The sequence below is a fragment of the Mercenaria mercenaria genome, chromosome 7 (assembly GCF_021730395.1).
Source record: "Mercenaria mercenaria strain notata chromosome 7, MADL_Memer_1, whole genome shotgun sequence".
Lineage (NCBI taxonomy): Eukaryota > Metazoa > Mollusca > Bivalvia > Venerida > Veneridae > Mercenaria > Mercenaria mercenaria.
Genome location: NC_069367.1, coordinates 73,916,962 through 74,137,887, shown reverse-complemented (window position 1 = coordinate 74,137,887; position 220,926 = coordinate 73,916,962). Strand labels below are relative to the sequence as shown.

Genomic DNA, 220,926 nt, shown 5'->3' with positions numbered 1-220,926 from the left:
ATTTTCCTAGAAAAAATAATAGGCCTTCAAGGATACTTTATCTTTAAACAAAAATTTTATGTATAGAAAAAGTTATGATTATTGAAATATGAACTAGTTTTCTGTGATATTCTGCACAGGGTACAGAAACATCTAAAGGTGGTTTGGAAAATTACATTTCAATACCTTTCTTCATTTTACTGCAAGTCATGGTGATATTACTGAAAGTATTTATGAAATATGTAAAATATGTAGAAATGTTCAGTGCAGTGTGGTGAAGATATATGTTTGTTATGTTGTTCATAATGGTGTTATGTTGTTCATAATGGTTGTGCTTTTTGTACAGCAGTTCACCTTTTTGCAAGAAAAAAATCTATATCTTTTTGTAAATAAGATATGAAAAATATCAAATAAAACATTAAGGAAGAGTTTTAGACTTAGTTTTGAGTGTCCCTCAAATATGATTATGAATTGATAAAATAAGAGGACCATGATGGTCCTGAATCGCTCACCTCTTCCCACATGACCCAGTTTTGAGTATGACATCGTTTTTGACCAACTTTCATGAAGATCCCATGAAAAATGTGATCTCTAGAGTGGTCACAATGTTCTTCTATTTTTAGACCTACTGACCTAGTTTTTGAAGGCACGTGACCCAGTTTCGAACTTGACCTAGATATCATCAAGATGAACATTCTGACCAACTTTCATAAAGATCCCATGAAAAATGTGACCTCTAGAGTGGTCACAAGGTTTTTCTATTTTTAGACCTACTGACCTAGTTTTTGATGGCACGTGACCAAGTTTCGAACTTGACCTAGATATCATCAAGATGAACATTCTGACCAACATTCATGAAGATCCCATGAAAAATGTGACCTCTAGAGTGGTCACAAGGTTTTTCTAATGTTAGACCTACTGACCTAGTTTTTGAAGGCACGTGACCAAGTTTCGAACTTGACCTAGATACCATCAAGATGAACATTCTGACCAACTTTCATAAAGATCCCATGAAAAATGTGACTTCTAGAGTGGTCACAAGGTTTTTCTATTTTTAGACCTACTGACCTAGTTTTTGACCGCACGTGACCCAGTTTCGAACTTGACCTAGATATCATCAAGATGAACATTCTGACCAACTTTCATGAAGATCCCATGAAAAATGTGACCTCTAGAGTGGTCACAAGGTTCTTCTATTTTTAGACCTACTGACCTAGTTTTTGACCGCACGTGACCCAGTTTCGAACTTGACCTAGATATCATCAAGATGAACATTCTGACCAACTTTCATGAAGATCCCATGAAAAATGTGACCTCAAGAGTGGTCACAAGGTTTTTCTATTTTTAGACCTACTGACCTAGTTTTTGAAGGCACTTGACCCAGTTTCGAACTTGACCTAGATATCATCAAGATGAACAATCTGACCAACTTTCATGAAGATCCCATGAAAAATGTGACCTCTAGAGTGGTCACAAGGTTTTTCTATTTTTAGACCTACTGACCTAGTTTTTGATGGCACATGACCCAGTTTCGAACTTGACCTAGATATGATCAAGATGAACATTCTGACCAACTTTCATGAAGATCCCTTGAAAAATGTGACCTCTAGAGTGGTCACAAGGTTTTTCTATTTTTAGACCTACTGACCTAGTTTTTGACTGCATGTGACCCAGTTTCGAACTTGACCTAGATATCATCAAGATAAACATTCTGACCAACTTTCATGAAGATCACATGAAAAATGTGACCTCTAGAGTGGTCACAAGGTTTTTCTATTTTTAGACCTACTGACCTAGTTTTTGACCGCACGTGACCCAGTTTCGAACTTGACCTAGATATCATCAAGATGAACATTCTGACCAATTTTCATAAAGATCCCATAAAAATGTGACCTCTAGAGTGGTCACAAGCAAAAAGTTTACGGACGCACGCACGGACGGACGACGGACACTGCGCGATCACAAAAGCTCACCTTGTCACTTTGTGACAGGTGAGCTAATTATGAAAATTAAAATATAATTATACATTTGAAAAAATGCTTGTTTCAAAGATATTTCTATCTACCGGTATAAACAATACAATACAGATCATTCAAGGTTTCAAAAGGCTGAACAACATGCTCGAATTATGCAAGGTTCCGAGTGATTTAAACATAGAAATAATAAGGAAAATGGCTGAAGACCACACAAAGTCTTCAGGGAGTTTGGGTTTTGGGTGTTCATCAGTGCTGTAGCAAGCGGTGTATTGATTTATTTGACAAAGAAATTTCTCAACTTCTTGCTTGACTTTCTCAACTTCCATCATCCATTAAATATTTGACATTATATAAATATCACATCTTTTGAGTGTTCCAACAGATGCATGTACTGTCAACCCAAGAAATATGCCAACCAAGGTGATATCTGCTAATACACTTCTGCGCATATTTGATTTATGGTACTGAAAATATATAGATAACAAAATGAAGAAAAGACAAGCATTTTATAATATCAAAAAATAAGAATGCAAACTGATTACTGGAAAAGCCAGTATCTGTTTTTAGCTCACCTGTCACAAAGTGACAAGGTGAGCTTTTGTGATCGCGCGGTGTCCGTCCGTAAACTTTTGCTTGTGACCACTCTAGAGGTCACATTTTTCATGGGATCTTTATGAAAGTTGGTCAGAATGTTCACCTTGATGATATATAGGTCAGGTTCGAAACTGGGTCACGTGCCATCAAAAACTAGGTCTAAAAATAGAAAAACCTTCTGACCTCTCTAGAGGCCATATATTTCAGGAGATCTTCATGAAAATTGGTCAGAATGTTCATTTTGATGATATCTAAGTCAAATTTGAAACTGGGTCATGTGCCATCAAAAACTAGGTCAGTAGGTCTAAAAATAGAAAAACCTTGTGACCTCTCTAGAGGCCATATATTTCATAAGATCTTCATGAAAATTGGTCAGAACGTTCACCTTGATGATATCTAGGTCAAGTTCGAAACTGGGTCACGTGCCTTCAAAAACTAGGTCAGTAGGTCAAATAATAGAAAAACCTTGTGACTTCTCTAGAGGCCATATTTTTCATGGGATCTGTATGAAAATTGGTCTGAATGTTCATCTTGATGATATATAGGTCAAATTCGAAACTGGGTCACGTGCGGTCAAAAAAAACTAGGTCAGTAGGTCTAAAAATAGAAAAACCTTGTGACCTCTCTAGAGGCCATATATTTCATGAGATCTTCATGAAAATTGGTCAGAATGTTCATCTTGATGATATCTAGGTCAAGTTTGAAAGTGGGTCATGTGCTGTCAAAAACTAGGTCAGTAGGTCAAATAATAGAAAAACCTTGTGACCTCTCTAGAGGCCATATTTTTCATGGGATCTGTATGAAAGTTGGTCTGAATGTTCATCTTGATGATATCTAGGTCAAATTTGAAAATGGGTCACTTGCTGTCAAAAACTAGGTCAGTAGGTCTAAACATAGAAAAACCTTGTGACCTCTCTAGAGGCCATACTTGTGAATGTATCTCAATAAAAATTGGTCAGAATGTTCACCTTGATGATATCTAGGTCAAATTTGAAACTGGGTCACGTGCCTTAAAAAACTAGGTCAGTAGGTCAAATAATAAAAAAACCTTGTGACCTCTCTAGAGGCCATACTTTTCATGGGATCTGTATGAAAGTTGGTCTGAATGTTCATCTTGATGATATCTAGGTCAAGTTTGAAACTGGGTCAACTGAGGTCAAAAACTAGGTCAGTAGGTCTAAAATTAGAAAAATCTTTTGACCTCTCTAGAGGCCATATTTTTCAATGGATCTTCGTGAAAATTGATCTGAATGTTCACCTTGATGATATCTAGGTCAGTTTCCAAACTGGGTCACATGCGGTCAAAAACTAGGCCAGTAGGTATAAAAATAGAAAAACCTTGTGACCTCTCTAGAGGCCATATTTTTCATGAGATCTTCATGAAAATTAGTGAGAATGTTCACCTTGATGATATCTAGGTAAAGTTCAAAATAGGGTCACGTACCTTCGAAAACTAGGTCAATAGGTCAAATAATAGAAAAACCTTGTAACCTCTCTAGAGACCATATTTTTCAATGGATCTTCATGAAAATTGGTCAGAATTTTTATCTTGATAATATCTAGGTCAAGTTCAAAACTGGGTCACATGAGCTCAAAACCTAGGTCACTATGTCAAATAATAGAAAAAACGACATCATACTCAAAACTGGGTCATGTGGGAAGAGGTGAGCGATTCAGGACCATCATGGTCCTCTTGTTGTGATTTTATGTATAATCATGATGTTACATGGGTAACATAAACTTTTTCTAATAATTTTGTAGACTTATATGTCTTATGTACTAGTTTTAGGGATGTAACAATTTTTAACTGCTGCAGAATAGGAATTGCAAGTGAGGTATACTAATTAATATTACAGTTTAAAATAGTTCCAGTCGGCAATGATGTTTGCTTCAATCTAGTCAATGTAAAAGTTTGTTCAGGAAAATCAGATGGATGGTACCCTGAAGGTGCCCATCTTTTCAGGGGACAAAAAAGCCATCTTCTTCCCATAAAGCAGTAATTTTTGCCCAATATCCATGCCAGTCAACATTAAATTTAGGTACCAATCTTTGAAATAAATACAGGAGAACCGCCTGGATTTTCTTCCATCATTAAAGTTGGAATGTTGTATGACTTCAGTTGTAAACATGGTTGCCTACTTCAAGCTGCTGTTGACCAGACAACTGTAGGTTTCCAACTTGTCCTGGCCAGTCAACATGCGTACTAGACTGTGAAGATTTTATCAATTTTTGAATTACTGCATATATATATAGAAGAACTTTTATTTAGAAGCAAGTCAGTCCTGCCTGCTGCGCATGTGTACAATAGTTTTATCAAATTGCGAATATACGCTGTATGGAGGGAGGCAATCACTTAAAATGATGATGATGATGATGATGTTCTCTTGTTAGACCATTCCTATTGAGGAAGCATCTTACCATGATTTTGTAATAAGACAACCAGTGAAATCCATTGATATAAATTACTGGTTCTAGATTATGCTTTTCACACAATTCAAGACTGGGAATAAGCAGTCACTTGCTTGCTCTCACTTTTGGGCAACCTCTACGCATGAATATTGTCAAAACTGTACTTATGAGGGGAAGTATTTGACAACTGGGCAGTGCCATACAAACATCAATCCACAATTTAAAACAATTCTATTGCTACAGCTGCCAACTAGCTTATAATGGGCAAGATCAGTTAAAACCCATGATTTAGCTGAACCTGTGTTACACAGTACCTTACATGTATATATATGTAACTAATCTGTGCAATATTTAGGTAAGTATGACTTTTTTTCCCTTTTCTATCTGTTTTTAAAATTCAATATAATTTGATGTATACTTGGAATCAGGCTTCATAAGATTATTACTAAAAAACTTTAAATAAGTTTGCAAAGATCAGAATGTCCAAATTTCATCAAAATACTTTTGAAAATCCTACTTAGACTAAGCCAAGTACTGGTATTCTCCAAATGGAACTACTGCTTTAAAATAAATAAAAAACAACCTAGAATTTATCTCGGTATGCAGTACATTAAGAAAATTTCATCATTTTCAACTTAAGTTTGGTTAAACATGATGGACCTAAAACTCATGAAATTTTGCATGAAACGTCACAGTTTCCTGAATAAAAAAAATTAGATGTGTGACAGCGAAATACTCAATGATTTTGTGAAAAAGTGTAATCTAAATGCTTGAGTTAGGTCCGGGTTTTTGGGGGAAAAAAATTGAACATCAGATCATAAAAAGAAAGAGTTTTTTTACATGAAAATTAAACAGGATATAATACAATATATAAGTCTACAAAAGCATCATCAATTTGCTCACATGTATATTGAATTCTGGAAAGGGACTGCATGAAGGGGCCATACTTCTGGGCACTTCAAGGCCTTTAAACACTCACCATTTTTAGCTTGACTATTCATAGAATAGTAGAGCTATCGGACTCGCCTGTGCGTAGGTGTCCGCGTCCGCATCCCAATTTGGTTAAGGTTTTGTATGTAGGCTAGTATCTCAGTAACCACTTGTGGGAATGAATTGAAATTTCACACACATATTCACTGTGAAAAACTGACTTACACTGCACAGGTTCCATAACTCTATTTTGCTTTTTTTATCAAATAATGCTCCTTTTTCGACTTAGAATTTTTTGGTTTAGGTTTTGTATGCAGGTTTGGTATCTCAGTACTTACTACACAATGGGAATGGATTGAAACTTCACACACTTGTTCACTGTCATGATATGACATGCTTTAAACAGGTCCCAAAGCTCAGTTTGGGACCGCTATCAAGGAAATAATATTGATAAAATTGAAATGGTTCAGTGACATGCAGTGGGATACGTAATGAACAGAGTACATGGCAATAGATCCATTACAAGTGAGATGTTAACAATTCTTGAATGGAAATCACTTGTAATGCCACAAAAAAAGTCTAGCTTTGTAAGTTCTACAAGACTGAAAATGAAATGGTGGCGATAAGCAAAACTGAAGTACTTGTAAAATCATTAAGTATGCACAATGTTAGATCTTGGCACCAAAGCTGCTATCTAGTTACATCATGCCGTTGCCAGTAACGCAAGGAGTCATACTTTCCAAGAACCCTCAGAGGCTGGAACATCCTGCAACCTGAATTTGTGTCTTTAGGGACACTTGACGCCTTCAACATTCAAGTGGCATTTAGCACTTTCTCTAGTAAGTAAGTCTGTGTTTAACCCTACACTGTATTAGACTTATCTTTTATTTATTTCTTTTTCTGGTTAAGACGATATTGGCCAGTACCTGGTAGAAGTTGAAGTAGAAAAAAAGTGTAAGGGTAGCATGTCAAAGTTATGAGTGTCAGTGATGTGTAACAGGCATGGTATTTTTTCTTGCTAAATCAAATGATTACACTGAACAAAGAGCTATAAAAATAATACATATAGATCTACTTCTTTGCACTGAAAAAAAAAAAGATATTAAAATGGTACTCGTCACCTTAAAGATTAGAGCTACAAAAATGACAAACACCTAAACAAGATACAAGATACAAATTTTTATTTATTAGTCGGGTTGCAAACATAATAACATTAGCTATGAATAGCTATTAGCCGACTTAACAAATAACAGTCACATTACAATACAAACAAATACACACATAGAAAAGCACATGAATTATCAAGCATAAAAGCACATTATACATAATACAACTGCAGGACTTCAAATGATACAAAGTAAAAGCTGAGAGGTTTGTGCTAATCTTGACCAAAGTCTAAAAATAAATCAAGATTTAATCAGTAAAATTCTGAAAAAATTAATATACAGTATCGAGTAAACACAAAAGTGCACCAGCTAAAAAATGTCTTCAAAAATCAAATATCACCTTGAATCAGATTCAAGAGACCTGATTAACCGCTACAGATCTTTATAAAACATTTTCTGAATTTACATAACCTAAGGCGATAGTAGATGAATTTAGTGCGTTTTGCCCTATAAGAATATAGCTGCTTCTTAAAATAGATCCGGGGAAATCCTTCGTGGATGTCCGTGACGTCAGGAAATGAAAATTATTGATCACGTGACTTGTGCGAAATGTCATTCAATAGCGTGAAAATTAATATTGTTCGTATTTAATAGCTTTTGCGTACTATTACCAGTATTTTATTGGATTTAAATGCTGTAGGTGTATTAAAGACATGCTATTCTTACAATGCATCGCACTTGTGTATTAAAATATGCTGATAAGCAATGAAGATTTGATGAGAAATTGTGTGTTTTGACAGCAAATTGATCAGAACTAAGAAAGGTGATGTCACGTAAACTGTATGCTACAGACCCACTCGCTACTTTATTTTGACGTATTATTCGGATATTTATCTTACATATCAAGTGCTTTAAATACGAGCTACACATTACATCCTTCATACGTGTTTCCTGGTGTAAAATTAAAGTGTTTTAAAGTGAATGCAAGCAGGTGATCGGCAGGGGACCTAGCTGAATTCTTAACAAAATTGTTCAGTGCAGCTTCATATTGTTTTGGATTTACAATAGTGTTGACATAATTACAGAGTTTATAAAGCTGTGTGTGAATTCGGATATCTGAGAAGTTTAAAGTTTGTGCATAGTTACATACTAATTTCATGCAGATCCATATTTGAAATAACATTCTGTTTACAGCCCAGGAAAGAACCGGTTTCCAGTGAAAAGTTTTTTGAATCAATGGCAAGTGGGGAGGGACAGAACGGACCAATGGATGACAGTGACTCACAGAAGAAGCAAGGAACAAGGTAATTTAGGATAAAAAATGTCTAGTTCCCACAGTGTCGATTCAGATTAGACAGCAAAGTGATATTCACTGTGGGATGTTTTAATTGTGCAGTCATGTTCTTGCCCCTCATGACACCCACGGTGGACAAATTACATTCCGCATTGCGTTACTGTTCGGTAGAAGAAGAGAGTCTGAGTACTTACCTTGCCCTTAAAACTGTAAAATACCTGTACTGGATTTGCTTTAAATTTGTTATTTTTCAGTGAAATTTCAGTTTGTTACTAGAGCTAAAATGGTTAAAATTTGTATGTTTGCATAAATTAAGTTCAGTTATTGAGTGTTCAGTCGGTAGTACCTGTAGAATTACGTACACTAAGATATATCATATACTGAATTTCATACAATGTTTATATAAATTTATTGTCCTCTTGATCTGGTGTGTACCCAAGGCACTGTTCTTGATATATTAGGTTAATATCATGATATGAAAAGCTTGTTTAAGTGTGTAAAACCTAATGTATGTAAATAGGAAACACCAAATATGTTTGGCAAGCTTGCAAAACTTGAAAAGTCACATCTAAGGACACCCTTTGAAAAATTATGTTCAATATTAGGCCCGAATCCAGGGTTGGGCCCCAGGCCTATGCCCCCCCCCCCCCCCACACACCCCTCAAGTCACCTGAGAAGTGACCTATACTCTTCAGAGTTGCACTGAAAATTTAGACCAAAAAATGCACCAAATGCCACTATTTCATACATATAAGGGGGAGATCCCCTCTCTAGCAGGACCCCTCCCATACCTACCCCAACTTGGCGCTATGAACCTCTGCAATTGGTGACACATTCGTTCTTAACTGGTGCCCCTCCAACCAAATATTTCTGGATCAAGGCCTGATTATTTAGTCATACATGTATTTTCCTTTTTTGGGCCTGATTGATAATATAGTTCAGTAATATACATACATATTTATTTCTGTCCTTACTTAAGCTGTAGAAAAAGGCAGTGCTCTCAAGTTCACTGAATATCTTAACATTTAACAGAATATCACTAAACCAAAGAAAGACAGAGTTCTGTTTTATATGACAACTTAACATCAAATGAAGTATGTTTATTAAAAAAAAAGAATTTTATTGACATATGCCTTAGAATCCAGGAAAGGACTGCATGAAGTAATCACAGTACTCAAACTTCTGAACACAATACAGAGCTGTGAAACATGTTTTTATGTATAATTGTCATGTCAGCACTGAGCACAAAAAGTGGATACGTGCTGCTTTATTTCAGTGATGTTATCCACTTTATGGGCATAGGTGATGTAATATCCAAGCCCTAAAATTGAGAGATAAGTAATTTCTTTGATTTAATAATATTTTCTATGTGTCTGCCAGATGCAGTTTTTGAACAACTGCCATTAAATTTTGCAATTAAATCTAAGGGAAACATTTTATGTAGTCAACATGATTCTTAAAAATGAGACTATAAGCCTTATAAACAAACTTTTCACAATAATTGTTGCTAAACAACTTCTTTACCAATACTCTGCTAGTGCAATACATGTTTTGCTGTACTGACCCACATTAAACATAAACTTAAATCCATTTTCTGATGAATGGATCTTTATAGTACAAGACTTAAAGATGTTAAAGTTGGCTCCCAAAATGATTTCATAGCCAAAGTGAATAATGCTGTACACTTGATTTGGAGTGGACACGATAAGCTGACAGATTCTACTGTTTTTGTTTTTTTTATTCTAATATGTCTATAATGTGTAAAATAATTATCAGATTTATATTAAATATATTTTTAATTTTGGTCTGTATAGATAGGTTTTATCCTTGGCAATATGAGTTAGAAGAAATATAGTTATAACTAGGGGTGTAACGATACGTTACTTTCACGATACAATACATATCAGGATACAGATGCAATGATACGGTACGTATCGCGATACACATTGATTACCAAAGTAAGCATTCATGTGACAGAATGAAAAAAAATCAATGTTCCAACACTTGGAAAGTACTTGAAATTTTGCTTTAAAGTTAAAGAAACTGTTATAAATGGTACATTTATTTAGTTACTATCTTTAATACTGATTTTATGAAAGTTTTAATTCAATGATTCTACTTTTCACTGTATCGTTTTTGTATCGTGAAACAGGCCTGTGATACAATACACGTATTGCCAGACTAATGTATTGTGATACAGTGAATTTTGATATATAGTGTTACACCCTTACCGGGTAGTTATAACTCAGTATCATAACTGGGTGAGTACTAATATTATTATTATTTCCTTGCTTATATATACATTACCTGCACGTGAATTAACTACACCTGTGATTATTTGAAATGATGTTTATTGATCAAACTTGCACTTGGGTGTCTCTAATAGAGCACTGCTAATCAAGGCATTATTCCCTAAGGTTGACAATTGTCATGATTGACATTGCCATGGTAACAGACTAACAGTACCTGTGACATGAGAATTGATTTTTATAAAATCTAATCTTCAGGATTGACTTGTTGCACCTATAGGCTATACTGATCTGTTGCACAAAGCTTTGGCACGTGGCAGCATATATGCCTCTCCCAAAATGACCTCGGCTACTGCAGAAAATTTTCAAGTTAGAAATAGTGTAAACATGTTTTACATAATCACATTGCTTTCTGAGATAAAATCAAGTTTCACTAAGATTGTATATATGATAATAATTAAAGTGAACTTTCAATATTTCTTGGTATATGCAGCATGCTGTTCAAATCACTGTGATCATTTGTACAGTTCTACACTGGTATATCACAGATACTGTTTTCATCCAAATACTTCACAAGTTTTCTTTTGGCTCTGCAAAAGAAGGTATAAATTATTCATAGTCATTCTTAAAGTTTTAGCGATATGCCTAGTGTCAGTTAGAATGTAGGCCTTAAACCCTCCACTCTGGGGCCTCTGTGGCTGAGTGGTTAATGTCGCTGACTTCAAATCACTTGCCCCTCACTGATGTGGGTTCAAGCCTCACTTGTGGCGTCAAATTCTTCATGCTAGGAAGCCATCAAGCTGGCTTACAGAAGGTCGGTGGTTCTACCCGGGTGCCCATTCATGATGAAATAGTGCACAGAGGGGCAACTGGGGTCTTCCTCCACCATTAAAGCTTGAAAGTCGCCATATGACATACATGTATTATGATGTATAATTGTGTCGGTGTGAAACCCAGCAAAACGAAACAAACTAACCCTCCACTCTAACAGCAGAGGCTTAAATAGCAACTAAAATATATCCATTTCCAGTTTTCAGTTTAGCATAATTTTTTTTTATAGATTGCCATATATACATATATGTTACTTAGTAATGAAATGTCACTTAGGTTAGAGGTAAGGAAATATTTTGATTCATTGTAATGATATAACAGGAAGCTGTGATGGACAGGAAAATTAATTGAAAAGAAGTCAAGTTCTGGCTACCATAATTTTACTGGCTCTATTTTTATATTCATATAAACATCTCAGAAAATGAAACTTTTTAGCGGAGGAGTCTTGATTAGATATGAGGTAATTGTTCATCAGTTGTAGTAATCAGATGTAATCAATTACATTAAATTCTTCTGTAATAAAAAGTAATCCAATGTTTTTGGAAATTTGGATTACATAATCATAATCAGGCAGCATGTAATGTAATTGTAATCAAACAATTACTTTTAGATTACTCTTACAAAACTGGCTTCTGTGAAATATCAGTTAAATATTTATATGTTATTTAAATGTCATGCCTAAACAAGCATTAATTTTGTAGGGTTTAAGTAATTGGTGCTTTAATTGTTCTATAATCATATTCCCTATGGCTGCTTAATATCAGCTGTGTAAAAAGAGTGGTTATGGTTTCTATGCATAAAGGCAGCTCCACATCACATGAGTAAAGAGTGGTATAAAGTATCATTTTCATAAAGGTGTCTCCACAAAAGAGCATGTGGGTATAAGACTTTTCTTATATCTTAATTATGTGAACATACATCTATTGTTGCACCCAAAGTAAGTATTAAACAGAACAATACAAATTATTTAATGAACCACAAAAAAATATGACAGTCCAGTTGGGGCAGAACAGGAACCTTTAATGCTGCCAAACTACAGGTCATGAGTTTGATCCTAAGGGTTAGGTACATGTTCATTTAGTCATTGTGATATGACAGAAAAAAGTATTTTTGAAGTCACTTGTTCACCTTATATTCAATTGTATTGTTCACCTTATCAAATGTACATGAGGCATTTTTCAGTTAATTGCAGAAAACTTGTAGTAACTCATAATTGCAGATATTTCTAATCCAAGAACAGACTTTTTATGAACATATCAGACTAAACCAAACAAAAACGCTGATCACCTTGTATCTGATGGAATTGGGGGGTGGGGGGCATTCAGTTTTATCATGGTACTTTTCTGTTATTCAGATGACTGTATAGGGTCATCCATCTGTCTTGAGGAAGATCAGTGGTTCTACCCTGCACCAGGGTGTCTGAATCTGTCTGAAAACATGCCAAGGCAACTGAGGTCTTCTTCTTACATTAAAGGAAAGGGAATGTATGACACTCATTTATGTAATATGAGAATCATCATCAAGCTTTTCGTAACACTGACAGATGATATGGTAGTTTGCAAATTTAAGAAAATGGCTGATCATGGAGGCAGCCATTTTAGTGTGTTTATGATGTTGTTTTCAATATTACTGCTTGGTATTTAGCCAATTACCTTTTAAATAGATTAATTTCTAAAGTTTCTTGAGTTTAAGATGTGTAGCATGATAATTTCTTTCATTCAAGTTAAAAAAGGTAGAGAACTAAGGGAACTATAATCTGAAAAAGTATTAAATCTGCCATTTTGTTTTATGTTGCCATTGGAACAAAATGACCAAATATTGAAATGTTCATAACTGTTTCATTTTTACACCGAATAAAATCACAGCACAGTCATGTAAGATAGAAATAACAAGAAAACAACATCTCCTTTCTGTTTAAACTTTGAAAATCTTCAGATGACCTCAACTGTGCGATGACTTAAAACCAAAACAAACATGTTTTATCTCAGCTTCTTAGATTTGAAGAGATATGTCATAATTTCACTTCCTGACATTATTAATTAACAACATCATCATTATTTGCCTTCAAGTATCTCTAGTTTATATCTAACTTACTTCCTTTTCTCTTATGTTGATGTAGTTACAAAAGATGGAGGAAAAAGTACTAGATATCATTTGAGTTTATTCAAGATTATACCATGCATAAAACAGAATGCCAGTGAAGAGATTTCCATCATTATGAGTGTAGCATTTCATGCTTATGCAAAATGTGTGCCTGATAGATTATAGAATGGATTGGCAACCCCAGGTTGATCTGTTAGTGTACATGTACAATCAGGGGGAAACTCTGTAGTGCAGGTCATTTACATGCATATTTCCCCAAGAAAATTTCTTTCAAAACATGTACTTTTTTCCTAAAACTGACATTTCTTGAGGATTTTTATTCCCCATTTCCTGATGAACTTGAAACTTCATGGACGTTTCCAGTGTAAATTGAGCTCCCATGGAACTATAGTGGAGCGTAATCTGGGGAGAAATCATTGGTGAGGAGCAGAGGGCGACAGACAGTTGGGGACAGTTAGGCATTGCAAAGCATTATAGATGATATATAGCAGAAAAGCAATAGATGTAGGTTTTAAACTATCGCACACCCTTAAATTCCTGACCTAGATTATCTGAAGGGTTTATCCTGTCTCAATCCGCTCTCATTGATGAAGTAGCTCTAAAGCAATTGTTACAAAGTCCACCATTTGAGTAGAAACTATTGATTTGAGGAAGCTTTATAGCTGTCTCAAATTAACAGGATCAACTCCAGGTTTGAGATCTTAAGTTATATTATACTGTTGAAAGGTTTGAGAACTTTACAACGTCATTTTATATTGTCAGTTTTTAGCTCACCTGAGCACAAAGTGCTCAAGATGAGGTATTGTGACCGGTCATTGTCCAGCGTCTGTCAGCGTGCGCCGTCCATCAATATTTGCCTTGTGAACACTCTAGAGGCCACAGTTGTGACCCAGTCTTTATGAAACTTGGTCAGAATGTTTGTCTTGATGATTTCTTGGTCCAGTTTGAAACTGGGTCATGTGGGATCAAAAACTAGGTCAGTAGGCCAGATCATAGGAAAAGCTTGTGAACATGCTAGAGGCCACAGTTGTGACTCAATCTTTATGACACTTGGTCAGAATGTTTGTCTTGATGATCTCTAGGCAAGGACTGAATCTGGGTTATGTGGGGTCAAAAACTAGGTCACTAGGCCAGATCAAAGGAAAATCTTGTTAACACGCTAGAGACCACAATTTAAGTTTGAAACTCATGAGAATTGGTCAAAATGTTTGTCTTGATGACTTCTAGGTCAGGTTCAAATCTGGGTCATATAGGGACTAAAAATAGGTCACCCCGTCAAATGAAAGGAAAAGCTTGTGAACACTCTAGAGGCCACAGTTGTGACTCAATCTTTATGAAACCTGGTCAGAATGTTTGTTTTGATGCTCTCTAGGTCAAATTTGAAACTGGGTCATGTGGGATCAAAAACTAGGTCACTAGGCCAGATCAAAGGAAAAGCTTGTGAACACTCTAGAGGCCACAGTTGTGACTCAATCTTTATGAAGCTTGTTCAGAATGTTTGTCTTGATGATCTCTAGGTCAAGTTCAGATCTTGATCATGTGGGGTCAAAAACTAGGTCACCCAGTCAAATCAAAGAAAAAGTTTGTGAACACTCTAGAGGCCACAGTTGTGACTCAATCTTTATGAAGCTTGGTCAGAAGCTTTGTCTTGATGATCTCTAGGTCAGTTTTGAAACTGGGTCATGTGGGATAAAAAAACTAGGTCACCCGGTTAAATCAAAGGAAAATCTTGTGAACACTCTAGAGGCCACAGTTGTGACTCAATCTTTATGACACTTGATGGGAATGTTTGTCTTGATGATCTCTCGGTCGTGTTAGAAACTGGGTCATGTGGGGTTAAAAACTAGGTCAGTAGGCCAGATAATATAAAATTCTTGTTAACATTATAGAGTCCACAATTTAAGTTTCAAACTCATAAGAATTGGTCAGAATGTTTGTCTTGATGAGCTCTAGGTCATGTATAAGTCTGGGTCATATGGGGTAAAAAACTAGGTCATCCGGTCAAATCAAAACAAAAGCTTGATAACACTCCAGAGGCCACGTTTATGATCCTACCTTCTTGAAACTTGGTTCAAAATGATGATCTTGATGATCTTTAGCCCAAGTTCAAATCTTGATCATCTGGGGTCAAAAACTAGGTCACCTGTTAAAATCAAAGAAAAACCTTGTGCATGCAATAGGGGCTGCATTTTTCATTTGATGTGCATGAAACTTGGTCAGAATGTTTGTCTGCATAAAATCTCGGATGAATTTTTATCTGGGTCATGTTGGGTCAAAAACTAGGTCACCAGGTCAAATAAAAGAATAACCTTGTTTACACCCTAGGGGGCACATTTTTGATTCTATCTTCATAAAACCTGGTCAGAATGTTGTTATCATGAAGTCTTGGATGAGTTCAAATTTGGGTCATGTGGGGTCAAAAGCTAGGTCAAATCAAAGGAAAAGTTTGTATACACTTTAGAGCCACTTTTTTGTTCCAATCTTCCCGAAACTTTGTCAGAATGTTTGTTTTCTTGAAATTTTGGACAAGTTCGAATCTAGGTCCTGTGGGAAACTAGGTCACTAGTTCAAATAAAAGAAAATGCTTGTTTACACTCAAGAGGCCACGTTTTTTGGTCCAATCTTAATGAAAATTGGTCGGAATATTTGTCTCCATGAAATCACTAGGTAAAACATGTTTACACTGTTATGGTGTGTTACTCAGGTGAGGGACCTAGGGCCATCTTGGCCCTCTTGTTATAAAAAGTAAAAGGTTAGGGTAGATTACCTGGAAGCACAGAGCACCCCAAACACCGCTGGAGAGCCATATATATAGGTTTTGCTCAAAGATGACAAATGAGGTCCTTGGGACTTGACACTCAGGTTTGCAGTAAGGTTTGCAAACTTTAGTCAAGCCCAAATATGAATTATCAGAATATTATTACCTTAAAATTCCATCTATATAATATATATTATTGAGCATTTTAGATTTTTATTCCATAGAGATACAAGAAAATTTCATTGAGAACAGCATAATAATAAAATGTATGAGCTGTTCTACAAGTAGAGAATAGACCCATCATTGTAAAGGAATCAGATAGACAAAACTGACTTCCCCTTCCTTTTTTGTCAGGTTAAAGTTAAAAACATAATATGTCAACATGAATTGACAAAATAATAGTTTTTGAAGGTGGTTATTTTTCATTTTTAGATAGCTGTACAAGAAAACAGTAGAGGAGGCATAAATGTTGAGCTTGGGAGGAATTTGTCTTTATTCCACATAGAAACACTATAAAATGATGTGCCATGCATGCAGACACTGTAATAAGATGTTTCATGCCTGACAAAGTAGCAAAATTTACTTGTTGCACATTGCATGCAAACCGCCCATTCAGGTTTTGTCTGTACTCCATGTAGAGACATTGTAATACAGAGTGCAGTGTTAAACAAATTAGCAAAATTTACTTGTTGCACATTGCATGCAAAGAGGCCATTTATATTCCATCTTTGTGGGAGTAAATAATTTTCACACTAAAATTTAGTATCAGTCTTATATAGTTATCTAACATAATAAAAGCCTTATAGAATAGACAGCTGTGATGTTGCAGTAATCAATGGCCAACATTGGTCAATAAGTAGCCATCACTTGTTGGTGATGCTATAACAATATTATCTTCATTGTCACCATGGTGATCAATAGTTTCTCACAATATCTGATTATCTCTCACATATTGGTGTATTGTATGTGGCAAGAGGTGTTACTTGTTCATAGGTGTGGCTTCAATGGGTATCTATTCTTTGAAGGCTCATATTGCCTTTATTTATAATGTGTCTCATCCACCTGTTTCGTTATGAATATAAAATAGTCTTTTTCTTGTTAAATACTACTTTTAGCTCGACTTTTCAAAGAAAAAGTAGAGCTATTGCACTTGCCCCGGCGTCGGTGTCACTGTTGATTAAAGTTTTTGATAAAGTCAGATATCTGTGTTACTATCAAAGCTATTGACTTGAAACTTAAAATATTATTTACTATCAAAGTCTACACCAAGAGAAACATTCCCCATAACTCTGATTTGAATTTTGATAGATTTATGTCCCTTTTTAACTTAGAATTTTTGGGTTAAAGTTTTTGATAAAGTCAGATATCTCTGTTACTATCAAAGCTTTTAACTTGAAACATTAATAGTTATTTACTATCAAAGTCTACACTAGGAGAAACAACCCCCATCACTCTGGTTTGAATTTTGACAAAGTTATGCCCCTTTTTAACTTAGAGTTTTTTTTTAAGTTTTATATAACATCCAGTATCTCTGTTACTTTCAAAGCTGTCGACTTGAAACTTAAAATAGTTTTTTGCTATTGAAGGCTACAGCAAAAGAAGCAATCCCCATAACTCTGTTTGAATTTTGACAGAGTTATGCCCTTTTACTGGCAAAGCTTTAATTCAGAGTCAAGCGCTGAGAAAAGTTGAGCATGCTGTCTTACGGACAGCATTTGTTGATAACTGTTTTCATATATATTTGCCAAAAGTGTAAATGTTAAATAACATATTAGAAATATAGAAAATATTATTGAACCCATTGTTTATGATAAGCTCCCTTTGTTGCTCTAATTGCATAAGTTCACGAATAGTGATCTTCTATCGGTGTGAGTTTGAACTCCCACAACTAAGACTATATAATTATTAACTTTCTTTTAAATTAGAATCCCATATTTTGGTGCATTGAACTACTAGGCACATTGGAAAACCAGGGGAGCTTACTGACTGCCCACTAAAGTTACTATCATTTTCCTGGAGGAGAATAAAATGTTTACTATATTATAAATTGATTTAATATAATATATTGCCCACATAATGACATAAGGCATTTACAATTATGCCTTTTTAAAGGACCATTTATTATTGTTCATGTGTGATTGAATCAAATTTAACCACCGGAAGTATCATTTATTAATTGCCCATTTATTATTTCCCATAAATAAAATTTTTTTTACCATTATGGAGTTTCAAAGAAACATGGGTTTAAATGTCCTGTATTCTTGATAAGAAGAAATTTTAGTTTAAAACTATTGAGACAACTCAAAAAACCCAGGGACCTACTGTAACTGTAACCTGCATTTTTGATTTATGGACAAGTGAAGGGGCCACTGTAGCCATTATCATGCAGTCTTCACCTCTTCAGTATTGCAACCAGGCTTCTGGTGTAGAATTATTTCATATGTGAGGAATTAAGCCACCTGCCTGGCTGATTGAAGGTCAGTAGTTTGTTAAAAACAGAGACAAAGATTTATTATCCAGAGAAAGTGTTATCTTGTCTACCTTGAATTACTAAAGCTGTAAAAACATCTTTTTTATCTGTTATCTGTGTTTTAAGTACAGTAGATCTTGTCTGCATTCAACAGCTGCAAAAGTAAATTTGAAATACCCTTGACATATTGATATAAATTCCTATAATAATTATTTATATTTTAAGATTAACATGATGTACTTCTGTTAATTACAAATGTACAACATTTAAAGATTACTACCCTGAGGTATCAATATGGGATATTTTAGGCATTTTAATTGCTGTTGATATGGTGTTTTTCCCAAAGATGTACTAAATAGATATTGAGAGTTTGGTGCAAAATGGTTGTATCTCCTGTACTTTATGTTTTGCAGTATACTCTTGAGTTAAATCAGTTCCATCACATAACTAGGGGTTTGTTGAAGTGTCTGTATTACCACACATAAAACAATAGCTAAATAAAACCATGCAGTCTCCCAAGACACATACACTGGAGTCCTGAAATCTTATTGATCAGAAATTTTGAGCCTTTGTACAGAATTTCTCTCATTGCATGGTCTAATTTGATAGAATCAGTTTGAAGAATCTGTATTGTTTCTGCTGCATGTTTATTGAATTAATAGGTTACAAATCTGCAACATGTGTTTGTTTGTGTAGCATTTCTGGGATGTCTTAAAATCATAATAAACCATATAATTCTGGTTTTAATTTGCTCATTTATGTTAGTACATAATTATATGCTTGCAGCCATTTATCCACACAGTTTGATTATAGACACCATTTGCTGCATGTTGCAAACACCATTTTACTGCTGAAAAATTTGGCTGTCTCTGATAATCATTTCAGTCTGCATGGTGTTATAACTGGACAATTCATTTCTTGCAACAGACAACATTTACATTTGGACAGTTCAGTTCTTGTAACAGACACTATTAACCACTAGACTATATTTTCATGCAACATACATAATTTATTGCTGGACAATTCATTTCTTGCAACAGACAACATTTATATACATTTGGACAGTTCAGTTCTAGCAACATACAACATTTATTGCTGGACAATTCAGTATTTTGCAACATACACTGTTGACCACTTGACTAAATTTCTTGCAACATACACCATTTACTGCAGGACAATTCAGGCAAATGCCATCATTTTACTATCTAAGGCAATGAAAATGTTCCTACAAACTCCATTTGCTGCTACTAAGGTAGATTTGGTTGTTGCAGCAGACACTTTCTTTTTTGACATCTCTGTTGTTGCGGCAGACAACATATTTACTGCTGGCATTTTAGTTCTTTGTAGGTTCACATATATTCTAAAGTTACACATTCAAAAATTGCAACAAAAAAACATTTATAGCTTGATCAGTTAGTTGTTGCAAGTCAAGTATATTCCAGTTGTTGCACAAAAACCTATTACTGCTAAGTTGTTATAATCACCATTAATGTAATGTAACTAATTATGCTGCTAGATGATTTGGGTTTTGATGTAAACATGATATACAGTATGAAAATTCAAATGTTGCAGCGACCACCATTTAATATATAGTTGGACAATTTGACTGCTACACAAACTGTCAACTGCTTACACTATAAACTGAATATTTACTTCAATCCAGATGATTACATGTTAACTGTGTCTGGAAAATATTTTTCAAGTAAGCAAAGAAGTATATATTTTAGACAGAGAAAGTAGTGACTGTCACCGGAATGATAGGCAGTGCCCTGTGGACAAACTGTCTATTGATTGCTGAAGAGCTCGCAATATTCTATTACCCTGGGAGACATTGCAGACAGAGATTTTGATAGGAATAATTGGTCATCTTATAAAACCAGACTCAATGTGGAGTCTTGCCATTGGTCAGTTTCAAGACTGAGTTTAGTATGAACCAATCAGATACTGGATATGTTAGACTAGTGTCCAAACTTAGTCAGATAATCAGATCAGAGTGGAGCCTTGCCATTGGTCAGTTTCAAGACTGAGTTTTGTATCTGGATATTTTAGACTCATGGGTAACCAAACTTAGTAATGTAATTCTCAGTTAATCAGATCAGAGTGGAGCCTTGCTATTGGTCAGTTTCAAGACTGAGCTCAAAATGAGTCAGTCTGATGTTTGAGTTTTCTGTCTGGTCTCCAAATTTTTGCTTGATTCTTGTCCTAAAACTATAAGATTGTTTCCTAGATATGACTGATTTGCAGATATTAGCTAGAAGACCTCATTTTCTCCTGCTTTTAGACATGGTCAATCTGTTACTGAACTTAAGTTAATAGGGCATGAATGTATTTGATCCAGTGTGAACATTCCCATGCACGAATTGTGAAAATTGGCAAGGATAGACTTAATTATGATAAAGCAAAAATGAGTTTTAAACTTTTCCTTTTCCATTAGAACTAACGATTGTTGCCATTGGTCACTTAGTTAAAACACTAGGTCAAATCATTGAAAAAGTAAGTAAATGATCAAACTGGTTTATATAAAACATGGTCAAAATGTTTGTCTCTATGAAATCTAGTTGTAATATTATTTCATAGAAATATTCCAGTTTTTAGCTCGACTATTCGAAGAATAAGTAGAGCTAGCCTACTCACCATGGCGTCTGCGTCGGCTTTGGCGTCACTGTGACCTTTGTTAAGTTTTTCGTACCAATCCATATTTTGACAAAATCTTTTGAGATAAAGCTTTGAAACTTTCAGCACTTGTGTACCATCACCTTGTCAAGTTTTAGGCAAGAGAACATAACTCCATCAAGCATTTTGGCAGAGTTATAGCCCCTTTCAACTTACAAATCTTGGTTAAGTTTTTTCGTACCAGGTCATATTTTGTGTAAACTGTTAGACATATGGCTTTGAAACTTTTATCACTTGTTTATTATAACAATCTCTATCTGTAGGCTCAAGTACATAACTCTGTCAACTATTTTGACTGAATTATGGCCCTTTTTGGACTTGGAAATTGGTACAATTTTTGTACAAGTCCACGTTTTGTCAAAACCTTTGACATGTGGCTTTGAAACTTTAAACATTTGTTTATCATCATGATTTCCATCGTTCTGTAGGCAAGAGTACATAACTCTGTCAACTATTTTGGCAGAATTATGAACCTTTTTGGACTTAGAAATTGGTTCAGTTTTTCGTACAAGTCCGCGTTTTGTCAAAATTATTTGACATACTTGTGGCTTTGAAACTTTGAACACTTGCTTATCATCATGATTTCCATGTGGAGGCAAGAGTACATAACTCTGTCAACTATTTTGGCTGAATGATGGCCCTTTTTGGACTTTGAAATTGGCTCAGTTTTTGCGCAAATCAGCGTTTTGTCAAAACTATTTGACATGTGTCTTTGAAACCTTGAACACTTGTTTATCATCATGATCTCCATCTGTAGGCATGAGTACATAACTCTTTAACTATTTTGGCAAAATTATGGCCCTTTTTGGACTTGAAAATCAGTTGAATTTTTCATACCAGTCCATATTTTGCCTAACCTGTTTGTTATATGGCTTTGGAACTTTTACCACTTGTTTACCATCATAGTCTACATGATTATATAGGCAGGACTTAGTAACATAACTAGGACAAGGACTGTAGTTCAGTTATGGCCCTTTTTGACATAGAAATTAGTTAAGTTTGGCATTGTCTAAACTGTTTGATATATGGCTTTGAAACTTTGAACACTTGCTTACCAACATGGTCACCCATTGCCATATAGTGCAAGACTTGTCAAATCCCCAAATACAGGTACATTGTTTGTCTTTATTTTTCATCTTTTGTCTGAAAATCTCTGGTAGTATTTTAACCCCATACTTCCATCAATTCTTCAAATAGTTGAGCGCATTGTCAACAGACAGCTCTTGTTTGAAAACATTACCACCAGAGGGGGTAGATGTATATAATACTTCCTATATGTGTATAGTGTAATCTTTAAAAAATGCTAGCCCCATTTATACAGGTGTTACTGTATTATTCTACTGGTGTTAGTCAGACTGTACAGGTGTCTGTTGTAATCTATCTTGTTGGCAGGGCAACATGTGTCAAGAGTTAACAGGTATCTAAAATACCGGTAGCTATCATAATTTCTTTCTGCATTTAATTCATAATCCCAACAATGCTTTGTGGCAATATGTTAGAATGAAGATTCATTCTTCACTCTTTTTTTTTAACTGATATGATGTCAGGGTTGCATGTTCTGGTAATTAGGCAGCTCTCAACTCAGTTCTTTGATTTCTCCAGTTACTGCTGAGATTGTGCCATTTTGTAGGGTGATTAGCTGCTGAAAGCCCATTAATTTTGAGCATCTTTTAATGGACCCTTTTCCAGGAGGTTTGTTGTAGTTTAAACTAAGTGCAAAATGTATTTAATTAGACTGCAGAAACTTACTAATTAATTTTAAATTTCTGGTTTGTTGGCTTCCAGCCATCCCTTAAGGTATATTGTTATTAGGTGTAAGTGTTTTTTCAGGACTTAAAAAGGGGAATGGCACTGGTGGACAGTACTTGACAGTGTTCTGGAGTAAAAAAGGTGCTTCAGCTCAAAATGGCCGTTTATTATTATAAGTTTGTCAGTGCCCTAGTCATCAGTTCCATTCACACATGTTTTTGATATAAGTAATCAGTGTTTAAGTGATCTTAAGTCACCCACTAATGGTAGACAGAGGTAAAAACCTTCTTACTTAAAGGCTCACAGGTTTGATTTTTAGATTGATGTTAATCCTTCAGTTTTCTAGGGACAGGGTAGGTCAATAATACCAAGTGTACAACTGAAGTAACAGACATCATTCATGAATTATTATACCTTCTCTTCCATTTGAACCAATTATACAATGGTAACAGTGCTTTTTTCCAGAGCATTAGTGATATTGTTGCCCAGTGAACAAGACATGTAAGGATGAAATTGTATTGTAATAAAACCAAAATCAGGACAAATTGTCCCATAAGGGTGAGGGTGAAAATTTCTATGGTAACATTTTTAGCATTTTTAAGATTGATGAAATCCTTATAGACTAAGCAGCAGAGTGGCATATTTTTCAGCTCCATTTGATTTTATTGTCAAACTGATAAATTTTATTTGGTTATAATCAAGTCTGAGAAAAAGTCAGCACTGATGTCTTATGAGAAGGCATGGCTGTAACAGGCGTGGTTTTGAACCTTTGAACACACACTCTACAGGTCAGGGATCTTTGGTAAAAAGGATATAATTTGAACCAGGCAATGCCTCTCTGGTATAAACATTTCAACTGTTCGATATATCTTGCACTATGAAAAGCTCTAGGAAGCTTTGATTAATAAGTAGTTGTGAAAGCTATTAGTTAAAATTTGCATTTCGGAATCATTTAGACTTAAGGTTTCGATGGAGGCCTTGAGAAACAAAAATCAAACAACACCAAATCATAGAAAGAAAGAGTTGTTTGACATGAAAATTGAACAGCATGTAAAACATGTATATTACTTTACGAAACAAGTGTCAGTATACTGATATAAACATTGAATTCCGGAAAAGGGCTGCCTAAAGGGGCTCCACTTCCGGACAGTTAAACGCCTTTAAAAACTCACCATTTTCAAAGAACAGTTACACATGTTCGTTTTGATGCATTTGCAATAGCGTGCGAGTGGTGAAATTTCGCATAACAAGGTGGAACACAGTTTTCAGCAATTGTTTATCTTTATTTCTTTACAAATGGCAATCATTTTCAAAGGGAGACAACTGTTCCCGATTATTTTAAGTACAAATGGCATTCATTTTCAAAGGGAAACAACTTTTTCCGATTATTTTAAGCAATCTTTGAGAAAAAGTTGTCTCCCTTTGAAAATGAATGCCATTTGTAAAGAAAAAAAGATAAACAATTGCTGAAAACTATGTTCCACCTTGTTACGTGAAATTTCACCATTCGCACGCTATTGCAAATGCATCAAAACAAACATGTGTAACAGTTCTTTGAAAATGGTGAGTTTTTAAAGGCGTTTAACTGTCCGGAAGTGGAGCCCCTTTAGGCAGCCCTTTTCCGGAATTCAATGTTTATATCAGTATACTGACACTTGTTTCGTAAAGTAATATACATGTTTTACATGCTGTTCAATTTTCATGTCAAACAACTCTTTCTTTCTATGATTTGGTGTTGTTTGATTTTTGTTTCTCAAGGCCTCCATCGAAACCTTAATAATGCTGTCATATTTGGATGCATTTCAAAGTCTCAAAGTCAAATGGAATGTGAACTTTTGAATATTTCAGGAAATCTTGAAAAGCAGAAGAAATTCCCCTATTATGTTTAGGGGTATTTCAAGAATTGATCTAGAACATAAGGAACATTCTTGCATTGTGTTTGATGGCTGCATGAACATTAAATTTTGTACTTGACTGATTAAGTAAAACAGTTCATGGATTAGACTTTCAAATTTAATCTGTTGTTATCAAGTAATCTGTATCTAATAAAGTTTATTTCCTTCTTCATAATGATGGACACTCACAGTTACCAAGAAAACCCTTTTCTGTCTAGGCTCATCTCAGCAGTGTCAGTGATAAGAGATATTGTATTTTTTTTCCAGAAAATGATTATTTGAGAGGAATTTATGGCAGAGATATTTATTTTGAAGGACTCTAATGACTGATGCCAGTCTATTCATGGATTTTTAGCTCACCTGCGCATGAAGTGCTCAAGGTGAGCTTTTGTGATCGTCCTGTGTCCGTCGTCAGTCGTCCATCATCAACAATTTGACTGTTAACACTCTAGAGGTCACAGTTTTGGCCCAATCTTAATGAAACTTGGTCAGAATGTTACCCTCAATAAAATCTTGGACGAGATATTTGGTCATCTGGGGTCAAAAACTAGGTCACCAGGTTAAATAAAAGGGAATGCTTGTTAACACTCTAGAGGTCACAATTTTGGCCTAATCTTAATGAAACTTGGTCAGAATGTTACTCTCAATAAAATTTTGGACAAGTTCGATATTGGGTCATCTGGGGTCAAAAACTAGGTCACCAGGTCAAATCAAAGGAAAAGCTTGTTAACACACTGGAGGTCATAATTTTGGTCCGATCTTAATGAAACTTGGTCAGAATGTTTCTCTCAATAAGATCTTGGACAAGTGCGATATTGGGTCATATGGGTCAAAAACTAGGTCACCAGGTCAAATCAAAGGAAAAGCTTGTTAACACTCTAGAGGGTACAATTTTGGCCCAATCTTAATGAAACTTGGTCAGAATGTTACCCTCAATAAAATCTTGGATGAGTTCGATATTGGGTCATTCGGGTCAAAACTAGGTCACCAGGTCAAATCAAAGGAAAAGCTTGTTAACACTCTAAAGGTGACAATTTTGGCCCAATCTTAATGAAACTTGGTCACAATGTTACCCGCAATAAAATATTGGATGAGTTAGATATTGGGTCATCTGGGGTCAAATTAAGTTTGTGGAGAAGTCTTTCTTCGCAAGCTTGCAGCGAGCATCCTGCGATCTTAATACTATTTAAGGTTGCGACTAAGCTTGCGATAGAAATTAAGTTTGCGGATAAGTCTTACTTCCCAAGCTTGCAGCGGGCATCCTGCGACCGTAATACTATTTAAGATTGCAAGATTGCGACTAGCTTGCGATCCTGTAACCTTTTTCAAACTCTTTTAGTTCACTGATACATATAAAAGGGAGGTAATATGTTAAACCATTAAAATTGAACTTTTTATGTGAAAATAAGTTGTTTTAAAAAAATATTGTCCCTGACTGTTAAATCTTTATCTACTGATCACTAAAAATATTGTTTTATGAAAGTGTGAAAGTTTTACAAACTGTACAGTTTGTCAAATTAAAGGACATATATAATTAAATTTTTAGACTTTTACATTATTAAAACTGTCTAACAAGTAAGGTTTAGGAAGACAGTATAGTTTGCAAGCTTGCACAACCTTGTTATAATTACAAGGTTGCGCGAGACTCACAAATGATTTAGTCTACACTCATATAAATGTGTTTAAGCTTGCAAGATTGCACAAGCTTGCAACCTTGTTATGATTGTGTAAGTTTGCAAGATTGCGCAAGCTTTAAGACTGCAAGCTTGCGCAAACTTGCAAGGTCGCAATTGAGATTGCTAGGGTTCCAATCGCAAGCATGCGCAACCTTACAAGCTTGCAAGATCTTAAATAGGTCGCAGGAAGCACGCAAATAATTTTGCGCAAACTTAAATTATGGTTGCGATGGTTCCAATCGCAATCTTGCTGCATGCTTGTTAAGATCGCCACTGCAATCTTGCTGCGACCTTAATGCAAGCTTAATTAAGCTCGCCATTTTGGTTTTGGTTATGACTTTATCTTCATGAATCTTGGTCAGAATGTTAATCTTGATGATCTATAGGTCAAGATCAAATCTGGGTCAGGTGGGGTCAAAAACTAGGTCACTAGGTCAAATCAAAGGAAAGCTTGTTAACAGTCTAGAGGCCACATTTATGACTGTACCTTCATGAAACTTAGTCAGAATGTTAATCTTGATGATCTTTAGGTCAAGTTCAAATCTGGGTCATGTGGGGTCAAAAACTAGGTCATCGGGTCAAATCAAAGGAAAAGCTAGTTAACATTTTAGAGACCACATTTATGACCATATCTTAATGAAACATGGTCAAAATGTTAATCTTGATGATCTTTAGGTCAATAGGTCAGGTGAGCGATACATGGCCTTCATGGCCCTCTTGTTTGTTAATAGTTCCTGTTATGTTCTTGAACATTTTAGTAATTGTACCTGAAAATTATAGGTCTTAGAATATTTTTCTGTTGTTCTTGAAATTTCTTCAACAAGAATTAAATTCATTAAGTTCTTTAAGAAGTTTTGCAAATTATATGTTCTTAAACATTTATAGGACATATCATGAACAAAATAGGTTGTTAAGAATAATCCACTTTTGTTCTTGAAGTTCTTTCAAGAACAGCGTAAAGACCTGTTTAAGAATTTCTTAATTTTAAGAATGTTGTACATGTGTCTGTTCTTGAACCTTATAAACAAGCACCATAAAAGAATTTTGTGTTCTTATACACTTTCCTGTTATTTCTCAAGAATATTGTAAGAACAGTTGAAGTCTGCATGATTTTCCTAGAAGTGAAACACCTAGTACAGTTTAAAGAGAACTATTTCAAAGTTATTTAGGAAGATTGTAAAAGTCATTTCAGTATTTTTAAGTTGCAGATTTTTTTTTAACTGGCATTTATGATATCTTTTGCAAACAATTTATTCTTAGGTGAAATATTTACTTGACTTGTTTATGATCCGCTGAGGATGTTAACTTTCTTTAAGTAGACAATTTAAGAATTCCTAGATGGTTAACAACAAATGACAACAGTGTTCAAGAACTGTTCATGAACAATGCCATCAACTGTTCTTGAACACAGCTGACTATTTTGTCATTCATGAAATGTGCAGGTGCATTTACTGAACTTGTATTCTTGAACAATTAATGCAAGAAAACTTCACAGATGTTGTCCTTCAAACTTTCACATTCACAGTCATATTTATATTGTTTAATGCTATAAATTTGGATAGAATGTGCAGATCTGTTAACTTAATTATGTGATATTTGTATTGTGTACTGTTGCAAAATTGATACTCTCAGGCAAGAACATAAACATCAAAAATATTAGTATTATGGAACTTAGTGCTAGTATTATACCTGCTGTTTTTTGACAAATTCAATGCAAATGCCTCGTTATAGTTACATATTATAAATATTGTATTGTACCTCATAATGTCATGTTATCATGAATTGAGAGAAATAAACAAATTGAAGGAATTGAATTGAACACAGAACTAGCATTTAATTGGAACAAAATGTTCAAGAAGAACTGAGATGAACTATTTGTTCTTAAACTTTTTCTCATTTAATATTTTTTTATAGTGTGTGCTTGAAATGTTCTTGAACATTTTAAGAACAGTTTAGGAACAAATTTTGAACTTAGCTGTTGAAGAATTTATGAAAAGATCTTGAGTGTTCCAATAAATTTTACAGGGGTTATTATGCATATAAGCAGAGTCTAATATCTCAGTTTTGCAGATTTCAGAGTCTTTCATCCATATGTCAGTTTGTCATGACTGAATAAAGTGGCCATTTACAATATCTTCCATGTCTATGGAAATACTGGCCTCAAGTGCTCACAGTTAATGAGAGATTGCTAAGATAACAGTTCAGTTATTAATTGAAACTGATAGTTCTTGCCTATTGTATTACACCATTGACGTCAATGTGAAATATGTATCTTTCAAAAATGTATAATGTCCATTATGTAAAAGCACAAATAATTACAATTTCAGATAAATATTTTAATTAAAACCTGAATGAGCTTCACACTACAGTTATCAGTTATGCCTTTAAAGGCTAGACAAGTCAGCAAAATCACTTTCCATGGATTGTTTTGTTGTATTCATTGATATATGTTGCAGCACTTTAAAACTCTACATGATCATCAGTTCTTAAAGCAAATAACATTGTCTGTAAAATTGTTATTACAGACTAGTGAGGTTTGAACTAATGTCTTTCAACGTAATTGACAAAGGGAGAGGTAACATTGTTTCAGTGCTAATTCTATTTGCACCATCTCAGGCAGTGAAAGAATTTTCAAAATCGATTGAGAAATAAGAAAGTTATGAACATTTCAATATTTCTATCAAAATGGCAGCCATTTGGTTTCCGATTGCAACATACGGTAAAACAAAATGACAGAGTTTTTTTTATAGTTTTAATTGTATTGAGATCCTTAACCTTTAGCATGCTAGATAAATTGTCGTCTGCTGGAAATGTTGTCTGCTAAAATTGTAAAGTTCATTCAATTTGCTCCAAAATTGGAAGAAATATTGTCAGAGTAGCAAACAGCTTGGAACCTGATCAGACGCCGATTTAATCTGCATCTGATCTGGTTCCAAGCTGTTTGCAAAGGCTGTTAAATTCGCCTGCAGCAGGCTAAGGGTTAATTCGGTAAAATAATTTCTCATATTATCCAACCAGAACAAAAGAAATTATCATGCTTTATATCTTAATATGAAGAATCTATAGAAACTAATCTGTTTCATAAGTATTTGTTCTGTTGTGGCTGTAAATGACAACAAACACCTGACTGAAGTTGCTTCCTCCACGGTGGGCCATTTTCTTGAATTTCAAAATGTCATCTCTTTTCCATAATGGTCTGGTTTTTGAAATTCTTCTAATGTTATGAATGGTCAGCTAGCTAAAGAGGTTAACTGCTATTAGGCATTCCTACAATTTTAACCACAAAGCATGAGGAGACAATTAAGACGATCCTTCCATTTTAACCAGCCCAAAAGTTGACCAAATCTTACATTAGGTAACAGAATATTAAATATGATAAAAAGATTATCAATTCTGGTAACAACAAAGTTATTAAATACAAACAGGGTGGAACAATCCGAACAAACAAATAATATTTTGATTTGATTTATCTTCTAAAGTAAGTGTTGAAATCTACAAATACTGTGATATTGTCATGAAGTATATATTTTGGCAAAACCACAAAGTTCATGGCCATGTCAATAATGCCCTTATTTTGTTAATTTTGTTAACAAATAAACTTAAGAAAACTCAACATTTTTCAGAAATCTTCTCAAAAGACTTTTAATACCCACAATATTTTGTTGATAGTGAGCAAGATTACTCAAGTTATAAATGCCATTGTTATGACTTTGAATATTTCAAAATTGTGATATCAATAATTTTTTAAATCTACCCAGAATGTTAACAGCTGCAGTGTTTCATACAAGTTTGATGGTGGACTACATTGATGCAGTAACATGAGAGTTATGGCTCTTTGATAAGACAGAGTTGTTGTAATTGTTTACAGTAAGAGGTGATACATTCTTCAGCAATCTTGATGAGAATTGAATATTGCCACATTATCTCAGACTAGTTCACTAATTAATTTATGTAACAATTGGCAAGATTGCTTCAGTAGCTAAGTAAGTAAAAAGGGTCTTGCAAAAATCAAATTGATTGTACATAATTTGACGAGTACATATGTCATTAAATTGCTACATTTCCACCAAAAGGGTACACAATAGCATGGAACCTGTTCTCGTCAAAATACATTGTAAAATGTGTTATTTATATTGAACACAAGTAGAACTCAGTAATAATTAAGTTATTTCTGATGGGATTTACTTATTTGATTACATTTGTTCCATCGCTTTGATAATATTGGATTAAATCAACAATAGCAAAATGTATAAGCATTTGATGAGACACACTCTTGTCCACCTTTCTGTAATATAGACTGATGTCTCTGTTATAGCCTGTTGATGTCTTCATACATAAACTTGAGTTTTATTGACTGACATGATACAGTGGGGTTTTTTTAACAGTTTAATAACAGTATATCCTTTTTATGACTGGTATATGGACCTGAACTTGTTGGCTGACCTTGGTGCTGTGATGGCTGTTGGGACTATCCTCCAGAGTGCACCAAGTCAGCCAATGAAATGACTCGCTACAAATAACTTGCAAATTTGATCAGTTAAAACTTTCCAGTACATTATTTTATATTTTCATAAATTTATATTTTCATTTTCTCGTGCAGCTCGTGTTTTTACTGTTTTTACGTACACTCCTTTTCAATAATAAGTTGTGCCTCGTTATGTATGATAATACAAAGGTCAACCATCAGGGTCAAGTTGCGTTCACTATATGTATTTGACCATTCATTGAGGCAGTGATAAACCAGTGTAAGACAATGTGTCCCTTTCTGCTGTTACCATTGTGACTTGTTTCTAATGGACGGATCCAGAACTGTCAATCATTAATGTTTACATAAAAAAGACTGTCCAATCGGGACTGTCAAATATGATTGACCTAGTTTACACAATAGACCATGAGTGTTTTGTTTGTGATACTGCTTGTGAGCACTTGACCCTGGTATAAATAGAATAACAATAGAGGGAGGAGTTAGATGAAAATTATCAAAATAAACTGGAACTGTCCATTATAGTTTAGAATGGTTAAGATTGTCTCAAACTTGGTTTATTATTTCAAACAGAATAAATTTTCAGTCTCACGAAGTATTTATTATTCCACCCTTATGAAGATTTTCAGTAATACCATTGCATTGTCAGTGTATGATCAGTTTGTTACCAGTTTAATGTCAGTCTGTTGTCACTTTAATGGTATGCTATTATCAGTTCTTGATGATTAAAACCAGTGCATTACCAGTTTAATACCAGATCTGACAACATGCAGAATGGTAATAATCTGGCAACACAGTGGAAGTAAGCTGACAACAAACTGGACAGTGATTAAAATGCATCATAATCAGACATCATCAGAAGTGATTTTTATTCAAAGAAAGAGTCTTATGAAACTTATCATTTTAGAGTAAAACAACTGACATCAACTGACTTCACACTGGCATTAAAAATGATCTGACAACAAACATCTAATAAGCTGACAATAGGTGTGATTTCATATTTTCCAGCCTATTTTCAGTGTAAAACCAGACTACTGTCAGATCTGGCAACACACTTGCTAGAAAACAACTGGACTGAAAATTTCTGGTACTAAACTGGCAATATATTGCAACACACTGACAAGAAAGTATCACTCGCTCATTGAGTTATACTTATTTATTTCCCTTAGGAAAATTCTCTTTATTACCATTGTATTGTCATTGTATTGTCATAGCATTGTCAGTGTATGGTAAGTTTGTTTCCAGTTTAGTGCCAGTATATTGGTTCTTTTACATTTATCTTTAATATGAATATTAATGTGCAGTACAGCCTGAAACTTAAAACCTTCCTTTGCTTGTGAGTCAATTTAATGACATATTAAAATTTGCAATATTTCAATTATTAATAATATAATATTGAAATCAAAAGAATATCAAAATTGACCAAGATTATGGTAAATCAGCATGTTTAATTTGACAGGGTAGCAAAAATACATGACTTTTAAATTTTCTGTATCAGTTTAGCACAAGTAGTTGTTGAGGACAGATCTGTGTTACAACGAAAACAAATAACTCCAAAATAATAAAAAAGTACCTTTACAATGAGCCCATCAATGCTGGAAAACTATTTAAAACTGAAAATAATTTTGGAGGGAACAAAAGCAATCATAATCTTGTAATATTTTTTTTGTTTGTGAAAATTGTTAAAATGGATATATTGCCAGTATGTAACCAGTGTATTGTCGGTGTCTGCTCTGAGTAAATTTATATCCAATGTACTGTCAGACAGACAGAAAATCCATACCATTGTAAGGTCAGATGCTATTTTTAAAAACAAAACATCTTGTCAATTATATTCAGTGGGTTGCCATTCTGTAAACAGAAGCTGACAATACACTGACACTAGTGCCAGTTCATTGCCAGAAATGGAAATTGTAGTGCCAGTATCATACCATGTTGTTACCAGTTTGTTGTCAGTTATACCATCCAATAGCCAGTCTGTTTCCAGCATCCAGCCAGTGTGTTGCCATTGTCATGCCAGAAACCAGTTTTGTAAGGGCAGTTATTTCAAACTGAAATGGAAAAAAAATGATGGAAATTGTTGAAACGGTTTTTGTGCACACTTAAAAAAGTTGACTTTTGAAATAGGATGGTATGCAAATGTTGGAATTGAGAGTTAAATGTTGGCACCTCTACAATTCAGAAAAGTTTCCAATTTTTTAAATATTTAATGAATATACTTTCATGGAATTAGATTCTATACCCAAGAGATAGTTGCATTACCTTATTGATACAGTTGTAATAACATTGTGTCCAATTGATATTCTCTGAATCCCCAAACAATTTGATTAAAGCATTATAAACAACTGCTCCTTTCTTTGATGATGTTAGGAAAGACAATGTATTGTAGATTAAATGTCAAATTCACAGGAGCAGGCTGAAGTTTTTTCTTGATTTATTGCATGTGAATTAAGAAGCTATTTGATTGGTGGATATTTAAAGGTAACCAATAGTATTGCTGTATTAGTATTTAGTTCAGATCCAGTTTGAATATAAAGCATAGTTTTATCTGGTAGATAAAAATTAGTGATCAATGCCATTTGGTCAAAGGTCAAGGTCACTGTGACTGTATCTGTAGAAAACATTCTAATGCAGAACAAATGGCTGTTTCATGTAATACGTACACAGTGTAAGTAACAATTAAGAATAAAATGTATATGGAAGTGCCAGTGATTACCAGTTATTGGGCTTGTAATTTTACTATATAACTTGATTACTATCTAGATAAGGTGTATAAAGGAGCTTAGGTCAAGGTACAACTTATCTTCAAATTGATTGCATTTTACAGTCAATAACTTTAGAATTTTTCATTGGATTGTTTCCCACACTTCATAGTTGATCTATTTTGTAAGGTTAAAGGTCAAGGTCACAGTGACTTTAAGCTATATAATTTATATAACTGGAGAACATAAAGGCATTTTAACATCAAACTTACAGGGAGGATCTTTGCTTGTTGTTGGTCCAATTTACACAAAGGCCTGCCTCAATAAATCAATGGTAGAGTGTCTGCTTTTGAATGCAAGAAGTTACATGGGTTCAATCCTTGGCATTGTCTTACAAAAGATGTGAAAATTGGTACTGGTAGCTCCCTGGCTTACCACTCAGCATTAAAAAGGGTTATATTTTACATTATATATTAGCATATACCTAAATGGTAGCTTATGCAGGCTTTCAAGTGGCCCTAAAATTCCTAAAAATTCCTACTTTTTTTTAGGTCTCCCTAAAATTCCTAAAAAAATGCTCAAAAAAGGCCAAATTCCTAAAAAAAACGTTATTTTTTTTAGACTGTCCCTAATTTTTTGTAATATCTGTCTGAACTTAAATTTGTTTTTGCACAAAGTCATGCATATAATGATCCAATTAATTTATTGAAGTTTATGTTCTTTGAGATTCATTTTCAGAGGTTGCTTCTATCAGTTTCCATGAGTTCCTAGGCTACAGCTTCATGAAACATAGATTTACTTCATTGAGTGATCAGGCCTGGATCCATGGCTGGACCCAGGAGGCCTGTGCCCCCAGTTGACTCATCAAAGTTGCTCTCAACTATTTTGGCAAAGAATAAATATTTTCTCAAAATTAGGCCCAAAAACACACCAGAGGCCACCATTCCATTCCTCTATTTCAAAATTTTCCAGGGGGAAGACCCCCTGACCTTCCCTCCCCCTCACCAATGTGGGGATTACCTCTTCAGTACCTCAAAATCTATATAAGAAAGGCCACCATTTCATACCTACATTTCATAACATTTCCAGAGGAGAGTCCCCTTACCCTCCTAAAACTACAGGGATACCCTCTACCACACATCAAAATTTAGACCAAAACATGCACTACAATCCAGCATTTTATACCTGTATTTCAAATTTTTGCAGTGGGATGGCAGCCTCCTTACATCCCTAAAATTAGGGGGCTACACCCTCCTCAGAATTTAGAACAAAAATACACCAGCACCCACTATATCATACCTGTATTTCTAAATTTTTCAGGGGAGAGCCCTAGGGCTGTCATTGATAGAAACGATATCGATGTATCAACGATTTTTTTTTGTCGATCGATTATCGATTCCCATTTTCAAAAATCGATATTTTACAGGGAGAAAAAACTACCCAAATAAACACTCAGACACTAAAAAACAACTTAAGTTCACAAAGTTGTAAATTTGGATGAATGCAAAAAAGGAGTGAAGGCAAAATAAAAATGAAAGATGTTATTAATTTTTATGTATTTCTTTTATTTCATAAAGACAAATACAACACAATCAAACAGAAATATGGAAAGTAGGCAATAAAACTTAAAATAGCATTTACAGGAAGGTATATAGTATTATATGAACAAATAGGTCGTTAATCTAACTTAATAATCAGTATCGATGTATCGTCGATATTTGTCTTCTGATATATCGGTATCGTCGATACGCCTAAGACCCAATCAATGACAGCCCTAGAGAGCCCCCTGATCCCCACATCCCAATTGAGAGAAATACCCCTCCAGTACCTCAATATTTAAACAAATAAAGGCACCAGTGTCCACCATTTCATACCTGTATATCAAAAACTTATGTTGGAGACACATTAAGGTGCCCCCGCGAAAAGCAACAATATATAAAAGGTTGGGCTTGACCTGTTGCCCTGTGGGCATTTAGTCCTAATTTAGCCCTTATTTTTTTGCAAAAATAGCCCTAATTTTTGGCAAAAACAGCCCTAATTTTAGCCCTAATTTTTTGCCAAATAGTGCTTGAAAGCCTGCTTATGTTGTCTACTCAGCATTAAATAAACTTTACATTTACTTCTTTATTATGAGAGGCTGCAGGTAAGCAGTGGTGAAACTTGAGTTTTCTCAAACTTGGTTTCACTTACAAAAATACACAGCTACTTGACTTGAGTGTCTATTACTAGGATATAATTATAACTTTTACCCTTGTTAATAATAAAGAATGTTGACAGTAACTTTAATGTAGACATATATTATCTAAATCAGCCAAATGTAAAAATATGATTCATTGCAATAGGATGTTTGCACCATTTTAGTAAGCATGCTTAAGATTTGTTTGCATCATTTCAGGTGATTCAGATGTGGTTAATATGGCAACTCATGAATCTCTTTGTATTAAAGTTTATTTATAGTTGCCAGTGGATGCCCAATGTGGGCGAATCCTCCAGTCATTTTAGTTTTTGGAGGATAGTGCACGGCACAGAAGATACCTTCCCATGGTTCATTAATATACAAGCTATAAGCACACCTAATTTGGTGTTGCATCTGAAAGATATTTTAAGTATATTTCTATTGAGAACGAAGGCTTCCACCGAGGCTTGAACCAACAACCTCACGGCTTGTGCACTTACCACTGAGCTGTAGAAGTCTCTGCATAAATCTTGCATTTAATGTTCCCTATAGAAATACCAAAGATTGTACTTTAAAATTCTCTCTAACATTTGTTAAAAATGCTATTGTTTTCTATGTTTTTACAGTTAAAATAGTTGCTTAATGAATAGCAGTATTCTAGAGAGAAGTAATTTTTGTGGGATTAAAAATGGCAACAGGAAGAATATTGAAAGAAAACATTTAAAAGATATCACAAAAACACTGTTAAAAATTGGATTCTTTAAACTCTTACCTTTTTGTTTATGTTCACCTTGCAAGTAGTAACTGTTGCTAATTGAGAGGGGAAATATAAGAATACAATTTTTGGAGAAAATTAGCTTATTCTAAGTAACAGTGTGGCACACTTAAGTAGAATAAAATTGAGTCGAAAAGGTCCATGGTAGTGGTAACCAGTGGCACATTTAATGGATGCTGATCACTTGCACTCAAGTGCTGCGATGGTTCGTTTTAGACAAGCTTTAGGGATGTGAGAACTGTATGATATAAGGATGCCATCTTGAAACAAAAGACAAGGTAGAATGTTACAAAGACTTTTATGTTTCATACGACTTGTTGTCACATTTACCTCAATTGCAATCATCAAAGAGTACCAGCTAGAAGAAGCATAATAGTGTTTTGTAAATGATTTGTGTTTTTAAAGCATTCTTTAGCTCGTCTTAATTTTTGAAAAATTTCCGAACTATGACCCAGAATGTTGAAACTTCATAGGATAATTGGACATGCAGAGTAGATGACCCCTATTGATTTTGGGGTTACTCTGTTAAAGGTCAAGGTCACAAGGGCCTGATCATGGAAAACCATTTCTGATCAAATTAACTTGAGAACGACTTGACCCAGAATGTTAAAACTTCATAGGATGATTGGACTTGCAGAGTAGATTACTCCTATTGCAGCCAACCATCAGTGTCTCTTTGACTTCTGCTGCTGTTCCCTATTGACTTCTTGCCTGTTACTGCTATGCATTTGGGGAGACATGCGCAGAAGCATATTCTACTTTATTCAAGATTGCATATCAGGGTAACCCCTGTCAAATGTTTATTCATACTTCATGAAGTACTCATGAAGCATTCATGACTTCTTCATGAGGAGACTTCATGAAGTCTTCATGACAAAAACATGAAGTGCAAATGAGACAAATGCATCAGCAGCTCATGAAAACAGAATTATTCATGAATTATTCATGAAGTGGTAAATGCATTAAAAATGCATGAAATTAAGCATAGCCTGTGTTCATAAGAATTCATGAAGTTTGTATTTATTAATCTTCATGAAGAATTCATGAAAATATTCCTGAAAAAAATACTTCATGAAGAATTCATGCATTATTTTGTTCTTTATTTCAATGTCTCATTTGCACTTCATGTTTTTGCCATGAACACTTCAAGAATAAATATTCTTATAACTTCATGAAGACATTTTGTGCTTTTCTTGAATATTTCATGAACAATACAAAACATTATTTAAGGACTTCTTTGCCTTAAATGATACAGTAATCCATCATATTTTCAGTTACTAAATAATACCTGTACCAATTAAGTAGTATCCATGAACTTGTTATTAAGAGCCTAGATAATGTATTGAAATTCATGAAACATAAGTTTTGATTTTCATGAATATTGATTCATGAACAATTTTTGTAAAAAAAAAACAACAAAAAAACAAGTTTCATTAACTTGTCAAGGTAACCTGGTAGGAGTGTAACACTATCAAACCTGAGAGATCTGCATGTAATGGAATTCTTTAAACAATATTGGTATAGCTTGATACAAGAAAAATTCCTGTAGGTTAGTTGTTCAGTTAGTGGCTAGAGATTGTTTTAGTCTCTGCTGAGTCACTGAGACAATGACATTTTCCACCCTCAACAAATGACATGTTGAGTCAAACAGTAAACTAGAGTGGGATTGGGAGCATAATAAGAAGTAAACAATAATTATTGCTGTATAAAATACAAAAATGTATAATTTACTTTAATCTCAAGATTGACATTCAGATTAGATACTAGCTTTGTTTCAGGGTCGTGAAAACATGTGACATTTTAAAAGGAATTTAAATTTTTTAAAATGAACAATTTATGACAACACCATAATTACTTATTTGATATTCAGTATACTCATGTTCCTTTTAAACCATTCCTTACTGTAGTATGATAAATATTTCCTTCTCATTTGCTGCACAAACTTCTCAAAAATTGCTGAATCACATGTGCAAAAAATTTCCCAGCATGCAACAAAATAATGGAAACTGATCATGTGACATTATGAATTTAATGTTCATGAACAATCATGAACAATTCATGAACTTATTCATTTATTGTAAAAGGAAACCCAAGTTTTATGTTTAATGAATGAAAACTCCTAATTGTGTTCAAGAACTAGTACTGAACTAGAAAAAAGTTTTGAATTTTAGTACTTTTAATGAATTATAGATGACTTTTTCTTAAGAACACATCAAAAATGTTTTAAGAATTTAATATTCTTAAACTGCTCAAAAAATTTTCAATATTTTTTTCAAGAATTTTTCTTGAATTCTATAGGTATTTTGACATTCGTGAAAAAATCTTGATTCATTCTTAAACAAGTTCATGAATATTTCAAGGATTTTATGAATCTGTCAGTAATGCTTGATATCTTCATGAAGTAGATCAAATGACACTTCATGCATAAAACTTCATGAAGTCAGATTAAGAAGTGATCCAGAACAGTTCATGAATAATTCATAATGGTAATGAAAAATTCATGATTTCATGAATTCCATTTCGCCGGGGAAATCATCAGAAAATTGTCTCTTATGCTGTACTGGAATTACCCTTGTTTTTGTCCTGATAAATGCAGGAAAAGGAGGGGTGATTCAGTGGAGAAGTCATAAGTTAAGCATGTGATTGACATGTAGTCTGCATTCTATGCGTGACTGACCTATTGTAGAAGACAGATGGAAAATCGAATGAAATTTGAAGAATTTGTGCGTGTGTGTGTGTGTTCGGGTTTAACAATTTTTGAACAATTTTTCAGTCATATTAACGACGGTTTCTACTTGTAGCAGCGAGCACAATGCCCAACTTTATAGTGCTGCCTCACTGTAATATTACGATGTAGACATGTGACATGATACCCCACCCCATCACATTATACTGACACTGGGCTGACCAGTCCTAGTACTATCCTCTTAATGCTGAGCACCGATTGTGGCAATATATAAATTTGTAAATGAATTGTCTAGAAATTCCTCATTTTATTGGTGTTTTATCTGTTTAATCATCTCATAGAATGCATTATTGATAAAGGAGGAAGTAATGTAGATCTGCTTCAGCCAAAAAAACAAAACAAGAAGGTTAAAATGGGGGGGGGGGGGAGGGTATCTTTGCTTCCTGCATGCTCATTTGAACCAAGGGTCTAGGATGAGCGGGTAGTGTAGATGAATGGTCTGGCTTCACAATTTTACTCTAAAAATTCTGGTCAGAATTACAGCAAACTTGGTCTGTATCATTCTGACATAGATTTCTCTCTCATATTGCATTGTTTCCAAAGTAAAAGAAAGCCTCATATACATGGCAAAATATCCACCTAAGGGTGACAATTTCTCAACAAAATCTGCCATATTTACCTGATAGACACAATTTTCTCACTTAAACCAAAAGACGCCATTTACGTCCTACCACCTGCTTGCATTGACCTTTCTGCAGTTTGTTTTAGATGGTCATGCAAAAATATCTTGTGTTATGTTCAGATAATTCCATTAGATACCTGCAGTAAGAAAGAATTGTTGAAAGATAATGTAACCATGTTCATATAAATGCATTATTTGTCATTCTCAAAGTCAGTTCAATAGTGCTGTCTTCTATACGTGACAAACAAATCTATTTATATAAAATATTGGTCTTAATCTTTATCATCTATCAATTAAAATAGCTTTATGTAACTATATATAGCATATTTTAAGACTCTAAGCTTTTCTAAAAGTAACTTATCAATCATCAGAATCCTATTACAGTTTCTGAATAATCATGTATAAAGGTAAGAATCAGTTTATCCTTGATATTTTACTTAGCCATTATTTCTTAAAAGTCCCTTTTTGGCTGAAAAAGATCACAAATAAGTAGGATATGAGTGATGTGCAACTTGGAAAATATATTTTTAGATTATGTAGAGCTATTGGATTCACAGGTGTCCCCGATTTGATCTTTGCACATAAGCTGGTATCTCAGTTAAAGCACTTGTGGGAATGGATTTAAACTTCTCACACTTATTCACTGTGTTAAAGTGGTTTACATTGCACATGTAGGTTTCATAACTATTTTGCCTTTTTTATGCCCCCAAAGGGAGGCATATTAGTTTTCAACTGTCCGTTTGTTCGTTAGTCCCAATGTTAACTTTTTGCATGAAGGCGTTTAACTCGCAAACCACTGCACCCAGGACCTTCAAACTTCGCATGCTGATAGTACTTATTGAGTACACCATCCCTACTGACTTTGGGGTCACCAGGTCAAAAGGTCAAGGTCACAGGGGCCAATATTAACTTTCTGCATGAAGGCACTTTACTCGCGAACCACTGCACCCAGGACCTTAAAACTTCACATGCTAAAAGTACTTATTGAGTGCACGACCCCTATTGACTTTGGGGTCACCACATCAAAGGTCAAGGTCACCAGGTCAAAGGTCAAGGCACTGCGGGGGCATTTGTCACCATTAGTGACAGCTCTTGTTTGCTTTTTTTTTTTTACGAAATTATGCCCCTTCTTTGACTTAGCAAACTTAGGTTTTGTATGTAAGCTGGTATCTCAGTACCCACTAATGGTGATAGATTGACACTTGACACACTTGTTCACTGTGATGATCTGAAATATACTGCACATGTGCAGGTTACATAACTCTACTTTATATTATTACAAAACTATGCCCTTTTTTCAACATCAGTATTCATTCAGTTAACAAATGACATTTAGGCTTATAAATAGTCGAGTGTTGCTGTCCTCCGACAGCTCTTATTTGAAATACATTCTCTCTGAAAAGAGTTTTTCTTAGCTGGGGATAATACAGAGATGAAAATAATGACACATTTACTAATTCTTAGATGTACATGTACATAATCAATGCAAAGCAGCTATATACTTTTGTTTGTGTTAGCTTTGTTTAAATCTTTATTAATCAAAGTGGTAAGAGTAAATAAACTCACAGAAACAGATGCATCAGTGGTGCATTAAAACATTTCTTTTCTTTGTCATAGTTGTGAAATACAGAAAGAACTATTATTGATACAGGGTTAGTACAAGATAGGCATGCCTAGCTGACTATTGGTGATCACAGGTATAACATAAACATCAACATACAAGAGTGTAAATAATTTTAAGGACTCTAACAATATTTTTCTAATGGCAGGTTAAATCACCATCACTGCACGAGTTACTTATGATAAAGGAATATATAGTCACACATGAGGACCAGTCATAGGAGAACCAATTAATTATCTTCAATTTGTATGTGTTATTTATTCACCTGTTTAAATTACATTGTATAATTACATTTAACTGTGGAATGAGTGTTTTATTTAACCAGGTTGTATTTTATACATGTGTTTATTCTGCACTTTCAGCTTTCACATGTGTTGTTACCACAACCGATCTCATTGGTTGCGAAAAGACCATCAAGGTCCTTTATAAATTGTAATTGTATACTACAGTAAATTATTGTGCCCCCATACATTTATGTGTGTGTGGGGGCAATATTATACAGTTGCACCCGAAATATTGTGTCCAACTCCTCCCACACTAGCACACAGCCTGATTTGCTTTAAACTTTAACAGATAACAAAATTGATGTGTAGTCAACAATAAAGGAAGGATTTTTTCTGTGACTATTTTTACCACAGTTATGGCCCTTTGATAGTTTTTGCTGTATGGAATATAGAGAAAAATCTTGTGTGTCCAACTTCTCCCACACTATTAGCCTGATTTGCTTCAAACTTTCACTGATGAACAAGCTTGATGTGAAGATGACTATAAAGGAAGGAAATTTTTCTGTGAATATTTTTACTGCAGCTATGGCCCTTTGATAGTTTTGCTATATAACGAATTGCACAATATGTGGGGGCATCGGTGTCTTATGGACACAACTTCTAGTATGTTATAAATTTTGATTAGATCCATTGATTCAGAACCTTTTGATGTTAAGCAAAGTTCCCTTGCCAAAATAATTATTCTAAAAATTAACTTGGATTATAACATAAACATACACATACACATAAAACAGTAATATATATACCACCAAGATAGCACCCTGGGATATAGCAGTTTTAGTAGGGTGTTTATTTGTGGCCTCAAGTTATTTCGAAGTTTCTTTAAAATAAGATTTGTTTAAATGAAAAGATTTTGAGTAACATTTGAATTTATAAGGACAATGATTTTAGAATATTTCATATTTTATACAAATCTTATGCCTAATGGTAGCTCAATGATTTTTTATGCCCCCGAAGGGAGGCATATAATTTTTGAACCGTCTGTCCGTCTGTCGGTCTGTCAGTCTGTCGGTCTGTCAGTCTGTCAGTCTGTCCGCAATTTTCGTGTCCGGTCCATATCTTTGTCATCGATGGATGGATTTTCAAATAACTTGGCATGAATGTGTACCACAGTAAGACGACGTGTCGCGTGCAAGACCCAGGTCCGTAGCTCAAAGGTCAAGGTCACACTTAGACATTAAAGGATAGTGCATTGATGGGCGTGTCCGGTCCATATCTTTGTCATCGATGGATGGATTTTCAAATAACTTGGCATGAATGTGTACCACAGTAAGACGACGTGTCGTGCTCAAGACCCAGGTCCGTAGTTCAAAGGTCAAGGTCACACTTAGACATTTAAGGATAGTGCATTGATGGGCGTGTCCGGTCCATATCTTTGTCAACCATGGATGGATTTTCAAATAACTTGGCATGAATGTGTACCACAGTAAGACGACGTGTCGCGTGCAAGACCCAGGTCCGTAGCTCAAAGGTCAAGGTCACACTTAGACGTTAAAGGTCATTTTTCATGATAGTGCATTGATGGGCGTGTCCGGTCCATATCTTTGTCATTCATGCATGGATTTTAAAATTACTACGCATGAATGTGTGGCACAGTAAGACGACGTGTCGCGCGCAAGACCCATCTCCGTAGGTCAAAGGTCCTAAACTCTAACATCGGCCATAACTACTCATTCAAAGTGCCATCGGGGGGCATATGTCATCCTATGGAGACAGCTCTTGTTTTCAATAGGAAGTTAATTAATGAGCAGCTTTTATTTAAGAGGTATGACAGAATCTGATATGAAAAGGAGTAAAATGTTCAAGAAAAATAGGAGGCCTTTATTGCACTTACTCCAAAGATAAGTTTAGGGGAGCGGTGGTCTAGTGGTTATGATGTTGGCCACTCAGTCCAGGGGTCATGGGTTTGAGCCCCACTGGGGTCACAACCATGACTTCTCATATGACACCAGTACTAGGTTTTTAGGAAGGGGACTTGAGAGTGGTTCAAATAAGCTTAAAGCTTTCATCACAATCGAGCAAAAATGAATTAGTACTAACTAAAGATAAGTTAAGACTCCTATTTTTGTAAAATCATGAATTAAAAAAACAAAAGGCATATGGCTTCAAACTATAAATGCATTGTAAAATGCTTTAGAACTTTACATAAAATGCTGATATAATTGGATAGAGATGAGATATTATATAAACTGCCTATTGTCTGTTGAAGTAATTATCTGCCGCAGTTTCACACAGAGTTATATCCTGGCACTTACACAGACAAGCTAGAAATATACATTCAAAAGTCCGAGACTGCACAGAAATTTGTCTGGTCTTGTCTAGAAATTTGTCTTGCTTGTTTGCTTTCCCATTTGAGGGACAATGCATTTTATCCCCTGTTATAACATCTGCAGAATCCAGAGGGATTGGTTGGTCGTGTCCTTCTAACACATTGACATCATTTTCTTTTATTATGTTTACACTTTGCAACAGAACATGCATTATGTAAATTGGTGTTAATTAAAAACACTTGAATGTATCTCTGTTAACACACATTTACTCTTGCGGAAAAGGACAAAATAATAGTTTTATGCTATATTAGATAAATTCTCAGTAATATCATAACCTCTCCAGGGCAACAACATCTATACAAGATCTTAATCTCCATAATTTGTGTCGGCTCTGTTAAGAAAATATTATTCATCTCTTGTGCAGTATGTCTTATCTTGGCTTTTACTTCATAGGGCCTGTTCGATATAATTGTCTTTTGAAAGATTCAACTTGACCATTTTTTCAGGAAAGGATTAAGTGAAATATTTAGACTCTGTGCCAGTTGATGTAAGTTCTGAAATAACCCTTCACAATGGGCATCTGCTACTCTTCTAACAATTCAGGTTCAAATTCTGTCTCAACACCCATTGATATTTCATTATCTCCTGGTTGTTCTATAACAATCTTTCCAGTGGCTACAGCAAGGGCCGTTGCAATCCCAGGACCCCTGTCTCCCCTCCCAGCAGCAGAGGGATCGGAGCCTGCAGTGGAGCCTCCACACCCCATTTGAACTAAAACGTTATTGCTTGATCCTTATAATTGGCTTAGACTGGATACCCGTATTTTTATGCCCCAGACTGACTTCTATGCTCTTGGCTAGATTGGAAGGCTTTGGACTGGTTCCTATGTTAACTTTCTTTATGTTCCTAACTTGTTTCTTCTTCGTTATTTACTTTGCACTACTGTTTCATACCATATGTTTGTAGTTCTTTGCTTGCTATTTTGGCAAATGCTTTTGCTGTTTGTTTTACAAGTGTTTTTTTGTTTTGTTCCTCTGGTCTCTCTGAATAGTATTTTGAGCTTTGTTCTTTGAAGCAAACAAAAATAGTCTTTGAAGTTTCAAGAACTGGTTAAATTCTTCTCTTGTTTTGTGTACTTCTGTAATGTTCTTGTACCGTTTGTTTGTGGGATTTACTTAATGCTCTTTGGTTTCCATGGTTTCACTGTCCCTTGTTTCCCATGCCTGTTATAGTGTCTTTTTGTTATGTTTTCAGCACTGTGTTTGACTGAGAACAAGATTAACAGTAGACTGTAGAAGCTTTCATCTGAAATATATAAAAAAAATGACTGTTACCGTCAGCGACAGAAAGGAGTTTCTCAGTGTAGTAACGTAAATGAAAAGTTCTTTCTTCCATTGACATTATGAAAGTTTCACTTTGCAGTAAGCCAGCCTGCAAAGCTAAATATGGAGAACACAAATCAATTGATACTAGGGTCGTGAGTTCAGTTCTTGGGCACATGTTCTCCTTGACAATTTAATAAATGACATTTTATCTGAAATTGTTTGTCCTCCACCTCTGATTTATGTGGAGAAGTTAGCATTTACTTGCACTCTGCTTGCGGTAATGATGTGTTTCCATCCTGCAGTTACATAAATGAATAGTTTCTTTTACCTCCAGTAATACAATGAAATATTCTTCTTGCAGTAATTACTTAAATGAAAAGTTAAAGCTTCTTGCAGTTAACATTGATGATTTTTTTCCCTGCATAAATGAAAATTTTCTTTGGGGGGAGTGGGTGAAGTTAAATCTGATAAAAACCTTTTGTGCAGGCTGATCTTGGTCTGCACTGGTCCCAAAGGCAAAATAACTTGCCGTCAGCAGGCTAAAGGTTATCATGGATAAGGCTTTTCAGGGTATATTAATTGTCACATTGGGAACTGCATAGGTAAGAAGGTTATAGTAACTTTTGGAATTATATTTAACGTGTAGAAATTTGAAATAAGCTGAACATAGCTGAACATATAGCATAATATGTAAACCAAGGTTTATGTGTTTAAAAAATAAAATGTTACAAAATCTTTGTACATTTACAAATACGTAAACTCTTCTAATTAAGTTGTAGAAACAAAACTATTTAGTGTAAACTTCTGTCTGAAGCATATACAAAACATACAGAATAGTTCAGAGTTTTATATAATTTGTCTATTTTGAGCTCGACTATTTATAATAGGTTACTAAGAGCTATTGGACTTGCCAGTGCGTCTGTGTTTTCGTCAGCGTCGGCGTCCCGATTTGGTTAAATTTTTAATTGTTTGTAAGCTGGTATATCTCAGTAACCACTTATGGGAATGGATTGAAACTTCACACACTTACTCACTGTGAAGAACTGACTTGCACAGTTTCCATAACTCTGTTTTGCTTTTTTACAAAATTATGCCCCTTTTCGAAAGATCAGAAATATTGCCTGGAGGGATTGCTTGACTTCTTTCTTGATAATCCACAATTCCTAAAACTTGGGTTTTATGTATTTTAACCGTTACCCTGCTAAATTTCTATAATGAACTTGCCCATCTTTCAGTTTAGACAATATCATTAACTGCTGAAATGGGTGCATACCAAAAAGATACTGACTGAATGGAGAACAGTGCAGGTCATGATCAGACTGCATGGATGAGACAAAGTGGTGAGCTAGCCTTATAGAAATGAGCATTATAGTAACAAATAGATTTCCCAGCTGTATTTAGCCCATTTAGGGCTTTATATTACAAGCTTCTGTCAATATCTGAACCTGTCAATTTAAGGGTGTTGCAATATTTTTTTGATTGAAAGGTACTAAAATTTAGTACAGTTTCTACCTGCCATGTCAATGTAGGGCAGATGACTTAGGTAAAATCATATATTACTGACTGTGTTTCAGGTCAACCCCAACATCCACTTTTTTGCCTGACATACACTGGAAATATCAGATGTACATGTACCCAAGAGGTCAATAAAATGGCACTGAAGTTGATCATGATAATTAATTTCATGTTTGGCACTGTAACTAGACTGATAATGACTCAGGATAGATGCAGTCCTTGTCAAATAAAATCTGCATTTGCACATGGCTGTCACAATATTGATTATCTGCCTTTAAAGTGGAACCATAAACTTCAGACAACTATTTGTTCATATGTTTAAGGGCATTGTATCTGAGAGAAAGAACAATTAGCCTCTGAGTTGTAATCAACTGTGTTTATACTTTATTGAGTAATATGGTCTGAAGGAAGTAGTGATGTAAAAAAACTATTAATTTTTTTTAATTTTTAGACCCTTCCTCAAGGGTTAAAGTCAGAAGGTTCTAGGCTGTTAAAGAAATTCTGAATAATGGTTGCTCATTGATGTTGCTGTTGCTGTAAAAGGTGCATGATAAACATGCCACAGCCAACATTAGTGCGGAAAGTGTACTTGTCTTAAATCATAAATAGAAGCACAATCAATACCAAGCCATGTTGCTTTATAGAGGAATTGTCTGAAGGCCTTTTAATACTTTTGACATCCAATAAAGCCCAGTGTCAACAGACCTCTAAGGATTAGCAGCAGTGACATTGTATCTTTAAATTGCCTTGACAAGAGAACTTACTAAGTGAATGGTCAATTAAATCACATTGAAAATCCTATTCAATTTTTCCTTTCAAGTCATTCCCCATAAGTGATGGATTTTACCAAAATGAGTATGACCAGTTTAATACATGTTAGATTTCACAGGAGGCTTTTGCACCCCCACCCCAGGAATAATATAGCGATTGAATGTCTGTTGGTCCATATGAACCAGATTGCCTATAGCCCACATTAATGACCCGATTTAGTTCATACTCTTACTGAACAATCCTTGTGACAATACCTACAAACTGACCTATATATGAATGAACTTGACCCTCACATGATCTTCACCTTCCAACTTCAAACGTTAAGAAATAACATTTTTGGTCCTCCAGCCAAAATAAATGACCCAAATTAGTTCATACTCTTACTCAACAAACCATATGGACTGATACGAAAAACTTAACCAAGGTGTGACGCCAATGCCGACGCTGATGGTGAGTAGGATAGCTCTACTTATTCTTCGAATAGTCGAGCTAAAAAACTGTTGCTTATATAATACTAACAAAATACATGAAATGTGATAAATGTCATAAAATGTTGGGAATTAGTCTTATAGTAATACATTAGCATCATGTTGTTAATAATTCCTGTAGTCATTTCCTGGTATAATCATCACAGATATGTAGATATTACAAGCATTTTATGCATTATTAATACCACATAATGATACACTTCTATAATGCATGCTACTTGACTTGGTGTAAATGCCACAGCATTTAATAAAACAACAGAGATTTTGCTTTGAATTATACCTATTGATTTTATCAGCAATTGTTGTACATAAGTAGTACCATAAAATTGAGATAATTTGTGATAATCAAACTGTTTAAATTATAATTTGTAACTGGATCACTAAGACTTAGTCTTGTAAAAAAACTAGGTCATTAGGTCAAATCATAGAAAAGCTGTTATCACTTCAGAGGAAACTTTTTTCACATTAACATCATAATTCTTTGTCAAGAATGTTTGTCTATATAAAATGTAGGTCAAGTTCAAAAAGCTATGTCACAAGGTCAAATCACGAAAAAACTTGGATAATGATCTACCTGATTTACATAAAAATGTAAAATGTAAATCAAAGTGTTTGTCTCTTGGAAATTAGGCCAAATTAGATACTTGGTTATATGAGGTAAGAACTAGGTCAGGTGAGCGAAACAGGGCTTTCAGGGGCCCTCTTGTTTGTGAATATTGTTAGGGAGCATTTATTTTTTAGGGGACATTTATGTGGGATATAATTTCAGTGTTTCAATTCTCTCCTTTTTTTGCATTGAAGTTAGATTTATAAAATCCAAGTGTAAACATTATAAAACATCTATGACATATTAAAAAAACATTGTATGTATTAATGTTTATACATTTTGTTGGGGATTGGCTATTAAAGGGAAGTTATAAGGTATCATAACTTATCTAGACCTTGATTTGAGAAGGAAATAATTGTTCAAGTATGGTTCTGTACATTGTTTATCAACAAGAAGAGATTTATTACATAAAAACTGTACCTGGAAATTAAAATGGGAAAAGCCTTCAGTTTTTCAGCTTTTTTTTTTTTTTTTTGAAAAAAAAATGACTGTTTTCTCATGTGGATTAATTACACTGTACCCTTAATGATGTTTATATTATAGTGTAATGGCCAGTTCAGGAGTTGGGGGTAAATAAATCTGTCAAGCTATCTTGTGCATTTCTATCCACACATAAACTGTCAAAAGTAATAAAATATGCAAGTGACAAACGTGTAGAATTGTCATAATAATATGTTTTGTGTCGCAAAACTACATGATTTTCCTCATTTTTTTAATCAAGAGTGTATGTGTCAGTGTTGTTTTACACGTGTTTTAGACATTTTCTTGCAATAATTCTCATTCTGTACTTGGATTTTATTGTGTTTTTTTGCATTCATTTACAAAATATGAAGAAATTCGTTAGAGTTTTATTGTGTTCGTGTTTGTTGTTGTACACGATTATTTGCTGTTGATTAAAACTGGATGTGCTGTTAATTAAATGTTTTATGTGAGGAACTAAAATTATTATGGATATTCTTGGATTTTTGTTGTGTTAAAAGTACATGTTCAAAATATTAATATTATTTTGTTATACCAAAAGGCTGCTTTTGAATTACCTATCATACCAGTTTGTGTTTAAATGGTTCTCAGTGCATAAAATAAATTTGTATGTATATAATAAACTTATAAGGTACTAAAGGTATTGCACAGTATTAAGGCGTTTTGAAATGTAAACAAACAAAACAATAACATAAAATTAAGTCAGTACACTCAGTCTAGATTTACGTTGCAAATAGTAATTCCTCGTTGCTTGAGCTGTAAGGTATTAGTGTTTTACTTGGTCAGGAGTTTGATACCCAGACCTATAAAAAATTTATTTTTAAAACTAAATAGCGTTACCCGGTCATAATTTCAGTATCAATTGATTTAATAATACTATCGATTTTATATTTTGTGATCGCCCTGTGTCCGTCATCTGGGGTCAAAAACTAGGTCACCAGGTCAAATCAAAGGAAAAGCTTGTTAACACTCTAGAGGTCACAATTTTGGTCCAGTCTTAATGAAACTTGGTCAGAATGTTAGTCTGAATAAACATTTGGACAAGTTCGATATTGGGTCATCTGGGGTCAAAAACTAGGTCACCAGGTCAAATCAAAGGAAAAGCTTGTTAACACTGTAGACACCACATTTAAGACTGTTTGATACCCAGACCCATAAAAAATTTATTTTTTAAACTAAATAGCATTACCCAGTCATAATTTCAGTATCAATTGATTTAATAATACTATCGATTTTATAGAAAGATAAGAAACAAAACAAAGAATTAGAAACCAGAGAATAACAAACTTACACAAAGTATATAATGCCAATTATAAAAAATGTTGGACTGATACAAGGTTTGAACCGTCAAAACTACCATGAGTACAAAATGATTGCATGCCCATCCATTCAACCTACTGCGCCATTGAAGCCTTATGTTCTTATTTCATATAATCTTAAATTTTGTTTTAAAAGAGAGTGCTAGCGATTGTTTATTTACATATTGCTAAAAATAAAAAACCTATAGTACTGTGTGGTACTTATATCTCAGATCACATTTGCAATAAGGACTTTATTTTTTAGCTCACCTGAGCACGAAGTGCTCAAGGTGAGCTTTTGTGATCGCCCTGTGTCCGTCATCCGTCGTCCGTCTGTCGTCGGCGTCAACAATTTGACTGTTAACACTATAGAGGTCACAATTTTGGCCCAATCTTAATGAAACTTGGTCAGAATGTTACACTCAATAAAATCTTGGATGAGTTCGATATTGGGTCATCTGGGGTCAAAAACTAGGTCACCAGGTCAAATCAAAGGAAAAGCTTGTTAACACTCTAGAGGTCACAATTTTGGTCCAATCTTAATGAAACTTGGTCAGATTGTTAGTCTGAATAAACATTTGGACGAGATCAATATTGGGTCATCTGGGGTCAAAAACTAGGTCACCAGGTCAAATCAAAGGAAAAGCTTGTTAACACTGTAGACACCACATTTAAGACTGTATCTTCATGAAACTTGGTCAGAAGATTATTCTTGATGATCTTTATGCAAAGTACGAATCTGGGTCATGTGGGTTCAAAAACTAGGTCACCAGGTGAAATCAAAGGAAAAGTTTGTTAACACTCTAGACGCCACATTTATGACTGTATCTTCATGAAACTCAGAACGTTAATCTTGATGATCTTTAGGTCAAGTATGAATCTGGGTCAGGTGGGGTCAAAAACTAGGTCACCAGGTCAAATCAAAGTAAACGCTAGTTAACACTCTGAGGCCACATTTATGACATATCTTAATGAAACTTGGTCAGAATGTTAATCTTGATGATCTTTAGGTAAAGTTCTAATTTGGATCAGGTTGGGTCAAAAACTAGGTCACCAGGTCAAATTAAAAGTAAAGCTTGTTAACAATCTAGAATAAAATCTGGAAAGAAGATCCCTCGGAAGCATCGAGAACAAGGCAAACAGTGAAAATTGCAGACTCGGTTTGATTGAGTCTGTTCATGAAGCCACATTTATGACTGTATCTTCATGAAACTCAGTCAGAATGTCAATCTTGATGATCTTTAGGTCAAGTTCGAATCTGGGTCATGTGGGGTCAACAACTTGGTCACTAAGTCAAATTAAAGGAAAAAGTAGTTAACACTCTAGAGGCCACATTTATGATCATACATTAATGAAACTTGGTCAGAATATTATTCTTGATGATCTTTAGGTCAATAGGTCAGGTGATCGATACAGGGCCTTCATGACCCTCTTGTTTTTTCACATTTCCTAATTTGAAGTTTCTTACAAATTTTGCTATAGATGGCTGCCTTAGGTGAGTGAAAGAACTCTTGCCTAGGTACTCACATTACCAACAGAACCATTTGTAAGGGGGTTTAGGTGTGGTATTAGTTTGCTTTCGGTGTATAAAGGTCCATGTGAAAAGCTTCATATCCTGTATATCATGAACTGCAGACATAGTTTTATAATATCAGTGAACCTGGAATATTTTCAGAAGCTGTGCTTACTTGTAATATATTTTTCTTCTAAGATTGATAGGTATATGAAGTCTGGCAGAAAACAACCGCCTTATCTCTGTAGTACAGAGTGGAAAAATATTCTTATCTTTGTATACATGTTTTAAAGAGTGTATAGGTGTTGATAAGTGAGTTTTGTTTCTTATGAACATCCTGTATTAATGTGAACAGAAGCTGGTTTGATCCTTGACCTTTTACATGGAGGGGTGAAGCCACTAGCATTCATTTTTGACACTAAAATTTCTTTCTCAAAAACCTTTCATAGCCTCTGCATATTGTGAAGCCATTATAGACTTATCAAAGAAGTGCATTTAGTTATCAGTCAAACTAATGTTTTTCTTTTGTGACTGTTGCAGTGATAATATATTCAGAACTTTTTTTGTATGAACTGAACTAGCAAGGTAGAAAAAGTATGTTTATATTGCAAAAATTCACAAAATACAGTTGACAAAACACACACACACACACACACACACACACACACACACACACACACACACACACACACAAAACAACAAAAAACAACAACAACAAATGAAAGAAAGGAAATGTTGTTTCTAAAATTTGCATCTGAAAAGTGTAATTTATACCTTATTAGTTCTAAAGTTCATTATAAAAAATGCCAGCAAATAGCTTTCACAGCAGCTGATGTCTGAATTTGTGCACTGAAACACCCTTGGTTGATTTGAATTTAGTTGTTCATCTTTTGATAGTTTTGAGGGAATGGTTTGGTAGCTAAAACAGCAGCGATATAGACAATGCAAATGCAGCCTTTTGGTATATTTGATGTAATCTTGTCAACAGTGTTGTACAGCAATTTAGTAAATGCAATTTAACAGACTTTAAATTGTCATGAAAAATGCAAGACTCCATTTCTGTCTATATCGCCCCTTGAAGTTGAAGTTGAAGTCTTGAAACAGAGGTTTTTTTTTTATATTTTATTAGGGACTTCAGTGCAACAAACTATAAAGTGCTTCAGATGATATCCCAGAAGCCTTTGTACTACCACAGCAGCTTGAAGAACTGCACCAGTTTCTCAACTTTCTGTTATAGAAATAGAATACAGTTTTGCTTTTTCAACAAATGCATTTGGTGCCCAAATTTTGTCCTAAAATTCGGAATCATTCCATCTGAATTTACTGACTGAATGATGCAAATCAATTGACAGTCATATCATACCATTAGAAATATTGTACATGGATAATCGTGTTTTATTTTACATTGTACACAAACAAATTAGACCTACCCACCAGCTTTATGAAATCATTGTTAGTGTAAGATTATGAGAACAGCTAGGTGATTCCAGAGCAGTGTTCGGAGATTTAAGGTTGTGAGGTGCTCAATGTTGATGAACAAACGGGCTTTACAAAATGGTGACCCATATGGCTCATGGTTAACTGTTAGTACATGCAGGTAATCTTAAGTTTGTATGTATTTCCTATACTAATTTTATATCTAATTCATGAACTGTTCATGAACAAATTCTTAAAATGTGTTCATGAGCAGTTCTAGTTCATGAATTATATCAAGAACTGGATATACTCCCATTTTCAGTTCATGAAATGTTCATGAATAGTTCAGTAATAAATGCATGAATAGATTCATGAACAGTTCAGAAAAGCTAAAGCTATTTCCAACAAGGTCCAGATGGACAGGGTTTTTAGATTAAATATTTATCTGTATGTTTTAGTGAAAGAACATGCTGTTAAAAAAAATATTTGAATTCTATTCAAAATTAGCATCCATTCTCAAGACACACCTATTTCACAAAGAAAAATCTTGAAGCTGAACACCACTAAATCTGGCTGTTTTTTTTAGCCCACCATCATCAGATGGTGGGCTATTCAAATCACTCTGCGTCCGTGGTCCGACGTCCTTCCGTCCGTCCGTCCGTCATTCCGTCCGTCCGTCCTTCCGTTAACAATTTCTCGTTATCGCATCTCCTCAGAAACTACTAGGGGGATTTTTACCAAACTTTGTCAGAATGATGTATTGGTACCCTAGTTGTGTCCCTCTGAAAATCACACTGGTGCAACAATTTTTTAGTAAGTTATGGCCCTTTGTTTATTTCTATAATTTACATAGATTTATATAGGGAAAAACTTTGAAAACTTCTTGCCCAAAACCACAGAGCCTAGGGCTTTGATATTTGGTATGAAGCATCATCTAGTGGTCCTCTACCAAGATGATTCAAATTATTTCCCTGGGGTCTAATATGGCCCAGCCCCGGGGGTCACATGGTTTATATAGACTTATATAGGGAAAAACTTTGAAAAACCTCTTGTCCAAAACCACAGGGCCTAAGGCTTTGATATTTTGTATGTGACATCATCTAGTGGTATTCTACTAAGATTGTTCAAATTATCCCCCTAGGGTCAAATATGGCCCTGCCCCAGGGGTCACATGGTTTACATAGACTTATATAGGGAAAAACTTTGAAAATCTTCTTGTCCAAACCACAAAGCCTAGGGCTTTGATATTTGTAATGTAGCATCGTCTAGTGGTTCTCTACCAAGTTTGTTAAAATTATCCCCCTAGGGTCAAATATGGCCCAGCCCTGGTGGTCACATGGTTCATATAGACTTATATAGGGAAAAGTTTTTAAAAACTTCTTGTCAATAACCTACAACATTCATGTATGGTTTTGAGTGGCAAGATGAACCTTGACATGAGTTGACCTTGATTTTGACCTAGTGACCTACTTTCACATTTCTGTAGCTACAGCCTTCAAATTTGGACCACATGCATAGTTTTGTGCACTGAAATAAACTTTGACCTTGACATTGACCTAGTGACCTACTTTCACATTTTTGAAGGTACAGGCTTCAAATTAGGACCACATGCATAATTTCTTGTTCCAAAATGAAATTTGACCTTGATTTTGACCCAGTGACCTACTTTCACATTCTCAAGCTGCAGCCTTCAAATTTGGACCACATGCATGGTTTTATGTACCGAAACAAACTTTCACCTTTACATTGACCTGGTGACCTACTTTATCATTTTTGAAGGTACAGGCTTCAAATTTGGACCATATGCATAGTTTTGTATTCCGAAATAAAATTATGTCTCCCCCAGGAGACATATTGTTTTTGCCCTGTCCGTCCTTCCGTCCGTCCGTCCGTACGTCACACTTCATTTCCGAGCAATAACTGGAGAACCATTTGACCTAGAACCTTCAAACTTCATAGGGTTGTAGGGCTGCTGGAGTAGACGACCCCAATTGTTTTTGGGGTCACTCTGTCAAAGGTCAAGGTCACAGGGGCCTGAACATTGAAAACCATTTCCGATCAATAACTAGAAAACCACTTGACCCAGAATGTTGAAACTTCATAGGATGATTGGCCATGAAGAGTAGATGACCCCTATTGATTTTGGGGTCACTCCGTCAAAGGTCAAGGTCACGGGGGCCTGAACATTGAAAACCATTTCCGATCAATAACTAGAGAACCACTTGACCCAGAATGTTGAGACTTCATAGGATGATTTGTCATGAAGAGTAGATGACCCCTATTGATTTTGGGGTCACTCCGTCAAAGGTCAAGGTCACAGGGCCTGAACATTGAAACCATTTCCGATCAATAGCTAGAGAACCACTTGACCCAGAATGTTGAAACTTCATAGGATGATTGGTCATAAAGAGTAGATGACCCCTATTGATTTTGGAGTCACTCCATCAAGGTCAAGGTCACAGGGGCCTGAACATGGAAAACCATTTCCGATCAATAACTAGAGAACCACTTTACCCAGAATGTTGAAACTTAATAGGATGATTGTACATGCAAAGTAGATAACCCCTATCGATTTTGGGGTCACTCCATTAAAGGTCAAGGTCACAGGGGCCTGACCATTGAAAACCATTTCCGGTCAGTAACTTGAGAACCACTTAACCCAGATTGTTGAAACTTAATAGGATGATTGGTCATGCAGAGTAGATGACCCCTAACGATTTTGGGGTCACTCTGTGAAAGGTCAGGGTCACAGGGGCCTGAACATGGAAAACCATTTCCGGTCAGTTACTTGAGAACCACTTGACCCAGAATGATGAAACTTCATAGGATGATTGGTCATGCAGAGTAGATGACCCCTAACGATTTTAGGGTCACTCTGTTAAAGGTCAAGGCCACAGGGGCCTGAACATGGAAAACCATTTCCAATCAATAACTTGAAAACCTCTCGACCCAGAATGTTGAAACTTCATAGGATGATTGTTCATGCAGAGTAAATGACCCCTATTGTTTTTGGGTCACTCCGTTAAAGGTCAAGGTCACAGGGGCCTGAACATTGATAACCAGTTCGATCAATAACTTGAGAACCACTTGACCCAGAATGTTGAAACTTCATAGGATGATTGAACATGCAGAGTAGATGACCCCTATTGATTTTGGGGTCAGTCTATTAAAGGTCAAGGTCACAGTGGCCTGTTCATGTAAAATCATTTTTTGGAAATAACTTGAGAACCACTTGACCTACAATGTTGAAACTTAATAGGATGATTGGACATGCAGAGTAGATGACCCCTTTTTATTTTGAGGTCACTTGATCAAAGGTCAAGGTCACAGGAGCCTGAACGGTGACTTGAGAACCACTAGGCCAAGAGTGTTGAAATTTAGCGGGATGACTGGACATGCCAAGTAGATAATCCCTATTGCAGCCAACCATCAGTGTCTCTTTGACTTTCGCTCCTGACCTCTATTGACTTCTTGCCTATAGGACTTTGCATTGGGGGAGACATGCGCTTTTTTACAAAAGCATTTTCTAGTTTGACCTTGATTTTGACCTAGTGACCTACTTTCACATTTCTCAAGCTATAGCCTTCATATTTGGACCACTTGCATAGTTTTGTGTACGGAAATGAACTTTGACCTTAAGATTGACCTAGTGACCTACTTTCACATATCTGTAGCTACAGGCTTCAAATTTAGACCACATGAATAGGATTGTGTACCGAAACAAACTTTGACCTTGACATTGACCTAGTGACCTACTTTCACATTTTTGAAGGTACAGACTTCAATTTTGGACCACATGCGTAGATTGGTGTTCTGAAGTGAAATTTGACCTTGATTTTGACCTAGTGACCTACTTACACATTTCTCAAGCTACAGCCTTCAAATTTGGACCACTTGCATAGTTTTGTGTACCGAAATAAACTTTGATCTTAAGATTGACCTAGTGACCTACTTTCCAATTTCTCAAACTACAGTCTTCAAACTTGATGCACATGCATAGTTTTGTGTACAAACCACTTTGTCCTTGAAATTGATCTAGTGACCTACTTTCACATTTCTCAAGCTACAGCTTTCGAATTTAGACCACATGCACAGTGTTGTGTACGGAAATGAAATTTGACCTTGAACTAATCAGTAAGTCTTGAAATTTGGAACACACAAAAATGGCACATTGGTGGGCGCCAAGATCACTCTGTGATCTCTTGTTTTATTTCATATGAAATATCCACATACTTTTTAACGTTTTTTCGATGTTTTCTAGTATATCAGATTTTCAGAGACTTCTATTCCTATAAAGAACTATATCTGGCTACTGGTAGAAAAAGAAAAAACGGAAAAGGGGTGTTAACTTTTATATTAGAAAGCTACACTTCATTAAATACAACTTGCTGAGCTTCTTAAATCAGACATAAAATTCTTATGCTTCCATATTTAACTACAGAATACTGAAACACTATAGTAAAAGATTGAGAGAGGAGAAAGGTTAGGACTATTTATATTGGACTACTAATGTAATTAGACCCCAGTAGGCTTACATTTGATTTGGTAGTGATCAGCCTTTAAGGCAGTCATTAGAGAGTTTGAGATTTCAACCTTCGCCTTCCCCTTCAACGTCTCTTGCGAAGTTAACGTATGAAATTGAAGTTCGATTAAAATTCCTTGAGATTTCAAACTTTAGAATGAACCTTACTTCTTTTTATCCGCCCATTCAATTTATCTGTAATTATGATCGTTTTTCTCGTGCATTTTGATATCAATTGTCCGAAAGTGCAGGACTTTTACAAGAGGTTTTAGAAATGAAAATTAAATAAAAACATTTCAGTTAACATAGTCATCGCATGGATATTAGTGCGATTACAAAAAAAAATCATTTTATATAAAATGATGTCAGTACACAATGCACGATTGTAAATCATACATGAGACATCAACTACAACAAATGCATTTCTCGATATACTTTGAAGTTAAGTTATATATATGAGATAAAGCAAACTAGTATTTCATAGTTTTTCTTAAAGTTTTTTTTTTACTTTGAATTGGTACTTTGTACATCGAATTCCTTAAAAGACGCGTTTTACTTTTAGACTGTTCCTGATGAAAATCTAACCTTTTAAAAGATATGTTGATAACATGAGCCAATATACACAATTTATGAATACATTTAACAAGCGATTTGAAATAAATGTAAGATACTCTAATAATATCATACGTTTTGGCATCATGACACTCAGTTTAAGGCCAAACTCTCAGACAGCAGAATATAATCGTGCCAAGTCACCATGTGTCTAGCGAAACAGTCAAGAACTGTTAGGTGGAGACGACAATTGTCGCACAAAATAACATGTGGGCATATACACGTATTTGTTTGAATATACTATTTCATAAGTAAAGCATGTGCAGATCAAGGAATTTTGGTTAAAGAGTGGGGTCACCCATTCAGGGCGGGGGTGGGGGGTAGTCACATCGAGTTTCAAGACCAATTTTCTTTGTAAAATATAAGAATCAAAGGGGGATTGACCCACAATGCCCCTCTGCCATGCTCTGGGTCCGTGCATGTAAAGAATGGAGTTATCCCATACGGCTAACAGGAAACCTCTCGCATCATGATATTATAGATCTGAAATTGTCTGATACTTCAGAAAAAAAATTCCGTCTTACTAGTACCATTTTATGTTATAATTAAAACGCAATTGTCTTATAAAGTGTCCAGCAGAAACGGATTGATTCTATTTGGAAGTTAAAATAAAATGTTCCACCAAATATTAATCGCGCGTTATCATTCATTTTTCAAGCAAAATGACTGTCATGCCATGTGCCACCATCCAGATTTCAGTCTTTGATGCCGAGTATGTGGACAGAGTAGATGTACAAACACTGAAGTTTTGACTTTCGTGATATATCACATCTTCGGACGTTCAAAACTTCACTTCTTACAACAAAAAGGCCCATCTGGTATAATCAATACCGCCTGAGGACACAAATATGCCGTAGAAGTTAAAGTTTGAACAAAATCTCAAAGTTTCTCAAAATCAGTTGATAACTTCATACTTCCAGGTTCAATTCAATATATTTAGTTAAAATCATTAGCCAAACAAAATTTCAATATTCTTATACATGTACTTATTGATAGTGTTTCTCATCAAATTTAGTCCAATTATACATATGGATAATCGAATAACTTAATAAGCAGAAATCCTGAAACTAAGCTTTTTATTTCACATAGTAATAAAGCGAAGTCTTAGGCTTACTTGAAATTACATGGAAAACTTTAGTAGCAACGTCTGATATAAATAAAATACACGCATATCGGTGACGTTTTACCCCAAATATATATGAGAGACGTTGAAGGGGAAGGCGAAGGTTGAAATCTCAAACTCTCTATTATCTTTTTCACACTTCCTTCACAGTGAAAGATAGTGATCAATGAATGTTCATGACTTAAGACAAAATAAATGGATCCTCATCATAATAAAGGGGATGAAAACACTTGGTCATCTAGAGATGTGTATATCTACCATATTTTTTATGACTTAGTGATACCTATAATTATAGAATTTTGTTAAAGGCCTTTCTTTCAATCTGCTCATAGTGATTGATAGTATCTTAGGCTAAAAAGTTATTTCTGAAGACTTCATACAATTTCAAAAGTTAGCAAGGAATTCCCAGAGTGATAGTAAGGGATGTGTACTGTTTTTCTTTCACTTCCCAGTGTATTTTATTCCAAATGGTTCAATTCAGTTTAACTGATGTAGTGAAATTACATTGGTTTTGTCTATGTACTGACCCAATATATTATTTTGCTACACTGACTAAATGGAATTGAAACCTTTGAACTGCTACAATAGTATGAAAGTTATTCGCGAAAAGACTGTTAGTAATTCTTAGTTTGAGGATAATGCAAGCTATACAAAACACTCAAATTTCAGACGGTTATCCTTTAGCTAGCCTGGTGTAAGGCACCCATACTCTGGGCTCTTATCCCAATTTTAGAAATTTTAATTGGAGGAGCAGGGCACCAAACTCACGACCCAAGGTTTCATGGTCAGACACTTGACAGTGGATAATAAAAGTCAGTTGTAGTGAACTTAAACATTAAAACATCTACAATAGCTGCAATGTTTACTGACTCAAAATCTAACATGTAACTGCAAGGTACTACTGTTCCAGATGTAGTTATCGAATATACTGGAAATATGACCTGAAGCCACGATAATATCTCAGTGTTGTAATCTGGTACAGTTTGTTTATATAAACCATTTTCATGGAAAGTCAACAGTATAGTGAAAACACCATAATCTAGTTTTACTGCAAGCGGTATCTGCTTATATCATTATAATGAAAAAGCTGTTAAATGTTTATGTTTTTCTTTCTGATGCAACAGAGATTTCCAGATGAAAAAAGTTTAGTATCAAATCAAAAGTGATATTAGATAGATAAATATACAGGTTTTCAGTTAACATTTAAACATTTACAGCAATTTCAAGGTCTCTGCCTGCAAATGATCCAATCATTTTAGTCAGGTGTAGTTATCTAACATTGAAACATCTACAACAATTTCAAGGTCACAGCCTGCGAATGATCCAATCAATTTAGTCAGGTGTAGTTATCTAACATTGAAACATCTACAACAGTTTCAAGGTCACTACCAGCAAATGCTCCAATTCAAGTCAGATGTAGTTATCTAACATTTAAACATTTACAGCAGTTTCAAGGTCACTGTCTGCAAATGATCCAATCATTTTAGTCGGGTGTAGTTATCTAACATTGAAACACTTACAGCAATTTCAAGGTCACTGTCTGCAAATGATCCAATCATTTTAGTCGGGTGTAGTTATCTAACATTGAAACATCTACAACAGTTTCAAGGACACTGTCTGCAAATGATCCAATCATTTTAGTCAGGTGTAGTTATCTAACATTGAAACATCTACAACAGTTTCAAGGACACTGTCTGCAAATGATCCAGTCATTTTAGTCAGGTGTAGTTATCTAACATTGAAACATCTAGAACAATTTCAAGGACACTGTCTGCAAATGATCCAGTCATTTTAGTCAGGTGTAGTTATCTAACATTAAAACACTTACAGCAGTTTCAAGGTCACTGTCTGCAAATGATCCAGTCATTTTAGTCGGGTGTAGTTATCTAACATTGAAACACTTACAGCAGTTTCAAGGTCACTGTCTGCAGATGATCCAGTCATTTTAGTCAGGTGTAGTTATCTAACATTGAAACATCTACAGCAATTTCAAGGACACTGTCTGCAGATGATCCAATCATTTTAGTCAGGTGTAGTTATCTAACATTGAAACATCTACAACAATTTCAAGGTCACTGTCTGAAGATGATCCAATCATTTTAGTCAGGTGTAGTTATCTAACATTGAAACATCTACAGCAATTTCAAGGCCACTGTCTGCAAATGATCCAATCATTTTAGTCGGGTGTAGTTATCTAACATTGAAACATCTACAGCAATTTCAAGGTCACTGTCTGCAGATGATCCAATCATTTTAGTCAGGTGTAGTTATCTAACATTGAAACATCTACAGCAATTTCAAGGACACTGTCTGCAGATGATCCAATCATTTTAGTCAGGTGTAGTTATCTAACATTGAAACATCTACAGCAATTTCAAGGACACTGTCTGCAGATGATCCAATCATTTTAGTCAGGTGTAGTTATCTAACATTGAAACATCTACAACAATTTCAAGGTCACTGTCTGAAGATGATCCAATCATTTTAGTCAGGTGTAGTTATCTAACATTGAAACACTTACAGCAGTTTCAAGTTACTTAGTCAGGTGTAGTTATCTAACATTGAAACACTTACAGCAGTTTCAAGGTCTCTGCCTGCAAATGATCCAATCATTTTAGTCAGGTGTAGTTATCTAACATTGAAACATCTACAACAATTTCAAGGTCACAGCCTGCGAATGATCCAATCAATTTAGTCAGGTGTAGTTATCTAACATTGAAACATCTACAACAGTTTCAAGGTCACTACCAGCAAATGCTCCAATTCAAGTCAGATGTAGTTATCTAACATTTAAACATTTACAGCAGTTTCAAGGTCACTGTCTGCAAATGATCCAATCATTTTAGTCGGGTGTAGTTATCTAACATTGAAACACTTACAGCAATTTCAAGGTCACTGTCTGCAAATGATCCAATCATTTTAGTCGGGTGTAGTTATCTAACATTGAAACATCTACAACAGTTTCAAGGACACTGTCTGCAAATGATCCAATCATTTTTAGTCAGGTGTAGTTATCTAACATTGAAACATCTACAACAGTTTTTAAGGACACTGTCTGCAAATGATCCAATCATTTTAGTCAGGTGTAGTTATCTAACATTGAAACATCTACAACAATTTCAAGGACACTGTCTGCAAATGATCCAGTCATTTAGTCAGGTGTAGTTATCTAACATTAAAACACTTACAGCAGTTTCAAGTCACTGTCTGCAAATGATCCAGTCATTTTAGTCGGTGTAGTTATCTAACATTGAAACACTTACAGCAGTTTCAAGGTCACTGTCTGCAGATGATCCAGTCATTTTAGTCAGGTGTAGTTATTCTAACATTGAAACATCTACAGCAATTTCAAGGACACTGTCTGCAGAGATCCAATCATTTTAGTCAGGTGTAGTTATCTAACATTGAAACATCTACAACAATTTCAAGGTCACTGTCTGAAGATGATCCAATCATTTTAGTCAGGTGTAGTTATCTAACATTGAAACATCTACAGCAATTTCAAGGCCACTGTCTGCAAATGATCCAATCATTTTAGTCGGGTGTAGTTATCTAACATTGAAACATCTACAGCAATTTCAAGGTCACTGTCTGCAGATGATCCAATCATTTTAGTCAGGTGTAGTTATCTAACATTGAAACATCTACAGCAATTTCAAGGACACTGTCTGCAAATGATCCAGTCATTTTAGTCAGGTGTAGTTATCTAACATTGAAACATCTACAGCAGTTTCAAGGACACTGTCTGCAGATGATCCAATCATTTTAGTCAGGTGTAGTTATCTAACATTGAAACATCTACAACAATTTCAAGGTCACTGTCTGAAGATGATCCAATCATTTTAGTCAGGTGTAGTTATCTAACATTGAAACACTTACAGCAGTTTCAAGTTACTTAGTCAGGTGTAGTTATCTAACATTGAAACACTTACAGCAGTTTCAAGGTCACTGTCTGCAAATGATCCAATCATTTTAGTCGGGTGTAGTTATCTAACATCGAAACACTTACAGCAGTTTCAAGGTCACTGTCTGCAAATGATCCAATCATTTTAGTCGGGTGTAGTTATCTAACATCGAAACACTTACAGCAGTTTCAAGGTCACTGTCTGCAAATGATCCAATCATTTTAGTCGGGTGTAGTTATCTAACATCGAAACACTTACAGCAGTTTCAAGGTCACTGTCTGCAAATGATCCAATCATTTTAGTCGGATGTAGTAATCTAACATCGAAACATCTACAGCAATTTCAAGGTCACTGCCAGCATTGGGTATTGGATGTTTTGACACATTGTGTAGGCTAACTACCAAGGGCAGAAAGCCATAATGATATCTTAAGTTTTGCAACTACTGTTTTCCTGTAACATCATTTGTTTATCTATATTCATCATTTTCATGGAAAGTCAGTGTACCTGGAGTGTGTAGAAACTTGGCAATATAGACAATGTTTTATTTGGCACTGATCAAATTTTTGGAATCTCTTTTAATATGAATGAAAGAAGCATTTACATAGTTTTCATTTGAGCCGCGCCATGAAAAAAACAACATAGTGCATTTGCAACCAGCATGGATCCAGACCAGCCTGAGCATCCGCACAGTCTGGTCAGGATTGATGCTGTTTGCTTTCAAAGACTATTGCAATTAGAGAAACTGTTAGCGAACAGCATGAATCCTGACCAGACTGCGTGGATGCGCAGGCTGGTCTGGATCAACGCTGGCTGCAAACACACTATGTTGGTTTTCTTGTTGCGTGGCTCATTTATTAAACATTGAAATCTTACATATTATTAATTATCAGGATGCTCTAGCTAATTGACTGCTAGATGCAAATGTACAGAATAGAAAATATTCCCCTTTACAGTGCAGATGCACCAGAATGATTGATTGGTGTGGTTACTTAGTACAACATGCAATGACATTTCCCTGTTTCCTAAATACTAGGAGATAATTATGCAGATTTCTTCTAAGTTTTCTAATTTATTAGAATAAGCTTAAGGTGTGCTGTTAACTTAGATAAGAGGAGTTGTGAAGGGTGTTACTTTTGCTTAATTAAAACTTAATTAACTTCCTTGTAAATAGGAAATCTGATTGGAGGAGAAAATTTACAAATGTTGGAGAACTGTTGATAGAAATAATGCAGCAATTCAGGATTTTATATATTGACCTAATATACCTGACAAGGATGTCATCTTGGCTTGGTTCAATCCTTCATGTGACTCTGGAGTTACTGCCCTTGAACTTCTAAAAGTTGCAAACATTGAAAGTGTCCAGCCCCTGATTCGAGTAGTACTGTGCCTCACTGTTCATGAAAACTGATCAGAATGCGAGAATCAGCTGCATAGTCCCATTGGCTATTCAGCTACAGTCCTGGAAATTCTTAAACTTGCAAACATTAACAGTGCATGCTTAATAAGTTACACATTTCTTATCCAGTGTTCACTAAACTTGGTCAGAACATTTGTGGGCAAGTTTGATAACCAGCTTGGTAAGTCTTAGTTATACTGTTGAGTTGTGGCCCTTGAATTACTAAAAATTGCAGAACTTGACTGTGTCCATTCAGTATTAGAATATTTTTCTTGGAACTAAGTCAGATTTGTAGAGAATTTGTATCTCTGTACAAAACCTAGGCCAAGATGGATAACCAGCAACATCAGATCTGAGCATCTCCAGTGTTATGGCCCTTGAATTTATCATACTAGAATTTTGTATCTCTATAGGTCTAGTTTGATTACATGCCCGGTTGGATAAATATCTCCAGAATTTAATAAGTAAGTAATAAATGGTTTATATAATAATGAAACAACTTGGTGTTTAACTATTTAAACCTGATGAAAAAGAAGAGAAGTCCTATTTTTATACATACGTGTACAAATAATATCTTCTCCCTATTTCAGTAGAAAATTTCTCACATGCTGTGACACACTGGTTATTTGGGTACCTACTCGAGTGAGCGATACCGCCCTCGTGTGATTTATATACATGTAGGTTGTATAGGGTATATAAAGACAATGCCAATGTATGACACATATTTAAGCATGTTGAACATTTTAAAGTCAGAATCGTCCGAGGAAATGTATTAATTCACACAGGTGAAAATATCCGATCTCAGTGATATTGATATGACTATAAAATTTGAAGAAATGTAACGAAATTCATATATTTTGACGTTTTGAGACGTATTTTTCTTTGTTAGAAGTTGAGATAACTGAATTTGCCACCCCCCTTGGTAGAACTATTCATACTCAACTACAGAACGTATGGATCGAGTACCTGCAAGTTATTTATGTTGATAAAATTTCAATTATATGCATCCTGTCACTGTTTTTGATGGTACCTCTGACGATGGATGAAAATAAACAATGATACCTACCCGTTTGCACATGGGTACCGTCCTCGTTATGTCAATGAACATTTATAAAATACTTCCGCAATACGGTACACTTAAATGAACACAATTAAAGGTAATCTCTTTGAGGATCTGGAAAGAAATAAGAACTGGAAATGTGAAGCCCGACCTTAAGTAGATCTATTTGATTAGAATGTAAACTTTAAAGATGTAAAGAAGTGAGTTAGCAGTATTTCACCAATATCAAATATTCCCTCACATCCACCCTGTTTTCTACACATTCTATCATCTTGCCTTCTTGGAGTTTTTATTTTTCTCCTTCAGTCTCATTATGAAAGCGAACAAAATTTTCGACGCATCGTGCAAAAGTACTTATGTTAAGACCTTTTTTTTGCTTCCTGAAAGGGAAATCGGACCCTCTCTCTGGGCATATATCCGTAGGCTTCATAAATCTGCCTTTTATCGTATCTTGTAATATTCGCCTCTGTTTATAGGTGCACTCTCCATTAAGTTTGCACTAATTATGCGACTTATTTACAAGTGCATACAATATACACTACTGTATATTAAGTGTCTTACAGGTGACTAACTGAAGAAACAGAAGCAGATATGGAAGTCTGGTTATCAGATCCAATCTCTTTTAACTTTTTGTTCACACACTCCTCACAGCGGTTGTAAACGTTAGATGTACGTCAAGGGAGGAAATCTGTGAGATTCAAGATTTCAAGATTTTATTTATAACTGGACCCATACGGGCACCAGTATTATAATAAAAACAAATTTTACAAAACAAGCACTTATAGGGCCTACATAAAATAAAACAGTAGTTTTACGGTCATAATAGATCTGATACAAATATTTTGTAAGCTAAACGATAGAAGACGATGTACCACTACAATGGTTAATTGCAGAGCGGGTCCTGAGTAACTGTACTATATGAAATCCAATGATCCTATGTGCCTAAGCAGTAGTCACTTTTACCAAAACATCATTTAGAATTAACTAGGTTTAAAACAGTGTTTTAACTAGCCAGCAAATAACTGCCAGTGACAGAAATCTATTCCTCCCCCAAAAATTGAAGTATTTTCTGTACAAACAGTGCTAACTTAAAAAGAAGAGTATAATCATCACTATGAAATAAACGTTGAAATGACGTTACATTTGTCTGTTGAAAGTCATTTGGTATATATTTTACTCTGTCTAAATTTAAGTTCGGACATTCTATAATGTAATGAAATTCATTTCCTAAAGATGTATTATTACACAGATAACAAGTCCTGTTATTGAGCTCAATATTAAAAAATAACCCTCTTTCAACTTGTAACAAATTGTTCCTACATCGGAAATGACACATGGGTATTGCTAGATTTGGTGGTAAAACTTTAAAACAATTTTTGAACTCAGAGGTTGTTATAATTATTCTGTAACACAGACATTTTCTGGAAATTTGCAAAGTTTTTTTTTCACTCCAAGATTGCATAAACTGGCCTTCAACCTCTGTTGTACAATATTGCGAAAATACACTGGTTGATTCAACCAGTATTCAGCAAATCCAAATTGTTCTAAAAGTTCTTTTAAATATGAAATCCAAGAACAACATTTTCCGTTGGAGTCTCTACATGAACCTGTAAAGTATACAGTTTATCTTTTCTTATTTACCATTAACAATTGTACACCAGTAGTTCAATATTCTATTTCTAATTATAACATCTATTGGTAATATACCAAGCTCGCCAAAAACATGACATTAAGTGTTGACTTTTTAACCTTCAGTACCATTTAAAAAAAAAATTTAAGCCGAACTTTTAATAATGCTAACATCACCACAACCCCATACCTCTGATCCATACAATAATATTGGTTGAACCACAGACTCAAATAAATGTAACTGTAAATCAATACTAAGCTGCAACTTCCTACATTTTTTCAACAGAGCATACATATTTTTCTAGCTTGGTCAACCAAATACATTTTAGTTTTATTGAAGTAACTATTGTTGTTAAATTAAATTCCTACATAACAAAAGTCATCTACTACTTCAAGTGCTGCATGCATTATTATAATAAAAGGTAGGCTTATTTCGCATTTTTACACGTGAAAAAAATAACAACCTTAGTTTTATTGGAATAAACTGTAAGTTTCTAAATAAAACAATATTCTGACGTAACATTTAATGCAGTTTGTAAATCATTTTCACATTCTGCAAATAACACTGTATCATCTGTATAAAGTAACAAAAATAACTTGAAAACATTTCTGAAATAGCATCATTTAGCAGGTCCCTTACATTGTTTGATAATTCCACTAGTTCTGAAAAAAATAGACATACATGAGACTAAATCATTCAAGAAAACAGAAAATAAGATCGGTGATAAATTTTCACCCTGTCCTACACCAGTTGAGCTAATGAAGAAATTTGATAGACCTTGGCTACTCTTTACACAAGATTTGGCTTTATCATATATTGCATATTTAGCCTTAAAGACTTCCCCATCAATGTTATGCTGCAGCAATTTATTCCATAAACACATACTATCGACAGAATCAAACGCGTTCTTGTAATCTATAAAGGCACACTACAAAGGCACAATATAAGGGCAGATTTGTTTGTTTATATTTTAACTTATTCCCCTTAGATTCATAATCACCATTTGCAATATAGAATTAGCAACAGACGATAAGGCAGGTTAAGATGATATTTTGTTAAAGTTTAAGTATCAGACAAGCTGTAATGACTTTGAAATAATGTACAAAAGTTACTCAGAGCAAGCATAGGGTGGACCCAGTTCAGCAAAATTTCTCGTCGTTTTCTTTTTTTTTTCATTTCCCATCCTGTTAGCTCTGATTTTCAACAATTTGATGATAAGCAAATTCCCCGATGCTTGAACTGTTTGACAAACCTGCAAACCTACTAAACTTCATGTCCTCTTTACCTATGTTAATAGAACATAACTTTTTCCAACATCTATTTTTCATGAAAGTTCTATCATAACGATGAAGTAAAGAGGGTAGTTCCTAGTAAAATGCCAGTCAGTCGTGGTCTGCTACCTTAAAATATGCTCATGCCCGCACAATAAACCCCTACTTCCTGTTTCGATCCGCAGAACTATCAGTGCGGAGTGTTTAAACATAAATAAGGTATTCTTGCAGTGAAATATGTGATTAAAGCACTTGTTCCATAGTTACGAATTTTCAAAAAACAAAACATGGAGAAATAAGGATCTGTTTACTACTGACTTCTTTCGACTACTCTTGGCGAAGCACATTTTGGACCGAATTACTGGCTTTATTCCTCAAAACGAAGCTAATCATGGGTCGATCGCAATAAAATATTTGACAAAAATTATAGAATTTCGGAACAAATTTAATTTTGTTTTTGCTTTGAACATTTTATACCCCATAACAACTTAAATGACAAGACAAAATGTATGGAAGCAATATTCAATTGAAAATACACATAATAATGTGTCTATGTAGATGGATCTAATGATACCAAGTTGATAGCGAATTTGAAGCGATGTGAGAAGTTTTTCTCCGGATAGGGGGCTTCCAGTAGCTGGAGGGTATAAAAGACCAAAGTTTTATCTTTATTTTGGCTGGTCATTGCATTTTATCGCTAACTTAAAAAATGGGTCTGTGTCAATGTAATGCTCATTTCAATAAAGAGGACGGTATCCGCTCGATTGACAGAAACAACGAGGATGGTACCATGGTACATCGTCAGGGGTGTCTTTTTTTCTACACACTGTCTTCGAAAAAATCGATCTTATTTTACTGTGATTCCAGTTTTTGTGAAATGAAAGTAATGGCTAATACATAGAATGACTGCTTTTCATTTTCCTAACAAAAATTTCCTCATATAATCCGAAATAATACCATCAATCGTGAAAATATATACCATCGCCTTAAAATATCTTCATTTTCGCAAAAAGAAACGTATTTTTTTCACAGTTAATCAGATTATATTAGATAGATATTTGACATGGATATAGATAAGGTATGATCTTACACATTCAGTACTAAAACTTTTCAATCTTCAGTTAAATACGGAATAATAAACTGTTATAGGTGTGAATTTCCTGTTTACCAACATGTTCATAATTCACATGAAGGCGGTATCGCTCACACGAGTAGGTACCCGAATAACCAGTGTGTGTGATGTTACACCTATAGACAAGAGTAATTTCATGAAAAATTTTTGAAAAGTTCATGAACAAAATTGAGATGATGGTTTTATAGTAAATGGTGATTAGAAATGAAAATAGATTAGAATATTAAGAATAGGAAATGATTTAAAAGTCTCTGTTACCATAATATTATGTGATCATGACTTGTATTTATAGAAAGTATTGTCATGTAAACTATCAGGTAACTGCATCACAATGGACAAATATAGAATCGGTATCCGTGGAAACTATTAATTTGAAATATATCCTACTTTGTGTCATTGAAAGCCTACCAGCAGCTTATGCTGTACGTCTCATTAAAGAAGACAATTTTCAGGAAAATGCGACAATGTTTTCACTGCAGTGTTAAAAGCATTAATGTTAACACAGAAAATTACATTTTCTAGATTGAATGTACATAAATTTGGATTTTTATGGTTTATCTTGTTTTACTATTCTGTAAGGTTTAGTTACAGTTCCTAAGTTAAAAAAAAAAAAATCTGCGATATTTAAATAGTGACAACTGATATTTCAAAAGGCATTATCTCTGCCAGGGGAAAAACTTTTGTTTTATTTCTGTGAAATAAAGTTATAAACGTTCAAGCTAGTTGTAGAAGGAACAGTTATTTAGATAAAGAAGAATGGGTATTGGAGAAGCTCCGGCTGCTACAAGAAGTGTCCCCAAAAAGTATGTACTTAAACTATCTAAAGATGGTTAAATACATTATATCTCAGCTATACAGACTACTGTCTGCAAGATGAATATGCACCTATCTTTTGCTACAGAATGTCATAAAATTTAACATGATGAAATTTTATTAATTATCCCCCGCCGATGAAATCGGGAGGGGGGTATTGAAATGGCGTTGTCCGTCCGTCAGTCCGTCCGTCAGTCCGTCCGTCCGCAGCCATTTCTCAGTAACTACTTGGTAGAATTTCATGAAACTTGAAATAAACATGAACCAACATACTGCGATGATGCCCGTCAAGTTTTTTTTTTTGATTGGTCAATTTCCCTCAGAGTTATTGCCCTTGATTTAATAAAAAATGTCCGTCTGCAGCCATTGCTCAGTAACTAACAGATAGAATTTCATCAAATTTGAAATAGACATGAACCAAGATACTGCGCTGATGCCCGTCAAGTTTTTTTTTTTTGATAGGTCAATTTCCCTCAGAGTTATTGCCCTTGATTTAATGAAAAATGTCCGTCTGCAGCCATTTCTCAGTAACTAGCAGGTAGAATTTCATCAAACTTGAAGTAGACATGAACCAAGATGCTGCGACGATGCCCTTCAAGTTTTTTTTCGATTGGTCAATTTTCTGTATAGTTATTGCCCTTTAATTGTTTAAAAATCCACAGATCTGTACATAACAAACCAACCAATTGGAAGAATTTCATTAAACTTCTTCCATTCTTTTCCATGAACATTTATTATAAACATGTGATGTTGTGTACCTACACCTGGTCACCACCTTACCTTGGTCACCCTCACCCCCCCCCCCCCCCCCCCCCCCCCAATTTTTTTTTTTTTTTTTCGTTTTCTATCAATATTTATAATCAACATGTAAACTGTTGTATCCTCACCCCACCCCCCACCCCTCACCCAAACAAACCATTCATTTTCTTTTAATTTGATTTTGACTAATGAAATTATTTGCTTCTTGGTAACATTCTTAACTTTTTGCTGGATATATTTTTTTGCCGTTCCTCAACTCTGACCCTTTCGGCGGGGGATTCCAATTCATCGAATTTGCTTGTTTAATTTAGTATTTAGTTTTGTGTTCCTCTAGTGTGATGAGTAGAATTTCAAGGGCTTACCGTACGTTCTCGCATATAAGGCGCACTCGCTTGTAAGACGCATCCCGACATTGGACGTGCAATCTGGGGTCTTTTACACTAACCCTCGTATAAGACGTGGTCATTTTTTGATATCAACAATGTCAAATATTTGTAGAAATGCATTATTTTTCGAACAGTCTGTGTTTTAGGAAAAATAAAATGGTAGAGTTCGCCGATTTTGTTTTGTAAAAAAATGCAAACTTCAGTCAATAAATGTTAAAATATATAATCAGCTTATATACAATTATTTTTCTGTGATAAACACATGGAAATGAATTAGAAACGGAGAACTTATGTCTACAAAACAGCCAAAATTTTAACGATATTTGCCGATGTTACACAATGAAATAAAATAAAGTATTTTTAGCTCGACTATTCGAAGAATAGGGGAGCTATCCTACTCGCCCTTGTGTCGGCGTGAGCATGAGCATCACACAAATGTTAAAGTTTGCGTACCACCCCAAATATTTTCAAAGTCCATTGAGATATTGCTTTCATATTTTGCATACTTGTTAACCGTCATGACCCCAGTCTGTAAAAAGGAGGAGGCAACTCTATCAAGCATTTTGACTGAATTATGGCCCCTTTTCGACTTAGAATAAATGTTAAAGTTTGCGTACCACCCCAAATATTTTCAAAGTCCATTGAGATAATTATTGCTTTCATATTTTGCATACTTGTTTACCATCATGACCCCAGTCTGTAAAAAGGAGGAGGCAACTCTATCAAGCATTTTGACTGAATTATGGCCCCTTTTCGACTTAGAATAAATGTTAAAGTTTGCGTACCACCCCAAATATTTTCAAAGTCCATTGAGATATTGCTTTCATATTTTGCATACTTGTTAACCATCATGACCCCAGTCTGTAAAAAGGAGGAGGCAACTCTATCAAGCATTTTGACTGAATTATGGCCTATTTTCGACTTAGAATAAATGTTAAAGTTTGCGTACCACCCCCAAATATTTTCAAAGTCCATTGAGATATTGCTTTCATATTTTGCATACTTATTTACCATCATGACCCCAATCTGTTAAAAGGAGGAGACAACTCTATCAAGCATTTTGACTGAATTATGGCCCCTTTTCGACTTAGAATATGCTTATTGTAATGTTAAAGTTTTACTCCTTGCTTATTAATCCCCCGCCATGGCGGAGGGATTATAGGAATGGTCTGCGTCCCTCCTTCCGTCCGTCCGTCCGTCCTTCCGTCCGTCCGTCCTTCCGTCCGTCCTTCCGTACTTCCGTCCTTCCGTCCGTAACAAATTCGTGTCCGGTCCATATCTCCTAAACCCCTTGAAGGATTTTCATGAAACTTGGGTCAAATGATCACCTCATCAAGACGATGTGCAGAACCCATGAGTCAGCCTTGTCAGTTCAAGGTCAAGGTCACAACTCAAGGTCAAAGGTTTGAGCCTGCCATTTTGTGTCCGCTCTATATCTCCTAAACCCCTTGAAGGAATTTTATAAAACTTGGGTCAAATGATCACCTCATCAAGACGATGTGCAGAACTCATGAGTCAGCCATGCCGGCTCAAGGTCAAGGTCACAACTCAAGGTCAAAGGTTTGAGCCTTCCATTTTGTGTCCGCTCTATATCTCTTAAACCCCTTGAAGGAATTTTATAAAACTTGGGTCAAATGATCACCTCATCAAGACGATGTGCAGAACCCATGAGTCAGTCATGCCGGCTCAAGGTCAAGGTCACAACTTAGGGTCAAAGGTTTGAACCTTCCATTTTGTGTCCGCTCTATATCTCCTAAACCCCTTGAAGGATTTTCATCAAACTTGGGTCAAACGATCACCTCATCAAGGCGATGTGCAGAACTTATGAGTCAGCCATGTCAGCTCAAAGTCAAGGTCACAACTGAAGGTCAAAGGTTTTAGCCTTCCATTTCGTGTCCACTCTATATCTCCTAAACCCCTTGAAGGAATTTTATAAAACCTGGGTCAAATGATTACCTCATCAAGATGATGAGTCAACCATGCCAGCTCAAGGTCAAGGTCACAACTATGGGTCGAAGGTTTGAGCCTTCCATTTGGTGTCCACTCTGTATCTCCTTAACCCCTTGAAGGATTTTCATCAAACTTTGGTCAAATGATCACCTCATCAAGAACTCATGAGACAGCCATGTCAACTCAAAGTCAAGGTCACAACTGAAGGTCAAAGGTTTCAGCTCTGTATCTCCTAAACCCCTTGAAGGATTTTCATGAAACTTTGGTCAGATGATCACCTCATCAAGACGTTGTGCAGAATTCATGAGTCAGCCGTGTCAGTTCAAGGTCAAGGTCACAGCTAAAATCAAAGGTTTTACCCTTTCACTATACATAGCAGTGGCGGGGGATTTAGCTGTCTTTCAGACTGCCTTGTATTATACTATCAAGCACTGAGAATAGTCGAGCGTGCTGACACTCCACTGACAGCTCTTGTTAAAAATATATTTTTGTGTATAATAAAATGCATATGAATAACCAAGAATCGGCGAAAATACGTCTAGAAAAGATTGGCATTATTCACCAAGATTATTCAATACTTTGCAGACTTGTTTAATAAAATGTAAATTCTTTTTTGTATGTAATAAAATACATTTTAGCTCCTAGGAAACGGCGAAATTACGTCTACAAATCGGCCGAAATTTTGACGATATTTGCCGATATTACTCAACGAAATAAAATAAAGTATTTTAAAATATATTTTTATGTATGATAAAATGCATTTGAATAACCAAGATTCAGCGAAAATACGTCTAGAAATGATTGGCATTATTCACCAAGTTTATTCAAAAGTTTGCAGACTTGTTTTATAAAACGTAAAACTAAACAGAATGTTGTAAAATCCTTTTTTGTACGTAATAAAATACATTTTAACTACTAGGAAACAGCGACTACAAATCGACCGAAATAATATCGCCAATTTTATTGCTGGACTGTCAAATGATGACACGTGTCAATCAGTCATAGCTTGACATCTGCCAGTCAAATACAGGTATGCCCACTTCGATATATTACCCAATCGTGTTCAAGTTTTAAGTAGCTAGGCATCTCTACATGCCCGCCATTTGGCAAGATTAGTCCAAAATAATTTCCGTTGGCCATTCTTTGAAGTTGCCGAAGTTTGACATCAGTCAGTGTCAATCACAAAGCTGTTTATAATTTGTGGATTTGAAGCATCAGATATTTCCTAATGAGTGTTTTTTAACAATTAACACCCTAAAACAGTTCCCTGTAATTGGCGCCAATTAACTTTTAATTATTTTCGGTTTGCGGGCTGTGAAAATATTTCTATGTTCAGTAAATGTCCATTACAGTTTACAAGTTAATTTAAAGCCAATATATTCTGGTGTTTTAAAAGGAAAAAAAAAACATTTATAAAAAAAATATACGTCTGAATCGTAAAATGAATTAATATCGATTTTTAATAGCAGGCTGAAATACGGTACATGCCGTTACAGATTTTATCACTGCTATGCAAATGGCTGCCGAAAAACGAAAGTAGTGGTTTGCAGTGACAGAAATAAAGATGTACTGAGCTGTAAATTGAAGATTTTTTAAAATTTTCTTTAAATTTCCTTGTAGTACGCGCTTATAAGACGCGTCCCACTCTTTGGACTGGAAATATGAATCCTAAAAATGCGTCTTACAAGCAATTATGTACGGTAATTGAAATAAGAAAAATGAAATCAATATTTGAAGTGTTTAAGGATGGTAGATTAAGATGAAATAACTGTTACTGGTCAGTTTTCAAGTATATATAATGACTTACCATTTAGACAAAATTTCTTCCCCTTCTTTTCTTGTACAGTTGTTCCTGTTTTATTTCAATAAAAAAAGATACAGGCCACCAGGGCCTGTTTAAGTGTAATGAAATGTCAATATATTTCAAAAGTAGCACTTTTAGTAATATTGAAATATATGAGTGTTCTTTTTCCTTCCTACCTGCTTGTCAGGACTTGATTGGTTGCCGTCTCACAGAGGAATAATTTGATATTTTTCATTTTGATAAGCTGGCTATTCATAAAAGCAAAAGATGTCTATATTAAAGATGTAGTGTTAGTAGATATAATAGTCCTTTTCTGTACACAATAAACACTTTAGCCAGTTAATAAATATTAGTTTTTACATATTCATATCCTCACTAAAGCATTTCGTAAATGGTTTTCGTTCTCCTTTTTTTTCGTGTACATAATTTGCACGAATAAAAAAAAATGAATTTATTTGATCCAACCCTCTGTGTTCTTTTTGCAAGTTCAGAGTTGTAAAAGCATTGCCTGCTGAAGAAACGTTTGAAGACTAGACCAGAAGCATCTTAAGGAAATGAGATTTGTTTTCCACAATTTCTTTTTCATTAATTAATTCGTTTGATTTTGGTTAATCAGAGAATGGGAAATATGGCTGATAAGTGTGACTAATCAAAGAATAAGGTGGGCGTTTGAACTTGCCACAGGGTCAGTGACAGCATCTACTTTAGTTAGAATTTTTTATGAAGTCCAATATCTTTTTTATTACTTAAGATATTCAATTGAAACTTTCTGTACTTGCACATAGTGACTGTGAGTTTTCATTAGTGTGACAAGTTATTTAACACTACCTGCAATATTTCCAGAGCTATGCTCCACTTGAACTCGGCAGTTTTGGTCAATTTATGAAGTCCAGTATCTTCCTCAGTTTACTTACAATATATATGTAATCCAGAAATTGTCGGGGGGAGTCGAGCGAAAACTATCAGCGGGCTCCGAGCAAGAAGTTGAGGTTTGAAAGGCATAACATTGGTGGGCACCCGGGCACCCAGCCGCTTTACATCTTGAATGTCACTCAACGCCAGCACCCCCCCCCCCCCCCCCCCCCCCCCCCCATCCCATAATCGTGTTTTCGCTCCGCGTCACCACATGTTATCGAATTTTTGCTCGCTAACCATTCCGCGTTTAACTTTTTTTAATTCTCGTGTTTTCGCTCGACGGGGTCGCGTGGCGAATTGATGAAATTGTATAAATCATCCACCGTAAAAACCTTCTATTTTTCTGTTATGAGTGTTTACTGAATCTTAAATCTAATGAAACAAGTAAAATATTTTCGTTCAACATTTATTATACATTCAATGTAGGCGTATGGTAAGTTGTTAAAATTAAAGAAAAGAATAGAAAACTTGTCAGTCCGTTATAAATGAGTTTTACTAACTCTAATTAACTATAATTAAACATTTATTCCACACCCCAACGAAACAAGTATCGACCTGGCTCTATATATATCATACGGATGCTCACTGCATTATACTGGTATTCAAAAACGTTGAGATTGACCTGAAATATTGTTTAGTAACGGCGTTTAACCAAACGCATACGCACGCACAAACGCACGCAAGCACACACATATCTTCTTGCAAACCTTACCGTCCACTGATCCCACTGAGTCATATGAATGTTTTGAAGCACGTTTTTCATTTTTCAACGAAATCCTAGGACATATCAAATTTTAGCATTAATCAGTTTTCAAGAAGCTTTTTAATAAAAAATAATGTTAAAATATTGTCGCCGTAAGTTTTAACATAGAAAGGTCGACTTCTACAGTCAGTTTTTTAACGATATAAAGATTTATGATCATACAGGCACCACACTGAGAGTAAACAACAACAAGGTCTACGTTTCTGAAGACTTTTCTCCAGCTGTACTTGTCGAGCGCCAAAAAAAATAACACCTGTGCGATGTGAGTGCCGTTTTGAAACCCCATACCATCTTTAAACACGAGTCATTCTTTAAATATAACAAATTGAGTCTTGGAATTTGAACTGGTTATTGTAGGAAGACATGGCTATACGATACTGTATCAAAAATGAATACATTTGGAGTATTTACCGAGTATTTTACGTGTTGTTTTGACATTTGACATTTTTGAGTCAAACGTTCACGTTTAACTCGCCGTATTTTGTTTATTTCAAGATGAAATGTTGTGACACTCACAGAACATAGTCACCAATTATTCATCAGGGCGCAGATATCTTTCATTTTAAGAAAAGTTTTGAATTACCGGAGATACAATAAGAAATACTTACACCACCGCTCCTCTAAAATCGCTTATCGAGCGCTGTATGTGTGACGTGCCATCTGTACTTGGGAGCGCCGGTACCAGGGTGTGATTTGGATGACCATGTGGTAATTAAGCAACTGGAACATTAATTGCACTTTTTCTCAGTTAATTCCATATAATGCAGTGGAAAGGGGTAAGGAAAAGCCATTCACTGTAATGTAATTGAGATGTAAATCAGACCAGATCATGTGAATTTTCTCTAGTATTGTTTTGCTAATTGAAATTAAGTTTGTTTGTATGATCATTTGACCTTTTCCTAATTAATTAGTTTTGACCTTACCATTGAGAATTTTGGCAAAATTTGAAATATTACTGTCTGCAAGAGCATCCTATAGCTTTATCTGAAAAAGGGAATGAAAATTCTGTCTTTTATTACATAACATGACATATATGTAAATTCATGAAAGTTAGGCTGCAAAAAGGATAGTTGCAAATTTGGATATTTACAATTAAACTGTACACTGGAATTATTGAAAATAAATTTTAGAGAATGGTTATCAAAAAAGCTCCAGAGTAAGTATTTAAGAAAGATGTATGTTCAGCAGAATAATTTCATGAGGGTGTAGCCTGAGTAAATTATTCTCTATTTGGAATACTACTTGCTTTTGTTATTTATTATTTTGAATCTAAATATTTGCTATATGTAAGGTAATATGTTGAATATGGTTTATAAAGCTCTATATCTTTGTTCTTATAAGTTGGTCAAAGTGACATCACCATTAATGTGTTTAATTAAAAATGAACATGATTAGTCGTAATAGGCCTTTGTCCTGAGATTTACATCGCAACTTTCATATTTAGATTCTAAGCAGGTTTCTTAATCTAGGTAAAAAATTGTATTTTTAAGTTTTAGTACCATACTCTTCCCTGTTGCTATCAGGGAAACATAGGAATTCAGCTGTCTGCCCATTCCACGTATGGGGGTGAATTATATACATCCATTTCAGAAATATCTATAAAATATGCATGATAAACAACATGGAATTAGATATTATAGCTTGAGACTGTGCCTGACTTAAATTTTCAAGAGGAATAGAGAAATACAACTGTAGATTGTCACGCCGTTTATTCATTGTCTAAGAATTGGTGTTTTGTAGAAGATAATACGGCATTCTATTCATCAGAATAAATATTGGTGAAAATAAACTTTGAAATTCTGAAATATTACCCAATTTACACTGTAGCTTAACCCTTACCCTGCTGAATTTCTATAATGAACTTGTCCATCTTTCAGTTTTGACAGTACCATTAACTGTTAAATGGCGAACAGCGCAGATCATGATCATGATCTACACTGGTCGCAAAGGCAGAATCAGTCGTGTCCAGCATGGTAAGGGTTAAAAGGATTTGTTTTTGAACAGTTTTACATTATTGTATCAAAGAAAAAAGTAAACATTATACTTTTAAGGAAGCTAAAGATATACAAGTTCAGGTTTAAAAGCCGCATGTTTTTAATTGTAATCCCTCACCATGTTCATGTACAATTAACCTTTAGCCTGCTAAATTTCTATAATGGACTGGTCCATCATTCAATTTGGGCAAAACCATTTATTATTCGAAGGGGTGTTTGATGAAAATTTACTGACTGAGTAGCGAACAGTGCAGACCATGATCAGACTGCACGGATGTGCAGGCTGATCTTGGTCTGCACTGGTTGCAAAGGCAGAATCATTTGCTGCCAGCAGGCTAAGGGTTAATATGTAATGACCTTGAATTTCTATTATTGTATCATATAATAAATTATATGGAGGAGAGAGTTTTCCTCTGAAATGCCTTTGTGTTATTTAGCAACACCTAATATTTGTTGAATGTTCTAGCACAGTTTTTCTTCTGACAAAAAGCTGATAAACAGTACAACAGTATCTATAGAGTATTGTTATCAAATATTTATATATTTATCAGTAGATCTAATACTATCTTCTGGATATTTTATCTTTATGTCTTTTACTTTCAGAGTATTCAAGAAAAGTAGTCCCAATGGCAAAGTTACAGTGTATTTGGGAAAACGTGATTTTATAGATCATCTAACACATATAGACCCCATCGGTAAGTGTTGTTTTACATTATTTATGGCTTGATCATCACCAGAATATTCTCTTGGGTATTTTGCAAATATTTCAAAACAATAATTTTTTTATCTACTTTCAACAGCACCTGAATTTTGAACAGGCATCCTGACACATAGGCAATGCCTGGTTGTTGGTTTAATAGAGATTTAACATCAGATCTGTCAATAAAACCTATTCTAGTTGTATAAAGTCACATGCAACAGTGACACCTTGTGCCATTGGAATATTGGTAGACATACTTGCCTACTTTGATTGGCTAACCATCGACCATGGTTGCTGATGAGGAGTTTGGCAGTCGTCCAGTGGGTAACAAGTGAGCCAGTGAAATCCATTGCTTGAAATAACTGGTTCTGATGGTCTGCTTTACACCCATCTTGTGACCAGAAATTTGCAAAGTATCAGTCTTGTGTTATCGCGTTTGTAGACATTGTCAAACCCATGTAAGTCAACACATGCTCTTGTATTGCTACAACTGTCACTCAGCTTATTAGTTCTTATTTACCCAAAGGTACAAAGTATATGTGGGTTATAGGGCAGTCATGCATGTTCGTCCATCCATTAGTTGGAGCAAATCAAACTTGTAGTGTACAAAACAGGTCACTAGGTCCAGGGTCAGGTTCTTACTTCAAGGTCAAAGGTCATGATCGCAGATTTTTACTTTCTCTGTACCAAAGCGGTGTCATGAGAAGCTTCAGTACCAGCAGGAGATGAGCATACTATTAGCATGTTCTGGCTTGATGATTTTTCACAGAGTTAAGCCCTTTAATTTTGCAATCTATACATGGTTTTTATAGACTTTGAAAAATCTTTGAATTTGATGCTTGTCCTTGAAAACTCCTTGAAAATTACTAAACCCTAAAAAATAGAAAAAGTATTTGAATTTTGAAAAGAAAACTGTAAAGAAAATAATGATATTTGGTCACTAATCAATCTGGTACACACAAGTAGCAGTCATAAAAGGCTGCATTTTAACACAATTACAGAGTACATTACCTTTTTAGCTTGACTATACGAAGTATATGGAGAGATATCCTACTCACCCTGGCGTCGGCATCTTTCCCCATCCCCACCTTGGTTAATCCTTATCTCAGTAATTACTTGATGGATTTGCTTTAAACTTAAAATAGTTATTCCTCATCATCACTCACATCATATGGCACAAGGGTTATAACTCTCACACCAATATTTCATGAATTATACCCCCTTTTTACTAAGAATTTCAGGTTAAAGTTTTGATGCACTTTCACTCTATCTCAGTTATTCCAAAATGGATTTGATTCAAACTGAAAGTAGTTGTTCCACATCATCTCCCACATCATATGACACAAGGCCCATAACTGGTACCAATATTTAATGAATTATCCCCCCTTTTACTTAGAATTTCAGGTTAAAGTTTTGATGCACTTTCACTATATCTCAGTTATTACTAAATGGATTTGATTCAAACTTAAAGTAGTTGACAACATCATCACTCACATCATATGACACAAGGGCCATAACTCTTGCACCAATATTTCATGAATTATCCCCCCTTTTTTTTCTTAGAATTTCAGGTTAAAGTTTTGATACACTTTGATCTATCTCAGTTATTACTAAATGAATTTGATTTAGATTTAAAATAGTTGTTCCACCTTATCACCCACATCATATGACACAAGGGGCATAACTCTGGCACCATTTTTTTCATGAATTATGCCCCCTTTTACTTAGAATTATGTCTCCCCCAGGAGACATATTGTTTTTGCCCTGTCCGTCCGTCCGTCCGTACGTCACACTTCATTTCCGAGCAATAACTGGAAAACCATTTGACCTAGAACCTTCAAACTTCATAGGATTGTAGGGCTGCTGGAGTAGACGACCCCTATTGTTTTTGGGGTCACTCCGTCAAAGTTCAAGGTCACAGGGGCCTGAACATTGAAAACCATTTCCGATCAATAACTAGAGAACCACTTGACCCAGAATGTTGAAACTTCATAGGATGATTGGTCATGAAGAGCAGACGACCCCTATTGTTTTTGGGGTCACTCCGTCAAAGGTCAAGGACACAGGGGCCTGAACATTGAAAACCATTTCCGATCAATAACTAGAGAACCACTTGACCCAGAATGTTGAAACTTCATAGGATGATTGGTCATGAAGAGTAGACGACCCCTATTGATTTTGGGGTCACTCTGTCAAAGGTCAAGGTCACAGGGGCCTGAACATTGAAAACCATTTCCGATCAATAACTAGAGAACCACTTTACCCAGAATGTTGAAACTTCATAGGATGATTGGTCATGAAGAGTAGATGACCCCTAATGATTTTGGGGTCACTCATTCAAAGGTCAAGGTCATAGGAGCCTGAACATGGAAAACCATTTCCAATCAATAACTTGAGAACCTCTCGACCCAGAATGTTGAAACTTCATAGGATGATTGTTCATGCAGAGTAAATGACCCCTATTGTTTTTGGGGTCACTCCGTTAAAGGTCAAGGTCACAGGGGCCTGAACATTGATAACCAGTTCCGATCAATAACTTGAGAACCACTTGACCCAGAATGTTGAAACTTCATAGGATGATTGAACATGCAGAGTAGATGACCCCTATTTATTTTGAGGTCACTTGATCAAGGTCAAGGTCACAGGAGCCTGAACAGTGACTTGAGAACCACTAGGCCAAGAGTGTTGAAATTTAGCGGGATGACTGGACATGCCAAGTAGATGATCCCTATTGCAGCTAACCATCAGTGTCTCTTTGACTTTCGCTCCTGACCCCTATTGACTTCTTGCCTATAGGACATGCGCTTTTTTACAAAACATTTTCTAGTTTAAGGTTAATTTTGATGCATTTTCACTATATCTCAGTTATTACAAAATGCATTTGATTCAAACTTGAAGTAGTTGTTCCATATCATCACCCACATCATATGACACAAGGTGTATAACTCTTGCACCTATATTTTATGAATTATGCCTTCTTTTTGCTTAGAATTATACTTATATAGTGTTTTGGTACACTTTATCTTTACCTCTCTCCTTAGTTAATATTTTTGACACAGACTCGAGCTATTGTGCAATATCTTCATCCACCATTGGAGTCATTAAACACTTAGTGACAGCTCCAGTTTCCTCATATGTGCCCAGTTTCACTATCCAGCATCGAAATAGTCGAGCGCTGTCTCCTGTGACAGCTCTTGTTCAAATAGTTGATAAAGTTGTAAATAGTGAAATTCTAAGATGCAGTTTTGAGTTTTGAGAAAAATAGTCCTTGAAAAGTCTTTGAAAAGAACTTGAATTTTCTCTTGAATGTTCTTTATGAACCATGTAATATAGTTTCTTGTTCCTTCCATGGAATGCACCCTCAAAAGTGCTCAATTCCAAATTTAAATGAAACTTTGATAGACATCAGTGAGCAGATGTATAGTGCAGAAAAAATTAACCTTTGTCTTTAATGGTGTCCTGCCTTTTTCAAAGAAAAAAAGGGGGAAAGAAATAGGCTGCGTCCTTTCATTCATCCATCCTTCCATCCGTCACACTTTGTGTCTGGTCCATAACTCTGCCATCCATGAAGGAATTTTGAAATAACTTAGCACAAATGTTCCCCATAATGAGACTACGTGTCATGCGCAAGACCCAGACCGCTAGCTCCAAGGTCAAGGTCACACTTAGAGGTCAAAGGTTAACAGGGTTTGTTTCGTGTCCGGTCCATAACTCTGCCATTCATCAAGGAATTTTGAAATAACTTGGCACAAATGTTCCCCATAATGAGACTACGAGTTATGTGCAAGACCCAGACCTCTAGCTCCAAGGTCAAGGTCACACTTGAGAGGTTAAAGGTTTACATGGTCTGTTTCTTGTCCGGTCCATAACTCTGCCATTCATCAAGGGATTTTAAAATTACTTGGCACAAATGTTCCCTATAATGAGTTGATGTGTCATATGCAAGACCCAGACCCCTAGCTCCAAGGTCAAGGTCATACTTAAAAGTCAAAGGTTAACATGGTCTGTTTCTTGTTCGGTCCATGACTGTGCCATTCATCTAGGGATTTTAAAATTACTTGGCACAAATGTTCTCCATAATGAGTTGATGTATCATGTGCAAGACCCAGACCACTAGCTTCAAGGTCAAAGTCACCTTTGCAGATGAAACATTTTTGGTATAAGTAGAGCTATCCCACTCACCACGGCGTTTGTGTCAGTGTCACACCTTGGTTCAGTTTTTGTACCAGTCCACATTTTGACAAAACTTTTTGAGATAAAGCTTTGAAACTTTCAGCACTTATGTACCATCACCTTATCCAGCTTTAGGCAAGAGGCGTAACTTCATCAGTGAAGAGGACATAACTTCATCAAGGATTTTGTCTGAATTATGGCCCCTTTTCGCTTTCAAATCTTGGTTAGGTTTTCCGTACCAGTTCATATTTTGTGTAAACTGTTTGACATAATTTATGGCTTTGAAACTTGTTTATTAACAGTCTCTATCTGTACGCAAGAGTACATAACTCTGTCAACTATTTTAGCTGAATTATGGCCCTTTTTGGACTTGGAAATAGGTTCAAGTTTCGTACAAGTCCACCTTTTGTCAAAACTACTTGATCTGTGGCTTTGAAACATTGAACACTTGTTTATCATTATAATCTCCATCTGTAGGCAAGAATACATAACTCTGTCGAGTATTTTGGTTAAATTATGGCCCTTTTTGGACTTGGAAATTGGTTCAGTGTTCTTACAAGTCCACATTTTGTCAGAACTATTTGACCTGTGGCTTTGAAACTTTGAACATTTGCTTATTGTCATAATCTCCATCTGCAGGCAAGAGTACACAACTCTGTCAAGTATTTTGGCTGAATTATGGCCCTTTTTGACTTGGAAATTTGTTCAATTTTCGAACAAGTCCATGTTTTGTTAAAACTATTTGACATGTGACTTTGAAACTTTGAACACTTGCTTATCGTCATATCTCCATCTTTAGGCAAGAGTACGTAACTCTTTTGGCTGAATTATGGCCCTTTTTAGACTTGGAAATCAGTTAAATTTTTCGTACCAGTCCATATTTTGTGTAACTTGTTTATCATATGGCTTTAAAACTTTGACCACTTATTTACCATCATAGTCTACATATTATGTAGGCAAGTCTATATAACTATAGGACAATTAAGGACTTTGGCTCAGTTATGGCTCTTTTTAGCTCACCTGTCACATAGTGACAGGGTGAACTTTTGTGATCGCATTTTGTCCGTCGTGTCCGTCATCCGTCGTAATATTTCGGTTCCTTTCGAAAACTGGCCAGATACCATCATGGGTTCCAGAGTTATGGCCCCTTAAAGGGCCAAAATTTGCTATTTTGGCTTGTGAACACGATAGAGACCATATTTTGCAATTGATTTTAATCAAACTTGCAGACAACTTATATTGGCATAATATCACGGTTCCTTTTGAAAACTGGCCAGATCCCATTATGTGTTCCAGAGATATGGCCCCTTAAAGGGCCAAAATTTGCTATTTTTGGCTTGTGAACATGATAGAGACCACAATTTGCAATCAACTTTAATCAAACTTGCACACAACTTGTATTAGCATAATATCTCGGTTCCTTTCTAAAACTGGCCAGATCCCATCATGGGTTCCAGAGTTATGGCCCCTTAAAGGGCCAAAATTTGCTATTTTGGCTTTTGCAGCCATATAGAGACTTCATTTTTGGTTTAATTTGATACAAACTTGCAAAATGTCTTTAGCAACAATATATCTTGGATTCCATGATGAATCCGTCGGATCCAATTATAGGTTTCAGAGTTACAGCCCCTGATTGATCCCTGAAAGAGTCAAAATTTGTTTATTTTTACCTTGTGAACACGATAGAAGTGACATTTTACATTGGTTTTAATCACACTTTCACAAAACTTATGTCACAATAAGATCCTTTTTGAAAACCAGCTAAATTCCTTCATGGGTTCTAGAGTTACTGCCCCTGAATGGGAAAAAATTTTCTATTTTGGCTCTTTCAGCCATATAGAGGTTTCATTTATGCTTTGATTTGATACAAACTTGCACAGAGTGTTTATTTTGATGATCTCTAGACCAAGTTCGAAACTGGGTCATGTGGGGTCAAAAACTAGGTCACCAGGTCAAATCAAAGGAAAAGCTTGTTAATACCCTAGATGTCACATTTATGACCCTATCTTCATGACACTTGGTCAGAATGTTTATCTTGATGGTTCCTAGGCCAAGTTCGAAACTGGGTCATATGGGGTCAAAAACTAGGTCACCCATTCAAACTAAAAGAAAAGCTTGTTAACACTCTTGAGGCCACATTTATGACCCTATCTTCATGAAACTTGGGAAGAATGTTTTTCTTGGTGATTCCTAGGCCAGGTTCGAAACTGGGTCATATGGGGTCAAAAACTAGGTCACCCAGTCAAATCAAAGGAAAAGCTTGTTAACACTCTTGTTCATTTGATGTGCGTGAAACTTGGTCAGAATGCTTTGCAGCATGAAATATCGCATTAATTTTTATCTGGGTCATGTGGGGTCAAAAACTAGGTCACCAGGTCAAATCAAAGAATAAGCTTGTTTACACCCTAGGGGGCACATTTTTAGCTCACCTGTCACAAGGTGAGCTTTTGTGATCACCCTTTGTCCGTCATCAGTCCGTCCATCAACAATTTCTTGTCTGTACGATAGAGGTTTCATTTATGATTTTATTTTAACCAAACTTGCACACAACTTGTATCACCATAAGATCTCGGTTCTTTTTTTGAACTGGCCAGATCCCAGTATAGGTTCCAGAGTTATGGCCCCTGAAAGGGCCAAAATTAGCTATTTTGACATTGTCTGCACAATAGCAGCTTCATTTATGATTTGATTTTAACCAAACTTGCACACAACTTGTATCACCACAAGAACTTGGTTCCTTTCTTGAACTGGCCAGATTCCGTCATGGGTTCCAGAGTTATGGACCCTTAAAGGTCCAAAATTTGCTATTTTGGCTTTTGCAGCCATATAGAGACTTCATTTATGGTTTTATTTGATACAAACTTCCAAAATATCTTCAACAACAATAATTCTTGGATTCCATGACGAATCTGTCAGATCCAATCATAGGTTCCAGAGTTATTTTATATCCGATTACCTCCCCTGATTGTAATCAAAATGGATTAGTAACAGTAAGTACTTATAGGACTTATTTGAAATTTCATTATTGTCATTAGTTGGACTGAGACAATCTGGGTAGATAACTATGGACTGATTTTATGTCAAATTACCTCCCTTTATTTCAAATTAAAATGGGTATATCTCCGTAACTAATAAAGATACTGATCTGAAATTTCATTTATGTCAACAGATGGACTTGGACAATCAGTGAAGATACATATTGACTGAATTTATAACAAATTACCTCCCTTTATTTTTTATCTAAATGAATACACCTTAGCAGCATCTTATGAGATTGGTTTGAAACGTTATTTATGTCTTCCATGGTAAGAAATAGTCATATTAGATAACTCTTGATTGAACATTTATTGATATGAATGCTTTGCTAATATATTGTTGTATAGGCTTGTACTCTGTATCTTCTACATGCATATACCAATGCATGATTACCTCCCCTGATTTTAATAAAAATGGATTTAATCTCGGTAAATATTTATGGAACTTGTTTGAAATTTCATTATTGTCTTTAGTTGGACTGAGGCAATCAGGGTAGATAGCTATGGACTGATTTTATGTCAAATTACCTCCCTTTGTTTCAAATTAAAATGGGTGTATCTCAGTAACCAATGAAGATACTAATTTGAAATGTCATTTGTGTCATCAGATGGACTCGGACAATCAGGGTAGATAACTTTTGACTGAATTTATGACAAATTACCTTCCTTTATTTTATGCAAATGAATATATATCAGCAGCATCTAATGAGATTGGTTTTAAATGTTATTTAAGTCTTCCAGGGTAAGGAATAGTCATGTTAGTACAAAAATGCAGCATTTGAGCCAAGGACCCTCAAACTTGGTATGGAAATTGGCCCTGACTAGGTCAAAAGGGACTGTCACCCTGATGATATTTAATTTGGATGCTATGTGCTCTATGTCAAAACTTGATCATATCATTTTGAGCAATGGTACTCAGGTGAGCCATACAGGGCCATCATGGCCCTCTTGTTTATTCCATCTTCATAAAACTTGGTCAGAATGTTTGTTATCATGAAGTCTTGGATGATTTCAAATCTGGGTCACGTGGGATCAAACACTTAAGTCACTAGGTCAAATTAAAGGAAAAGCTGGTATACACTCTAGAGGCCACTCTTTTGCTCCAGTCTTCCCGAAACTTTGTCAGAATGTTTGTTTTCATGAAATTTTGGACAAGTTTGAATCTGGGCAATGTGGGGTAAAAAACCAGGTCACTAGGTCAAATCAAAGAAAATGCTTGTTTACACTCAAGAGGCCACATTTTTTGGTCCAATCTTAATGAAAATTGGTCAGAATATTTGTCTCCATGAAATCACTAGGTAAAACATGTTTACACTGTTATGGTGTGTTACTCAGGTGAGCGACCTAGGGCCATCTTGGCCCTCTTGTTCTTCTTTTGTCTGAAAATCTCTGGAAATATTTTGACTCCATACTTACATCAATTCTTCGAATAGTCGAGCATGCTGTCAACAGGCAGCTCTTGTTTTTTGTCTGGTCTGTAACTTTTTTAGGCATTGGTGTATATTCAAATAACTTGGCATAAATATTCACCATTACAAGATATTGTGTCATGTGCAAAGGTGAAGGTCACAGGCACCCAAGTTAACTTTCTTTTTTTTTTGTCATGAAATTACCTCCCTTTTATTTGATAAAGTACAATACATGTGTTTTTATATCAGTTTTCACACTAATTTAAAAATAAAATTGTGTTTTAAGTAGATAGATGTAAAAAGCTATTAACAATTGTAGACTTGTAGATGAAAACCCAGGCACAAGTTTTAACATAAAGGTAGGTAAATGCAGCATTACTATGTTTGCAATACATTAGTTTGATATGTTGTGCAGCTCTGCATTGACCAACAATAGAATTAACTTTTTCTGGTGTGTAATCTAAAAACAATTTTTAGTACCATATAAGTGTTATGCATTTCATTTGTTAATTATCTCCCTTTAATATGATAAAATATTTCATTATATTTTTAGCTCACCTGAGCAATGCTCAGGTGAGTTTTTCTGATCGCTCGATGTCCGGCGTCCGTCGTCCGTCGTCTGTCTGTCAACATTTAGCTTGTGTATGCGATAGAGACTGTATTTTTCAATTAATCTTCATGAATGTTGGTCAGAATGATAACCTTGATGAAATCTAGGCCGAGTTCGAAAATGGGTCATCTCGGGTCAAAAACTAGGTCACTAGGTCAAATCAAAGAAAAACCTTGTGTATGCGATAGAGGCTGTATTTTTCAATTAATCTTCATGAATATTGGTCAGAATGATAACCTTGATGAAATCTAGGCCGAGTTCGAAAATGGGTCATCTCGGGTCAAAAACTAGGTCACTAGGTCAAATCAAAGAAAAACCTTGTGTATGCGATAGAGGCTGTATTTTTTTCAATTAATCTTCATGAATATTGGTCAGAATGATAACCTTGATAAAATCTAGGCAGAGTTCGAAAATGGGTCATCTCGGGTCAAAAACTAGGTCACTAGGTCAAATCAAAGAAAAACCTTAGGTATGCGATAGAGGCTGTATTTTTCAATTGATCTTCAAGAATATTGGTCAGAATAATTGCCTTGATGAAATCTAGGCCGAGTTCGAAAATGGGTCATCTCGGGTCAAAAACTAGGTCACTAGATCAAATCAAAGAAAAACCTTATGTATGCGATAGAGGCTGTATTTTTCAATTGATCTTCATGAATATTGGTCAGAATGATTGCCTTGATGAAATCTAGGTCGAGTTCGAAAATGGGTCATCTCGGGTCAAAAACTAGGTCACTAGGTCAAATCAAAGAAAAACCTTGTGTATGCGATAGAGGCTGTATTTTTCAATTATTCTTCATGAATATTGGTCAGAATGATAACCTTGATGAAATCTAGGCCGAGTTCGAAAATGGGTCATCACGGGTCAAAAACTAGGTCACTAGGTCAAATCAAAGAAAAACCTTGTGTATGCGATAGAGGCGGTATTTTTGAATTGATCTTCATAAATTTTGGTCACAATGATTACCTTGATAAAATCTAGGCCGAGTTCGAAAATGGGTCATCTGGGGTCAAAAACTAGGTCACTAGGTCAAATCGAAGAAAAACATTGTGTATGCAATAGAAGATGTATTTTTCAATTGATCTTCATGAAATTTGGTCAGAGTGATTGCTTTGATGAAATCTAGGCCGAGTTTGAATATGGGTTATCTGAGGTCAAAAACTAGGTCACTAGGTCAAATTAAAGAAAAATCTTGTGTATGCGATAGAGACTGTTTTTTTTTTCAATTGATTTTTATGAAATTTGGTCAGGATAATTGCCTTAATGAAATGTAGGTCGAATTTGAATATGGGTCATCTGAGGTCAAAAACTAGGTCACTTGGTCAAATCAAAGAAAAAACTTGTGTATGTGATAGAGGCTGTATTTTTCAGTTGATCTTCATGAATTTTGGTCAGAATGATTGCCTTGATAAAATCTAGGTCGAGTTTGAACATGGGTCATCTAGGGTCAAAAACTAGGTCATATCTAAGAAAATGCTTGTTTTATCATAAGAGACCAATTTTTTGGTCCAATCTTAATGAAAATTGGTCAGATTATTTGTTTCCATGAAATCACTAGGTCAAACATGTTTTACACTGTTATGGTGTGTTTCTTAGGTGAGCGACCTAGGGCCATCTTGGCCCTCTTGTTAGTTATTTTTCCTTACCAATTTAAAAATAAAATCACATTAAATCTTTAGATATGGTTATTAGCATTTGAAACTATTCACAAATTATAGATTTCCAGACATTTTCAAACGTCACAATGTCTTCATGAATTATATGATATAAAGTTATGATTTATGTACATTCTTAGTATGTTGCCCTATTACTTAGAAGGTGTTGTATTGGCATACAATTATGTTTTGTGAAAAATGTCCCTAGGAAGGGGATGTTGGTAACCTTGTTACAAATTATTGTTACTTTTGAATTACCTGCCTTTTCATCTATTGAGGGGAATTTAAGGAGAGTTTACATAATGATAATCTGAAATTTGCGGGAGTGTAGAGAGTGCAAGAACGGTAATCTATCCTCAAGTTATTGCAGAGTTATCTTCTCTCTATCTTAATATTGTCTGAGATGTATATTCAGTTTTCTGAAGGGATTTCATTGTAGTCAATATAAACCACACTTTAAGGAATGCAGAGAACAAGACCTGTATTCTGTTACAATTTACTGCAGATTTAGTTCCCAGCTGGTACATTTCTGAAAAAAACCTACATGCATTTGATCTCTTGACAAAGCACTTTGGTAGGAGTGTCCATCAGTTTCTGTCTGATTTCCTTGTTTTATGCTATTAAATGTTGGATATAAATTTGTCTGGAAAGCATGAATACACCATTAATCAAATTTTGTTTCACATGCCTTAGACAGAAATTTTAAGACTGTTCTTAAGGTGTAAAGGATCTTTTGTTTGTTTGTAAACTTATGTTACAGTCGCCACTGATAACTCATATGGGTAACAGAAAACTGTAATAAGTAATAAATCCTTTTATTCTGATAGTAGTATTTTTGTGTTTGAGGAGCATTGGCTCCAACTCAGAACCCCCTGGTTTCATACCACTGGACCACTGTGTCTGCTCTTAAAGGAACTTTTAATCATGCATGCCTTTGACATTTTTTTTCTTTTACAGATGGGGTCGTTCTCGTAGACCCAGAGTATCTGAAAGAGCGTAAAGTATTTGCACATGTACTAGCAGCATTTCGATATGGCCGTGAGGATCTGGATGTGTTGGGTCTCACGTTTCGTAAAGACTTATTCCTTGCCTCGATGCAAGTATATCCCGCAGTCAAAGATCAACAAAAACCTCTCACAAGACTGCAAGAACGTCTCATAAAAAAGCTTGGACCGAATGCCTACCCTTTTTTCTTTGAAGTAAGTTATTTTATCTTTCCTAAAGTTTTGTGATATTTTTAGCTCACTTGAACACACAGTGCTCATGGTGAGCTTTTATGATTGTTGGAAATCTATTTGTCTTCCACAATTTCTTTAAAAACCATCTCCTAAACCACCAAGTCAGTTTCAACCAAACTTTACAGGAATGCTCCTAGAATGCTTCAGACCTTTTCAAATCTATGTCCACTGCCTTTTAAATGACCTGCTGCCAAATTTCTTCATACTATTCTGTTTTGTTAGAAAACTTGTCTAACAGGGGATGGGGCTAATTTCCCAAATGTTGCTGTATATAAACTTTGAAAATCTTCTTTGAAATTCAAAATAATTTCACAACAATGTCCATTAAACCATTCTGTTCTTGTTCTTAGACTGTCGGGGTGTTTTGCTAATCTCTGAAATAATACCATTAAAATTGTACTGTCACTGTATTACATTAGCGGTAAATGTGACTATTTATAAAATAAAACAAACAAATATACTACCCCCAAAATACAAGATGACAATGTTGGGGTGTGTGACAAATCAAGAAGACTTTATGTACATAAATACAATTAACCATCAGTGGTAATTGTTTAGTACATTTTGATTCATGAGCGATTTTCCTGTTTGGTAAGTAACAGCATATTTGTTATAAAGTAGAATCCACTTCACCTACATCAAGGCACATTAAACTTTAAGTCTTCTTAGATACATTTAAGAATCTTAAAGACAAACAGATGAATGGACATTAAAATTGTTCCATTTCATTGGTATGCAACTGGGGGCATTATTTCATGGGAATATGATCTTGTGAATTTCTGTTTTAGGTGACAGAGATTAATTAACCATTACCCAGCTAAATTTCTATAATGAACTTGCCCATCTTTCAATTTGGATAGTACCATTTACTGTTAAAAGGGGTGCTTATCAAAAAGATACTGACTGAATGGCAAAGAGTGCAGACCATGATCAGCCTGCACAGATGTGCAGGTGGATCTAGGTCTGCACTGGTCGCAAAGGCAGAGTCGCTTGCAAAAATTAAAGGGATTTTATTTGTTCAGGCTTGATTCAACTATGAAAATTAGTTCCTCTATTTAATTATGGTTTGGAATTAAGTCTTTAATTAGCATGGTCTTAATTGATTTCCAGAGTTAAATTATCAGCAATATATTATTCATTGTAAAGTAAGATAAACTTCCTGTCATGATAAGAGAAGATAAATTTCCATGTAGTCTTAACACAGATACAAGGAATTAATTTCTGCCTCACAAACTTCAGCAGAAAATGATATCTTTTCTTGAATAATCATGCATGAATGTAATAAATTATTATGATTCTAGTGTAGTCAAGATGAGGCATGAAGGAATTAAGGTATGGTAGAATTGAGAGGTAGGAAGTTTGATCTCCTTGTATGGTCTCCACAACAAATTGACACAAGACAAGTCATTCCTCCTCCACAGCTGATCCATGTAGGGAATTTTTCAGTAACTTGTGGAGAATAACTCAGTACTGGTTCCTCTAAAATGGTCTCTTGAAGGCCTTCTTTTATCCTAAATAGTTACTATTAAGTTGTCAACATTTTTTTGTACCTAACAAAACAAGGAAAGATGTAAGGTAAACAAACTTAAAATGAGGAAAAAGTGAGAGCTGTGACACAATGTTATCATGATGTCCTAATCATATTATTGATCTAGTCATGTCATTGAAGTGATAATTGTTTACTCATGTTTTCTAGTGTTGTTATGATTAATAATTTGTGTGTTTCATTTATCATTAATCACTTATACAGTATAAAGCAGGATAAACTTCCCTGTGTCATGTTTCCAGATTTTATTGCATATTAAAATTAATTTTCCTGCTGTCCAATAATGTGCATGAAAAATAAAAAGATATTAATTGTTGAATTATGTTGCATTAATGAAATATAACTGCCATTTTGTGGTTGCAAGGAGCAAAGAAATACAGCGTTATGAAAACTGATTAAGATTATTGGTAAATATATACCGTAGGTGATGAAAAGGGCTGAATTCATATTTTTAAAAGTTGGACAAATTGTGATTATTTTTAAAGCAGAAAACCTTTGCTGACCAGTCTTTGTCAGAATTGTAGAAGTGAGTGACTGATGCAAAACTGTTTTGTTTTCAACAAATTATTTGATAGGTCATTATATCCCCACCAAACATGTTTGTGGGGGGGCTATATAGGGGTCAGTTTTGTCACGTCCTGTCCCGTTGCGTCCTGTCGCGAAATCTGTTATCTCAGTTATTATTATGCCCCTCTTCAAAGAAGGAGGGGTATATTGTTTTGCAGATGTCGGTCGGTAGGTCGGTCGGTCGGTCTGTCGGTCGGTCGGAATGTAGACCAATCCGTTTCCGGATGATAACTCAAGAACGCTTGGGCCTAGGATCATGAAAATTGATAGGGAGGTTGGTCATCACCAGCAGATGACCCCTTTTGATTTTGAGGTCTGTATGTCGAAGGTCAAGGTCACAGTGACCCTGAATAGTAAAACGGTTTCCGGATGATAACTCAAGAACCCTTGGGCCTAGGATCATGAAAGTTGATAGGGAGGTTGGTCATGACCAGCAGATGACCCCTATTGATTTAGAGGTCTGTATGTTAAAGGTCAAGGTCACAGTGACCCTGAACGGTTTCCGGATGATAACTTAAGAACGCTTAGGCCTAGGGTCACAAAAGTTGATAGGGAGATTGGTCATGACCAGCAGATGACCCCTTTTGATTTTGAGGTCAGTATGTCAAAGGTCAAGGTCACAGTGACCAGGACAGTAAAATGGTTTCCGGGCAATAACTCAAGAATGCTTGGGCCTAATGTCAGGAAAATTGATTGTTAGGTTGGCCATGACCAGCAGATGACCCCTATTGATTTTGAGGTCATTAGGTCAAAGGTCAAGGTCACATTGGCCAGGAACAGTTTAACGGTTTGTGATCTTCTTGTCCAAAACCATAGGGCCTAGGGCTTTGATATTTGGTATGAAGCACAATCTAGTGGTCCTCTAACAAGATTGTTCAGATTATTTCCCTGGGGTCAAATATGGCCTCACCCCGGGGGTCACATGTTTTATATAGACTTATGTAGGAAAAAACTTTGAAAAACCTCTTGTCCAAAACCACAGGGCCTAGGGTTTTGATATTTTGTATATGAAATCATCTAGTGGTCCTCTACTAAATTGTTCAAATTATTCCCCTAGGGTCAAATATTGCTCTGCCCTGGGGGTCACATGGTTTACATAGACTTATATAGGGAGAAACTTTGAAAATCTTCTTGTCGAAACCACAAAAAATATGGCTTTGATATTTTGTAATGTAGCATCATCTAGTGGTTCTCTACCAAGTTTGTTCAAAATATCCCTCTAGGGTCAAATATGGCCCCGCCCCAGGGGTCACATGGTTCATACAGACTTACATAGGGAAAAACTTAGAATCTTCATGTCCATAACTTACATCATTCAAATTTCACCACATGTATAGTTTTGAGTGGCAAGATGAACCTTGACATGAGTTGACCTTGATCTTGACCTAGTGACCTACTTTCACATTTCTGTAGCTACAGCCTTCAAATTTTGACCACATGCATAGGTTTGTGTACTGAAAAAAACTGACCTTGTTATTGACCTAGTGACCTACTTTCACATTTTTGAAGGTACATGCTTCAAATTTGGACCACATGCATAGTTTTTTGTTCCAAAATAAAACCAGAATGGTAGAACTTTTGTTTACAGTGAGCATATAATTTCTGTTCCTTGTGCAATTACTGAATGCATCAAGGGGGGCATTTCGTGTTTGACGAGCTCTTGTTAATCCCCTGCCGTGGCGGAGGGATTATAGGAATGGTCTGCGTCCATCCTTCCGTCCGTCCGTCCTTCCGTCCGTAACAAAATCGTGTCCAGTCCATATCTCCTAAACCCCTTGAAGGATTTTCATGAAACTTAGGTCAAATGATCACCTCATCAAGACGATGTGCAGAACCCATGAGTCAGCCTTGTCGGTTCAAGGTCAAGGTCACAACTCAATGTCAAAGGTTTGAGCCTGCACAATCCGTCCGTAACAAAATCGTGTCCAGTCCATATCTCCTAAACCCCTTGAAGGATTTTCATGAAACTTGGGTCAAATGATCACCTCATCAAGACAATGTGCAGAACCCATGAGTCAGCCTTGTCAGTTCAAGGTCAAGGTCACAACTCAATGTCAAAGGTTTGAGCCTGCCATTTTGTGTCCGCTCTATATCTCCTAAACCCCTTGAAGGAATTTTATAAAACTTGGGTCAAATGATCACCTAATCAAGACGATGTGCAGAACCCATGAGTCAGCCTTGCCGGCTAAAGGTCAAGGTCACAACTCAAGGTCAAAGGTTTGAGCCTTCCATTTTGTGTCCGCTCTATATCTCTTAAACCCCTTGAAGGAATTTTGTAAAACTTGGGTCAAATGATCACCTCATCAAGACGATGTGCAGAACCATGAGTCAGTCATGCCGGCTCAAGGTCAAGGTCACAACTTAGGGTCAAAGGTTTGAACCTTCCATTTTGTGTCCGCTCTATATCTCCTAAACCCCTTGAAGGATTTTCATCCAACTTGGGTAAAATGATCACCTCATCAAGGCGATGTGCAGAACTTATGAGTCAGCCATGTCTGCTCAAGGTCAAGGTCACAACTGAAGGTCAAAGGTTTGAGCTTTCCATTTCGTGTCCGCTCTATATCTCCTAAACCCCTTGAAGGAATTTTATAAAACTTGGGTCAAATGATTACCTCATCAGAACGATGTGCAGAAATTATGAGTCAACCATGCCAGCTCAAAGTCATGGTCACAACTAAGGGTCGAAGGTTTGAGCCTTGCATTTGGTGTTCACTCTGTATCTCCTTAACCCCTTGAAGGATTTTCATCAAACTTGGGTCAAATGATCACCTCATCAAGAACTCATGAGTCAGCCATGTCAACTCAAGGTCAAGGTCACAACTGAAGGTCAAAGGTTTCAGCTCTGTATCTCCTAAACCCCTTGAAGGATTTTCATGAAACTTTGGTCAAATGATCACCTCATCAAGACGTTGTGCAGAATTCATGAGTCAGCCATGTCAGTTCAAGGTCAAGGTCACAGCTAAAACCAAAGGTCTTACCCTTTCACTATCCATAGCAGTTGCGGGGGCTTTAGCTGTCTTTCAGACTGCCTTGTTACTAAATGGATTTGATTCAAATTTAAAATAGATGTTCCACCTCATCACCCACATCATGTGACACAAGGTGCATAACTCTGATATCAATTTTTTTATGAATTATACCCCCTTTTACTTAGAATTTAAGGTTAATTTTGATGTATTTTCACTGTGTCTCAGTTACTTCTAAATGGATTTGATTCAAACTTAAAATAGATATTCCACCTCATCACCCACATCATGTGACATAAGGTGCTTAACTCTGATATCAATTTTTTTATGAATTATGTCCCCTTTTACTTTAAATTTAAGGTTGATTTTGATGTATTTTCACTATATCTCAGTTATTACAAAATGGATTTGATTCAAACTTAAAGTAGATGTTCCACCTCATCACCCACATCATGTGACACAAGTTGCATAACTCTGACACCAATTTTTCATGAATTATGCCCCCTTTTACTTAGAATTTAAGGTTAATTTTGATGTATTTTCACTGTGTCTCAGTTACTTCTAAATGGATTTGATTCAAATTTAAAATAGATGTTCCACCTCATCACCCACATCATGTGACACAAGGTGCATAACTCTGATGCCAATTTTTCATGTATTATGCCCCCTTTTGCTTAGAATTTAAGGTTTATTTTGATGCATTTTGGACGGATTACACCAAACCGGAAATGACTACTCAGTGTTTCATGTGAAGTAGTCCAAAATGTAGTTCCATGCAATGGAAGAAATCTGGTATAATGAGTGACATGAGGAGGTGACAGTTAAATTTTTGTTTTATGTTTATTGCTTATAGTATTGAGAATAGATCTAGACCATTTTCATTGTAAATTTCTTGGAATAAGTTTTATTCTTTGCGAAAAATGTCTACCTACACGTAACTGCTAAACGGCTGTTTTCATGGGGGCATTTGTAGAGGGTGATGTTTCTCAGAACAGATTATTTTTCTTATATTCAACATAACATGTCAATATTTTTCTATTTTTGATAAGAAGACATGTTATACTAAATGACCATATATGGTTTTCATATCATTGAAATGCTCTAAAGTACTGAAAATGAGTCTGAATGTTTGTTATTAATATGAAATAAATAAGGAATTGAATTGGTAGAATGTAACCTATAAGTTGTGAAGGGGTAAAAAATTAAACTTGTTTGGATGCGGCTGTAAATAGGCTAGTTTGGCCAGATTATGATAGAAGATGACAATTTCAGTGCAATTTAGCAGAGAAAAAGAAGAAAAACTAAAAATATTTCCAAATCACTGTTTTAGGTGTATTTTTTTCAAAAAATGCATATTTATTGACTAAATATTGGTATGTTTTAGATGTCAGGGGTGAGTTTGGGTATATTTTACAGTAACAGTGTGTGATTTGAGTGCACTTTATGGTAAAACTTGATAAAATATGGCAAAAATAAGCTCAAGCAAGGAAAAGTGGTCAAAAATGATGTCGTGACAGCTTTTTTCCAGGAAATTTGGCGCGCTAGCATACGTTACTGAAAAAGCCATAAAACCTTGAAAATTGATTGTATGAAACTGAAACTAGTATTTTTTTCATGCATTTAGGTTACTGGTACAATTTAAGTGAAAATAACACATTTTGAGTATGAAAAATGTTTCTTTAAGGACGGATTACACCAAACCGGAAATGACTACTCAGTGTTACATGTGAAGTAGTCCAAAATGTAGTTCCATGCTATGGATGAAATCTGGTATAATGAGTGACATGAGGAGGTGACAGTTAAATTTTTGGCTTATGTTTATTGCTTATAGTATTGAGAATAGATCTAGACCATTTTCATTGTAAATTTCTTGGAATAAGTTTTATTCTTTGTGAAAAATGTCTACCTACGCGTAACTGCTAAACGGCTGTTTTCATGGGGGCATTTTTAGAGGGTGATGTTTCTCAGAACAGATTATTTTTCTTATATTCAACATAACATGTCAATATTTTTCTATTTTTGATAAGAAGACATGTTATACTAAATGACCATATATGGTTTTCATATCATTGAAATGCTCTAAAGTGCTGAAAATGAGGTCTGAATGTTTTGTTATTAATATGAAATAAATAAGGAATTGAATTGGTAGAATGTAACCTTTTCACTATATATCATTCTGATTGGCTTAGAGCCAAAGGGAAGTAACCTTTTTTTTTAACTTTTGTACTGAGTTTCTTCCCCTTAAATTCCAGGAATTAGTCTATTTTTAGAAATTCTATTTTTAGATTTTCAATATTTTTTTTATTAGTCCTATGTTAAAAGTAAATACATTTTTCTGTGGTAACATGTGTTGGTAAGACGACACTTTTTTGTATTCACTTTTAGTGTATCTCTAATATTAGAAATTTTTTATATTTACCTTATCCCGCATCCAGGGCACATAATTATACTAGTATTACTTATATGTGGAAGCCCAGGATGAAGTACTCCAAAGGCGAGTAAAAGTTTTTTTAAGTATTAAGTTTTTTTTGACATTAAGAATTTTTAAGATTTCTTATGGTTGCCATTCTTCTGTGACAAGACCGTATGGTGGGGGTATGAGTCACTCCTGTGACAGTTCTAGTTTTATCAGTAGTAAATATATTGCTATAAATATGTAATCTAAGATTTACAGGTCAGATCAAATTGTAGCAACAGTTCAACAAAAGGGAAGGGTGGAGTAGTGTTTGCAGACATCCAAGTAGTCTGTAATAGTAATTCGATGCCGCCAGGAGGCAGTGTCGAGTATATGGGATACACTTTTATTTTGGACCCTGTAAAGATGGTAATGAATAGTTTCAGAATGATAAACTGAACACAGTGAATAGTTTGTAAAAGGACCCTCGATATTGCACGATAGATTTTAGTAAATAAACAAAAAAAAAATGGCAAAAAGAAAACATAAGAAATGTATGTAATGCAATTTATGTGATATAAAACAATGTTATCTGTCTTTCCTCTCCTTATTTGTAGAGCAGAAAACATTTTTTTTAATTTACAATTTTGTCAAAATGTTGATCCGATTTTTTGATAAGGGAGGTTACTCTGTAAGTCAAGTTTTCTATTTCTGACCTTAGCATGACCTACTTACCTATCTAATTTTCTATAAATAGAACACACCGCAGATATACCATACTGCAACACGTGATTTGCGGACAAGGGAGCGTTCATGCATTTTATAATAACCTTTCAGTAAACTTCGAAGAGAATATTAAAAAATAAAAATACAGAAAATTACACTTTGCCTGCATAAAATTCCTTGAAAAACGTATTAACAAATTGAATAAAGGCATCAATAAGCATAATTATATATGTTTAAATGAACATAGGAAGTGCCGCTGTTAACTTATTGTTAATCTTTTGTCTTATTTTCTTTGTTAATAGGTACAGTGATGAAATTTCAGAATGCGCACATTTTTGCAGATACCTTTTACAGTTGTATATTTATATAATTGTTATGGTTACCTTAACTTTGAAGCATAGAGTTTCCCATTTATGACCACATGTACAACTGGTCTGAATATTTCTAAATATCTTATAAACTCATCTTGATTCTAACCTTTGACTTTTTTTGCTTATGTGTCATATACTTATTGTTTACAGATATTCACTGTCAACTAAGGTGTGCAATAAAGGGCCATCATTTGGCTGAATTTGTCAGTGACAAGTTAATACTTCTTTAAAATGTGGTTAGATTGAAATATCAAAAGCCATGGGACCATAACTTATCAAAGCATCGGTGATTTTCAAATAGATTTCCTTATTGAATTTATATTTTCATAAATTTATATGATTAGTCAGTTGCTCCGTTTGTATTATATCTTGTTACTTGTTTCTTTTTTTCTTTTTTTCTCTTTTTTTTTTTAACTTGTATAGATAGTTTGTTTTTGTATCTGTCCATTCCTGTCTAACTTAAAAAAAAAGATTTTCATTAAAACATTTTCTACACTTTGGCAGTGGGTTATTATGCTTGCTAAATTTCTTGTAATATTAGATTTAAATCAAGTTTACCGTTGGTCCAAAAAAAAAGAAAAAGAATTCTATGATATTCCAAAAGTATATAAGAAAGATTCATGACATTTACTTTGTGAATAGGGGCAATATAGAGATTATTCATGTTATATCATTCTTTTCTTGGACAAATTATTTGGTTGTTTTGGCAATGGAAACTGTATAATCTGCATTCTGAAATGTATAATGCAGGTGACTAAGGACCATGAAATTTCATCAGTGAATAGAAAACACTCATTACATTATATGATAATAAAAATAATGGTTTCTGTGAACCACAACTTTGAAATAATTATCTTTCAACATTTCCTCATTTCCCAACTAACTGCATTTCTGTGAAACTTCATACACACTCCTGTATATAAGAACTTTTCACAGGTGCTGACCTTAGTTGGTGACATAAATTCTTTAATTTTGTATGTAAAGGGACCACCTACTTGCAATGTCAATGTCATTGCAGGATTTGTATTGCATGGTAATACTTTTCTATCATGTTCATTTTTCATGCTTTTAACAGTTTATAACATATATTGTATTATGTGTAAATGTTGATAATTTGTAACCAGTCAGACTAACCAAACTAATAATTAGGTGATTTCTCATATTGCAATAAATGTACTTCAGACACAACACTTGGCGGCATCTTTGATGCTTGCATCAATGAATTTCCTTGTAGTAACTTGTTATTATGTTTATATTGCAGCTACCGCCAAATGCCCCAGCATCAGTTACCTTACAGCCGGCACCTGGAGACACAGGAAAGGTGTGTATATATTGTGGGTCTTGTAAATGGGAGGGACTTCAAATTAAAATGGCTGACTGAGATCACTGTGAGTCACAGACTCGGTATCAGATGCTTTCATGTGAAGAATCTTTCAGCTTGGCTTGCAAGAATGTGTATCAGGTTCTACCCAGGTACCTGCCTGTGCCTGAAACTATGCTTGAGATGGTACCTTATATCTTCATCCACTATTAAAGCTGAAAATTTGTCATAACTGACCATGTCTTTAGAAAAAAAAAAGTGTTTAAAAAGAATTGTGTGATCAACAGGCTAAGTCTTAGTAATAAAGTCTTTACATGGTAAACAGACTTATTTTTAGGTACATTGCACAGAAACATGGTATCTAAAATTAATGATCTTTTTTATGCCTCCCTGTGTCAAAGACCCAGCAGGCATATAGTGTTTGAACTGTCTGTGTGTCCTTTATTCTTTCAATCCTTCTGTCTATCACACTTTCTTGTATACTCAGCTCCTTTTACAGTTTCTGTCAATTGGTATACAACATCAGCATGAAGAGGAGGACATGATATTATGCATATAATCTGGACTTGTATGTGAAACTATTGTTTTTGAGATATGTTACTTTTTTGGACTCTTTCATCATCAGCTACATCATTCTGTACCTTGTGTTCTCAGCTCCTCTCTCGGTTTGGATCCAATACAAATGAAACTTGGTATACATCATCCACATGAAGTTGTCATGTGCATATTGTGAGGATGCTCATAATTATCTGAATATTATTTTTGAGTTATATCACAGTTATTGAAAGCTCACCTGAGTTCACATCTAAAGCAACTTTATTAACTGTCATTAGGTTTAAATACAATATTTTTTCCTTAAAAAGTTTGGAAAAATATGATAAGTAAAGGTAGATCGTAGTGTAAACTTACTGACATTGTAAATTGTTTAGGCATTCTTATAATAAATGAGCCATGCCATGAGAAAACCAACATAGTGGCTTTGCGGCCAGCATGGATCTAGACCAGATCCGGGCAGTCTGGTCAGGATCCATGCTGTTCGCTAACAGTTTCTCTAATTGCAGTAGGCTTTGAAAGCGAACAGCATGGATCTTGACCAGACTGCGCAGATGCACAGGCTGGTCTGGATCCATGCTGGTCACAAACCCACTTTATTGGTTTTCTCATGGCATGGCTCATTTTTAGCTCACCTGTCACATAGTGACAAGGTGAGCTTTTGATCACCCTTCGTCCGTTGTCTGTGCGTCCGTGCATGCGCCAACAACTTGTATCCCCATAAGATCTCGGTTCCTTTCTTCAACCGGCCAGATCCCTTTATAGGTTCCAGAGTTATGGCCCCTTAAAGGGCCAAAATTAGCTATTTTGATCTTGTCTGCACAATAGCAGCTTTAATTATGATTTGATTTTTACCAAACTTGCACACAACTTGTATCACCATAAGATCTTGGTTCCTTTCTTGAACCGGCCAGATTCCTTACTGGGTTTTAAAGTTATGGCCCCTGAAAGGGCCAGAATTAGCTATTTTGACCTTGTCTGCACAATAGCAGCTTCATTTATGATTTTATTTTAACCAAACTTGCACACAACTTGTATAACCATAAGATCTCGGTTCCTTTCTTGAACTGGCCTGATTCCATAATGGGTTTTAGAGTGATGGCCCCTGAAAGGACCAGAATTAGCTATTTTGACCTTGTCTGCACAATAGCAGCTTCATTTATGATTTGAATTTAATCAAACTTGCACAAAACCTGTGTCACCATAAGATCTCAGTTCCTTTCTTGAACCGGCCAGTTCCCTTAATGGCTTCAAGAGTTAAGGCCGCTGAAAGGGCCAAAATTAGCTATTTTGACCTTGTCTACACAATAGCAGCTTCATTTATGATTCGAATTTAACCAAACTTGCACACAATTTGTATCACCACAAGATATTGGTTCTTTTTCTTTTAACCGGCCAGATCCTGTTATGGGTTCTGTAGTTATGGCCCCTGATATGGGGGGTGGGGGGCTTGTTTTCCCTGGCTATATAGAAAACTTTGAAAATCTTCTTCTCAAAAGCTACTGGTCCGTTTTCAAAATAATTTTACACAAATGTGCCTTGGATGACCCTCTACCAAATTCCTTGAGATAATTTTGATTCTTTGAAAAACATGGCAGCCCTCCAGAGACACTCATTATCCCTATATGGCCATATAGAAAACTTAAAATTAAATCTTGTCTGAAACTACTGGCCTGAATTGAGAATAATTTTATTTAAAGTTACTTTAAGAAAATTTCAACTATATTTTCTCATAATTCTTTTGATTGATCTTTATTATGATCTTTTGACCTTGAAGACTTGTCCTAAAGTGCAGTGATAACAGGTGAACGATATAGGGCCATCATGGCCCTCTTGTATTATAAATATCTGTATTTAGAAATGCCTCAAAATCTGTAATTCAGAAAATTTAGCTATATACATAGATTTTATATCTTATATCACAAAACACACTTGTGTATATTTATAGATCTGGTATAACAGGATATAATATTTATAATACATGTATGTGTGGGAGAAAATTAACAATTTAGCAGTAGTTCCCCCTCACTTTCAAATGTTTAATATCTTTATTTCGTGCTTTTCAGTGATTTATTGAAAAATTATGGCGGATTATTATAGACTTATCAGAAAGCAATGATGTGCCTTTGAAGGTTAATAATTTGCACTCTTAAAGATAATGGCATGAAGGCGTAGCCAAATTGCTATCTAGGTTAAGAAGTGCCAATAATCCGTGCAAACACATCATTACCATGTTAGGAGTTGTTATTATATATACTGTGAAATAATTAATATTTGTGGGGGACTAATTTTTGTTGATTTCGTGGTTGACTCAATCTACGAAATTTAATCCCAATGAACAAGTAAAATTCCCATTCATTTTATGTTCAAAAGTTGAAATCCATGAATTCATATCCCCACGAAATTGCCGTTTTGCCGTTTTGTGAAATTTCATGCCCACGAAATGTAATGGTTTTACAGTACCTAAAATTAACTCCTTATCTCCTTCTAATTGGAACACCATGCATCTACAGTATAACTCAGCTACAGGGAACTTGGATATACCAAAAACTCAGATATAAAAAACTTTTTATTCCTTGATTCTTTGCCTTCTGTATTTGATATAGAAGTCTTCGAGGCTATAGCTAATGTTATTGGTTACAGGGAAAACGGTTTTGGTCAAAAGCAGTAAAATCATGCTGAAAAGTAAATGGTTGTAGAGAACAGTTTCACACATGTTATTTTGATCCTTTGATGTTATTTAAATCTGTTCTTTTCGAAAGGTCTTTTCCATAGATCAAAATAAAACAAACTTTAAAATACATGTGGCAACCCAAAGTCTTAGAGAAACGAGCTTTTTATTTAAAAAATTGAACTTTATGTTAAAATTTGTATCAAATAGCAGGAAACAAAATTGCTAATTTCTTTCCTTGTTATTTTGTACTTTATTACAATACCTAAATAAAGCATTAGCTGAAAATAGATATATGCCTATTGTTTAAAAAAGCAAAAATGCTTAAAAGGGAATTTTCTAAGAAGTACATAATGCCAAACAAATTTTATGAGCATTTCTTCAGCTGTTATGACTGAAGTATATGAGAGTACTCACTTAAAAACTTTAGAAATACAATCATGCTATTAAATGGATAAAATGTGACAAAATATCACTTGTGCTTACTATAGGTTATCCAAAATGGTCTCTTACTCTTAATAATTTAACCAAACCTATAAAGAACTAGTACATACAAATGACCATATATAAGAAACTGTTTATTATGCCCCCACATTATGTGGGATGGCATATAGTGTTGCTGCTGTCTGTTTGTCCGTATGACTGTACGTCCGCACAACCATATGTCCTGAAATCTTGTGTGTCCAACTCCTCCCACACTATTAGCTGATTTGTTTCAAACTTTCCCAGATGAACAACCTTGATGTACAGATGACCATGAAGGAAGGATTTTTTTTGTGACTATTAATGCAGTTATGGCCCTTTGATAGTTTTACTATATAAAAATATAGAGAAAAATCTTGTGTGTCCAACTCCACCAACACTATTAGCTTGATTTGCTTCAAACTTTTACAGATGTCTGCAGATGACCATAAAGGAAGGATTGTTTTTAGCTCACTTGTCACGTAGTGACAATCTGTCCACATTTTCTGGTGAACACGATAGAGACCACATTTTGCAACCGATTTTAATCAAACTTGGACACAAGTTGTATTGGCATAATATCTTGACCAGATCCCTTCATGGATTCCTGAGTTATGGCCCTTTCAGCCAAATGGAGGTTGCATTTATGCTTTGATTTGATACAAACTTGCATAGAATGATTATCTTAATGATCTCTAGGCATGGATCAAAACTGGGTCATGTCGGTTCAAAAACTAAGTCTTCAGGTCATCAAAGGAAAAGCATTTATGACACTATCTTCATGAAACTTAGTCAGAATGTTTATCTTGATGATTTCAAGGCCAGGTTTGACACTGGGTCATATGGGGTCAAAAACTAGGCCACCCGGTCAAATCAAAGGAAAAGCTTGTTTGATATGCATGAAACTTTGTCAGAATGTTTGTCTGCATAAAATATCGAATGAGTTTTTATCTGGGTCATGTAGGGTTAAAAAACTAGGTCACCAGGTCAGATCAAAGAATAAGCTTGTTTTCACCCTAGGGGGCACATTTTTGATTCTATCTTCATAAAACTTGGTCAGAATGTTTGTTATCATGAAGTCTTGGATGATTTTAAATCTGGGTCACGTGGAGTCAAAAACTAGGTCACTAGGTAAAATCTAAGGAAAAGCTTGTATACACTCTAGAGGCCATCTGATACATAGAGCTCAACTGATACACAAATAGCTATACTTCGTACATAGTGCTCAACTGATACACAAATACCTGTACCATGTACATACAGCTCAGCTGATACACAAATAGCAGTACTACATACATAGAGCTCAACTGATACACAAATACCTGTACCATGTACATAGAGCTCAACTGATACACAAATACCTGTACCACGTACATAATGCTCAGCTGATACACAAATACCTGTACCACGTACAAAGAGCTCAACTGATACACAAATACCTGTACCACATACATAGAGCTCAACCGATACACAAATACTTGTAATACTTACATAAAGCTCAACTGATACGCAAATACCTGTACCACATACATAGAGCTCAACTGATACACAAATACCTGTACCACATACATAGAGCTCAACTGATACACAAATACCTGTAACACTTACATAGAGCTCAACTGATACACAAATACCTGTACCACATACATAAAGCTCAACTGATACACAAATACCTGTACCATGTACATAGAGCTCAACTGATACACAAATACCTGTACCACATAACTGATACGCAAATACCTGTACCACATACATAAAGCTCAACTGATACACAAATACCTGTACCACATACATAAAGCTCAACTGATACACAAATACCTGTACCATGTACATAGAGCTCAACTGTTACACAAATACCTGTACCACGTACATAGAGCTCAACTGATACACAAATACCTGTACCACGTACATAGAGCTCAACTGATACACAAATAGCAGTACTACATACATAGAGCTCAACTGATACGCAAATAGCTGTAACACATACATAGTGCTCAACTGATACACAAATAGCTGTACCACATACATAGAGCTCAACTGATACACAAATATCTGTACCACATACATAGTGCTCAACTGATACACAAATAGCTGTACCACATACATAGTGCTCAACTGATACACAAATACCTGTACCACGTACATAAAGCTCAACTGATACACAAATAGCTATACTACGTACATAAAGCTCAACTGATACACAAATAGCTGTACCACATACATAGTTTTCAACTGATACACAAATAGCTGTACCACAAACATAGTGTTCAACGGATACACAAATACCTGTACCACATACATAATGCTCAACTGATACACAAATACCTGTACTACATACATAGAGCTCAACTGGTACACAAATACCTGTACCACATACACAGAGCTCAACTGATACACAAGTACACACAAATACCTGTACCACATACATACATAAAGCTCAACTGATACACAAATACCTGTACCACATACATAGAGCTCAACTGATAAACAAATGCTTGTTCCACTTACCACATACAGTTCTGTAATTATGTCAGCTATAATTCATTCAGCTTATGAATGAGTTATAATTAAAACTTTTTTGATATTGTGCTTATCCCAACTGACCTCTCTAAATGGGAATTACATGTGAGCAGTATGCACTAATATGAGATGTTAATCCTAAGAATAAGGGTAAAAGACTTGGGGTGAGGTTAAACACAGTGGGGCAACCCCAAACTAGGCACACTTCCCATGAAGCATTTTGAACCACCAGCTCTGGTTGGACATCTGCACCTATCCTTACAAATTCAAATTTCCAGTGTCCCAATGAGTTTTCTTATTTGAGTTTTACTGTATTAGAGCTGTCAATTAAAATGCAGAGTTCTTAGTATGACCACTGCCTATCCTTTTCAATGATGATTTGTTCAGAGACAGTGAAAACCATAAAGTGTCTTTCTTTTTTTTTTGCCATATAGTGAAATTAAGTTCTGGTCGTAAATAACTCATAAGATTGTGAGTAGATAATAACTGATGGCCTCTATGTAGGGAAGCCTCTATGTAGGGGGAAGCATGAGAAAAAGCAATAATCCTCACACAATCAATCAAGTGAGAAGCCATAGAGGCTTGTTAGGAACTTTTGTTAAGTCTATATAGAGAAAAAACATAGTTATAAATTTTGTTTGTTGTCTTTGATATATCGGCATTGTCAGTTATCTGAAGCACTGTCAGTTTTGACACATATTATATTTATTTTCAGAGAAGTTAAACACCCCTTTAAATCCTGGAAAATCTTTTTTGTTCAGAGGCTGTGCTGAAACAGGGAAAAGAAAGATATTGCCCCTTATTGGGCGATCAAGCAATGTTTGATTTAGCTAGAACAAGTAATTATTTCTGAGAAATCAATTCTGAAGATGACATTGGTTCAGTCATGTGATACAGTAGAGACAAATTTTGTCACAAACTTGATTCAACGTATGATATGAGTAGTTGAAGAATCCTCTTCATTTCTTTTATTGCAAATTTTTCAACTGTATTATTTTTATTTTTGTTTCATATTTGGCAGGAATTTCTTGAAATACTTGTTTGACTTCCCTAATCTAGTTTTTTTTGCAAAATTTTGCTTTTTTACCTGCAGATAAACTGCCTGCTTGAAGATTTAAAATGAATTTATTTTATAAGTGAATACCAGCACTATACTAGTAGTGTTTTAATTGTTATTTACAAAGTTAAAGTTTTGTAGTTTGTGTGCACATGAAGTGTTTTTAGTGGGCCTGAATGTATATTAACCCCCATCCCACCCCTTCCCCCTTGCAATATTTTTGCTATTTAGTGAGGTTTATGCAAGGATTTATCAACCACACCAGACATAAGCTTTTGTTTGTATCACATTTTCAAGGTTGTTAAATCCTGATATTGACTGAACCAAAAGACAGCAACTGTTCTGGTATTAAAACAACAGAAATTATAGTGATAAATACTGTCACAAAGGTGGCAGGGGAGTGCAGATTCGCGAATTCCACATTGACGTGTGGGTACCAGTGTTGAAATATCCATAGAAATCTCGTTTTTGCTTATTTTTCTTTGAAACTACTATGGACTATTGCAGATACTATAGACTACATAAAGACGACTCTCCGGTCCTATGCACCTGTCGCTTTCCATGCCAGATGTAGTGAAAATTGGCCAAATCACCCAAATTTTATAGACCAAAATTAGCCTAACAGGGCCTGACTTTGAACTCTGCCATTCATCCATTTTGTATTTTTAAATCCAATTTCGTAGCATATATGTATAGTGCGAACATAGATGCATACCCAGGTGGTGTGGAATGTGTCTCCCAACCACCACTTTATTTCCCTAATTTTCACTTGAAAAAAAGTGGATGGATGACAGCCGAGCGTCTGGCCGACTTTTTGTTCTGATGTTTATGTTTTAGCCTCAAAACCGAAAGTACGGAGCTAGGAATTTTAAAACACCCGCCATGTAGAATCATTAACCGTTCCTCATTCCCCAGATATATTAAAGAATTTAAAAATGTAAATAACCAGTAAGATAGATATGCCTTTATATCTACCCTGTCCTGTTTATACAGAAAATCGACCGGGGCCAAACTACGAAACCGCTCCCTGCCACCTTAAGTTTTAAGATGTTTAAATAAAATAAAATGTAGCCTGTTCTGAATCCTAAGACACTTATAGTGATATCAACTGAACAGAAAGTATTGCCGTACCTTGCAAGATAGCCGGTGAATAAGCCAACAAAAGTGCCCACCCCTCCACGCAAAAATCAGCCAAAATTTGCATTCTGAATCAAAGTAACCCCGAAAAACTATTTACTGCCTTTAAAGTTAATTTCACACGATATTTACATTTTAAAGCCTTTCAAATGTTAAAACCATGTACTTTTAACATTAATTTTGGTATACAAATGCAGATTACCGTACTTATCCTATCGGGACACCCCTTAAAGGCCACCTATCCATCATTTGGGGCCACCCCAGCCATTATATAGCTTAATGGCATTGCTATATATAGGCAGAGGTGTTGCTTTTAAACAAAATGGCATGAATAGTCATTATCTAGGCACTAATTTCTTTTTTTGGCCGTTTTATGATACGAATCGTACTGGCTGGGGGTCCTTAGCTTCATTATTATATGGCCACCTACTGCCTATTTGGGACTCGCTAGGCCGAATTTAGTACTCAGAAATGAATAAAAACCACTATAGGTTACAGTTCATTCCGTAATGGGTTTAAATACATGCAAAAAGTCAATATTTGAGTGGTTTGAAAATTTGCCTATCTTCCTTAAGGTGGCAGGGGAGTGCAGATTCGCGAATTCCACATTGACGTGTGGGTACCAGTGTTTAAATATCCATAGAAATCTCGTTTTTGCTTATTAGCTCATCTGATTTTTTGAAAAAAAATGATGAGTTATTGTCATCACTTGAGCGGTTGTCGGCGTCGGCGTCGGCGTCGGCGTCTGCGTCGGCGTTGCCTGGTTAAGTTTTATGTTTAGGTCAGCTTTTCTCCTAAACTATCAAAGCTATTGCTTTGAAACTTGGAAGACTTGTTCACCATCATAAGCTGACCCTGTATAGCAAGAAACATAACTCCATCTTGCTTTTTGCAAGATTTATGGCCCCTTTTGTACTTAGAAAATATCAGATTTCTTGGTTAAGTTTTATGTTTAGGTCAACTTTTCTCCTAAACTATCAAAGCTATTGCTTTGAAACTTGGAATACTTGTTCACCATCATAAGCAGACCCTGTACATCAAGAAACATAACTCCATCTTGCTTTTTGCAAGAATTATTGCCCCTTTTGGACTTAGAAAATCAGTTTTCTTGGTTAAGTTTTATGTTTAGGTCAGCTTTTATCCTAAACTATCAAAGCTATTGCTTTAAAACTTGCAACACTTGTTCACCATCATAAGCTGACCCTGTACAGCAAGAAACATAACTCCATCCTGCTTTTTGCAAGATTTATGGCCCCTTTTGGACTTAGAAAATATCAGATTTCTTGGTTAAGTTTTATGTTTAGGTCAACTTTTTCTCTTAAACTATCAAGCTATTGCTTTGAAACTTGCAACACTTGTTCACCATCATAAGCTGACCCTGTACAGCAAGCAACATAACTCCAACCTGCTTTTTGCAATAATTATTGCCCCTTTTGGACTTAGAAAATCATTTTCTTGGGTGAGTATTATGTTTAAGGCAACTTTTCTCATAAACTATCAAAGCTATTGCTTTAAAACTTGCAACAGTTTTTCACAATCATAAGTGGACACTGTACATCAAGAAACATAACTCTATCCTGCTTTTTGCAAGAATGATGGCCCTTTTTAGACTTAGAAAATCATGGGTAGGACAATATTTCTATTATACAAAAAAAAATCAGATGAGCGTCAGCACCCGCAAGGCGGTGCTCTTGTTTTTCTTTGAAACTACTATGGACTATTGCAGATACTATAGACTACATAAAGACGACTCTCCGGTCCTATGCACCTGTCGCTTTCCATGCCAGATGTAGTGAAAATTGGCCAAATCACCCAAATTTTATAGACCAAAATTAGCCTAACAGGGCCTGACTTTGAACTCTGCCATTCATCCATTTTGTATTTTTAAATCCAATTTCGTAGCATATATGTATAGTGCGAACATAGATGCATACCCAGGTGGTGTGGAATGTGTCTCCCAACCACCACTTTATTTCCCTAATTTTCACTTGAAAAAAAGTGGATGGATGACAGCCGAGCGTCTGGCCGACTTTTTGTTCTGATGTTTATGTTTTAGCCTCAACCGGAAGTACGGAGCTAGGAATTTTAAAACACCCGCCATGTAGAATCATTAACTGTTCCTCATTCCCCAGATATATTAAAGAATTAATAATGATAAATAACCAGTAAGATAGATATGCCTTTATATCTACCCTGTCCTGTTTATACAGAAAATCGACCGGGGCCAAACTACGAAACCGCTCCCCTGCCACCAAAGTGTATGTGTCTAATCTGTTGCTGGTACTGCCTGGTAATCTCTGGAGAAACCTTTAGCTTGAAATCCATTTGTTTTTGATGGGATTAATCTCTAGACATAGCAGAGATTAAAATACATAAAGAGGAAGGAATGGGGGGTAGGGGAATTATAAAACATCTTAAGTTGTGGCAAGGTTTGAAGTGGTAGTATAGTGACTGTTCTTCTTTATTTCAACACTTCCTGCATGTAAAATTTTCCTTTAATCAGTAAAGTTTTTAAGTAAGTTTAATTATTACTAAGTTTTTCAGTAAGTCAGTCAGTTGATCTTCTAGTGTTCATTGAACTTGTTCTGGTGCTAAATTTCGTTCTTCAAGTAACTGACAACTTCCCCAGAGGTTGAGGTCAAATGGCAGAAGTGCTATTTTCCACCCCTGTGAATATTCCTCAGCAGGGAATCAAACTTAAGATACAAAGATTGGTTACAAAATTTTCTGTTTCTGTACTGAGCTGATCAGGCAAGCTCATGTTGTTTCATGATTGTTGCTGAGCTGATTGAGTGAGCTAATGTTATTTGATGGTCATTTCTGAGCTGATAAGGTGAGCTCATGTTATTTCTTGAGCATTGCTGGGCTGATAATTGAGCTCATGTTATTTCATGAGGTTTGCTGAGCTGATTAGTTTTTTAGCTCACCTGTCACATAGTGACAAGGCGAGCTTTTGTGATCACCCTTCGTCTGTGCGTCCGTCCGTCCATCAACAATTTCTTGTCTGCATGATAGTGGTTTCATTTATGATTTCATTTTAACCAAACTTGCACACAACTTGTATCACCATAAGATCTTGGTTCCTTTCTTGAACTGGCCAGATCCCTTTACTGGTTCCAGAGTTATGGCTCCTGAAAGGGCCAAAATTAGCTATTTTTACCTTGTCTGCACAATAGCAGCTTTATTTATGATTTGATGTTTTACCAAACTTGCACACAACTTGTATCACCATAAGATCTTGGTTCCTTTCTTGAACTGGCCAGATCCCATTATGGGTTCCAGAGTTATGACCCCTGATAGGGCCAGAATGAGCTATTTTGACCTTGTCTGCACAATAGCAGCTTCATTTATGATTTGAATTTAATCAAACTTGCACAAAACTTGTGTCAACATAAGATCTTGGTTGCTTTCTTGAACCGGCCAGATCTCTTAATGGGTTCCAGAATTACGGCCCTTGAAAGGGCCAAAATTAGCTATTTTGACCTTGTCTGCACAATAGCAGCTTCATTTATGATTTGATTTTAACTAAACTTGCACACAACTTGTATCACCATAAGATCTCGATTCCTTTTTATACGCCTGAAGGGACATATTATGTTATCGCCTCGGTGTCTGTCTGTCTGTCTGTCTGTCTGTTGGTTAGCAATTTCCCTTCCGCTCTGTAACTCTTGAACCCCTTGAATGATTTCAAAGAAACCTGACACAAATGTTCACCTCATTGAAACGACTTGCAGAGCGCATGTTTTGGATGGCTCACTTCAAGGTCAAGGTCACACTTAGGGGTCAAAGGTCATATGACTTTGTTTTGTGTGTATATTGCTCTGACCTAGTTTTTGATCCTACATAACTCAGATTCAAATTGGACCTTGAGATCATCAAGATTACCATTCTGACCAAGTTTCATGAAGATACAGTCATAAATGTGGCCTCTAACGTGCTAACAAGCTTTTCCTTTGATTTGACCTAGTGACCTAGTTTTTGATCCTACATGACCCAGATTCAAACTGGACCTTGAGATCATCAAGATTAACATTCTGACCAAGTTTCATGAAGATAAGTCATAATGAAGGCCTCTACAGTGTTAACAAGCTTTTCCTTTAATTGTACCCATTGACAAAGTTGTAAGGGGGGTATACTGGTTTCAGGTTGTCTGTCTGTCTGTTTGTCCGTCTGTCCGTAGACACAATCTTGTGCGCTCCATCTCTCCTCATCCCCTTGACACAATTTAATGAAACTTCACATAAGTGATCAGTAACAACAGTAGTTGTGCATGGGGCATGTTGGGTTTTTTCAGAAAAAAAATTGCAGAGTTACGGGACTTTGTTTTTTATGCCCCCGAAGGGAGGCATATAGTTTTTGAACCGTCTGTCAGTCTGTCGGTCTGTCGGTCTGTCAGTCTGTCCGCAATTTTCGTGTCCGGTCCATATCTTTGTCATCGATGGATGGATTTTCAAATAACTTGGCATGAATGTGTACCACAGTAAGACGACGTGTCGCGCGCAAGACCCAGGTCCGTAGCTCAAAGGTCAAGGTCACACTTAGACGTTAAAGGATAGTGCATTGATGGGCGTGTCCGGTCCATATCTTTGTCATTGATGGATGGATTTTCAAATAACTTGGCATGAATGTGTACCACAGTAAGACGACGTGTCGCGCGCAAGACCCAGGTCCGTAGCTCAAAGGTCAAGGTCACACTTAGACGTTAAAGGATAGTGCATTGATGGGCATGTCCGGTCCATATCTTTGTCATCCATGGATGGATTTTCAAATAACTTGGCATGAATGTGTACGACAGTAAGATGACGTGTCGCGCGCAAGACCCAGGTCTGTAGCTCAAAGGTCAAGGTCACACTTAGACGTTAAAGGATAGTGCATTGATGGGCGTGTCCGGTCCATATCTTTGTCATCGATGGATGGATTTTCAAATAACTTGGCATGAATGTGTACCACAGTAAGACGACGTGTCGCGCGCAAGACCCAGGTCCGTAGCTCAAAGGTCCTAAACTCTAACATCGGCCATAACTATTCATTCAAAGTGCCATCGGGGGCATGTGTCATCCTATGGAGACAGCTCTTGTTGTTACTATACTTTATACATAGACACAATCTTGTGCGCTCCATCTCTCCTCATCCCCTTGACACAATTTAATGAAACTTCACACAAGTGATCAGTAACAACAGTAGTTGTGCATGGGCATACATGTGATCTCCTGTGCGGGAGGGTCAAAATCCCGATTTTTTCACCTTGCCTCCCGCATCCCGCCCAAAACCATATTTCTCCCACTTTTCAAAAAATAAAAATCAGTATTATGACTGGGTTGATAATTACCGTGAGTGCTAAACATGTTTACACAGTAAAACAAGGTGTCACCGACTGTTGTGTATTATACATGTTTGGCACACATGTAGCTGGAGGAAAGAATTGTTTTTCACAGGTGAATTATTAATTGTTTGTTTTGATAAGGGATTAGACAAGCAAGGCCTTTTCCACCGAATATCTGCCCATTATCAATGCCAATTAAGCTCCATTTTTACCAATTTGAAGCAAAAAAAAACTCCCCTTCACAAGAAATAATTCCCAACTGAAATGAATTTTGATTATTCAAAGAAAAATTTTGCTCGGTAATAAAATCACATAAATAATTGTTGGAAAAACCAACCCATTACTATTTTTAGAACAGGAGTGTTATTTCCCCTTACAGAGTTACGCCATTTTCTTCCAATGTTTACCAAATTAATTTGCTACTAAATCGGACTTATTTCATTGAAAATTGGATGAAAACACACACTTATTTATTTGATAACATCATTCTACATTTTGGTAAGGGTAAATAAATATTCATGCATTTCTGTTTTCTATTTTTCATGTATTTTTATACGAAATTGGGTGGGGTATTCGGAATTTACATAATTTATGAGTTGTGTTCAGACCAATGTAGAGCTTCATTTTTTTAGGTCCTCGAGGTAGAATAATGTTAATGCATGTTCATTTCAAACCTTTGAGACTTTGTTTCTACAAATTCAATCTGTTAAGAAAGTTTAAAGATAGAACAAGAGGGAGCTTCTGTAAGATAGCATGCTCGACTTTTCTCAGTGATTAACTCTGAATTAAAGCTTTGCCAGTAAAAGGGGCATAATAAGCAATAGCTTTGTATGTAACAGAGATATTAGACATTATATAAAACTTTTAAAGAAAATGAAGTTAAAAAGTGGCATAATTCAAATCAAGAGTTATGAAGATTAATTGTTTCTTCTGGTGTAGACTTATATACATTATTGTGTGGCAAAAAATGTTGGATTTTGCCTCTAAGTTATGTGTCCACGCGCTTAATTTATGTCGATAAAAAACCTCCAGTTTTGAGACCCCAACTCCAGCTGAAAAATGGCAAACCTCCAGTTTTGGGATTCTGAACTTATCACATGTATGGCATGGGGCATGTTAGGTTCTTTCAGAAAAAAAAAATGCAGAGTTACGGGACTTTGTTTTTTGTTACTGTACTATATACATAGACACAATCTTGTGCGTTCCATCTCTCCTCATCCCCTTGACACAATTTATTGAAACTTCACACAAGTGATCAGTAACAACAGTAGTTGTGCATGGGGCATGTTAGGTTCTTTCAGAAAAAAAAATTTGCAGTTAGATAAATATTCTGCATAGTTATGGGACTTTGTTTTTTGTCACTATACTGTATACATACAGTCTGTATACATACAGTCCACATAATTATGCAGTCTTGTGTGTGTCAAATTGCAATGTACTGTGTCAGTGCATGAGGGGGGTACATTCATCACCTTTAGTGATAGCTCTAGTTTGACCTGGTGACCTAGTTTTTGACCCCACCTGACCCAATATCAAACTCGTCCAAGACTTTATTGAGGGAAACATTCTGACCAAGTTTCATTAAGATTGGGCCCAAATTGTGACCTCTAGAGTGTTAACAAGCTTTTCCTTTGATTTGACCTGGTGACCCAGTTTTTGACCCAACATGACCCAGGTTCAAACCTGACCTAAAGATCATCAAGATTAACATTCTGGCTAAGTTCATGAAGATACAGTCATAAATGTGGCCTCTAAAGTGTTAACAAGCTTTTCCTTTGATTTTACCTAGTGTTTTTGAACTTGACCTATAGAGCCTCAAGATTAATATTCAAACCAAGCTTCATTAAGATATAGTCATAAATGAGGCCTCTACAGTGTTAACTAACTTTTCCTTTGATTTGACCTTGTGACCAAGTTTTTGATCCTACATGACCCAGATTCAAACTGGACCGTGAGATCATCAAGATTATCATTCTGACCAAGTTTTATGAAGATACAGTAATAAATGTGGCCTCTACAGTGTTAACAAGCTTTTCTTTAATTTGACCTGGTGACCTAGTTTTTGACCCCACCTCACCCAATATCAAACGCGTCCAAGACTTTATTGAGGGTAACATTATGACCAAGTTTCATTAAGATTGGGCCCAAATTGTGACCTCTAGAGTGTTAACAAGTCTTTCTTTTGATTTGACCTGGTGACCTAGTTTTTGACCCCAGATGACCAAATGTCGAAATTTTCCAAGACTTTATTGAGGGTTACATTCTAAAGAAGTTTCATTATTGGTCCAAAAATGTGACCTCTAGAGTGTTAACAAGCTTTTCCTTTGATTTGACATGGTGACCTAGTTTTTGACCACAGATGACCCAATATCGAATTTGTCCAAGATTTTATTGAGGGTAACATTCTGACCAAGTTTCATTAAGATTGGCTTAAAATTGTGACCTCTAGAGTGTTAACAGTCAAATTGTTGACGATGATGGACGACTGACGACAGACGACGGACACAGGGCGATCACAAAAGCTCAACTTTGAGTTCAAAGTGCTCAGGTGAGCTAAAAATAAGCTTGCCTAATCAACTCGGCAAGGATCATGAAACAACATGGGCTCACAAGGGGAGAAGTAGTGCAGTGGTTAAGGTGTCAGCTGCTCAATCCTTGGGGGTCATGGGTTCAAGCCCCACTTGGGTCATGACATTCTCCAATATGACACCAGTACTGGTTTTTAGCTCACCTGTCACAAAGTGACAAGGTGAGCTTTTGTGATCGCGCGGTGTCCGTCGTCCGTCGTCCGTCCGTCCGTCCGTGCGTGCGTGCGTCCGTAAACTTTTGCTTGTGACCACTCTAGAGGTCACATTTTTCATGGGATCTTTATGAAAATTGGTCAGAATGTTCACCTTGATGATATCTAGGTCAAGTTCGAAACTGGGTCACGTGCCGTCAAAAACTAGGTCAGTAGGTCTAAAAATAGAAAAACCTTGTGACCTCTCTAGAGGCCATATATTTCACAAGATCTTCATGAAAATTGGTCAGAATGTTCACCTTGATGATATCTAGGTCAAGTTCGAAACTGGGTCACGTGGGGTCAAAAACTAGGTCAGTAGGTCTAAAAATAGAAAAACCTTGTGACCTCTCTAGAGGCCATATTTTTCATGAGATCTTCATGAATATTGGTCAGAATGTTCACCTTGATGATATCTAGGTCAAGTTTGAAACTGGGTCACGTGGGGTCAAAAACTAGGTCAGTAGGTCTAAAAATAGAAAAACCTTGTGACCTCTCTAGAGGCCATATTTCTCAATGGATCTTCATGAAAATTGGTCAGAATGTTCAGCTTGATGATATGTAGGTCAAGTTCGAAACTGGGTCACGTGGGGGTAAGAACTAGGTCAGTAGATCTAAAAATAGAAAAACCTTGTGACCTCTCTAGAGGCCATATTTTTCATGAGATCTTCATGAATATTGGTCAGAATGTTCACCTTGATGATATCTAGGTCAAGTTCGATACTGGGTCATGTGGGATCAAAAACTAGGTCAGTAGGTCTAAAAATAGAAAAACCTTGTGACCTCTCTAGAGGCCATATTTCTCAATGGATCTTCATGAAAATTGGTCAGAATGTTCACCTTGATGATATGTAGGTCAAGTTCGAAACTGGGTCACGTGCGGTCAAAAACTAGGTCAGTAGGTCTAAAAATAGAAAAACCTTGTGACCTCTCTAGAGGCCATATTTTTCAATGGATCTTCATGAAAATTGGTCAGAATGTTTACCTTGATGATATCTAGATCAAGTTCGAAACTGGGTCACGTGGGGTTAAAAACTAGGTCAGTAGATCTAAAAATAGAAAAACCTTGTGACCTCTCTAGAGGCCATATTTTTCATGAGATCTTCATGAATATTGGTCAGAAGGTTCATCTTGATGATATCTAGGTCAGGTTCGAAACTGGGTCACGTGGGGTCAAAAACTAGGTCAGTAGGTCTAAAAATAGAAAAACCTTGTGACCACTCTAGAGGCCATATTTTTCATGAGATCTTCATGAAAATTGGTGAGACTGTTCAGCTTGATGATATCTAGGTCAGGTTCGTAACTGGGTCATGTGCCATCAAAAACTAGGTCAGTAGGTCGAAAAATAGAAAAACCTTGTGACCTTTCTAGAGGCCATATTTTTCACGAGATCTTCATGAAAATTGGTGAGAATGTTCACCTTGATGATATCTAGGTCAAGTTTAAAAGTGGGTCACGTGCCTTCAAAAACTAGGTCATTAGGTCAAATAATAGAAAAACCTTGTGACCTCTCTAGAGGCCATATTTTTCAATGGATCTTCATGAAAATTGGTCAGAATTTTTTATCTTGATGATATCTAGGTCACATGTGCTGAAAAACTAGGTCACTTTGTCAAATAATAGAAATAACGACGTCATACTCAGTTCAACACTGGGTCATGTGGGGATAGGTGAGCGATTCAGGACCATCATGGTCCTCTTGTTTAAGAAAGCGGACTTGAGAATGGTTCAAATAAGCTTGAGGCTTTCATCACAATCAAACTAAACAAGAGGGCCATAATGGCCCTGTATCGCTCACCTGTTATCATTGCACTTAAGGTAGTTCTGCACGTTTGGATCGAAAATTTTTCTACTATGTAGAATTTGATTAAACTGTGATTTTTCGAAACTTTAGAATATACCTAGAAAATTCAGCAAATAAAAAGGATAGTGTCGTGTGCTTGATTTTTTGCTAGACTGATTTGAAAATTTCGGACCTCGCGCAAGTTTTCATAATGGGAGTCTATGGGAAAATAGCAACTTTCATAACATTTTCGCGAACAGAAAATTTTCCACAATGTAGATTTTAATGAAACTTCTCACAGTCGTAAATAAACATGTGGCCTATAAATTAGTAAAATAAAATGTATAGGTCCGTGTGCTTATTTCTGAGATATTTGGCCGTGATTAAAGTGAACCGCCTATTTGAAGCTGATTTTAAGACATTATTTTGAATTATTTAAAGTGTCAGATGTTTTTATATCATATTTTAACTTTAGAAAGATAGAAACTGTTACAATTTGATAAATTTATTCACAGGTTGCCTTTAATTCATAACTGATTTTCATTTTCGTACGCCGAATCCAGGCTTTATTCTACGCCATCACTTCCAGTTTATCAAACGTGCAGAACTACCTTAAGCTTAAGACAAGAAGTTGAAGAAATTCAACCAAAAAGAAAAAAAAAATCTTACAAGGTACAGATATGTCAAAAAGCACCTAAGAATTGGAGGTACAATCCATGTTGTACCACAGAAAAGTGGTCTCGGTTTTTCCCTATGGCCAATAATAAAAAAGTTACTAAATAAGCTATTTATAGTAAGATAAAAGGTAAGTAATTAAAAGAAAAATTATTGTAAGTGAACAAAAGAAGGATCTGCCAAATGAAAACAAGAGCACTGCAATGCAACGCAAATGCAGAGCAATATACACACAAAACAAAGTAATATGACCTTTGACCCCTAAGTGTGACCTTGACCTTGAAGTGAGCCATCCGAAACATGCGCTCTGTTCCGATGAGGTGAACATTTGTGTCAGGTTTCTTTGAAATCCTTCAAGGGGTTCAAGAGTTACAGAGCGGAAGGGAAATTGCTAACCAACAGACAGACAGACAGACAGACGGACACTGAGGCAATAACATAATACGTCCCTTCAGGCGTATAAAAAGGAATCGAGATCTTATTGTGATACAAGTTGTGTGCGAGTTTGGTTAAAATCAAATCATAAATGAAGCTGCTATTGTGCTATTAAGCTGGTTAGTTGAGCCCATGTTGTTTCACCATTGTTTCAGTGCTGATAAGTTGAGCTCACAATTACTGTTTTATGACTGTTGCTGAGCTGATTAGGTGAGCTCATTTTGTTTCATGATTGTTGCTTAGCTGATTAGGTTTGCTCTTGTGGTCTAATTAACCACCTTTCATTATCAGATGCTGCTCAGAACCTTATTGTTCATTTTCTGCACTTCTAAATTTTTAACCATGATAAATCTGGGGCTAAACCACTGGAAAGCCTTGATTATTTGATAAATACATAAGGAGAATTCCAGTCATTTAATAGACTTTGTGTAATTTACTGTAGTCTTACAAAATGACTTGAAAATAGATAGACATAAGTCTAAAGAAATCATTACATAATACTGAGAGGATTGGAGCTAGGTTTGTGTGTCTCTGACAGTAGGAAGACTGACTGTGCATTAATACATCAAATTAGGTCTTTGGAATGGTTTGTAAGTCATCTGGCAAAGACAGATGTATACTGTCTGCATCAAGTTAGAGACAGTTTCATAACACTGATTGTAGATGTTTCTGGATGATATTTGGTTTAAGCTGTAACAAGATATTCAGATAGAGTACAGAGTCATTGTCTGATACTCCGAAACTACCAAAAACAATGGGGTTCCCTCTGGTCTAGCAGGTAGTGAACATGAAGCAAGAAGGTATGATGGTGATGTTTGAAGGTGAATTGGTGAAGTATAAAGGTATGATGGTGAATTGTGAAGGTATAACGGTTAATTGTTTTGTTTGTTAGTTTTGGGTTTAGTGCCCTTTTTCAACAGTGTTTCAGTTAACCTAACCACAGTTCCTGGATTCTGTACCAGTACAAACCTGTTCTCTGCAAGTAACTGCCAACTTCCCACATGAATCAGTGGTGGAGGTCACAGATGATATCAGACACAATGTCTTTTATCAAATCGTCACAGAGAACATATGCCCTGCCCGGGGATCAAACTCATGCTCCGCGATTCGATGAATTGTGAAGGTATGATGGTGAAGTGTGATGGTTTGTTAGGTTTAACGTTTAACAATGGTGAAGTGTGAAGGTACGATGGTGAATACAATGGCAAAGAGAGAAGGTGTAATGGTGATTTTTGTGTGTGTGTGAGTGGGTGGGGGGGACAGTAAAACAGTTCTATTATGCCCCCGGCATCTACTGATGCGGGAGGCATATAGTGATTGTCCTGTCCGTCCGTCCGTTCATTCGTCTGAGCACACGATTGGTACCTTAGGTGGTAGGAGGTGTGGCCTAGGACAATAGAAATCCTTTGTATTCATTCCGTAACCACTTAATTCTTTTGTTCCTTAAGTGGTCAGTCTATTGTTTTCAAACACTGGAATGACCACCTAATACACGAATCGTATGGGAGTGCATTCGTCTGTCCGTCCGTACGAGGTTAACCAAATGGGACTGTTTTGTCTAGCATCAATACCCCTTACTAGAATGACTTGATACTAATGCAGATGTAACCTGTGACCATTCCTCATCTTCAGACATCACCTGACCTCAGTTTGACCTTGACCTCATTTTGGACTTAGGTTGCTTTATATGGGCCATCTCTTGGTTAACCAAATGGGACCGTTTCGTCTAGCGTCAATACTGCTTACAAGAATGATTTGATACTAATACAGATGTATTCTGAGACCATTCCTTATCTTCAAACATCACCTGACCTCAGTTTGACCTTGACCTTGACCTTGTTTTGGACTTAGGTTGCTTTGTATCGACAAGGATGCCACTGGGGGCATCAAGCGTTTATTGAACACAGCTCCTTGTAATACAATAATGACGAGGCAAAGATCATGTATTTCATGGTCATTTTAAAAAACTAACTAGTCAGCAATTTAGTGTCTGCTTTGTAACTCTTGACACCCCTGAAGGATTTCGAAACAACTTGACACAAATGTTCACCACTTTGAGATGATATGCAGAGCACATGTTTCGGATGGCTGGCTTCAAGGTCAAGGTCACACTTAGGGTCAAAGGTCATACCTTGGTGCGTATTGCAGTGCTCTTGTCTACTTACGTTTTTCCGAAATCTTAACAAGTTAGTCACTTTATTATCTTGGATAAGTAGATAAGTGGTGGCAGTTTTGGGGTGGATGTTCACAATTCATGTTACATTATTTATCTTGCTTGGAAAGGTTTTACGAAAATATAACTAGATAACCAGATAAATATCATAGAATAAGTGGTTATAATCTAGATAATTAACACAAAAGTAAGTTAAATAATGTGTGGCAGTAATATACCACCATAGTATTTCCTCCATTATACCTTTGCACTTTGCCATTATACAGTTATATTTGTTTTGTCACCATACCATTGTGCTTCATCATTCTTTCATGTTTCACCATTGTTCCACCACTATTTTACCTTACTATTCTATGAGGGCAACATATCAATGGAAAAATGTGAAAGTGTAGTAGCCAAAATGAGACATTTCCCTCAAACTGTCAACATCATACTATCATACTGATTTACCACCATCATTAGTATACGTTTTCAAATCACCATTGTTGATTCATGTTAAAGGTGTCATACCGTTATGCTATGTGTTGATAGGGAGCACAATGGTGCACTGTCCTGACATGGGAAACTTCTCCACACTGAACAGTAAGAACAACGATGAAAAACTACCTGAAGTTCAGAATCAGTCTTCCAGTATATTTCAGAAATCAAAATAAGACATTTTTAAGGGTCTGAAGCAGAAATGATTTTTTAACTTAGAGGTGGTAAAGTGCAAGTAGAAATTTCAAGGATCTTAAGTTTCTAGCTTAATTGAATAACTCCAGATAAAATGGGCAAGCAGTAAAAAATGTCAAAAAATTCTCAGCAAATTCCTCTCCATCAGTTGAGTACAAGTGATACAGCATTTTTTTTTGTCTTTTACGTTTTGAAACATCAGATTCTGTCAAACTGTGATTGTCTGCATCACATGCTGTCTTCTGTGTATTTTGTCCAACTCTTAGGAACATCAGTTGGAGACAGAACAATTCGAACAACAAGACAAATGGCTAATTAATTCTCCCAGTTTTCTTGAAATTATTCAGAGATTGCTTTAATGCAAAACATATTATGTGAGGAAGATAATTTAAGGTTTGAAAATGGTAAAATTGCTCTGTTACTGAGACTAGAACATCATTTCTACCTTGAAGTTGGTTGTCCAATTGATTTTTGAATGTCAGAATAATATTGCAAGATATTCTTTGTTGCTAGTTTATTGCCCTGCTCTGTCTGGATAGAAATTATTTCACAGATGTGAATACAGATTGCAGTGTGTAAGTTTAAGCAATATACAGAAATGTCAGGCATCATATAGGATGTGTTTATCAGTGTGTCACCTTGCATGCAAAAGTACTTCTACATACAAAAATACACCTACATTTTGTTGATGGGTTGCTTATTTAGAGTCACCTGGCCCTCATTTCTATGGGTTCGAAACCACAGTTAGGATGTAGAACTGATTCATGTAAGAAGGCTAACCAGCTAGCTTACAGATGGTCTGGGCACCCGTGGTTTTTCTCTACCACAGGCTGGAAATTCACTCTTTGACCTGAACTGATACTCAGAACATAAGAAAACTTTCCTTGAGAGGTTATTTGCAAACACTGAGACTGGTTGTGTTTAAGTGTACTTGAGGCATGATGACACTAGGATTAATTTCCTGAAGATATGGCTGTTTGTATTTTCATGGTGCATTATATTTGAGATGATTATATTTTTGCTCATGTTTAAAAACAGAGTGAAAATGCAAATTTAAAACAGTCATGAACTTGAAGAAGCATTTTCTCCACTATAATTACTAAATCTGAAAATTCTTAAAGGGGAAAAAATGAGTGCTAAATCTGAAAATTCTTAAAGGAGAAAAAATGAGTACTAAATCTGGAAATTACTAAAGAGAATGGCAATGTTGTTCAAATGTTCATTCTAACTGTTAGATTATTACATCATTTAAGCAGAAAAAGTGGTTGTAATTGGCTGAAATATGACAAAGTTATGAGCATATTTCAATATTTGATGAAGATGCCAGCCATTTTGTTTCCATGGTAGTGGTATAAAACAAAATTGCAAGATTAACTTATGAACTATATTTCAATAATTCTGAAAAATAATTTCTGTACCTTGGTTGGTGGTTTTCTCATCTTTATGTTTGTCAAATCGTGATATTAAAGTGAGAAGAAAATTATAAAATCTCAGTATGAAAGTTGCGATTGTCTTAATATTCTTTTATTATTTCCTTGTGGAGTGCATACAGACTTACACAGATCATAGCAAACTAATGCATTGATGATAGGACAACTTTCTCACTTACAAAGAAATAGGCAACAAAATGACTTGAGATGTTATTTCCTTGGTCAGATCAGCGCAGTCTGGTCAGGATCCATGCTGTTCGCTTTTAAAGCCTACTGCAATTAGAGAAACTGTGGATGCGCAGGCTGGTCTGGATCCATGCTGGTCGCAAAGCCACTATGTTGGTTTTCCCATGGCATGGCTCATTTAATTCTTTTCCTTATGTCATCCATATTAACAGGCCAGCATGGTGCTCATATAAATGCATTAGAAAAATGTTCAAAATCTTGTCTGACAGCTCTGTTCATCACTCTCAACAGAGACCAAACTAAACATTGCAGAACAGAAACAAAAAATATACACTGTATTAGAAATAATGTGCTCTCAATGAAGAAGTTGTTTTATTTGGCATTTAAAGTTTCTTTTGAGCACAGTCTACTAGAACTGGCTAAAAGATTATAGCAAACTATTTTTTGGTTATACCTTTTTCTAGTCTTTAAGTTATTTAAAAGTGGTCAGTTATTCATTTTAAAGTGTTCCATAATTTCATACTAAAGGTACACCCAGGCCCATTAGTAGACAGAATGTAAATGGAGAATAAATATATATGTTTTCACAAAGTAGATGTAGCAGTTAAACAAGCAGACATAAATATTGAGATAGATTGTACTAACATAAAATCATCATTTGTTCTTGTCCAGATACCTCTAGCATTAACAGATCAAGATCTGAGAGCTCAATTTCATCATTTTACCCACAAAGACCAGAAAGCATTATCAAGCCATTACTCTATTGTCTGGTGCCTTTTAGGTCATAAAATGTGAAGTGGTTTTTTATAGCTTTGAAATGCAGCATTAATGTTGGTTTTTAATTCATCTGCAAATGAAATATGCATTATTTATGTAACAAATAAGTGAATGCTTTTTAGTCCACATTTCTTCTTGTATAGAAACTTGGACAATGTACCAAAAGTAATATATGATACTATTTATGCAGCTCACACCAGTCTTAAAATGCAGTCTTGCCATTGATCAATTTCAAGACTGTTTCGAGAAACAACAAATCAGATTTTGAGTTTTGAGACTTTCACTCCTGTTCCCAATTGACTTCTTGCCTATTACTACTTTGCTTTGGGGGAGACATGTGCATCTTCTAGTTATAATACATGTTTGTACTAGGAATTAGACCTTCAGATATAATTAATGTAGTTAAAATGAAATTATTTGTATTTTCAGCCATGTGGGGTAGATTATGAGTTGAAGACATATGTGGCAGAGAATTTAGAGGAAAAACCTCATAAAAGGTAAGCACATAATATGGTGTTATGGTTCAGAGCTATGGCCTTCTATTAGAAGAATTAGGTTTAGCTGCTCTACTAAGTTTCTATAGGTAAGAGGATATGATGAGAATAGAAACTTGTTCACTGAGAAACTTCACACAGTTGTTCCTTGTGAATGTTCACACGTGTTCACTGAGAAACTTCACACAGTTGTTCCTTGTGAATGTTCACACTTGTTCACTGAGAAACTTCACACAGTTGTTCCTTGTGAATGTTCACACGTGTTCACTGAGAAACTTCACACAGTTGTTCCTTGTGAATGTTCACACGTGTTCACTGAGAAACTTCACACAGTTGTTCCTTGTGAATGTTCACACGTGTTCACTGAGAAACTTCACACAGTTGTTCCTTGTGAATGTTCACACTTGTTTACTGTGAAACTTCACACAGTCGTTCCTTGTGAATGTTCACACGTGTTCACTGAGAAACTTCACACAGTCGTTCCTTGTGAATGTTCACACTTGTTTATTGTGAAATTTCACACAATTGTTCCTTGTGAATGTTCACACTTGTTCATTATGAAACTTTACGCAGTTGTTAACTGTGATATTCACTATAAAACATCACAGAGTTGTTTACTGTGAAACTTAACACACTTGTTTATCGTGAAACTTCACACAGTACCTGTTGTGCACTGTAATGATTTGCACTGTAATGATCTGACATACAATGGACATATTCCAGAGTTCTACTTTGTTTTGTTTACAACTCATTTTACAGTTTTTAGTTATATGTTGGTACATGTAATATAATTTAGCACCATAAGCTTAAGAGCATGTGTTGTAAGAGTATCTAAAAGTGAAATGTGAGAAGTTTGTTTTTTATTTATTAGAAATACAATAACAAAGCATTGCCAATGTGAGGAAAAGTATTTATATTGATCCCAGTCTGCCAATAACTTGTCAGTTTGTAACAATGATGTGTGAGAGGTATATCCCTCAAGGAAACATTCTCTTATTATAAAGATAACACAGCCTGTCTGACTTCCTCTGTCTTACAGCCACTATAGACATTATATTTAAGACAAATTCAGAGGAGTAATCAACTTTTTTTCTCCCAGCTAATGTCACTATTGATATTGTTTGAAATGGAGGTCATTAAGGTGGTCTAATTGACTTGTAAATTTTATTAAAAATAAAACAGTTTTATACAAAATATTGATCATTTCAGTCTGAAAATTGTTTTCATTATCCAAAGCGGAACACATATTGAAAATCAGCAAATTTCATATGATCCCACCGATAGATAAAACATATTTCTATGGAATCTCCAGATGCTAGGGTCCACCAAATTATAGATTGGGGGGAGGGGGGGGGTGAGTGGGTGTATGTGTTGGGGTGGTGGTGAGTGGGTATATGTGTTGGGGTGGTGGTGAGTGGGTATATGTGTTGGGGTGGTGGTGAGTGGGTGTATGTGTTGGGGTGGTGAGTGGGTGTATGTGTTGGGGTGGTGGTGAGTGGGTGTATGTGTTGGGGGGTGGTGAGTGGGTGTATGTGTTGGGGTGGTGGTGAGTGGGTGTATGTGTTGGGGTGGTGGTGAGTGGGTGTATGTGTTGGGGTGGTGGTGAGTGGGTATATGTGTTGGGGTGGTGGTGAGTGGGTATATGTGTTGGGGTGGTGGTGAGTGGGTATATGTGTTGGGGTGGTGGTGAGTGGGTGTATGTGTTGGGGTGGTGGTGAGTGGGTATATGTGTTGGGGTGGTGGTGAGTGGGTGTATGTGTTGGGGTGGTGGTGAGTGGGTGTATGTGTTGGGGTGGTGGTGAGTGGGTGTGTGTGTTGGGGTGGTGGTGAGTGGGTGTGTGTGTTGGGGTGGTGGTGAGTGGGTATATGTGTTGGGGTGGTGAGTGGGTGTATGTGTTGGGGTGGTGGTGAGTGGGTATATGTGTTGGGGTGGTGGTGAGTGGGTGTATGTGTTGGGGTGGTGGTGAGTGGGTATATGTGTTGGGGTGGTGGTGAGTGGGTGTGTGTGTTGGGGTGGTGGTGAGTGGGTGTGTGTGTTGGGGTGGTGAGTGGGTATATGTGTTGGGGCGGTGGTGAGTGGGTATATGTGTTGGGGCGGTGGTGAGTGGGTATATGTGTTGGGGCGGTGGTGAGTGGGTATATGTGTTGGGGTGGTGGTGAGTGGGTGTGTGTGTTGGGGTGGTGAGTGGGTGTGTGTGTTGGGGTGGTGTGAGTGGGTGTATGTGTTGGGGCGTGGTGAGTGGGTGTGTGTGTTGGGTGGTGGTGAGTGGGATATGTGTTTGGGGCGTGGTGAGTGGGTGTGTGTGTTGGGGCGGTGGTGAGTGGGTATAGTGTTGGGCGGTGGTGAGTGGTATATGTGTTGGGGTGGTGGAGAGTGGTGTGTTGTGGGGTGGTGGTGAGTGGGTGTATGTGTTGGGGTGGTGGTGAGTGGGTGTGTGTGTTGGGGTGGTGGTGAGTGGGTGTGTGTGTTGGGGTGGTGGTGAGTGGGTATATGTGTTGGGGTGGTGGGGAGTGGGTGTGTGTGTTGGGGTGGTGGTGAGTGGGTGTATGTGTTGGGGCGGTGGTGATTGGGTGTATGTGTTGGGGTGGTGGTGAGTGGGTGTGTGTGTTGGGGTGGTGGTGAGTGGGTGTATGTGTTGGGGTGGTGGTGAGTGGGTGTATGTGTTGGGGTGGTGGTGAGTGGGTGTATGTGTTGGGGTGGTGGTGAGTGGGTGTATGTGTTGGGGTGGTGGTGAGTGGGTGTGTGTGTTGGGGTGGTGGTGAGTGGGTGTATGTGTTGGGGTGGTGGTGAGTGGGTGTGTGTGTGGGTGGTGGAGGGGTATATGTTTGGGGGGTGGTGATGGTTGTTTTTTTGGGGTGGTGGGAGGGGGTCGTTTGGGGGGTGGTGGGTGTTGTGTTGGGGGTGGTGAGGGGGTAATTTTGGGGGGGTGGTGGTGAGTGGGTCTGTGTGTTGGGGGGTGGTGATGGGTCTTGTGTGGGGGGGTGGTGATGGGATATGTGTTGGGTGTGGGAGTGGGTCTGTGTTTTGGGGTGGTGGTGGGTGTATGTGTTGGGGGGGGTGAGGGGTAATGTTTTGGGGGTGGTGGTGAGTGGGTTTTGGTTTTGGGGGTGGTGGTGAGTGGTTAGTTGGGGTGGTGGTGAGTGAGTATATGGTTGGGGGGGTGGGGTGGGTGTGGGTTTGGGTGGGGTGATGGGTAATGGTTGGGGTGGGGGGTGGGTGTATGTTTTGGGGGTGGTGGTGAGTGGGGGGTGTGTTTTGGGGTGTGGGGGGTGTGTGTTTTGGGGGTGGGAGGGGTATATTTTGGGGGGTGGGGGTAGGGGGTGTGTTGTTGGGGGGGTGGTGGGTATATGTTTGGGGTGGGGGTGAGGGGGTGTTGTGTTGGGTGGTGGTGATGGGTGTATGTTTTGGGGGTGGGGGTGAGGGGTGTATTTTGGGGTGGGGGTGGGGTGAGGGTTTTGGGGTGGTGAGTGGGTGTGGGGTTTTTGGGTGGTGAGGGGTGTTTTGGGTTGGGGGGGTGGTGAGGGTTGTGTTTGGGGGTGGGTGATGGGGTATGGTTGGGGTGGTAGTGGGTGTGTGTGTTGGGGTGGGAGTGGGTGTATTGGGGTGGGGATGGGTTATGTTGGGGTGGTTGAGTGGGGGGGTTTTTGGGGGGTGGTGGTATATGTTTTGGGGTGGTGGTGGTGGGATATTTTGGGGGTGGTGGTGAGGGGTGTATTGTTGGGGTTGTGAGGGGGGTGTGTTTTTGGGGTGGTGGGGAGTGGTGTGTGTGTTGGGGTGGTGGTAGTGGGTGTGGTGTTGGGTGGTGGTAGTGGGTGTAGTTTTGGGGTGGTGGTGGTGGGTGTAGTTTGGGGGGGGGTGAGGGGGAATGTTTTGGGGGTGGGTGAGTGGTAGGTTTTGGGGGTGGTGGTGAGTGGGTTGTGTGTTGGGTGGGTGATGGTAAGGGGGGGGGTGATGGGTATATTTTTGGGTGGTGTGGGGGGTTTATGGGGGGTGGGGGAGGGGGTGTGTGTTTGGGGGGTGTGAGTGGGTAATGTTGGGGGGGTGATGGGTTAGGTGGGGGGGGTGGGGGGTGTGTGTGTTGGGGGGGTTGAGGGGTTATGTTTGGGGGGGTGGGAGGGGGTTAAGGTTGGGGGGGTGGGAGGGGGTTTGTTTGGGGGTGGGGGTGAGGGGGTAGTGGTTGGGGGGGGTGAGTGGGGTGGGTGGGGCGGTGTTAGGGGTTATGTTTTGGGGGTGGTGGGAGTGGTGTATGTGGGGGGTGGGGGGTGAGGGGGATAGTTTGGGGGGGTTGGGGGGGTTAAAAAACCCCTTTTTGAAATTTAAAATAACTTTTTTTAAAGGGGGTCTAAAAAATGTTTGGGAAAAAAAGAAACAAAACACATAAAAGCTTTTCATTTAGTCAACAACATCGTTCAGTAAGGGATAAATAGGGGCAGGGTGTTGCACTCTCAATTCCCCTCTGAACAAACAGTCAACCTATGTCTGCATTTTTTTGCTTGGTTTCAGCAACTGCTGGAGGAGTATTTATTATTTTCTCTTGGCCCGAAGTTTCTTTTGCACAAAACTAGTTTTTTGCTTTTGTGATTTTATTACTTACACAAAAAAAAAAAAAATACCGCTTTTACTTACATCAAAATTTTTGTTTTTTTATTTCATTTTTATACTTTTAAATGAGAAAAAACAGAAAAACATCATGCGTTAAGTTTGAATTAAGAACTTTGTAAAATTGTTTCAATCCCTTTATGACAGCTATTTTTAATGGCATTCGGCAAAAAAAAATTCCTAACCACTCAAGGGGCAGCATTTTCATTTTCCACATCCCAAACTGTTCTCCCGATGTGTTCAGTGTCTGTGGGAAATTGAAAAAAAATTTTTTTTTTAGTTGACAGATGAGAAATCGACTTTCATTGCTGTTGGGGGTTTGGATGGTTTATTGATCCCAAATTTTCTAAATTGCAGCTTGCAACAAAAATTTAAGAAAAAATATTCCATGGGCAACATTTTCTTTATCTCTTTATAATCCTTTAAACCATTATTAAGAAATTGTGAAAAGTAATTAAACCTTGTTCACCCCAGGGACAAATAGATAAAATTTTTTGGAAAGGAGTTGTAAAAAGTTGACAGAAAAAAAAAAAAGTTTCCCGGAAGTGGGCAGCGTGACAGTCACAATATCTTCCCTTATGGGATTCCAGTTGGGTTTTTATTTAAAAAAAAAAATTGTGCATAAAATTACTCATGAGTACTGTTATAGCACAGAAATTGCTTGTTGTTATTATTAGTTCATTGTCTAAAAACACTATTTTTTCTGTCTTTGCTAGCTGTTTAAGTTTTGCCATTTCACTTGCCCCAGATCTGATTGCTCATTCCTTGCCAGGGTCAAGTTCTATGATATGATAATGTCATATTGATGGATTGATGAAAGTGTTTGTTTGTCCAGGATTGTCTGAGAACTTCAACAAACAAAGAAAGAAGAATTTGTCTTTTAATCACTCAATAGAGGCATCTTTGTCTTAAACTCGCAGCTTTAAATCCTACTTTCATTTTAAGCATCAGGTTAAACACACAAAATTGGAAACATCTCCAAAGGTACATCCGGCAAACTACTTCAGTGCTTCCTTCAAAGCTGCAGGTTGTAATGATAGCCGTTCTTTTGTAAATGCTATGTTATTAAGCTTAAATTTATTGTAATGGAATGCAACATTATTTTCTGTCTGCAGGAATTCCGTCCGTCTGGCAATCAGAAAGTTGACGTATGCTCCAGAGGAACCAGCGCCCCAGCCAAGTGCAGAAACTTCAAAAGATTTCATGATGAGCCCTGGAAATATAAAACTTGAAGCATCACTTGACAAAGAGGTTAGCTTTATTATTTAATGATGGTGTTACATTTCAGTGACATAGATGAAGCTGATTGGGTTCAAACTTCCTCACTGGTTTTTAGCTCAACTTAGAAAAAGTAGAGCTATTGCACTCGCCCTGCCGTCACCATCGGCGTCACCATTGGTTAAAGTTTTTAATAAAGTCAAATATCTCTGTTACTATCAAAGCTTTTGACTTGAAACTTAAAAGAGTTATTTACTATCAAAGTCTGCACCAGGAGAAACAATCTCTATAACTCTGAATTCAATTTTGACAGAGTTATGCTCCTTTTTAACTTAGAATTTTTTGGATAAAGTTTTATATAATGTCCAATATATCTGTTACGTTCAAAGCTATTGACTTGAAACTTAAAATAGTTACTAACTATCAAAGGCTACACCAGAAAAAACAATCCCCATAACTCTGTTTGAATTTTACATAGTTATGCCCCTGTTACTGGCAAAGCTCTAATTCAGAGTCAAGCACTGAGAAAAGTCGCGCCAGTCTTATAGACAGCTCATGTTTTTCTCTGAATCAATTAAAAATTTAAAGACAACACAAAAATGACCTCAGAAGCATGTCCTGGTCAAAATATATAAATTCTCCTCCAGAGAACTTTGTTTAACCTTCCATGTGATTTTTACATTTCACTTATTAAAAGCTGGTGACCTTGTGACCCCCTCTACAGAAGATTTTCATGTTGTTTTAGGCTAAAACTAAGTGGTGGATAAAACAAATCAATTATTGGGTTTGTTAGTGATCCTCCAACGGAAACATTTGGGGTCAGTATGATAAATATGGAGACTTGGTCAACTCCTTACCCCACATTTAGCATACTGACCCAACATCCTATTGTTCAGACTAGTTTTGTCATATAGTGCAGTGTTATTTGTTCCAGGCACAGAAAACTCCATAATATAACAGAAAATCTATACAGATACAAGTGAATACCTCTTTAATGTCAGCTTTGCTTTTACTCAAAATCAGTAGTCTGGATCAGTGTTAGTTGATTGATGTAGTCAGAAAATGCCTGCATTTGTTACAGATGTGCAAGCATTATCTGTTTGAGATAATGCATGTTTGTCACAATTTGGGGAATTTGGTTGAACATTAAATCAGATTAAAGCATGAGATCCACACCACATTAAGATTAAAATAAAGACTACTACAGCCTGTAAGATCCCTCTCAACATAAACTGAAGCTGACGTTCCACTGAGGAGATCCTCATCATAGTAAGGTTGAAATGGGGACGATTCTTCAGTTTTAGGACTCACCACAATAAGGTTGAAACGGGGATGATTCTTTAGCTTTAGGACTTAACACAATAAGGTTGAAATAGGAGACTATTCTTAGCTTTAAGACTCACCACAATAAGATTGAAACGGGAGACTATTCTTAGCTTTAAGACTCACCACAATAAGGTTGAAATGGGAGACTATTCTTAGCTTTAAGACTCACCACAATAAGGTTGAAACGGGAGACTATTCTTAGCTTTAAGACTCACCACAATAAGGTTGAAATGGGAGACTATTCTTAGCTTTAAGACTCACCACAATAAGGTTGAAACGGGAGACTATTCTTAGCTTTAAGACTCACCACAATAAGGTTGAAATGGGAGACTATTCTTAGCTTTAAGACTCACCACAAAAAGGTTGAAACGGGAGACTATTCTTAACTTTAAGACTCACCACAATAAGGTTGAAATGGGATGGGAGACTATTTTTAGCTTTAAGACTCACCACAATAAGGTTGAAATGTTAGACTATTCTTAGCTTTAAGACTCACCACAAAAAGGTTGAAACGGGAGACTATTCTTAACTTTAAGACTCACCACAATAAGGTTGAAATGGGATGGGAGACTATTTTTAGCTTTAAGACTCACCACAATAAGGTTGAAATGTTAGACTATTCTTAGCTTTAAGACTCACCACAATAAGGTTGAAATGGGAGACTATTCTTAGCTTTAAGACTCAACACAATAAGATTGAAATGGGGACTATTCTTAGCTTTAAGACTCAACACAATAAGATTGAAATGGGGACTGTTCTTAGCTTAAAGACTCACCACAATAAGGTTGAAATGGGAGACTATTCTTAGCTTTAAGACTCACCACAATAAGGTTGAAATGGGAGACTATTCTTAGCTTTAAGACTCACCACAATAAGGTTGAAATGGGAGACTATTCTTAGCTTTAAGACTCACCACAATAAGTTTAAATGGTGATGATTCTTGAGCTTTAAGACTCACCACAATAAGGTTGAAATTGGGGACTGTTCTTAGCTTTAAGACTCACCACAATAAGGTTGAAATGGGAGATTATTTTTAGCTTTAAAACTCACCACAATAAGGTTGAAATGGGAGACCATTCTTAGCTTTAAAACTCACCACAATAAGGTTTAAACGGGGATGATTCTTCAGCTTTAGGACCCAACACAGTAAGGTTGAAAAGGTTGAATATTCTTAGCTTTAAGGGTCATCACAATTAGGTTGAAATGGGAGACCATTCTTAGCTTTAAAATGCACCAAAATAAGGTTTAAACAGGGATGATTCTTCAGCTTTAGGACCCAACACAATAAGGTTGAAATGGGAGACTATTCTTAGCTTTAAAACTCACCACAATCAGGTTGAAATGAGAGACTATTCTTAGCTTTAAGACTCACCACAGTAAGGTTGAAATTGTGACTATTCTTAGCTTTAAGACTCACCACAATAAGGTTGAAATGGGAGACTATTCTTAGCTTTAAAACTCACCACAATAAGTTGAAAATGGGAGACTATTTTTAGCTTTAAGGCTTATCACAAAAAGGTTTAAATGGGAGACTATTCTTAGCTTTAAAACTCACCACAATAATGTTTAAATGGGGATGGTTCTTCAGCTTTAGGACCCAACACAGTGAGGTTGAAATGGGAGACCATTCTTAGCTTTAAAACTCACCACAATAAGGTTAAAATGGGAGACCATTCTTAGCTTTAAAACGCAGCACAATAAGGTTTAAACAGGGATGATTCTTCAGCTTTACGACCCAACACAATAAGGTTGAAATGGGAGACTATTCTTAGCTTTAAAACTCACCACAATAAGGTTGAAAGGGAGAAAATTCTAAGCTTTAAGACTCACTACAATAAGGTTAAAATGGGAGACTATTTTAGCTTTAAGGGTCATCACAATAAGGTTGAAATGGGGGACTATTCTTAGCTTTAAGACTCAACACAATAAGGTTGAAATTGGGGACTGTTCTTAGCTTAAAGACTCACCACAATAAGGTTGAAATGGGAGACTATTCTTAGCTTAAAGACTCACCACAATAAGGTTGAAATGGGAGACTATTCTTAGCTTTAAGACTCACCACAATAAGGTTGAAATGAGAGACTATTCTTAGCTTTAAGACTCACCACAGTAAGGTTGAAATTGTGACTATTCTTAGCTTTAAGACTCACCACAATAAGGTTGAAATGGGAGACTATTCTTAGCTTTAAAACTCACCACAATAAGTTGAAAATGGGAGACTATTTTTAGCTTTAAGGCTTATCACAAAAAGGTTTAAATGGGAGACTATTCTTAGCTTTAAAACTCACCACAATAATGTTTAAATGGGGATGGTTCTTCAGCTTTAGGACCCAACACAGTGAGGTTGAAATGGGAGACCATTCTTAGCTTTAAAACTCACCACAATAAGGTTAAAATGGGAGACCATTCTTAGCTTTAAAACGCAGCACAATAAGGTTTAAACAGGGATGATTCTTCAGCTTTACGACCCAACACAATAAGGTTGAAATGGGAGACTATTCTTAGCTTTAAAACTCACCACAATAAGGTTGAAAGGGAGAAAATTCTAAGCTTTAAGACTCACTACAATAAGGTTAAAATGGGAGACTATTTTTAGCTTTAAGGGTCATCACAATAAGGTTGAAATGGGGGACTATTCTTAGCTTTAAGACTCAACACAATAAGGTTGAAATTGGGGACTATTCTTAGCTTTAAGACTCACCACAATAAGGTTGAAATTGGGGACTATTCTTAGCTTTAAGACTCACCACTAAGGCTGAAATGGTAGACTATTCTTAACTTTCAGACGCACCACAATAAGGTTGAAATGGGAGACTATTCTTAACTTTAAGACTCACCACAATAAGGTTGAAATGGGAGACTGTTCTTAACTTTAAGACTCACCACAATAAGGTTGAAATGGAAGACTATTCTTAACTTTAAGACTCACCACAATAAGGTTGAAATGGGAGACTATTCTTAACTTTAAGACTCACCACAATAAGGTTGAAATGGGAGACTATTCTTAACTTTAAGACTCACCTCAATAAGTTTGAAATGGGTGACTATTCCTAGCTTTAAGACTCACCACAATTAGGTTGAAATGGGAGACTATTCTTAGCTTTAAGACTCACCACAATAAGGTTGAAATGGGAGACTATTCTTAGCTTTAAGACTCACCACAATAAGGTTGAAATGGGAGACTATTCTTTGCTTTAAGACTCACCACAATAAGGTTGAAATGGGAGACTATTCTTAGCTTTAGGACTCACCACAATAAGGTTGGAATGGGGACTATCATTAACTTTAAGACTCACCACAATAAGGTTGAAATGTTAGACTATTCTTAGCTTTAAGACTCACCACAATAAGGTTGAAATGGGAGACTATTCTTAGCTTTAAGACTCACCTCAATAAGTTTGAAATGGGTGACTATTCTTAGCTTTAAGACTCACCACAATAAGGTTGAAATGGGAGACCATTCTTAGCTTTAAGACTCACCACAATCGGGTTTAAACGGGGATGATTTTTCAGCTTTAGCACCCAACACAGTAAGGTTGAAATGGGAGACTATTCTTAGCTTTAAACCTCACCACAATCAGGTTTAAATGGGGGACAATTCTTAGCTTTAAGACTCACTACAATAAGGTTAAAATGGGAGACTATTTTTAGCTTTAAACCTCACCACAATCAGGTTTAAATGGGGGACAATTCTTAGCTTTAAGACTCACTACAATAAGGTTAAAATGGGAGACTATTCTTAGCTTTAAACCTCACCACAATCAGGTTTAAATGGGGGACAATTCTTAGCTTTAAGACTCACCACAATAAGGTTGAAATGGGAGACTATTCTTAGCTTTAAGACTCACCACAATAAGGTTGAAATGGGAGACTATCCTTAGCTTTAAGACTCACCACAATAAGGTTGAAATTGGGGACTATTCTTAGCTTTAAGACTCACCACTAAGGCTGAAATGGTAGACTATTCTTAGCTTTAAGACTCACCACAATAAGGTTGAAATGGGAGACTATTCTTAGCTTTAAGACTCACCACAATAAGGTTGAAATGGGAGACTATCCTTAGCTTTAAGACTCACCACAATAAGGTTTAAATGGGAGACTATCCTTAGCTTTAAGACTCACCACAATAAGGTTGAAATGGGAGACTATTCTTAGCTTTAAGACTCACCACAATAAGGTTGAAATGGGAGACTATTCTTAGCTTTAAGACTCACCACAATAAGGTTGAAATGGGAGACTGTTCTTAGCTTTAAGACTCACCACAATAAGGTTGAAATGGGAGACTGTTCTTAGCTTTAAGACTCACCACAATAAGGTTGAAATGGGAGACCATTCTTAGCTTTAAAACTCACCACAATATGGTTGAAATGGGAGACTATTCTTCAGCTTTAGGACTTACCACAATAAGGTTGAAAGGGGAGACTTTTCTTAACTTGAAGACTCGCCACAATTAGGTTGAAATGGGAGACTATTCTTAGCTTTAAGACTCACCACAATAAGGTTGAAATGGGAGACTATTCTTAACTTTAAGACTCACCACAATAAGGTTGAAATTGGAGACCATTCTTAGCTTTAAGACTCACCACAATAAGTTTAAATGGTGATGATTCTTGAGCTTTAAGACTCACCACAATAAGGTTGAAATTGGGGACTATTCTTAGCTTTAAGACTCACCACAATAAGGTTGAAATGGGAGATTATTTTTAGCTTTAAAACTCACCACAATAAGGTTGAAATGGGAGACCATTCTTAGCTTTAAAACTCACCACAATAAGGTTTAAACGGGGATGATTCTTCAGCTTTAGGACCCAACACAGTAAGGTTGAAAAGGGTGAATATTCTTAGCTTTAAGGGTCATTACAATAAGGTTGAAATGGGAGACCATTCTTAGCTTTGAAATGCACCAAAATAAGGCTTAAACAGGGATGGTTCTTCAGCTTTAAGACTCACCACAATAAGGTTGAAATGAGAGACTATTCTTAGCTATAAGACTCACCACAGTAAGGTTGAAATTGTGACTATTCTTAGCTTTAAGACTCACCACAATAAGGTTGAAATGGGAGACTATTTTTAGCTATAAGACTCACCACAGTAAGGTTGAAACTGTGACTATTCTTAGCTTTAAAACTCACCACAATAAGGTGAAAATGGGAGACTATTTTTAGCTTTAAGGCTCATCACAATAAGGTTTAAATGGGAGACTATTCTTAGCTTTAAAACTCACCACAATAATGTTTAAATGGGGATGGTTCTTCAGCTTTAGGACCCAACACAGTGAGGTTGAAATGGGAGACCATTCTTAGCTTCAAAACTCACCACAATAAGGTTAAAATGGGAGACCATTCTTAGCTTTAAAACGCAGCACAATAAGGTTTAAACAGGGATGATTCTTCAGCTTTACGACCCAACACAATAAGGTTGAAATGGGAGACTATTCTTAGGTTTAAAACTCACCACAATAAGGTTGAAAGGGAGACAATTCTAAGCTTTAAGACTCACTACAATAAGGTTAAAATGGGAGGCTATTTTAAGCTTTAAGGGTCATCACAATAAGGTTGAAATGGGGGATTATTCTTAACTTTAAGACTCATCACAATAAGGTTGAAATTTGGGACTATTCTTAGCTTTAAGACTCACCACAATAAGGTTGAAATTGGGGACTATTCTTAGCTTTAAGACTCACCACTAAGGCTGAAATGGGAGACTATTCTTAACTTTCAGACGCACCACAATAAGGTTGAAATGGGAGACTATTCTTAACTTTTAGACTCACCACAATAAGGTTGGAATAGGAGACTATTCTTAGCTTTAAGACTCACCACAATAAGGTTGAAATGGGAGACTATTCTTAGCTTTAAGACTCACCACAATAAGGTTGAAATGGGAGACTATTCTTAGCTTTAAGACTCACCACAATAATGTTGAAATGCGAGACTATTCTTAACTTTAAGACTCACCACAATAAGGTTGAAATGGGAGACTATTCTTAGCTTTAAGACTCACCACAATAAGGTTGAAATGGGAGACTATTCTTAGCTTTAAGACTCACCACAATAAGGTTGAAATGGGAGACTATTCCTAACTTTAAGACTCACCTCAATAAGTTTGAAATGGGCAACTACTCCTAACTTTAAGACTCACCTCAATAAGTTTGAAATGGGCAACTATTCCTAGCTTTAAGACTCACCACAATAAGGTTGAAATGGGAGACTATTCCTAGCTTTAAGACTCACCACAATAAGGTTGAAATGGGAGACTATTCCTAGCTTTAAGACTCACCACAATAAGGTTGAAATGGGAGACTATTCTTAGCTTTCAGACTCACCACAATAAGGTTGGAATGGGGACTCTCCTTAGCTTTAAGACTCACCACAATAAGGTTGAAATGGGAGACTATTCTTAGCTTTCGGACTCGCCACAATAAGGTTGGAATGGGGACTATCATTAGCTTTAAGAATCGTCACAATAAGGTTGAAATGTGAGACTAGCTTTAGACTCACCACATAAGATTGAAATGGGAGACTATTCTTAACTTTAAGACTCACCACAGTAAGGTTGAAATGGGAGACTATTCTTAGCTTTAAGACTCACCACATAAGATTGAAATGGTGATGATTCTTCAGCTTTAAGACTCAACGCAATAAGGTTGTAATGGGGAACTATTCTTAGCTTTAAGAGGCCAATTTTTGTCGAGCCCGCGTGCGGAAGCGAAGACGGCTGTGTATGTGCGTGTATACGTCCAGATTTGTTTGTCCGGACCATAACTTTTGACATGCCTAGAGCAATCTTGTTTATATTTGGCATGAATGTTAACCTCATTGAGACAGAGTGTCATGCGCAAACTCCAGGTTCCTATCTCAAAGGTCAAGGTCACAGTTGGAGGTCAAAGGTCCTGTCAGATCTTGTCCGGTCCATAACTTTGACATGTATTGAGAAATCTTGTTTATATTTAGCATAAATGTTAAACTCAATGAGACAGAGTGTCATGCACAAACCCCAGGTTCCTATCTCAAAGGTCAAGGTCACAGTTGCAGTGTTTTCCCTTGACTTTTGAAAATGAGGATCATTGTGACCCCCAATGTTTCACATCTGGGAGTCATTTCCAAATTTTGGGGGGTCATACAGATATACTTATAGTACTTTGAATAAAACTTTGTTTTACTTATACTAGTGATTATACAGATTGAAGTGTTTCCTCATATTTGTCACTGAACAAATGCTGAATAAAATGATAAAATTAGCTGATGTTTGACTTTTTACTTATATATGTGCTAAAATAGGTTTTAGTATTATTTACCAGGCAGTGTTATAGTAGAAACAGGTGACTTGAACCGCTGGGTCCTACTGTACTTGCTGCCGACAACGTCATAAACATCGTCAGCTTGCTTTGCTTTAGAGCCATTTTTGTTTCTAGTAAACAGCAGACTGGTACTACTGATACTAGTAGCGAGTAGCGATAACAACTGTTACAAAGTGTTAATCAGTCAAAGTATCAGACAAGGTATTAAATTTGTGAAATGTGAATCGACCCAAATATAGAAAATTGGTGACGCAGTCTGCATATAATTATGAAACTGAAGTAAATTTTCAGAAAATCGCTCTTTGAACATGTTGTAAACAAAATTGGCTTGATTTAGATTTGCAAGAAATTGCGTCCATAGTGACGCACAGAATTTATTTTTACGGGTCATTTCTCAGAAAAGTGCGACTATGATGCAGGATTTGTGCGTCAGGGAAAACCCTGCAGTTGGAGGTAAAAGGTCATGTCAGATATTGTCTGGCCCATAACTTTGACGTGCATTGAGGAATCTTGTTTATATTTGGCATGAATGTTTAACTAAATGAGACGGAGTGTCATGTGCAAATCCCAGGTTTCTGTCTCAAAGGTCAAGGTTACAGTTAGGAGTCAAAGGGTGGGCACATGTTGCCCATGGGCATCTTGTTTAGCTTTGGGACTGATCATAATAAGGTTGAAATGGAGGCTGATTCTTTAGCTTTAGGACTAATCATTATCAGGTTGAAATGGACGCTGGTTCCTTATGTAGCTTATGTGGTCACTGGGCTTAGTTTTATTAGCTCACCTGTCACAAAGTGACAAGGTGAGCTTTTGTGATCGCGCGGCGTCCGTCGTCCGTCCGTCCGTCCGTCCGTCCGTGCGTGCGAGCGTGCGTGCGTAAACTTTTGCTTGTGACCACTCTAGAGGTCACATTTTTCATGGGATCTTTATGAAAGTTGGTCAGAATGTTCACCTTGATGATATCTAGGGCAAGTTCGAAACTGGGTCACGTGCCATCAAAAACTGGGTCAGTAGGTCTAAAAATAGAAAAACCTTGTGACCTCTCTAGAGGCCATATATTTCACAAGATCTTCATGAAAATTGGTCAGAATGTTCACCTTGATGATATCTAGGTCAAGTTCGAAACTGGGTCACGTGGGGTCAAAAACTAGGTCAGTAGGTCTAAAAATAGAAAAACCTTGTGACCTCTCTAGAGGCCATATTTTTCATGAGATCTTCATGAATATTGGTCAGAATGTTCACCTTGATGATATCTAGGTCAAGTTCGAAACTGGGTCACGTGGGGTCAAAAACTAGGTCATTAGGTTTAAAAATAGAAAAACTATTTGACCTCTCTAGAGGCCATATTTCTCAATGGATCTTCATGAAAATTAATCAGAATGTTCACCTTGATGATATCTAGGTCAAGTTCGAAACTGGGTCACGTGGGGGTAAAAACTAGGTCAGTAGATCTAAAAATAGAAAAACCTTGTGACCTATCTAGAGGCCATATTTTTCATGAGATCTTTATGAATATTGGTCAGAATGTTCACCTTGATGATATCCAGTTCAAATTCGATACTGGGTCATGTTGGATCAAAAACTAGGTCAGTAGGTCTAAAAATAGAAAAAACCTTGTGACCTCTCTAGAGGCCATATTTCTCAATGGATCTTCATGAAAATTGGTCAGAATGTTCACCTTGATGATATCTAGGTCAAGTTCGAAACTGGGTCACGTGGGGTCAAAAACTAGGTCAGTAGGTCAAATAATAGAAAAACCTTGTGACCTCTCTAGAGGCCATATTTTTCAATGGATCTTCAGGAAAATTGGTCAGAATGTTTACCTTGATGATATCTAGATCAAGTTTGAAACTGGGTCACGTGGGTTTAAAAACTAGGTCAATAGATCTAAAAATAGAAAAACCGTGTGACCTCTCTATAGGCCATATTTTTCATGAGATCTTCATGAATATTGGTCAGAATGTTCACCTTGATGATATCTAGGTCAGATTCGAAACTGGGTCATGTGGGGTCAAAAACTAGGTCAGTAGGTCTAAAAATAGAAAAACCTTGTGACCTCTCTAGAGGCCATATTTCTCAATGGATCTTCATGAAAACTGGTGAGAATGTTCAGCTTGATGATATCTAGGTCAGTTTCGTAACTGGGTCATGTGATGTCAAAAACTAGGTCAGTAGGTCGAAAAATAGAAAAACTTTGTGACCTCTCTAGAGGCCATATTTTTCATGAGGTCTTCATGAAAATTGGTGAGAATGTTCACCTTGATGATATCTAGGTCAAGTTTAAAGTGGGTCACGTGCCTTCAAAACTAGGTCATTAGGTCAAATAATAGAAAAAGCTTGTGACCTCTCTAGAGGCCATATTTTTCAATGGATCTTCATGAAAATTGGTCAGAATTTTTTATCTTGATGATATCTAGGTCACATGTGCTCAAAAACTAGGTGACTATGTCAAATAATAGAAATAACGACGTCATACTCAGTTCAACACTGGGTCATGTGGGGATAGGTGAGCGATTCAGGACCATCATGGTCCTCTTGTTGATTATTGAAATGAATGCTTGGATGCCAACTTAGAGCACCATTCTAGAGGTCTTTAGTTCAGTTCCTTGACAAGGTAAATGTTTTCTTCAGCAAATTTGACAACAGTTCTTCCAAAATAATTTGTTATACAGTTTCGACTTTCTAAGCAACCTCCTGAATTAAATGACTCACAGTCTTAAATGACAACGTTCCATCCTGCCCAACCCAATTTCCAACATAAATTAAATGAATTGAACAACCTACTGTGACATGCAACCACATTTTCCTGACTTGAAGTTCCCATTTGTATGTATTAAATACAGTGGTCCCCAGTGAAGGTGGTCCCCGAGACAGCGATCCCTGTGAAGATGGTCCCCTGTGACAGTAGTCCCCAGTGAAGATAGTCCTCTGTGACAGTAGTCCATAGTGAAGATGGTCCCCTGTGACAGTGGTCCATAGTGAAGATGGTCCCCTGTGACAGTGGTCCCCAGTGACAGTTGTCCCTGTGACAGTAATGGTCCCTTCTGAAGATGGTCCCCTGTGACAGTGGTCCCCAGTGAAGATGGTCCACAGTGAAAGTGGTCCATAGTGAAGATGGTCCACTTTGAGACAGGTATCCCCAGAGAAGATGGTCCCCTGTGAGACAGTGGTCCCCAGTGAAGATGGTCCACTGTGAAAGTGGTCCATAGTGAAGGTGGTCCCCTGTTATTATGATCTCATATGATGATGATACCCTTTGATGATGATTCCTTGTCTGTGACAATGATCCCATGAAGTCGCACCTAGGTTGAAATCTGAGAGGATGCAAATGTTGCTTAAAAAGTCCAGTTATTGATTATAACTTTCCAGTTTCAGTAATAAGGGCTTTGAAACTTTAGAATCAAACTTTTAGCCGGATCAATAGATTAAAGCAACTAAATTGCCAGGTGAACTGTATGGAAATGCAGTCTGACGGAGACCTGACAGAACTGATTGGTAGATGATTGATTTGATGTAGACATGCACAAGTATTGATATTTCAGATAGTCAGCTTGGAACAAAACAGGGAACCACCCTTATAATCTGATCAGGTATTATACTGAGGAATAAAGGCTAATTAGATTTCACTGGGTGGGGTTGTCTACAACAAGCTTTATACAGTTTTCATAGTGACATCACTATTACTTATAGGGGAGTACTTCTTTGGATTTTTCAGACTTCATTAAATGCCAGCAAAAGAATTAATGTCCAATTTAATTTACCTTTGAAACTTGTAATATCAACAAGTTAAGTTTCATAATAGGTATGGGGTGGATGGCCAAAAAAGCACAAAATATTGAAGAAAATGAATTTAATGAATGTAAAATACACATTTTACATTGGTCGTAAGGAAAGGTTGAAGACATCTTGCTATATGAATTTCATATGTCTTGGTGTTAATTATTAAAAAAAAATCAGGAAGTCAGTGGTCAAATCACACACTCACGTCCAAAGTTCTGTTGAGCCACAGTAACACCGACCACTCCACTGCGGGACTGCACCAAATTTCTAGTCAGTGTTTTACCCCTCCAGTACCCTATTCCTGAAATAATCTTATTTCTTAATTCGGAATTTTCTCTTTGGCTGTAATTAAAAAGTTGCATTTAAGTAAGTATACATTTAATTTAAAATAAAAAAAAGAGAGCAAAAAAGAAAACCTGTAATTTAGTTAGTAGAAACAGTTACCTAAGGCAATCGTTTAAAATTGATTGTGGTTTCGTACCACATGATGTCTGATGTATGCAACATATTGCAGATGCTGAGGATGTATCATAAAAAAAAAACTTAGATACAAAAATTATTACAAAATCTTGAAAATCTTACATATCATCAAATCAAATCAACAGCATGGTACGCAAGTGACATGCGGTATTGATTGCATAGAGGCAAATCATCTTTGCTACCATCTACGTTAATTACTTTGTCAGAAAAAGTGCGTGACAGTTCTTTAGCAAGAATAATTCCATATTAATTAAGCCCATTAACGTAATTGAATAACTTTTAAGGCGTATTTCCTAGCATGAAATGGTTTAATGTAATAATTGGATCTGGCTTTTAGGTAGAAGATGAAATTGGGAGAAGAAAGATTTTTTTTGTAATCAATAGGTACTAGAGAAAGATGGATAATTTTGTCTAGAAAACAGAAGGCAGATATTGAATATTTTCAATGTAAGATGTCATTGAAAGTAGAGATATTGAAGTTAGAAAGAAATGTCAGATCTTGTTTACAAATTCCGAGTCTGTGTGAGATGTTGGATAAATGTTTTGCATAATATTTGATTAGCTTTAAATTAGAATTGAAATACAGAAAAAAATTGTCTTCTCTTTTTTGTGACTATGTCAGGTTTCTTTTTCAGCTCACCTGAGCACAAAGAGTTCAAAGGTGAGCTTTTATGATCGCCCTGTGTCCGGCGGCGTCCGTTGTCAACATATTGACTGTTAACACTCTAGAGGTCACAATTTTGGCCCAGTCTTAATGAAATTTGGTCAGAATGTTACCCTCAATAAAATCTTGGACGATTTCGATACTGGGTCATCTGGGATCAAAAACTAGGTCACCAGGTCAAATCAAAGGAAAAGCTTGTTAACACTCTAGAGGCCACATTTAAGACAATATCTCTATGAAACTTGGTCAGAATGTTAATCTTGATGATCTTTAGATCAAGTTCAAATATGGGTCAGGTGGGATCAAAAACTAGGTCACCAGATCAAATCAAAGGAAAAGCTTGTTAACAGAGTCCACATTTATGACTGTATCTTCATGAAACTTGGTCAGAATGTTAATCTTGATGATCTTTAGGTCAAGTTCGATACTGGGTCATGTAGGGTCAAAAACTAGGTCACCAGGTCAAATCAAAGGAAAAGCTTTTGAACAGTCTAGAGGCCACATTTATGAAATATCTCTATGAAACTTAGTCAGAATGTTAATTTTGATGATCTTTAAATCAAGTTTAAATCTGGGTCGAGTGGAATCAAAAACTAGGCCACCAGGTCAAATCAAAGGATAAGCTTGTTAACACTCTAGGGGCCACATTTATGACTATATTTTCATGAAACTTGGTCAGAATGTTAATCTTGATGATCTTTAAGTCAAGTTCGAATCTGGGTCATGTGGGATCAAAAACTAGGTCACCAGGTCAAATCAAAGGAAAAGCTAGTTTAATCTCTAGAGGCCGCATTTATGACCATATCTTAATGAAACTTGGTCAGAATGTTAATCTTGATGATCTTAAGGTAAAGTTCAAATCTGGGTCAGGTGGGGTCAAAAACTAGGTTACCAGGTCAAATCAAAGGAAAAGCTTGTTAACACTCTAGAGGCCACAATTTTTGCCCAATCTTAATGAAACTTGGTCAGAATGTTACCCTTAATAAAATCTTGGACGATCTGAGATCAAAAACTAGGTCACCAGGTCAAATCAAAGGGAAGGCTTGTTAACACTCTAGAGGCCACATTCATGGCTATATCTCTGTGAAACTTAATCAGAATGTTTGTCTTGATGACCTCTAGGTCAAGTTCGAATATGGATCATGTGGGATCAAAAACTAGGTCACCAGGTCAAAAAATCAAAGGAAAAACTTGAAAACACTCTAGAGGTCCCATTTATGACTGTATCTTCATGAATCTTGCTCAGAATGTTAACCTTGATGATCTTTATGTCAAGTTCGATACTGGGTCATGTGGGGTCAAAACTAGGTCACCAGGTCAAATCAAAGGAAAAGCTAGTTAACTCTCTAGATGCCACATTTATGACTGTATCTTAATGAAACTTGGTAAGAATGTTAATCTTAATGATCTTAAGGTCAAGTTCCAATCTGGGTCAAGTGGGGTCAGAAACTAGGTTGCTAGGTCAAATCAAAGGAAAAGCTTGTTAACACTTTAGATGACCATATCTTAATGAAACTTGGTCAGAATGTTAATCTTGATGATCTGATCTTTAGGTCCATAGGTCAGGTGAGTGATACATGGCCTTCAGGGTCCTTTTGTTTAAGATACAGTCTTGAAATTTGGATGACATGTACAGTTTTGCATACTGATCTTAAAACTGACTCTCAGTGACCATAAATGTGATCTACTGACCTACTTTCTTAATATTTTAGCAACAGTTTGAAACATGTAGCTCATATTACTCAGGTGAGTGATCCAGGGTCATCATGATCCTCTTGTTTGTATTTTGTCTGAATCTCTGGAATCATGGGGATGGCTGTACATGTATAGGAATCACTTACATCTGCTTGCATGTCCAATTCCATGCATTTTATTACATTCTCATGCAATTTTTCATGTATTTTCGTCATACTTATTTGAGGGCATTTTTTACCTGTACCATTTTTATCTGTTATAATACATTGCACATAGTTGATTTAACTTAGCAGCCATGACATTAAAATCATTGGCATAAATTTTGTAGTGAAAATTGGGACCTGCTTTGGGAGAAGATTTTCATTGGCTGAGGTTAAATTGTCTAGAATCACAGCTGATTGGTTGAAACACAAACTGTAGTTAAGATACATCTGAAATATCAAGAAAGATGCTAGGGGACACAGTGGGCGAGTGTTCACGTTGTCATAGTCAAGACATCAAGCCACTGTTCCTCCAACCAAAATTACTACCATCATTCTGGTTTAGAGTCCTATATATTGGTGCTTCACATCTGGCATGCTAAGAACCAAAAAGAAGTTATAGAATTGGAGCATCCTCTGTACCTTACACTATCCTCCAACTAAAAAACTTAACAACCAGCCTCCAATATGGATTACTAGTGATGTCTATAAACAAACACACACACACACAAGCCAGAGGGGTTGTTAGCCTGGAACAATGGCAGTCCTCCAGTTTGTGGTAATTGGTCTGTACAACGTGATATATGTTTGGTCAGTCTACCTTTGGGTCTAAGTATTGAAGATATCTTTTTATTCTGTGAGCTGTGTTGGTAAAGCTTTTGCTGATGATGATGTAAGATCAATTAGATAAATTTTCTCTGTCTATTTTCAGAAATATTACCATGGTGAAAGCATAGCTGTCAATGTTCTAGTCGACAATAATACTTCAAAAACAGTGAAGAAAGTGAAATTGTCAGGTATTTATTCTTTTCTCCACAGTCACCTCACAAATTTCCTACTTCTATATACAATAAATTTGTTTTATATGAAAGGACTTTAATGGTGATTTAGAAAAAATACCTTTCATTTTTCATGAAAATGCAGTTTTGGAAATTCACTTTCACAGTTTACCTGCCCTTGAAGTAGATTTAGAAGTAAAAATTATATACATGATAATGAATCTTACTTACTGAGATCTTCATGTGAGGAAGCCATCCAGCTGGCTTACGGAAGGTCAGTGGTTCTACCCAGGTGCCCGCTCGTGATGATATAAGGCACGGAGGGGAATCTGGGGTCTTCCTTCACCATCAAAGCTGGAAAGTCGCCATATGACCTATAATTGTGTCAGTGTGATGTTAAACCCAACAAAAAAATATACTGAGACATGTGACAGAGCTGTTTACTTCCTTTTGAACTAATTTTGAAATATTTTATGCTAATTCTTCTGCAATCAGTGCATCAGTCACAGCTCTTAACGTTATACGAGCAAAATGATGCCGAGCTAGAAGTATATTCCTTGGAAACCACGTAAGATTTGAGATATTTGAGCCAGAAAGTTTGATGTCACAGCGCTAGTAAAATCTTTAGTATTCAACATGTTAATTATGTTATTTGCAGCTTATTATGCCCCCGAAGGGAGGCATATAGTTTTTGAACCGTCTGTCGGTCTGTCGGTCTGTCAGTCTGTCTGTCAGTCTGTCCCCAATTTTCGTGTCCGGTCCATATCTTTGTCATCGATGGATGGATTTTCAAATAACTTGGCATGAATGTGTACCACAGTTAGACGACGTGTCGCGCGCAAGACCAAGGTCCGTAGCTCAAAGGTCAAGGTCACACTTAGACATTAAAGGATAGTGCATTGATGGGCGTGTCCGGTCCATATCTTTGTCATCGATGGATGGATTTTCAAATAACTTGGCATGAATGTGTACCACAGTAAGACGATGTGTCGCGCCCAAGACCCAGGTCCGTAGCTCAAAGGTGAAGGTCACACTTAGACGTTAAAGGATAGTGCATTGATGGGCGTGTCCGGTCTATATCTTTGTCATCGATGGATGGATTTTCAAATAACTTGGCATGAATGTGTACCACAGTAAGACGACATGTCGTGCGCAAGACCCAGGTCCGTAGCTCAAAGGTCAAGGACACACTTAGACGTTAAAGGTCATTTTTCATGATAGTGCATTGATAGGCGTGTCCGGTCCATATCTTTGTCATTCATGCATGGATTTTAAAATATCTACGCATGAATGTGTGACACAGTAAGACGACGTGTCGCGCGCAAGACCCAGTTCCGTAGGTCAAAGGTCCTAAACTCTAACATCGGCCATAACTATATATTCATTCAAAGTGCCATCGGGGGCATGTGTCATCCTATGGAGACAGCTCTTGTTTTTATTCAGAGGTTTATACACACTGCAGATGTTTTGATTAGAAACTAACCTACCAAGCTACAAAGCAGCTGGTACCAAGTCTCCATTCACAAGTGTTCTTTCCCACAGTTCTGACTTGTTTAAACGAAAAATATCAGTTGAAAAATAAAGACAGAAAAATGAAGAGAGAGAGAAAGTTGACACTGACCTTCTGGCTGTACCTCAGTTTATTGTTGACCTTGACCCAAGATCATAATCTGCAAATATTGACTTGTAAAAAATTTGAATGCTTTACCTTTCAGTGTTAACATGTATTTGATGTTCAATAAGAAATATGTATTCACATGTAATATTATTTATTCAGTTTAACCTTTAGCCTGCTAAATTTCTAAAATGGACAGGTCCATCATTCAATATGGGCAGTACCACTTGTTTATTAAAGGCGTGTTCACTGAAAATTTACTGACTGAATAGAAAAACAGTGCAGACCAGGATCAGCCTGCACCTCCATGCAGGCTGATCCTGGTCTACACTTGTTGCAAAGGCAGAATCACTTACCAGCAGCAGGCTAAAGATTAAAAAAAATTATGTAGGCAAACATGTACAGGAGCTTTAAGCATGAAACATTGGATATTTGAATAGGATGTTGTTCAGAAATATAAACACTGAACAATTATTTGATTTACTGGAAATTTTTTAAAACGAAAAAAGGTTGTCACGATGTTTGTCTGTATATGTATCGATTGCTAGTAATGTTTCACAGATGTACATATTTTAGAATATAGCACAAAATGTAATAAATATGTAATACTGGTTTTTCATTTTGGGATGTCTTCATAATTTTACCAGAATTTTCAATTTTAATTTATGTTAAAAGCGATATATTAAAAAAAAATTCTAATGTGAAGAAACCGTATTTATACCATCATTTTTTTACAATAACATATTTGGAGCATTTTATTAAATTTTGAAATACAGTAAAAATTATTTCTTGACAAAACTAAAACAAAAGAAAGACAACCTACAAATTCTTAACCAGTTTTTTGCTTTTCAGTTTTTTTATTTAAATTTATACTAGTATATATTATTATCTCCCTTTATTTACCCTACAGTGAGACAATTTGCCGATATTTGTTTATTTTCCACTGCCCAGTATAAGTGCACAGTAGCAGAAATGGAAAGCGAGTAAGTGTATATGTATCTTAGTTTTTAGCTCACCTGTCACGAAGTGACAAGGTGAGCTATTGTGACAGCTTGATGTTCGTCGTCCATCGTGCGTCGTCCTTCGTGCGTCATGCTTCAACAATTTGTAAAAAAATCTTCTTCTTGAAAACCACTGGGCAGAATTACACCAAACTTCACAGGAATGATCCTTGGGTGGCCCCCTTTCAAAATTGTTCAAAGAATTGAATTCCATGGAGAACTCTGGTTGCCATGGCAACCAAAAGGAATAACTTTAAAAATCTTCTTCTCAAAAACCAGAAGCCCTAGAGCTTAGATATTTGGTGTGAAGCATTGCCTAGTGGACCTCTATCAAGTTTGTTATGCCCCGCCGATGAAATCTGGAGGGGGGTATTGAAATGGCGTTGTCCGTCCGTCAGTCCGTCCGTCCGTCCGTCTGCAGCCATTTCTCAGTAACTACTTGGTAGAATTTCATGAAACTTGAAATAAACATGAACCAACATACTGCGATGATGCCCGTCAAGTTTGTTTTTTGATTGGTCAATTTCCCTCAGAGTTATTGCCCTTGATTTAATAAAAAATGTCCGTCTGCAGCCATTTCTCAGTAACTAACAGGTAGAATTTCATCAAATTTGAAATAGACATGAACCAAGATACTGTGCTGATGCCCGTCAAGTTTTTTTTTTGATTGGTCAATTTCCCTCAGAGTTATTGCCCTTGATTTAATTAAAAATGTCCGTCTGCAGCCATTTCTCAGTAACTAACAGGTAGAATTTCATCAAATTTGAAATAGACATGAACCAAGATACTGTGCTGATGCCCGTCAAGTTTTTTTTTTTGATAGGTCAATTTCCGTCAGAGTTATTGCCCTTGATTTAATGAAAAATGTCCGTCTGCAGCCATTTCTCAGTAACTAGCAGGTAGAATTTCATCAAACTTGAAACAGACATGAACCAAGATACTGCGACGATGCCCTTCAAGTTTTTTTTCGATTGGTCAATTTTCCATATAGTTATTGCCCTTTAATTGTTTAAAAATCCACAGATCTGTACATAACAAACCAACCAATTGGAAGAATTTCATTAAACTTCTTTCATTCTTTTCCATGAACATTTAATATAAACATGTGATGTTGTGTACCTACACCTGGTCACCACCTTACCTTGGTCCCCCCCCCCCCCCCCCCCCTTTTTTTTTTTTTTTTTTTTTTTTTTTTTTTTTTTTTTCATTTTTCATTTTCTATCAATATTTATAATCAACATGTAAACTGTTGTATCCTCACCCCACCCCACCCAGCCCCACCCAAACAAACCATTCATTTTCTTTTAATTTGATTTTGACTAATGAAATTGTTTGCTTCTTGGTAACATTCTTAACTTTTTGCTGGATATATTTTTTTGCCATTCATCAACTCTGACCCTTTCGGCGGGGGATTCCAATTCATCGAATTTGCTTGTTCAAATCATGACCCCGGGGTCACTTGATTTTACATAGGAAAATCTTTAAAAAATCTTCTTCTCAAAAACCAGAAGCCCTAGGGGTCACTTGATTTTATATAATTATGAAAATCTTCAAAAAATTTCTAAAAATAAACCAGAAGGCCTAGAGCTTAGATATTTGACATGTAGCATTGCCTAGTAGACCTCTACAAAATTTGTTTAAATCATGACCCCCAGGGTCAAAATTGACCCTGCCCCAGGGGTCACTTGATTTTACAGAGGAAAATCTTAAAAAATCTTCTTCTCAAAAACCAGAAGACCTAGAGCTTAGATATATGGTGTGAAGCATTGTCTAGTGGACCTCTACCAAGTTTGTTCAAATCATGAACCCGGGGTCAAAATTGACCCCGCCCCAGGGGTTACTTGATTGTACATAGGAAAATCTTTAAAAATCTTCTTCTCAAAAAACATAAGCCCTGGAGCTTAGATATTTGACATGTAGCATTGCCTAGTGGACCTCTACTAAATTTGTTCAAATCATGACCCCGGGGTCAAAATTGACCCCACCCCAGGGGTCACTTGATTTTACATATGAAAATCTTCAAAAAATTTCTAAAAATAAACCAGAAGGCCTAGAGCTTAGATATTTCACACGTAGCATTGCCTAGTGGACCTCTACTAAAGTTGTTCAAATCATGACCCCGGGGTCAAAATTGACCCCTCCCTAGGGGTCACTTTATTTTACATTTGAAAATCTTCAAAAAATTTCTGAAAATAAACCAGAAGACCTAGGGATTAGATATTTGACAGGTAGCATTGCCTAGTGCACCGCTACAACATTTGTTCAAATCATGACCCCCGGGGTTAAAATTGACCCCGCCCCAGGGGTCACTTGATTTTACATATGAAAATCTTCAAAAAATTTCTAAAAATAAACCAGAAGGCCTAGATCTTAGATATTTGACATGTAGCATTGCCTAGTACACTTCTACAAATTTTTTTCAAATCATGACCCCTGGGGGTCAAATTGGCTCCGCCCCATAAGGTTACTTGATTGTACATAGAAAAATCTTCAAAATTTTCTAAAAAAAAACCCCAGAAGGCCTAGAGCTTAGATATTTGACATGTATCATTGCCTAGTGGACCTCTACAAAATTTGTTCAAATCTTGACCCCCCAGGGTCAGATTGACCCAGCCCCAGGGTTACTTGATTGTGCATAGGGAAATCTTCATAAATTTGCTAAAAATAAACCAGAAGGCCTAGATCTTAAAGCTTTAGCTAAGAAATTTGTTCAAGCAAGCAACTCTACTCAGGTGAGCAATATAGGGCCATCATGGCCCTCTTGTTATACTCACTTAAATTAGTTTTGTTTTGTACAATGGACACTGCATGTTTTAAATTAAATTACTAGCATTTCTCTTAAAGTTTATCAAGCAAACTTGGAGTTCCTTCGCGATAAATAATATCAACAGGGTCTTCCACCAGTGGAAATGAAAATTTGTCAGAAAAACCTTAACTCGCAGTGCATTTAAGGTATCATATCAAGAATTTTATAGGCCTGTTTGAAAAATAAGACATATTATGTTTTCACCCTTTACCAGCAGTGGATGGGCAGTATGATATACTTTCACTTTGTCTCTGTTTTTACTAAATACATTTGACTCAGACTTAACTATTGTCCAATATCGTCATTACTTTGGAGTCATTAAACATTCTAATGATATCTCCTACTTCCTCAGATGTGCCCTATTTCACTATACAGCATTGAAATAGTTGAAGACACTGTCTCCTGTAACAGGTGTTGTTGGACTAATTCTTACCTAAGGGAACAATTTATAGATTACCTTGCAGTCATAGTCTTGTAATAGTATTTCCCTTGCAAAGACTAAAGACATTGAAGGGACTAGTTTAATTTATGGGTTGAATGTACTTTAGCGGTCCCCAGAAGTCGGCAATGCGATTAAGCAGCAAGTTAGGGTGTGTGGGGAAAAGCAGGGGTGTGGGGGCACCAGCCCCCAAACATATTCATCTAAAAATAATAAGTTACCACTTATAACTTTTGATTTCTAAGACATTTTTAAACTACTATTATTATAGGTACTGCTAAAGTGCAAGTGCTCCTAATTTATTAAGGAATGCTTTTAGTCTTAATCTTCCCATTCATGTAAGAAAAGTGTTTTTATAGCCTGAAGGTTTAAAAGTGCGTTAAACATGTAACCTGACATCTTAATTTTATTGTTTGTTTTAAAGTGTTTCTATACAAACAACTTTTTACAGCAATTTAGATATATATCGTGGTCTGAGCGCGAAACTATTGTAACTGTATATAAATAAAGAACAAGATACAATAGTTTCGCGCTCATCCCTTGATATGTCCATAGGGAAGGAGAGATTCTGATTACACTGTTATTACACACAAAGTGTGACAAGGCATTTAGACTGTGCAACTGAAAAGTTGTCATGGTATTTGCATTTTTTTGAAAACCTACTAAATTAAAATGTGACATTTGCTTTTAATTAGAAGTTTGCATCATGTAATGAACATTTTAACATCTATACTGCTTACAGCACTAAGAAATTTACCTGTTGTGTCAAAGGAATGCTGTTAAAAGAGAGGTCCTTGTACAAGGAAAATGATTTATATGGGAAACTTGTACAAGGACAATAATCTGTAGGGGAAACTTGTACAAGGGCAATAATTTACAGGGATACTTGTAAAAAAGAAATAATCTATAGGGGAAACTTGTACAAGGACAATAGGGGAAACTTGTACAAGGACAATAGGGGAAGCTTGTACAAGGGCAAAAATCTATAGGGGAAACTTGTATAAGGGCAGTAATCGATAGGGGGAACTTGTACATGGACAATAACGATAGGGGAAACTTGTACAAGGGCAATAATCGATAGGGGAAACATGTACAAGGGCAATAATTGATAGGGGAAACTTGTACAAGGACAATAATCGATAGGGGAAACTTGTACAAGGACAATAATCGATTGGTGGAATTTGTACAAGAACAATAGGGGAAACTTGTACAAGGGCAATAATCAATAGGGGAAACTTGTACAAGGGCAATAATCGATAGGGGAAACTTGTACAAGGACAATAGGGGAAACTTATACAAGGGCAATAATTGATAGGGGAAACTTGTACAAGGACAATAATCAATAGGGGAAACTTGTACAAGGACAATAGTTGATAGGGGAAACTTGTACAAGGGTAATAATTGATATGGAAAACTTGTACAAGGGCAATAATCAATAGGGGAAACTTGTACAAGGGCAATAATCGATAGGGGAAACTTCTACAAGGGCAGTTATTGATAGGGGGAACTTGTACAAGGACAATAATCTACAGGGGAAATGTGTACAAGGGTAATAGGGGAAAATTGTACAAGGGAAATAATCTATAGGGGAAATGTGTACAAGGGCAATAATCTGTAGGGTAAACATGTACGTGGACAATAATCGATAGGGGAATCTTATACAAGGGCAGTTATCTAAAGTGGAAACTAATCAATAGGGGGAACTTGTACGAGGGCAATAATCTATAGGGGAAATGTGTACAAGGGCAATAATCTATAGGGGAAATGTGTACAAGGGCAATAATCTATAGGGTAAATATGTACAAGGACAATAATCTATAAAGGAAACTTGTACAAGGACAATAATCAATAGGGGAAACTTATACAAGGGCAATTATCTAAAGGGGAAACTACTCAATAGGGGGAACTTGTACGAGGGCAATAATCTATAGGGGAAATGTGTACAAGGGCAATAATCTATAGGAGAAACTTGTACAAGGAAAATAGTTAATAGGGGAAACTTATACAAGGGCAATTATCTAAAGGGGAAATTTGTAAAGGACAATGATCAATAGGGGGAACTTGTACAAGGTTAATAATCTATAGGGAAAACTTGTACATGGGCAATAATCTATAGGAGAAACTTGTACAAGGAAAATAGTCAATAGGGGAAACTTATACAAGGGCAATTATCTAAAGCGGAAACTAATCAAAAGGGGAAACTTGTAAGAGGGCAATAATCTATAGGAGAAATGTGTACAAGGGCAATAATCTATAGGGGAAATGTGTACAAGGGCAATAATGTATAGGGGAAATAAGTACAAGGGCAATAATCTATAGGGGAAATGTGTACAAGGGCAATAATCTATAGGGTTAATATGTACAAGGACAATAATCTATAGGGGAAACTTGTACAAGGACAATAATCAATAGGGGAAACATATACAAGGGCAATTATCTAAAGGGGAAACTAATCAATAGGGGGAACTTGTACGAGGGCAAGAATCTATAGGGGAAATGTGTACAAGGGCAATAATCTACAGGAGAAACTTGTACAAGGAAAATAGTCAATAGGGGAAACTTGTACAAGTGCAATTATCTAAAGGGGAAACTTGTGAAGGACAATAATCAATAGGGGGCACTTGTACAAGGTTAATCATCTATAGGGAAAACATGTACATGGGCAATAATCTATAGGGGAAAACCTGTACAAGGTTAATAATCTATAAGGGAAACTTATACAAGGGCAATTATCTATAGGGGAAACTTGTACAAGGACAATAATCTATAGGGGGAACTTGTACAAGGACAATAATCTATAGGGGGAACTTGTACAAGGACAATAATCTATAGGGAGAACTTGTACAAGGACAATAATCAATAGGGGAAACTTGTACAAGGGCAATTATCTATAGGGGAAACTTATACAAGGGCAATAATCTATAGGGGAAATGTGTACAAGGGCAATAATGTATAGGGGAAATATGTACAAGGGCAATAATCTATAGGGGAAATGTGTACAAGGGCAATAATCTATAGGGTAAATATGTACAAGGACAATAATCTATAGGGGAAACTTGTACAAGGACAATAATCAATAGGGGAAACATATACAAGGGCAATTATTTAAAGGGGAAACTAATCAATAGGGGGAACTTGTACGAGGGCAATAATCTATAGGGGAAATGTGTACAAGGGCAATAATCTACAGGAGAAACTTGTACAAGGAAAATAGTCAATAGGGGAAACTTGTACAAGTGCAATTATCTAAAGGGGAAACTTGTGAAGGACAATGATAAATGGGGGAACTTGTACAAGGTTAATCATCTATAGGGGAAAACCTGTACAAGGTTAATAATCTATAAGGGAAACTTATACAAGGGCAATTATCTATAGGGGAAACTTGTACAAGGACAATAATCTATAGGGGGAACTTGTACAAGGACAATAATCTATAGGGGGAACTTGTACAAGGACAATAATCTGTAGGGAGAACTTGTACAAGGACAATAATCAATAGGGGAAACTTGTACAAGGGCAATTATCTGTAGGGGAAACTTATACAAGGGCAATAATCTATAGGGGAAACTTATACAAGGGCAATTATCTATAGGGGAAACTTATACAAGGGCAATAATCAATAGGGGAAACTTATACAAGGGCAACAATCTATAGGGGAAACTTATACAAGGGCAATTATCTATAGGGGAAACTTATACAAGGGCAATAATCAATAGGGGAAACAATACAATGGCAATTATCTAAAGGGGAAACTTATACAAGGACAATAATCTATAGGGGGAACTTGTACAAGGACAATAATCTATAGGGGGAACTTGTACAAGGACAATAATCAATAGGGGAAGCTGATACAAGGGCAATTATCAATAGGGCAAACTTATACAAGGGCAATAATCAATAGGGCAAACTTATACAAGGGCAATAATCTATAGGGGAAACTTATACAAGGGCAATTATCTATAGGGGAAACTTATACAAGGGCAATAATCAATAGGGGAAACAATACAATGGCAATTATCTAAAGGGGAAACTTATACAAGGACAATAATCAATAGGGTGAACTTGTACAAGGACAATAATCTATAGGGGGAACTTGTACAAGGACAATAATCTGTAGGGGAATCTTGTACAAGGGCAATAATCTATACGGAAAACTTGTACAAGGACATTTATCTATAGGGGAAAAATGTTATTATTATTTCAGAAAGGTTTCTACTAACTTGAGGGGGGTTATAGTAGCAACTTTGTTGTTTCTGAAGTGTTGTCAAATGCAAAATTGAGAATATGGTGGAGTATAAAAAAGGTCTTGGTAAATATAAATAGAGCAGCAATTAGGTTACTTTCACATTCACCCATCTAGATTTATACAACAAAATATTCATTTTATCAATAGTTCTATGGGACAAATATTTCGAAAGAATTTTTTTACGCTTGAAAGATATTTATTTAACTTTCTGTTTTACAGGGAAGGTTTTCCAATACAGCCAAGTCAGACTGGTTTCTGTAAAGTGTTTCACCTAACACCTTTATTATCAAATAACCGAGACAAACGAGGTCTTGCACTAGACGGTAAACTCAAGCATGAAGATACGAATCTTGCCTCATCCACTATGTAAGTTGTATGCTAGTTTTTAAATTATGTTAAGTTACCAGCGGATCCTGGAACACAAGTATTTTTCTATATTAACATAATGTCATAATAAATTATGTGTAACATCATATGTGTCACTTTAACAGTTCTTTAACCTTGATATTTTTGTCAGGCTAAAGAACAAATGTATATCACTAATAAGGGATGGAAAGCTTACTGGCATATGTACTGAGAAGTATGTACTTTTTGCAGAGGTAATACTTGCTGTTAAAGAGGTCCAATATCTCTGTTACATATTTCTAGATACAAAACCTAATAACCTTAGTATTAAGGTCATCAAAATATAACAGCTACTCCCATCCTTGTACAGTTTTCTCATATTTATACTGATACAGATTTCATAAGCTGTGGGCCTCCGTGGCCAAAATGGTAAAGGTCGTTGCTACTTACCTGTATTAGCTTGGATGTAGAATTCTTTCATTTGGTTAAGCTATCAAGTTGTTTGGCATATATATATATATAAGGTTTTTCAAGTTGTTTGGCATATGTAAGGTTTTTCAAGTTATACGGCATATATAAGGTTTTTCAAGTTGTTTGGCGTATGTGAGGTCTTTGGTTCTGCTGTAATAAAAAAATGCCCGGATTCACGGTTAAAAGATGGAAAGTCACTGTAGATGATTTGTATCAGTTGACTTTAACCCAACAAAACAGACATAAGTCCATATATCCATTGAAAAATAATGGAACATTGTACAGTGTATATAACAGTTGGATTTTAAAAAGTGAGAGCACGTTTTTGGAACAACCGACACCCACAAATTGTACAGCACATTGCAGTTTTTAACCCCTCCCACTCAACACGATGTCCGCCTGCGGATAAGTTGAGGATCTTCGTCAAAGTTGTATGATATGACACAAGGGTTGATCAAAATATAATGTCACTGGTGTCATATAAACATCTATACTTGAAAACCTTGATATAACAGGGTTATTATAATAGTAGCTTGATCTGGGATGCTGTATGCGGCTCGAGTGGATTTTGCCAGATTGAATCTCACGAGGCGCACAAGTGCTGAGTGTGATCTGAACTTGCAAAATCCATGAGAGCTGAATACAAAATCCCAGATCTAACTACTGCTATAATGACCCTTTTATTATGTACATCCACCTTTTTGTTTGTTGTTTTGTTATCGAACGAATTCTTCTATGTTTTAATATCGAAGTTAAAATGGAACTGAGTGAAGTTTTTGTGTGTGCTATTTTTTTAACTGTAGGGTTAACGCACGTTTTTTTGTGTAACAACATCTGCAGAATCCCAAGGGATTGGTTGGTGCACGAGCCCGTAGGGCGAGTGCACCAACATAGCCCGAGGGATTCTGCAGATGTTGTTTCACGAAACAAACGTGTGTTATCGCTATTCTTGCATAAAACACAACTTAAGTGCTGGAAATATCGAAAAAACAAGACTATCCAGCTGACATTAGCCGATCGAAGTCGGCCGTTTCAGGTTGTTATGGACACATGTTTTATTTATGCATTTCCAGGGCATACAGAAACAGTGCGTATTTTATACATGTCGAACGGACATTCTTGTTGTGGTAATTTCTTTAATATTAAATATATGTAAAATAAGCATGACTTCCCCTTTTTCTGATATATCGGTAGGAACTTTAGCTTTAGAGGCTCGGAATTATGAGAAAATAATTTATAACCCTACATGGCATCGTGTCTTTACACAATTTGCAGGTGAGATGCCGACAGAACACAATTCTGCTTGGTTTAAATTAATAGGCTGCCCCTTACGCTTTTTAAATGTAAATATTATCGTTTAATAGAAACTGGTATCAATACCTATATTCTTCATGTCGTTAAGAATGAAATCTCTAGGCATATAACTAGAAAATTTTGCTTTGCACCCCACCCCATCGCGATCAAAGTTTGATAAAGTTTCATAAACACAACAATTTGAATTTTTCCAACATCGATATAATCAACTTAGCTTGGATTTATAAACTCAAACATGGTTGGTGAGATCTACAAATAAATTGAAAAATACATAATAAATACCTTCTGTTCATCAAATGTTCATTTACTGTGGAAAAATCCTTCGAACTTTACGCTTCGTCATGTTTATGCTTTACATTACACACCATCACTGCATCAGTAGACTGCATAGATGTGTAAAGTAGACACAAACATTTTTTAAAAGTTTTAGTGTAAGATTTAAAGTTAGCATGTCAACTTTCTCGACTCAAATTAATTTGGAAAACGAAATTGTATTTTTGTAAATTGTTGTTTGCCTATCATTTTCAGGGATTAAATCGCAGCGTGTAAACTTACTTTGAGTCTAATACACGTAATAATACAATAATAAGGAACGTCAATTCAGTCGCGTATCAAGAGAGGTAGCGTTTATTACAAGTTAAAGTAAAGTTAGGTTGAAAAATGATATTTTTAATAAATATGCAGATGAAAAGATTTCATAAATCTCGGACCTTTCGACTTCGGCCAGAATTGATTCGGGATCCATAATTTGCTTACGTTGGACCCACAACAGCATATTCAAAACGTTCACCAACAGCGCGTGCTCACTAGAATCTCCTTGTTTGTACACGTTTTTTCCCTGTTTGTGCATGCCCAAAATCGGCAAAAAACAAAGGTTTTATGCAAGAATGTCAGGTCATGCATATCAAATGAAAGTAGTCCAGCAACATAAAATACAAAAGGTACAATCAGAATTTTTTTCTGCCTTTTCATATTTACTTGTGAAATACAAGTTGTATTTTTGACACAATTTAATATATAGCTATATAATGAAATAGGGTTATTATAACAATAGCTTGATGTTGGATGTTGTTATCAATTTAAGTGGGTTGTGCCAAACCTGGTTTAAAAAAAAAAATAATTTTGAATTGAAACCTTGATTACTGGATAGGAAATGATCTGACTACAAAATGGCAACTCACAGTTGTATGGAAAAAAGTTATCACTGTTTTTCAAATATTACTGATAACGGTAAAGGCAGTGATGCACCACAGAAATATGTACATGGATACAAAAAGGATGAAAGAGGTCCATCAGTGTGTGAACGTCTCAGCAACACCTGTCAAATTGTTTGAATTAATAAATACTGGAATTTATTCATTGTACAGTTACTATAATGTTGACATATTTGTTTCAGTGTACAAGATAACGTACAGAAGGAGAATCTGGGTATTGTTGTTTCATATAAGGTGAAAGTAAGACTCATACTAGGATTTGGATCCGGGTAAGTGGAGCTCGAGCTGTGGCCTTTGAAGCCGTTTGCTAAATGTTGCTGACTTCAAATCAATTGCCTCTCACTGCTGTTTGATAAGGGTCAGGGTTAGGCATGAAAGGCATTCAGTTAGCTGTCAAAAGGTTTGTGGTTCTACACCCTCTGTTCCCGAAATAATGACCAAGAGGGCACCTAGAGTCTCCTTTCATCAGTAAAGCTTGAAGGTTTCTGAATATGACCTATTGAAAAATGTTTAAGTTAACCAACTATGATCTGACTATATGTTCATGTGCAACTTTGAAAACAGTACTTTCCTAATCATGTTAATTGTACACATTCTCTATTTGCCCAACCTATTTATCTGTCTCTAATATAGAATTAGAATCAGTATGGAACTTTAATTGTATAAAAAAGACTGTGTTGATGATTTGTTGGTAAGTTCTTTTGACTTCTTTTTCAAACAGGGATTTATCTGTTGAACTACCATTTACACTGACACATCCTAAGCCCCCTGAAAGTCCCCCACCATCAAGACACGGAAGTATCGCTAAACCGAATGACGGTAGTGAGGCACCAGTTGATACAAATCTCATACAGTTGGATACAAAGTAAGTAACATGATGAATCGGTTGCTATGGGTATATGCATCAATACAAAATTTAATGCTCCTTTTACAAAAATGAGTCCTATTGTAACAGGTAGACTAATTTGAATAGAGACAAAAAAATAATTGGTCAGTATTCTAAACTGGTTATAATAAAAACTTTTAAAGGATATATATATATATCAAACTTAAAAAAGATCTGGATGTTCATATCATTTCTTTTCTCAAAAACAAATTCATTTGATATTCAGCCAGGGCAAAAATCATCAGTTACAACTTTATTACATCACCACATCAAAAATAATGTGCCTCCAGCCTCTGTTTTATGTTGAGAAGTTGTTCAAACTTGTGGAGTATAACTTTATATGTGAGCCGCGCCATGAGAAAACCAACATAGTGGCTTTGTGACCAGCATGGATCCAGACCAGCCTGCGCATCCGCACAGTCTGGTCAGGATCTATGCTGTTCACTAATGGTTTCTCTAATTGCAGTAGGCTTTAAAAGCGAACAGCATGGATCTGACCAGACTGCGCGGATGCGCAGGCTGGTCTGGATCCATGCTGGTCGCAAAACCACTATGTTGGTTTTCTCATGGCACGGCTCATATGTAAATCGAAATGTCATTGACAAGGTGCTTTTAATCTAAATCAAAAATAAAAGTTTGTTGATAAATGTTTTCTAAATAAGACCATCTCAGAAAATGTAATGGAAACAAAAAACTTTTCATACATAGCCCTATGAAATCAGTCTCTTATATCAAGTATCATTTTAAAGCTGTATTGAACTCATTATTTTTGTTTACATCTTGACTTGTATGGAGCAAATGAAAATTAACCTTAAGGTACTAATATGTTAAGAGTTTGTATATATACTCGTAGATATAAAATTTCATAAGCTTTAGGCATTTATACACAAATCCCCATATATGTATATTTATTTTATGTTTTTCGGTGGTTTATCGAAATATAACGGTGAATTATATCCTGATAAACTCACTGGCCACTCAGTGAAAATTATCAAATCTGATACCCGGATTAACGTCAAAAAGTTTACCGAGCATACTGAAAGCCGGAAACAATATAACGATGACGTCGTTAAAATGACGTCATCTTTGCGATGCTTCCTGATAAAATTTCCCGCAAATTTCGACATTTTATTGAAATAAACACAACAAAAGTAGAGTTTTAGACATAAAATAAACAGAAAAATTGTTGGTATCGATGTAATATCACGGTAATTTCACTCGTGAACACCAAAAGTTGTTATTTTCACTCGTGGCTGCGCCACTCGTGAAAATATCACTTTTGGTGCACACTCGGTGAAATTATAACGTGATATTACACCGAAACCAACAATTATCCTCTATATAAACTGTATAGCATTTTTACACAACATAAAGATGGTGTTTTGACTTCTTGAAGCATTTTCTTTGGCATTCTTAAGTTAACATCTAAAATATAAAGTTCACAAAAGACATTTGATTACAAACACATTTAATGATACAGTTTATTGACATTAACAGAAGTGCAGATTTCTTCAAATTTTTTCACTTTATGGCACAAAATGCTGTTTTTAGATTTTATAAAAGGAGAATGTCAGCTGGAGATTCAGCTTAACTCCTGGCATCTCCCCTTTTTCGAGAAAAAGTTAACTGATTTTGAGCAATGTTGTGTTCTGATCTGTTTTGTTTTAAATGGATACTGTTTTAAGTTCAATATTGATTTGAAAAAAGATACGTCTCAGAAAATGCTTCAGAAACTATAAATAGTCTTGTGTAAGCTGTTATTTTATTTTTCACATATGATATGTTGTTATATAATACAGGCCTTTTCCCTGATGTTTTGTTATTTTTACAAACATTTATTCACATTATCGGCTTATCTGAGCACAATGTGCTAAAAGATTAGATCTTTTGATCAGTCTTTATCAATCAAGCATCCGTCAGTCAAGCATCCGTCAGTGAACATTTGAACTGTTGACATATTTGGATACCGCATTTCTTTAGGTCACAATAGCCAGAATAGTTTTCCCTATATATTCTATATAAAACTGATCTTTTTCAAAGAGCTACCAAACATAGCTAGACCCATTTCAGAGAACAAATCCTTACCTCATTTTAAAGAGTTATGATAAAACTGATATAAAATGAAGAGAAAAGTAGGGGTCATATATCTTCTAAGAGAGATTTCTCTGGTCACATTTACTTACTGTAAACTGACATCAAAATCACACTGCTGTGACCTGGAAGTACTACTTACTAAAATTGAGCTTGACTTCACCAAATACAACCTGCTCTCCCATTTTTCCTACCAAAATGTCAACAATACATCCACAATGAAATTTAAACAAAAACTAGCCTCAATTTAGACCTCTGTTGCCATGCCAAGTGAAAAATTAGTGTTCAAATACCTGGCAGCCATTACGCGACTAGACCAGATGGCTCCCACGCTGGTTCCTTTAGTTTAGTTAGACCTATATGAAACCGTTTTTCTGTAATAGTCTCAATTTCATTTGTATAGTACCAGTAACACATCTGCATGAAAAATACCAAGTTTCAGCTTGATTAAATCAGTTTTCCAGGTTTTATGGCATTTTCAGTAACGCGGGTCCCTGTGCCAATTTTCCTTCAAAACTGATGTCGCGGCATAATTTTTAACCAGTTTATCTAGCCAGAGCTGGTTTTTGCCCTATTTCATAAATTTTCACCATAATTTGCAAGCAAATTACACATTAACACTTTGAAATATACCAAATGTCCTCACTGAAAGGTATAGATGGGCATAATTTAGAGTGCAAATTTGCTTTTTTTAGAAAAAATACCCCCAAAACAGTGAAAATGTGATTTTTGGGGTTTTTATCAATTTTTGCAGCAAAATTTCAATAAAATGCTCATTTTTTACCAAAATCTGACCAAACTAGTTCATTTATATCAATATCTGGACAAATCTCAATTTTTGCCCACATTTTCTTATAGGTCACAATAGCCTAAATAGTTTTCCCTATATATTCTATATAAAACTGACCTTTTTCAAAGAGCTACCAAACATAGCTAGACCCATTTCAGAGAACAAATCCTTACCTCATTTTAAAGAGTTATGATAAAACTGATATAAAATGAAGAGAAAAGTAGGGGTCATGTATCTTCTAAGAGAGATTTCTCTGGTCACATTTACTTACTGTAAACTGACATCAAAATCACACTGCTGTGACCTGGAAGTACTACTCATACTAAAATTGAGCTTGACTTCACCAAATACAACCTGCTCTCCCATTTTTCCTACCAAAATGTCAACAATACATCCACAATGAAATTTAAACAAAAACTAGCCTCAGTTTAGACCTCTGTTGCCATGCCAAGTGAAAAATTAGTGTTCAAATACCTGGCAGCCATTACGCGACTAGACCAGATGGCTCCCACGCTGGTTCCTTTAGTTTAGTTAGACCTTTATGCAAGTTTCATGAAACTTACACATAGTATAATGCCATACATGCCATAATTTTTCAGGACCTTTCCGAGATTCCGAGTTAAAATTTCCGGGATTTTTACCCTTTGTCCGGGACATACACCATGACATTAGTATTCGTCTGTTTCATGCATAAATATCATAAAATTACATGCAGTTTCCAGAGATAATCATTGTTCCCTCGCTTAGGAATAATTTGCTGCAAATGTCGTCTAGCTTTCTAAGGGAGGTAAATAGGGTAATTCACGTCTATAGTTCGGCACGTGAATTGGTTGCGTTACCAAGGTGAACTGAATAAGAATTGCTACATAAGAAGAATTAACCTGGTCATCGTGATTTAGAATCCAGCTTATTTGGTATCATTTTTAGCTCATCTGATTTTTTGAAAAAAAATGATGAGTTATTGTCATCACTTGAGCGGTGGTCGGCGTCGGCGTCGGCGTTGCCTGGTTAAGTTTTATGTTTAGGTCAGCTTTTCTCCTAAACTATCAAAGCTATTGCTTTGAAACTTGGAATACTTGTTCACCATCATAAGATGACCCTGTATAGCAAGAAACATAACTCCATCTTGCTTTTTGCAAGATTTATGGCCCCTTTTGTACTTAGAAAATATCAGATTTCTTGGTTAAGTTTTATGTTTAGGTCAACTTTTCTCCTAAACTATCAAAGCTATTGCTTTGAAACTTGGAATACTTGTTCACCATCATAAGCAGACCCTGTACATCAAGAAACATAACTCCATCTTGCTTTTTGCAAGATTTATTGCCCCTTTTGGACTTAGAAAATCAGTTTTCTTGGTTAAGTTTTATGTTTAGGTCAGCTTTTATCCTAAAGTGTCAAAGCTATTGCTTTAAAACTTGCAACTCTTGTTCACCATCATAAGCTGACCCTGTACAGCAAGAAACATAACTCCATCCTGCTTTTTGCAAGATTTATGGCCCCTTTTGTACTAAGAAAATATCAGATTTCTTGGTTAAGTTTTATGTTTAGGTCAACTTTTTCTCTTAAACTATCAAAGCTATTGCTTTGAAACTTGCAACACTTGTTCACCATCATAAGCTGACCCTGTACAGCAAGCAACATAACTCCATCCTGCTTTTTGCAATAATTATTGCCCCTTTTGGACTTAGAAAATCATTTTCTTGGTTGAGTATTATGTTTAAGTCAACTTTTCTCATAAACTATCAAAGCTATTGCTTTAAAACTTGCAACAGTTTTTCACAATCATAAGTGGACACTGTACATCAAGAAACATAACTCTATCCTGCTTTTTGCAAGAATGATGGCCCTTTTTAGACTTAGAAAATCATGGGTAGGACAATATTTCAATTATACAAAAAAAATCAGATGAGCGTCAGCACCCGCAAGGCGGTGCTCTTGTTATGCTTAAACGTTTATCTAATCATTAATAAAATGGAATCCTCAAAGGAATAAAATAAATCTTGTAGATAAAATCGATATAAAATATTTCGGGTTGGGTCAATTTTCATGGATCGGTCGGCAAAGGCATTCAGTAGTCAAAAGTTTAATTTAGAATATGTGTGACAATCAATCTACATTTTGAAAGATTACAACCTTTTAAAATAATTATCGTTTAATTGACCGTTATCAGCCATTTCTTCCAATCAAGGCTACATGTAGCTTCACCGCCTACGTGCTAAAAACAACGAGATTTTCGGCTATTGTTCCTAATATTAAATGATCATAAAACTGTTATTGATTGCATAATTTTGTCAATTCATAATCAGGGTCATCAAAATAGCCGACTGTAAATTAATCTGGGTCATCAAAAGATCGCAGGGCGCGTTCAAAATGAGTGTTGATCGGAGCTGGCTTAATCAACATGTGTCCCGCTCGAGGGCATGAAACTGATTATCGGATAATTAGGAATAAGCAATGTGACACCGGGGACTGTTTATTGTGTTTTATTAATGTAAAATTCAACAATTTATAGACCAAAAAACTAGTTTTTTGGGAGGTTATTTTTGTTTTCTGTATTTTTAATTTTCTGGGACATTTCAACACTGTCCGGGACACCGGGACGAGTATGTGATTTCCTGGACAATCCCGGACAATCCGGGACGTATGACATGTATGATAATGCTATGTTGATAATGGTGGTTTAGATTGCTGTAGTAACATCAGAGCAGGCAGTATTGTTCTGTTTGTCACCTCAATTCATCATCATCATCATATCCTGTGTTTATTTGTCGACTGCTGCGGGTGTCCCAGTAACTAGGGTAGGCAGCAGGTGGCTAGATTGTTTAACACCCAGTCTCCATGCTTCTCTGTCATGTGGGTCAAAGCTGTCAAGGTTGTAAGCCTTCAAGTCCCCCTTGACGCATTCCAACCAGGTCTTTCTAGGTCTCCCACGTCCTTTGGAGTTTGGTATGGACATACTCAAGATTGAGTTGATGCATGAGGATGCACGAATGACATGGCCATACCGACTCAGGCGTCTGGTACGAATATTTCAATATTGAAATATAAGTGGCTACCGAGAAATCTTCATGAAACAATGGCTATATGATCACATAGAGTACAACATTTAAAACCTTAATGTTTTAATAACTTGTACATGTGTTCAGGTGAAAGAATAGGATTTTCCTGGCCCTCTTGCTTTTACTAGTCATTTAGCCTAACAGTATATTTGTTGAACATGATATATTATATAGTTAATTTTTTGCTCGACTATTCATAGAATAGTTAGCTATTGCACTCACCCATGCGTTGGCGACGGTGTCGGCGTCCGCGTCCCGATTTTGGTTAAAGTTTTGTATGTAAGCTGGTATCTCAGTAACCACTTGTGGGAATGGATTGAAACTTCACACACTTATTCACTGTGACAAACTGACTTACATTGCACAGGTTCCATAACTCTATTTTGCTTTTTTACAAAATTATGCCCCTATTTCGACTTAGAAATTTTTGGTTAAGGTTTTGTATGTAAGCTGGTAACTCAGTAACCACTTGTGGGAATGGATCGAAACTTCACACACTTATTCACTGTGATGAATTGATCTACATTGCACAGGTTCCATAACTCTATTTTGCTTTTTACAAAATTATGCCCCTTTTTCGACTTAGAAATTTTTGGTTAAGGTATCTCAGTACTTACTAATGGGAATGGATTGAAACTTCACATACTTGTTCACTATCATGATCTGACATGCACTAAGCAAGTCCCATAACTCTACTCTCTTTTTTTTCAAAATTATGCCCCTTTTTCGACTTAGCAGTTTTTGGTTAAATTTTTGTATGTAATCTGATATCTCAGTATCCACTAATTAGAATGGATTGAAACTTCACACACTTGTTCACTGTCATGATCTAACATGCACTGTGAAGGTCCCATAACTCTACTTGGCATTTTTACAAAATTATGTCCCTTTGACTTAGCAGTTTTTTGTTAAGTTTTTGTATGTAAGCTGGTATCTCAGTATCCACAAATTGGAAAGGATTGAAACTTCACACTCTTGTTCACTGTCATGATATGACATGCAGTACAGAGGTTCAATACCTCTACTTTGCATTTTACAAAACTATGCCCCTTTTTCAACTTTTGTATTCATTCAATTGACAAGGCTGTTTGCCATACTCTAGTGTAAAATGGTAATAAGGACAATAAGATTGAATCAATGTCACATTAACCCTTACCCTGCTAAATTTCTATATTGAACTTGTCGATCTTTCAATTTGTTACAAACTGTTACAAGGGGTGCTTACAAAAAAAGATACTGACTGAGTGGTGACCAGTGCAGATCATGATCAGACTGCACAGATGTGCAGGCTGATCATGATCTACACTGGTTGCAAAGGCAGAATCAGTCGTGTCCAGCATGATAAGGGTTAAAATATTTACTACCTATTTGATGGAATGAATCGGTACAATTATTTAGACGGTACAGAGTTTTTATCATATGCTTAAAGGAGCATGCCTCCCAATTTGTCCAAATTTATAAAAGAGCACTTTCATTTGTTAGTGTTTGTAAATATAAATTATAAACAAATGTGGTTTGGTGAGATCTACACAATATTAATTTACAAAAACATTTGTAAAGGTTTTGTCAAACAGTTGAGATAATGATATAGAATAGAAAGAGTGTATTTTATTATGATACTTCTGATTCAACCTGTTGATATTGTAAAGCTAGAGGAGTATACTCTGTTCAGATTTGCTGTAAGGAACCAAAATTTATCAGTTTCATGGAAAATCATGTTTTCTTTAAATTCTAAATAGATATTTTTTGGACATAAATTCATTGATGCAAAATAATGTGTTAATTCACAAAAATCAGTCCCCCACAAAATATGATGATTTTACAGTATACTAGATAAAAGTTTCTAATGATTGCTAAGTCTTTTCTTTGTTTGATTTTTCAGTGTTGAAGGCTTTGAATATCGGGACGATGATTTCATATTTGAAGACTTTGCTAGACTACGTCTGAAAGGTCATGAGGGCGACGACACAGAAGCATAAACCTTGTGACCTCTTGGTTGTCACAACTACCCATCTATCATAAATATTTTGCCAGTGAAGATAAAAGATGTTGGAATAGAAATCACCTCTTCTCATTAAAAGAATTTTGAACCTATTAATGTTTCATCAAAACTTTTTGAGTTCAGCCTGATAACTGTTGCCTATCAACAGAAATTATCTAGCAACTGACAAAATGTGATCAAAAGAATTTGGTATTTTCTGTTGTCATGGGGATTTATATATGTGGTGTCATTCTCATTTATAGCAGTTAAAATGTTTTGTATCTTCTCTAATGAAATTTTGCATAGAAATGATACCATGAAAATCTTTATTTATGTTCATACTTTAGCTTTCTTTAAATTCTCTGCACATTTTTATATATATGTCAAAGTCAAGAAATAGCCTTTAAAATTCAGTTGTATGGAATAATTTACAAGTCCAAGAAAACTGAATTTTTAGAGCAGTCTCAGAGTGCACCCTTGCCATTGGTCAATTTCAAAATTGAGCTTGGAATCGACCAGTCAGATGGTTTGGTTTCCAGACTGGGCTGCACACTTAGTTTTGCAGTCTTCGGGCCCTGAGTTTTGTAATGCTTGAAGTCAAAAAGCAAATAACTTATGCATTACTGTAAAACTAGACATCCGCTGTACATTAGTACATGTGATGAATACAAAAGAAAACAGTGTCTGTAGAATTCAGGGCTTCAGCTCATAGGGTCAGAATTTGAAAGCTTATAGACATAGTAACTATTTCAGCTTGCTCAGTTTTAATCAGTTCATCATGGTATTTTTGGCTAAAGTCTTTGACCTGTATAACAATACATACTGATCACTATCACATTCTCAGATGCCTGTTATTTCCAGGAAGAAGTGCTTCCCTGTAAGTCACCATGTCACTACCAATACTTTTTTTAATAGAGTAACTAACTACAACAAACTACACATTATAGTTAATTAAATCATATTTAAGTGTTGCAGTTTAAAGCTATTTACCTTGTGATTTCGTTTAACGTGTTTGAAGAATGTAGCCAAATATGATATCTGTAAACAAAATCAAGAATTTTCTTATTATTTTGAGAGTTACTTTTACATCTTATATTAAGAACTTTGGCCAAGATTTTATTATTTCTCTTTTAGTAACGCTGACTTTTGAGTTAAAAAAGACTACCTCGAACTTACATAGAAATTGTTTCCCCATACATTATAAATTGACAGGTTGTTGGCTGGGTACACAGGGTAGTCTAAGCTTGCCTGTGACACTACTCATTCGAACCTCGATGGCTCAAGCACTCGGACTCACTTTAGCAATTCTTGTGGTCTCTGGTCATCATCTATGTTTAGTTAGCTCTAAACCCTGGATGACACGAGTATTGTGTACATCTCTCAGTGACCTTGAGTGATCATTGCTTTACTGTGTTAGCAATGGCATTAGCTGACTCAGCTACTCCGTATGCCCCCAGTATATCTGGTCAGCAACCTGTCGGAACAGTTGATATTGCAAATCCATTTACTTCATCCCATATTTCAAACTTCAAACTTACAGCAAAAAATATTTATTTTTCCAGTTCTGTTATGCAATGCTTCTATGTGCACATTCTTGTTCATAAACACAAAAATACATTACACAGTGCTGGAGTGTACAGCATAATTTTGGATTTGCTCCGATTGCTTTAGTTCATATATTTATAATAAAAAAACACACAATGCCTTCAGCAAAGGATTTTTTTATTTGATAAGATTTTCACGTTACATTTCATGGTAATATAAAAGCATCCTTCGTACGGTAAAACTGAATCAAAAATTGCAAGTGAAGAGAGTTATTTTGTTTCTGAAAGCTGAAAATTATTCAAACACAATGACTAATCAAGATTAAGTTTTCAATGGACTACCTCAGTGGGAATGCCAGAAATTTGTTTACATTTGGATTCCATGTCTCCTGACTTCAGGCAGATGTGAATTTATTGCTATAAAACAGTACTTGCTTGTTTTTTTTTTCTGTTGCCATAGAAGTAAAATAGATTTCAAATTTTCTTTTCAGGGATCTATTTTGTTTATATTACCAAAGATATTGTTTCATTTATTACTATACATGTATTTATTCTTGTTTATTTTCTTAATTTGCTGCAAAAAGTACTTTTTTTCCCAAAATACATAAGAAAGGCAGTATGTGCCAATGTTTTGAAAAAAATATTTTATTCGTGTATGTAGAAAATTTAAAAGATAAAATAATTATCGCTGCACTTAACTGCCACAATACTAAGGTTCTGTAAGTTTGTATCATACACAGATGTTCAATACAATTTACAGTAAACCTCGCCGAGGAAGCACTCAGAGTGTCAAGAGAGAAAAAAAGGAGGGAATGGAGGTGGAATAGTGTGGAAGTTGTTCAGAAATGGAACTTTATATCTTTGTGCTTTACTTAACTTGATGTTGTATTTGTGAATTTACTTACAAACAGAATGTTGGACACATCTTATCAAATGTATTAGGTGTTTGTCAATGCAGTGAAGACTTATTTATTTTGTGTTAAATTTTTGAAAAAATAGTTTTCAGGAAATTACCGTGTCTCTTGTCAAAAATATAAAAGTATAGTAGAGAAGGGGTGCATGTGTATCAATAATATATGTACTGGACACAAAAAGTAATGAATGTTACTTATTTGTTGTCACATGACCAGCAAAACTATTTATAATACAGAAAAAATGAAATAAGACTAACATGAAAACATCGTTAGAAAGAAACTTAGTTTTTTAGACAAATTCCAGTGTACCCAAACTTGAAATTTTAAGCAAATTGAATATGAAATGTGTTCTGTGTTGTTACTTTGTATTTTAAATCTGGTCAAATCTGAAAGAAAAATGATAGAGGAGGATTTAGATTATAGGACAGAAAAGTTTTATAATGATCATACAAAGAATTTTATTAGAGGGGAAAAAAGATTATACTGTTCCTTGCAATGCAAAGGTGGTAAAATATTTATGGCATTTCTTGATGTAATTGATGGGATTATAACTGTCAAGTTCAGGAAAACAAGCACTCATTTCTTTTCTTCAGAGCAGCCATTAAATGCTTTTGGCTAGAAAAAAGCCTAGCTTTGCAAGCTTTTTGGAATTGAAAAGAACTATGCATGTGTTGAGATACTGTAAGTCTGGACCTAATTGCTCAAAACATTATCTACTGGTTAAACTTTTCAGTGGATACATTAGTTCCTTACCTGTGCTTCATATATTGATGAAAATACTGTAGAAACCCATGTACTATGCACAGTCTTTTGACAAATGGGACCACCCATGAATCTTAGGTGCATATTGTATGCAGTTTAAGACAATTTTCTGACTCAAAAGCTTGTTTATAATTGTTCACCATTGTGGTAGGAAGAAACTACTCTTTGTGCTAAAAACTAAGATTGCTGTTACATTTTGTACTAGATAACAGTACTTTATGTTTTAAATATTTTTTTTAATGTGAATTTAATTGTATTTCGAAGAAAGTCATGGATATTTTTATACAAATTAAGGATCAAGTATTATTTTTTAACAAGATCCAACTCGTTAACAAAACTGATACAAGATGACACAGTAAACCTTCCTGCTAATTGCCAGTGGTGTCATCTTTAACAGATCGACCAAACAAAAGACAGTCACAGCTTTTGTTTTTGGTTTGAATTGATAAGCTCATGATTTCATCTTGTACAAATGAAACTGAAGTTCTCTCAAGATCTAGTGTAACTCAGTGATCTATAGTGATACAGAAAGCTTCGTGAACTCTGAAGGTTAACTCTTCTGTAAATACTCTGTCATGTGGAGGTATCTTTAAATCACCAGATGTTTACTATTTTTTTTACACATTTTTCAGTTTTGTTTTCTTCCTTCTGGATTTACCAAAAAAAAAAGTCCCACCATCCCCCTCCCCTACCCTCCACAAAAATTTGAGTTGAATAGATGGTGTGCATTATACTTGGGTACCTATGGTATATCAGAATATGGATTGTAATGATGAAACTTGTGATTTTTTAACAGATTTAGTGTCATTTCTACCAGTTTCACTGATGTATATTTAGTAGACAAGGCTACTTTCCAGATTTTATTCAGAATTGAAGCTGCAGACAGTTTTACCAGTTGATAAAGTTTCAAGCAACTTGGTTCTGGGATTTTAAGCATCACTTTTATTTGGCAGGTTTGATTCTAACTAATGTTCTTTAGAATGTTTGTGTCATAGATAATGCTGTGTAGGACTTGCTATTGTTCACAGTTTCTTTTAGGCTTTGTCTAAGGCAAAAACAAAAAGAATTGCAAATATTATCTAACCTGTAGTTGCCAGAAATGATTGTTAAATTTTTGATGTAAATTATATTGGATCTTCTGATATTGACATAGTCAGGAGGGTGTTGATAGGACATACTGCAACAAGAGGGTATTGATAGGACATAATGCAACAGGAGGGTATTGATAGGACATAATGCAACAGGAGGATATTGATAGGACATAATGCTACAGGAGGGTATTGATAGGACATAATGCAACAGGAGGGTATTGATAGGACATAATGCAACAGATGTAAGTTCACAAGATAATGAACATGCTCATCAGTGTTCCAAGTTCAAAATGTAAAGCTGCAATATTGAAATAAAGCTCAATAGAAAGTGAGACAGTTTAAATGCTTTACACTGATGGATACAACTTGTTCAAAATCCAAACACCTGTGAATATATTGAACATCAATGATTAAAAAGCATTTTGAATTTCAACATATGGTAAGTGAAAAATACACATCATTTTACATCTGAACAGCAATGAATACATAGCATTTAAATTTGAACATCAGTAAATTGAGCATTTCAGATTTGATCAGTGATGTAAACGGGCTAGGAAAAGACAAGTTTGAAATCAGGATGCAAAGATTTTTTATTTTTGTTGTTGATTTTATGGACATTTTAGTAATAATTATTGTTCTTGTTGACAAGACTTGTGTATTTTAAACATATTATATTGTAACTGTTAGATATTGTGTAGCAAATTGATCATGTTTAATATTGTTATGTTTTGTGTACATGTTGGTGTCATGTGACTGCATTGGTCATGTGATTTGGGTTATGTGATGTTACATCACATAGATGTTTTAAATTTAAAAGCATAAAATAAATTAATATTTTGTGTACCAGTCTAAAAATAGAATTTTTTGGTGTATAAGATTCTTTGTACTTGTGCATAATATATTAGTAATTGTGACAAGAGTTATTTATCATTTTTTACATGGGAAAAAATTGTGTGTAAATTGTTGCATCCTGTATTTTTACACTTCAAACGCTTGTTGAAATAAAGAAGGTATAAGTTGAGTGCCGACTACTTAACTCAAAAGGGAAAGTTTAAGTTTTTCCACAATGGAAAAAAAGATAAAAACCTCTAGCAAGTTTTTTGTTGCACCACTAAGTTCTCTTTTTAGTCTGTGTAACTATGTATGGCATATATATAGAATATTATTTGACCCCGCCCCTATACATATTGTTGGTGCTTATTCTGCTATTCTTTGATACAGGCATCGTTTGGTGAAATTAGACTAGCATATAAATAAATTTCTTATTGATATTACATAGTTTGTATTATTTTGGTGTATTTTTCTCACATTAGCACACTGATGAAATGTTAACATAAATCAAATGTCAACTAAAATCAGTCTACCTTACAACAGTCTACCTTAAAACTTTATATCGACAAGCTTTTTTATGCTATCACATTTTTAGCTCGTCTTTTCGAGGAAAAAGTAGAGCTATTGCACTCGCCTTGGCGTTGCCGTTGGTTAAAGTTTTTGATAAAGTCATTTCATATCTCTGTTACTATCAAAGCTTTTGACTTGAAACTTAAAATAGTTATTTACTATCAAAGTCTACACCATGAGAAACAATCCCCATAACTCTGATTGAATTTTGACAGAGTTATGCCCCTTTTTAACTTAGAATTTTTTGGTTAAAGTTGTATGAAATTTTTACTGGCAAACCTCTAATTCAAGTCAAGCATGCTGTCTTATGGACAGCTCTTGTTTATAAGACTATGGTGTTTACATTTTGGTGTCAAGTTTTAGATGATAGAAACTGTATCATCTTGAAACTCAAAGTGGGTAATACACATGAAAGTTTGAAGTGTCCAAAATAAAATCTGTGAAACAATCACAAGCTATTTCAGTACTGCCAGTAGAACAGTAATACTGTTAACACAATAGTTATTTCATTTACCATTTTAAAAATCTCTGCATATATTTCAGTTCAGTGTGGGATTTACATTTAGAGGGCTTTACATGCTGAATGGTTTTAGTATACTGTATACCTTAATATAAATAGTACCAAATCTGCACAGAACTGAATAGTTTTCAAGCCAGGTCTGGTTTTAAGTCATTTAATGAACAAAAGACTGGTAACATGGTGGACATTTTCACTCGGTACTATAGTGTTGTCTATGTAAGCTGATCTCCAAACTAGAGTGCAAACCACAAACTATTGCATTCAAATTTATCAATGGATTTGAATGAACAGCTTGCTTGTTTTGAATTTGCATACTCCCCCACCTAAATATATTATGTCATCCGACACTGTAGAGCCCAGATTGCATTAGATTAAACTATAGTCCAGTTTGAAAATGCTCAATATTACCGTTATTCAATACTGTTAAGAGCTTTTCCCCTTTTGGTTGCCACTGAGAATATGTTTGGAAAATTTTATTGATTTAAAAGAATTATTCAGTCTTTTAACTCTAGTTGGAAGAGTTTTTGGACACAAGTAAAATAAGGTCAAAATTATTATTTAGATCTGGATACATGATTATGCAAAACATGCTTTGGTAAACATAGCCATTTCACATTGAAAAATCCGTGTTGAATATACTAATCTCAGTATACATGTATAATCCAGCCAATCTTCAAACTTTATTTTACCCATTTTATGCTATACTAAATTGTAATCTGTTTCTAGCAATTATACATGTCTTCTTTTTCCACCCCTATAATCTAGTAGGCAATTCTGTAAAAGAATTTGGAAAAGTCTACTTGAGAAATATTGGGGTGGAAGGTGTAAGTGTATATTTATACTGAAAGTAACTGGTTTCTGTCACTACTTTTGTTTCAATGTCTGTTACTCTGTTATCATTTTAAAGCTTTAATATATGACTTAAGTTTAGTGATTAGTTAGGAAGGATCTGACATTATTAAAATGTGCGAGAACTGTTTTTCTGGAGTTGTTTTGTTTATTATTTTGCTGAAATCTCCAAATATAGTTTTGTATCCATCCTTAGTCACATCTTGGTTATAGTTAAATGGTAATTTTTTTTTTCATCACAATATACGACTTGATTGTTTACAAATGTAGTTTGGACCCAATCCGACAGAAAAATGGAACAGTAATTATACATGCATTACAGGTCCGCTCCACACTGGGGTGTTCCGAGAACTTAACTGGGATATAGGACATCTTACCTCTTTTCACTAAAATGCCATGAAAACTAGTGGCACCTGCTGGCATATATAGAGAAAGTCTTGAGTACAGTTGAAATTTCTGGAAAAGTACTGAATTATCAGACGGCGTTTAAATAATCCGAAAAATAAATGCCAAATAACGAACAGTTTCAAGCACTGCACTGACTCTGCAAGACATATATGTAGGCATTGTAATTTCAACAAATTAGGTTTCCTTGTCCACAATTTGATTTGCTTAGAAATTACATGAAACTATCTTTCTGATTATTCTTGAATAAGGCCTCAAGATACTAGTAAATTATTCTAGTATTCAAAGATTGAATCTCTATGTATGTCGGAGAAACTTTAAATCCTTCTTTCCAAATTTCAGGAACACTTTTACAATCATTCTGTTCATGTTAGTGGTCTTGTAGACCATTTGGTTTCCCATCATTAACTGCAGAGTGTCAAACTTCATAGGATGATTGCCTGTGGCCAGCAGATGACCCAGTCTGTAGTAGGGATCAACAGGTCAAAATAAGAAAGATACCAAGACTGTAAATGGTTTATGACCAGTAACTGGAGAAAGCTACTACACACCCAAATTCTTCAAGGAACTGGTCAAAGGTCAAGGTAACAATGGTACCCAATCAGCTGGAGTACAGTTAAGCTACATACAATAATTTCATATGATTAAAGAAAACTGCAAACATTTTCCTGACAGGACTGCTAATCCTGACCCCCAAAAAACAAAATACTGTTAAATCATAAACATTTGTGGGGGACTAATTTTCTTTTGATTTTGTGGTTGATTGAACCTATGAAATGAAAGCCTTATGAAGAAGGTAAATTCCCATTCATTTCATCTTCAAAAGCTGAAATCCATAAATTTATATCCTCGGGAAACAGCCTTTTTAGCTCACCTGAGCAATGCTCTGGTGAGTTATTGTGATCACTTTGTCCGGCGTCTGTCTGTTGTCTGTCAACATTTGGCTTGGCTTGTGTATGCGATAGAGGCTGTATTTTTTCAACTGATCTTCATCAAATTTGGTAAGAATGATTGCCTTGATGAAATCTAGCCCAAGTTCGAAAATGGTTCATCTGGGGTCAAAAACTAGGTCACTATGTCAAATCAAAGAAAAACCTTGTGTATGCGATAGAGGCTGTATTTTTCAATTGATCTTCATGAATTTTGGTCAGAATGACTTCCTTGATAAAATATATAGGCCAAGTTTGAAAATGGGTTATCCAGGGTCAAAAACTAGGTCATTAGGTCAAATCAAAGAAAAACCTTGTGTATGCGAGAGGCTGTATTTTTCAACTGATCTTCAAGAAAATTTTGTCAGAATGATTACCTGGATGAAATTTAGATCAAGTTCGAAAATGGGTTATCTGGGGTCAAAAACTAGGTCACTAGGTCAAATCAAAGAAAAACCTTGTGTATGCAATAGAGGCTGTATTTTTCAATTGATCTTCATAATTTTGGTCAGAATGATTGCCTTGATGAAATCTAAATCACGTTTGAATATGGGTCATCTGGGGTCAAAAACTAGGTCAAATCAAAGAAAAATCTTGTGTATGCAATAGGGGCTGCATTTTACACCGGATCTTCATGAAATTTGACCAGAATGCTTGTCTGGATGAAATCTAGGTAGAGTTTGAATATGGGTCATCTAGGGTCAAAAACTAGGTCACCTGGTCAAATTAAAGAAAACTCTTGTGTACCCAATAGGGGCTGCATGTTTCAATTGATCTTCATGAATGTTGGTCAGAATGATTGCCTTGATGAAATCTAGGTCAAGCTTGAATATGGGTCATCTGGGTCCAAAAACTAGGTCACTAGGCCAAATCAAAGAAAAACCTTGTGTATACAATAGTGGCTGCATTTTACACTGGATCTTCATGAAATTTGATCAGAATGTTTGTCTGGATGAAATCAAGGTCGAGTTTGAATATGGGTCATCTAGGGTCAAAAACTAGGTCGCTAGGTCAAATTAAAGAAAAACCTTGTGTATGCAATAGGGGCTGCATTTTACACTGGATATTCATAAAATTTAGTGAGAATGATTGCCTTGATGAAATCTAGGTCATGTTCGAATAAGGGTCATCTGGGGTCAAAAACTAGGTCACTAGGTCAAATCAAAGAAAAACCTTGTGTATGCAATAGAAGCTGTATTTTTCAGTTGATCTTCATGAAATTTCGTCAGAATGATAGCCTTGATGAAATTAAGGTCAAGTTTGAATATGGGTCATCTGGGGTCAAAAACTAGGTTGCTAGGTCAAATCATATGTTGTTCATGAAATCACTAGGTGAAACATGTTTACACTGTTATGGTGTGTTTCTCAAGTGAGTGACCTAGGGCCATCTTGGCCCTTTTGGTCAAAACCATGAAATTTCAAGTTGACAAAATTAAATGATTTCACAGTATACTCATTAAAGTTTGGTTGATGAATTGATTTCTCTAATTAAAATCACCAATTATGAAGCAGTCACTATTTTGACTTAAATACCATAGATGTTGATATACTAGTTAAAACTAGATATTACAGTGAACAATAATAATAATAATAATAATAATAACGACTTTATTTTATGTGGATAACATATTTGGTGTTTAACCAATTTTCAATATGGTCCACAACTACCGGGATACATATTTTGTACAAATTTGGTTAAAGGATTCAAATAATGTAAATAATGGAAGAGGCACTATTTTTCTCTGCAATAGGGACAAAATCAAAGGCCATCATTTTCTGGATGCCTGTCCAGACTATCTGGCTATTTGAATTTTACACATTCTACACCAGGTTTCAAGTCCAACTGATATTTCTCAATTTGACTTGAATTCTCACAAAGCAAGAATGATAATTAGTAGGCAAATGTTTACATACAATACTACCGGGAACATTAATCAGCAAGTCATCATAAAGGCACCGCAACTGAAACTGAGATAACCTTTTGTTTTGATCACAACACAATTTCTTATCATGAGTAACAAGAGATCACAGAGTGATCTTGGCGCCCACCAATGTGCCATTTTTGAGTGTTCCAAATTTCAAGACTTACTGACTACCTCAAGGTCAAATTTCATTTCTGTACACAACATTGTGCATGTGGTCCAAATTCGAAAACTGTAGCTTGAGAAATGTGAAAGTAGGTCACTAGGTCAATGTCAAGGTCAAAGTTTGTTTCGGTACACAATCCTATGCATGTGGTCTAAATTTGAAGCCTATAGCTACAGAAATGTGAAAGTAGGTCACTAGGTCAATCTTAAGGTCAAAGTTCATTTCGGTACACAAAACTATGCAAGTGGTCCAAATTTGAAGGCTGTAGCTTGAGAAATGTAACAGTAGGTCACTAGGTCAAAATCAAGGTCAAATTCTATTTCGGAATACAAAACTATGCATGTGGTCCAAATTTGAAACCTGTACCTTAAAAATGTGAAAGTAGGTCACTAGGTCAATGTAAAGGTCAAAGTTCATTTCGGTATATAAAACTAAGCATGTGGTCCAAATTTGAAGGCTATAGCTTGAGAAATGTAAAAGTAGGTCACTAGGTCAAAATCAAGGTCAAATTTTATTTCGGAATACAAAACTATGCATGTGGTCCACATTTGAAGCCTGTACCTTAAAAATGTGAAAGTAGGTCACTAGGTCAATGTAAAGGTCAAAGTTCATTTCAGTACACAAAACTATGCATGTGGTCCAAATTTGAAGGCTGTAGCTTGAGAAATGTAAAGTAGGTCACTAGGTCAAAATCAATGTCAAATTTTATTTCGGAATACAAAACTATGCATGTGGTCCAAATTTGAAGCCTGTACCTTAAAAATGTGAAAGTAGGTCACTAGGTCAATGTGAAGGCCAAGGTTTTTTTCGGTAAACAAAACTATGCATGTGGTCCAAATTTGAAGGCTGTAGCTTGAGAAATGTGAAAGTAGGTCACTAGGTCAAAATCAATGTCAAATTTCATTTTGAAACACGGAACTATGCATATGGTCCAAATTTGAAGCCTGTACCTTCAAAAATGTGAAAGTAGGTCACTAGGTCAAAATCAAGGTCAAAGTTTTTTCCAGTGCACAAAATTATGCATGTGGTCCAAATTTGAAGGCTGTAGCTACAGAAATGTGAAAGTAGGTCACTAGGTCAAAATCAAGGTCAACTCATGTCAAGGTTCATCTTGCCACTCAAAAATATACATGTGGTCCAAATTTGAAGGCTGTAGTTACAGAAATGTGAAAGTAGGTCACTAGGTCAAAATCAAGGTCAACTCATGTCAAGGGTCATCTTGCCACTCAAAAATATACATGTGGTCCAAATTTGAATGTTGTAGTTATTGACAAGAACATTTTAAAAGCTTTTCCCTATATAAGTCTATATGAACCATGTGACCCCTGGGGCGGGGCCATTTTTGACCCTAGGGCAATAATTTGAACAAACTTGGTAGAGAACCACTAGCTGATGCTACATTACAAGTATCAAAGCCTTAGGCTTTGTGGTTTGGACAAGAAGATTTTCAAAGTTTTTCCTTATATTAGTCTATGTAAATCATATGACCCCCAGGGCGGGGCCATATTTGACCCTAGGGGTATAATATGAATAATTTTAGTTGAAGACCACTAGATGATGTCACATACAAAATATCAAAGCCCTAGGCCCTGTGGTTTTGGACAAGGGGTTATTCAAAGTTTTTCCCTATATAACTCATAATAAAATATGTGACCCCCAGGGCGGGGCCATATTTGACCCCAGAGAAATAATTTGTATCATCTTGGTAGAGGGCCACTAGATGATGCTTCAAACCAAATATCAAAGCCCTAGGCTCTGTGGTTTTGGATAAGAAGGTTTTCAAAGTTTTTCCCTATATAAATCTATGTAAAATATAGAAATAAACAAAGGGCCATAACTCACTCATAAATTGTTGAACCAGTCTGATTTTCAGGGGGACACAACTAGGGTACCAATACATCATTCTGACAAAGTTTGGTCAAAATCCCCCCAGTAGTTTCTGAGGAGATGCGATAACGAGAAATTGTTAACGGACGGACGGACGGAATGACGGACGGACGGACCACGGACGCAGAGTGATTTTAATAGCCCACCATCTGATGATGGTGGGCTAACAATAACATGGAAGGTTTTAAATAGTACAAACAAAAACAAAAGTATGCCGAGACTTGACCTTAACTATGGTAAGATATTCTGAAAGGGTAAGCATGTACTTCCTTTATTATCTGTTGTTCAGGATGTTTGGTTTAAAACTTCCTGAAAAAAAAGCGACAGATGTTCTTTGTTCTCTCTACCATCATGTAGCCATCCTGATCTATTTGTCCTCTAATACTTAATAAAATTGTTGGATCTGTATTGTTCAATGTTAATAGCCTGATGTTCATACTTTTGAGTTCAATATGCCATTTCTTTTTGCTGTCATGTTTGAATTAGCACAGATACAGTGAAACTCTACACCAGTGTTCAATCTGCAGCTACTTACAGCTCTGCAAAAATTGCAATGAACAATGTTATATATACATGTAATAACTAGACCTATCACTGAAGACAATTAATACCCCCTGACACCATTCTGATACAAGGGAAGTAAAATGTTATGATCGTGACTTTGGACCTAGTGACCGAGCATGCTGTCTGGACGAGACAAATAATTGATGCTTGTTTTATGATAATAATCCCAGCAGTTCAGAAAATACTGACTGGACACAATTTAAAAAGATTGATCTTCGACCTCTGTGACCTTCACCTTGGACCTAGTGACCTGTTTTGTGCAGTCTTGAGGTAAATAATTAATGCTAGTTTTACGCAAAACCTAGCAGTTTAGAAAAACAGAGTGGACACAAATTTAAGCTATTTGATCCTCTGTGGCCTTGGACCTAGTGACGTGGGTTGTGCGGTCTGCATGTCATCCTGGTGAGATAAACAACTGATGCTAGTTTTATGAAAATATTCTAAGTAGTTTAGACAATACATAGCACGTAACTGAACAAGTGTGACCTTGATCTTGGATTCAGTGACCTGGATTGTTCGCTCTGTTCATTGTTATGATAAGGTGAATAATTGGTGGCAGTTTTATGAAAATCTTCTCAGCAGTTAAGAAGATATGGAGTGCACATGATGTATGGACGGACTGACATGCATGACTTCAATACAGATCCCATACACTTTATTTTGTAGGAGTATAATCATAAGCTCTGAAGTGAGACATTGATGTATATGTACATAATTGTACAAGCTTCCCTTAAATCACACCTGTAGTTTTAAAAAATACCTTTAAACACAACCAACAGGCTACAAGACAAAATCAGTGTTTACACTGACAGATATAAATAATAGCTGTGTAAATCTATATATCAAAAACATGTCTTAAGTGAAAACAAGAATATTTTCTACAAACAGTTTTATTATGTATTCTTATTTACAATGAAATGCTGAGTGAAATGATTTGAAAATGTTTTGTAGATGTTATTTTTTCCACTCAATGTTGACAAAAAGATGAAAATTAGGTTTTTGAATATTTTCTACAGAAACTAGAAATGTGTCCATAGGACTGATGCCCCTGTTGACCTTTTAGCTAGGGGTATATATCCTGCATGCAATGCATTGTCTTCTTATAATCAAAGTTTATGCCAATGTACTTGAATATGAACAAGAATGCTAAACTGTCACAAAATAATCCTTTCACAGTAAACTATTTTTGATATTAAAATACTGTACTTACTGAGCATACTAGTTGTCAATGTGCTCAAGATCAACTAATTCAAGGGCCATAACTCCACTGTGACAAAGACTATCCAGCCAATAACCAAACCTGGCCAAGATAGTAAGCCAAACAATATTCTGATTTAGTTAGGTGAATACTGGATCAGAACTGCTTAAGTTATCTATTAGACAGTGTCAATTTTTGAAAATTTAAGAAATTCAAGGTCCAAAACTCATGAGTGTGTCTGTAACTATCCTGTTGGTTATTAAGGTAGTTCTGCACGTTTGATAAACCGGAAGTGATGGCGTAACGTCATTTATCTGGAAAACGTAGAATAAAGCCTGGATTCGGCATACGGAAATGAAAATCATTTTATGAATAAATGGCAACCTATGAGTAATTTATTACATTGGCAGTACTACTATCTTTCTAAAGTCAAAATATGATATTAGAACATCTGCCATGCTAAATAACTCAAAGTATTGTCTAGAAATTAGCGTGAAACATGTGGATCACTTTACTCAAGCAGAGCTCCAGATAAGCTGCGTATTTGCGTATTTATGCAATTAAAATTGCAGAAAACCCAATTGAATTCATACAGTGTGCGTACTGAAACGCAATTAAAATTCCTAATACCCTATTCGTAAAAAATAGCTTGCGTATCGCATTTTCCTTATAACTACGCCGATAAAATGTAAAGAGGTTGCAGGAAAAAACATTGTTGCAGCACAAACAAACAAATTAGTGGGATACTTTGCTGTTCAACAATGACAGTTATCTGTTTGTGACGATGTAGTGTCACCAATACTAGATGACATCTTTTGGGAGAATGCATATTGCGGTGACCACATCGTTCGGGATATTGTGGATGAACTGATCTCAGACTGCATTAAAAGTGAAAAAGAAAACAACAGTATGAAACATTCATTACAATTATAAATACATTTTTTGTATTAAACATTGAAGGGCGCCATTAAAATACTTAGTCAGTCCTGTTTAATGATATATATACCATGTATACTGTAAGCAAAAAATACTCAATTGTTAGTGCGAGATTGGTAAAATACCCAATTGGTTTTAGCAAATACCCAATTACTTCTGAAAAGGCTGGGTAATGATATTATTTTTACCCAATTCAAATTTCCAATACCCATTTCAGACAAAAAGTGATGGGTAAATATCCAATTGCACCCAAAGCTTATCTGGAGCTCTGACTCAAGGTCAAATATTTCAACAATTAGCACAAGCACCTATACCTTTTATTTCACCAATTTATAGGTCATATGCTTATTTACAACTGTGAGAAGTTTCATTAAAATCTACATTCTAGAAAAAATCTTATTCCCGAAAATGTTATGCAAGTTATGATTTTCCCATGGACTCCCATTATGAAAAATTGCGTGAGGCCCAAATTTTTCAGATCAGTCTAGCAAAAAATCAAGCACACGACCCTAACTTTTTTATTTGCTGAATTTTCTAAGTATACTCTGAAGATTTGAAAAATCGGAGTTTAAACAATTTCTACATTGTAGAAAAAAAATCAATCTGAATGTGCAGAAATACCTTAAACTTGTTTGATTGTTTGAGATACCGGTATTATGCCCTTGCATGGACATCTCTTATTGAAAGTGGTTTACTAGATAAATATGAGATATCCTTCAAAGAAATTGTTGGCAACAGACATTCAACAATCCTAAATGCTCACCAGAAGCATTTTGTGCTCAGGTCAGTTAAAACACAAGAATGAAAGAGAACCTTGCAAATAACAGAAACTGAGATTTCAGACCCCAATTCAAATACTTCAGATATTAGTTTCAATGTTCTTAACACATTTTCACAAAAGACATTTTCTTAGCACAATGAAAAAATAACATTCAGTCATAAAAAGATCAGCAAAAAGTCGTGCTCTAGTTCTTCACATCTTGTCCCATGACATAAACTGGAACCATTCTAATACTCCGAAGGTCCTTTACAATGTAGGTGAAGTTATTTCTGAATGATTTCTCCATTTCAGTTAAGCCAGAGTTTATGTGACCTCCATATTTATTCTATAACATCTCCAATTCAGCATATATACAATAACATGAACACATGGTCAGACTTCTGGCCCTTCTCCTCCTGGTACAAGCTGCAAGTAAAAGATTTATGACTTTTAACAAAAAATATGTCTCAAATGTTGAGCATCACATTTCTAATTTCGAGTAAATCTTATGGACTCAGCCTGGTTATTATTTATGGTCCTTACGATTCAATGTTCATTTGAGCCGTGCCATGAGAAAACCAACATAGTGGGTTTGCGACCAGCATGGATCCAGACCAGCCTGCGCATCCGCGCAGTCTGGTCAGGCTCCATGCTGTTCGCTTTTAAAGCCTACTGCAATAAGAGAAACCGTTAGCGAACAGCATGGATCCTGACAAGACTGCACGGATGCGCAGGCTGGTCTGGATCCATGCTGGTCGCAAACCCACTATGTTGGTTTTCCCATGGCATGGCTCATTTATAACTTAAGCCAGTGCTACGGAGTGTGTTACAAGTTTCATTACCTTTTATGAACAGACTTGATTGAACAGTATCTGCTATCATTTCACTTAACCAGTTCTAATGCTTCTTAAAGGACCTTTTTTAGGTATGTTTGTATACTCTACTCAGGTTTCAGTTAGAAAAGAAGTTCAATGAAGCTCTACTCAGGTTTCAGTTAGAAAAGAAGTTCAATGAAGAAAACAATTAGCAAGCACACAGTTTTCTATTTTTGTGCCTGTACGGGATGTGACAATAGCCAGAGGGAGCTTCTTCAACCAGTAGAAGGAGAGTACTGGTACTGGGCTTGTTGGGAAGGACTTCTAGATAAGTGTGTTGGAAGTTTTGCCCCAGAAAGTCAAAAATAAGTAGGGTAATTCAAACCTCTTAATAGGTTCAAATATCAGCTTTAAAGCAATTTCTTTAAGCATTTAAAACTGAAAATGGATAATGGTTGTTGAGTGGACACTTATGCAGTAAACATAATTTAGGTCATATGGGTAACTTTTCCAGCTTTTGATGGTAAAGGAAGAACCCAAGTGCCCCTCTGGTCATTACTTCATCAAAGATGGGTACCTGTGTAGAACCACTGACCTTCTGTTAACAATGAAGTACAGGATATGTGAAAACTTTAAACTGAAACACAAATTACTCCTATAATATTTATACAGTCAAGTTGAAGGCACTGCTTGCAAGTCAACATTAAGCATGACATGCCCTGTGGGAATCTTGGCCAGGAAAATTGAACTGAGCCCAGTAACCACACCTGCTGATACAGTATCCTGATTGTTTTAAGAGATCAAGTTGGGAGTTGCATTTTTCTCTCACTTTTTCAACATGCTTGCTTTTAGTAAAAGTAACTCACCTCAAACAGAACTTATTTAACCTTCATAAAAGTGCAAGTGTAAAGTTGTATGTCTCCTTCCTAACTGAAGATACGTACAATATTGATATAAAATATTTTTATTTTTTTGTAACACTGTCTTAAACTCTGACCAAAACAGTCCTAAATGCAACTGAATTTTGGTCTCCATGCAAATTACCTGTTATACCATGACTGGTCACATTATTGATTAAAAAACATTTTTTTATACTTTGTAACAATGACCATGACTTAATCTTCCCTAAAACATTTGTTTCTATGAAAGTTACCAGGTTTGGTCTATTAAGCAAACTGGAGTTATTGTGAGAACACCATTTTTTTATTTCTAGAACTTGACCCAAGCAATTCAAAATATAAATAAAGCCATGGCCTCCATGCAAGCTTCCTTAATTCCAAGTTTGACCACAAAACCTTATTCCTAACTGAAAATATTAAGCAGAAACTATATTTCATAACACTGACCTTGACCTTGGCAAATAAATACCCTATATAGTAATTTATTTATTTTGTTGGGTTTAATGTCGCACCGACACAATTACAGGTCATATGGCGACTTTCCAGCTTTAATGGTGGAGGAAGATCCCATGTGCCCCTCCTTGCATTATTTAATCACGAGCGGGCACCTGGGTAGAACCATCGACCTTCTGTTAGCCAGCTGGATAGCTTCCTCACATGAAGAATTCAATGCCCCGAGTGAGGCTCTAACCCACATCGATGAGAGGCAAGTGATTTGATGTCAGCGTCCTTAACCACTCAGCCACCCCCAACCATATAGTAAACATTATGAAAGTACTAAGGGCAATAACTTTTATAGTCCTCAAGTAATTTCATCGAAACTTGCAGGGTCACTTTCCCAGTAACAGTTCACATTATTACAATGATTTTTTGAAAGACTCCTAACCATGTCTCAGATATGGCTCCTGATGAGCAGAAGCATTTCCCTGTCGCATCTAAAATTTCTATCCTGTTTCATTTCAATACTACAAACCAAGTCTTAGATATGGTTCCTGCAAAAGGGATGAACAGATGGACAGACAATGGCAAACTATTATCCTCTGCTTTTGCTGGGGGATAATAAATTTTAAGCAGGCCTTACTTTTTCTGAACATGTTTTGCACTGTATAAGTGATACCTTAAACTGAACTGGAATTAAAACATGAACATATTTGTACTCACCATAGTTATATTATTTCCATTTAATAAAATCTGGTCTAATTTTGTGACTCGTCTCCCCTCTGGAGTGCTTTCACTGCAATACAGAAAGAAAAATGTCAGCATTGTATGACACATGCCCCCTGTAAATTCTTGGCGGACTAATAAACTAGAGCTATCACTAAAGCTGATTAACATCCCCAGATACCGCTATGATACAGGGCAAGTAAAAAGTTGTGACCATGACCTTTGAAGTCTGACCTTGACCTTGGAAACAGTAACCTTGGTATTATACTTTGCAAGTCATCTTGATGAGGTTTACAACTGATTAAAGCTCTAGATAAGGAGCAATGCTAGTTGTATAAAAATCTCCCCAGTGGTTTAGAACATATGAAGCTGACTGGCAATTAAGCTTTATGACATTTCAGTTCCAAGAGTGACCTTGACCTTAGACTTATGACCTCGGTTGTTAGATTTATAAGTATCCAAGCAGTTTAGACAATATGGAGTGCACAGTAATTTAATATATTTGACCTTTAACCTTCAAGTGTGAACTTTACCTTGGACCTAGTGACCTGGGTTGAGCTCATTGCATATTATCTTGGTAAGGTAAACAAGTAGCGTAAGTTTTACGAAAATCTTCCAAGCAGTTTAGAAAATATGGAGTGGACATACAGTTAAGCTATTTGACCTTTGATCTCCAGGTGTGACATTGACCTTGGACTTAGTGACCTGGGTTATGCACCCTGCATGTTGTCTTGATGAGGCTAAAAATTGATGCTAGTTATATGAAAATCTTCCAAGCAGTTAAGAAGTTATAGAGTGGACAGATATAACTGACTCCACTGTAACACCAATAGTCTTTGTATCTGGGGGTGTAATAAAATCTACAACAGGGCTGTAACTCCAGGTCCTGTGAGGGCCATTACATGTCTACTTCATGTTGATGATACATAACATTGTCAATTTTCAAAATTTTTAGTCATTAAAGTGCCTTAACTCCAGAGTCACTGGGACAAAGTCACAACCTATCAAATTTGGCCAAGATCTTATGCCCATTAGCATTCTGACCAAGTTTGGTGAATAGTAGTTAAAAACTGCTCAAGTCAGAGAACGAACAAATTTAGTGGACGCCGCCTGACTATGTGCCACTGCAGGTGATCACGTCCTGTTTCTCTGACGCTAAAAAACAGGACAGGATCATAAGCCATGGCACACTAAGAAATATAAAATACAATTTTGCAAGATATAAAAGTAGTAATACTTACAATTCTATGACATCTTCTAAAACCATATCTTATTTCTGTTAAGAAAAACTTTTGCTTTGTCAAGAAGTAAGTGCTTATTAGATTATAGGGCTTTCCACAAATTAAAAAGAAAACTATAAGGTGTTTTAGTCACAAAAACATATGTCTCCCCCACCCCATGTATACCTTTAGCTCTAGCGGCCATTTTGTTCAGCAAAGCGGAACGTGTAGGCAATATGCATAACTAGGCTTGGTACTGATCACTCCTGTGAAGTTTCGACGAAAGCTGTCCAGCAGTTTGACCTGTGAAAGCCGGACAAGATTTTTCTATTTTTAGCTCTGGTGGCCATTTTGTGCAGCAAAGCGGAATGTGCTCGCGATATGCACAACTAGGGTTGGTACTGATCATTCCTGTGATGTTTCGTCGAAATCCAGCCAGCAGTTTGACCTGTGAAAGCTGGACAAGATTTTTCTATATTTCGCTCTGGCAGCCACTTTGTGCAGCGAAGTGGAACGTGCAGGCGACAGGCACAACTAGGGTTGGTACTGATCATTCCTATGAAGTTTCATCGAAATCCAGCCAGCAGTTTGACCTGTGAAAGCCGGACAAGATTTTTCTATTTTTAGCTCTGGAAGCCACTTTGTGCAGCAAAGCGGAACGTGCTGGCAAAATGCACACCTAGGCTTGGTACTGATCACTCTTGTGATGTTTCCCCAAAATCCAGCCAGCAGTTTGACCTGTGAAAGTCGAACAAGATTTTTCTATTTTTAGCTCTGACGGCCATTTTGTGCAGCGAAGCGGAATGTGCCGGCGACATGCACAACTAGGCTTGGTACTGATCACCCCTGTGAAGTTTTGCCGAAATCCAGCCAGCAGTTTGACCTGTGAAAGCCGGACAAGATTTTTCTATTTTTAGCTCTGGTGGCCATTTTGTGAAGCGAAGCAGAAGGTGCTGGCGACATGCACCACTAGGCTTGGTACTGATCACTCCTGGGAAGTTTCTTCGAAATCCGGCCATCAGTTTAACCTGTAAAAGCAGGACAAGCTAAATGCAGACAGATGGACAGACGGAAGACGGACAGCAAAGGCAAAAACAATATGTCTCCCCCATGTAATGATGAAAATCTGGTCATAAAGCATGCAAATCAAACAATTTTTAAAATGAATACAATTCACAGTTTTCCTTCTTTTTAAAAGTACTGATTCAGAAGTTGCTTATAAATTGCTTTAATCATAAATATTTATGAACAAGAGTGCAAGAATGTCACAATATACGCCCGTCACAGCAAATTTCTTTACTCTAGCACCTGTATTTGCAAATGGAATTTTAATTTTGTGGTTGTATAGTAATAACTGTAAGTGTTTTGTTTTTCTAAGTCCACAAAAAAATTCCTTACCAGGTAGAGATACCTTAAAATACACCTAAAATTGGACAGTAACATCTATGTTGTACCACAGAAAAGTGGTCTTGGTTTTTCCCTACAGTCAATTATAAAAAAGTTACAATATAAGTTATTTATAGTAACAACTAAGGGAAGTTAATCTTAAAAAAAAAAAAAAAAAAAAGAAATCAAAAAAATAATTGTAAGTCCTCATAAAAATCTTTACCAGGTAGAGACTGGTCAAAATACACCTCAAAATTGGATGTAGCATGCATGTTGTACTACAGAAAAGTGGTCTTGATTTTTCCCTATGACTAGTAATGAAAAAGTTACAATATAAGCTATTTATAGTAACAACAAAGGGAAGTAATTCTAAAGAAGGGAACTGCGTATGACACTTCGTCTCATGATGGTGTATAATGGTGTCAAGTTACATCAAAATCCCTCCATGCATGAAGAAATGCTTCGGACAAAGTCATTCTTGTATCTGACCTTTGGCCTCTAAGTGTGACCTTGACCTTAGACCTAGGGACCTGGTTCTTGCGCATGACACTATGTCTCGTGGTGGTGAACATTTGTGCCAAGTTATATCAAAATCCCTCTATGCATGAAGAAGAAATGCTCCAGACAAGGTTTTCATTCTTGTATCCTTTGACCTCTAAGTGTGACCTTCACCTTAGACCTAGAGACCTGGTTCTTGCGCATGACACTCCGCCTCATGGTGGTGAACATTTGTGCCAAGTTATATCAAAATCCCTCTATGCATGAAGAAGAAATGCTCCGGACAAAGTTTTCATTCTTGTATCCTTTGACCTCTTAAGTGTGACCTTGACCTTAGACCTAGGGACCTGGTTCTTGCGCATGACACTCCTTCTCATGATGATGGACAATTGTGCCAACTTTCATGAAAATCCCTGTATGCATGAAGAAGATATGCTCCGGACAAAGACATTCTTGAATTTGACCTTTGACCTCTAAGTGTGACCTTGACCTTAGACCTAAGGACCTGGTTCTTGCGCATGACACTCCGTCTCATGATGGTGAACAACTGTGCCAAGTTTCATCAAAATCCCTTCATGCATGTAGAAGATATGCTCCGGACAAAGTCTTTGGTTACCGCCGGCCCGCCCGCCAGGGGCGTTCCCATAATACGTCCCGTTTTTCAAACGGGCGTATAAAAATACTACTTTTATTACGGTGTAATTTTTTCCCCATTTTAATTAATTATGACCTATTTTTCCTCTCCTGACAGGACCTTAAGTACCCTCCCCCAATATTGCAAAAAATGAAACTGATTTAAAACTAGAGCTATCACTAAAGGTGATGAATGTACCCCCCACATGCACTGACACAGTACATTGCAATTTGACGCACACAAGATTGCATAATTATGTGGACTGTATGTATACAGACTGTATGTATACAGTATAGTAACAAAAAACAAAGTCCCATAACTATGCAGAATATTTATCTAAAAGAATGTAACATGCATCATGCACAACTAGGGTTGGTACTGATCAGTTTCATTAAATTGTGTGTAAGGGTTTGGTAGATTAGGCTTGCACAAGATTGCATATGCAGACTGCATGTACATAGTATGTTAACAAGAAACAAAGTCCCATAACTCTGCAATTTTTGTCGCTGAAAGAACCTAACATGCCCCATACACAACTACTGTTGTTACTGATCACTTGTGTGAAGTTTCATTAAATTGTGTCAAGGGGATGAGGAGAGATGGTGCGCACAAGATTGTGTCTATGTATATAGTATAGTAACAAAAAAAAACAAAGTCCCATAACTCTGCAAATTTTTTTTCTGAAAGAACCTAACATGCCCCATGCACAACTACTGTTGTTACTGATCACTTGTGTGAAGTTTCATTAAATTGTGTCAAGGGGATGAGGAGAGATGGTGCGCACAAGATTGTGTCTATGTATATAGTATAGTAACAAAAAAACAAAGTCCCATAACTCTGCAAATTTTTTTTCTAAAAGAACCTAACATGCCCCATGCACAACTACTGTTGGTACTGATCACTTGTGTGATGTTTCATTAAATTGTGTCAAGGGGATGAGGAGAGATGGTGCGCACAAGATTGTGTCGTGTCTATGTATATAGTATAGTAACAAAAAAACAAAGTCCCATAACTCTGCAATTTTTTTTTTCTAAAAGAACCTAACATGCTCCATGCACAACTACTGTTGGTACTGATCACTTGTGTGATGTTTCATTAAATTGTGTCAAGGGGATGAGGAGAGATGGTGCGCACAAGATTGTGTCTATGTATATAGTATAGCAACAAAAAAACAAAGTCCCATAACTCTGCAATTTTTTTTTCTAAAAGAACCTAACATGCCCCATGCACAACTACTGTTGGTACTGATCACTTGTGTGAAGTTTCATTAAATTCTGTCAAGGGGATAAGGAGAGATGGTGCGCACAAGATTGCGTCTACGGACAGACGGACAGACAGACAGACAACCTGAAACCAGTATACCCCCCCTTACAACTTTGTTGTCGGGGGGTACAATAACTTTTTTGATTTTCTCCAATTTAAGCTGATACATGGACTTTGAACCCTTGTCACAGTTAACAAATAAAAGCAAAGTGAAATATACCAGTGTGATTAAAGGCACTGCAGCATGTTTCTTTTTTAAACATACCTTTTGTGCTTGAATGTGAAATATTAAGTATTAACCTTTAGCCAGCTGCGACAACTGATTCTGCCTTTGCGACCTGTGCAGACCAAGATGGTCTGCACTGTTCGCTATTCATCAGTAAACTTTCAGTGAACACCTCTTTAAACAAGAGATCACAGAGTGATCTTGGCGCCCACCAATGTGCCATTTTTGAGTGTTCCAAATTTCAAGACTTATTGACTAGCTCAAGGTCAAATTTCATTTCCGTACACAACACAAATCTATGCATGTGGTCCAAATTTGAAGCCTGTACCTTCAAAAATGTGAAAGTAGGTCACTAGGTCAATGTCAAGGTCAAAGTTTCTTTCGGTATACAAAACTATGCATGTGGTCCTAAATTTGAAGCCTGTAGCTACAGAAATGTGAAAGTAGGTCACTAGGTCAATCTTAAGGTCAAAGTTCATTTCGGTACATAAAACTATGCAAGTGGTCCAAATTTGAAGGCTGTAGTTTGAGAAATGTAAAAGTAGGTAACTAGGTCAAAGTCCAGGTCAAATTTTACTTCGGAATACAAAACTATGCATGTGGTCAAAATTTGAAGCCTGTACCTTCAAAAACGTGAAAGTAGGTCACTAGGTCAATGTAAAGGTCAAAGTTTGTTTCAGTACACAAAACTATGCATGTGGTCCAAATTTGAAGGCTGTAGCTTGAGAAATGTAAAAGTAGGTCACTAGGTCATAATCAAGGTCAAATTTTATTTCGGAATACAAAACTGTGCATGTGGTCCAAATTTGAAGCCTGTACCTTAAAAATGTGAAAGTAGGTCACTAGGTCAATGTAAAGGTCAAAGGTCATTTCAGTACACAATACTATGCAAGTGGTCAAAATTTGAAGGCTGTAGCTTGAGAAATGTAAAAGTAGGTCACTAGGTCAAAATCAAGGTCAAATTTTATTTCAGAATACAAAACTATGCAAGTGGTCCAAATTTGAAGCCTGTACCTTCAAAAATGTGAAAGTAGGTCACTAGGTCAATGTCAAGGTCAAAGTTTTTTTCAGTACACAAAACTATGCATGTAGTCCAAATTTGAAGGCTGTAGCTTGAGAAATGTGAAAGTAGGTCACTAGGTCAAAATCAATGTCAAATTTCATTTTGAAACACGAAACTATGCATATTGTCCAAATTTGATGCCTGTACCTTTAAAAATGTGAAAGTAGGTCACTAGGTCAAAATAAGGTCAAAGCTTTTTCCAGTGCACAAAATTATGCATGTGGTCCAAATTTGAAGGCTGTAGCTACAGAAATGTGAAAGTAGGTCACTAGGTCAAAATCAAGGTCAACTCATGTCAAGGTTCATCTTGCCACTCAAAACCATACATGTGGTCCAAGTTTGAATGTTGTAGTTACTGACAAGAACATTTTAAAAGCTTTTCCCTATATAAGTCTATATGAACCATGTGACCCCCGGGGCGGGGCCATATTTAACCCTAGGAGGATAATTTGAACAAACTTGGTAGAGAACCACTAGATGATGCTACATTACAAGTATCAAAGCCCTAGGCTTTGTGGTTTGGACAAGAAGATTTTCAAAGTTTTTCCCTATACAAGTCTATGTAAACCATATGACCCCAGGGCGGGGCCATATTTGACCCTAGGGGTATAATTTGAACAATCTTAGTTGAAGACCACTAGATGATGTCACATACAAAATATCAAAGCCCTAGGCCCTGTGGTTTTGGACAAGAGGTTATTCAAAGTTTTTCCCTATATAAGTCTATATAAACCATGTGACCCCCAGGGCGGGGCCATATTTGACCCCAGAGAAATAATTTGAATCATCTTGGTAGAGGACCACTAGATGATGCTTCATACCAAATATCAAAGCCCTAGGCTCTGTGGTTTTGGACAAGAAGGTTTTCAAAGTTTTTCCCTATATAAATCTATATAAATTATAAAAATAAACGAAGGGCCATAACTCACTCATAAATTGTTGAACCAGTCTGATTTTCAGGGGGACACAACTAGGGTACCAATACATCATTCTGACAAAGTTTGGTCAAAATCCCCCCAGTAGTTTCTGAGGAGATGCGATAACGAGAAATTGTTAACGGACGGACGGACGGACGGACGGAATGACGGACGGACGGACCACGGACGCAGAGTGATTTTAATAGCCCACCATCTGATGATGGTGGGCTAATAATAAATGGTACTGCCCAAATTGAATGATGGACCAGTCCATCTTAGAAATTTAGCAGTGCAAGGGTTAAGGATACTGACATAATCATCAAATCCCAGGAGGACTCCAACTATCTCCTTGTCATTCTTCATTATGATGTGGATCCTAGAACCAATACATTTATCAACCAACTCTGAAAATAAATAAGATAATATTTATGCTAACTTCTACAATAAACACAGTCATGTGCAAAGACCAACCTTTTAACATTTAATATAGAAATATCAACATTTAATATTGCTGTATCTTTTCATTTTAGCTACTGAACAAAAAGGGCACTAGCTACTTTTAGCTAGTAGAAAATGTTGCTAAATTTGACCACTGATTTTGCAGTTTTGCATGTTTGACTAAAAATATCTTTGATTCTTTCTTGCATTAAACATGACCCCCACTGTTCTTTTGAGTTTTATTCAGCACCAATAATATTCTTCAAGAAAATATAAGTTACAGACATTTAAAATGGGTCCTGATGTGTGCTGCAGCCACTGGAAATATGTCAATTTTATACAGAACAAGAGGGCCATGATGGCCCTATATCGCTCACCTGAGTACCATTGCTTTAACCAAAAACAAAAAGAAAAAATTCTTACAAGGTAAAGATATGACAAAATACACCTAAAAATTGGAGGTACCATCCATGTTGTACCACAGAAAAGTGATCTCAGTTTTTCCCTACGGCCAATAATAAAAAAGTTACTAAATAAGCTATTTATAGTAACATAAAAGGGAAGTAATAAAAAAAAAATATTGTAAGCAAACAAAAGAAGGATCTGCCAAATAAAAACAAGAGTACTGCAATGCAACGCAAATGCAGAGCAATATTCACATAAAACAAAGTCATATGACTTTCGACCCCTAAGTGTGACTTTGACATTGAATTTAGCCATCCGAAACATGCGCGCTGCACATCCTTTCAATGAGTGAACATTTGTGTCAGGTTTCTCTGAAATCCATCAAGGGGTTCAAGAGTTACAGGGCGGAAGGGAAATTGCTAACCAACATACAGACAGACAGACGGACACCGAGACGATAACATAATACGTCCCTGCGGGCGTATAAAAAAGAATCGAGATCTTATGGTGATACAAGTTGTGTGCAAGTTTGGTTAAAATCAAATCATAAATGAAGCTGCAATTGTGCAGACAAGGTCAAAATAGCCAATTTTGGCCCTTTCAGGGGCCATAACTCTGGAATCCATTAAGGGATCTGGCCGGTTCAAGAATGGAACCAAGATCTTTTGGTGACACAAGTTTTGTGCAAGTTTGATTAAATTCAAATCATAAATGAAGCTGCTATTGTGCAGGTCAAAATAGCTAATTCAGGCCCTATCAGGGGCCATAACTCTGGAACCCATTATGGGATCTGGCCGGTTCAAGAAGGGACACAAGTTTTGTGCAAGTTTGGTTAAAATCAAATCATAAATGAAGCTGCTATTGTGCAGACAAGGTCAAAATAGCTAATTTTGACCCCTTCAGGGGCCATAACTCTGGAACCCATAACGGAATCTTGCCAGTTCCAGAAAGGAACCAAGACCTTATGGTGATACAAGTTGTGTGCAAGTTTGGTTAAAATAAAATCATAAATAAAGCTGCTATTGTGCAGACAAGGTCAAAATAGCTAATTTTGGGCCTTTCAGGGGCAATAACTCTGGAACCCATAAAGGAATCTGGCCAGTTCCAGAAAGGAACCAAGATCTTATGGTGATACAAGTTGTGTGCAAGTTTGGTAAAAATCAAATCATAAATAAAGCTGCTATTGTGCAGACAAGCTCAAAATAGCTAATTTTGGCCCTTTCAGGGACCATAACTCTGGAACCCATAATGGGATCTGGCCAGTTCAAGAAAGGAAACGAGATCTTATGGTGATACAAATTGTGTGCAAGTTTGGTTGATGTACCTGATGTACCTCCTTTTGGAGATGTGAGTCTTCAGACTCTTGTGCCCCCCTCCCGTTTGCGTATCCAGCCCCTAGTTCCGGGATGTACCGTATACTTAGTGTCTCCCATAAAATCATCCAATCTTGACTTAAATGTGTTTAAAGATGGCGCTAAAACTATTTTGGCTGGCAGTAAGTTCCACTCTCGAATTGCGCGTACTGAGAAGGAATGCCTCCTTAGTTCGTATTTACTTGCCTTCTCTATTAGTTTTCTTGCATTGTTTCTAGTAGGTTGTGTACTAAGTACAAAGAACTTATCAAAATTTATGTCCTCTTTATCATTGAGCAGTTTATAAGTTTCTATCATGTCTCCCCTAAATCTCCTATAATGCTGCGTTTACACTTAGCCACGATATCCACAATTTAAAGAAAAGCTCGGAGCTCCACGATTTATTGCACGGATTTTGTGATACTACGCTTTCCTATGCTTTCTTACGCTCTCAGTATGTTTTGTTACTACCTGCAGCGTTTTATTACGAAACCATCACGATTCTGGTCGAGATCTGCCACGATTTTCATCACGTTCTCTCAAGTTCTCTTACGATTACCACGATATGCTATCACGCTTTGTCATGTTCTGTTTAGATCCCTCACGTTATCAAGTTTTGTTAAGCTCTCCTATGATTTATGGTCACGATTTGACCAAGATTGTCACGTTTTGAGCATGATTGGAGTCTAAATAGGAGTCATGGGTCATCCTCTCATTGTCTCCAGAGATTTCAAAGAGGAACGAGCTATGCATCAAAGAGCTGAACAAAATGCTGAATTTGTATTTTTCGTGTATGCCTATAATAGTTACTCGTCGGCAGCAGCAACAAGGGACGGAATAGGGCAGGATACAAAAGAGAGAAATGAGAAGAAGAAATAGAAAGCCTTTAAGACCTGGTGGGTGAGACCACAGTTAAGTGGAAACCGAAGGCACAAACTCGGACAATACTCTCAACTTTTCACAGAACTCAGGTGTGAAGATGTCGGCTCCAACGCCAACTATGTAAGGATGTCTGCAGATCTAGTTGAACTTAGAATCATGTTTCCACGTTCACCAAGATCCCCATACGATGGAGCATCAAGGTCTGATGCGCTACGTTAAGGTCTGTTAAGCTGCATTACGCTCTACAACGATTTCCACGTTCTATCACGCTCTCTCAAGATTTAAGATAAATCGGGGTAATTGGTAGGGGTGCGTATCGGTCAAAAAGATCGATACGATATTTGTATCGATACAAAATGATCGATATTCGATATATCATATGATATTTTCAAACAGAATAATAACAGAGTACAAGACCATTATAGTAATGCAATATGAACTTTATTACTCACTTCTAAGGTCAGGGATATAAATTAACACTCGCCCAGTCGCCCAGTGCCACCAGATTTGAAGCTGGTCGAGTCAATTTTCCAAAATAGTCGCCCAGCCGGCGAATGGCTTTGGATTCACCTATTAATGTCAATATTCTGGGTTTTTCCGAGACTGTCTTATTAATATGCACTACGTCACTTAAATCGACCAATCAAAATTACCGATATATACTACGACCAATCGGAATAGGCGGATCATTTACTCCGACACTAACAATGGCTGCGCCCATAGAAATACAGCACTAGAAAGTACAGGTTTATTGAAGGTTGTTAAAGAGCTTAGAACGGCCGGTCGTGGGGACAAAAGGAAATATTATCAGGATTATTAAAAGACCTAAAGGCCAATGAGGACTTTTAATGAAAAATGGGCTGTTAACAGACCGCGGCTGCATAGAACACCGACCGCAACATGGTGTGTACTTTTTGTACAAGTAATAATTTTATAATTGTGAGTGACCTGTAACACGACAATGTAACAAAATACTACAATTCAGGTGTCCATAAGCGTGCAGCCTCTATCAAAATGCCCATAAACAACCCAAATCCTCTAGTGCTGCAAAAATCATTCAAACTTTAAGTGCGTCTGTGTTTGAGAGTCTGTGTCCGAATGTGTGAGTTTGATGAGTGTTCTGTAATTATATTTAAGAAATTGATGTATTTTGGCAGGAAGCAAATTACAAGACTTATCATTAATTATGTCGATCTAAACTGCTGTAAGTATATTTTCCCGCTAATAATAGCTGGGCCCCTAACTTTTAGGCTGGGCCCCTAGAATTTGCCTGTAATGAGCCCAGTTGGCTAACAGGGTCTGAGTGTTAATTTATATCCCTGAAGGTTGGTCTATTCTGAGTCAAAATCATAGGACTTGGATACATTTTTCTTTAGGAAACAGAGGCAAGCATATTAGAATTGTTGTTTTACCTTTTTTTAATTAACTATTTTGAAGAAATAACTAACAGCTGATTCAATATTTCAGAATGGTATCTTTCAAAATGACATGAGCTTCTCAATTCAAATGATAACAAAAGGTGTGATAGTCTTTTTGTTATGATCAAATAGCCAGCAATTAGCTGTCACCTCTGTCAATTTTGTTGTTCACAGTTTGATCTCGGTTAAAAAGAATACTCAATCTTTAATTAGTATCATAAATTTTGTGATTTATTAATATTTCTTTAATCAAAATACTTTCAAATTTGTATAAAATTAATTTTGTTTGAAAGAAAATTAAACCATTCGATCTTTTACGGAACGTAACGGCAATCTTATATTTTAGCGGTGACAGTTAGCGCGGAGAGTAGTTTCCCTTTACCAAAATGGCGACCATCGGAAACAAACTTGTTTCGAAGTTGGAAAATCATCTGTACCTGTGTATAATCTGTGCGCCCACGATTCGGGGTGGTCCCGGGGGTCAAAAAGCTGCGCATTATACATAGGTATCTGCGGTAATGAGGCCATTTACCATGTAGTTAGCTTTTGATCGATATTTTGATCGATACAGCAACGTTCGATCCGATGTATCGATCGAACCCTGAATACCGGTATTCGATACATATCGAGAACTGGTACGCACCCCTAGTAATTGGGCAAAATTTTTGACTGTCAAAAATTTTGTCACGATCCTTACGATCATCACGATTCCACCAAGTCCCCTCAAGATCACCACGATTCGATCCCACGAGCCCCCACGCTTCTCTCAAAATGTGGACATCGTGGCTAAGTGTAAACGCAGCATAAGCTAGACTTGGTAAATGAAATTTTTTTAATCTTTCAATATATGGTAAGTCTCTAACGCAATGAACTAGTTTTGTTGACCTCCTTTGTACACGTTCGATGGCATCAATATCTTTCTTGAACCTTTGGTACCAAATTATATTACAATACTCCAAATTCGGTCTGATTAGAGTCTTAAATAATTTCCTGAATGTTTTGGGATTTATATGCAAAAAGGATCTTCTCATATCTTCAGATATTTTGTTTCCTTTGTTTATAGAATTGCTTATATGTCTGCGAAATTTCAATTCAGTATCAAATTCAACGCCCAAGTCTCTTTCACATTTACTGTTTTTTATTTCATGTTTTCTCCTGTTGTCTGTTAAGAAGTAAGTTTTTTCTGGATTTCTGTTGCCATAATGAAGGGTTGAACATTTGTCTTTGTTGAAACGTAAAAGGAAAATAAAATCATAAATGAAACCACTATCGTGCAGACAAGAAATTGTTGACGGACGGACTGACGACTGACGAAGGGTGATCACAAAATCTCACCTTGTCACTATGTGACAGGTGAGCTAATAAAAAAGAACAGCTATTTAGTGTGTTGTAACCACATGTACCATTATCAATTTCAATGAGCGTCTCAATGATGCAGATGAATCATTTAGATTTATTTCAAGTTAACCATTTAAGTACTCGAGTTTTTTCCAGATAGTCTTTGTCAACCAATAATTTTAGATTCAACATTGATTTCAATAAAACTAACTGTTAGAACATATCGTAGTTTTAAACTCTACCTAGTGGGAGCAACTGTGACGGATTCGTAAATGTCGCCATTTTTCGGTGTTTTGGCTTTTTTCTGAACGGCAAATTTGTCCTATACACAATCAAAGCCTTGAGACGTATGTAGGGGAGGGATTTTTTGTTTTATGTCGGCAACTGTTGTGTACCTAAATCACGCAGAGTGATTTGAATAGCCCACCATCTGATGATGGTAGGCTAAAAACTTAATTGTTAAATGTCCGTATTTACAATCACTACAGTACCTTTGCTTTAAGAATATCTCACTTATTAGTTGCGCTATTAATAAAATACTTCTGATCTATTTGCGATACTCTATAAGTAACAAAACAAATGCCAGATCATCAAGATACATGGGAAACAAACACAAATGAGCCTCAAATCTAAGATTAACTCTACGTGACCTCACATGCATCGGGAATTAACATTGTCTAAATGGTCAGCTGGAATGCAGCGATGTAACTAGCCATGGGCTTGAATAGATCTTAGATAATCTAAATGGTCAGTGCGAATGGAGACAGGTAAATAACATTAGGACTGCTTGATCACTGATAATTCATCCGCGACCGGTTAATAAATGGAACTATTTTGTGTAGCGCATGGACATCTTTTTGACGTGATTAAGGATAAAGATTGTCAGAAGTACACTTTTAACTTTGGTAGAGGGTAAACCGCTTCCGCTCCCATAAATGTTTAAGACACAAGATATAAGGTCGGTTATGAGTTATTAATTGGGTCACACAGTATCCTCTTTTTCGGAAACCATGTTGGAGATGGTACAGAATGTTAAGGTTTGTAAAGTGTTCTGTAACTGATGAGAAAACTAATATGAGCCTGAAGTTCCCCGAGTCTGACCTGTCCCCCTTCTTGTAGATCGGGATTATATTCATTTTTTTTACTGGGAAGGTAAATTTCCATCATCAATGAATTTCAGGGATTGTTTGCAGTTCCTTTGAAAGTGTCTGAGGAATAATGGGCTTGGTCCACTTACCTTACAGCGGTTGAGATCTGATAGGAGCATTTCTTAGCCATTGGCATTTACAATGATTCCTAGCATTCCTGGGTAGTTGTGACTCTCCGGATGGTGAATTTTGTTTTTTTTATTACATATGTCTTGGAGTTTCGTCTAAATTTAAAGGTGGTTTGACCGAAATTACTTATTTAAAACTGTTGCTTTTGAAGTTTCATCATAGTGGAGTTTATTTTGGCATTTTAAAGGTGGCAGGGATGCTGAATCTTGTTTGGGATGCTTGAGGAGGAACTAGAAGTTTTTGATGTTTGGTTTTGTTATAATAAAGTTAAAGGGCAAATAGAGTTCTATCTGATTTAAGAAAGAAATAAAGATTTAATCCTTATACAAATATTTTATAAATATAAAATCTAATATAGTTTTTAGACTTTGTGATACGCATATATGTTTACAGACATGTTAAGTTGAATATAGATATGATACACGCAATTTACAGCAAAAGATAAAAAGGCAAGAGATCACTGACCGTTTTACAAAACAGAGCTGTGTAGGTTGGGAAGAATATGTCGAAAAGCACAAAGTGGTCTGTTAAAATTGCTTTGAAAAGAATGACTAAGAAAATGAGATTTAACATAAAGCAAAATCGGACAATTAAAAGCGAGCTATATATAACCTCATAGACTGACTGACAATGAATTCATGCTTCATCCTAGCGGGTGGTCCAGTGTTAAAACTGCCTAGGAAACCAGGGGTCGCGAGTTCGGTCCCCTCTCCTCCAGCTAAAATAACTGACATTGGGATAAGAGTCTCCTGTTTGGATGCTTCACACAGCCAGGTAAGCTTCTTTAGGTGGAGCGTTTTTTTTGTATATTGCGCTACTAGTATCTTCCAACAAAGCTAATAACAATCTTCTTGCCTATTAGCCCATATGGATTAACGCTGGATACGGTAAAAATGAGATGAAAAACAAACAAAATTAAACCAAAGCCCAAACGACGATACCATTGAAATAGTCTCCTGCCTTCCAACTCTTGAGCAGTTCAATGTTGCTGAGCATGCCTTGAGCATTTCAATGTTGCTGAGCATGCCTTGAGCAGTTCAATGTTGCTGAGCATGCCTAACCATAATCTGGCTTTTCATCCCTGTTTTTATCTTATAATCAATAACACATTTTTCTTGTCCTTCTACTTGACCCAAATTATTTTTGTTTTTAATTTATTTGCACTAACAATATTTGTTCGGAAAGGGTTTGGCAATATCGGCAGGTAAATGGATAGACAGATAACAAATTATATATCTTCTTCAACTGTTAGCAATAATCAGCACTTTAGGTTACACTATGTCAAATACAATCCTTTTTAACTAGGTCTATGACTTCAGTGTTACTTGAATTTGTTTTTGTTGATTTACAACTGTTCTTGCTTACTTTGAACTCGCTGGTGAAAGCCCTAGGTTTTGTCTGGAAGTATAAAACTTCACCTGGCGGGGATAACTTTTATTTACACTGTCCTGTGACTTTGGAACATGGTGGGGGTAAGAGTGAGGTTAGGTACACCATAAACCGGTTTAAGCTCCCCAGTGGTGGTTTTGCCACTGACCGTTCCAAGGCGGTGCCCCACTGTTCCTTTATTTGTTTGTTTCGCCTTGTGTGATTGCTTTGTGTGTGTGTATGTGTGTGCGTGTGTGTGTGTGTGTGTGTGTGTGTGTGTTGATCGTGTGCGCGTTTGAGGAGGCTGCGTTTTTAGAACGTGGCTTTCCTGTTGGATATTCTTCCTTGTTTCAGTTATCCCGGAGTTATGTTCCATGATTAAAGACACAGTCCTAGACGCTGATGATACAAGTTTGTATTCCAACAAAGGATAATGATTTACCCTAAGCACAGACGATAATCAGATCATTTCTAATCTAAGTTGACTGAATTTCTTCTTTTTACATGTTAATAACTTTGACAACTTTTAACCTTACTGCTGATAACGTCATAGCTATCTTATACAATAGTGCTCAGTCATTATACTTCACTTGTTTGTTTATTTTTTTAAATTTGTCTATCTATTATAAGTATATACCATGCATATATATCCATACATGCTGTTATACGGTTGCAGTCATGTATGATATTTTGGTTATATAAGAAATACTGAGTCTAACTCAAAGAATAAATATTTATTCTTATATCTTCAGTTTACTATCTATCTAAAGTGTAAAACAAATCTAATTTTACTAGAATTTACTAAAAACACAAGAGCTGTCCGAAAGACAGCACGCTCGACTTTTCTCAGTGCTTGACTCTGAATTAGAGCCTTGCCAGTAAAAAAAAATCCAAGTTAAAAAGGGACATAACTCTGTCAAAATTCAAATCTGAGTTATGGGAATTGTGTCTCCTGGTGTTGACTTTGATAGTAAATAACTACTTTGAGTTTCAATTCAAAAGCTTTAACAGTAACAGAGATATTTGACTTTATCAAAACTTTTAACAAAAAATTCTAAGTTAAAAAGGCACATAATTCTGTCAAAATTCAAACCAGAGTTATGGGAATTGTTTCTTCTGGTGTAGACTTTGACGGTAATTAAGTATTTTAAGTTTCAAGTCAAAAGCTTTGATAGTAACAGAGATATTTGACTTTATCAAAAACTTTAACCAAAAATTCTAAGTTAAAAAGGGGCATCATTCTGTCAAATTTCAAATCAGAGTTATGGGAATTGTGTCTCCTGGTGAAAATTTTGATAGTAAATAACTACTTTGAGTTTCAAGTCAAAAGCTTTAATAGTAACAGAGATATTTGACTTTATCAAAAATTTTAAATTTTAAAAAGTTAAAAAGGGGTATAATTCTGTCAAAATTCAAACAGAGTTATGGGGATTGTTTCTCCTGGTGTAGACTTTGATGGTAAATAAGTATTTTAAGTTTCAAGTCAATTGCTTTTGATAGTAACAGAGATATTTGACTTTATCAAAAACTTTAACCAAAACTTCTAAGTTAAAAGGGGGCATAATTCTGTCAAAATTCAAACCAGAGTTATGGGGATTGTTTCTCCTGGTGTAGACTTTGATAGTAAAAAACTATTTTAAGTTTCAAGTCAATAGCTTTGATAGTAACAGAGATATTTAACTTTATCAAAAACTTCAACCAACAGCGACGCCGACGACGGGGCGAGTACAATAGCTCTACTTTTTCTTCGAAAAGTCGAGCTAATAAAAGGTTATATAAAGCTGCAGGTCATAATTTATATACCTCCATATCATTTTGAAATAAAATTGATTATTTGAACCAAATTGATACAATACAAAGTTATATATCGTCCTGTTATTATAATACTGAATTTTAATATGCTAGACAGGCAAGTCAGTATTGTATCACTATTGTATAAACATGTTAACTTTTAAGATATCAAAGATTTATGTTTTCTGTTAGAGTGTGCATTTTATTTCGAAATACTCTGTACGGAGGTATAATGATTTACAGTTAAGTAAAAGACAAAATATAAATTTCGGACTTGTCATCCTATGAAATATAATTCTACGGGTGACAGTGAAATACAAATGCATGCAATCGTCTTGTTGAATATAAAAAAACACTGAATTACTAACGTTTTAATATTGTGTCCCCAAGTAAAACAGAACACGCCCGAGATCAAAGGTTATTGTTTAGTTGCTGCCTTTAAACAATTATATTAAACATACAAATTAACAGCATGAGACATTGGTAATAAGATGTAACAAGAGATCACAGAGTGACCTTGGCGCCCACCAATGTGCCATTTTTGAGTGTTCCAAATTTCAAGACTTACTGACTAGCTCAAGGTCGAATTTCATTTCCGTACACAACACTGTGCATGTGGTCCAAATTCAAAAGCTGTAGCTTCAGAAATGTGAAAGTAGGTCACTAGATCAATTTCAAGGACAAAGTTCTTTATACACAAAACTATGCATGTGCATCAAGTTTGAAGGCTGTAGTTTGAGAAATTTGAAAGTAGGTCACTAGGTCAATCTTAAGGTCAAAGTTCATTTCGGTACACAAAACTATGCAAGTGGTCCAAATTTGAAGGCTTAGCTTGAGAAATGTTGAAATAGGTCACTAGGTCAAAATCAAGGTCAAATTACACTTAAGAACACAAATCTATGCATGTGGTCCAAATTTAAAGCCTGTACCTTCAAAAATGTGAAAGTAGGTCACTAGGTCAATGTCAAGGTCAAAGTTTGTTTCGGTACACAATCCTATGCAAGTGGTCTAAATTTGAAGCCTGTAGCTATAGAAATGTGAAAGTAGGTCACTAGGTCAATCTTAAGGTCAAAGTTCATTTCGGTACACAAAACTATACAAGTGGTCCAAATTTGAAGGCTGTAGCTTGAGAAATGTGAAAGTAGGTCACTAGGTTGATCAAGGTCAAATTTTATTTCGAAACACAGAACTATGCGTGTGGTCCAAATTTGAAGCCTGTACCTTCAAAAATGTGAAAGTAGGTCACTAGGTCAATGTAAAGGTCAAAGTTTGTTTTGGTACACAAAACTGTGCATGTGGTCCAAATTTGAAGGCTGTAGCTTGAAAAATGTGAAAGTAGGTCACTAGGTCAAAATCAAGCTCATATTTCATTTCAGAACAAGAAACTATGCATGTGGTCCAAATTTGAAGCCTATACCTTCAAAAATGTGAAAGTAGGTCACTAGGTCAATGTCAAGGTCAAAGTTTTTTTCAGTGCATAAAACTATGCATGTGATCCAAATTTGAAGGATGTAGCTACAGAAATGTGAAAGTAGGTCACTAGGTCAAAATCAAGGTCAACTCATGTTAAGGTTCATCTTGCCACTCAAAATCATACATGTGGTCCAAATTTGAATGTTGTAGGTTATTGACAAGAAGATTTTAAAAGCTTTTCCCTATAAAAGTCTTTATGAACCATGTGACCCCCAGGGCGGGGCCATATTTGACCCTAGGGGGATAATTTGAACAAACTTGGTAGAGAGCCACTAGATGATGCTACATTACAAATGCCAAAGCCCTAGGCTTTGTGGTTTGGACAAGAAGATTTTCAAAGTTTTTCCCTATATAAGTCTATGTAAACGATGTGACCCCCAGGGCGGAGCCATATTTGACCCTAGGGGGATAATTTAAACAATCTTAGTAGAAGACCACTAGATGATGTCACATACAAAATATCAAAACCCTAGGCCCTGTGGTTTTGAACAAGAGGTTTTTCAAAGTTTTTCCCTATATAAGTCTATATAAACCATGTGACCACTGGGGCGGGGCCATATTAGACCCCAGGGAAATAATCTGAATAATCTTGGTAGAGGACCACTAGATGATGCTTCATACCAAATATCAAAGCCCTAGGCTCTGTGGTTTTGGACAAGAAGATTTTCAAAGTTTTTCCCTATATAAATCTATGTAAATTATAGAAATAAACAAAGGGCCATAACTCACTAAAAAATTGTTGAACCAGTCTGATTTTCAGAGGGACAAAACTAGGATACCAATACATCATTCTGACAAAGTTTGGTCAAAATCCCCCTGGTAGTTTCTGAGGAGACGTGATAACGAGAAATTGTTAACGGACGGAAGGACTGACGGAAGGACGACGGACCACGGACGCAGAGTGATTTGAATAGCCCACCATCTGATGATGGTGGGCTAACAAACTTAAATATGTAACAGATATAACAAACAGAATGCACTTCATTGAGCTGTTACGTTCTAAAAGACTACTTCATAAGTCAAATAAGAGATCAACTCTCAAAATAAATACTGATATATGCACTTGTTGTGAATAATAGTAAGCTCTAGAGAACACCGAGTGGTGAAAGCGGAATGCTTTATTGCGCACTGAGATCCCTTCCACTTTCACCCATCGTGTGTTGGGAAAAATGACACCATTTACCATAGGAAATAAATCAGACAAATCTATGAAATTCCATAAAGGTGAATAAAACTAAACGTCGATTACACATTCTAAATGATACTGTGTGTACTATAACATTATGCTGGTCATCAAAATCAAACATACACATAACACTCATATCCGCCATAAAACTAAAACCGATACAACTAAAACTGTGCATATATAATAATTGAAACCTACAAGCAACGGTCACTGCAATAAAATCTAGGCTACAACATGGTATAATTACAAACAGAACAGAACAGAACATCTTTTGTTCTCTCCTAGAAGAGGCAATTAAGTGGCATTTTCGTATTGTTGCCCGATCTATTTACTGAATAAAGTGAGATGTATTTTATACTTATTATATTCAACTGGATATTTCCAATGACTATAGAAATAAGGATTCCCGCGAATAAGAATTATTGTAAAATTAATGAATGTTTGAATCGAATTTCTTAGTTCTTTAGAGACGACCTAGTCTAAAAACTAACATGTAGTTCTGTGTATAAATATGTAATATCATTTTCCCCGCACGGATACAAGCACTTGTTTGCGGGATTTTCAATTCAACAATCCACTGCTATTGAGCCATAATGTGCCACAGCTTACACATTACGAGCACGATTATGTTAATATGTATGTTTGCCGCCTCATTTATTATAACACTGTATGTTATTCCTCAGCTTATCATGTAATATCTCCTACGAGAAATGAATGAATTGAATTAATTAAAATCACCAGTTAATATCACACTAGTACAGAAAATAGTAAAAAGAGTAAAGTTATTCCTTATATATTGAACTAGTTTAAAAAGGACCTGTCTTCCAAACAATGGTCATACATTTTTATGCAGCATCATATAGGCTCAGTCTATTATACAGAACTACGATGTGTTATTTTCCGTTAACTTGAGTCGTTTTGTCAATGTACTCCAAACACAAGGCATCTGCTTTGCCCCATCGTCTTTTGTCCAGCGCAATGCCACGTTCTCTCGCACTGTGATGAGCATGTCCTCCAAATGATCCTTCTTATGGTACTTTTCAAACACGTTTATACATTCTGTGATAAACCAGGAACCAATGCCACGTCTTCGAAACGATTTGTAGCCTACCAAGAAAAGTGTAATAACTTTAATTTACAGTAGTAATTTATTTACCATACACAGGTAAATATGCTTTTAGATTTTGTTCCATTTATAAGTATTCAAATCGAAGATTCTGAATATTATTTATCTGATTATACAGAGAGACATAACTAAGGCGATGAAACTTTTATAAGCTGTGAAAGACATCTGTTGCCTCTACTTTGTTTATTACAGCACTGACTGTAATCTGGGTAGAACTAATGTCGTCACAATAACCATGTATGTGACCTTCTATCAAGAATATTTAAACTCTTACATTTACAAAGAACTCCCGCCACCCCCTTCCCCACCCCCAAAAATGAAAAAAAAAAAAAAAAAAAAAAAAAACAAAACTAAAAGTAGGGAGGGTCAGTAACTCCAAGTCATCGACGCTGAACAAGTTTTAATCAGAGGAAGATACATGAGCTTAATAAGTGACATGTCAAAGGATCATCCAACAAACGTGTGAAACATCGATGGATTTAGATATGTGTCTTGCCTGTTATGATGTCCGGGGAGTGAAACCTTTGGTTTTACTGAACATTAAATCTGGAAAGTCAACATTTGACATTACTTTTGGAAGCAGCGTAAAGAAACAACTCAGTGTACATCATACCCAATGTTGTTGCATAAGCCAGTAATGTGTCAGCATCAGTTGGGACGTGAATAATTTCATCGGATTCATCTTCGGTATCGTTCTGTCCAGCTTCTGGTCTTTTCTCATCATCTGCATCATCTATTTCTTGTGAATCCTGTTGCGCAGATCCTCTACATGCCTGGATGAAGAAAACTTTAGGTCTACCTGAACAATTGAAATTCAAATGAATTACGGTGAAATCATCAATATTTGTGGAGTCTATTTTTTGTTGATTCCGTGGTTGCGTAAATCTGTAAACCTATTAAGCTAATCATGTTTTACTTACAGTAACAGGTAAACAAGCTTTTATGGAACAAAAAATACTTACCTGCAAATTTAGGCATATTTTTGTTGTTGTAAAATTGACGGATATTCTCAACTGATATAATGCCATTCTTCGTCTTTATACCATCCTACAATAAACATGCATATGAAACTCTCTTTTACAATTCCAACGGTGTAGAATTATACAGTCAAAACACAAGCACCAGACCAGAAAGTAAATATGTCAATGTTATACTCTAGCCATATGTATACTATGATGACCATGGTCATGAACGGGAAAATATACTAGCCCATTTCAATCGCGCGTTTCTCACCTAAAACGAGCAGTTCGGCAAATGGGTGCTGTGCTGTGCATATTGAACACTCGGTGATTTCCACTGTACACCAGCCACACTTTCTAAATATTTGTTATCGCAGAGGCACACTATTTTTGACCAGCATTATAGAATTTTTTTCCAGAAAATCCACTAGTCATTTTCCAAACCATATTTACGAACGTAAACAAAATGTCATACTTATACAATAAAATTCGAAATGATGAATCTTAGGTGAAATCATATAGTGGTACACATTTTGTTTTGTTATTAGCCTAAAAAATCACAATACGCATTCATAATGCAAACACACGTTCTTGACATACATCAACCAATCAGGATATCTGTTGTCCTCACATGTCAAATATGCACTAGAGCAATACAGTATACATAAACTGACACAAGTTATTAATCAAACTACAAAGTGGTTTTTGGTGCTAACTGTACTGAAGGAACGCTGTCGTTTCTGATGTAGATCTATAGCAAATAAATGTGGGAAGGAAAAAAACCTCTTAGAAGATACATTTCCATACTTCGATATTTTTTTATTCTTTATTTTGACAGTAGGTAAGAATTTATAATACAAATTAGGTCTAGCTATGTGTGTGAACACTGTGGACATTGTACATTTTACATAACACAGGGAATAGGTTAAGTTCATTTACATCTCTTTAACTTTTCGAAAGAAAGAGATGTTATCCTTCTACGTCATCGATATATTGGTTTTATGCATAGATGTACCGTATGAAAACATTATATTTCAGTTTAAAGCGACATATTTCTTAAATAACAAGTATTTGGTAGTTTCTGACAAGTTTATCAAATTCTATTTTAGTCTTATAAACCTATTTCAAGCAAGCTTGCAAACTTACCAAATGCTTATTTCATGCTGTCAGATGAGATTTATAAAAGCGGTATGAAAATGTCTTACTTACATTTCAAAGGGACGCCCAACTACATGATTATGTAATAAGTGGCACTATAATAGATATGACAATATCTGTTCTTTGTTATAAATTTATACCTACCTCATTTCCATGGCTCATTATTACACAAATAAAGCAGTAATAATGTGTTGCAAGGGGACCATTCAGTCTTGATCGTACGTCGCGTAGAACTTCATCCACTTCTTCTGTAGTTAAATCTTGTGTTGCGTTTTCTCTAGGATCGAACACTTCGAAACGTAACCCTTTACCGCCAAAGAAGCCTTTCAGTTTTTCTACATCATGTTCTGTGCCTGGTGAAAATAGGTATAACTCAACCATATTGATAATACACAAAAATGTATTTTTATTACTCTACCGGGGTGAGATTCTATGCGATGAACTATATAGAGATTCGTTTACCAACATTTTCAAAAATGCTGACAAAATCGTTTTAGGACACCTGACACCGAGAAGAAGATTAAATAGCACCTCTCGCACCATCACAAAAGGAACGGAAGCAGCGGTGCAGTGGCAACACTGTCTAAGAAACTAAGAGTCGTGAGTTCGAGCCCCCCGTATGGATGCCTCACACTTATAAGGTAAAGAACCAGAGAAGCTTCTGGATCTTGAGCGACTTCTATATCTTACACTATCCTTCAACTAAGATAACTACAGATGTCTCTGTAGGTGTCACCCATATGGCTATAACAAGCGTACAGACAAAGGAAAAAGAAACAGATTAATTTTAATAATTGTTATTTTTCTCACCTTTTCTATCTTCATACGAGTTAAGAATGAGGAGGATGCCAGTTTTCCCTGAGTTGTCATAGTAACCATGTTCTTCGCGGTCCATGTAATATAGCGGATCTGAGCTATCTACCCCTGAAACATCAACACATATGTAATATCTTGCGTTATTTGTAAGACCAGAATATACGAGACATGTATGAGTGTACGGCCGCACCGAATAGACTGTAAACTTGTCTTGACTGTTATACTTTAGATTTTTCTAAGCGTTTGACCAAGTTCTGCATTGCGGGATAATCTATAAACGATCACGCAGAACTACATTAGTACACAAAATGGATCTATTGAATGGCTTTGATTAAATATAATCAATCATTTATTCAATATTTTAATAACAACTATTTTCACATAGCAGTACTTCATGTGATTAATTGTTAGGCATAAATTCTTATATAAAATATGATTGCTTTTGAGAAACTAACTTCTGACCCTTTGAACATTACAAAAGGCGATTAGTATTGACAGGTTATCTGTCATTACGGAAAAATAGGCCTATACATTGTTTATGACTGACCAGGGCAGAGAAAACAGTCGCATTTATCAGCAGGTTTTATAGTACCTGGTGGTCTTTATTTTGCAGATAAGATCTGACTTATATAAAAATTTTGTGAAACAGTATATTGATCATTCTACGACTTTCAATAATTTTATATAATAACTGTACACGACATGAAACACTTTAAATAGTGATATGGAAAACAATAAGTATTTCAAAGAACTTATCAAACCTGTCCGCTGTCGTTTAGATGGTATTGCTGATACCTCACATTGCACAACGAATTAAAGATTGTCACACCACGGTACCAATGGTTGCTTTAATTAATATTTAATTAATATTAGAATCATTCATTGATTCAGAATTTTGTGAAGCTAATTTCACACTACCATATTTCTTTTGGAATAAAATGTGAATTGGAGCAAAGAGCTATAAAAATAAATAGACTGGCAACTTGAAAGGCATATAGAGCAAATCTCGCCAACCTCCCGTGACAAAAAAACGAGATCTCGTTAACCGGAAGTGGCGCTTTCTCCACGCGCCATTTTGTATGCGAAAGCAATTATTCATCCGGTAAAATAATTATCACCGTATGACCACGCTTCTTTCGATGGCAAAAAAAAAAAACGTGTACTTCGTGCCTTAAGACCATTTCAAATTAAACTAATTTTGTTTTAGAAGCTAACATGTATTTTAAATGTTGTTTTAAAGGTACCAATTGTAACTCAATGCTCGCCGATGTTTGTTTTTAGTAAGATAACGCCGAATCATGCTCTGACACGAGCTCACGCGAGATTACAGCCAGTTGCCATTCTGTGTATTTTATACTTCTTTGATTGGAGACAGAAGCTACTACGTGTAGAGTGATTTTAAAACACTGAACTGGTAGTATATGTTTATTATCTGTCTCGCGTTACTTTGGTAATATCAGTCCTGTATAAAGAACAGAACTTTCCATACCTATTCGTGCTCTTTTCGTGCTTTTTTAGCAGACGGCCCTGCGGTACCTGAAAAATGAATATTATTTACGATGAAAAAGAAATTGAGAGTCACTGAATGCACTAAAGTGCTACAGATACAAAATGCATGAATTGCATGATTAATAAAACGACCCATATTTGATGAAGGTAAATGCTGTGACTTGGATATACTCAATCCATTAGGTATCCACATAAGAAAATTTCAGAAGAAAGATAATATTCGAAACATTCAAATGAACATCTAACTGTTGAAAGTAGTCAAATCGTAAATATGAATAACGAAACGAGCAAAATAAGTAACACCACAGATGAAAACAGAAAGAGCCCTCGCGTCCATTGAAACAATATGTTTGTAAAAAGCAGGCCGCTCTCTCTTTATTAGACCAAATTTATACAGCCTGAATGACATTAATAAGGCTTATAATGTTACTTTAAGCTTTAGTAAGTCTTAATATATACTATCTTAAAAATTTGAATAAGGTTTTCCCAACAAAACGGTCGTTATATAAAAATTGCCTACAGTCGATATAGGTGTAACATAGTCGTACAAAAAACCCTTTAATTTAAAATATTAATACCAAGGGTTGACATTCGACGCATAAAAAAGAATATATAGTTTTATATAAGACCCTACCATTTACAGTCTCCTGCACTGGAGGTGATTGAAGTGGAGCTTGCCTTAAAGCTGGCTGACCTGTGTCTGTGGTGGTCTGACGGCTGTTTCTTTCTGCAGAAAAAGACGAAGAAATCATGCCAGATGCTGTTATAATTATATGGTATGCAGTAATGTTAATACTAAGTATTAGGATGTTGCATGCACGCTTTGATCTAATCTAGCTGGTTGGGTTTTGTTAACGCACATTTTAATGATGCTGACTCCATTTCAGTGTTTTTATTTTTGAACTAACATCTGGCAACGCAAATACACAAGAAAGCTGAACGAGCAGCGTAGACACTAGACTGATAATAAAGAATTTGTCACAAAATTTCAACTTTTGTATTTTTTCACTTATTTCATGCAATAGTGACAAATGCAAGTCTATTTTAGTGATTTTTGCAGATAAGTGGTTATTGGACATAGGATATAGACTGGCTAGATTCACAATTTTAAAAATAAAAATTTAAAAATATATATCATAGTCTAGGAGCTAGTCTAAACAAGACCATCCTCGTTTGAGTCTGAAAAGTAAGCATTCTATGTTTTTTTTTTTTGTAAAGCAAGATTTAAAAAAAGCAAAAGCAAATTAAATAAATAAAAAAGAAACAACTTTCGATATAAATCAAACAGAAGTAAATGTTTGTCATATACGTAATATATTCTCGCGGAGAACTCGTGCTCATCCTAAGAATTTTTGTAATACAGATTGTTTTAGTTACTTACTTTTGTTTTTCTTTTCTTTGTCTTAATTGATTAAATTGATTAATTCCGAAAATACGATTCTATTATATCTAAATATTACCTGTCCCTGTATTTAAGATTTCGTTTATGTCTGCTTCTGCCTTTTGTACCAACTCTAGTATGTCAATATTACCACTGTTTTCGCAAATCTTTTTCAGAACATCATACTTTCCTGGTCCTAAATGTCCTTTAGATGCTAAAGCATCGAACTTGGCTAGTAAAGTTTTCTTTGACTGAAGCAAGCCGCGCGGTACATATCCTTTAAAATGTTCAACGAAACTGTCGTATTCGTCTCCCTGACTGCCAAGTTCATCGGATATCGTTGTAAGCAATAGTTTATGACGTGTGGTTACTGGATCTAGAGCCATTGCAACAAAAATATAGGTCACTGTTAAGTTTTTTTAAGTCACAAATTACTTCCTTGATATTTATGAATTTTCTCTAAAATAGGTTACTGTTAAATTTTGTTATAAAAGCTTTTCAGTCACTGTATACTAGATAATCCTTTATCCGGATATAATATATGTAAACTTCAAGCGTGAATATACATGTTCATATAAACATTTAACAGCTGAAAGACCACTGTATAATATGATATCTCTTTGTCTAGTAGGCGTTATGAGTTTCAATGAATTGATCGTTAATACACAATGCTGTTAAACATGAGACTGCTAGGTAAATGGATTCTTTATAATAGTAATGACGTGTTATATCAATCTGGCTTGACAATTGTTTTTAGAATTTGTTTACGGAATTACTTCCGATTTTATCGATTCCAAAAGATTAGGCACTTTTTCGTTTTAAATAACTGTTTGTTACGTATACTAGTAAATGTTCTTTTTTCGGATTAATTATTGTTAAACCTTTAAGACTCTGTGGAAAGAATAATGTTTCATTGAACTTATAACCATGAAAGACACTCTGAGATTTGAAATGTATATAGTTTAAGATTGGTCGTTAATCACTCAAGCGAAATTCAAATTGAGGGGCCTTTTTCGAGCGAATGCTAATATGGCAAAGAAATCTCTTAAATGAAGTTTTAATTGAGACAATTTGATGAACTTATTATTTAATTTCAGGACCAAATTGTTGTTTATAATAATAGAATTTATTTATCTATACCTTTCTTATATTGAGAAAAGACGTCTCGCTACATGTCGAATACCTGTACTTTGCTACAAGCAGGAAGATTCTGTACAGACAGAGCTATAAAATTTGTAGAAATCGTAAACACAATGTTGTAGAATCATTAAATTACTTTATGATGACTTGCTGCAAATAATTTTTGCAGTATTACGATCAAATGATAATACCAAATTATTGGCATGTGCCTTAAACATGTGCAGATAAATTCCAATCTATTGATCGCCAATATTGGGCCCCAAAATTCGATACCAAATTGGAGGAGGTGCTAAATGTCAATTATGTAGTGAACTAAGACAAGAATTGTTTAGAAAAGCATGTTCTATAGAAGCAGAATTTAGATATTACTCTGGAAATGAAAAGTTTTTATTGTTTTTAGTTCACCTGAGCACAGGTGAGCTATTTTAATCGCTCACCGTCCGGCGTCCGTCCGTCCGTCCACATTTTCCTTTAAACAACATCTCCTCGTAAACCACCAGTTCAATTTTGTTGAAACTTCACAGGAATGATCCTTGGATGGCCCCTATTCGAAATTGTTGAAAGAATTGAATTCCACATAAAATTCTGGTTGAAATGGCAACCGAAAGAAAAAACTTAAAAAAATCTTCTTGTCCAAACCAAAACCGCAAGGCGTAGAGCCTCGATATTTTGCAGTTAAGATCATCTAATGGTCCTCTATGAAAATTGTTCAAATTATGCCCCTGAATGAAAAGATGCCTCGTCCGGAGGTCCCAAGTTTTACACAGACTTATAAAGGAAAAAACTTAAAAAAAAACTTCTTGTCCGAAACGACAGGACCTAGGGCTTTGATATTTGGTATGTAGTATTGCCAAGATTGTTTAAATTATTACTCTGGGGTGAAAAGAGGCCCCGACCCGGGGTCCCAAGTTTTACATAGACTTATATAGGATTTTTTTTAAAAAAATTTGCTTGTCTAAAACTGCAAGACCTAGGCTTTTGTATTGACTAGTGGTCCTCTACCAAGAGTTTTCAAATTATGTCCCTGAGGTGAAAAGAAGCCCCGCCCAGGGGGTCCCAAGTTTTATATAGACTTATATAGGTAAAAAATGTAAAACTCTTCTTGCCTGAAACTACAAGACCTAGGCTTTAGATATTTGGTTTGTTGCATTGCCTAGTGGTCCTCTACCAAAAGTGTTCAAATTATGCCCCTGGGGTGAAAACAGGCCCTGCCCTGGGGGTTCCAAGTTTAACATAGACTTATATAGGAAAAAAACTTTAAAAATCTTCTTGGCCTAGGCCTTTGACATTTGGTATTTAGCATTGCCTAGCGTTTTTCTAACAAGATTGTTCAAATTATGCCCCTGGGGTGAAAAGAGGCCACGCCCCGGGGATCATTTGTATATGAGTAATATAGGAAAAAATACTTCAAAAATTATCTGATCATATTTCCTAGACTGTTTAATTATAATTACCTGATGATCCCAATTAATTAGGGGTCACTTGACTGTGCCCTTGACCTATTGACCTACTTTCTTGCTTTTTAAGATACAGCCTTGAAATTTGGATGACATATACAGTTTTGCACACCGATCTTAACACTGACTTCAGTGACCATGAATGTGACCTACTGACCTACTTTCTTAATATTTTAGCATCAGTTTGACATTTGAAAGATGTAGATCATATTACTCAGGTGAGCGATCCATGGTCATCATGGCCCTTTTGTTTTACAAATCTAGCTCTTTTCGTTTTACGGCCAAAACCTGCTTTCTTATTTTAAGAAGAAAAGAATCGAACTGTATATGAATAAAGTAGTTAATAAATGTATAAACAACATCTCTATCTTAAATAAAACAGTTGTTTTAGCATTATTTCATCACCACGGGCGGGCACCTGGGTAGAACCACCAACCTTCCGTAAGCCAGCTGGATGACTTCCTCACATGAAGAATTCAACGCTCCGAGTGAGGCGCGAACCCACCCCAGTGAGGGGCAAGAGATCTGAAGTCAGCGACCTTAACGACTAGGCCATGCCCCCCCTC

At 36.0% G+C, this 220,926-nt stretch overlaps 3 protein-coding genes across 4 annotated transcripts; 1 reads left to right on the top strand and 2 right to left on the bottom strand.

Moving 5' to 3' along the window:
• Window positions 1–7,581: 7,581 nt before the first annotated feature.
• On the top strand, window positions 7,582–179,164 carry LOC123553918 (beta-arrestin-1-like). Of its 2 annotated transcripts, none has more exons than XM_045343665.2 (12): window positions 7,582–8,298; window positions 80,424–80,515; window positions 92,358–92,599; window positions 102,471–102,530; window positions 127,592–127,659; window positions 133,372–133,507; window positions 149,629–149,713; window positions 152,221–152,293; window positions 160,022–160,168; window positions 163,329–163,415; window positions 163,868–164,011; window positions 171,855–179,164. In XM_045343665.2, exons 1-12 carry the CDS (start codon window positions 8,231–8,233, stop codon window positions 171,949–171,951), a joined length of 1,299 nt encoding a protein of 432 aa, XP_045199600.1. In that variant the 5' UTR covers window positions 7,582–8,230; the 3' UTR covers window positions 171,952–179,164. The 2 variants fall into 2 exon arrangements, with proteins under 2 accessions (XP_045199600.1, XP_045199599.1); XM_045343664.2 differs by lacking the exon at window positions 7,582–8,298 and adding an exon at window positions 53,511–53,965.
• Window positions 179,165–185,781: 6,617 nt separating this feature from the next.
• Window positions 185,782–204,087, bottom strand: LOC123553919 (U6 snRNA-associated Sm-like protein LSm5). The gene is made up of 5 exons (XM_045343666.2): window positions 203,962–204,087; window positions 198,195–198,290; window positions 191,921–191,948; window positions 190,677–190,749; window positions 185,782–188,227 (listed from the first exon to the last, which is right to left on the bottom strand). The coding sequence occupies exons 1-5, from the start codon at window positions 203,999–204,001 to the stop codon at window positions 188,195–188,197; spliced, it is 270 nt and encodes an 89-aa protein (XP_045199601.1). The 5' UTR covers window positions 204,002–204,087; the 3' UTR covers window positions 185,782–188,194.
• A 2,996-nt stretch (window positions 204,088–207,083) lies between these two features.
• Window positions 207,084–218,350, bottom strand: LOC123553922 (caspase-3-like). Its single transcript, XM_053548667.1, has 8 exons — window positions 217,843–218,350; window positions 217,017–217,109; window positions 216,373–216,409; window positions 214,868–214,980; window positions 214,202–214,410; window positions 212,903–212,987; window positions 212,554–212,739; window positions 207,084–211,921 (listed from the first exon to the last, which is right to left on the bottom strand). Exons 1-8 carry the CDS (start codon window positions 218,147–218,149, stop codon window positions 211,698–211,700), a joined length of 1,254 nt encoding a protein of 417 aa, XP_053404642.1. The 5' UTR covers window positions 218,150–218,350; the 3' UTR covers window positions 207,084–211,697.
• Between the last annotated feature and the right edge of the window lie 2,576 nt (window positions 218,351–220,926).

Coding starts and splice junctions, on each gene's coding strand:
- LOC123553918 (XM_045343664.2), top strand. CDS start 53,895: ATGTTGATGAACAAACGGGCTTTACAAAATGGTGACCCATATGGCTCA. Junction 127,660..133,371: donor GAGGAAAAACCTCATAAAAG/GTAAGCACATAA, acceptor TTCTGTCTGCAG/GAATTCCGTCCGTCTGGCAA. Junction 133,508..149,628: donor AAGCATCACTTGACAAAGAG/GTTAGCTTTATT, acceptor GTCTATTTTCAG/AAATATTACCATGGTGAAAG.
- LOC123553919 (XM_045343666.2), bottom strand. CDS start 204,001: ATGGCGACATTTACGAATCCGTCACAGTTGCTCCCACTAG. Junction 190,750..191,920: donor TTAGAAGATGTCATAGAATT/GTAAGTATTACT, acceptor TCTGTATTGCAG/TGAAAGCACTCCAGAGGGGA. Junction 188,228..190,676: donor ATGGAAATAATATAACTATG/GTGAGTACAAAT, acceptor TTTTACTTGCAG/CTTGTACCAGGAGGAGAAGG.
- LOC123553922 (XM_053548667.1), bottom strand. CDS start 218,149: ATGGCTCTAGATCCAGTAACCACACGTCATAAACTATTGCTTACAACG. Junction 217,110..217,842: donor AATCTTAAATACAGGGACAG/GTAATATTTAGA, acceptor CTTTTTCTGCAG/AAAGAAACAGCCGTCAGACC. Junction 212,740..212,902: donor AAATATGCCTAAATTTGCAG/GTAAGTATTTTT, acceptor TCAATTGTTCAG/GTAGACCTAAAGTTTTCTTC.